Here is a 288,358-nt window from a genome sequence, read left to right on the forward strand (position 1 = left end):
TGGTGGTGGTGGTAGGAGGGCCTGAGTTCTGGGTCTGGGCAATGACCCTTATGAGCCCTTCAGCTCAAGGCTAGAGCTCTACCACGTGAGCCACAGAGCCATTTCCAGTTTTTTTCTGCTTATGTGGTGCTGAGGAATTGAACTCCGGACCTCATGCATGCAAGAGAAGCACTCTACTACTGAATCTCCTTCCCAGCTCTAATGCTTTAATTCTTTAAATTTTATTGTCTTTGTGTCAGTCATGAGGTTTAATCTCAGGACCTGGGTGTAAATATATCCCTGAGTTTTTTAGCTCAAGAGGAGCCCTCTACCACTTGAGCCACAGTGTCACTTCCTGTTTCCAGATAAGATTCTTTCAGACTTTCCTGTCAGGGTTTGCCTTGAGCCGTGAAATTTTAAATTATATTTCTTTAACGTGTTTATTGGAATATTACAGTATATCTGAAATTTAAATTTTTCTGTAAACCTTTGTCTTCAAGTAATCCAATAGCATTAACTATTACATTTAGAATCTATTCTTTAGCGCATCCGTTTATTTATTTTATTGTGAAAATACCATAGAGGGGTAACAATAACATGGGCAAGATAATGAGAACATTTCTCATCAAGCATTGTTGTATCCTCCTTTTTTTCCCCTTTCCATCTGTTCTCATCCCCCCCGGCTCTCCAGATACCCCCCTGCCCGCCCCACACTCTCACCAGCCAAAGTTGAAAGTTCCTTTTCTACATAATGACTTGTACATCTCATCGCTGCAATACATCCAGCAGTACCCCTGTTTAAATGATTTGTTTTTTCCCATCCCCTCCACAAATTATACCAACATCAAATACAGTGAAAGCAGGGGTTATACTGTGGGGGAGGGACATTCAAAGCAACAAAGAAATCATCTTATAAATATGTTAGGAACAATTGCAATAAAGAAAAAAATCATTTGAATCCTCATCTTGGGGTTCATTTCACCTAACATCAACTTGTCTGACCTTTTTTGCTTGTCTCAGACACACAGTGATTATTGCAAATAAGGGAAACCATGGGACCTATGTTTATTTGGGACTGGATTACATCCCTTAATATAATGTTTTTCCATTTCCTAACAAATGGGGCAATGTCATTTTTTCTGATGGAGGCATTGAATTCTATTGTGTATATACACCACATTTACTTGATCCATTCATCTACTGAGGGGAATCTGGGTTGGTTCTATATCTTAGCTATGGTAAATAATGCTGCAATAAACAGAGTTGTGCGGGTAGATTTAGTATGGTATTGTTTGTGACCATTTGGGTAAATGTCCAAAAGTGGAATTGCTGGGTTATAGGGGAACTTTATGTGGAGTCTTCTGAGGAACCTCCATACTTCTTTCCAAAGTGGTTGAATAACTTTACATGCCCACCAACAATGCAGTAAAGTTCCCTTCTGTCCACATCCCCTCCATCATCTGTTGTTATTAGAGTTCTTGATTATAGCAATTGTAACTGGGATGAGGTGGTATCTCAATGTTGTTTTTTTTTTTTAATTTTATTTTATTTGTGAACATACTGTACAGAGGGGTTACAATTACATGGGCAAGATAATGCTTACATTTCTTACCAAGCATTGCAGCCTCCTCCTTTGTTTACCCTTCACCTCCCTTCCCAGCCTCCCCCCTCCCCCCCACCCAATCCTTCCCTCCCCTCCGTCCCCCCCCCCCACCGACATTGTAAAGCTCCTTTTTGACATGACACTTTGTACTTCTCATTGTTGCAACAGGTCCACCTGAATCCTTAAATGACTTGTTTTTCCCCATCTCCTCCATAAGTTATACTGGCATCAAATATATTGAAAGAGGGGGTTTGCACTACTTTTATTGCTAGAGAGGTTGAACATTTCTTCATGTGTCTATTGGCCATCCTTCTTTCCTCTTCAGAGAAGTTTCTGTTTAAGTTTTAGCCCACTTATTTTCGAGTTAGTTGTTTCTTTGAGGATTTGTTGTTGGGAGATTTAATTTTTGAGTTCCAGGTATATTTTAGATATGAGACCCTTGTCTGTTGTATGGGTAGTGAAGATCTTCTCCCAATCTGTGGGCTTTCAATTGATCTTGCTAATTATGTCCTTTGCCATGCAGAAGCTCTGCAATTTCATGGAATCTCATTTGTCCAACCTTTCTTTGATTTCTTGTGTTTCTGGTTCTCTATTAAGAAAATTTCGGCCTGTACCAAGGAGTCCTAGGGTTTCTTCTCTTCCATCCTGTAATGTTTTCAGGGTGTCTGTTTGACTCTGAGGTCTTTGATCCATTTGGAGTTGATTCTGGTGCAGGGTGATACATAACGATCTAGCTTAATTTTCTTCAAGTAGTTAACCAATTTTGCCAGAACCCTTTACTGAAGAGGCTGTCTTTCTTCCATTCTATTTTTTAGCTCCCTTATCGAAAATTACATGGCTATAGGTCTGTAGGTTCATTTCTGGGATTTCAAGTCTATTTCATTGGTCCTGAGGTCTGTTCTTGTGTCAGTACCAATCTGTTTTGATTACTATGGCTTTGTAGTAGAGTTTGAAATTTGGTATTTCTATTCCTCCAGCATCGGTCTTTCTGTTGAGGGTCATTTTAGCTATTCGGGGTCTTTTATTGTTCCATATAAATTTTTGGATTGCCTCTTCTATTTCCTTGAAGAATGAGGATGTTATATTGATAGGTATTGTATTGAATTTGTTGATAGCCTTGGGAAGTATTGCCATTTTCAGGATTTTGATCTTTCCAATCCACGTGTATGGGAGTTTTTGCCACTTTCTTAGTTCTGTTTTGATTATCTTTTTCAGGTTTTTAAAATTTTCATCATCGAGGTCCTTCACTTCTTTGGTTTAGTTAATTCCTAGGTATTTTATTTTTTGTGGGGCTATTATTAATGGTGTTGCTTTCCTGATTTCAGCCATGCTTTTCTCATTGTTTGCATACAGAAAAACCATTGATTTTTGAGGGTTAATTTTATACCCTGCTACTTTGCCAAAGTTTTGATTCACCTTGAGTAATTTGGGAGTAGAGTCTGTAGGATTCTATAAGTATATAATCATGTCATCTGCAAAGAGGGAGAGTTTTACTTCTTCTTTCCGTATTTGGATCCTTTTTATATTTGCATCTTATATTATTGCTGCAGCTAGGCATTCTAATACTAGATTCCGTGCTGTCCCTCAGCTCTTCAGCTCAAGGCTAGTTCTCTATAACTTGAGCCACAGCATCACTTCTGGCTGTTTTCATTTTGCTTAGGTGGTACTGAGAAATCGATCACAGGGCCTCATGCATGCAAAGCAAGACTTCTACCACTGAGCCACCTTCCCAGCACCTCTCTTCTCTTTCTAACAGGATTTGCTAAGGATCTGTCAATTTGTTAATTTTTTAAGTACCACTTCTGTTTTGTTGATTCTTTCTATGTTTTTATGGATTCTAATTAATTTAATTTTGATTTAATTTTAATTATTTCTTTCCATCTACTGGATTGGTGTTTATCCTGCTGCTCTTTTTCAAGGGGGCTCAGATGTCTCATTAAATTATTGGTTTCACATCTCTCCAATTTGTTGATGTAGGTATTCAGAGCTATAAACTTACCTCTGATTACTGCCTTTCCTGTGTCCCAGAGGAGCTGGTAGTTTGTATGTTCATATTTGTTGAATATTATGAACATTTGAATTTGGTTTCTGATCTCTTCCATGATCCACTGGTGATTAAACGGTGTGTTCTTCAGCTTCTATGTGTTACAGGACTTTCTTTGGTGGTTTTGGTGTTGAGTTCTAATTTTATTCTCTTGTGGTCTGAAATAATGCAAGGTATAACTTCAATGTTTTTGAATTTGTACAAGTGTGCTTTTTGACCTAAATCTGTGGTCTAATTTGGAAAAAGTTCCATATTCTGCTGAGCATTCTGATAATGCTGTGTGAAATATTAAATCTAGGTGATCTATGCAGTTGTTTATATCTGCGGTTTCTCTATTGAGTTTTTGCCGAGTTGATCTATCTAGTGGGGGGAGTGGTGAGTTAAAGTCCCCAGCAATTAATGTCTTTGGATCTACGTGATATTTGAGAAAAAGTAGTTTTTCTTGAATAAATTTGTGTGCTCCATTGTCTTGTGAATAGAGATTTAGAATTTCAATATCCTCCTGAAAGAGAGATCCCTTAATTAGTATGTAGCAACTTTCTTTATCTCTTCTCACTAATTTAAATTTGAAATCTATTTTATCTGATATTAGGATTGCAACTCCTGCCTCTTTTGGGGGACCGTTTGTGCTTGGTAGATTTTGTTCCAGCCTTTCACTTTGAAAATGTATTTGTTTTTATGGGCAAGGTGTGAGTACTGAAGGGAGCAGATGGAAGGATCTTGCTTTTTAATCCAACTAGACAGTCTATGTTGCCTAATTGGAGAGTTAAATCTCTTAATGTTGGGAGATTGGACTGAGATGTATTTGGGAGTTCCTGCCATTTAATCCACCTTCTTGAGGGCTGCGGCAAATGGGTTCTTCCTATGGTTCTTGGATTCTCAGTTTGGATGTGGTTTCTTGGCCTTTATTGTGGTCCTGTTGGTTTTCTCTGTGTAGGACAACTTTAAGTATCTTTTGTAAAGCTGGTTTGGTAGAGATATATTGTTTCACTTTTTCTTTTGTATGGAAGGTTTTTATTTGACCTTCACTTATGAAGAAAAGTATAGCTGGGTACAGTATTCTTGGTTGATAATTGTTTGTCTTTAGGGCATGGCCTACATCAATCCAGGCTCTTCTTGCTTTAATTGTCTCTGCTGAGAAATCTGAGGTGATTCTAACTGGTTTCCCATATAGGTGATTCATATTTTCTCCTTGACAACTTTGAAGATGTTTTCCTTGGTCTGAATTGATCCTGTGGGGATTATAAGGTGGTGATATGACGTCCTCTTCAGGTCTGGTCTATTTGGGGTTCTAATAGCTTCTTGTATTTGAATAGACCTATCATTTTGCATGTTCGGGAAGTTTTCTGCTAGGATCCTATGAAACAAATTTCCTAGACCATTAACTTCTGTTTCTAGGTGCTCCTCTACATCTGTTATCTTCAGATTATGCCTTCTGATGGTGTCTTCCAAATGTTGAATAGGTCTATCATATTACTTGGATTTGTCTTGGATAGTTGTATGTTCTTTCTCTATAATATCTAAGCTGTCTCCCATCCCCGAGTTTTGATCTTCTGCATGGTCTTACCTACTGTCAAGAATTTCTATTTTGTTTTTTTCAGTTCTTTTGCTTGTAATTGCTTGGCTTTGATGGCTTCAAATTCATTGTTGGAGCTTTGTTTTAGATTTTGTTTGAATTTCTTTACTTCCTTAATTTGGTGTTCAGTGTTTATTCTCAAATCACTTAGTTTATTGGTTATGTTTTTCTTGGACTTCCATTCCTTCTGTTGGCTCCATTCAGCATTCACTTTCCGGTCTCCCTGACTTTTTTCAGCTGTCTTTTAATGGATTCCATGAATGCCTCTAATTAGTATGAAAGTAATACTAGCTATGTGCTAGAACACAATTTTAAGGCAAGTATCAACCAAGTCCTGTAGTTGTACAGTCAAAAGTCTGCAGATACAATCTAGTTCAACAGAAACCATCTATTGAATGTCAAAAACTATGTATTAATGGTCTAAGAACAGCAAATTTGATTTTGGCGAGCCAGAAATTACTAGGTTTAGGGAGAAATGTGGGGAAAAATAGAATTAGAGAGATGTGGAAAGGTAAAAAGAAAGTAAAATTAACTAAGTCCTAATCTTAAAGAGGGAAATGGATTGGACAGAATGATAGGAGAAAGAGAAGAGTAAAATAGAGACAAGAAAAAATGGAAAAGCAAAAATTTAAATTTAAAAAGTGAAACACAAAAATTATGCAAGTTTAAGGAAGTATTATTGAGAGAAAAACGCAGATAGGATGAGAGGAGAGGAGGAGTAGAAAGAAGATTTGAAAAATTAAAAAATAAAAATACTTAAAATATTGTATACAGATAAAGAGATAATACTGTTATTAAGGAATTTAAGCCTAAGAGGCTTTGAATTAAGTAATAAATTTCTGGATTATATGTGTACACAACGAGGGATAAGGTCTAATAATCGATAACAGGTATATCTGAGGATGAGCAGAACAGCAATTAAATCACCCAAAAAAGAATGAAAGAGAAGAAAAAATGAAAAGAATGAGAAAGAAAAAGGACCAAAAGTTTAGTAGAAATAAAATAAAAACAAAAAAATATACACACGCATATTCACCTAAAATAAAAATTATAAGAGGAAAAAAAGATTAATAGAATACATTTTTTTAAAAAAAGTAATAATTAAAAATAGGTATACAAATAGGGTTCTTAGATTTTTTTCGGGGGGGGGGGGGGGAAGGGTGAACAGGAAGATCCTGTCCCTTGGTGGAGTCTCCGGTCTGCTTGTGCTGTTTGGTTTTCCTGTGGCTTGATTGGTTTCTTAAATCAGTTTGTTCTGGCAGGCAGAAAAATGCTCTGCTTTACCCAGAATTTTGTGATCCTCCTCCCTCCCAGGAGGAAGATCTGTTTTGAGTGTCACAAAAGAGGAAGGTGGCTGTTTCCTCTAATTTGGAGATGCTGTGATGAGGCTAGGTTCTGGGTAGAGTTGAGGCCTTTCAGCAAACAGTAGCTTTTCCCTGAGAGGCTAGCTTCTGAGACATTCACAGTGCCCAGCCTGGAACCATTCTCAAGGTTTATGTTTACTGAATTTCAATTGTTATCTAGGCTGCTATAAGGAGGGGCAGTCTCTGGCTCTGTTTACCCAGTGAAGAAAGACACTCCTCTGGGGGCAGAGATTTCACTGCCTGGGCTGAGTGACTTTCTCCTCCGTGGAGCAGAGTCTTGTTTCCTTTGTAGTCTCTGGTCTGCGATCTGTAGGATGAAGGTATCTGCTCCTTGTCAGTTCTTGCTGGTGTTGAGTAGAATCTGCTAGCTTGCTGTGTCTGGCACCTTTGTCCAGGATTCTCTGTGTTGTAGGTAGCCACCACAACCGCGGCTACCAGCAAGTGCTTAGATCTGCCTCCTTGCCTGGATTTTCCTTCTCTGGCCAAACTCTCTGTACTGTTATGGCACACTTGGTTTAATTCTCCCCCTAAGACTGTTCACTGGAACACTAAAACTACTTTCTATGCAAGAGCTTGTTTAGCCTCCAGCATTTCTCGGGCATTTTCCTGGAACTACTCCTCTTTTTTTACCTCTCCTGTATATTTTTTGTTTTGGAACAAGTGTCACGTCTGGCCAATCATTCAAAAGGAAGCTTATTCCATTAATTTAATAGAAAAGGAATACAGCCTTACTGCATCTCAAGGCAACTTTGAGTATAATGTTAATGTGATAATTCACATCATTGAATTTTCAAAGTCGTTTTGATAAATTTTTTGTTAAACTGTTCATTAAAGGGGTTCCAAATAGCAAGAATAAAAAAACAAAGTTTTGCTTTCAAAGAATGTTTTAAAAGCTAGTAATTCAAGAAAACACCTTCTATTTTTCCAAGATTCCATGGTGAAGAATTTCTCTTTTATCATAACCCTTATCACTCACCCCCTCACTTCAAACTTGTAGCTTTATTCAGTTTTATTGTTCAAGCTTTCATTTTGGTACTAGCATCTGTAATCTCCTTGTAGTATTTGAGAATGAAATTCAATTTGTTGTTAGAGAGCTCAATTCATATTGCCAAAGGCAGACTCATGAGCATATCATAATGATAGTATGCAACTATTCCATCAATTAATATAAGTACCACATAAATGTGCATCTTCATATAATTTTTAAATGCAAAGTAATTACATATCTATGTCATAAAATAATTCAGACCACTAGTAGAAGAGGCTAAGCTCAACTTTTGCATCATCCCCAATATTTTTTGTAAAATTTTCTTTCTCATTAACTTTCACTGCAAGTCCTTCTTTCCTAGCAATAAGTTATAAGTCATGTCCTTGGATTTTAGTCAACTTTGAGTAAGCTGTTTTCTTTCCACCACCAGTTAGTTCCTCGTGTTAAATACCTGAAGAATAACTTGTCCCAATGTGCCTGCAAAAGGAGTATCCAACTCGACTGTGTGTGCCCACTATTCCCTTGCTTTGTTTGGGAATGGAGTATCAGAGACAGGGGTGTCAGGGTTCAGATGACTGGAACCATGGTGTTATGAATTATGAGTAGCAGAAAAGAGTAGTAGAGACTAGGATACCAGGTAAAGGGTAACTGTGACTGTAATTACTGAGTTACAGAGTCAGGAAATTTGTTAGAAGCAACATTTTTGCACGAGTTGGGTGAGCTAATACAGGCATACAGAACTGTTTAGCAGGGAAAAGGAAGCATAGACAAAGTGAAAGAGTAAAAGTTGTGAGGGACTGTGGGGCACAATCAGGGTAACAAGGTCATGGGTGTGCAAACTGGGTAGCCAGTACTATGGGAGAAGCAATTAGCATGGTGGCCTGATGTGGTGCAGAACTCTGGGTTTGCCTGTCCAGTTTTGGCTGTTAGATCTTTAGGGAAACTGCCTCTAGCAGCTCATTATCAGCTTGTTGTGTTCAGGCACGTGCCATCTATAAATGTCTACTTCAAGTAGATTGCATTCTTTGACACCAGCTATAGAATCTTTGCTCTAAGCAGCCTGAGAGACCACACTCCACAATGCGATAGAACAAGCTCCACATAGTGAGCTGCAATCACCTCATACAACTCTTGCTGCTCCTCTCCAATGTCAATTATAATGGTAGCAAGGGATCTGAGATGTGCTCAGCAGCAGTGCTCTGGGAAGCTATCAATTCTTACGTTGTCATTCTGGGAGTTCCCTAGAAATAGGCAAGAGCACTTGCTGATGTTCTTCCAACTTCTCTCTGTGTGGCTCTGCACAACCAGACTGTTATACCTCAGATTGGTTACCTGGATGTCCAGGTGGCCTCAAACGTGCTCTATCTTCTCTCTCTAGGTGCTCTTCTGTTTCAGCTGCTTTTCCATTTCCTTCCAGGTAGCTTGCTTCATCTCCACATTCTTTGAATTCTGCTGCATATCAACCTCTGGCTTTCACACCAAGCCCTTCCACTTTCTCATCTACCTCTCTAGCTGTGAATCTGGCACAATAAGTTACATGTATGTTCTGTATCTGTTTATCAAGGTTTGAGCTAGAATCTAGGTGATACTAGCTAACTGAGAACATGGGGAGCTTCTTAAATACCCCCCTGCCACTCACTGCTCATTGAGACAAATGCAAATGTGTTCTGGTCAGTCTCTCCTTCTCCATTTCTGGTGAATAAAGTGAAGTCACAATGGACCGACCAGACAGCTGCTATGTCAGCAAGTGACCAAACCAAAGATAATATAGTGAGGGGATAATTATCAAGTGTAGTAGGATAAATGCACATATTTGTGTATATTACTAAGGGCTTTCATCAAACTAGTTATTTTATGTCCAAAATGGCAGATCAATGTTAGGCTCTCCTCGAGATCTTGCTGTTCTTGAAGTCCTGAGGACTCCTACATACAACTAAGACCTAATGATATGGGTGAATAAGAAAGTCGGTGAGTATGGATTAGTATTCTGATAGTGTGCTAAGTTTTTGTCTTGTCATGACTATGATGAAATCAATGTCATTTCTCTGACTTAAACCTTATCTCTTTATTTGGCATAATTGGCAGATTGCTAGTGTGTCATTTTTTCCTGTTAGTTCAGTGCACAAGGGAAAACATTAAGCATGCCAAACCATGGGTTTCCAATGTCCTAGTAGATGCTTTGCCTTCTAGGACCGTCCTTCCAGGTAACTCTCTGTTTAGCATATTGCACAATGTCCCAATCAATGAAATATTTTTGAGCCTAGGAGAAAATGTCCATTTATAAAACAGTACACATAAGAAGCAGAAGATGCCCTACACTCAAATGCACCTGGAGAACAGAGTGTAAGGGTGTCTACACAGTTGGGAAATAGGATTCTGAGGGATGGGAAAAGATGAGTTTAGATAGCAAACCTAGAAGTAACTATAAGTTTCTGAATTCCTAACCTTACTTCCTTCTGCCCCTTGGGTCGAATTCAGGAAGAGGTGGAATGTTTATGATCACAAAAAGGAGTTTTTAATCCTAGGCCCAAACTCTACGTGTTCCTGTTACATCTTCCCACCTGACCCTGATGTAAATGGTCAGAAGGGCAAAGAGGAAGGGAGCCCCATGCTCAGGAATATAAATGGAGCTTACAAGTAACTTCAGTCTCTGACTTTCTATTTTGAAGGTAAGATAAAAGTCAGTTTGGGTTTCTACAAAATCAGTTTCTAGGCTCTATGGTTCCTTCAGAACTTCTTTCCCTCCTTCTATGTTTTGACAGCAACAGTTAGTACAGTGCTTCTGTCTTTTAGGGGCAATTTTTCTTTTCACACAATGCTTAAAGTAGACAATAGGTGGAAGCTTCCATTAAATCAAAAAGTATTTAATAGCACACAGTGAGTGCTTTACCTGAATTCCTGGACCTAACAAATTCCCAATTCTGAAGAGAACGTGATTATGTGTGAATACTAACAATCTCCACTGAATGGTGAGCTTAGAACACTTTTCCCAAGGCAGGTTCTGTCCAGGTTATTAGGATGGCAGAGATCTACTGGATCAATGAACTTACAGACAATGCAAGGCAGAAAAGTCTAAGAGATTGAGTTCCAAATGACGAAACTAGACCAAGAAGAGAAAACATATCATTGCTGGAAAAGGAGGAAGACTTAAGTAGGAGAACGTTTTTCTTAATACAGACAGGGGTATAATTATAACAAAGTTCTAAGTTGTGGCTCCTCAGTAGAAACTATCAGATCAAACCTCAATAAAGCTAAATATAAAACTTATATAATTAAAAAAACTATTTGGATTTCTTTACTAACATCTTCCTTAAGGGGAGTGATTGTGGTGTGTGTGTGTGTGTGAATGCACGTGTGTGTGTGTGTGTGTGTGTGTGTGTGTGATGTCTGAGATTATGTATGGAACAGCATTGGTTCTTGAAAATCATCATATTGACACTACCTTTTACGTTCCCATTCAAGTCTGGTGGCGTTGTAGCTCTACCACTTGAAACACACAATTCTCACTTTCTTCTGTTTAACTGGAGATAAACATGTAATGAATATGTCAACCTGGGTTGGTTTCAAACTATGATCTTCAGATCTTACTCTCTGGAGTAGGTAAGGTATAAGAGTGAGCCACTATGCTCAGCACTGTATTTCCAGTAGGTTACTTAATCTTTCTGAATCTCGGCTTCTTCCTGGATGGAAAGTGAAAATAATTACTTTGTGGACCTTAGAATCGGGTGGGAAATATGACTGGGTGCAGGAAGTATACGTGTTTGGGATGTGTGTACAGAACCTGACACTCTCATAAAACTACTGATGTTTATATTGAAATGTATTCCAGGGATTGGAAACAAGAGAGATTTTTCAGTTCTTGTTTATCCATTTATGGGCATTGAGGGAGTCAGAGATATACAAGGAGAACAGGGAAACAAAGGCAGCACTTGTACACTGTATATACTGTATTCACAATGAGCTATACCACTGAGGACAGGGACAGGAGGGATGGGATTGTCAAACAAGAAATGAACTCATTACTTGATTTACAATAGGTTTATCTGTATATACACTCCCTTAACAATAATAATTTTAAAAATACAGGTTGATGATATTCTCCTCCAGTTTTTGTAGGTTCCCTTAAGACTCAGGCCCACCAATGGAGTTTTTGAAGGTCAATTTATTTGATAATTAACATAAAGCCATAATTTCTTAAGAAATGTTATAAAAAATATTTCATTTTTAGTACTGGTTTCTCTTTGAGTGGCAATTATACATGTTGTTGACAGAGCTAATGTTTTACTTTCTGTTTTGAGTATTTGTCAGGTGCTCTATCTTGGCACCCTGCCCTTACCCAAAATGGTAATCAACCTTTGAAATTAATGTACTTGAGTATGAGTCTCATTTATTTATTTAATTTGTTGTTGGTGGTGAACTCTTGGCCTGTTCACTGTCCTTCAGCATTTCTGCTCAAAATTGGTGCTCCACCACTTGAGCCACAGTACCACATCTAGCTTTTTCTGCTTAGGTGGTGCTGTGGAATCAATCCTAGGGTCTCATACATTCAAGATAAGCTGACTAACAGTGATCCACCTCCTCAGCCCCTAGGACTGGTATTTTTCTGCATGGGTATATCAAGCAAACCTATTGAGCAAATGCATTCATTTGAAACTAGACATATTCAAAATTATGAATTATCAGATATTTTAACAAATAAAACAGTTAACATTGTTACTAGGAATTGTTTGTCTCCCCACACTAAAAACATGGAGGATATATTTTAAAATAAAACTACAAAATAAATTTTAAGATCTTGGTGCAAACAAAACTGTCCAGGTGTTATTACATTAAACAGAGAATTCAAAATTATTTTTCTTCTTGAATGCAGATATCAAAGGTCTTATAATACTTATTTCAAATTGCAAATTAAAGGGAAAATCGGTAAGGAGGTAAAATTTATATTGAATGTTAATTTTTGAAGAAGTAGAAAAGATCCTAGATGGCAGACCAAAGACAAAGCAATATCAGAGCCCTATATGCTCAATAATAAATAAGAAATTTTAATTGAAAAATTGATCTGGAATGTGCACACCAGGCAAAGCAAGCAATCAGATCATACAACCAACCAAAAAACACCATAATTATATCTCAGAAAAAGGAGACAAGTTCTGACCAGGGCTCAACGTCCTTATCCTTGATTTCAATGATACACATACACATACACCCCTCTACACACACACACACACACACACACACACACACACACACACACACACACACACACACAAACACACAGGAATGTATGCAACAGCTCAACCTACTCACATCCATTCAACATGAATCAAAGATCTTCCTGTAATATTGGAAACTTTAAAACTTTCAAGTCTTGAAAATAATTGATAACAGATGCATGAGCAATTATTTTCTGAATAGACTCTGCTATAGAAATGAGAGTTCATGATGGTTATAACTACTTAAACATCTCTGAATCTTGAAAGAATTAAACAAGAGACAATTCGAATTTTTGGGACTATACTTCTACCAGCTATTCTTCAAAGGCTTGATAAGAAGTTACAAAATCAAAAATTAAATATCAAATTAATACAACTAATAGTTGTGTAAGTAAGTACAACTAATATTGTGTAAATGAAGTGAAAGACACTGATGAAAAACCCATGCTGCCTCCATTTCTAAGCCGGCTGCACATTGTGGAACCTTTGATTCTGCTGGGCCAGGCCCACAGTTGTCTTCCCCAGAGCAGTGGCCTTGCTGGGGTTGGCACTGGGAGCTGTGTGGAGAGGTGGGGAGGCGGCGGGGGAGACTGAGCTGGGGTTGGGGATGGGGGTAGTAGGGAGAGTACTGGAGGCCCTGGCAGAGGCTGGTGAAGGGAGGAAGGAGGCAGTAGGCCAATGGCTCAGGAATCAACAGCCCCAAAGGCAGCTGGGTTCTGGATAGTGTCTGTGAGGTGTGGAGTTTGGCCCCTGGGGCCTCGTGGCTGGGTGAGGAGAGGCAGAAGTCTCAAATCCCACCCAAATAGGCAATGAGAAATGAGACAAACAGTGGCTGAAGAATTTCAAGAAAAAAGGCAGGGACTTGCAAAGGGGGTGGTCAGTGGCTATAGGTATGTCCACAAACTAAGGCATCAATCTAGCTTGTGGTTACAACTATTAACATGAAGTATTGTTTGTATACATACTGATAATTGAATCCCTTATTGCTAGGGAGCAGAAGAGAGCAATAGTCATTAGAACCATAACACAGACATCCATCTTAATCTTTTCGTGTCCAACTGCTTGAACTTAAATACTCTTGAGATAATAACTCATACCCCTGTCTTCCCTTGACTGTTTGACCTTTCCAGAGAACAGCTCTCAGCCTTTTGATTGTTGTTTGCGATGGCTTCCCAATCTATACTTTTCCAAGTCTAACAGCTTGACTTCAGAATCCCTCACAAGTACTGTGACAGATGTATTATTTTGAAAACTATATTTTTTCTAGGATAGGTTCAATTTTTAAATTTTATTTTATTTCAAAAATAGAGTGGTTACAGTTACTTGAGTAAGGTACATTCTTTATTGAATATTGTTAACCACTCCATTGTTGTTCTCCTATCCCTTCCCATCCCCCACACCTCCCCCTCACCCCAAAGTTGTAAAGTTCACTTCCTACATAGTGTCTTTTGAATATCATTGTTGCAATGGGTCACTCTTTGTACTTCTTTCATCACTATAATTTTTCCCTTTCCTTCTCGAAATCAGATAAATGTATATACAAAGTTGAAGGTACCAGAATCAAGACAGATTGCCAGGGATAAACCAATGTCAAAAGACAAATGAAATAAAATAAGATCTAGATGCTCTATTTTACCGACATCAAGGTTGACATCAGAAAAAAAAGAACTTTTTCCACGTTTTGGAGTTCATTTCAATTAGCATCATTTTGTAATGTCAAAAGTACATATCTCTGGAACCAGAAATCCCACTCCTCGGCATTTGTCGAAATGATCTCAAGCTAAAATACACTAAATCTTCAACTACATTTCTGGCAGCATTTTTAGAACCAATCTAAATGCCCCTCTATGGATGAATGGATCAAGTAAATGTGGTATATATACACAATGGAATTTTATGCTTCTATCAGAAAGAATGACAAAGCCCCTTTCATAAAAAATGGAAAGATTTGGAAAACAATCATATTATGTGAAGGAAGCCAGACTCCTCATTTTATTAATTAATATATGCTTAGAAGAGTCCTTAAACTCTTAATATTCCCTTTTTTCCTCTCTCCCTCTTCCTCTCTCATTCCATTTATGTGTGTGTGTGTGTGTGTGTGTGTGTGTGTGTGTGCATGTGTGAGCGTGCACGTACGCACACACAGTAATTAAACTTGACTCAGAGACTCAAACTCTTGCTTGGTTTCTTCACTCATGCCTGACTGAGTCTGTACTATTTAAACCAAGATTTCACTGTGCTTTCATTGAATAACAGAACATAAATGTCTCATGGACTGCTACTCCAGCCATCTGTGAACCATGATCTTCCAATATCAGGCTCGTGACTATCTAAGAATAGGGATGAGGCACTGGTATCCTCTATTGTCTTTTGCTTTGCTTTGTTTTTGTTTTTTGTTGATTTTGTACATCCAAAATCTGTAAGGAAAACAAATCATTTATAATCAGGACTATTCCCATAAAATGTGTGTTGTTTAAAGATTACCTTAATAATGTTATGCTTTTTTTTTCTTTTTTAAAAAATTATTTTATTGTAAAGATGCTGTGACAGAGTGGTTACAGTTACATGAGTAAGGTAATGAGCACATTTCTTGTCTAGCATTGTTACCCTTCCTTTGTTTTTCTCCTACTATCCCATCCTTTCCCCACTCTGCCCCCCGCCAAAACAGTTGAAAATCATTTCCAACATAGTCTCGTGAGTATCATTGTTGCAATGGGTCATCTTGTGTCCTTGTTTCAGCATTTTGTTATTCCCCTTTCCTTCCCCAAATTAGATATATGTACACACACACACACACACACACACACACACACACACACACACACACACACACACACACACACACACGATGCAGGATACCAAAATCAAATACAGTGACAACAGGAGATATACCATAGTGGGAAGGACATACAAAAGAAACAAAAAAAAATCCACATAGTACATTAAGAACAAGAAAACACAACTTCTTTATTAACTCAAAGAGGTAAGCCTTCACTAACCACATTTTCCCATGTATCTTAATACATAAAAGCACTAACATTATAAAGCATCCTTTACCTGGGAAAGAAGATGATTTTTCAAGGTCTTCCAGTTTTATTTATTTCTTTCTTTTCCTGTAACAGAAAAACTGTTCTGGGCTGGGAAGGTGGCTCAATGGTAGAGCGCTTGCTTTGCATGCATGAGGCCCTGGGTTCAATTCCTTAGCACCACATAAGCAAAAGGAAAAAAGCCAGAAGTGGCGCTGTGGCTCAAGTGGTAATGCGCTAGTCTTGAGCTAAAGAGCTAAGGGACAGTGCCCAGGCCCAGAGCTCCGGCCCCACGACCGGAACCCCCTGCCTTCCCCCCCCCCAAAAAAAAAGACAGAAAAACTGTTCTGGCCAAGACTAAGTTTAGTCAAGATATCTGAGTCTCAGGTTTCACTTCTCCTTTTGAAGTAATTCTCTATCATCTTTGGGGGAAAAAAGACATTTATTTACACTTCACAAATATTATAATAGTACATTTCCTGAGGTGGCCATGGAAAGACAATCTAATAATAAATCAAGTTGCTGTTTATGTGAAGAGAAAGTTTGATTTGAGCCAGGCAGGGTGAACTCATGCCTGTATTCCCAGGGAGATGGATCACGAGTTCAAGACCAGCCTTGGCGACAAAGTAAAGGTGAGGCCAGTATGGACTATACAACAAGACCCTGCATCAAAGACAGACAGAGAGACACACACACAGAGACAGAGACAGCGACAAACACCGAGAGACAGAGAGAGAAAGAGAAAACATTTCAAAGTCTTGCAAATTCTTTTGCAAGTAGACAGGTGTAGGGCAAGATGGAGAAAAAAGAAAACTGGAAGATGAAAGAGGAAGCAAAGAAACACAAAGAAGCAAAGAAGCAAAAGGGACAGGAAATCCTTCTGTCTTCATTTGGCCAAAGGAAAGCTCTGCCTCTAGTCAAAATATGATCATTAATGCTGACTCTTCAAAAGTACATTCATTCTTTCCTTTTAGTCTATTGTCATGTTTGACAAAATAAATGTTCAATAAATGTCATTTGAATTTCTCCTTGCTTTGCAGACAATAAAACTATTGTATATAATGAATATTGATTTGTACCATTTTTATTCCACTTTCCTCCACAATCTACTCAATATTCAGTGGAAAAGAGGAGCTTTATATTTTTTGGCTCCAACTCTACTCACACTAAGGCTTCTCCATTGAAAAATGCTACTTCCTATGGAACGCTTTATCTTTTTTTTTTTTTTTTAATTTTATTTTATTTTATTTGAGAACATACTGTACAGAGGGGTTACAATTACATGGTCAGGATAATGCATACATTTCTTACCAAGCATTGCAGCCTCCTCCTTTGTTTACCCTTCACCTCCCTTCCCAGCCTCCCCCCTCCCCCCCCACCCAATCATACCCCCCCCTCCGACATTGTAAAGCTGGTTTTGACATGACATTTTGTACTTCTCATTGTTGCAAAAGGTCCACCTGAATCCTTAAACGACTTGTTTGTCCCCATCTCCTCCACATGTTATACTGACATCAAATATAGTGAAAGCAGGGGTTACACTGTGGGGGAGGGACATACAAAGCAACCAAGAAATAATCTTATAAATGCGTTAGAAACATATGCATGAAAGAAAAAAAACATTAAAATACATATTTGAGGGTTCGTTTTCCTAACATCACATTCTCTGACTTTTTCCGCTTGACTCATACCTATACTAGATATTGCAAATAAGGGAAACCATGGGACCTATATTTCTTTGGGCCTGGCTTACTTCACTTAATATAATTTTTTCCAAGCCTTTCCACTTCCTAACAAATGGGGCAATGTCATTCTTTCTGATGGAGGCATAGAATTCCATTGTGTATATATACCACATTTTCTTGATCCATTCATCTATTGAGGGGCATCTGGGTTGGTTCCATATCTTAGCTATGGTAAATAATGCTGCAATAAACATAGTTGTGCTGGTAGCTTTAGTGTGGTCTTTTTTGTAAACATTAGGGTAAATGCCCAAAAGTGGGATTGCTGGGTCATAGGGGAGTTCTATGTGAAGTCTTTTGAGGAACCTCCATACTGCTTTCCAAAGTGGTTGAACAAGTTTACATTCCCACCAACAATGAAGTAAGTTTCCTTTCTTTCCACATCCCCTCCAGCATCTGTTGTTGTTAGAGTTCTTGATTTTTGCTGTTCTAACTGGAGTGAGGTGATATCTCAATGTTGTTTTGATTTGCATTTCTTTTATGGCTAGGGATGTTGAACATTTCTTCATGTGTCTATTGGCCATCCTTCTTTCTTCTTCAGAGAAGTTTCTCTTTAAGTCTTTCGCCCACTTACTTATTGGGCAGTTGTTTCTTTGAGGATTTGTTGTTGGGTGGTTTAATTTTTTGAGTTCCAAGTATATTTTAGATATGAGACCCTTGTCCGTTGTATGGCTAGTAAAGATCTCCCAGTCCGTGGGCTTTCTATTGATCTTGCTAGCTATGTCATTTGCCCTGCAGAAGCTCTGCAACCTTATACAATCCCATTTGTCCAACCTTTCTTTGATTTGTTGTGTTTCCGGGTCTCTATTCAGAAAATTTCGGCCTGAGCCAAGGAGACCCAGGGTTTCTCCTATTCCATCCTGTAATGTTTTCAGAGTGTCTGCTTTGAGTTCAAGGTCTTTGATCCATTTGGAGTTGATTCTGGTGCAGGGTGATATATAAGGATCTAGCTTTAGTTTTCTACATGTAGTTAACCAGTTTTGCCAGCACCATTTACTGAAGAGGCTGTCTGTCTTCCATTCTATTGTTTTAGCTCCCTTATCGAAGATTAGATGGCTATAGGTCTGTAGGTTTATGTAATGTTATGCTTTTGCATCCACATTATGTGAATTAATTTTTTGAACTCTATTGTTGCAGTCAAGTCACTTACACACAATTTGAACCTCCTTGTCTTGGTTTTATATTTTGTTAAGTGTTTCAAAACAGAATTTATCAAGGTTTAAATGCTCTACTGAAGCAAGATCTTTATGGTTATTCAATGTCTTGTAAATCTTAAGTTCTTCACTTCTTGTGACACCATATGAGTAGAGGTAGTTTCCTATAATACCTCCACATAGTTTAGACCTCAATGCCATGCACTCTTCTCCCAAATATGCAAGGGCATCCTTTGTAATTCTCCTTGCATTTTCACTGTTCTTATCTCTACTCTCCCATGCTAAGTCCTGTGATGATCTTGTTGATTTTCTCTCTGTTACATTCATCTTTGCATCTTGGGAACTACTGTTATGCACTACTGTATTTCTGTCCATTCTCCTTGAGCTTCATCTTGTACCCTTCTAACAGCGGAGGGCCAGAGATTGGGGATATATTTTTCACTCTTTTGCTCAGACATCTATCTTTACTTTCTAGCAATACATTCATTGAATTCTTTCTGTAAATTCTGTCTTGAAAATGATTACTGCATTTTCATGGCTTTGTTATTTGGCATTAGAGGAGAACATAAGTCAGTAACTAACTTAGGTAAAAGGAGATTGCAATCAAGCTTCAATAGATGTTGTTCATTGGATGATATTTACTTCATGGTCTGCCTGCCTGCTTACTTTTCACTGTTTATTTTTCAATGTAGCCTTTTCTTCTGGAAAGTATTCATAGGCCTACCTAGTGAAGAGCAATTCCTACTGTAATTAGTAATTAATTTTATTCCAACATCATTTCATAGATCCTTCTCAGTTTTTTCAGGGTCTGTATAATAGTGTTTCACTTTCTTAGATATGTTTTAACATCGATGCATCCAGTGATACAGTCACATTGCTTAGTCACCATTTTGTTGATGGAAAGGAAACCATGCTGCAAACTCACTATATGACAATTTTCTGGTTTTAAATTCTTTTAAATTAGAATTGATACTGGAGAACGAACATTCTGTGTACAATTTTATATTTTCCTAATTATTGTAGTATACTTTCCAATATTGTATAAAGTTAAAACATTTCTGTTTACTTAGTTTTAGGATTTCTAAAGTGGTCAAAGTAAAAGTTCTATTCATTCACAATTTTAAGACAATATTGTCAATTATGACCAAGTGAGACATTTTAAACTTTTATTTGTAGTCCTTAATGTTGGTGCTTGGGAATCAATTCTAGTCCTTCATTTGTCTTAGTCTACTGAGTGCCTCTGAGCGTGATTTGACCTGTGGTTTTATTTTCACTCAACTGGAATAAAGAAAAATTTCACTAGGAAAGAATTATTACTTGGTTAGTTTCTCCAATATCTCTCACATACATAAAAGTTATATAAGTCTACACTGACAGAAAATGGTGTTCTTATATGGTATATACAGTGGTAAATGTTTATTTTTTGTAGCCCCACTCTTCACTAAGTATGGCCCCTTTCCTATTCCCCCTTCCCATAAAACTTGACTGGATCCACTGGAAACCCACTTCCAGGCAGCTTCCTCCTTAAAAAGCCTAACCTGAACTAACGTACCTCCTGGTAGACCTGGTATAAACTTTCAAAGGCCTGACTGCAACCAGACTCCTTCCTGAAAGCCCTCCTCTGCTATAGGGAAATCCCTCTTCAACTCCACCCTTTCCTGGAATCCCTGCTCTGCACAACCAGAAACAAGGCCACATCCATATCTCCTTCCATGTCCCGCCTTACTGCATCAAGAACCCAGATTACATCAGGGTCCTCCCTCCAATCCCAACCTCATCCACCAGATACCCCGCCCCTAACTATTCTAGTCCCTCATTGTCCCATTGCTCCCATATTCTAGTACCTCCAAGCTCCTCCCATTCCATTCATACTCCAACCCCAAACAGCCTTCTCCCTCAAGCCCCTCCTGGTTTCATCAGAAACTCAGCCTATAACTAGCCTACTTCTAAGTGGCTTAACCTCTCAAACACAGCCCTGAATCTACACTTCCCACAAAGCTTATCCTGCTAAACCAAAAACCCTTCACCTCCCTATAACTGCCCTTGAAGCCCCGCCTTACTTGGCCAGAAGCTTCTTGCACAGCCCATCTCCAGCCTGGAAAGCCAGCCCTGTTCCAACACAAGCCTCTCTACCTTCCACATCTACTCTCTCAATGCCCTGCCTTGCTCCACAGATAAACACACCGCCTATTGGCTCCTCCCTCAGATTCACACCCTACTACACCAGATACCCTTCCCATAATTATCCTGCACCATTGTAGCCCTTACACTCCTTCTCAAAACCCCTCCTCCAACTAGCCCTATGGCTCCAAAGCCTGCCCTGCTCCTGAAAAACCCCACTAGAAAACCCCCAGCACACTATGCCATTTCTGGGCACCCACATTGCTCCACTGGAAACCACTTCTCCAGTTGGGCTCCTCCTGGAAGCCTAGAAAACCTCCACCACATTGTCTCATCTCTCAACACCCACATTGCTCTACTTGAAACCACTGCACCAGTTGGCCTCCTTCTGGAAGCCTCATCAGGCTCACTGTAAATCTGTGTCCCTCCATAGTCGCTTTTGGAAGATTGCTTTGCCGTACCTGAAACCCTGACCAAAGTCCATGTCATGCCTTGAAAGACTAAAATCCCCACCCAACCTTACTTCTCTTTTCGAAGTGGTGACTGGCTACACAAGGAACCGCACCCTAACTAGTCTAGTGCACTGGATCCTATCACTGCTCTCACAAAGCCCTGGATCTGAAAAACACCACCATACATTGTGACTACATTCTGCTCTACCAGAAACCTCACCTCCACCCTAATATATTTCCCAAAGGCCTGCCATTTTCCACCAGAAACCCTACCCCTTACTAGTGCACATCTTCCTAGTGTTACCCTGCCCTCTCAAAGCCAGAGCCTGAAAAGCCCCACCCTCATATCTCTGCATTCCTGCACCAGAATCCCCACCTTCTGTCAGCCTCTTGCCTCCATTTCCTGCCCTGCCTTATGGGAAACCTCACCCTACATATACCACAAGGGCTCACAGTGCTCTACCTGCACCCCTCCTCTAGCTAACCTCCTCCATTGTAGCCTTTTTCTTTCTTCTCAAAGCTCTGCCCCAAACAGCCTCCTCCACAGTGACCAGTCCTTCTTGCACTGAAAACCAGTCCACCTGCCAGGGCTCCACCAGAAACCCCACACCACCTTCATCCATGAAGGTCCCATCTAGTAACTTTTATTACAAATGTGATTTTATACTGGCCATAGAATTCCTACTAATCAATATGATAGGAAAGCAGTATTGCAAAAAGGCAACAACAATTAGATAGCTCTTAGATGCCTTAGTCTAGTTTGGGGTTCTGTTACCCGGCAGATACATATTGTGTGAAAATGTGTGAATGATTTCGGTTGCGGTGTCTTGTTGTTCAGAATATTTCATTGTAAATATTGGTTTTTGTTAAGCTGTGACTTAAAATAGGTCTCAGCAGGTATCGGCCCAGTTAATTCTGTAGTTAGTCTATTTCATCATTTCAAGATTATCAGGATGAAAAACTCCACACACCTTAAGACACACATGCAACAGCACTAGACGTACCCTCCTATTGGTCCAACAGTGTAAACCAGACGTGTGTTTTACCGAGCTTTGTATGTGGTATGGTATGGTTTATTCAGGCTGAAGAGCTAAAGTAACTCCAATTTGAGATTAACCTCACTATGTTTTGCTAGGCTGCCCTCAGAGTAACCCCAAGAGAGAGAAAAAAACACAGGCTGCCATCAGCCCTTGCCACCCTTAAGAAAGCAGAGCAGTTGCCCAAGTGTTCCAGGAACAGAACATAGTAGTAGTTCAAAAAAAGGGCAGAGTGGTTATTGTGGACTCAAAATAATCATGTAACTATTTGTGTGGAAATTCCCTAAACTTGTTTGTTTCACACTATAAGAGCTGTGCTGATTTTGTGCGCGGGGACTCTTAGAATCACTGGTTACCTGGTGTGTGGGGGACCAAGCTTAAGCTTGCAAATAAACGACTCTTTTGCTGTTCGCATTGGTCATGGTCTCCGGTGATCTTTGGGTGTCCCAAGTCCAAACAACATTTCTGGGGGCTCATCTGGAACCTTCCTCATAGGACCCTCTAGACACCTCACCACAGAATCCCAAAAAGCCCAGCTCTTGAGACAAGGCATTGCCTTTCTGTATATTCGGTTGCCAGCAGGTTCTGTATCTCTAATTCTAGTTTCCCAAGGGGTCTATTCTCTGGTTGGCAAAGTGTCTTGGTAGACACGCAATAAGACTGCCAATGGGGTCTGTGAGTAAGACGTCTCCAGACCCCTCTTGGTAGATTGCTGTTTAGGACGGACATTTTTGGGAAACTCTAAGTCTGGCACTTTTTGGTTGGCAATTTACAAAGCTGCAGTGTCCCTTTGTAAGTTGTGTCTTTGTGTTGAGTGTTTTGTTTGTCATTTGGGGTTTATCTTAACCTTAGGCCTTGGCCCAGGGAGGTTGGCGTATGGGGGAGATTCTGCCAGTCTGAGGGGATGGCTCTAGGGACTGATTTCCATAGCCCCAAAATGACTTGGATTTCTCTTCCTCCTTGGAAGGCCCCTGGGTCTACAAATATTGATGAGATGTCACCCCATTCACTGAGAACTGATTGTTCTCTGTTGTATGTTTCTGGAGACAGGGAAGTTCTGGTTGAGAGTGGTAGGCTCACTCAGCAGATTCTGGATTCAGCTTGCTGAGTGAGAACGGCACAGAGGTCTGGTAGGGATAAACTCAGCCTTTGGTTATTGCCTTCTCTAGTTCTGTTTTAAAATTTATACTAGTTTTAAATGTGGGTTTTGGGTTTTAGTGTTTTTGTTATTTACTTGAAAATCTCTGGTGAAATAAAAGTTCCAGCCTTCAGCTGAGCTCAGTCATATAGAAGGATATGTTCCTGTTTTGACTTTTCTGCTAGTCCAGACAATGGAAAGTGCTATTGTTTAAAATTGGATAAAAGTGGATGAACAAGTTTACACACCCACCAACAATGCAGTAAGGTTCCCTTCTGTCCACATCCTCTCTGGCATCTGTTGTTATTAGAGTTCTTGATTATAGACATTCTTACTGGGTGAGGTGGTATCTCAATGTTGTTTTGATTTGCATTTTTTTTATGGCTAGGGAGGTTGAGCATTTCTTCATGTATCTTTTGGCCATCCTTCTTTCCTCTTCAGAGAAGTTTCTCTTTAAGTTTTTAGCACAATTATTTATTGGGCAGTTGTTTCTTTGAAGATTTGTTGTTGAGGAATTTAATTTTTACAGTTCGAGGTATGTTTAAGATATGAGATCCTTGTCTGTTTTAAGGGTAGTGAAGATCTTCTCCCAATACGTGGGCTTTCTATTGATCTTGCTAGCTATGTTCTTTTCCATACAGAAGTTCTGCAATTTCATGCAATCCAATTTGTCCAACCTTTCTTTGATTTGTTGTGTTTCTGGGTCTCTATTAAGAAAATTTCGGCCTGTGCCAAGGAGACCTAGGGTTTCTCCTACTCAATCCTGTAATGATGTCAGAGTTTCTGCTTTGACTCCGAGGTCTTTGATCCATTTGGAGTTGTTTCTGGTGCAGGGTGATATATAAGGATCTAGCTTTAGTTTTTTACAAGTAGTTAACCAAATTTTGCATCACCATTTACTGAAAAGACTGTCTTTCTTCCATTCTATTTTTTTAGCTCCCTCATCAAAAATTAGATGGCTATAGGTCTGTGAGTTCATTTCTGGGTTTTTGGTTCAATTCCATTGATCCTGAGGTCTGTTCTTGTGTCAGTACCAATCTGTTTTGATTACTATGGCTTTGTAGTAGAGTTTGGAACTTGGTATTTTTATTCCTCCAGCACTGTTCTTTCTGTTGAGAATTGTTTTAGCTATTCAGGGTCTTATATTGTTCCATTTGAATTTTTTGATTCCCTCTTCTATTTCCTTGAAGACTGAGGTTGGAATTTTGATAGGTATCGCATTGAATTTGTAGATAGCCTTGGGAAGTATTGCCATTTTCACAATGTTGATCTGTCCAATCCAGGAACGTGGGAGTTTTTACCACTTTCTTAGGTCTCTTTTGAATTCCTTTTTCAGGTTTTTAAAGTTTTCGTCATCGAGGTCCTTCCCTTCTTTGGTTTAGTTAATTCCTCGGTATTTTATTTTTTGTGGAGCTATTCCAAATGGAGTTGCTTTCCTAATTTCAGCAACACTTTTCTCACTGTTGGAATAGAGAAAAGCCATTGATTTTTGAGGGTTAATTTTATACCCTGCTACTTTGCCAAAGTTTTGAATCAGCTTGAGCTCCCCTATAACCCAGCAATACCACTTTTGGGTATTTACTCAAATGTTCACAAACAAGACCACACTAAAGCTACCAGCGTAAGTACGTTTACTGCAGCATTATTTACCATAGCTAAGATATGGAACCAACCCAGATGCCCCTCAGTAGATGAATGGATCAAGAAAACGTGGTATATACAAACAATGGGTTTCTAAACCTCCATCAGAAAGAATGACATTGCCCCATTTGTTAGGAAAAGGAAAGACTTGGAAAAAATTTTAAGTGAAGTAAGCCAGGCCCAAAGGAACATAGGTCCCATGGTTTCCCTTATTTGCACTAACTAGTATATGTCTGTGTCAAGCAGAAAAGTCAGATAATTTGAATACATATTCAAATGTATTTTTCTTTCATGTGATTGTTTCTAACACATTTATAAGATTATTTCTTTGGTGCTTTGTATGTCCCTCCGCCACAGTATAACCCCTGCTTTCACTGTATTTGATGTCAGTATAATTTATGGAAGGGAAGGGAAAAAACAAACCATTTAAATAGGGATACAGGTGGACCTATTTCAACAATGAGATATATAATTCGTTAAGTCACAAACGACCTTTACACCTTGGGTGGTGAAGGGGAGAAGGGGAGGAGGATTGGGTGGGGGCCAGGGAGAGGATGGGAAGGGATGGGAAAGGGAGTCAAAGGAGGAGGCTACAATGCTTGATAAGTAATATACTCATTATCTTGTCCATGTAATTTTAACCCCTCTGTAGAGTACTTTCACAATTAAAAATAACATTAAGAAGAAAAAAATGAAAATAAAATTCAGGACAGTTTATTTTCAGGTGACCATGCCCCCCCCCCAGCCTTACTCCAACAGAAGTGAGTCAAAAGATCAATTGGTGAAATGACTTGCTAAATAATCAATCCGTGAGAAAATGAAGCTGCAAAAAATTACCTAGTTCAAAAGAAATATTGTCTTAACTTTTTGTTTGAAGACTTTAGAAAATGTATGTACAAGTGATTTTGATTTTTGGGTGCTTAAAGATCTGGGTGTGTTTTGTATGTGTTTGTGATCATATTCATGATATAAATTGTCAGCATGATGTAGCGATTGGGTGAAATTAAGTTTAAAATTCAAAAGGTTATGAGGTTTGGACATTACCAAAACATTTTTAAGGCATTTTCACATGGTTTTAAATAGCTTTTTAAGGATACTTTAACTTGAAAAATAGGAAATCTGGTATTTTAGAATGTATAAGTCTGTTTATACTGTAATCAAGATATCTGGCTTAACAAAAAAGAGAAACTTAGAAGCTAACAAAAAACCTATTTTAGGAGTAAACAGTGAACAGGCAGAAGTGCAGTTTAGCTCATAATGCATGGTGGAACAGGCCATGGGAGGATTCCTCCCATGGTGAAAGAGGGCAAACTGGCCCAATAGCAGTTCATCTAACCCTAAAGAGTCGGATTGTGTGAGTACTTATTCCACAGGAAGGGCCAAGTGGCCCATCTTTATTCTGTCCCTTTTCCCTTCACATGGACACTGGAAACATGATGGTAAAATTGAATGATGTAAAGATCTGATTAGCATTGCTAAAACTGCCCCTTGGATGTGTTAAAATTAAAATTAAGAAGGCCTTAAAAAGAGAGTTAAAATTTTATTTGTATAATGTGATTTGTTCTCAATGATATTCTGTCATTGTGTATGGTTTTTTTTTTTTTTTAAGGCATAAAGGTGTTAAGTCTAGCTTCTTGGTACAGTGATGGTGATTGTAATTTTTGCATTAAGAAAAAAAGTTATTTGAGTTTAAAATTTTCAATGTGTATCTGTTTTAAATCAACCAGTCGAGAGGAAATTGGTGACACACTTAGCCTTGAAAGTTTAAGGGATTTTTCAAAATGCAACTAAAAAATAAAGTATAAAATATTAAAACAGAAATTAATAGGAGGCTTATAAATTAGAATGGGTTTCTGTATATAAAGTTCAAAAGTATAATTGTTCTAAACATTTACCTCAAAATACAAAAAGGAAAAATTAGGATTACCAAAATAATTGCTTAATTCCTATTTCAGTTTGCTCTCATATTTTTTTTGTAACAGTTCTCATCAGGCCCACAAAAAGGAGTAAGGATTCTTGTCAGTTTGTCAGTTGTAACTTTTGCTCTTAATATGTTTCATGTAAGAATATGCTTAAAACTACTTCTATGTTGAACACCTTGTTGCTTTTAATTGCAGTAAAGTGGCCTTTTATGAGACTCATTGATCTATAACTGGTTTGAATCCAGCCCGGGCAGAAAAAGTCCGTGTGAGCCTGTCACTCCTACTCAGTCACCAGAAGGCTGAAAGAGCAAGCCGACCTGCTTTAGGATTCAATGTGACAGAGTGTTAGCCTTGAGCTGTAGAGCTGAGGGACAGCAGTCAGGCCCCAAGTTCAAGTCCAGCAACCAACTAAGGGAAATGCCAATGAGGCATTTTTTCCCATGTGGGAAAAATACACTCCTTGTATGAAAGCAATGGACGTGCATCCAGAAACCATAAGCCAATTCTTGGATTGAAGAAACAATGTCAGATCCTAGAGTCATTTGTGTGTGGCCCTTCAAAAATTGGTCAAAGCCAGGAGGTCATGGAAAGATAGTTTGTAAGCATGCCTAATGTCTATGACTATATAGCTTGTAAGGGACAGGAACTTGTCAGACATCTGTGATAGTACTAAAAAGGTAAGTTTGTAAAATGTGGAGGATAGTTTAGATCCCAACCCCTGTATGTGCCAAAAGCTCTAATTGGCAATAACTTTTGAGCTGACACCAGCTACATGAAATTCATCTGTCAGCAAAGTTTTATACCTTAATTTTTTTTTCTATTGATATCTGTCTGAAGGCCTGCATAGGAAACTCAGACATTGTTAGGATTACAAGAGATCACATTCGTAAGCCATCCTGGAAGATCCTTTTTCAATTCAGAAGGCTAAATAAGCAGCACTGCTGTAGCCAGAAAAAAGGTCTGTGCATTTGTCAAAAGTTAAAATGTTGTTCTTAATGTCATCTAACCCTGGTAACCTCTTTGTAAAGTAGGCTAAGATTATATGTTCCTGGTTAGGTAGGATCAACACCCCTGAGTCAGTTTGAAGAAGTGACAGAAGATGAATCTTCGCCCATTATCGCCATTTAAGAACAAGGGACCAGAGTATCTTTTTTAAAAATGTGACAAAATAGACAGAATAGAGAGAAGGAAAAGGCATGGGAAATAATAGTACAGGCCTGAGCCCTCTATATCTGCTTAGAAAATCCTAATCTTATTAAATGTATGATCTAGTTTAAAAAATTGTCATCTTGGTTAATTGTCCTGGGCTACTGTGTAAATAGTCTTAAAAAACTAGTTGGGTCTGAAGTTGACACCCCCTACCCCGTTCTTTCCTCCACCAGAGACAGAAGTAAGCTCTTCACTAGCACAGGGCAGCCAGGGAATGAGGGTGGGAGTAAGGACCCTTGTTGCCCCAGACTTCCTCTAGGGGGCGCAATGGCCCCGTGAATGCCATTCTCAGAGGCAGAGATGGTTCTCTTTGCTGGCTCAGCCTTTAGCCTAGATGGCAGATCTGGGATTCAGAGAGGGCAAACTGAAGGTGGGGAAGATTTGTATAGAGGCTGGTGGGAAAACCAGAGGCACTGGTCTGTGAGCAGGGTTATTTCTTTGAGGATACTCAGAACCCAGGAAAATTCCTGGGATAGATCAGCCCTTTTCTGCTTCGTGAGAGAGAGGGACCTGGAGCCCTAGTGTCTGCGTCCCATGTCCGAGAAATCCTTTCATTCCCACATCCTGTGGTTGGATAACTACACCTTACTTCCTTACTAGTGTAGAGGCAGGGCAGTGAGAGATCTTGAGTCTTTGATAAGGTCAGGGGATCCTGAATATGCGATTGTACTTGAACATCCTAACTTGCTGCATGGGAAGTTCCATCTAGGATTACCATGATGTAGGACATAGAATCAAGAGAATCAGAGCAGGATGGGGTCTGTTCTGGGAGTCTTGAGTATTATGTGTGAGCTTTCAGCTCCTGTATGCCCACCCGTTTCCCTTTCTTGGGTGCATCTTTGCTAGAAAAAGCTTAAAACTAGGGACTGGGTCCTATCCCTTGTCATTTATACTCAAAGCTAGCACTCTACTATTTGAGCCACAGCTCCACTTCCAACTTGTTTGGGTGTTTATAATTGGAGATAAAGAGTTCTCATGGACTTTGTTGCCAAGGGTGGCATCCAACTGCAGTCTTCAGATCTCAGTCTCCTGAGAGGATAGGATGACAGGCAAGGAAAAGTATCATTGGCCGGGTGGTACTAGCTCATGACTGTCTTCCTAGGAAATCAGGAGGTGAGATGTGAGGATCAGGGGTCAAAGCCAGCCTGGGAGAAAAAGCCCTGAAGCTCTTATCTCCAACGAACCACCAGAAAAGCACAAGTGGTGTTGTGTTGTGACTTAAGTAGTAGAGTGCTCACCTTGCGCTGAAATGCTCAGGGACAGCACCCAGGCCTAGGGTTCAAGCCCCACAACTGAAAAATGAAAGAAAGTAAAACACATTTGCCTGCAAAGAATGGTCCAGGTGTGGGAGGGACGAAGAAGGGGGTGCTGTGGTTGGGAGACCAGGTGTTCGCCCCACTGTACAGACATTTCTAAGAACTCCCCAAGTGTATCCCAGCTTGAAGGACAGCTTCTAGAGGACGTGGCTTGTGGCAGGTAGGGAGTGGGCGAATGGGTGCAGGGGTGAGATAGCTGTGTCTGTATTCTCTCCAATAAAGGATGGATTTGGATGCTTGGTGACAAATTCTGAAGTGAAGTGTTGCAAGGAGTTTGTGGCCTTATGAGATGGTTTTCCTCTGGGTATGTAAAGGTGGCTGAAACCGGAAGTCGCCAGTGGCTCACAACTGTCATCCTAGCTACTCAGAAGGCTCAGATGTGAAGACCATTGTTCAGAGCCAGCTTGGGCAAAAAAGTTTGTGAGACTTGATGTCCAATGGACCACCAGAGAACAGGAAGTGGTGCTGTGGCTTAAGTGAGAGAGTGCTCACCTTCAGCTGAAAATCTGAGGGACAGTGACCTGGCCCATAGTTCAAACCCCATGAGCAACAACAAAAAAAGAGGTGGCTAAGTTTTCTGCATAGCAGTGTGTACGGTATGAAATGCCATGCTGGTCTATGAGACGTTCCAGATATGTGAGAGGCTCAATGTTTTGTCTACAGTGGGTCTGAGGTCAATAGTGCCACCTTCTTTGGGATTGGATGTGATCCTAATGAAATGAGTTCATGGTTCTGTCCTCAGGGACTGCTGAAGCCTTGGGCTGTCCATGTGTGTGTGTGTGTGTGTGTGTGTGTGTGTGTGTGTGTGTGTGTGTGTGTATGTGTTTGTCGTGTGTCTGTGTCTGTCTGTTTGTAGTTAGAAGAACTGGGCCTTGAACTCAGGACATAGGTGTTCTTCCTGACCTTCTGAACTCAAAGCTAGTGCTCTGACACTTGAGCCACAGGTCCATCTCTATCTATTTGGTAGTTCACAGAGGTAAGAGCCTCAGAGCCTTTCCTGCATGGGCTGGCATTGAACTGTAATCATCCACAACCTCCTGAGTAGCTAGGATTACAGACATGAACCACCTGTGCCGGATTTGTGTGTGTGTGTGTATGTGTTTGTGTGTGTGTGTGTGTGTGTGTGTGTGTGTGTAGAAGTGGGTTGTAACAAGGAGCTCTGGACCCTTCGGGTAACATCTAACTGCTATCTTTGGGGGAGGGGTGCATGGATGTTGTGTTTTAGGTTTTGGGGTTTGGATGGGTGAAAGGCATAAATTATAAGACCAAGGGATCGGTGTTCCCTGGAGCTGTCTACTCCCTTGTCCCTGGTTGGTGGCAGAGGGAGCTTGGGAGGACCTGGGGGTGCAGCACGCAGGGGGTGGCTCCCCAGGGGGACAGAGAGCATGGCCAGCACTTAGTAAGGATACCAGCTCTGTTTGCATGGAGTGCACTGGATGGATCAGATTCTGGGTCTTCTCATCATGGGTCTCATGGGTGAGGCCAACTCTATTTTAAATCTTGACCTATGATCTTCAGATCTCAGCCTACTGAGTATCTAGGATTATAGGCATGAGCCTCTGGCAACGGGCCTCTTATTCATTTTGGTATAGTAGGGTTTCAACTCAAGGCCTTAGGCTTGCCAGTCAGGTACTCTACCATGAAAGCCAAGCCTTTCTGTCTTGGGCATTTCCGAGATAGAGAGTCAATATATGATCAGGCTGGGCTGGATCAAGATCCTCCTGTGACAAGTGTGGGCCACCATGACTGGTTCTCTGTATTGGGATGCTAGACAGGTAGTGCCACGTTTAGTCATAGGTTTAGATGGATTGTCCCAAACTCTTAGTACACAGCAGCTGATTCTTGACCACAGGTGAAGCACTGTACCTTGACCGTCGGACCTAAGGATCCTCCTGGGACAGTTGCGAGGAAACAAGGGATCAATATAGGGAGATCTCTGGGGCAGGGCCAGGCATAGAAGGAGTGGTTGCCAGATATGGTTCTTGGAAATTCTGTGAGCATATGACAGGAAGATACCCTGCAAGGGCTCAGATGGGGCCTGTTATTTATCACGCAAAAGGTATGGGATTATGAAACAAAACATGGCTCTCTTTCATCCTTACCCTATCTGCATGTGGAAGGGGATCCTTCACTGTTCAGTTTTGCAGCTGGATAAAATGAGGCACGAAGAAGCTGGGTGACCTATTTATGACCCCCAGCTTACAGGAAGCTCAGCCTGAGTTCTCTGCCATGCTCCCCATGACAATAGCTGCTATTCCACTTGTTGTGGTGGAAAGTCCACTTCTTGTCAGTTCAGGGGCTTGAATTCTAGTCCTGGGTGCTGTCTTCAAGCTCTTCAGTTCAAGGCAGGCGCTCTACCACTTGAGCCCCCAGCACCACTTCTGGATTTCTGATGGTTCTTTGGAGATAAGAGTCTCACAGACCATTCCTGCCTGCGCTGGCTAAAAACCATGATCCTCATATCTCAGCTTCCTCTATAGCATTATGCCTATGCCACTGGCATCAGGCCTAAGTCCAATTCTGACTCTCTCTCTCTCTCTCTCTCTCTCTCTCTCTCTCTCTCTTTCTTTCTTTCCCCCTTCCTTCCTTCCTTCCTTCCTTCCTTCCTTCCTTCCTTCCTTCCTTCCTTCCTTCCTTCCTTCCTTCCTTCCTTCCTTCCTTTCTTTCTTTCTTTCTTTCTTTCTTTTTCTTTCTTTCTTTCTTTCTTTCTTTCTTTCTTTCTTTCTTTCTTCCTTTCTTTCTTTCTGTCTTCCTCTCTCTCTCTCTCTCTCCTCTCTCTCTCTCCTCTCTCTCTCTCTCTGTCTCTCTCTCTCTCTCTATTTCAGGAACTGTTTGAATGGGTCCTGGAGGAGGTGGCTCAGCGTCTCCATGTGGCTGGGACCCACGGTAACCCTCTTATACTTGAGGTGGGCTGTGGGTCAGGTGCTGTCTTGCTCAGCTTGTTGAAATAGCTCCATGAGATAAGTCCCTCTGTGCCCGGGCTAGAACATGAAGGTTATTCATTGTCCATCCGTCCTCTGAGTACTTCCCCACTACCTTCTGCTAAGACAGTTAAAGGAAAGTGGATGAGGAGGCATCGTGTTGTCCAACTGCCCAGCACCATCCTGGGCCTCTGATCCTCACCACCATCTATCTGGCCAGACCCTGGTTATAAGAAAATGAATTCACTCTATGTCTACTTTGCTTTGCTGGGGTGTGTCATTTCAGGGAGGGTGGGTGGTGTGCAGAGGAAAGACTCCAGACCTGACCTTTGTTCTTGTGACAGAGCCAAGTCATTGTTGTGGATAAGGAAGTAGCTGCCATCAAACTGATCAGGAACAATGCTCAAAGGTAAGTAGGCAGGCTGTTGAAGTATCAAACCCACCCATGATTACTTCCCACTCACAACAAGAGGGGTGTAGTGCAGGTGGCTGGCACTGGCCCTAGAGGAATATAAATGGATGATGGCCATCAGGTACTGAGTCTCCCACCCATCATCCTGGCTATTCGGGAGGTTGAGGTCTGATGGTCATGACTAAGGGCCAGCACAGGCAGCAAAGTCTGTGATATTCTTATCTCCCAAAAACCACCTCCCCCCACCAGAAAAAATCTAGATATGGTGCTGTGGCTCAAGTGGTAGTGCCTCAGCCTTGAATGAAACAAGCTCAGGGATGACACCGAAGCCCTAAATCCAAGCCCTGGGACTCACAAAAAAATAATAAAATAAATGAATAGCGGGCACCTGTTACCTTACTACCAAAACGAATTGATTCAGTCTTCTCTCTGGTACTTGTAGCCAAAAGTAAAGGGCTTCCTTTGATGCTCCTCTAAACCTTCCTTCTCTGCATTAGCTCAACAGGCTTCAGTTTCAGGATAGAATTCAGATCATTCCACTCAATGTTACCTTATGTACCCTTCCCTCACCAACTTCCTTGGGGTGAGGATCCTGGATATAGTCACCACTGGGAGGATGAGGCACTGCAGAGATGGGGGTAGGTATCCCCGAAACTCACACACACACACACACACACACACACACACACACACTGACCTAGGCCAACTCAGACTAGCCTTCTCCAAAGGCACCTTATCTCCTTGTATTAACTGACCTAGCAGAGAAAATTGATCCCTTGTAAATTCACTATTTTAACTAGGGCTTGCTTGTTGGCACGAGATAAATAAAGAAAGGGTCTGGTACCCATCACCTCTGGCTCAGGTTCACGTCTGACACACCTACTTAGGAGGGAAAGATCTGAGCATCAAAGATCAAAGCCAGACATAAGCTGGAAAGCCAGTTAGAATCCACTCTCCATGGAACCACCAAAAAGTTAGAAGTGGAGCTGTGTGATAGAGCACCAGCCTTGAGCATGAAAACTCAGAGAGACCACTCCCAGAACATGAGTTCAAGCCCACACACAAAAATGGTCCCATCTTGTCGCCCTCAGACTGCCTGAACCTTGAGTGCACTCTCACAGAGTGTAATACAGCACTGGTCGTGGGTAGTGTATCAGAACCTTCAGAAATTGGGTGTTGGAAGCCAGGCCTACTCATTCAGGTGCTCTTAACCCACACCAGCCGGAATGCAGAGCGTGACAAAGCAGGCAGCCTGCAGAGCGGACAAGATCTTGCTCTGCCAGGGCGATTGGAGTGGGCTTTTTAGAGGCAGCACTTGAAAGGGGGTCTTGCTTAGCAAGAGGATCTGACAGGAAGCACAGAGAGCAAAGATCCTGTAGATAAATTACAACATAGTTGAGCATGTTTATTTCCAGCCAGGGCTGCTGGTGAGAAACTCAATACTGCTGTGCAAGACTATCCCGAGACAGGCCTGAGGGTTCATAGAAGAACAGCTATCCAGGGTTGGGATTGTGTCTTTGCAGTAGTGGGCTTGCCTACCACACAGGAAACCGTGGGTTCGATTCCTCGGTCCCATCATACACAGAAAAAGCCAGAAGTGGCACCATAGCTCAGGTGGAAGAACCCTTTGCCTTGGGCAGAAGAAGCTCCTAGACAGCACCCAGGCCTTGAGGTCAAGCTCCAGGACTGTGAAAATAAAAAAGCACTCCGATGGACATTGGTGACAGGTGGTTGGCTATGCCCTGTAGATCTTAGTAGATCCATCCATGCTTAGTGTCTCCTTCTTTGACAGAGGGGAGCTGGACATTCCTTCTGCCCTGGACACCCCTGGAGATGGTTATCAACAACCCTCCCAACATCTTCCACCAGGATATGGAGTAGCTGAGCCCAGAAATCCACAGGTACAGTTTGGATGGGGCGGGGGGATACAGGGCAGCCCCCAGAAGTCCTAGTGGGTCTGACCTCCTCCAGAGGACCAGTCCATCCAGAGGAGGTGGATGGGAGCTTAGAGAGGGGTAGAGATGTGGAGGGAGCTCTTTAATGCCCATGGCCCCAACCAGAAACCAAACTTCTCTTTGCTTTCTGTGAGGGAGATAGAGGAGTGTCTAGGTGGTAGTGTACAGAAGAGGACTAAATGGAAATTCTAAAGAACGAATCACTGTAAGCCATGTGCTGGTGGCTCACGCCTGTCATCCTGGCTACTCGGGTGGCTGAGATCCAGAGGATCTCGTTTCCCAGCCCAGGCAGGAAATTCCTATGAGAATGTCATCCCCAATCTCCAAACAGAAATGGCGCCATGGCTCAAAAGGTACAGAACTGGCCTTGAGCAAAAATCATCATCAGGGAGAGTTCCCAAGCCCTGAGTTCAAGCCCCTCAACAAAAACAACAACCAAAAAACCCCAGAAAGACACCCCTTGCCTGCAAGTGATGGTGAAGCAATGGGGGTACTGTGGTTAGGAGACCAGATGCTAGCCTAAGTGTACAGAAATTTCTAAAAACTCTCCAGGTTTGCCCCAGTGTGAAGTCACAGCAGCGTGGGCGTTGCCTTACCAACTACTCCAGAGCTCCTGGCCTGTCTTAGACATGGAGTGGGCTAATGGGAGCAGGGATGGGTGGGTATTGTCAATTATATTCTCTCCATCCATGGAAATATAGTTTTGGATGCTGGTGTCAAAGTCTGAAGTGAAGGGTTGCATGAGGTTTGTAGCCTGACAAGTTGGGTTTCACCTGGCTATAAGAAGGTAACTGAAGCCGGGTGCTGCCAGTGGCTCACAGCTGTCATCCTAGCAACTCAGGAGGCTGAGATCTGAGGCTTGCAGTTCAAAGCCAGCTTGAGTAAGAAAGTCTGTGAGATTTTATCTCCAATGAACCACCAGAAAACCGGAGGTGGTGCTGTGGCTCCAGTGGTAGAGCGCACACTTTCAGCTGAAGATCTGAGGGACTGCGTGCAGGCCCATAGTTCAAACCCCATGAGCGACAACCAAAAATAAGGTGGATGAGTTTTCTGCATAGAGTTGTGTACAGTAGGAAATGCCATGATGTGTTATGAGCCATTCCAAACGTGTGAGAGGCTGAGATTTGTCTACAGTTGGTGCGAAGATGGTAGTGCCATTGGGGTTTGGGATGTTCTGGTGCTCAGGGATTGATAAGGCCTTGGGCTACCCCTGTGTGTGTGTGTGGTTGTGTGTGTGTGTGTGTGTGTGTGTGTGTGTGTGTGTGTTTGTGTTTCCCTCATCTTTCTCTGTCCCATTCCTGGGTGCCTGTCTTCCTCTTCCTGACCTCGGATGATGCCCCTCTTCCATTACAACCTTGCCTTTAGCCCCCTTTCAGGGTCTACAATGAGTCCTAAATTGCCAGAAACCTGCATAGTCCAGCTTTTCATTGGGGCCCAAGTCCGGCTGTCCATATCTTTGGCCACCTCCAGGGGATTCTGAGTCAGCAAGGCTGACTGGTGTAGGTTCTCCCTTACCTCTGGAAGGGTGGGGTTCAGTCATGTGATGTCTTGTCCTTTTCCTTAGCTGGGCCTTTGGCTGAATGTCCCTCCCAGCAGGCTGGCAATGGAGTGAGGGAAGGGTGGTTGCCAGTGGCTCTGACCAACTCCTGTAAATCATAAGTTCATCACTTCTTCTGGCACCATATGAGCACAGGTATTTGCTTATAATACCTCCACATAGTTTAGACGTCAATGCCATGTACTCTTCTGCCAAATATGCAAGGACATCCTTTGTAATTCTCCTTGCATTTTCACTGTTCTTCTCTCTACTCTCCCACGCTAAGTCCTGTGATGATCATGTTGATTTTCTCCCCTGTTACATTCATCATTGCATCTTGGCAAATACTGGTATGCATTACTGTAATTCTGTCCATTCTCCTTGTGCTTTGTCTTGTACCCCTCTCACCGCGGAGGGTCAGAGGTTGGGGATATTTTCTTCACTCTTTAGCTCAGACATCTATCTTTACTTTCTGACAATACATTCATTGAATTCTTTCTGTAAAGTCTAATGTCTTGAAAATGATTACTGCATTTTCATGGCTTTGCTATTTGGCATTAGGGAAGAACATAGGTCAGTAACTATAACTTAGGTAAAAGAAGATTGCAATCATGCCTCCATAGATGTTGTTAATTGGATAATGTTTACTTCAAGGTCTATCTGCCTCCTTCCTTTTCACTGTTTATTTTTCAATGTAGCCTTTTCTTCTGGAAAGTATTTATGGGCCTAGTGAAGATCAACCCTTGCTGTACTTAGTCATTAATTTTATTCCAACATCATTTCACAGATCTTTCTGAGTTTCTTCAGGGTCTGTATAGTAATGCTTCACATTCTTAGATATGTTTTTAATATCGATGCATCCGATGATAAAGACACATTGCTTAAGTCACCATTTTGTTGATTGAAAAGAAACCATGCTGCAATCTCACTATATCGCAATTTTCTGGTTTTAAATTCTTTTAGATTAGAATTGATGCTGGAGAATAACATTCTGTGTACAATTCTATATTTTCCTAATTTTTTAGTATACTTTCCAATATTGTATAAAGTTAAAACATTACTACTTACTTAGTTTTAGGATGTCTAAAATGGTTAGAGTAAAAGTTCTATTCATTCACAATTTTAAGACAATATTGTCCATTATGACCAAGTGAGATATTGTAAACAGTTTATTTTTGGTCCTTAATGGTGGTGCTGGGGAATCAAGTTCTTAGCTTCATGTGTCTTAGTCTACTGTGTGCCTCTGACCATGATGTAACCTATTGTTTTATTTTCAATCAACTGGAATAAAGAAAAATTTCCCGAGGAAGGAATTAGCACTTGGTTACTTTCTCCTGTATCTCTCACACACATAATAGTAATATAATTCTACACTGACAGAAAATGGTGTTCTTATACTGTATTTATTAGTAGTAACTTCTTATTTATTGTAGCCCCACTCTTCAGTAAGTCTTGCCCATTTGCTATCTGTCCTTTCCATAAAACTTGCCTAGATCAACTGGAAACCCACTTCTAGTCAGCCTCCTCCTTAAAAAGCTCAACCTTAACTACCCTACCCCCTGGTAGCCCTGCTAAAAACTTTCAAAGGCCTGACTGCAACCAGTCTCCTTCCTGATAGCCCTCCTCTGCTTTAGGGAAATCCCTCTTCTACTCCACACCTTCCTGGAATCTCTGCTCTGCACCATCAGAAACCAGGTCACATCAGTATCTCCTTCTATTTCCCACCTTGCTGCAATAGAACCCCGCCTACACCAGGCTCCTCCCTCAAATCCCCACCTCATCCACCAGATGAAGTCTGCCCCTAACTAATCTAGTCCCTCATAGTCGAATTGCTCCCATATCCTAGTACTTCCAAACTCCTCCCTTCCCTTTTATACCCCACCCCCAACTAGACTTCTCACTCCAGTGCCCCCCCCCGGTTTCATCAGAAACTCTGCCTATAACTAGCCTACTTGTAAGAGGCCTAACCTCTCAAACACAGCCCTTAACCTACCTCTTCCCACAAAGCCCATCATGCTATACCAAAAACCCTTCACCTTCCTATAACTGCCCTTGAAGCCCTGCCTTCTTGACCAGAAGCTTCTTACACAGCCCATCTCCTGCCTGGAAAGACAGCCCTGCTCCACCACAAGCCTCTCTATTTCCCACATCTACGCGCTCAATGGCCTGCCTTGCTCTCCAGATAAACCTGCCCCCTATTGGCTCCTCCCTCAGTTCCAAATCCTACTCCACCAGATACCCTGCCCACAATTATCCTACCCATTTTTAGCTCTTCCACTCCTTCTCAAAGCACTTTCTCCAACTAGCCCCATGGCTCTAAACCCTGCCCTGCTCCTGAAAAACCCCACTAGAAAACTCCCACCACTCTATGCCATTTCTGGACACCCACATTGCTCCACTGGAAACCACTGTTCCAGTTGGGCTCCTTCTGGAAGCCTAGAAAACCCCCACCACACTCTCCCATCTCTGGACACCCACATTGCTTCACTGGAAACCACTGAACCAGTTGGCCTCCCTCTGGAAGCCTCACTAGACTCAACTGTAAATCCCAGTCCCTCCATAGTCCCTTTTGGAAGGTTGTTTTGCCCTGCTGGAAATCCTGTCCATAGTCCATGTCCTGCCTTACAACACTGAAATACCTATCCAACCTTACTCCTCTTTTCGAAGTGGTGACTGGCTACAACAGAAACCCCATCCTAACTAGTTTAGTGCACTGGATCTTATCACTGCTCTCACAAAGCCCTGGTCCTGATAAATGCCTCCATACATTGTGACTACATCCTGCTCTGCTGGAAACCCCACCTCCACCCTAATACACTTCCCGAAGGCCTGCCATTCTCCATGAGAAACCACGCCCCTTACTAGCCTATGTCTTCCTAGTACCACCTTGCCCTCTCAAAGCCACACCCTGAAAAGCCACTCCCTCATAGCTTCTCATTCCTGCTCCAGAATCCCCACCTTCTGTCAACCTCTGGCCTCCCTTCCCTGACCTGATTTATCAGAAACCTCACCATACATATCCCACAAGGGCTCACAGTGTTCCACCAGATCCCCTCCTCTAAGTAATCTCTTCCTTTGTAGCCTTGTTCTTCCTTTTCAAAGCCCTGCCCCAAACAGCCTCCTCTCCCGTGACCCCACCTTCTTTCAATGAAAACCTGTCCACCTGCCAGACTCCATCCTAAATCCCGCCTTCTCCGTAAGAAACCCCTCCCCTAACAAATCTAGTCCTTCCTGTTCCCTTCCTGATGTCTCAAAGCCCTACACAGACTGGCCTTCACCCTCAATGCCCTGTCCTGTTCCACCTTACAGGCTGTGCCAATACCAAGTCCTCCCTTAAACCAGACAGAGCTCCACCAGAAACCCCATACCACCTCTTCCATGAAGGTCTCATCTAGTAACTTTTATTACAAATGTGATTTTGAACATATCTGGGGAGATAAAAGTTCCAGCCTCCAGCTGGGCTCAATCACAGAGAAGGATTTGTGCCTGTCTTTGACTTTTCAGCTAGTCCTGACAATGTAAAGTGCTCTTGTGTAAAACTGAATAAAAATCTGGCCAGTTTAATTTCAGGTGAATACGGCCCCCAGCCTTCCTCAAACAGAAGGGATTCAAAAGACCAATTTTTGAAATGCCTTGCTAAATAAGCAAGCCCTGAGAAAATGAAGCTCAACAAAGTTACTTAGATTAAAATAAATACTGTATTAAATTTTTCGTTCAAAATTTTAAAATGTACATATAACTTATTTTGAATTTTTGTGTGCTTAAAAATTTCAGTGTGTTTTGTATGTTTTGTGAACATTTTCATGATAGAAATTGTCAGCATGCTGTAATAATTGGCTGAGTTTAAGTTTGAAGTTACAAAGGTTATGAGATTTGATCATTACTAAAAAATTTTTAAAGCATTTTCACATTGTTTGAAATGGTTTTTTATGGATTCTTTAACTTAAAAAATAGAAAATCTGGTGTTTTAGAATGCATAAGGCTGTTTACACTGTAATCAAGATTTATGGCTTAACAAAAAGGAGAAATTTAGGAGTGAAGGGTGAACAGGCAGAAGTGCAGTTCAGCAGGTCATGCATGGTGGAACAGGCCCTGGGAAGAGTCCACACATGGTGAAAGAGGGCAAGCTGGCAAAAATGCAGTTCAACTAACCCTAAAGAGTCGGATTGGGTGTGTGCCCATTCCACAGGAAGGGACAAGTGGCCCATATTTATTCTGCCCCATTACCCTGCAGATAAACACTGGAAACATGATGGTAAAAATGAGTGATGTGAAGATCTGAATAACATTGCTAAAATTACCTCTTGGATCTGTTAAAATTAAAATTAAGAAGGCCTTAAAAAGAGGGTTAAAAAGTTTATTTGTATAATGTGGTTTGCTCTCAATGATATTCTGTCATTGGATATGTTATTTTTAATGCAAAAAGTGTTAAGTCTAGCTTCTTGGTACAGTGATGGTGATTTTAATTTTTGTATTAAGAAAAAAATGTTATTTGAGCTTAAAAATTTCATGTGTATCTGTTTGAAAACAAGCAGCCAAAAGGAAATGAGCGACACCTAGCCTCGAGAGTTTAAGGGGTTTTTCAAAATGCAACTAAAAACTAAAGTATAGAATATTAAAACAGAGTTAAATAGAAGGCTTACAAATTAGGAATGGATTTCTGTATATAAAGTTTAAAAGTAAAATTGTTCTAAACATTTGTGTCAAAGTACAAAAAGGAAAAATTAGAATTACCAAAGTTATTGCTTAATTCCTATTTCAGTTTAGTCTCAGAGGTTTTATTTTTTGTAACAGTTCCCAGCAGATCCACAATAATGAGTGAGGATTCTTGTAAGTTTGTCAGATGTAACTTTGGCTCTTAATAAGTTTCAGGTAAGAATATGCTTAAAACCTACTTCTATGTTGACTGCCTTGTTGCTTTTAATTGGAGTAAAATGGCCTTTTATGAGACTTATTGATCTGAAAATTGGTTCGAATCCAGCCTGTGCAGATAAAGGTCTCTGTGAGAATGTCACCTCTACTCAGCCAGCAGAAGTCAGAAAGAGCAAGCAGACCTGCTTTTGGATTCAGTGTGGCAGAGTGCTAGCCTTGGGCTGTAGAGCTGAGGGACAGCACTCAGGCCCCAAGTTCAAGTCCAGCAACCAACTAAGGGAATTGCCAATGAGGCATTGTTCCCAGAGTGGAGAAGACACTCCTTGGACGAAAGTAATGGAGGAGCATCCAGAGACCGTAAGCCAATGCTTAGATGGCAGAAATAATGTAAGGTCCTTGAGTCATTTGTGCATGTCCCTTCAAAAATTAGTCAGAGCCAGGAGGTCATGGGAAGATAGTTTGTAAGCATGCCTAATGTCTATGAATGTAAGGGACAGGAACTTGTCAGTCATCTATGATAGTAGTAAAAAGCTAAGGTTGTAAAATGTGGAGGATAGTTTAAATCCCAACCCCTGTATGTGCCAAAAGCTCTAATTGGCAGTAACTTTTGAGCTGACACCAGCTACATGAAATTAATCTGCTCAGGAAAAGTTTGTAAACCTGAGAGTGTGTTTCTATTGATATCTGTCTGAAGGCCTACATAGGTATCTCAGACATTGTTAGGATTACTAGAGATCATGTTCCTAAGCCATCCATAAAGATCCTTTTGCAAACCAGAAGGCTAAATAAGCTCCACTGCTGTAGCCAGAAAAATGGTCTGTGCATTTGTCAAAAGTTAAAATATTGTTCTTAATGATATCTAACCCTCGTAACCTCTTTGTAAAATAGGCTAAGTTTATAGGTTCCTGGCAAGGTAGGATCAACACTCCTGAGTCAGCTTGAAGAAGTGACAGAAGATGAATCTTTGCCCATCATCCCCTTTTAAGAACAAGGGAAAATATTCACTTTTTTTAAAATGTGGCAAAAATAGACAGAAGGAAAAGGCATGGGTAATAATAGTACAGGCCTGAGCCCTGTATATATATCTGCTTAGAAAATCTTAGCCTTATTAAAAGAACTATTTGTTTAAAAAGTTGTCATCTTGGTAAATTGTCCTGGGCTATTGTATAAATTGTCTTAAAAACTAGTGGGGTCACAGCCTGCCAAGTGTATACAATGTATCCTTACCAGTCTATGTAGGAATTTATAGTGCAGCACGAGGTGTGACAGTCCCTTGGAACCACTGAGAGACCCTGTTGCTGCTGTTGCACATACTAATGGGTAAACTTCAACAACAGCCTGACATTTACCTCGAGGAAATCTACATCATCACCCAGACCACCTCCACCTTGGTAAAAGTAGACTACACTCCTGCCTGATTCCATCACCTGAAAATGCTTCCCGGTTGAAAGCTGCTACAACTAAGATCTTGTGGGACATTCTCTTGGTAATATGCAGTAACCCTCTATACTCCCACAGTAGATATTGGGAACGAGGATATCACTGGCTTGCCTTAGGCACTTCAGGGTCACAGCCTAGTCTGGTTCTGGTATGGTAATAACCTGCTTCCTTCTGGGTGTGTTTTAAAGATAAAGGAGAGATTTTTTTTAATCAATGGAGTTAGTATGAAGAATGAGACCCAGCCCTAATCTTAGCCTTAAAATCTAGCAAGCTTAGGCTGGGAAGGTGGCTCAGTGGTAGAACGCTTGCCTTGCATGCCTCAGGCCCTTGGTTCGATTCCTCAGCACCACATAAGCAAAAAGAAAAAAGCTGGAACTGTCGCTGTGACTCAAGTGGTAGAGCACTAGCCTTGAGCTAAAGAGCTGAGGGACAGTGCCCAGGCCCAGAGTTGAGGCCCCACAACTGGACACTCCCCCAAAAATCTAGCATGCTTTTCATCCCAATGGTGCCTTGAGGCTTTCTGAGATAACTTGGTTCCACAAGTCAAAGGAAAAATGGGCAGTTTTAAACTCTCACCACAAGGAAGCTCAAGGAATTGTAAAGAAGATGAGGGTAGTACAGAAAGCCTTAGGAAAGGAACTGGGGGAAAACTGGTATCCTCTGGATAAGAAAGGATTTAAAAAGTAAGGATTGTCTTAAAATGTTTGTAAAGAAGACAAACCTCAGAAAGTTTAAGTATGTAACAAATGGTATGAGTATGTCTTAAAATTGGAGCTTACGAGTACAGCTGGTATAAAATTAAGTTAGCTGTTATATACAGAGTCAAGATTGCTAGAAGAAAATGTCAGGGCCTTTGGTACTGTTAATTTTGTTACTCACAATCGGACCTTGTAGACTGGTGTCCTTTGTGAAAGAGAGGATCAGCACAGTCCATCTAATAGTTCTGAGATCCAAATACCAAACTGTAAATATAGAAGACTGTGCCAATTAGGGGAACATTGGAACATGATGCTTTACAAGAGGAGGGAATGAAGAGCCAAAGTAACTCCAACTTGAGATTAACCCCACCATCTTGTGCTAGGCTGCCCCCAGAGTAACCCCAAGAGAGAGAAAACAAACACAGGTTGCCACCAACCGTGCCCACCCTTAAAGCAGAACAGTTGGCCAAGTATTTGAGGAACAGAACATACCAACAGTTCAGAAAAAGGGCAGTATGTTTAGTGTGGACTCAAACCAATCATGTAACTGCTTGTGTGGAAATTCCCTAAACTTGTTTGTTCAATACTATAAAAACTGTGCTGATTTTGTGCTTGGGGACTCTTACTGTCATCGGTTACCAGTGCGTGGAGGACCAAGCTTGAGCTTGCAAATAAATGACTCTTTTGCTGTTCCCATTGGTCGTAGTTCTCTGATGGTCTTTTGGGGGTCCCAAGTCCGTAAAAGAGGGCTTGATATAAAATGTCTCTGCCCAGAGATTTGAATGAAGGCATTTATAGTTTAAATGATTTAGGGTAATTATTAACATCTATCACATGCTGAGGTTTTTATTTATACCCCTCTTTCACCCTTTCTTTCTTCCTCCCTTTCTTTCTTTTTTTCTTTTCCTTCCTTCCTTCCTTCCTTTTTTCCTTCCTTCTTTCCTTCCTTCCTTCCTTCCTTCCTTCCTTCCTTCCTTCCTTCCTTCCTTCCTTTCTTTCTTTCTTTCTTACTTTCTTTTAGTTCCTTTCTTTCTCTTTTTCTTTCTTTCTATCTTTCTTTGTTTCTTTCTTTCCTTCTTTCTTTGGTTCTTTCGTTCCCTTCCTTCCTTCCTTCTGTCCTTCCTTATTTCTTTCTTTCTTTCCTTCCTTCCTTCCTTCCTTCCTTCCCTCTCTCCTTCCCTCTTTCCTTCCTTCCTTCTTTCTTTCCTTCTTTTGTTCCTTCCTTCCTTCCTTCCTTCCTTCCTTCCTTCACTTCTCTCCTTCTCCTTCTGTGCTTTCTTTTCTTTCTCTTTCTTTCTTTCTTCCCTTTTCTTTCCTCCTTTATGAAATGAGTATGAATTTAGATATTTTGTTTGCTGAGCAGTATTATACCATTAGAACAATCCTTTTTTAATTTAGTTACTTTGCTCATAGATTATCAATTTTGCTGAGGGCTGAACAGAGGCTAAGTTCCTTACTTATGTCTGCCAAGTAACTGGGATCACAAATGTATTCCAACTTGCTAGACTTTAGGATAATATGAGAATCATATTACTTTCCTGGCACACTGGTTCTGAGGTGTGATCCTCTCAAATTCTCCCCCTTTAGTTAGTGATGTGAGCTCCAATAGATGGTCCTCAGTATAGGTTATCTAAATGAAGGATTGAAGGTAATTTCACTTTAATCTCTTTTTTCGCAGTTCAGGGACTGTTATAATTTTATTTCTATACAATTTTTGTGTATATGTGCACATTACTTTTAAAATGTTGCTTTCCCTCACTTTTTTTTCCTTTTTTATTTTTGTAGGTCATGGGGCTTGAACTCCAGGCTTGGGTGCTGCCCCTAAGTTCTTTAGATCAAGGCTAGCACTTTACCCTTGAGCCAAATGCCACTTCCCGTTTTTTGGTGTTTAATTGGAGGCAAGAATGTCACAGATTTCCTGCAAGGGCTAGCTTTGAACTACCATCTGCAGATCTCAGCTCTTGCATAGCTAGGATTACCGGCATGAACCACTGGCTCCCAGGTAAATTTTACTTATTTTAAGTTCTATGATTTAGTTGAGGGATTAGCATGAGTGTGGAGAAAGGAAACGTTCATTTTTAAAGTATTATCACAGTAGTCAGATATTTTGCTAAGTAAATTTTGCTTCACATTAAAAAACATCTCGACCAGAATTCAGGACTTATTTTGCTGTCTGTCAACTTGTATGTTATCTGGGAAAATAAACTTAATGTCTTCCATGCGTGGTAAAGATCTTTGAATGGTCTAATATGCTGGTTCACATCTATAATCATAGTTAGCAATCAGAAGTAAATAAATCACAATTTGAACATAGCCTAACCAAAAATATAGGCAGTCTCAATCTCAACAAACTAGTGGATGATGTTGAAGCATGTCATTAATCTGAACACCACAAGAGGCTAAGTCTCTGCCCAATATCTCTGTCACTTAGGTAACTGGCTCACTTGGAGGCAGTCATCTCTCCTGATTCAAGAGGAGGGAGGAGTCTCCCCCACCATCCCTGGGTGGACCTCCAGAATGCAGTGAATGTGCTTGCTTTCCTCCTCCAAATGGCTTGAGATGCCATCCTGCTGAGTGCTCATTATTTGCTTCCAGTGACCTGTGGTAGAGGTGTAAGGTAACAGTAAATTAAATTTCACATTTTCCAATTGAGCTGTTCTTCACAGCCTGCGAGTTCAACTCACAAAGTGTCCATTTTTTGAGTTTTGAGAATACTGAGGTAGGAGAGAGAGGGAGGGTGAGTGAAAGAGAGGAGAGATATATAGAAAAAAAGAGAGGAGAGAGAACAGAAAGAAAGGAAGGCAGGAAAGGCAGGAAGGCAGGAAGGCAGGAAGGAAGGAAGGAAGGAAGGAAGGAAGGAAGGAAGGAAGGAAGGAAGGAAGGAAGGAAGGAAGGAAGGAAGGAAGGAAGAAAAGAAGGAAGGAAGGAAGGAAGACAGAAAGAAGGATGGAAGACCGAAAGAAGGATGGAAGGAAAGAAAGAAAGAAAAAAAGAAAGAAAGAAAGAAAGAAAGAAAGAAAGAAAGAAAGAAAGAAAGAAAGAAAGAAAGAAAGAAAGAAAGAAAGAAAGAAAGAAAGAAAGGAAAGAAAAGAAAGAAAAAAGAAAAAGAAAAGAAAGATAATAATTGAGAATGAATGGTTTGGAGTCAGGAGTTACATGGCAGAGGTGCTACCTGTATTTGGTATTAGGTCTGCTCAAGCCATGCAGACCCTTTGCAGACACTTCCCCTCTTCTTGGCTAAGTTTCCCTACTTTATGTGTTACCTAGGTATCTGGCATGCCTGGAGGCAGACACCTCCCCCTCCTGCTAAATCACAACCTGGTCAGTCTCTGGTCACACTTTCCATTTGACCAGAGGAGATTCCCAGGCCCTGAGGTCACATTCAGTGTGGCCAGAATCCCCCACCAGGCCATATCTCATCCAGTACTTGGCCTAGCTATGTCCTGGCCCAAGGTTGTGTCAACCCCCTTTTTTTCACATGCCTCTCCACCATATATGGCATTTGCAGCAGTTCAGTAAATAAACTACTTTACATGACTGAATACCATGTGGTGTTCTCTTCATTGGCTACCTAATGAAAGTTACCTAATTAATATACCTTACACTTCAGAGTTTCTAGTTATGAATTCATGGATATTTTTCTGACATATGTGAGATCAGTATTTACAAAACATATGTACTAACTCATCATTTAACAGTATAATTCTGCCTGGAATCTTTTTTTTTCAATTTTTTAATTTTGAAAATAATGTACAGAGAAGTTGCAATTACATTTGCAAGATAATGAGTGCATGTCTTATTAAGCATTGGTGCCTCCTCCTTTGTTTCCCCTTTTCATCCCTTACCATCTCCCACTTCCTCCTCCAAAGTTGTAAAGTTCCTTTTTTGACATAATGTGTTGTACATCTCATTGTTGCTATGGATCCACCCGTATCCTTATTTACATAATTTGTTTTTTCCCTTCCTCTCCACAAAGACTACCAACATCTGAATTTTTAATAGCAGCCTAATTAACCTTAAAGTCTATTCTGTTTGCTTTGCTTTGTTTTGTTTTTAGCTTAAAGTAATCAAAGATTTGTTGGGACAATCTGAAAAGATCTCTGCCTTCATATTTTCTAATCACCCTGGGCTACAACATTTGTGATACCAGGTCAGATGAAATACTAGAAAGCAGATGCACATCATAAGGTCCATGGCTTTGGGATTTCTCAGATTCTTTTTTAAATGTAATTGTTACTACTGTGTGTAGAGTGAATTTACCATATCACAATTCATGAATGTGTACATTTGCCTTGTAGACAATGCCATCCTTTCCTGAGCTTTCTCCCAGTTTTTGTTTGTTTTGTTTTTGTTGTTTGTTTTTGTTTTTGTACCTAACCATCAGGTTCAACTCAGGATTGGTTGCTGCACCTGAGTTTTTGTAATCAAGGTTACTCTACCTCTGGAGTCCCAGCTCCCTTTATGGCTTTTTGGTTGTTAATTGGAGAGAAGAGTCACAGATATTCTCACTCCTGCTGTCTTTGAACTGTGATCATCAGCCTCCTGAATAGCTAGGATTATAGGCCTGAGTCCACAGTGTCCAGCTACTAACGTGTTGGTTTCATGCTTCCCTGGTTGTGTTACAACTTTCCTTGACTCTTGACACTAATACTACATATTTCCTGGCTCAAATCTGAATTGGTGAAACATGCTTGTATTTTGAGGAAGGCAGGATTAGGAAACTATAGGCCATAGGGACATATAAGCTAAAGAAATCATTTGGAACATGGCAAAAAGACAAGTAAATTTATTGCCAGTTGACTGTGTCTTGACTTTATTTCTAATTTTGCAATGCCTGTGAATGATGTTAGACACATCCAAATGGCAATTGGCAGAAATAAGGTTTCTCATCCTGTTCTAAAACAAAACAAAAAGCCACCAAAAATATTATGTATGAGTCCAGCAATTTCCTCAAATTAGAGACCAATCTGCCCTAATTTATGAAAAAATGTCCTTTATTCAAGTGCTGCTACTTTATCTAACTACAAATATAATGAAATCTGTAGTAGTCTGTGGAGTTGTATACCACAGTTGTCATTTTAATTTACAAGAAATTCCGACTTTAAAATGTTTATTTATTTTTTTTGACAGTTGTGGGCTTTGGACTCAGGGCCTGGGCACTGTCCTTGAGATTCTGTGCTCAAGGTTGTTACCATTCTACCCATTGTGCCACAGAGTCACTTCTGTTTTATCAGTTGTTAATTGGAGATAAGAGTCTTATGGGGACTTTTCTTCCTGGGCTGGCTTTGAACTGCGATCCTCAGATCTCAGACTCATAACTAGCTGGAATTACAGGCATGAGGGACTGGCACCTGACTTCAAATAGTCATTATTAAAATGAACTACTAGGTGCATCTGGCTCACATATATAATCCTAGCTATAGTTAGGATTACAGTTATGAGAAACAAACACTAGTTAAGTGTTGTTCATGATGGTTTGTATTGCCATGCTTTAATATTGTTTGTTTCTTATACGACAATGCTCTTATTTTTATTTTCACTTAGGTGAGGGTGATAAGTGCTAGCCAGTGTTGAACTTTCTTTGGTTGAGATGGAGCCATGTGGACGATCTTTCCTAGAATGGCATGGAAATGAAATCCTCCTGCTCTCAACTCCCCATGGGCCTGGGATGATAGAAATATTCCATCACGCATAGCCAGGGGTTGGGGAGCATTGCAGGTAACTTTACACTGGTCTGGAACTGATGTCCCAAATACCTAGCTTTACAGGCAAAACCATGTTATATTCCATTTCACTTTGAATAGCTTATGTATATACTTAGAGAGTACAATGATAACACACTACATGTTAAATATATAAAATAGCCAATATAATCAGCAGGTTTATCTCCCTAAACATTCAAGCTAATTTATTTTGGTAATCTCCTGACTCTGCTAGCTATTTTGTAATATACCATAAACACGAATACACTGACAATGTGCAGAATATTGGAAGCTGATAGAGAAAGAGACAAGTTAGACTATGTGTGGTAAATATATATTTATCTATTGCTCCTCTGAAGAATATTATCATATATTCACCATGACAATAATTTTCCGCAGTGCAGAATTTCCCATTTCATAATCTGCCATCTTCATCTTTTTACATCTTTTTACATTATAAATATGAATGTTTTCCTGTTTATTATAATGTTTTGAAATTATTATATGATGGAATTGAAAATTTGTAGAGTCTACTGAAATTATCTCATTTTGTTTGGATGTGTAATGCTAAATCATTAAGACCATGGTTTCCTGAAATTTATGCTAACAGACTATATCATTAAATTATATTCTAATTACATCTTATTATTGTATTTTTATATAGGGTTCTACATTTACTGTTTTATGATATAGAATGTTGTGAATCTAGACTGAAACTTACAATCCCGCTGCCTCCAGTAATACTGTTTTATCACCAGGTTATGGAGGCTGATAACTCTAACTAATCAGGAGTTTGAGACCTGAGATTTAGTTCAGACAGCCTGAGCATGAAATTTTATGAGTCTCTCCTCTCCAGTTCACTACAGAAAGCTTACAGTGGAACTTCGGCACAATTGGTACATCACTACCGTCACCAGAAAGAAACTCAGGCTTGTCATATAGCCCCTGAATTCAAGACCTAAAACACAGATATGCACAACACACCCTCACACACATACACACACACACCAACACACATGTACACACACAGATTCTCTGGCAAAGTTGTAGATTAAATTCTTATCCAGCGATTGCGCAATAGCACACTCATTTGTGAAGTATTTTTTCCTGATTATTTTGAAGGAGGAGGATAGTTCATGGGACAAAGATGACAAGACTTTAGTGAGGAATTCTTTATAAATGACTACTTTATTAAAAACAAACAGGAGCACAGTTTTTATATTTAAAGCTTACATTCCTTCAACTATAGTATTTCTCTATAATAATCATTGAATTATGAGAAGACAATGCAGCACCTCTTCCCTCCTCCCCTTCCCCTCTGTCATAAAATATGACAAAAGTATCAAAAATACTCTCTTATCTTACAAGAATGTACATCTCTAAAAAGGTCTGAAAATATGTGTAAGGTTTATTTTTCAATACTTGTATGATTTTCCCACCACTAAGTACTTACCTTTTTTCCAGATGACAGCACCCTGGGGCAAACAAGATTAGGAACCAAAATCTAACAATGTCCTAGGATGTAGATGTCAAAAATAGATGCAAGAAGTACATGGCAGGCTGAGAGGGCCCTGAGAGGCAAAATGATTTCTGCTGGATGAGAGGAATAGTGACAAATAAGGCATGGATCTGACCTAGAGGTTGAGAGCATGCTGATTTCCAGACCTAGCTGAGGATGTTGGGATTTGGCAATGTTCGCATGTGTATAGAGTGATGTGGGAGGGGAGATTTCATGCTCCAGTATGTCTTTGGGGTGGTCTTATGTGAGCAAGCAGCTTAGATCATTGGGCTTTGAGAGATGACACTCTCTACCTCACAATGGAATAGAATATGGAACTCTGAGCGCCAGGCAACTGTAACTGACAGTTAGCTCAAGCCAAGTGGCCTGTAGCTCAGGAACAAGAAAGATGTTCCTGTGTTGTTTTCAAAGTTCAAGAGACTCTGGTCTCAGGCATGAGAGGTGTGAGTGCCTCACTCAATGCTGCAGACATTGGATCAGTGCCAAAACACGAATCCATATTCTCAGACCTTTTTATAAGAAGAAACCAAGGAAATCACAAGGCAACTCAGGCCAGGTATAACTATGACAGGAAACCTATTTAATCTCATCCTAGCCCACATTACAACCTTCTTCTTGTGTGCTTTTATATGTGTATGCAGAGAAAATATTTACTGTGTACTTTTCAATCCACTTTATTACTCATTTTCAAGTGTACTCCCAATTCCATGTTTCAAAAATCCATTCTTTTTACCACCTCAGTGTTACAATGAGTCAGCCCAAACCCTGAATATGCCTTATAATATAGGGAGCTTGTACTCAGGCTTGTTGGAAATGCTGGTAATGGACCTGGTCCCTGCCTATCAGAAAGGTCATCTTTTCTATGTTGGAAACATCCTTCACCACTATAGAGTAGGAGACAATGGAGCAGTCACTGGATATTGTTTAAAAAGTGAGTGTTCCTCTTTCAAACAGGGCTGATAAGACACCCTGGCAGATTATTGGAATACTAGGTATCTCTCTGAGGCTGTTTCACTGGGGTCTGATCACAGGAGCTTGTCTTGCGCCAAAGAAGTTCACTTCCCAGCTAACTCCTTAGGACTGGGCTGCCAGAACATTTCATTTGCCACAGAAGCTAATGGTGCCTTAGCAGTTTGCTTGCTGAGAGACTAGAATTAAAGGAATGAGCCAGTGGCACCCAACGTCCACCCTCACCTAGGAAACCATTGTCTTGGAGGCCTTTGAAGGAATATAGACAGAAGAAAGAATGCAACTTGAGCTTGAATTCGGGGCCTGAGTGCTGTCCTGTTCGTAGCACTCTATAATTTGATTCCCAGGTCCAGGTCAGGCCTTTGACTGGTTAATTGAAGTATCTTTAGAATTTCACAAATTAGACTGTGTTCAAACTGTGATCCTCAGATCTCACACTCCTGGTTAGTAGGATTAGAGGCATGAGCCATTGTGCACTTATTTGGACAGATGCATATAAGCATCCTCACAGAATTTCCTTGAAATTGTGTAGACATATCTGCACTTTTTGTCTGTCATGTTTACATTACTCTGTGGACTTATTTTAACCAGTCCCAAGTGTGTCCTGTTAGTTCAGAAAAAGGAGAAGCACAGAGTTATTCTCCTTCTCTCCTCCCACTGGTACAGATCCTTCTACCGTAACTGGGAGGATGATGAACAAGATGAAGAAGAAAGTGGACGTTGGGACAAAGAGAAGTTCTGTCCTTGCAAAATGGGTATCTTTGAGGTTTCTGATTCAAAGTCAACATTCTTCTTTGCACACCAGTTGTGATTTTCACCAGGGGGTTGAGGCTTGGCACTTCAGTGGATAGTAGATTACACATTGTGGATGCGCTTGTTGTTTTGGACTCTCATGGATGACAAGGAGGTCTGTGTATACCAAGTCAGATTCAGTGGGGAAACAAATTTCTCCGCCTATCACAGGGAGAAATTTAGAGTATTGTATTTGAGAAATTGTGAGGAGCATCCTGCTTGCAGGAGTCTCTTCTCACCTCCCAACATGCATGTCCTGCCAGAAAAACGCTATAGGCTCAGGATGTTGAGGGCGGGCTCTCATTTTCCTTGTCTGATCACAGCATGGTTTGTTCCATCTTTCCTATGTGGATGGACTTCTACCATGATGATTTCTCTGAGTACAAGTACCATGACACCATGAAAGAACTTGCACAGTATGTCAAGCTCAACATGCCCTCTTCAGACTTGCTCTTCTTCTCACATATTCTTCTGGAGCAGCTGGAGGAACGCATGATCCTTGAGACCAAGGAAAAGAGGAAGAATTCCTTGTTTAGATGCCTCAGAGCTGGTGAGTACAGATGGAACCTGGGTCTCTCGGTCTGTGCCTCATTGGCCAAGAGCCCTTAGTACGCACCAACATGGCAAAATGTCCTTTTATTGATATTCTTTGCAAGGTAATATCTGTTCTCCTTTTAAAAGAACTTGGAAGTAATCACTCATTAGAAACACCCTACCTTCTCATCAGTGTTCAGTCCAAACTCAAGTTCTACAGCTTTCCTCATTAGATCCTCATGAAATTTAGTCACACCTTAACTTCTATAGTTCTAAGACTCCTGAACCTATTTCCATGTTCAGGTTTGTATCACCGTAGAACAACTCCTGCAGAACTCCAGATAAAGAACCCATCAGTGATGTCATCTATGGTGACTGATAGAGATCAGAAGCCATCACTAATCTCCAGAAAGGATGTGAACATAGAGGACTTTTTTGAATTTGTGGAAAGGCCCAAGCAAGTTTTGAGTCTTGTGGACATCTCACTGGTTCTGAACACCACATGTGATGCAGGTGCACCTGCACATACAACCAAGGAAGGAGATGATCCAGAATGTCTCCCATTGATATTCACAATCCACCTAGATCAGTGCCAAACCAGTCAAAAAGACTCATCTTGGTGTGCAGGGTAAATGTGTACTAATGGAAAATGACCCCAGTCTATGTTCAGGAAAACCAATAAGAGAGGTCCAAAATCTAGAAGAATGAGAAACTTTCCTCACAGAATACCCAGACCAATCTGTCCTCCTGCAGGGGATCCAATTTCCAATTAAGAAATTAGAATCTGTCTATCCCTGGACTCAGGAAGAAAATCCTGTCTTTAATGAGGAAATAAATCCCTTTGAGGACTCAGAAGCAGAATTTCTGCCTGAAGGCAACTTAGAGGCCAATCTAGATTTAGAGATTCCATTCCCCCTTCCTGGAAAAATCTTTTTTCTAACTTTATTAAAACTTTATTAAAATGTCAATATTTTTGATATATTGTAGATTCATGAATCCTAAATATGTTTCTTTTTAATCCTACAATCTGAAGCATCTTGCATACGTGTGCTGTTGGGGGAAAAACACAGAGTGACAGGGAGCTGTACAAGAGAGCCTACTGTGTATAAAGGGAACTGTTAAGTGCACAGGGAGCGACAAAGAAGCCAGGCCATACCTGGCTGGGGTAATAAGGTGTCTAGAAAAGGTTTTGGACAGCAGATAAAATGTCCGAGAAAGCTATTCTGTCAATTGGGACAAATGACACAATACTTATAGTGGTATGTGGGACACTCATCCAACAGTGAGTACAAATCTGTATACATTTTCTCTGTGCTTTGTGTAAATATGGAAGAAAAATTTGGCTCCAATAATATAAAAATCTACTTATGGTTGATATTTGAGAAAATATATAGGAAATATGTATACTGGAAAGTAAAAATTGTCATCAATAGAAGAAAGAAGGCTTACATAGATGAAGAAACACAAAATCAGGCAGGAAAATAACACAATTAAATCAGTTGTATGTAAATACATGTTATATTCTTGATGTTATATATAGTATAATATATGAAATTGAATATGATTTTTTCAAACTACAAAGGCATTTAAATTTTTAGTCTTGAGTAATTATTTCACAAAATATTAGTGTAAAATATTTTTGGGGAAACACAGCTATACTTTGATTATAATTATATGATTATATGAATATATATTTGTGTGTTTCTAGAGCTAACACTGATTATAAATAGATGAATAAACATATACATATATTTGTATATATCTGTCTATGAAGTGAATATAATGAAACTGACTACGCTATGTATAAAAATGCAGCTATGAGTTGAGTAAAAGAGACTCAGGCCTGTAATCCTAGTGATGTGGGAAGCTGGGTTCTGAGGTTTACCCCCAAGGCCTTAGATTTTCAGAGGAGGCCTGTACCCTTCAGTGTAGCAAAGAAACACATATGCAGTGGAATCACACTCCCCAAACCCAGAGGAAAGTCAGTAGAAATCAGGACAAGCCTCTTATGACACTCTACTCAGTTTCTGTACCAACATGGCCATCTGTAGAACCTCAGATAGAAAGTAGACATTTCCTCCAAAAGGGTCTAAAAAGAGCCTTCTGAACTATAATCTCTGACTATACTGAATTAAACCTTATTTCCCTTCCCAAGCTGCAAACACATAGAAATATGGCAAGGGCTCAAGAGAGATGGACAAAGACTTACAAATGCATAAAATTATATACTCTGTTTCAGTAATTCAATGACAAATCACCAAAGCATGTCTTGAATTTTTCTTTTTTTTAAAGGAAATGGAAACATACTCTGAGTGTATCAGGAACTGGATGACAGTTTTGTTGTTGAATTGTTGAATGCACTCCTGGGCAAAGGAGACACATATATGGAAGACATTATGTTGGGGTGAATGTCCTCACACAGCTTCACAAAATAATGGCTATAACTTCTATGATGTCACAGCCACCGTTGCCACAGCAACAAATAGGTGTCAGACACTGGTTTTGCCCTGAAGTGGACTCATCAACACCAACAGGCACAAAGAATGAGAGGGAATGACTACTAGTCACCAGACTTCAGCTTGAAGAGCTGTCCTGACCAGAAGCTAGGATAAATCGAGCTGGGGAAGGTGGATCTCCATGTAAGACACCTGAACACTAAGGATTAAGCACTATTATAGGTATTGGAGAAACAGAAGTGAATGTGGCTCTCTCCTTACCAATTTCATGCTGAAACGAAAACCAGAAATCATAATTATAATTCCTATAAATCAGAGACATGACATTGGTGATTTTGTAGCAACAACTTCACAGTGAGTATGGGAGGAGACAACCCTGAACAAGAGATAGTTGATATGGGAGCCATCATCCGGGCAATTATCTAGGAGCAGGTACTCCAGGCAGTAAGAACAGCAAGTACATCCCCCATTGATGGGGATGGACCTGACTTCCTTCAGAAAAGGAAAACAGCACTGACATACTTGCTTGTGAAATAAGAATGGAAATGTACAATGAAGAAAAAAGAGGTCAGAAATGAAGATAAGAATTAATTAGATAGATATGGGACACTGTGGATTACAAGAAGAAAAGTTCTGATATTAGTATAAAACTGACATGACCCACTGGAACCAAAGTGCTAAAATAGCAGTCAGACACATCTGAAGAATACTTCTAAAATGTGATTCTAGCTGGGCTCTTGTGGCTTACAATTGGAATCTTAATTACTCAGGAGGCTGATATCTGAGGATGAGTTTTAAGGAAACCCAAAGAGGAAATTTGTTAAGACATGTCCAATTAAACACCGAAAGTATGGTATGAAGTTGTGGTTCAACTGGAAGATCACTGGCCTTGAGGAAAAAACTAAGAAACAGCACCCAGGCCTTAGGTCCAAATTCCAGGACATCAAAAACAAAGAAGCCAACAAATAAAATTTGGTGCTCAGTCATTCATCACTTAGCATTCTAGTTCAATGTATTTGGTATGAGTCTTAGAAATTATATCCTTAGCAAATGCTCTGCCCGGATATTTTGCTTCATTACCAACTTTCAAACCCCTGGCAGCACCAATGTCTCCTCCCAGTTAGCATAGCAGTCAACCATTGGAAATTTGAAGATATACTTTATTAATCATAAGAGTTCTTATCATCTTTCCACATACATCAAATGAGTAGTCGCCACATTTCACTATTCTGAGTGTTTATAATCCTCCTTTGAGTTAATAAGCATTAAAGCTTAAAAATTCTAGAGTGGTTATCAAATTAATTCAATAGTCATCATTCTTCCACTCAATCTTGTAACATATGTTTATAAAAGGAGAGATTATTTGAAAGTGTGTACATGATACCTTCTATCTCTAATAATCTCAAGAAATAGGGTTTTACAGAAACATCCTGATTGTTTTGCCAAAGGAAAGGATAAGAGATTTAAAAAAGAGACCTAACATCTCACAAGGAAAATGCTATTGGCTTTAGAACAATTTCATTTTCTAGAACTGTGGAAATCAGTTTCAGAAATGCCAGAGCAAAGGGTATTATTCAAATCACATTATCATGAGGTACAAGCAGTCTGTCTAGATCAACCTTCCAGGAAAAAAATTCAATGAATGAAAAGCAATGCTTCTAAAACAAGCCGGGTGTTGGTGGTTCATGCTTGTTATCCTAGCTACTTAGAAGTCTATGATGAATGGATCCCAAGTCAAAGCCTGGCCAGTAAAATCCTCCCTGTCTGGAACCAGCAGACAGTAAATATTAGCTCTATTCCTGAAGCCCAGATGGTTGCCTCTGACAACAGACACCCAGACACACAATAACACCCCTATTTGAAATATTATCAAATACATTCACGTAATATCTCCTGCTTGGGAGATAATGTTTAAAAGATGTATCAAAGACAGTTCAAAAAGGCATTTAAAAATTGATATTGGAAATATGTACTCACTGACTGAAATGTAAGTTACTGCCAGAATGGAGTTAGAGGCCCATTTGGTAACTTATCCACTCAACCATCTTTCCTCACATCCTGTCAGCCTGAGCAGTGAGACTTTTGAATGCAAGGAATGTGTGTGAGCATATAGCTTGTAAAAGTAATAATCAAAAGCTAGGCATTGGAAGCTCAGGCCTGTAAAACTAGGTACTCAGAACTCTGAGATATGAGGAACTCAGTTCAAAGCCAACTGAGCAAAAAAGACACTTACCTCCATTTAAACAGTAAATAAAGAAAGCTGAGCTGTGCTTCAAATGGTAGAGCATATAAAAGCTAAGCAACAGTACCTAGGTCCTGAATTCAACTCCAGTACTGCCTCTCATACACAAAATAATCATGATTACACCACAGTATATGCACATGTTGACAAGGGATGTAGATGAATGGAATGATGACATCAGTTACCTCACCTTTAGTCTCAAGTTTTCTGTACAGCGTAGCCCAGTCTGTGAAAAGCCATAGGTGAAATCTTTCCTTAAAATCAGCGGATACATCCTCACTTCCCTCTGCACATTTATATTATGTATACACACCTATAAGGGCTAAATTTTATAACTAATTTTCTTTTTTATTGTGAAAATACTGTACAGAGAAATGCATAATCTTACACACATGCTTCAGAATTATGTGCCCTTGTTTATGTTTCATAGGGAGCACAATATATTCAGCCTCTGGATCATTGTTGTAATCTTAGCTGTTCACAAGGATGGAATCTGAGGATCACAGTTTGATGCCAACCCAAGCTAATAAATCCTCAAATCCTTATCTTCAATTAACTAGAAAAAGCCAGAAGTTGAGATATGGTTCGAGGGGCACAGTGACAGCATTGAGAAAGGAATCTAAGCAAGAGCTCCAGACCCTCAGTTCAAGCCTGAATATTGGCCCACTAGTACTTCAAACGCCAACCTCCCCCCAAACACTAAACCAAAATATGTCAAAATATTTTGTAACTCGTGAAGCAAAATCCAATGAGACAACATAGTTGCTAGTTTGTTAAAGAGTTGGCGGGGAAACCAGAAATTAAACATGTGTTCAAATAACATAATGAACAAGCAACCAAGTAAAATTTCCCAGTAAAGAAACTTCCTTAGTATTCACTGGGACCCCTGACAAAGAGACATTTTTCTATGCTTTTTGAAAATTAGTGTTTTTTTTCAGTAAGGTAAATAGTATAAATCTTTACTGTAAGTTATAGGAGTAATTGGAAGCTCCAAGTGAAATGAATGTACAACAAAAAGCATACAATATTACAAGTTTCTATGCCTCGGTTGACACACTAGAAAGTTGTTATACTGTGGCCTCTCGGAAAGAGAAGGGGGATGCTCAGCATCACTGGTCATAAAAGAAATGCAAATCAAAACAAAAATCACATTTAGTTCCCACTCACCCCAGTTAGAATGTCCATTATCAAGAAAACAAATAACAGATGCTGGGGTGGATATGCCTAAATGAGAACCCTACACTGATGGTAGGAATGTAAGCTGGATCAACCACTCTGGAAGGCAGTATGGAGGTTCCTCAAAAGACTAAATATAGAACTCCCTTAAGATCCAGCAATCCCACTCCTCACAGTTATCCAAATGATCTCAAACTTGGGGGCAATAAGCTAAGAGAACAACTATGTTCATTGCAGTATTGTTTACCATAGCTAAGATATGGAGCCAACCCAGTTGCCCCTCAATAGATGAATGGATCAAGAAAATATGGTATATTTACAGAATGGAATTTTATGCTTCTATCAGAAAGAGTGGCATCGTCCCTTTTGTAAGAAAATGAAAAGACTTGGAAGAAATCATACTAAATTAATCAAGCCAGGCCCAGAGAAACATGAGCTCTATGATTTCCCTCACTTGCAACGATTAACATTAGCCTATTACTCCTGAAAGTGGATCATAGTAGCGCAGGAGTTATGAATACATACATGACCATACAAAATGATGCTAATTGAAATGAATACCAATATATAGAAACGGCAGGTCTTCTTTTGTTTAGTTGTCAAGCGTGATGTAACCAATGTACTACAGATAGTTCATTCTTCTTTCTTTATGTTATTTTTCTTCTCCTATTGGTTTTATCCATGGCAATTCCCATCTGTGATTGTGGTACCCTGCATTCTGTATATTCATTTATCTGATTGGGGGAAGGGAAGTGAAATAACAAAATGCTGAAATAAGTATAAATGGTGATGCATTACAACAATGATACTCACAGGACATTGTGGGGGGAATTAACTTTACAACGCAGGGGGGGATTGGAGGGAAGGAACAGAGGGAGATAAACACTGGAGTGGGTAACAATGTTCAATGAGAAATGTAACTTACTCATGTAAATGTAACCCCTCTATACAGCATCTTTATAATAAAATAGATTTTTAAAAATATAAAAATTATTTTTTTCATAAAATCTCAAGCTGATATCAACAGAACTTCTGAGTTCGTGTCAAAGAGATTTCAGGACTTTCAACAAGCTAGTCCTAAATACATATAACCACAATTAAGAGATAATGAGAAAAGTAGTGCTTTTTATTTTGTTAGATGAATAAAGGAAAATTTGTTTTTGTTTCTGTTAACATCGAATATGTGTTTGTTATCTGCATTGTTCCCAAGTCAGACTAATCTCTTGTCCTTAACTTTCTTTGGTATATATAACTTGGACATGTAATCTGAGATATAAGAAGTTCTTTGTTGGGCTAGGAAGGTGGCTCAGTGGTAGAGCGCTTGCCTTGCATGCCTGAGGCCCTGGGTTCGATTCCTCAGCACCACATAAGCAAAAAGAAAAAAGCTGGAAGTGGTGCTGTGGCTTTAGTGGTAGAATGCTATCCTTGAGCTGAAGAGCTGAGGGACAGTGTCCAGGCCCAGAGTTCAGGCCCCACGACCTGACACACACACACACAAAAAAGAAGTTCTTTGTTCAATTTGGAGGCACTCTTCCCTGGTCAAGAAGTTAGACTGGAAGAGCCTTCACACTTGCTGTGGTTTCTCTCGCACAGCTTACTGAGGAACTTAGGAGTTTGAGAAAATGACTGCTAATTAAGTGCCTCTAAGTAATAAGAATTATTGGTAGAAACTGAAAACATATTTGGGTAATAAATAGACTAGAAAAAGGTTAAGTTTGCTATTTTATATCACTGCATTTCTTTTTGTCTAAGTATAGAAGCCAGACTTACACTAAGGTCCTAGAAGAAGCAAAATGGCTTATAGAGCTCAGATCATTTCCTTCCACAGAAGATGACAGCAGCAGAAGATATACAGGTCCACAAGTGGCACAAGGAAGTGAGAGTTTGATTTCTCCTTAAATTTTAGGGTCGAATGTTCAATAAGGAACCCTATGGACTGATGACAGCTTAAGGAGGTATCATTTCCTGTGTTGTTCCATCTTAGGAAGCTGTCACCAGTCTCCCATCACACTGTAGGTGCCATGCCTGACTGGTGACCTTAGCTGTGTCCTGAGAAGGTCCAGCAAGGCTCTGTAATGTTCACTGGAGAGTCAGGATTACACTCTAACAGGACATACAGGAATGTGGTAATAAGCAGAAAAATTGGAATTGGTAATGTGGCTCAATTGGTAGAGTGCTAGTCTGGATCAAAGAAGCTCAGGGATAGGGCCCAGGCCCTGATTTCAAGCCCCAGTCTGGCAAAATTTAGCAACAACAGCAACAACCAAATGCAAAGTGCTGTTTGTTGAAATAAATATGTTGAAGAATTGTTGATGCTCACTAGAAAATTGTGCTGTCGCCATTCATAATGAACTTTGTTAGAAAAAGTAAAATAAATTAATGAAATATTATCTGGCATTAGACAGGACATAGTGAGATCTAAAAATGATAGCTGCCTATGGTGACTTGACACAACTAACATTACAGATACACTTTCTAGATTGTAATTTTTAAGGATACAATCGTGGGTTTTTTCTTTTTCAAAATAATTATACTGCCGGGGGCCAGTGGGTCACCCTGTAATCTCAACCCTCTGAGTAGCTAGGATTATAAGCATGCACCCCTGGCAACTGGCTAAAATAATTGCTTACCTGAGACGGAAGCCAGTTAGTATTAATTGTCAATCATGTTTAACTTTGTAAAATAAACTTTACTGAAAAGCCTTACAGTAGAAATAAGGAATAAAATGTGTCTGTTTGTTAAAAAGTTCTTACTAAAAGCTACATATTTTACTTGATTTTTTTCTTTCAAAATTGTGTTTTCCAGAATCATACCTTATCTTCCCTTGCTGTTTCTTTCATTTATTTCATACAGGCCCACAGCTTCTTCAACTATCATTTATGTGAAGAGCTTGCACATATCTATTTTCAGTCCAAATTCCTTGTATGCATCTATCATACACATATTCAACTGCCATAAAAACTTGTGAAACAATAATCACCCCTTTCCATTACTGGATATTAATGTGTGAGTAAAATTTAGGAAAACAAAGAATAACATCAATAAATATAACTAGATTTTAATAGTAAGGTTAAACATAAATTCAATATTGATTATTTTCTGAGCAATTTAATAAAAACCTCAAGGAAAAGAAATCAACTATTTTGAGTACTGATATTGTGGTTTAAACTAAGGATCTTAACTTCTCACTTAAGCTTTTTCCCTAGTGGGTGGTGCTATATTCATGAACCGCAGCTCCCCTTCCAACTTTATTTTGGGGATTATATAGAGATAAGAATCTCATGGAATAAAAATTCAGCTGTGTCCCTATCTTGGGGTTCATTTCAATTAACATCATCTTTAATGGTCATATGGTACCATGTACTAGTTATTACAAGTAAAGGAAACTATGGGACCTATGTTTATTTGGGCCTGGAATATTTCACTTAATATAATTTTTTTTACATCTTTCCATTTCCTTACAAATGGGAGATGTCATTTTTCTGATAGAGGCATAGAATTCCACACACGCATATATATACATATACATATACACATATATAAATATACATATATGCATATATATATATATATATATATATCACATTTTCTCTTTTTTATTGGGCAAATACCATACAGAGGGTTTGCAATTACATGGGCTATGTAATGAGTACATTTCTTATCAAGAATTGTTGCCTTCTCCTTTGTTTCCCCTTCCCATCACTTTGCATTCCCCCCCACCCCTCGTCCCCCCACCCCAAGCCACAGTAGTAATGTTAGTTTTTCAACATAATATCTTGAACATCTCATTGTTGCAATGGGTCCAACTATATCCCTATTTAAACAATTTGGTTTTCCCCTCCCCTCCACAAATTATACCACCATAAAATACAGTGAAAACAGGGGTTATACTGTGGGGGAGGGCCATACAAAGCAACAAAAAAATCATCTTATAAATATGTTAGAAACAAGCAAAAGAAAGAAAAAAAAAGTTTGAAGCCTTATCTTGGGGTTCATTTTGCCTCACATCAACTTATCTGACCTTTTCTACTTGTCTCAGACATATACTAGTTATTGCAAATAAGGGAAACCCTGGGACATAAGTTTCTTGGGGCCTGGTTTATTTCACTTAATATAATTTTTCCAAGTCTTTCCATTTCATAACAAATGGAGCTATGTCATTCTTTCTGATGAGGCATAGGATTCCATTGTGTATATATACCACATTTTCTTGATCAGTTCATCTACTGAGGGGCACCTGGGTTGGTTCCATATCTTAGCTATAACTGCCAAGACAGCCATCTACCATCTCAACAAATGAGCTGGCCTTCGTGATTTACATCTGAAATCCTAGCTAATTATGTGGGAGGCATAGGTAATAAAGTCTCAGTCAATCTAAGATCACACCTGTGCAAAAAGTGCAAGACCTCAAGCAAATTATATGGACTAGAAGTATGGCAACATTGGTTGAGCTGCTTGGTGCTATACAACAAAAGTCCTGTCTAGCAAGCAGAGAACTCCTAGATAGAACCCTAGTAATACTCCTTTCTTCCACCAAAAAGCCTAAATAAGTTTGTCCTATTTGAACATCTAATTTCAAGGCCACTGACAGATAAGAGATGGTGACCTTCTCTTTAAAACCTAACTTTCACCCTAATGATAATCCAATTCTAATGCTTAAGGAAGATACTCTAGTTTTTAATCATTCTAATGAATATTCCAGTTTTCACTCTGGAAATGAGTTTCAGTTTGCTCTAATTCCCACAAATTTTCTGACTCTACCACTAAAGTTATCTTGTTCCCTCACATGAGCCATTATATTACTTGTCCTCAAGTTCTCTTATCAGGAAAAATACTGTAGTTTCCATTGATTCTACCTTTACCTGAACCACTGTATCTGAAAAGTTTCAGATTTACTTACCATCTGGTCCATTACTTACCGCTAACTCTCAACCTAAACCTGGCTGGAAAACTCTCATTAATCACTACAAGAATGATCACTGAGAAATACATATAATGATAATGTCTTAGTTACTATTCAGCCTCACATATTTGCTTCTACTTGTTAGTGAACAAAATTTTATACTAAAAGCTTTCTTATTCGTAACAGTAAATAAATCAGAAGAAAATACTGATCCTAATCTTAATCCAAATTATATGGCAATGCTAACACTAACACAAGTACACTAGTTTTCACTCACCCTTCCAAACATAAGTTTCAATTTTTTCCAATATCTTAGTCATTTTCTAACACTAAACTTAATCTTTCTTAACTGGAACATTGAGAATAACCATCAGCCTAATTGTAAGAAGATTCATATATTAATATCAATACTCTAGTATACATTCATTCTAATTCTTACCAGGCATATATTAAAATTTACCTTCAATTTGACCCTCATTTTTTTTCTCCTTTACTCTAAGCCTAACCATGGCTGGAATCCTAACCATAACCTTGACAGTACTCGTATCCCAATTCTAAAATGTGTGAAAAATGCTCGTTTTGTGCAAGCCTAACTGAAATTCCACTGGTAATTCTTGAAATAAATTGCAGGTTTTCTGTAAACCCTACAGATTTTTTCACTCTTAACTCTGAATGTATTTTGTTCCATAATAGGAATCATTATACCCATTGATCTCAAACCCTGATATTGTGAAATGCATTGTACTTCCATTATCCCAGCTTTTCCTAAATTCCTAGAACCTAAAAAGTTTCAGCTTTACTTAGTATTTAACATTTCTTTTTTTTTTTGTCGGTCGTGGGGCTTGCACTCTGGGCCAGGGCATGATCCCTGAGTTCTTTACCTCATAGCACCGCTTTTGTGTTTTATGGTGGTTAATTTGAGATAAAAATCTCATGGACGGTTTTGCCATTTTTTAAGTTCTGTGTTGATTTCCTTTTTCAAGATTTTAAAGTTTTCATCATAGAGGTCCTTCTCTTCTTTAGTTAAGTTAATTCCTAGGTATTTTATTTTTTGTGGGGCTATTACAAATGGAGTTGCTTTCCTAATTTCAGCCACACTTTTCTCATTGTTGGCATACAGAAAAGCCATTGATTTTTGGGGGTTAATTTTATAACCTGCTACTTTGCCAAAGTTTTGAATCAGCTTGAGTAATTTGGGAGTGGAGTCTATGGGATTCTTTAAATACAAGATCATGTCATCTGCAAAGAGGGAGAGTTTTATTTCTTCTTTCCCTATTTGGATCCCCTTTATGTCTGCATCTTGTCTTATTGCTGTAGCTAGACATTCTAATACTAGATTGAAGAGAAGTGGAGAGAGTGGGCATCCTTGTCTTGTTCCTGAGTTAAGAGGAAATGGCTTTAGTTTTTCACCATTGAGTATAATGCTGGCTGTAGGTTTGTCATATACAGCCTTTATTTTATTGAGGAATGTTCCATGGATTCCTAATTTTTCCAAAACCTTCATCATGAAAGGGTGTTGGATCTTGTCGAATGCTTTTTCTGCATCTATTGAGATAACCAAATCTCATGGACTTTCCTGCCTGGGCTACCTTTGAACTGTGATCCTCAAAAACAGCTTCCTGAGTAACTAGGATAATAGGCGTGAGCCACTAGTTTAACCCATTTCTTTACTCTATCCTCAACCCCTGCTAACCAGAAACCTAATCCAAATCACATTCTGATTTAACACCAAATGGCTAATGTAAGGAAAATTGTCTAGATTCTATTCAATCGCACATTTTTTTTTGGCTTCTATTTCTTATTGGAAAACTAAAATTTACCGTAAAGCTTATCCTTCCCTAACCCTAATGGGAACAAAAAAGTATCTCTCACTTTAAACCAAATTTTATCTGAATGTTTAAAGTAACACAGACTGGTTTTCATTCATTCTTGCCATTCATTCTTCTTAAAATATGTGGCAGTTTTACACAATGTCTTACATGTTTTTCTCATCCTAACCCAGCTCTAACTGGCACACATTTCCTAATCCTAAGCCTAGATGTAACCGAATCATCATGTTAATAGCAAGCCACTTTTTCATATTTATCCTAACTCTTGCTCAACCTGTAGGTCTAAATTTTACTTGCATTTTGAATATATTTTTAAGTGTTTTTCTATTTCCAGTCAGGTTTTATTGTTCATTATTTTTAAAAATTTTTATTTTGTTGAAAAGGTGCTTTAAAGAAGGATTAGTTACACGTGTAAGGTAAGGAGTAAGTTTCTTGTTGAGCATTGTTACCCACTTCTTTCTTGTTCTCCCACTATCAGATCCCTCCCCACTTCACTTACCCCTCCTTCCCCATGGTGTAATCTTCATTTTCAACATAGTGTCTTGTGAGTATCATTGTTGCAATGGGTCATCCTCTGATGAACCTAAATTTTCTATTTCTCTAATCCTGGGATCCTAACCATAATAATAATGATAACTCAATTCAAAAGTTAACAAAAAATATTCAGGTTTTTATTCATCCTATTAATTCTCTGTACATCTTGAATTAACTTGCAGTTTAGCTTCAATCTTCCAAATTAATTTATATGCGCATCTATAAAGATGTAATTTTATGTGAAAAACAGAAGATCTTTGGAGGAAGGAGTAATGAGAAGGAAATAGAGGGAGTAAAATCCAATACGTTAAATATATTATGGAATTGTCACTTCTGACAATTACTATCCATTAACAAAATAACTAAAAATTAATAAAGAACACACTGCCTTCTAGTGTTCTTTAAGAGAGCCATGATCTGACTTTTGAAAAAAAAACTCGTGCTAGATAAAATTTGTCCATGCATAATTCATATTGTTTGCCAATTATTTAACTTGATGAATAAAAATTTATCGAATAAGATTCTTTGACAAAAAATATAAAACAGTGACTTAGCAATTGTTTGAGAAAAAGTTATTCTTATGAGTTTTAAGAAACGGAATTGATATTTCCCTACAAAGCAATGAATTAGGTTTACTAATCTAGTCTTTGTAGTAAGTTTAGAGAACATAATTGACATGAGAGAGAACTAACTGTATATCTTGTTTCTTGAATGAGTGATATTTTAAACATTGTCTTTTATTCAAATAAATACTTAGGTTTACATTTCAAAATAAGTGCAATTTTATCTCCTTTCAGAACAAGTACTTACCCTGCAATTAAATGTACTAGCATATTCAGGTATTTAAAAGCTAAATTTTCTATGTTTTATATGCAGCTCTACATATTCAGAATGAGATGATTTTTTATTCATAAATATCTAACCCCAGATTTTTCCTTTATCAATATAAATTTTCTCATGAGTTTGTAGTGAAGGCTCCAGTAACCAGACTGGTTAAAACAATTTCTTGAATTCTAAATTTCAAATCAAATCATTTTTAAGCTTTGATAATATCATTTATTGTCTCTTCTGAGCAATTAAGCTAAAACAAATACTACTTTTTAAACATTTCACTCACATTGTAAAGAATATTAACATAGGTCAAAAAGAAACTAATTATTTCAGACTCATCATATTTGGTGATCTTATTGTGAAGAATGTAGAGAGTAGAAGGTCCTTATACTCAATAAATAGTTTTGGTTAAATTAAATCATATATCTGGATTTCTGATTTGGAGCTTAATCACATGGAAACAGGAAAATAATAAAAAATTTACTTTGGGATCACCAGAAAAGGATATGTGTGCATGTACCACAGTTGCTTTACTAGTTTGTAGTTGAACACTGGACTTCGATTTATATCTTGGCTGTTGTGGTGAATAATGTAACAATGAACTACAGATACATTTATGAGTTACCCACAGACAAATAATCACACGATTGGTGGGTCAGACAATATTTCAACTTTGGATTTCTTTAGGAAACTTCATACAACTTTCTACAACGAGAACACTAACCTGTATTTTGACCAAGAGTGTAGAAAATTTCCTTTTCTCCACAGTGTCACCAGCCAACATTTTTACCTTTTTAGTTTTTTTAAAGGACATGTTTTTACTGTGTGCAGTACCCAAGACTGGCCTTAGACTCAAATCCTTTTACTCCAACCTCCAATCACTTGGAATTACCAGCCTTTACCACCACACCTGGTTCTTTGGCTATTTTTATGAGTTATAATAGTTAAGAAGTAGTATCATAGTAATTTTGAATTGCATTTCTCTAATGACTTCTGCTCACAAAGCATTAAGCCAACATAGACGTTGTATTAAATACAAATTTGTAAATCCACAGGCGATTTTCAGGGCTTTTTGGAAAACATGTCTATTCAGAACTTTTGTCCATTTTTAATCAAGTTTCTTGTTAATCTCATCTTTAATCTCTCTATAGAAAATCAATAATTAATTCAAGGTAGTAGAAAGGAAAAAAATAAGCAGCTCCTAAGATTTTAAAATTTTTAATAACATGATATTGCTTAAATCATTTTTCTGTTGACGCTTGAGACTCTATAACTCAATTTAGTTAGATCTTTTACAAGGCTATATATATTTTATTTATTTTACTTTGTTCTTTCCTGCATGAATAATTTAACTTGGTTTGTTTCAGTCTCATGTAATTCAGATTTCAAACTGAAGAATAAATGGAAGGAAGCAAACAAAAAATATAGTTCCCCTCATCTGATGATGCCTCTACAAAAATGAGGAAAGTGTTCATCCTTCTAAGGACCAACAATAGAATATTAAAAAGACAATTTATTCTTCTAGGTCTTCCTTATCTTTGCGATGTAACTTAAATGTTACAAAACACAATATACTGCTCAGATACTTTTATGTTTTATCAGTTTTGCACATTTTCATATGGATTTCACCTCAGTCTACAACATTCCTTCATCGTTCTGTCCCTGTTATTTTTATATTATCACAACATAAGATAACCAGTTTGATTTACAGCATAAGTTATCCACGGGCTTCCTTGGAAGCAAAGCATGGTCAATAGATATTACTTCTGGTTGCTCACACTACATGTAATGGTTTCTGTACTACTTATCACATTCTATTTGGTATTTAAAAAAGAATGCTGGCTAAACTCAAAGCTCATTCATAGGTTTACGTTAAGGGTTTCACAAGTTTTATGCTCTTAATTCTTAAGATAACATTCGTTATAATGCTAATGTTATTACCATTGTAGTGTTGGGAAAAATTATAGTTAAAGACAGTAAGTGCATGGCCCAAAGACACACACAGTGAGGAAGAAAATGAGTCAAAGTTTCCAAAAGTCTTTCAGCAATACCAAAAAGGTGGATAAAATCTCTCCATTCTCTTACACTCTCAATTCAATATTCATATTGCCCAAGAAATAATAGCGTAGCAAATATTACAAATGGTGATTGTTTTCTATCACATTTTGTCTTCAACACAGACTGTGGTGGTGACATTGGGGTATCATGCACAGAGCTGAGCTTACAAATTGAGGTCCGAAGACAGCCAAATTTCTTCTGTCCCACAGTTCCAGTTTCTTTTTTAAAACGTACCAGAACTTTTAAATATCATCACTTACTATCTTTTCACAATCCCCAAACGAATTAAATTGACATATAATCACTCCAAAAGGCTTTCAAATAAGGAGTTGATAAAACAGGCACCTATAAAGTAAATTTTCTTTTATTTTTAAAATTTTTCTATAAACATTGTGCTGGCTGGTCACACTTATAATCCTATCTACTCTGAATATTTGCTCAGGAGACTGAGATCTGTGGATTATACTTGGGAGCCAATCAGGGCCAAAAAAAAAAAACTTCATGAAATTATTTTTCAAAATGTTTAATGAACTAGCAAAGTGCCAGGAATTGAGATGTAGCTTACATAGTAGATCACCAATCTAGATAGGAAAGGCCTAGCAAGACCTTGAAGCTCTGATTTTTATCTCTGAGCATGATGATATACATGTATGACATGTGTTAGCAGGTACATGTGTGTTTGCTTGAACGCTGCGGCACTCAATATCACATACATTTATTCAAATTACCTTCATATCAGTGTTCTGCATTAATTTCTTTGTTAGCGATATTATATGGGTAAAATAGAGGAAATAAACTCTTCCATCTCAGAACATTTTTATATGTTTTTTTTGTAATAATACTGTGCAGACGAGTCACATTTACATGAACAAGGAAACTAGTACATTTTCTAACAAGAATTCTTACCTCCTCCTTTATATTTCCCCTACCATCCCTTCCCTTCCACCTCCACAAGTACACTCCCTTCCCCCTTCCTTCCTCCACCTAAATTGTAAAGCTCATTTTTCAACATAGTGTCTTGTGCATCTCATTGTTACAATGGGTCAACCTGTATCCTTATTTGAGCAATTTTTCCCTTCCCCTCCCCAAATTAGAGAAGCATACATTCAAGATGTATGTGCACCAACTTCAAATACAGAGAAAACAGGGGTTATAGCGTGGGGAGAAACATACAAAGAAACAAAAAAAAATGCCATCGCTCATTATAAGTACGTTAGAAACAATAGCAAGAAAGAAAAAACCACTTGTGTCACTATCTTGGGGTTCAATTTCTTTAACATCATCTTATCTGGTTCTATGTACATAACTTCTCAACTTTTCTGCTTATCCCAGACATACATTTGTTATTGAAAATAAGGGAAATCATGGGACCTATGATTCTTTGGACTTGGGTTACTTCACTCAATAAAATTTTTTCCAAGACTTTCCATTTCCTAACAAATGGGGCAATGTCATTCTTTCTGATGGAGGCATAGAATTCCATTGTGTATATATACCACATTTTCTTGATCCATTCATCTTGTGAGGGCATCTGGGTTGGTTCCATATACTAGCTATCGTAAATAATGTTGCAATAACCATAGTTGTGCTGGTAGTTTTAGTATGGTCTTGTTTATGATCATTTGGGTAGATCCCCAAAAGTGGGATTAATGTGTCATAGAGGAGTTTTATGTGGAGTCTTTTGAGGAACCTACATACTGCTTTCCAAAGTAGTTGAACAAGTTTACACTCCCACCAAGAATGCAGTACGGTTCCCTTGTGGCCACATACCTTTCAGCATCTGTTGTTGTAAAAATATGGAATGCTCCACGAATTTTCATGTCATCCTTGCGCAGGGGGCATGCTAATCTTCTCTGTATCGTTCCAATGTTAGTGCATGTGATGCTAAATTGAGCAAAGAACATTTTTTATATATAAAGTATAATTTGTATTGATTTTATGAAACTAGACAATTCAACAAAAATAAGTTCAAAAGAATTGTGAAATTTTAGAATCATGTACTTCTTACATAAGCACACATTTAAGAATAAAATCAAGAGAGACATGCCAAAAACAAAATAATTCCAGATATTTGTAGTTCAAGAGATGTGTAGGAGGAGGGATTCAATTATTCTATACAAGGCACCTGTCAAAATAAACATTGCAGCAAGTGTTTGGGTTTGTTAAAGTTTTAATGTTTTAGGGCTGGGAAGGTGGCTCAGTGATAGAGTGCTTGCCTTGCATGCATGAGGCCCTGGGATCTATTCCTCAGCACCACATAAGCAAAAAGAAAAAAGCGGTAAGTGACGCTGTGGCTCAAGTGGTAGAGTGCTAGCCTTGAGCTGAAGAGCTGAGGGACAGTGCCGAGGCCCAGAGTTCATGCCCCACAACCGGACCCTCCCCCCAAAAAAACAGTTTTAATGTTTTAAATATGCTTAATTTTGAGATTTTGCTTATATATGCCAAAAATAGGACTGTTTGGCAGGTATAAAACTTTTTGATAAAGTATTTAAGATTTATGGTAGTAGACATTAAGTACTAAGTATGTACATTTTAGAGTATATGGAAACTTTATTAATGAGAAGTTGCAAAGTCTTTGGGTAAAGAAGCAGAGTGAAGAGTTAAGACTTTAACTATACAGTTTTTGTTAAAAATTTAGAGATTCCTTACTTTATTTGATGATATAAGCCATAATGTACACATGTATGTTACTAGTCACACACATACATATACACATGTATACATGCGCACATGGAGAAAGACACATAATTACAGCCAACACAATTTCCACCAGTTGTTGAATATGCCTTAAACGGAATACTTGGAACAATATATGTTGAAGATGTATTTGTCTCTAATAGTTCATTTACCAATCCTCTTATCTCTTAAAACTGGTAGTTTTAGAGAGATTGGATTTACAAAATGCAGTACAAGTGATAGCAAGTCACTTGGAAACCTCAGTAAGTATAAGTGATATGGTGTCTCCCTGCTCCTCACGGAATGCTTACTCTTGTAGACACTCTCAACCACCGAAGTAGCAGGAAAATACCCTGGTAAAGAGTAAAGTTATAAGGCTTTAAATGGCATCCTTACTTGAGCTCTTTTCCCAACAACCAGCATGAATTCCTAGGCAGATGTGTGAGTCCTCCGAAAACTGGACTCTACATATACATTTTACTAACCCATGTGAAAATTCCTATATGAGAAATGCTGACTGAGTTCTTGCTGATTTCCTGGCCAAGAAAATAAGAAAAAAAAGAAAGTATTTTTAATGTTTTAAAGTTTGAGAATAATGTTTAACCTGTCAATAAATGTGTAGAACACAATTATACCAACAGATAAAAAAAAATGATGGCATTTCATTTATGTGCTCTTGTACTTGGCCAGTGATTTTAGATGTGTCTACAAAAGTAGAATCAGCATAAATCAAGCCAGCATTTCTTCATTTAAGATATAAGGAAAGGATACTGGTTGACCCATTGTAACAATGAAATATACAAGACACTCTACCAGAGGATGGGTGAAGGGGGGAGGTGGGCTGGTGTGAAGGGAAGGGATGTTAGGGTTAAAAACAAAGGAGGAGGTAACAATGCTCAATAAGAAATGTACTCATTACCTTACTTATGTAACTGTAACCCCTCTGTACAGTATTTATAATAAAAATATATATTAAAAACATACAAGGAAAATTTATCCCCCATTGTATACACACTTAATCCAGAAATTCATTACTGAATTCAAAACCTCTTAGAATTAAATTCCTAAATAGCAGTACTACATCTATATACCAGTATAAAATTTAAGCATTTTTATTTTTTAATTTTTCACGTCTCCTTTCTATCCCTCCCTTTCTCTTATCCTATTCCCGTACTTCTCTGAATATTATGTTTTTAATTTGCATAATTTTAAGTGTTTCACTTTTAAGTTTTTAATTTTTGTTTTACTATTTTTCCTTGTCTTTTTTTTCTCTTTCTTTTTTCCCCGGGCTCTACTATCATTCTATCCAACCTATTCCCTGCTTTTAGATTAGGATTAAGTTAGCTCTCCCTCTACCTTTCCACATCCCTCTATTCCTATTTATACCCACATCTCTCGCTAAAACTAATAACTTCTGGTTTGCCAAATTCTTCTTTGCTGTTCGTAGCCTATTAATGCATAGTTGTTTGATGTTGAAAAATATATCTGTTGAACTAGATTATATCTGCATGCTTTTGACTGTGCAACTACAGACTTGGCTGATGCTTGCCTTAAGATAGTTTTCTAGCACAAACTGCTGTTACTCTCATCCCAAATGGGCAAAATAACCCGGAAAAACACAAGAAAAATGTCACGTCCTGGTATCTCAACTCCCACTCATGATAATCAGTGGACAGAACAGATAATGAATAATCCAGAGGAGAACTCCCAAAAAGCTCTACAAACAATAATGGTAAACATGATAAATAAAAAGATTGAAAACCTGCAAAGGACTCTGTTTGAGCATGATAGGGAGAGAGAGGAAGCAAACCGAAGATCAAAACAGGAAGCTCATGGGTGTGAGGAAGCTACTCAAAGATAGATAAAGGAATTGCATGAGCAGCTTGAGAACACTCAAAGAGAAATAAAAGAATTGTGTGAGCAGGCTGAGATCAGTCAAAGAGAACTAGAGTAATTGCATGAACGTGAGGAAGCTAATCAAAGAGTAATACAGGAATTGCAAGAGCAGGATGAGCATAGACAAAGATCAATAGAGGCATTCATGGAATCCATAAACAGAGAGCTGAAAGAAGTCAGGGAGTCCACAAAGGGAATGCTGAATGGATCCCAACAGAAGGAATGGAATTCCAAGGAAATAATAACAATCAACTAAGTGAATTGAGAATAAACATTGAACACCAAATTAAGGAAGTAAAGAATTTCATACAAGATCTAAAACAAAGATCCAACAAAGAATTTGAAGTCATAAAAGCCGACCAACTAGAAGGAAAAGAAAGGAAAAAGTAGAAAATCTGGATAGTTGAATAGACCATGAAGAAGATTGAATTCTGAGGATAGAAGACATCCTAGATATTATAGAGAAAGGACATAAAACCATCCTAGACAAATCTAAGAAATATGATAGATTTATTCAACATTCAACCCTTGGAAGACACCATTAGAAGGTCTAATCTGAGGATAATTGTTGTAGAGGAGCATGTAGAACCAGAAGTCCATGGTCTAGGAAATTTGTTTAACAGGATCCTAGCAGAGAACTTCCCAAACATGCAAAAAGATAGGCCTATTCAGATACAAGAAGCTTTTAGAACTCCCAATAGACCAGACCAGAACAGGATTTCCCATTGTCACATTATATGCACAGGATCAATTCAGACCAAGGAAAAGATCCTTAAAGATGTCATGAAGAAAAGATCAATCACCTATAAAGGGAAACCAATTAGAATCACCTCAGATTCCTCAGCAGAGACAATCAAAGCAAGAAGAGACTAGAATGATGTAAGCAATGCCCTAAAGACAAACAACAACCAGGAATACTTTACCCAGCTATACTCTCCTTAATAATTCGAGGTCAAATAAAACACTTCCATGGCAAAGAAAAATTGAAACTATATATCTCCACCACACAAACCCTACAAAAGAATCTTAAAGATATCCTCCACAGAGAAAACCAACAAGACCACAATAAAGGCCAAGAAACAGCACCCAAACTGAGAATCCAAGAACCATAGGAAGAACACAGTTGCCGCAGCCCGAAGAAGTTGGATAAAATGGCAGGAACTCTCAAATACTTCTCAGTTCTATCTCTCAACATTAACGGATTTAACTCTCCAATTAAGCAACAAAGTCTGTCTACTTGGATTAAAAAGCAAGATCCTTCTATCTGCTGCCTTCAGGAGTCACATCTTGCCCACAAAAACAAACACATTTTCAATTTTAAAGACTGGAACAAAATCTACCAAGCAAACGGCCCCCATAAACAGGAAGGAGTTGCAATCCTAATATCAGATAAAATAGACTTTTAATTAAAATTAGTGAAAAGGATGGTGCATACTAATTAAGGGATCACTCTTTCAGGAAGATATTACCATTCTGAATATCTATTTGCCAAACAACGGAGCACCCAAATTTATCCAAGAAACACTAATTTCCCTCAAATCCCACATAGATCCAAAGACATTAATCGTTGGGGGCTTTAACACACAACTTTCCCCACTACATAGATGAACTTCGCAAGAACTCAACAGAGAAACCGCAGATATAAACAACTGCATAGATCAACTAGATTTAACAGACATCTATCAAATATTTCACCCAGCAGCATCAGAATACACGTTTTTCTCAGAAGACACATGGAACATTTTCCAAAATAGACCACATTTCTGGCCACAAAGCAAACTTGTCCAAATTCAGAAACATTGAAGTTATACCTTGCATTCTATCAGACCACAAGGGAATAAAATTATAATTCAACACCAAAAGCCACCAAAGAAAGTCATGTAACACATGGATCCTGAACAACACACTGCTGAATCATGAGTGGGTCATGGAAGAGATTAGAAAGGAAATTCAAATGTTCATGATATTCAACAAAATTGAACACACCAATTACTAGCTCCTCTGGGACACAGCAAACGCAGTATTCAGAGGCAAGTTTCTAGCTCTGAGTTCCTACATCAACAAATTGGAGAGATCTGAAACCAATTTAATGAGCCTCCTTGAAAAAGAGCAGCAAGATAAACACAATCCAGAAAATGGAAATAAATAATTAAAATTTAATCAGAATTAAATGAATTGAAATGTAAAAAAATAATAGAAAGATTCAAGAATCCAAAGAGTTGATTCTTCGAAAAAATTAACAAAATTGAGAGACCCTTAGCAAATCTTATCAGAAAAAGAAGAGAACGTACCCAAATAAACTCACAGATGAGAATGGAAACATCATCACAGAATCAATTAAGATTCAGAACATTACAAGGGAATGCTTCTAAAACTTTCATACTAATAATTTTGAGAACTTGAAAGAAAAGGACCTTATCCTAGCAAATACTGACATGACGAAACAAAGCCAAGATGAGTCAAACTATCTTAAAAGGCCTATATCAAGCATTCAAATAGAAACAACAGTAAGAGACCTCCCATCTAAGAAAAGCCCAGGACCAAATGGTTTTACAGAGGAATTCTACAAGGCCTTCAAAGCAGACATCACACCAATACTCCTCCAAATCTTCAATGAAACTGAAAAAGAAAGCTCACTACTGAACTCATTCTATGAGGCCATCATAACACACATCCCAAAACCAGGAAGGGACTCATCAAGGAAAGAGAACTATAAACCCATTTCTTTGATTAAGATTGATGCAAAGGTTTTCAACAAAATTTTGGTCAATCGACTTCAACAATTCATCCAAAAAATCATACACCATGATCAAACAGGATTCATTTCAGGGATGCAAAGCTGGTTTAATATATGCAAATCAATTAATATACTTCAGCACATCAACAGCAGCAAGGATAAGAACCACGTGGTTATCTCAATAGATGCAGATAAAGCATTCAACAAGATCCAACACCCCTTTATTATGATGGTTCTGGAAAAATGAGGAATCCATGGTAAATTTCTCAATACAATAAAGGCTGTATATGACAAAGCAATAGCCAGCATTATAGTTAACGGTGGAAAAATAAAGCTACTTCCTCTTAACTCAGGAATGAAACAAGGATGCCCACTCTCTCCACTTCTCTTCAATCTAGTATTGGAATCCCTAACTACAGCAATAAGATAAGATGCAAATGTAAGAGGGATCCAAATAGGGAAAGAAGAAGTAAAACGCTCCCTCTTTGCAGATGACAAGATCTTTTATTTAAAGAATCGCACAGAGTCCATTCCAAAATTACTACAGCTGATTCAAAACTCTGGCAAAGTAGCAGGGTTTAAATTAACCCTCAAAAATCAATGGCTTTTCTGTATGCCAACAATAAGAAAAGTGTGGCTGAAATTAGGAAAGCAACTCCATTCGTAATAGCCCCACAAAAAATAAAATACCTAGCAATTAACTGAACCAAAGTAGTGAAGGACCTCTATAATGAAAACTTTAAAAAACTGAAAAACTGAACTTATAAAGTGGCAAAACTCTCAGGCTCCTGGACTGGGAAAGATCAACATCGTGAAAATGGCAATACTTCCCAAGGCTATCTACAAATTAAATGTGATACCTATCAGTATTCCAACCTCATTCTTCAAGGAAATAGAAGAGGCAATCAAAAAATTCATATGGAACAATAAAAGACCCTGAATAGCAAAAATGATCCTTAACAGAATGAACAGTGCTGGAAGAATATCAATACCAAGTTCAAATTCTACTACAAAGCCATAGTAATCAAAAGAGCTTGGTACTGGCACAAGAACAGACCTCAGGACCAATGGAATAGAATTGAAAACCCAGAAATGAACCAACAGACCTATAGCCATCTAATCTTCGGTAAGGGAGCTAAAAAATAGAATGAAAGAAAGACAGCCTCTTCAGTAAATGGTGCTGGCAAAATTGGTTAACAACTTGTAGAACACTAAAGCTAGATCCTTATATATCACCCTGTACCAGAATCAACTACAAATGGATCAAAGACCTCGCAGTCAAAGCAGACACTCTGAAAACATTACAGGATGGGATTGGAGAAACCCTAGGCCTTGTTGGCACAGGCCAAAATTTTCTTAATAGAGACCCGGAAACAACAAATCAAAGAAAGGTTGGACAATTGGGATTGCATAAAATTGCAGAGCTTCTGCATGGCAAAGGACATAGCTAGCAAGATTAATAGAAAGTCTACGGATTGGGAGAAGATCTTCATTAGCCATAAAATGGACAAGGGTCTCAGATCGAAAATATTTCAATAACTAGTATATGTCTGAGACAAACAGAAACTCTCAGACAAGTTGATGTAAGGGAAATGAACCCTAAGATATATATTCAAATGTTTTTTTTTTCCTTTCATGCTATTGTTTCTAACACATTTATAAGATTATTTCTTTTTTGCTTTGTATGTCCCTCCCCTACTGTACCTTCCCTGCTATCATTGTACTTGATGTTGGTATAATTTGTGGAGGGGAAGGGAAAAAACAAATGGTTTAAATAATAGGGATACAGTTGGACCCATTACAACAATGAGATGTCTAAGTCATTATGCCAAAAACAAACTTTAAAATTTTGTGGTGGGGGGTGAGGATTGGGTGGGGTGCGGGGAGAGGACGGGAAGTTATGGGAAGGTGAAACAAAGGAGGAGGCTACAATGCTTGATAAGAACTGTACTTATTATCTTGCCCTTGTAATTGAAACCCCTTTGTACAGTATTTCCACAACAAAAAAAGAAAAATAAATTTAAATATGGAATGAAATTAGTTCCAATAATGCATTGCATTAAGGTATTTAGAAATAACTGAGAAACTTAAAGGTGCATAAGATTTTTTTTATTGGAAATGAAGGGATATTGGAATTTGATTCTCTATATTTTAAGCGATTTGCTTAAAAGAATAGGCAAAATTAAAGTTACATTTTCAGCAGACTTGACATATTAAATTTTGTATATCGAAAGGGAAACAAGCCTCAACAATATGTCAATTCTCTCTTCTTATTTATCTCTAAAGGTTTATGCTTCTGGTCTCTGAATATTAAAACTTCAAAAAATTTGTTTAGCTAGTTGTGCAAAGAGGTTTTGCTTCTTCAAGTCAGTGTTGAATAGAATGTATGTGCATTTCAATATACAGTGCATCTGGATCATTGTCAAACTTCACATTTTTCTTCCTTCCCTTACCCCAACCCCACCTACCCCTTCATGTTTCCTACTTACATTCTCACATATGTACATTGAATATTATGACTGTATTAGTCCAGCATTTCCCTCTCCATTCTTCTACCCTACTCTTTTTTTGCCCAGATCCTCTTTTAATAGTTGTTTCAACTTCATGTTATTTTGTTAAATATCTCTACTTTGGCATTTGGCGATGGGTTTGCCACATCTTCTCTTCCATGTTTGACCTACATAAATGAGTATATTTCTCCACATTTCTAATCTCTGAATGGCTAAGATAGATCTCCTTTACTATTCACCTTCTGTCCTAAATTTAGAATTGGACTTTCAGGGACATCCAATAGAGCATTTTTACTCTCTACATATTGAAGATGGAAGGGAAATAATTTCCATGCTCTCAGCATTATGTTATCCATCATGAATTCCCATCACTTATCACTACAGCAGTCTAAATTTAAAGTCATATCTTCTGCATTATATTCACACAGTATAAATGAATATCAAGGGCAATTTACCTAATATTGGAAGTTTAGGGATGATCTTTAATTTCTTATGATAGAAGCAGGAATCAGTTTTAATTTTCAGATTCCACTATATAGTGAGCCCTGTAGTCTTCTAAACTTTCGATAAATTTCGAGTTACCTTTTGTTAATAATTTAAAAAGTTTTATTTCAGTATTTGAAATGCTGCTCCAATTATTTTAAAAGTTTCACAATAAGTTAGACTGAACTTTTTCCTCCCATGTTCCCCACTAGTTCAGGTTAAGTCTCCTTTCGCTTTATTTTTTGAGAGACCAAGGAATGAGGGTAAACAGAGAGATGATCATTACTCAGTTATCTCCTTCCTCTTCTGTTTCTGCTGTTCTTGTTAAGAAGAAGACTGGAGCAGGGAACAAGAGTGATGCTTGACTTCACCATACAAGGGGGCATTCCTGGCATGTCAATTATTGTTTCTCAGAATCACTGAAATTGCTTACTCTTGCCATCTCTCTGACAGTAACCTAACTGTGGCTTCCTTGGTGCAGAAGGAAGCACACTAACAGGTTATTACCCGTAAATTGGTATTTTATATCTCAGCTTACTACTACCAAAAATAAAAAGCTTTGGCTACATAAAAGCAAAGGTACTGATTGTCCAACAAAACCTTAGTGAGGAGTAGACAATTCTACTCAGCTATGCCCTCCTCTCATATCCTGCCTTCCACTCCCCTCCTCTCATTTAACCTCCCTTCATTTCTTCTTTCTTTGTGTCTCTCTCCTGCATATTCATCTCTATCTTCTCTCTTTTTCTCTTCCAGTAGAAAGTGCTTTGGTTTATCAGACAATACATAAATAATTGAACAGTTTTTTTTCCTCTTTTTGTGATTTTTTATTCTTAAGAAGTGAGTTCTAGCACAGCACCAGTGGCTTGCACCTATATAGTCGGTAGGTTCAAATTTGACAATTGCAATTCGAAGCTATTACAAGTGGATAAACTTAAGAGATTCTTTTCTGCACTTGTGGTAAAAGGAAGACGTGAATGTGTGGCTCAGCTGGTATAGAGCAAGCATTGAGAATTAAAGCCCAGATAGAGCTCAAGGCCAGGAGTTCAAACCCCAGTACCAGCACAAGATTAAAAAAAATGAGTCCTTTGTCTTTGAAATGGGATATTTCTCCAAAAATTCATACCTAGGACAATTTTCAAGGTCTAAGACTCTTTTTAAGGCTCTTTCACATGTAAAACTGATTCCTCTGCTTGATTCATATTATGGAAAATAAGAGTCACACTTCATATTAAAAAGTATGCACATTACTGAACAGTTCTTACAATTTTTAATGTAAAGGATGCATGGGAGAAGAATTCACCTCATATGGGTGAGTTAGGTTTGGCTCACTGACAGACTTTTGCAAGTAAATGAGGGTCTGTTTTCATGTGAAGAAGTCCATATAGATGGTTTTCTAGGAGAGAGAACAAGCTACCTTTTTCCAAGTTTGAATCAGATTAAGTTTATTCCTATGATATGGTAAAGAGAAAGAAGCTCAACTCATGCAACACTCTGCAGACAGTAATTTCAAAAATATTAAAAACCCATGTCTATGTTTGGAACAGCTAATTTGTCACAAACAAAAAACAGTTTACTGAGCCAAGAAAACATAAGTTAGAGCAATAGGAACTATGTTAAATATAGTTAATGGCTGAGTGTTATGTGTAAAAGAGTTCTGTAATCACAACTAAAATATAAATTTTTTCATCATATCCCTAACAAGAATCTCTAAGATAGGCCTTGCTACATCTGTCATAGAGGGTGGTGTTTATGCAATTGTCAGGTTTGTTTAGGGTCCAATATCTTCCTCAGTCGCTTGGGTTGCAAACTGCTCACACCACATGCAGTGTCTGGAAACACATGCTGTCTTGCTAGCCACCTAAGGGATTTTTGTGCCACTGTAAATAGTTATTGTTTTTCTTCTTGTAATTATACCTGTCAGTGTGAAGTCCTTTCATGATAAGAATAATAGTTTCTGTACCCTTTGTTCCACTAACAAATCTCAGATATAAGTATAGTCCAGTGCCCGTGGCTCATGCCTATAATCCTAGCTATTCAGGAAGCTGAGATCTGAGGATCACAGTTCAATGCCAGCTCAGGCAGGAAATTCCATGAGATTCTTATCTCCAATAAACTACCAGAAAACTGGAAGTGGCGCTATGTCTCAAGCGGTAGAGCTCTTGCCTTGAGCTGAAGAGCACTTGGACAGCACCTAAGCCCAGAATTCAAGCCCCAGGACTGACCAAAAAAAAGTATCTATCTATCTTTCTATCTATCTATCTATCTATCCATCCATCTATCTATCTATCTATCTATCTATCTATCTATCTATCTATCTATCTATCTATCTATCTATCTATCTATCTATATGTCTGTCTGTCTATGTATCTATGATGAGAAGAATTACATTTAAATATAAATCAATATTTGATACACATTTATAATACAAGTAAACATATGATGTATTTATAATATGTACATATGTTTACATATATAAGATCATATTATATCTGTATGTTTATAAATATACTTGTAATTTATATCCAAAGAGTACATCTGAATATTTTGGGGAAAATGTAGAGTGTCTAAAGGCTTACTACTAACCCACCATACTTTCAATCATTTTTTCCACTTATTACAATGTATGGAGTAATAAGACTGAATGATTATGAAACAGAGTTGCTGTTTTCTTCGTTACCATTTTGGATTAGAAACATCTACTTACTTGGTATAAAACCTACCCAAATGTGATCTTGAAATCACACTCCACAAACTGGACATATACATCAATTTAGCAACTTACAGGTCTCAAACTTTTATTTGAATCCTGTATCTCACATATATTCAGTTTCCTTTGAGTCAGCTACATGTACAAACATGCCTAGATTTTCATGCTCACATACATCCCCCTACTCATATGACATACTAAATGTGACATTAAAATAAAAAATAATATATATGCTGAAAAAGAACACCTTTGCAAATGTAATCAAATTTTATTTTTAAATACAATGCATTATTGAAATACTGATGAAAGAGCAGCTGAGAGATGTTTCAAATAGAAGAGTGCCTGTCTAAAGAGCATGTTTCTTATTCCAAACATCATTATTTCCATCCTTCCTTCTCCCACATAAAAAAGCATAAATAAGTACAGAATTAACTACATGTTCCTTAATCACTCATTGAAGAGAGAAACTGTAATATATATATATATATATATGTATATATATATATATATACACACACACAATGATATACTATTTAGCCACACATTATTATGAAAACATATCATCTTCAAGAAAATAGAATTGGAAACCTTCATATAAAAGCAGTTAGCGATACTGTGTAAAACAAATATTAGATTTCTCATATGCAGACTCTAGACCCAGAAAATAAAATGAATGACCCAGGTGTAAAAGATGGAACTGATTAAGCTTGGAAAAAAGTAACAGAGGAGATGAAGAGAAATATTGTGGAGTAAATATGTTCAAATATTTCAAAAGTTAGTATGATGACATAATAAAATATAAGTATAAAAATTAGATAAGGAAATTAATAAAATGAATAAAATGTAACAAGCTACATTACGTGGACATATGTGTATAATACAATAAAATACTTTTGTGAAATTAATATTTGCTAATAAAAAGTAAAATTCATTCCAGTTGTTATAGATTCATATGTTAATTTCCATTTTTAGCTTAGATATTTCCCTGATAAAGTAAAAGGAGAAATAGGTTTTGCTCATTTAGAAGGACAATCTTGTCCAATTAGCATTAAAGTATTCTAGATAATTACTGTCAATGTGAAATTGTTCAAATTATTATATTAGAATATTTCCAATTGACTCTTCAAAATATTATCCTATAGGTATATACTTTTTGTTATTTATAGAATATTTTTCTACTCAATTACTATATACCATTTTCTGAATGCGGTTTGGTATATGTAACTAGGATATATTATACCTGACCAGGAAATCAATTATTCAAACAATTTTTATCAAAAATTCCTATAACGAAATAAAGACCTGAATCCAAATTATGTATATTTGAAGACAATACTTGCTTAATCCTCTTCTCACATTCTTCATTCCCTTCTTGAGAATAATACATATTGTAAGGGAATACTTAACATGTTTTAGAGAAATATGTTGACTTTAGTCCAATGAGTTACTGTATGCTGCATTTTGGTTTACTTTATATCCAGAAGAGCTCAATTCTTGCCTTATGATTTTCCTTAGACTTTATACTCAGGTTTAACCTCTGATGGGTGACAGATAAAGGTATAAACATTTTTTAACAGTAGCTAAATTTAGGCTGAGGAATCTAGGTACAACTACTCATGCAGATAGGCCTCATCAGTCATGAGACCACGATATCAAAATGTTAACCTATGCTTCCTGAAATCATTCTTATGAGATTTTGTGTATTATAAACACTGGTTATTAGCATTTGTTTTGTAAACAACATCATTTCATGGGTTAGGAACTGAAGTGAGATATTATACCCAGAACAAAATTTAAGGAGGCATCCAAAATTAGTTACTAAGATATAAATCATTTAACACAATGTTTTAAAAATGCAAGACAAAGGAAATAATTTTGAAAAAAGCTAACATTTAAAATAAATACAGAATCAGTATGACAGATTTTTCTTTTTATCCCAGTTGCAATGTGGATTACATGATGAATTTTCTAGTTATATGTTTAGTTAGGTCTTGATATTTAGTTGGAGAAGTTATGTTCTTTCATATATTCATTTGTCAGATCAAAGAGGAAATGAATTCCATGCCAGAGTCAACATCCATAATAATGTTACAGTTGTATTCTACTAATTTGCCAAAGTTTCAAATCAGCTCGAGTAACTTCGGTCTTCTTTAGATCTAACTAATGAGGTACACAATTTAGTCAGGAATAGATTTTGACCACCATTTATTAAAATATTATTATCCAGAAACCACTACTCTTCTCTCTTTTCATGAGATTTTTAATTTCATTTATATAATGTGCTGATGTTTTCCTTTAGATAATCCAAATTCAGTGTTCTAAAAACAGTATAATTTGGAGTATTATTAAATTATGTACACTCATGTACACTGCTCAGATTCTATTATTTGCACTTTTTGTTCTTGTTAAGTCAGTAGTATTTAGTTCTCATTACGGATATTTTGGAATTACTAATTGCATTTCGGAATTTTTAAGAATGTTATGATTTTTGTGATTTAATACTGTAGCATTTTTTCTTTTAAATATGTGCAGATCTTACTTTACATACAGTTACATTAGTTTTAAACAATTTGATCCATTCAAGGGATTTTCTATATTAGGTTGATCCAGATGAATTTAATTACAAATTAACACAATCTTATTTCTGAGAGACAGTTATAGCTCTACTTAAATTAACGTATGCTTGAAGGTTTTGTAATTTAAAAAATAAACTGGGCACAACATGTTTTTGTTCTGGGGAAGTTCCAATTTGTTGGTTGTTTTTCCAGATGTGATGACTTCAACATATGTGTGCATTTTATTTCAATTGTTTTGTGCCTATATTTTGTTATATATAACAGAAAATACAAAAAAAAGAATCAGTGATTTAGAACTTTTCCAAATAGAATTCTCAGAGAGACACTGCAAGTTTTGTGACAACTGGGAAAAGGGACATCTTCTTAGTGCAGGGGTTAGCAGAATAAGAGAGACATTGTTTGATGAGATTTGAATTCTGCCACTTCCTGCCTCAATATTTCCAATGGTATTACTTCAACATATTTAGTGGAAAGAAAATAATTTTGTCTGTATGAATTCACAATTTTTGGTTCAATTGAGCTACACTACATATTCATATGTGATTTTACCTCTAAAATCTTTTCTCCTTAGTTTAAAACCACAGATGTGAATTTATAATGTAAAATAGCACCTAGAATTTATATGAAATGGTCCAAACTATTTGGAATGTAATGATTATAGTGTGTCCGGTAGTATGTAATAATTGATTTTGGGGAAAGTCAATTACAGTGGATTTTTGTGAAATACTGAGTAATAGAATTATATTTGATTCTATAAAAAATTGACGGTTACATCTAAAAATTACTCAGTTATAAGTTAATTCTGAAAAAATAAGATTGTTTACTGGAAAAAGCTAGAAGTTTCAATAAGCTTGCTTTTTAAAAATTGACTTGGATCTGGACTTTGGTGACTCATGCCTGGAAACCTCGCTACTCAGGAGTCTGAGATCTGAGGATAGTGGTTGAAATCCAGCCTAGGCAGAAAGTCTGTGAGACTCTTATCTCCAATGAACCAGAAATGGCACTGTGCCTCAAGTGGTACAGTGGTAGCTTTGAGCTGAAGAGCTAAGGGACATTGCCCAGGCCCAGAGATCAAGGCCCACAACCAACAAAAAAAAAATGACATGGAGTTTTACTATATTATTTCATGATTTTTATGAGTGGTTGTTCAGTGAAGATGTCATTGGTTTTTATATTTTCAGTTGGCATAAAATGAGCCTACTATTGTATTAAATTTATCAAAAAAATTTTTCTTATTCTATGACTGCGTAAATTTTGTGGGTAATGGTTAAAACCAAGTTGCTTTTTTGAAATAAAATATTTATATTACCCCCCAAAAAAGAGGAACAAGATAAAATATATGCCAGAGACTTACTCTGTAAATCTTCATGGACTAATAGCCTGTCAGTTTGTTTTAACTTTTAAACAAAAATTAAAACAATCTTGGATAACATGAACCCATTTAAATTTCTTCATCCTTGTCATTTAAGATTCACTTTAAAAAGAAGTTCAATGGGTGAGTGTTTTTTCCTTACTTTTCCAAAGAAATGATCATTTCATCATTATAGTTTATAGCACAATATTCCCAGAAAGGATTTCTTAAGGAAAAAGAATTTTTCCCATTCTTTGGTTTGCTTCAGTCTCTATTTAAACTGCATACCACAACTCACCCACCCTATTGTCTGTCTTTTCATTTGAAACATTTCAAAAGTTTTCCTTCCCTGGTGTGTCAGCCAGCAAACTTTTACAAAACAGCATGCTTTCATTCATTGTGCTTTCCAAAATATATCTCACAAATGACAACAATGAAACACAATCTGAAACATCTGTGGACTTTTCCACTTATAGTGGAAAAATCGCTTTCCTTACTCCTTAGAACTAGCTGTTTACAGGCATTAATTGCTCTATCAGTTCCATGCTTTAGAACAGCTGCATTTGACAATGGCGTACATGTTAATTTGTTTACCACATCTGGTTTGTTTTCAGGAAGGACTGTGTTCATGGAAGATGGTAATAGATGAATTTTTCAATTATGTAGTTTAATAGGGCTCTGAGTTGTGGATATAAAACATCAATTTCAGTGACTAAATATTTAAATTAAATCCCATAAAATATATTCCTTCAATTTTCTGGGTAAAGTGTTCTACAATCTAGGTATTTTTAAAGAAATATTATATGTTGTTTCCTTGGTGACAACGTAATTGGAGGATTTAAAATTTTATATACCATGCCCATCTTAAATGAGGTAGATGTACTTGGGTTGGCATGCAAAACTTTTGGTAAGTAAGGTAAGTGCTATACCAATGAGCCACCTTCCCAGCCTTTCATGCATGCAAAACTTTTGGGACAGCATTAATGTTTGAATCTTGGATAGGGTTTGATTGGGAATTGTGACAGACTTTCATAGTATAAGAAGAAAAACGAAAGGCCATACTAATATTTTTTTTTTGGGGGGGGGAGTTGGGGGACCTGAATTCTGGCCTGGGCGTTGTCACTCAGCTATTCAGCTCAACGTCAGCGCTCTACCACTTGAGTCACAGTGCCACTTCTTGCTTTTTTCTTTTTGCTTATGTGGTGCTGAGGAATTGAACCAAGGGCCTCATGCATGCAACTCAAGGGCTCCACAACTAAGCCACTTCCCAGCCCCACTAATATTTCTCTCTGCTACATTGTTATATTAGTTTATTCAAACACACACATACACACATACAAACACACAGATACACACATTTGTAGTGTAAAGACCCACTCCGTCTGCAAGAAAATATTTTAATAAGAATTCCATAAAATATTTAGTCTACTGAGTTCTGATTAGAATTTACAGAAATATCTACTTGATTCTTCCCCTGAACAAGTTATTGTCATTTGCGAAGGTGTTGCCAATTGAATTTAGAATAACCCAGAAAGATCTATGTGTTAAAGAAAAATAACTTTCTATTTCCTCCCAGACTGTGGAGAATATCTGAATAGTTGCGGAGATTAAGTTCTTCAGCGTGAAAGCTATGAGAACATACACTCTCAACTACTTTCTTATTTTATATTTTAATCAGTCTAGGTCAAAAACTTTTCTCTTTGACATACTCCCCACCTTGCCATTGTCTTGTCACAGGCTGCCAAAGCAATAAAACCAACTGAACATACACTGAAACCTTCAAACTTGTAAAACTGAATAAGCATTTCTGTTTGATAAATTGACAACATCACTTATTATGGTAGGTTATAAAGCTAATACGGAAGTCTAGTCTTTCTAACAATGTAGAGTATATTAAATTATGCTTCATTATAAAATATCTAACTCCATGTTTTATTTTATATTTTTGTTTCTGTTGATCCCAGGGCTTAAACTCAGGGCCTGGTTGGTGTTTTTGTGTTCTATGCCAGTGCTCAACATAAAATCTGAACTGGAATGCTCGACATACAATCTGAACTAGAACTCCATTTGCCCTGGTGGTTAATTGGAAATAAGAATCTAATGAACTTTCCTATGCAGGCTGGATTTGAACTGAGATCTTCAGATCTTAGCCTCTTAACTAGCTAAAATTACATCCTTGAGCCACCAGTGCCTACTCATGTTGCATATTTGGTGTAATTCAAATTTTCAGCATTGTATAGATGCTCCTACTACAATATAAAAATACTTAACATACTTTCACTGTATTTGTTGTTGGTATAATTTGTGGAGGGGGAAGGGAAAAACCAAGTTGTTTAAGTAGGGATACAGGTGGACTCAGTGCAACAATGAGATGCTATGTAGGAAAATGAAATTTACAACTTTGGCTCAAGATGGGCGAGAGGGTCGGGAAGGGGAGATGGAAAGGGATGATAAAGGGGTAGAAAGGAGGAGGTAACAATGCTTGATAAGAAATGTACTCATTACATTGTCCCTGTACTTGTAACCCCTCTGTATGGTATTTTCACAAAAAATCTTAAAACATAATAAGGATATTTGTAAAGTATATAATGAAGGAAGAATTTTCATTCTTTACAAAATATTTGCAAAATCTATGCTAAACTATCTATATTTTACTCTACCTTTCCTGCAACCAGTTTGATATAGTTTAATACCTGTTATGCCAAGTTTCTCTATATTCTACTGGAGATTTAATTTTTCATGTATGTATGTATATGTATATGTATATTTATATGTATCTATCTATCTATCTGTATATGTTCCAATGTGGATCATCAAACTTTAAACTTTGCTTTTTTTTTTTTTTCCTGTTTAGCAGTTAACCTGGTTGGCTCAATCTGTGACAATATCTCTGCTCATTCCTTTATTTACAACACCATCATCCTTTTAAAATTAACTTTATTTCCAGAGATGATTACCAATCAGTCCAATCAATATACACCCAGAGGGTTTTAATAAAACAAACTTTAAGGAAGGAAGATAACATGAAGTGACAACTACAAAATTTCTACAGAGACCTGACATCTTTCACATTTTTGCCTTCCTCCTGATACTTAAGCAATCATTGACTAACACTATTAATAATACTGCAATCATAACTTAAAGATCAGTGTTTTTTCCAACCTGAAGCCTTCTTTTCCATGATTTTTGACATAAACTTTTGTGAGACTTCTTTGATTGTGATGGTATTCCATCCCAAACAAAGCCATGTATATCAAGAAAGCCTATATTTTCAACTCAGAGTACTAAACAAAAGAGGGAGAAAATTAAGGTTAGCTATATATGTTAAGCACAAATATAGGTAATATCAAGATATTTTGAGATGGTATACTTTTACTGGATAAAGTGGGTCAAATCTATAATATTATCTACTTGGAAAACAGAGCTTAGAGAATTCCAGTTCCAGGCAAAATGTTTTATGCTTGTGTTAGGAGGACCTCAGTCCAAGCAGACCCAGGCATGGTGGTACTACCTCAAAATAAGCAATCAAATTATAATCTGAGGTATGGTGGTAGTAGAGATGCCTTTTCACAAGTATAGGTTTTGAGTTCAATCTCCAGTAGTGCTGGGAATTTAAATGTGGAATGTCTAAGGTCAAGATTTCATACTTGTCTTACAAGCTCTAATAAAACCTTTACCTCTTTTGCTATTTTTTAAAATTATAACCATAACTTCCCTGCCCCAAACAAATAATTTCATATTAGAGATTTTCTTCTGTCTATTAAGTAATATGTTATGTCCCACTGAAATCAGACTAAAGACAAAAAACCCATTGTCTTACAAAGTGACTGTATATGGATACAGAATCTCAAAGGTAGCATTTAAGTTGAAGTCTACTCCAAGAGAAGCAGAATGCCTTGAATATGCTAAGGAAAGAGGAATCAGAAGCCAACTCTAATCTTGGAGTTCTAATGCCACCAACTCAGAGACAATGTATTTACAATGTTAATGCTACCCAATTTGTGGTAGTTTATTATTGCAATTACTAGCAAACATGTGGAAGCTATAAGACACGAAAAGTCATTGACTCTTCTGATCCAAGACTCATCTCTATAATCCTAGTGATTAAGAAGTACGAGACTTGGGGGATAATGGTTTTCAGGCTGGTAGGAAAGTTCATGAGGTTCTATCTCCAATTAACTACAAAAATTTCTGGCAGGGGCATGGTTCAAATAGTAGACTTACTACTGTTAGCAAAAAAAAAAAAAAAAAAAAAAAAAAAAAAACTGAGAGCATAAAGTATGTTCAAGCCCCAAACTGGCAGAAAGAAAAAGTCCTTAGAAGAATACTATAAGAAGCAGAATTATGAATAGGAAAGCAGAAACAAAAGAAATAAACTTATTGATATAGACAAAGCTTCTCAATGTGAAATATGGCACAAACTATAATATTTAGGGTTTTCCTTCCTATACAGTAGAAATAAATAGCATTTTTACTTGACAAACTAAAATATAAAACTGTATGCAATAAATAATCACATTACTTTTATGTTTCCATAATTTAACTTGTTTTCCTAAATATTTCTCGAATAGTGTAGCTTTTGAAAGTCAATAAATGTTGCATTTTCATATATGATTACATATCCTTCCAAGTGTTGTCTAAAATTGATCTACACTGAAATGATTGCCATTGACATCTTTCTCAAGATATTTATACTTTCAGCTGACCTTCGACAAAACTCATACCCAAAATATAACTTTTTAGTTTGTTCATGCAAACCTAGGAACATAAACATACTTCTCAAAATGTTAATTACTTTTATCTGTAGTCATTAATGAAGTATAACTAATAGAATTAAGTATATACTCTGAGGGAAATAAGATACTTCCTTCTAAATACAGATTTGCAGGCACACACACAATCACAAATGCATTCATATATATTTTACCACTTTGACTCAGGTTAGATTCCTGACATTGGGTGTCAGCAATTATCTAATAATCAAATTTTCCTGCCCAGACATAAAATACATTCATAATTTCACACAGACAAAAACACCAGATCATTCAAAATAATGAGAATATTTAACAGAACCAACCAGCACTTGTGCCATCTACTCCCTGATTTCTTTTATTCATGATGATGCATTTTCATATCATCAAAATATTTCTGTCTCTGATTAGCAGAAAAAATATGCTATCATATAATGGAAATTGTAGGTAAAATTACTTGTAATGTATAATATATTTTATCAAAGACTTCTGTTCCCTTCTTGCAGAGTGTTTCTGGCATGTTGCCCTAATGTCTATAATTAAGTTACAAAGGACATGCCGTATATCTTAATTCATTTTTCCTAAAGGTTATGCTATGGAGTTGAATCTGATTTGTTTGCTTATTCTAAATTAAATATTCTCAACAACTGGAATTATTGTTTATGTTACTCCTAATCCAAATGAAATATCAAATAGAACTGGAAATTCCCCTCAGCAATGATTTGTGAATGCCATTAATAGTTGTGGTGGGATGAAGGATTTGAATTATCTAGAGTGCATTAAAAATGGCACTGTTATTCAAAGGGCTGATCATTTAGTCAGCTTTTAAAGTGTGGACTTCTTATTTCATCTAAGAAGATAACAGTATGCTTTTCTTAACATTCTTGCCTGCAAAGCAGTAGAATTATTTCCTTTGTACAGTTGATGTCCAGCGGCTACTTTAGTGAAACCTACAAACAACTGCACATGTGTATTAGCTGCTCTAGATTTTGAAATTTTCTTCCTGTAGCCCTTGTGATTTGAGCCCAGATTCATGGGATAGTCACATAATCCACAATAACAAAGCACCAAAATATACAAAGACCACGTGCAAAATGAGGTTCAATTTTTTCTATGTTGATTTCTTTTTTTATTGATTGTCTTTTAAGGAGCTAATGGTGTTTATTTCTCATTATTTTTGATGTGACTTAAATTTTCCAGATTTTTCAAATAAAGTAAAGAGATATAAAAGAGACCTATTTAGTCACAAAATACAGCTAACCATTTGCGTGATTTTTTTTATTCTAATCCTGTTTTCAGTTATCTTCAAATAACGTTGAGATGAGCCTAGCATATGTGTAAATTGACATGGATAAAGCACACAGAATTCTGGAATCTTTCGACTGTGATTTCTATATGACTTCACTTAGAAAATTATCGCTTGCTTCATGTCTTAAGTAATCTATTTAAAACAATTTTTATTAATTTTGTTAATAGATGCCATAATCTATGGTACTGATGCATTGCATAAGTATTTGATTCCTTATCTCAACTGAATTAACATTACATTTATTTTAATTTTTTACACATGAAATAATGACATTCTTGAGGATAAAACGTGCCTGCTTTTCATTTTGGTTGCCAAAATGGAATTATTAGACATTTGGAACATTTAAATCTGAACTTTCAAATTTCACTAGGACTTGAATTGTGTTACTTACAAATTTAATATTAAAATAAAAAGCACCATTAAATAGAAAGCAAAATTATGTTATCACACCTTAATCTCTGAATTGACTTCATGATAAAAAACAATTACATTTATATAACAAGATATATATACTCAAACGAACTATGAGATACGGAACAGAAAGCTTCTTTTTTGTTTTGTTTTTGTTGTTGTTTATAGTTTGTGAAAATTCTGTCTTATTTACCTTATGCCTGGTATATTCATTGTATGTCTTCCGGAAGGTGAGGGGTGGGCAAAGAGCTTTAGGGAAAAGAGTGAAAAATTGCAGCATTGGAGTTCATTGAACATTGATGAAAGTGAACTATTTAACACATGGGTGGGGACAGGAGGGTGGGACTGGGAACAAGTGAGGGAACTGAAGACATTTCACAAAAGGAAATGTTCTCATTACCTGACCCTTGTAACTGTAATCCATCTGTAAATCACCTTAATAAGAAAAACAGAGTAAATTTCTGTTAAAAAAGGCAAACAAAATGTTGTTTCTTAGAATCCTAGAAATTTGTTTTGTTCACTGGTTTGAGCTGGTTGAGTCTATCTCTGAAAATAGCTACATTGACATTCATTGGGCGAATTTTTGAGCTACTAGTACATAAAAGTCAATTATGATTGTATGCTTTTTGAGACTGATTCATTTATTTCTTTAATCTAATTTGTATTATTTCTGTCTACTGGTTTTTGGTTTTGTTTTTCCTGATTTCTCAAAGACTTAGTGGTGCATCATTAGTGTTGATTTAATATTGTTCTAATTTGTTGATGTACATACTCAAAGCTATAAATATTCCTCTGAGTATTGTCTGTGCTGCTGCTGTGTCCCAGAGGAGGTACTATTTTGTGTGTTCACTTCCACTGACTTCCATAAACGTTGGAACTTCCCTGCATATCTCTTCAGTGACTCACTGATGATTTAGCAATGTGTTATTCAGTCTCTGTGAGTTTCAGAATGTTATGTGATGCCTTTTGATGTCTAGATCTTATTTAGTTTCATCATGGTCTGACAGGATACAAAGAGAAATTTAATTTTTATTTTTGAATTTTGAAAGATTTTCCTTGTGACCTAAGATATGTTCTACTTTGGAGAACATTCCATGTGCTGCTGAGTGGAATATATATTGTGACATTGGTAGGTGAAATACTCTGTAGATATCTGTTAGGTATAGCTTGTCAATACAGTTATTTAGCTCTAAAGATTTTTGCTAAGTTTTTACCTGGGTGGCCTGTCCAGACGTAAGAATGATTTGTTCAAGCAACCAAAAATTTATTTGGATGTATGCATGTTTTTAGGGTAAGTAGCACTTCTTTGATGAATTTGTGAGCTCTAGGATTCAGGACATTGATATTTAGAATTGTTATATCCCACTGATGGAGAGTTTTCTTTGTCAATATTAAATGTCCTTCTTTGTCTCTTTTTACTTTCATACCACCTATATTTTAAAGCCAATTTTATCTAATATTAGTATAGCTACTCTAGCGTATTTATGAGGTCGATTTTTAATTTGTAAAGATGATGTACAGAAGGGTTACAATTACATAAGTCAGATAATGAGCACATTTCTATTTGAACAGTGTCACCTCTTCACTCATGTTCTCCCAGTTTTTCCCTTTCAACCTCCCTCTCGCATAAGTTGTATATTTCATTTACAATGTAGTGTCTATTGAGTAGCACTGCTGTATTTAAGCCTTTGTCCCACCATTTGTGTATTCCCCCTTGCCCTATCCAAACGTACATATAAGACCAAATGTGCAGAAATTTAAATAAATGGCATCAGAACACTGAAGGAAAAAGCAAAACAATAAACAAACTCTCATAATCATTTCTTGGAGATTATTTTAATGAACATTATTTTATATGATAATATTCGTACAGCTATTACTCCTTTGTGATCCTCTCCAATGGGCATCCTCCTTTGATCTCACTGTATAAATGTTTACAATCCCACAAAATTTATTATGTCCAAGTGTAATGTTTTCTCTTTTAATATCCAAATGTGTTTATTTGTAGAATAAGAGGCACATTCTAATACAACAAATGAGGGAAATTAGGCAACCTATATTTATTTGAGTCTGTCTTTCTTCACTTAATATAAGTTTTTCCAAGTCATATAAATAAATTCATAATGGAATTCTGTTCATCCATCGGAAAGAATAATATTGCACCATTCTAAAGGAAAAATGAAACACTTAGAAATAATATTAAATGAAATAACGCAGACCCAGAGAAACTTAGTTTGCATGAATTTCCTCACTTGTGGTAGATAGGAGTGTCGATAAATGTAAAAGTAAACACACTGGATGGTATGCAAGGAGGTACAAATTCATTATCTGAAGTGTCAGAGTCCATGGAGAGTGAAAATACTATAATTCTCTTAAAAGGCTAAGTCAAAGCCCAACAAAATAAATGCCAGTAAATGTGTAGTGCAAGAGAGGATAGTGGGGGGCAATGTGAGAGTGGTAGGAAATTGAACGGGAAAAGGATAGAATATAGGCAAGAATCCATTGTATACTTCCCAGAGAATTCTTGAGTTAAAAATCTGGGCTACAGCTTAGACATTAACCTTACAAAAATGTTTATAGTTTAAAAGTTGATACTCCTGGAGAAATAAAACCTAAGAATGTAAAGGAGTCTGGGAAATTCAGTTTGCATCCAGCCTTGGCAGAACAGTCTTTGCAGCAGTACATATAATAAAGCAGTCAAAAGCTGGATTGGAAGAATGGCTCAGGTGATGGAATACCAGTTATGAGCAAGATTGCTGAATAAGAGTTTGAGGCTTTTGCATACATACATACAAACATACACACACACACAGAGGCACTTATATGTGCACACACAAATACACAAATGAAACAACTCTCAGAATGTGTAGAAAAGTTAAAAAACAATAAATATATGTCCTGAATAAGACTACAATCACGGATAATTTTTAATATTAGAAAGTCCTCAAGTGAACTTCTTTCAAAAACGTTTGAGAATATTGAATAGATAGGGACCAGAGATAGTCAAAGAGTCAATTAATCATTATTAATGGGATCGCATCCATGGAGGAATGAATCAGAGATCCCGCAGGTGCATCTGAAAATATTTATATCCTGTGTCAAATGTTAGAACATCTTTGAAAATAGTAGATAAGCAGTCTGAACAGTCACTATGGTGTATAATATCCCTGGAGAAGTTCAGAATTGGTAGTCTGTATCTAGATTAAATAAACCAAGAAATTATGGCAGGGCAATGTGAAACAAGCCTAGAATTCTAGCACTGAGATTAAGACAGGAGATTAGAGAGTGGAATTTCATGGTGATACTTTCCCTGGACCAGGGAATTTTGTCATAATTTTGTCATAATAAAACAAAACAAACAAGAAAGGAATACATAGTTGGAAGTTTGAACTAATCGTCATTAAGTTTTGAGAAGTCAAATTTCCTGTTGAAATGCAACTCATATTTTATCCTCACTTGTGTTTTAAATTCTCTCTTCATTACAGAACATTCCTAGATGCAAAATGACTCATGATTCCCATCTAAAATTTTAAAAAGTAAGTAATCATCACTCTGTAGTATCCCAAAGAAATGATGAAGGATTACACAAACTTAAGCCTGAAAAAATAGCAAAGTTCATCTAATGTAGGATTTTGAAGATCTTTCTAAATTAGAATTTACATTTAAAATAAATATTTTCATTTTGTTTTTAATTTCATATTCTATAGGATACTACAAAACTCTTTTTAAGTAGAGGTTTTAATTGACAAATTCACAAATGATTTTGCATTCTTTTTGCCTAAAATATTCTTTCAAGAGAGTTATAATTTTTTTAGAAATTAGTTAATAGATAATTCCAAGAGTTCATGTATAAAATGATGATGTGAGTGTTGTAGACAGGGTTGCAGAAAATTGATATCAACTTATAAATTTAGAATAAGAGCAATTTTTTGAGGCTTTGGTATAACATGGTATGAAGAAAATAAAAGTGGGACATCTTTCTTCTACCTGTATGTAACACAGGAAGCAATTTCCTTAATTATTTGCCACTGTACACGATGAGAAAAATATTAGGTGTGGGGTTTGTTTTTATTTTTGTTTTTGTTTTATTGGTTTGTCCTAGGGCTTGAACTCTGGGCCTGGACACTGTCTCTGAGCCTGTTTATGCTCAAGGCTCGTGCTCTACCACTTCAACCTCAATGCCACCTGTGTCTGGCTTTTGCTGATAAGTTTATGTTTATTGGAGATAAGAATCTAGGGAAACTTACTGCCTGGGTGGGCTTTGAACTGTAATCTTCTGATCTTAGCATCCAGAATTTATATGATCGTTAAAAAAGTATAAATATAAATAATATTTGCTAGTGTTCCGATCTCAAGAATACCAGTGGGGTAAAAATGATGCAACCCAGTTTATTGTGGTGTTCTTTCCAGAACATGTATGGCATCACATTAGCAGAGTTGTATTTTTTTCACAATAGAGATAAGCTTTCCATGATGTGAATTAAGGGAAGTTTGAGGTGTACCCTAAAAGTTCTAAACTGTTGGGTAGGATGACTCTATATAATAAATATTAGGATTGGTGGTTATAAAAATAATAGCTTACTGTGATAAAAAATTGCTTACTCTTGAAGAATTATTACCGATGCTACATAGTTATATCCTCTACCAGAATGTGGTTATTTTTCTGTTGACTCTCAATCTGTAACACCATGTTGGAAAATACATCTATTGCAGAATTACAGAACATGCAAGCTGGTACTGTTTTGAATCTCTCAGGTATGGAATCTTCCGAATTTGAAAATGAGTAGTTACTAGTCATTGGAATGTTGAAGAACACATATATTCTGTTTTCTTAACAACTTATTTAATTTTAAAAGTTATAGGTTTCCATAGAATTAAACTGTTTTCGCTTTTAGTACTATATTTATTCTTTTTTTTTAAAATATTGGTAAGTATATTGTGAAAATATTGTCCAGTCAGATAGCATTCAAGTTAATGGTCCTCTGATTAAAATGGGGTAATTAATTCAAATTACACGCCAAATAGTACTGATTTTTAAAAAGTTACTACATAAAGAATAATATTTACTCTACCAATACAGTGAAATGTTATTTCATGCAGCTTATTTTTAAAATTTAATTTTATTGTCAAAGTGATGTACAGTGGTGTTACAGCAATTTTAAGGTAGTGAATACATAACTTTTCAAACTTGTTACCGCCTCCCTCATTTTCTTCAGTTTTCCTTCACCCCAATACCCTTCACAAGTTGTAATGTACATTTCCGACATATTGTCTTGTGAGTATTACTATTGCATTGGTTTGCCTTTGTCCTTTGTCTCACCATTTTGTTGTTCCTCTTCCCTTCTCTAATTAAGTTAAATATATGAACAATACACAGGCTACCAAAATCAAATACAGCAGGGAATAAAGCATAGAGGAATAACCCAAAAGAAAATAGAAATCACATAGTACATTAAAAACAACAACCGCAAGTAATACTCTCGGTTTCATATCTTGGAGTTCATTTTGCTCAGAATCAGCTTATATGGTTATATATACGCATAACAAAGCACTATATCATGAAAACAACATGTTAACTGTTTTTGATGGTAAAGGTGGAGTTAGGATAGGTGAATTCGCGGTTCTAATAAAGGAAATTCAAAAGTGTTTTAAAATTATAACAGGTAAATTTTAATTTGTACAAACTTTTTCACAACTTAGCCTATTATGAAAATTTTAAATTGTCTGGGAAAATAGGTGTTCATGCAAAGTAATCCATGGAGACTTAGCTGAGAAGGAGCAATGTGGGTGAAGATGGCTCATTTTCACACTAAACAAACAAACCTCAGAAACCTTGCTATATATCCTGTAGGTTCCCTTGAGAATTGTCTTTACCCAGGAAATCTACTCTTACTGTGTGAAACAAGGTTGTAGTGGAATTTAAATTCAAAGTTCTTAGAAAAAAGACATCAAAATTTGTGAATTGACTTTAATTACCCAACAGTAATTCTCTGAAAAATATAATTTGGGTCCAAATATTTAGGGAGAAAGTGCCCTCAACAATGAAAGAAGGTACTGGGTTTACATTTTTCTGTTTGTAATACTTTCCACAATGTCTTTGTACATGACACACTGAACCACAGAAAAAAATCTGATTTGATACTTGAAACAAATGATTTCACATTTCTTAGTAGCTCACAAAATATAATATCCTCATTATCATGAGATAGTGAAGAATTCTCTTATTACATAAGCCAAAAAGTTTTGGGATCAGAAAAGAATTGAGCAAAATGAAAAGACAACAAAACACGTTCTTAGAAGCCCTAGCTAAGCATATTGGCTTCAGCATTGGAGGGAGGCCAAACTTTTTGACATATTGTCTTAATATTTTTGCTACCTAAAGTGATTTTACAGAGCGTATTTAGCTCACTGCAATGCAGAACCGATTTAATGAAGGCATGAAAATAAATTCCACATCCAAATAAAAGAGTTTTAAAAGGAAAACCATGAAGATGTAGTGTGGGTAGAGCCGGTCAGATCTGGTTGAGTCAGCTAGAGTAGCAGTTGAAGCACATTCCTGCTCATAGAGATGTGACCCACAGGCATTACTGCCTAATTTGCCAGCCATGAGCTGTCCATGCTCCCTACATGCTCCCAGAGGACCAATCAGTGCCTGTCACCAAGCAGCGCCCATCACAAGTGCCCATCATCAACTCCCCACTAAGTAATTGGCTGGGAAGGACTCAGGAGGTTGGGAAAGCTGGGGCTATAAAATCCCCACCTTGTGCAGAAATAAACAAGAACTGATTAAGCCTGTTCTCCCAATGTGTGTTCCTTGTGTGTGTCATTCATGCTTACCTCCTGCTGGAGATCTAACCCTACAAGTGGCACCCAAGGAGGGGCTCGATCGCTTTTGGCAAATGGGCGTTTTAGGATCTAGTGCAAGGTTAGTGTCTCCAAGGGCAATCTTCCCCCCACACCACGAGAGCCTCAATCACGAGCACTTGTTTCCCTGCTCCGGAGTAGGCAGATAAAAGTATCACAAAAGGAAACTAGTTTAATATGGGAAATAGTGAGTGAATTCTGTCTCTGGATTGATTCTGGAATTGGAATCCAGACAGGTGGACCTACATCCTTCAGGCAGCTCATAAAAAGGAAGTCTGTGAAGGCACTGAGCTGCCCCTAAACTTTTACCCCATCATAGTAGCTATTGAAGCCTGTCTTTCAGGGAAAGAAGAAGGGGAAACTCTGCAGGCATTTAACAGCTCGCTGCAAGAAAAAACAGAACAAAAGGAAAATTGCGAAGCTGCTCAAGCACTCCCATCTTCTTATGACACTGCAAACAATTCCAGCAAGAACACAGATAACCAACAACTTCCACTATCAGGTGACGCAGGGGGGCAGCCAGCTACACTTGTATAACCGCCTTCCCCACACTATCAGTCACAGGAAGCCTGCCCAATCACTTCTTTTGGCTGTTTAGGCCAGCCTGGGAACTCCCCTCAGAAAACTTTGTATCCTTGGGCAGAGATATCCAACTTTGCCCAAGAACAAAAATCCCTTGTTCCCCATGTAATACAAAAGTTGTTCATGGGCCCCACAACTACCGTGGCAACGACAGCCAAGCCTATAAATGAACCCCAGTTCATGTTCCCGGTAATCGTCCATTGAATCTCTGCATGACCTAACCAATGGTACCCCCATGACCCAAAAGTACTTGACAAATACCGGGCCCGCTGTCAGGGAAGATGGGTTACACTCCCCAAATGCTCAACAGATGCTCGAAACCCTTAGCATTGATCTTAACTGCCCCCATGATTGGAAGAGCTTAAGGAGCACAGCATTATCTTCAGGGTCTTCCTTTGATGGAAGGCTGCTTTTTATGAAGAATGTGAACAACAAAGTGCATGAAATATCACTGCCTGAGAGCAGGATGCCACCATGGGCGACCCTGATTGCTTAAAAGGGGAGGGAGCTTATGTGTCTCCTGCCGCACAAGCAGTGGCACCTCCGCAGTACTTTGACCAAGTAAGCCTCTGTGAATTTCGAGCTGTCTCCTCAGTCCCTTGTAAAGAAGGGGACAAACAACTAAAATCACTCATACAATGTCCCAATGATCCTTTCACTGACTTCGTTGCCAGTGTTCAAGAAGCAGTGGCCGGGAAAGTATCCCACGCTGGAGCCCCAGATGCCCTAACCAAGACCCTAATATGGGAAGGGGCAACACAGGAATGCAGAAAAGCCATTGCCCATGAACGAAATGGGGTGATCACTGATTGCATCCTAGCCACCAAAGATTTGGGGACATAAACTCATGCTATGAGTACCCTTGCGCTGCCTTTCGCCTCCATGACTGCCAGTGCTCGCGCGCCCCCTAATGGCACAATGGGAAATCGACTTTGTTGGGGACGTGGCAGGGGCTCATTCAAAAGAAAACAACCTCCTTCTGTATGTCCTAAATGCAAAAACAGTTTTCATGGAGCCTCTGAATGCTGCTCTACGACTCAGCCTTTCAACTAAATAAGGGGCAGTCCTCAGCCCCGACCCCAATAGGACAAAGGCAACAGCCACCACCTCAAGTGTTATGGACTATTCCTATCCAAAATGGAAAAGCTAGAATGAAACTTAAAATCAATGGAACAGAATTTAAGGTCATCATTGATACGGGAGCTGACTGTACAGTCCTTAGAAAAGATGAAGTAGAAGGGTTGGGATTGAACCTAATTCCTGGTCCCTGCATACAAGGTGTCGGTGGAAAAACAGATTCCCTCCATGTCCAATGGCCTGTAAGATGTGAAGACTGTGATGGAGCCACCGGGGTTTTTAAACATCTTGTTGACCCTGGCCTTCCATGCAATCTTTGGGGAAGAGATGTCCTCACTAATATGGGTACTCTGATAACAACAGAGGATAAGGCTTTTTATGAAGACATCATAACCGATCAAGCCATTAATCACCCACAGTACCCCCAATTCTAATGGCCACTGTTGCGTGACCAGAGCCAGTTCCACTCCAATGGGACACCACCAAACCCATTTGGGTCGAGTAGTGGCCTATTTCCTCCGAAAAGCTCCCTCATCTCCAGGCTCTAGTGGAGGAGCAACTAAAAACGGGACACATAGAACCTAGCATCAGTCCCCACAATTCCCCATTTTTATTATCCAAAAAAGTGCTCAAGAAAAGTGGAGATTTCTCCATGATCTATGTTCCATAGTCATATGAAAAAGATAGGAATGCTTCAACCCGGACTTCCACACCATTCTGCAATACCCAATTATTGGCACATTGCCATTATTGACATCAAGGACTGCTTTTTTCCACCACCCTACATCCCAAAGATAAAGAATATTTTCCCTTCTCAGTATGGGAACTTAATTGTCAATTACGCACTCATAAATATCTATGGAAAGTTCTCCCTAAAGGTATGAAAAATAGCCCTACTATATGTCAGATGTATGTTGCCCATGCTAATAGGCCTTTGCTTTCCAAATGCTTTTGTGTCCAATACATGGATGACATTTTAATTGCACATAAAGATGCTACAACCATCCAAACCTGTTTAACACAACTCAAGGAGAGCCATACAGTGCTGGGCCTTCATATTGACCCCAAAAAATTCAACTCAAAGCTCCTTATGCCTATCTTGGATACCATCTAAATCAAACAATTACCCCAAATGGGCCTCATATCGTCATTAAATCCGAATATACTTTAACTGAATTACAACAATTATGTGGTGGACATATCAACTGGGCATGTGATTTTATGCGTCACCTCACCCAACAAATCCAACTGTTATTTCAATTGCTTCAGGGACCCTCTGACCCAACTTCCCTTCGTATACTTTCACCTGATCCTCAACAAGTTTCACAAGTCGCTGATCAATTAAGGTCAATACCCTTGGTGTTTTAGGTACCACCCAAAGAATCATCCTAATTATATTAAATAATAATGGCCTAATGGCAGCACTGACGCAAACCCATGGTGTGTTACCATGGGTACACCTTGCCACTTCCCAATTTCCAAAAATTAGCACACCCAATACCATGCTATGCAACCTGGCTATCAAAGGCACGGAAGGATGCCCTCAAACTTATGGCGGATTCCCCGACCTTCTTATATGGCCCATTACAAAAACAATCTTTGATTTCCTAACACCCGAAGAGGCATTAGCCTTACAAGTCACCCACTACTATTTTAACATTGATAATCATATGCCCCAACCCCCCCCCCTTTTAAAAGTTACCCAAGAACTCCCACTTTCATGGAAATGTTGTACTTGTTCCAATAGGCAACCTATCCATCAAGCCATTGTATTTCTTACCGATGCTAACAAACTGTTTATGGATTTTACAATGCCAATACTAAAAAATATATGCTTCAACAACCTTCCCTGTCTGGTCAAGCTGCTGAAATACTGGCAATTTTGCTCGCCCTTACATCTTTTCCCAAAGAACCTCTTGATATTTTTTCTGATAGTTTATATACTGTACAAACTGTTGCCATTCTTCCTGAAGCTTTATTAAAAGATGATGCTCATGATGTAACACAAATAATGTGTAAACTACAAAATGTATTAGACAATCGTGTCCAACCCTGGTACATTCAACACATTAGATCTCAGACTAACCTCCCTGAACCCCTAGCTGCTGGTAATGAAGCCATTGATTGCACTGTCACACCAAATATACTACTCACCAATATGTGCATGGACCAGGCCCTAACATTACATGGTCATTGTCATTTATCGGCAGCTACTATCAAGCAGTTATTTCCTGATTTAACACACCAGCAATGCAAGCACATGATTCAATCCTGCTCCTCCTGTGCAACTCTTTTACCCTTAGGACCACTTCAACCCATGGGAACAATTCCACGAGTCCTTAGGCCCAATAGCTCATGGCAAATGGACATAACTCATATCCCCCAATTCGGTAAACAAAAATACGTCCATGTATGCATAGATACATTCTCAGGCTTTATAAAAGTCTTAGCCTTAACAGGTGAAACAACAAGGCACACTATTAAGTCACTTCTAGATGCTACTACAATTATGGGCGTTCCTTGGACCTTTAAAACAGACAATGGCCCTGCTTACACCTCCAAACATTTTCGTGAATTTTGTACATTTTGGAACATTACCCACCAGACAGATATTCCATGTAACCCACAAGGCCAAGACATTGTTGAACGCAGTCATAAAGAAATCAAGACACTTCTTTTAAAAGAAAAGGGGGAACTGGAGGGACTACAGCTTAAAGATCCCCAAACACAATTAAATTATTGCCTTATAGTAAAAAACTTTTTTAACGTTCACACCCACCACATGTGGGACGCCAGTGTCCCTGCATTGGGGACTCATGAAAACACCTACTCTGTTCCCTTTGGTTAGATGGAGGGACCCCATCACAAGAAAATGGGAGGGCCCTGCTCCCTTAATGGCACAAGGGAGAGGATTTGCTTGTATCTTTCCAGACACGAGTGATATACCTGTTTGGATCCCACCTGGAGTTGTGTGACCAACCGTCTCCACATACAAACAAGATGTGTCAGCTATGCTAGAACAGCGCGAGGAGGAGGAGACATAAAACTCGAGCCCATGCCATCACTTGGGGAGACCTAAAGGGATTGGTAGAACAAGCCCAGACTATGGCCCCAGACACTGACCCGGGGCATGGTACTCTATTCTCCCTATTGTGTGCCATTTTTACAGCCAATTCTCAATCAGCTGCAGGGCAGTGTAAGATAACCTTAGTGCCCAGCCCCCAAATCTTAATGATGGTAGGTGAAGTTACCACCATCTTCCCTCCAATGCTGTTTTCCAATGGCACGGTTGGCCTTCCTTTATCAGCAGATGCCTTATGGCATCAAAAAACAAACCTTACTTTTAGATAGAAGGGAGCCATCTCTTTTTGTTTTTCAAACGAGATGATAAAGCAATTTAATGGCTGTATCATCCCCCTTGCAACAGTAACGCATGGGATGGGATGGTGGAACTACACATGACCCTACCCCATTTGTCCCACTGGAAAAAATTGAAATCAGGCTACTGACATACCTTTTCATATGCAGTTGTGCCCACTCAGGGAGTTTAATAGCTTTGGCACTATTTCCACTCCTCTTGAGGAATTAGTGATTAGCCTTTGTGCCAATTCCTGGCAAGGCAATGTATTTGGGGACCCCACATTGTCTCTCTACCCAGATATATACAACCAGTCTGAAAAAGAAGCCAAACCTCAAAATCTAAATGAGTTTTATGACTCTTCAAGAGGACGATTGGGAGACCTAGGACACCCCCCCCCCCCCACCATGCCAATTGTTTGCTCCTCACATTCCTGTCTAGATTTGATCCCTTTCCTATTGGCCAATACTTGTTGCTGTAACCAATCTGGATATGACCAGGTGTCAGGAATGGTAGTGGTTAGAGCACCGTTCTTTTTTTGTCTAGGAGACAACTCCTCCACTACTTGCACTCTCAGCAATCCCTGGCAACCCAATGACTCATATCCTATTGCAGGTTTGGTACGTGTTCCCCCATTTATTGCTCTGGCTACTAATGACTCTCAGTTTTCCCAGGTTCAATTGATTCGTCTGCACACTAAAAGAGCAGTAGGATTGATCATTGCAATCAGGTCTGCAATCATCGCTACAGTGACTTCAGCTACCACCGTCGCTATATTGCTGTCCCAAAGCGTGCCCATCGTGCAACAGATAAACCAGCTCATCCCTCAACTGTCATCCATTGAATTACAACATTTGCAATTTGCCAATCATGTTAGGGGAGGCCTCCTTGTGCTCCAACAACAAATAGACTTGCTCCAAGAACAGATTACGTTTCTTTGATTACAACAAGGAAGACTATATAATGCTATGATTACTTCTGTCAGCTTTCCACTCCCGCACCCAATGTCACTGAACTTAGTAACTACATCAAAGGCCCTTGGTCTCTTAAGTACTTAAACTTCACCCAAAACCTGTTGCATGATGTTACCTGCCTAAACCAGACCACCATACAGCTTATTCCAGGTCCCTCCTTTTTAGAAGATGTGCTTAAAAAGTTACAACAATGGTTTTTGCCATCCTCTCTGGTCATCTGGGGAGGCTTTGCACTTGTAGGGCTTACTCTCCTAGGAATTATTAAATGCTTGCACTCCTGGCAAAAATGCCTCCAACGACGGATCACCATAATGATGGTCCTTTTAAAATAAAAGGGGAAATTTGTGGGTAGAACCGGTCACATCTGGTTGAGTCAGCTAGAGTAGCAGTTGAAGCACACTTCCTGCTCATAGAGACGTGACCCACAGGCATGTCTGCCTAGCTTGCCATCCATGAGCTGTCTACGCTCCCTACATGCCCCCCGAGGACCAAACAGTGCCTGTCCCCAAGCAGTGCCCATCATCAACTCCCCACTAAGTAATTGGCTGGGAAGGACTCAGGAGGTTGGGAAAGCTGGGGCTATAAAATCCCAACCCTTGTGCAGAAATAAACAGATATGCTTAAGCTTGTTCTCCCAACATGTGTTCCTTGTGTGCATCGTTCATGCTTACCTCCTGCCGCAGATCTAGCCCTACAATGTAGCAATGGGGGAGGCCTTATAGTCCTTCAACTTCACTAGACTTGAAGCCAAGAATCTGTGATAAGTTGGAAATCAGGCAAGACCTAAGAGGAGGACAGAGAAATAGGACATAGGAGCATTGTACTTTTGTAACAGACACTGTCATCCAAGATATGGGCAATTTAACTCTATTCTTCTCCATACATCTTGTTGAGCAAATGCAAGACAAGAGAAAAATAATCTATTGAAATAATTTTGGAAAAATAACTTCACTATTCCTGATATTGTATCTAAGGAGAGTCTTAAGAGAGAAGATAAAAGTGCAGTATTCTTCGGTTTCCTCTAAGCATCTTGTTAGCAAAATATATCTTTGAGGTTATAAGTGATTGAACCAAAAATTGGTGGAATACTTATTTTTGAGGGCACTTTAGACAAAAGAAGACTTTCAAGGTAAAAGAAAAATGAAAAAAATATAGCTAAATATTTGTGATCACAGCTTGTTGGACTGGTATTTTGGAGACAAAGTTTTACATTAGAGATTGTCCTCATTAATATTGATGCTGGGATTCCGTGACAACCAAATGCAAGGGGGAAGTTTAATCGACTCGCTTGGATAAGTAAACAGCATAAGAAAAAAAATGTCAAATAATATTTAGTGAATTATTTTGAACAATTACTTTGCCAGAACAAAGGAGGAAAAATATAATTCAAATCACTTGACTTAAACTTATGAATAAAAGTAGTCAATAGAAATGAGAGAAAACATAGAGAACTGTTTCGTCTCCAGTGGAGTAATGGGTTCTTGATCTTGTTTCTTCCATTCTATCTTCACATGATATCAAGTGTGGCTCAGGACTGGAGAATCCTGCTCAGACCAAGAGAACTCACAGAGGAAAATATTTGCAGCAAATGTAGGTGATTTAGACAATCTATTTAAATCTGTTAAAATTTCGCCTCTACCCCAAACTGCCCACTTTAAACAACTTTGTATGCTTTTCTCAAGATTGTCCTTCATTAACTATTTAAAATTTTGAGAGGTCATAATAATACTCTATAGAGATTGCTGTTTCTTTGTGCTTTTATTGAGTTTTTGTTTTTTGTTGTGTCTTTTTCACTGAATTTCAAAAAGTTGTTCTAGTGTGTTACAATTAAATATGTCCATCTAATTGTTCAATTTTCCTGGATCAGAGTCACTCCTTCTATCATTTTCAACCAACCTGTTCTACAAGATTTATTTCCGATTTACCACTTCCTTTCTCACATGTGTACAATGAGTATTCTAACTGTACTTGCCCCTTGTTCCATTTTTCATTCATTCTATGACTTGACTATTATTCCTCTCTGGTTTCAACTTCCTGATAGTCATTCTTTTAAAGTGTCTGTTAGTCCTTTGAAAGGTTTATATACATTCCATGGAGTTTCAATTCTGCATATACTTAAACTGATGTCAGCTTATATTTCCATAATTCATTCATCTGAAGTAACAATTTGCAAGACTGGAGACATGAAGCACCTAGACATGATTTTATTCTCCTCTATTTGGAAGATTAATCTGTAGTCAACAAGAAACTTTAAAAATGGCTTAGAATGTATTCCTATCAGTTTTATAAAGGGCTTTGTACAGTGGTTTGTGATTATTTTATTTTACATGTGAAAAAATTTTCTACTACCTATAAGTTTTGGAAAAAGAAGAAAACTGAAATTTACTACTGAAGAGGAATATGATAGAAATAGAAGACAGATTTTACATTTGTCAAATCTGTGATGAGTACTCATATTCAAGACTTAAAGTCATATTTCTTACTATGTTAGACAGATAGGGAAAACATAAAAAACCATATGATAAGGCAACTATTCATGACTTTTATAAATGTACTTATTATGTGATGAAATTTACTTTATTAGCTAATGTTTTGGTTTGAAATATGGGAGGCTGATCTATTTAATGAATTTTCGAAGGCACCTACTGAAAAACACAAATGGTGGGGGAGGGGGTCCTATTTCTACACTTTAATGAATGGTTGAACCTGTTTGGCATTATTGCTGGGTAAATAAATCAACTCTATTGTAACTTGTCCCTACACTTGAAAAACAAGTAAAGTCACTAAATATCATCTACTTGTAAAGTGTTATTTTGGTAAATGTGATTTTAAAAAGTTTATTTGAAAAGGAATATACTTTCAGGAGATTAAATGTAGGTTATCATTTGTTTGAGAATGACAACATTTTTACACTACAGAACCAAGGTTTCCTGAAGTACCAGTGTTTTGAAGCACTAAGGATCTTCTCAATTAATGTATTTTTCTGAATTATATTTGACCTCTATGTCAAGTATTCCTAGCATTGGTAGACCAATTATGGATCTATCATTCCAGGAACTATTTTTTGGCCTGTTGATGCTAGACTGAAATCATTCATTTATCATTAGGAGAGGGATATTACAAATAATCTTGTGACATTTGTGGTCTTGTTCACTCATATGGAGTGGTCATCTGAAAATTGAAAGTTTGAATTACTGTACTTTCACATTTTGTGATTTCATCTTGCATTTTAAGTTGCCTTGCATTTCCCAATTACTTACTGTTAATTCCTGCATTTCAAGGAATTGGGGCCCTGAAATAAAGGAAATGAGACATTGAAATGGGTTTTCAATTACTTTCTGTTGGCATGTTGCATGGGCCTAGGTGAGATCTCTTGCCCTAGTTATCTGATCATGCAGATAACTGGGATCCTAGGACCCGTGGAACCTGTAGAAGAATAATGCCTTTTAGACATCATATCAGCAAAATTTGAGTATAATCAGTAGGAATGCTTCAGAAATATGGAGAAAAACAGTTTGAGACCAGCGAGTTAAAACAATAAACAGAGCAGCAGAGTAAAATCCCTTATAAATTAGAGGAAAACAACATTGTTTTTTTTACCATGTGAATTCAGAAGACCAAGAACACTTAGAAGGTATCACAAGTTTATACCAAAAACATTGCATTGATACTTTTTATATTCTAATATATATTCTAATCCTGATTATTTATATTCCAATCTATTTATTGTAATAAATATCAATTAATTTGTCAAATTACCAATTAATTCCAATAAGATTCACTGTGTGAAATATAAAATCAGTTTTTTTAATATAATGGATTTTATATAACTTTTCCACACCCTTCCAAACCTCACCCCACTTTAATTTTTTCTAGTTTCATACATCTGCATTGAATATTATACCTTCACTCTCTTCCTCCGTAACTCTCTTTATTCCTTCCTTTTGACTTCCATTCACATCTTCCAAGTGATAGTTTCCTGGTATTCATTTTCTTGGAGTAAAATTCAATTTTATAAGAAATTACACCTTTGAAATACTCCTCTGCAAATAGCATGCTTTGATTAATATTTTTGTGTAAACTTGCATAAATTTCTAGCTGCCAAATATGAGATAGAACATGGGTACTTTGTGTGTCTGGCTCTGACTTAGTTCACTTAATATATTTTTAGATCTATCCATTTCATTGCAAATAATGTAAGCCTTCAAAATGGATGGGTGTAATCCAATTCTGTGTATGTGCCACACTTTCTCCAACCATCACTCTGCCAAAGGGCATCTGGGCTGTTTCTGTAACTTGGCTACGGTGAATAGTGCATTTTAATGTAAACATTTGGAAGAATTCATCACTACCTTTATGGGAGCAATCCTCTAGCCAGTTTTCCAGAATAAGCACATGCCTCCCTTCATTTTCATCACAATGTATTGCAAGTCCTCAAAAACACACTTCCCCCTACAGGTCTTAATAAGCTAAAACCACACTATGCCCATATTCTTTCAATACAAGTTTTTCATAATTGTACATATAATTCAGTGAGAACCTTCTATATACTTTCCTAATGTGAGAATGAGGGACATGACAGAGTAAAAGTAAGAAATATGCAATTTAATTAGCTATTATATTTAAAATCATTTTCAGCTCTAATTCATAGTCTCAAATAATATTATTAAAACTATTGGAGGCTATTGCCTGGCATCCTGGTTATTCGGGAGGCTGAGATCTGACAATCATGGTTTGAAGCCATCCTGGGCAAGAATGACCAGGAGCCTCTTATCACCAAACAACCAACAAAATATCAGGATTGGAACTGTGGCTCAAAGTAGTAGAGTGGTAGCCTTGAGAGAAAAATTTCAGGGACATCATCTAGGCTCTTAGTTCAAGAAGTACAATCTACCCAAATAAAATCTATTTAATTTACATCTGTGTAAGTAAAATATTTCCATCACCCAAATGCACAACCATGCTCATTTGCAAGGTAACTCTGTTTTGTCTGAAGTACCATAAAACAATTTCACTTAACTTGAAAGCATTGCACCATGGGTTCATTCTATCTCTCTCATGCATTTTTCCACTCAAATACTCAAATCTTACAATTATTCCAATTACTTAAAATCATAGCTTTTTACTTCAATGCCCAAATATTAATGTTTAAATTGAGTGTCTTGTGCGTCCTAAATGGGTATTCTTACCATTTTGTCATATCTGTAGCCCTAAATTCTCCTGGTTATTTTTCATATAATTGTGTATGACCTTGGGCTCAGATCACGTTATGCTATTTTTCCTGGAATTTAGAATAATAGGTGCATGGCATTGTTTACAGATATTTCTGTCCAGTCTGGGCTTTAACCTCTATTCTCACAACAGTAGACTCCCATGTAGTCAGGATTTTCATAAGCTTGTCATAGCTGATGTTTTTTTTAAGTCTTTGCAGTTCTTGAATACTGAATTAATTTGTTTTCTTGGGTTGTTTTGTTCCATTTGAATGTATGTGTTGAGTTGTTCCTCACTTTTCCTTTTGTTTCTTTCAATCAAGTTCTTACCTAAAGTGCTGAGAAATCAATTCTTCTTTTTCATGATAGTCAAGGTGAACATGATTTTTTCCAAAGCAATTTCAGTAATATTTAAACACCTTCATATCTATGGATGGTATGTAAATGATAAGTGCTGTGAAGGGTCTTTTTATTTTCACAGCAGTCTTTGTCATACACAGACAGATCATGAAATATATGAAGAAAATGAAACTACAGATGCAAGCAAAGAGAAGAAAAACCTATTATTAATTGTTTGACAGAGGCTTCCCTTCTAGTGAAAGAAATACGTTGCTTGATGCAGGATTTCACAAAATTATATAGCTTGGAGGAAGCTAAACAATCACCTAATTCTACAGAATTGAGGGAGAATAATCAAACTCCTGAATAGTTTATATTTGGGTCAAATAAAAGCATGCTTCCAAAAAGAGAGTTGACTTAGAGAAACATGATGAGTTGTATGTAAATAGATGCTTAGTTGATTTTGTTAGTTTGTAAACTAATACAGGGAAATAGAGTACAGCAAGGTAAAAAAAGAACTTCGCATTGAAACACTCACGTGTGTGTGTGTGTGTGTGTGTGTACATGCATGTGTATATACACACACACATGTGCAAGTGCTCATTCATTCATTCATCATCCTTAAGTTTCTGTGACCAAGGATGGGGTTTATCACTTGAGCCATTGTTCTCTTTCAGGTTTTTTGGAGATAATCGCATGTATTTTCATGATTGGACTGGCTTTGAATAGTGGTCTTCATATCTAAGCCTCCAGAGTAGCTAGCTAAGCTTATTCAGCCTCCAAGTAGCTAGTTAAAGTTGGGGCTATCCTCTACGCTTCACTGCTCTTTTATTCTTGTCCTGAGGTGTTCACATGCCTAAGTCATATATATTCATATATATGTCTAGTTGCTTTAAGAAATACTCTTACTGCTTGGCACCAGGGGCTCCCATCTGAACTCTTACTTACTGAGGAGGCTGGAGAACAGAACCCAGGCCAAAAGTTTAGTGGACTTCCTTCTCAATCTATAGCTGGGTGCATTGGATCATTTCCACCACCCTGCACTATCTACAGGTTAAGATTGGAAGGACTGCAGAATCCAGGCCAGCCAAGGTAGGAATCTAGACAAGTTGGTGTGCAACTCCTATGCCTTTGATAATGGGTAGGCTAAAAAGACAGATCAGGTGCATGTTCTTGTGGAAAGGGAACCCTTATCCTAAAATTAACCACTGATATGACACCAGTCTACCAAAAACAATACCCCAATTTGAACACAATTTCCCACAACCAAAATAAGTATATACTTTAACATGCAAAAACTTAGTACAATCTGCTCTTTGCTCTAATATCAGCTTCATCTAATTATCATATGGTGAATAGTTTCTTCATTAAACTTATTATATATTTAAAAAGACCTAGAGCCGGGCGCTGGTGGCTTACGCCCGTAATCCTAGCTACTCAGGAGGCTGAGATCTGAGGATTGCGGTTCAAAGCCAGCCCGGGCAGGAGAGACCATGAGACTCCTATCTCCAATAAACCACCAGAAAACCGGAACTGGCGCTGTAGCTCAAGTGGTAGAGCGCTCGCCTTGAGCTGAAGAGCTGAGAGACAGCGCCCAGGCCCAGAGTTCAAGCCCCACGACCGACAAAAAAAAAAAAAAAAAGAAAGAAAAAAAGACCTAGAAAATTTTTTCTCACTTATTAAGTGCAAACGAATGGCAAATTGCCTCATTTCTTACATATTGACTACCACTATAAATTCATCTTATGATTATTATTAGTAGTAATATATTCTGATTTATTACTTTACTTTGTAACAGTTTTTAAAGTTTTGGCTTCTCTGCTGAAGTTGAAGTATTTAAATAGTATCATCAAATTATATTACTTGGGTACTTAGGGCAGTTTTTTAAAAAGTTTTTAACAAATGGTTTCTAGTAATTCTGTTTTTTTTTTTAGGTGGGGGGTCCGGTCGTGGGACCTGAACTCTGGGCCTGGGCGCTGTTCCTCAAGGCTAGTTCAAAGCTAGCACTCCACCACAGCGCCACTTCTGGCTTTTTTTTTTTTTTCTGTTTATGTGATGCTGAGGAAACGAACACAGGGACTCAAGCATGCAAGGCAAGAGCTCTACCACTGAGACAACTTCCTAGCTCTCTACAAATTCTTAATAGGTATATTATTTAGTTAATTTTTAATTTCAATTTAATTTTATTATAAAGGAAATGTACAGAGGGGATACAGTGATATAAATAAGGTAATGAGTACATTTATTATGGAAGGAACATTGTTATCTCTTCCATTGATTTTTTTACACACTCAAAAAAAAACTACTGATGCTTTTCCTGTCGCTATTGCCCATTGGGTACTTTTCTTTCTTTGTTCATGCATTTTTTTATTATAAAGTTGATATACAGAGGGCTTACAGTTACTTAAGTCAACTAAAGATTATACTTCATTTTATTTTCTAAATTTCAAATTTTGAACTTAATTATTTTCTTTTGTTTCTTTAGGGTAATTCTTTTTTCAGAGTTGTAGGATTAGTAAATTTAGTTTTGCATAATTTTAACACATGTAAATTATTCAGACATATATTTTGCTTTCAAAATAGTTAACATGTGAATATTTAAAGATTATTTTCTTAAATTTTATATGGTTGGCGAATTTAAATAAATTTATTTTCTTATAGTTCTAAACATATTTTTCCAGGTAATAAATACTGTATTTTCAAGAATCACATACTTTATTAAAAAAGGCTTCATTACATGGTGAGTTTTTGGAAATATTTGTACTTCAATTAAAAAAAAATGTTTGAGGTGTGCATAGTGATTTGTGGTTTCCATTTTTTAACTATGGTGGGATGTATAAATAGGGTTTGTAATTCGGGAGAGACTGGGAAACTATGAGACCTTATCATAACATTTTCAGAGTGAAATGATTAGAGATATAGCCATCCCTAGCAAGATATAGAGCACCTGGTTATCATATTCTAAATCTTGAGTTAAAAAACCAGTAACATCAATCTTTGGTTAAAATAAAAGGATACATGTTTCAAAATGGTTATTATTTAAAACTTGTTTGCAAATTTCACGTCTTTTATTTCTTAATTTTCAATTTACTTAATCTATAAGGATCCAAGTATCTTGTGACTATTTTATTTCTACTAAACTTTTAAATTGTATGAACAATCTTATGATTTCATATATTAAAATAATTTTATTATTTGTGATAATTTCCTCTGTTTAATATGATAATAACAATATTCCAAATGTGTGTATTTGGTGTGTGTGTGTGTGTGTGTTTATTTTTTGTGTGTGTGCTTTGTGTGTACTTTGTAAAGCTTGGGAGATCACACAATTGCTTCACATATGTTAGGCCAATGTTTTACCACTGAACTATACTGTCTAGTAATAATACAAATTGTGTTTTACGTTATGATTTTTAAATTGTCATTCCTAGTATGCTTTTTCAAAATTATATATGATAAAATGTGATCCATCTTCTATCCACATTAGCAATTGTTATTGTTATTCTTTCTCTTATTTCTTTGGAAATTAATTATATTCCTATTACAACTTTTTTACATTGTAACAGCTCTATTCAATGCATTATTTTCTATTTTATTTTTTCCATGTTATCTGACTTTCAGTCTAAACTATCAGGTGGATTAAAAAGAAACTACAATCAGGACACTTTATTTTTCTCCTTCTCTTCTCTAAAGTTTTTCTGTTTTTTGAAACAATAACAATGAAATACAGCTCCTATGTGGTCCACCATTCTTCCCCCTCTCTCTCACTTCTGCAGTACAGTTCAAGTCGTTATCATTCAACTTTGTTATGCTATAATGTTATCTAAATCTTAACTCATTCCTAAATTAATTTTAGTTGCTTTGAGCAATCTCTAAAGACATTTTTCTATATATAATATCAGGGTTTGTGTTTTCACCAGGTGCGAAATATTAGTGACTTTCAAACGTCTAGATATCTCTGGAGAATATTGATCCACCTGCTCGATAATCTCATATGTAAATTCAAGGAATACAGGTCAATCAGAACAATCTCGTAAAATGGTGTAGCTTGATCCTTCATAGTAGCTTTGAATCGTATTACCATGTTTAGTGAAGATAACATAGTTGTACTATAAGAACAAACACATAGAAGAAGGTAACAGATTTTTCAAAAATAATTTCTTAATTTTATTGTCCACAGATTTTGAAAAGGATGCTATGACTTTGTGAAATAAAAACAGAATCTTAAATGGTTGTATTGGCACTATTGCCTCTCTAGATTTAAAGAATGATCTTAGACTACTACCTCAATCCTTTGTTTCTTTGTACGTTGGTCATGGGGTTTGAACTCTGGGCATGGGCACTGTCCATGTGCTATTCAGCTCAAGATGAGCACTCTACTGCTTGAGCAACAGCAAAACTTCCGATTTTCTAGTGCTTTATCAGATATAAGAATCTCATGGACTTTCCTACCTGGGCTGGCTTTAAACCATGATCCTCAGATCTCAGCCTCCTGAGTAGCTTGGATTACAGGCGTGAGACACCGGCACCTGGCCTACCTCAAACCTTATAAAGAATGATTATCAAACTAAATGTGAGATGTAAAAACCTATAAAACCTAAATGGAAAAATTCATGACATTGGATCAGTAAAGGTTTCTAAAAATTTGACATGGAAAACATTAGTGGCTAAAGAAAAGAAAGAACGAGATTATATCAAGTCATAACTTTTCATAATTCAAAGGCCACTATAACAGAAGTGAAACCATATCCAAAAGATAGAGCACACATATTTGTTAATGCTACAATGTTAATGCTACAATGATTCTGAAACTTTAGTATTTTTTTTTTTTTGGTCTGCTGTGGGGCTTGAACTCTGGGCCTGGGTGCTGTCCCTCTGCTCTTCAGCTCAAGGCGAGTGCTCTACCACTTGAGCTACAGTGCCACTTCCGGCATTCTGGTGGTTTTATTGGAGATAGGAGTCTCACGGTCACGTTCCTCAGATCTCAGCCTCCTGAGTAGCTAGGATTACAGGCATGAGCCACCAGCGCCTGGCTGAAACTTAAGTATTTTTATATCTTCTAATTCTATATAAAATTTTTTCCTGAATAGGATATTTCTTTAAATAACATATGTAAATTAATAGTTAATAGGAGGAGCATATGAAATAATCTCCTCTTTAGTGTCTAAGAAATAATAAATAGAAAACTCACTAGTATGACCATAATATAAAAAGAGGATGCAAAATATAGTCATGCATTTGTGGAGAAATTGATATACTTCTCATAGTGATCGATTTGTATAATACTGCAATCATTTTAGCAAACAAGGTTTCAAGTCTTCAAAAGGTGAAAGGATCCAGGCATTACAGTTCTATGAATGAATTAAACAGAAGTAAAAAACTTTTTGGACAGAGAATGTATTAATTGACAGTGAACTTGAATAGTATGTGTGAGACCCTGGGAATGATACCCAAAAACATATTTTGAAAAGACTCACTATAGAGGATGTATGCTGGACAAATTCCTGTATCTGAATTTTATATCTATCTTAATGTCTGTTCTAAAATTTACAGCATTTCTATTTGAAGAAATGCAAGTTTGTGAAAATTAGGCTTTGAAAACCTATGAAGGTACAATTCACTTCCAATGCACTAAAATGTATACAATAAAAGGAGATAATATATTGTAAATGAATTGCATGTCAGGAAAAAAAAACTATTGTTAAAACTTCTTTCACACAAAATGCAGAATAGCTAAAAAGATGTTTTTGGTGTTGGTGAAAAACCCTTTGTAAACTACTGCATTTAAAACAAAGATGTTTTCTGTTTATTTTGAGGGTATTTTGTCCGTTTGAGTTTATACAGTGATAACTCAATCCAAAAGTATATGTGATAACTGGAATACCTAGGAATTATGCATCACTTCTCAGTTATTTTTTTATTATTTTTATTTTTTTATTGTGAAAATACTGTACAGAGGTGTTACAATTATATGGACAAGATAATGAGTATATTTCTTATCAAGCTTTGTAGCCTCCTCCTTTGTTTCCCCTTCCTATGCCTTCCCAACCTCCCCCGCCTTCCCACCCAATCCTCCCCTCTACCTCCCCCACCAAAGTTGTAAAGTTCTTTTTGACATAACGACTTGTACATCTCATTGTTGCAATGGGTCCACCCGTATCCCTATTTTTTCCTCCATGCTTTCCTTTATTTACAATATCTACTATATGTCTGAGTCAAGCAGAAAAGATCAGATAAGGTGATGTTAGGGAAATGAACCCTAAGACATGAATTCAAATGTTTTCTTTCTTTCATGAGATTGTTTCTAACACATTTATAAGGTTATTTATTTGTTGCTTTGTATGTCCCTCCCCCACAGTATAACCCCTGCTTTCACTGTATTTGATGTTAGTATAATTTGTGGAGGGGAAGGGGAAAAACTTTTAAGTAATTGAGAAACTTTTCTAGAAGAAACTTTTAGGAAATGACAGAAGACACAAATCTATCCATCTGCACTTTTTGAAAGTCATATGCTAATTACTCAATCCAATTGCTTATCTCTACTTTGCTATGAAAAACGTATTCTCAAGATAAGAGCCAAAAGCAGTGAAAAGAACAAAATACACAATCATCTTGATTTATTTGTGAAAGTAACAAATGAAATAAAACAATTCCACTTAAGGGACTCCAATATTAGTGTATGTGAAGATGTTCCTGAATGCCAATAACCATTAAATTTTGGAATTTCAATTTCTATTAACATGAAAACTAGAACAAGCAAACAAATATAGACTTAGAGTGAACCAGCCTTGAAATCATTTTCTTACTTGTTTTGAAATTACAAAAAAATTGATACTCCTTTGATACTCATTTAAAAATATTTATCACTTATGATAATTCAAATACCAAGCCAGAGTAATTTTATATAATCATTATAAATATCATTTTATTAGTATTGTAAAATAGAATAATAAAAACCAGTCCCAATATATGACCTACCTATCATTATTCTTAACTTCTAATCATTACCTAAATCTTAAACAATCTAAATAGTCAAGTCTTTAACATAGACGTAAATATTCTATACTTTTTACTTAACATTTTCCAGGGGTATGTATTCATGTTTCTAAGAAATGTTCACAGCAGTTAAAAGATGCTTTTGTAGGGCCGGGCGCTGGTGGCTCACGCCTGTAATCCTAGCTACTCAGGAGGCTGAGATCTGAGGATCGCGGTTCAAAGCCAGCCCGGGCAGGAGAGACCGTGAGACTCCTATCTCCAATAAACCACGAGAAAACCAGAAGTGGCGCTGTAGCTCAAGTGGTAGAGTGCTCGCCTTTAGCTGAAGAGCTGAGAGACAGCGCCCAGGCCCAGAGTTCAAGCCCCACGACTGACCAAAAAAAAAAAAAAAGATGCTTTTGTAAAATTAATGTGATATATTTTGTTGTTGTGGGTGTTGTTTTTAGTGGTTAATTGGAGATAAGAATCTAACAAGTACTTTTCTGTCTGGGCTAGTTTCACAAACAATTCTAAGATCTCAGAACCCAGAATTGCTCTTATTATAAGGGTGAGTTACCGGCACTTGGTTTCATGAAGTTTTTGTTAAAATTATATTTTAAGATGCTTGTTTCACTATAATGTATATCATTCTACACATAAATTTAGATATATGTATATATTTCTGAGGACAAATAATCTCTAAAAATGTACTATTCTACACATAACATTTACATATATATAGAAGACAGATATATATATATATATATATATACATATATATATATATATATACATATATATATATATATATATGTATATATATCGGAGACAAACTCCCTCTAAAATATTTATGCTACTCTTTTTGACCTTTTTCATTTCAAAGATATACAGTATATTTTTCTAAAAGTTTCCTAGATTAAAATAATTAATATTTCTATAGAAAGTAGATTTTATTACTTTCAAGGGAGTTTTAGATATACACATGATATTTTAGTAACATTTACAGTATATTGCTTGATAGGGTTCTGCCCAAACTCTTAAATATTTGATTGTAGTTAGGGGGAGAGAGGAAGTTAAATCATCCTGATTAGGAATTTGCAATGTTTCAAAAATTCTATTCCATAATTTGTTATAAGCACATAGTCAAGCTACCTGATATGGTTTAATTTTTTTGTTCATTTGTCCAAAATTTCAATATGGATGCATGCACAGTGGTAACATTAAACTTATTAATCAAAAGATAAATAATAATAAAATCATAGACATATATCTGACGTTCAATAATAAGCACTTATAATGCTAATAATAATTTTGATGGAGAAGATGATGACCACAGTGTAGCCTGATAATGACGATGTTGTGATTGAAAAGGAAATAAAAAACTTAGACATCTTTGAAGCTGGATTTCCCACATTGAATGCATAGGTATAAACAGCGTTGGATTACATACAATAAGAATAACAGGAGAAGGGCTGGGAAGGTGGCTCAGTGGCAGAGTGCTGGCCTTGCCTACATGAGGCTCTGGGATTGATTCCTCAGCACCACATAGGCAGAAATAAGAGGAAGTGGCACTGTGGCTCAGGTCCCATGACGAACCAAAAAAGAAAAAAAAAACCAGAATAACAAAAGAAGAGTTTGAATATCAAGGAATAAAATCTCATAAACAGGTAGAGACAGTAAAAACCCTAATGTTATTCCAGGAGTCATTCTAATGTATACTCACTGTTGTTGTTGGTATTATTTTCTTTAAAATCATCTATTTCCACATTTTGATGGACTAAGATGTGGGTTCCAACTTAGTGTGATTAGATCAAATAACATTCTCCTCTAGATACCATTCAATAACCAATGTTTTCCAATGATATATTAAGAGTATGTTCTTCAGTACAGCTGTAAAGACATGACACAATTTACATAATACTACTTACATATCTGAAGTTACCATAAAAGAACACAGGCTGTAGAGCCAGAAGTTAAAATTTATTTTTACTTCTGCATGAAACTATTTCTGACTTTATACCAACAAACTGAATTCGACTCTTTCCTTATTTGAAAGCTAAAGTAGAAAATGTAAGGACTCTTCACTTTTCCTTTTCCTTGCTCTCGAATTCAACAAATATATTGTTCAATATTTCTGGTAGATTACATCCATTTACAGATGAGAAATGTAAGACCAACAATCAATGTTGTGAGTAAATAATGATACTAGAATTTTTGTCTGAGTTCTTCACTCTGTGTGCTTACAAGAAGTGTCACTGGGTGATGGAGAGGATCAATATGAAAAGACTATGGGGAGAAATGCATACTTTGTAAACAGTTGTTTTAGGACTGAGTGACTGGTGTTGAGTATTTGCAATAGGCTGGTGTCAGGGGCATATAAAGGAGTACATAGAAATTACATTAGTGACAGAAACAGAAAATCTTGATCATTCATCTTATCTAATGGATAGTGGTGGGGTAAGAGGAAATCTAAAGTTTTTCCACATCTCTGTCTCCTAACTGTGTTAGTTACATTCTTGGTGATAAGGATTATAGGTGGAAAAGATGGATTTAGAGGAAAAAACCTATCTGATAGTTCTAAGGTTTATTTTAAACAGATTCAAAGATAGGTCTGTTTGGACATCATCAAAATATTCACGACCATGAATATGAAAAATAATAATAAAATCAGGCACATTATTAAAGGGAAGAGGAAAAGGAAAGTTTTGACGAAAGTGTGAACAATGTGAGTACCAGTGTGGAGAAGATTGAAGGAAAGAGATAAATAAGGAAACAAAAAAGTAATAAACACAGATTTACAGAAGAAAAGGAAGGAAAGAATTTTCAGGAAGATATTGAAGGAAATCTACTATTTGGATTTGAAAAGTAAAAGGATATAGACAAGTTCAATAAGAACAGTATTTTGGTGAAAGTCATACTGATAAAATGTAGAGATATGAATGTGAAGACATACAATTCTGGATCCATAAATTCAACATGTCCTGTTGATTCTAAATGTTGGGAACAAATGCTTTAATCCTGAACTTAGAAATATTATATACATATAACTATCATGAACATTTCTTAGTGGTATTCTGTGAATATTTTTGAAAACTTTATTTAGCCAGGAGACTATAGATTGAACTACAGCACAGACAAGCCTAATTTTTCCTACAGTTCCAATTAGTGACCCACCTATCCATATCAGTTTGGGATTTTATTGAAATATATTTAGATATGTTTGGATATCTTATCAGCCTACTCATTATAAATGTAGTAAAAGTAACACCAAGTATTAGGTTGAACATACAGCTTTACTGATGTGACTGAAGGCTCCTGAAATTGATTCCTCTTTAGAATAGAAAATGCCTCAATAGCCATTGACACATCATAACTGTCATATACACTATTGAAATCAAATTCTTGTTAGGTTTATCTCCATGCTGAAATAACCCTGTCAACCAACCTGACACAAATTCTTATATGTAGGAAAATGATCTTATAAACTTCAAGCTTTTATTGAATGGAAAAGTTCTGATATTACTCTCACCACTAGGATTAAATTCCTAAAATGATAAGACATTTTGCTTTAATGCCTTTCTTTCATTTTCTCATACACATTGTCAAGAAGTGAAGGATTCTGATTTAACAATAATACAATCCCAACTTGTATTAACACAACATCTAGGATCTAATGTTAATTCGGTTACTTACTAAATAGCTCCAGATTTTGTGGATATTTATATTTCTCCTGGGTAAACTAATGAACTCCAGGATAATGTCCCTAAGAAGCCTTTCAATTCTAATATTACTGTTTGTCTGAAAATGCTTTAAATTCTACATCCTTTAATGTGGTCATAGAGTTATATTGTGGAACTTTTCTCCTCAGAGGCTGAGTATTACCGTATTGCTTAACATGGACAAAGTACCTTCATTCATAGACTGGGCATGTACAAACAAGAAGTGGTAGTTGAACAATGTTCTTAGCAGTTTGTACAGATGAAATGGAAATAGAGCAACTCTGAACTCAAAAGGAATGTGCAAAGAAGACAAAGTCACAAAGTAGAATGTGCCAAGAAAAGCTTAAGTATAATTTCAAATAATGTGCTCAGGTGTGAGGGTGTGTTCAAAGTAAAGGTTGAGACAACGTAGATGGATATCTTGGGCAGAAAACTTCTTTAAACTATTCTGGGATATTTGTACAGGTAGAGGCCCCTTAGTCTGACTCTAATCAGCCACAACATCATCAACTTAGGGACTATTTTCCAAGTGCAAAGTGAGAAAAAGAGGGCTGATCACAGTTAGTGTTCAAGTTGAAGCAATGGCAATCACATAACTTTTCTCATAAGTGTTCATTTACTTTGGAGCATTTAAGTAGAGAAAAGCCAAGTAAATATTTTGCATGTACCTAAACTAAGTGGGACGGATTATATTGGTCCCATTTTAACTTAGAAGTTATAGATTATGTCTTTTTATACTCTAACTTGGGACAATGATCTACTGTCAGTTATTTTCTTCTCTTACCCTTCTTTTGCCCTTCCACTTACATAACAATTATTCAAGGAGACATAATTTAGCTTGCATTTCTAAATTCTTCAAAATTATCTGAACTACTTCATACTTCTGGCAGCCTCCTATATCTTTCTCAAGGGAAATATTTTGTCACTACCATTTTTATCCTACATGTATTGGATATCTTCCTGCCTAATTCAGTGCAATATAGACCTTAAATTCATCCTATATCTCAACACTTGTATCATCATAAAATACTATCTTACTTAGAAATCATGATATTAGTATATCTGGTGGGGTGCCATCTGTCATTTTTGAATGGTCTTAAGTGATACTTACATGCAATCATGTTTTAAACCAATATGCCACTCAGTAGATGAATGAATTGACAAAATGTGGTTTATATATGTACAGAGTAAGTCTATGCTTCCAATTCATAAGGAAATGGAAAGACTTGGAAAAATCCTACTAAGAAAAATAAGCAGACACAAAGAAACAGATTCTATGGTTTCCCACATTTGTAATAACTAGGAATTATCTTAGATAGTCCTAGAAGATGAGCAGAATGGCTCAATAGCTATGTATAAATGACCATATAAAATGATGCTGAGCAAAATAAACTCCTAGGTATGGAAAGAGAGGTTTTTCTTTGTGGTTGTTATTTTTAATGTACTATGTGATTAATTTTTCTTTTTTGTTTTCCCCTATGGTTTGTCCACTGTTGAATTTGATTTTAGTATCTTGTGTGTTGTATGTACATTTATCTTCATTTGGCAAGGGAAGCAGAACAATAAAATGGCGAGACAAAGGACAAAAGGCAAACCAATACAATAGACACACTCACAGGACAACATGTTGGAAATTTACATTACAATTTGTGAGGGGTATTGGGGTGAAGGGAAAGTGTGAGAAAAAGTGGGATGGGGTAAAAATTTTGACATGTTATATATTCAATACCTTATAATTACTGCAACTCCTTCTATACATCACCTTCACAATAAAATTAAGTTAAAAATGAGCTACATAAAATATAATTTCACTGTATTTTTATAGTAAGTATTATTCTATGTGTATTATCTTTTAAAAATGAACATTTTGGCTGCTAATTTGAATTAGCTCTTTCTTTATCCGAGTGACATCAACTGGAATGTTATCAAACTACATAATATTTTCAGAATATACTTGCCATTATTTTGAAAAAAACATCATTTTAGTATTGTCTTATACTAAAGCAGAAAACAGTTCAATTCTATGGAAACCCCTAACTTTGAAAACTGCCTAATTGTTAAGAGGACAGAATATATCTGTTCCTCAACATTCCTATGACTACTAACTACTCATTTTCAAATTCTGAACATGCCATACCAGAGACATTCAAAATAGTACCTCTTTGCATTTTATTTAATTCTGCAATAGATGCAGTTTTCAATGAGGCACTACATATTTAAAAGTCAACAGAAAAAATAGACACGTTATTGTAGAAGATAAAACTATGAAGTATCTATAATAATTAATTCCTTTTTTGTCTGTCGTGGGGCTTGAACTCTGTTCTTGGGCGCTGTCCCTGCACTCTGCAACTCAAGGTGAGTGCTCTACCGCTTGAGCCACAGCGCCACTTCCAATAAATGATTCCATAAGAGTAAACATTTGTTCATCAGAGTAAGCGATTATTTCTATGACAGTCAATCCCAAGGTTTTATGCCGTAAAGTCATCCTAGCCCAACAGTTTCCAACTTGTAAGGTGCACCTTAAATTCCCTAAATTCACATCATGACTAGTTTGTCACTATTGTGAAAAAATACTACACTTCTGCTAATGTGATGCCCTTCCTATTGTGGAAAGAATACTACACTAAACTTTGCTACATCATTTTCCCCGCAGTGGTATTCTTGAGATCAGAACACTAGCAAACATTATTTATTTTTATTTTTATTTTATGTTTTTTATTACATATATATATTATATATCACAGATATTCAGGAGATCTGTATATCTTAATATTAAGATTTGAAGATCATGGTTGAAAGCCCACCCAGGCAGGAAAGTTCCTTAGATTCTTATCTCCAATAAACTCATAAGGAAAAGCCAGACCCAAGTGGCACTGAGGTTCAAGTGGTAGAGCAGTAGCCTTGCCCAAAAACAGGTTCAGGAATAATGCCCAAACCCAGAGGTTAAGCCCTAGGACAAACCAAACAACAAAAACAAAAAAAAAAACAAACCTCAAACCTAGCATTTTTCTCATTGTATACAGAGGTACATAATTAAGGAAATTTCTTCCTGTGTTATGTATAGGTAGAAAAAAAAAGGATGTCACACAATTACGCTCTTCATACCATGTTACACCAAAGTCTCAAAAGATTGCTCTTTTTCTATATTTATAAATTAATATCATCAATTTGTTGGAAATATTTCTAGATTATTCACATTATCATTTTACACATGAACTGTTGGGATTATCTATTAACTAAGTTCTTATTATACCTCACTTGAAAAACTGCTCTAGTCAATTAATGCCAGAATCATTTGTGAATTTGTAAATTAAATCTTTTACTTGAAAAGAATTTTGTAGTATCCTATAGAATATTAAATTACAAACAAAAAAACATCTATTTTAAATCTAAATTCTAATTTAGCCAGGTCCACAAAGTCCTACATTAAATGAACTTTCCTATTTCTCCAGGCTTAAACTTTTGTAATCCTTCATCATTTCTTTGGAATCTAACAGAATGATGCTTAATTTTTCAAATTTTTGGTTGGGAATCATAAGCTCTTTTGCATGTAGAAATGTTCTGTAATTAAGACAACAATTTAAACACAACTGAGCATTATATATGTGTTGCATTTTTATAGTGAACTTGACTTCTCAAAACATAATGACAAAATTAGCCCAAATTTCCAACTGTGTATTCCTTTGTTGTTTATTTTTTATTCCTTTCTTGGTTGGTTTTATTGAAACAAAATTATATTCTGTTAATTGGCCAAAGTTTTTGATCAGCTCAAGTAAATTGGGTGTGGAGTCCATGGAGTCCACTAAATACAAGATCATGTCATCTTCAGGTTTTGTTTTCTTCTTTTTTAAAAAAAATTATTATTTTTTTGTGAAAATATTGTACAGAGGGGTTAAAATTACCTGGGCAAGATAATGAGTACATTTCTTCTGAAGCGTTGTAGCCTCCTACTTTGATTCAAGGATCCATCTCTTCCCATCCTCCCCTTGCGCCGCCACCCAATCCTCCTCCCCACCACCAAAGTTGTAAAGTTCAATTTTGACATAATGACTTGTACATCTCATTGTTGCAATAGGTCCACCTGTATCCCTAGTTAAATGATTTGTATTTGCCATTCCCCTCCAGAAATTATACCGACATCAAATACAGTTAAAGCAGGGGTTATATCATGGGGGAGGCACATACAAAGTGACAAAGAAATGATCTTATAAATGTGTTAGAAACAATCTCATGAAAGAAAAAAAAAACATTTGAATACATATCTTAGGGTTAATTTCCCTAACATCAAATTATCTGTCCTATTCTGCTTGACAGAGACATATTCTATTTACTGCAAATAAGAGAGACCATGGGAACTTTGTTTATTTGGGTCTGGCTTACTTTACTTAATATAATTTTTTCAAAGTCTTTCCATTTCCTAGCAAATGGGGCAATGTCATTCTTTCTGATGGAAGCATAGAATTCCATAGTGTATATATACCACAATTTCTTGATCCATTCATCTACTGAGGGGTCTCTGGTTTGGTTCCATATCATAGCTATTGTAAATAATTCTGCAATAAACATAGGTGTGCTGGTAGTTTTAGTACGGTCTTCTTTTTGATCATGTGGGTAAATGCCCAAAAGTGGGATTGCTGGGTCATAGGGGAGCTCTATGAGGAGTCTTTTGAGGAACCTCCATATTGCTTTCCACAGTGGTTGAACAAGTTTTCACTCCCACCAATGATGTAGTATGGTTCCCGTGTGTCCACATCCCCTCCAGCATCTGTTGTTATTAGAGTTCTTGATTATAGCCATTCTAACTGGGGTGAGGTGGTACCTCAATGTTGTTTTTATTGGCAATTCTTTTATGGCTAGAGAGGTTAAGCATTTCTTCATGTATTTATTGGCCATCCTTCTTTCCTCTTCAGAGAAGTTTCCCTTTAAGTCTTTAGCCCACTTATTAATTGGGCATTTGTTTCTTTGAGGATTTGTTGTTGGTGGATTTAATTTTTTGAGTCCAGATATATTTTAGATATGAGACCCTTGTGGGTTGCATGGCCAGTGAAGATCTTCTCCCAATCCATGGTCTTTCTATTGATCTTGCTAGCTTTGTCCTTTGCCATGCAGAAGCTCTGAAATTCATGCAATCTCATCTTTCCCATTTGTATTTGATCTTTTGTGTTTCTGGATCTCTATTAAGAAAATTTAGGCCTGTGCCAAGGAGACCTAGGGTTTCTGCTATTTCATCCTGTAGTATTTTCAGAGTGTCTGCTTTGACTCTGACGTCTTTGATCCATTTGGAGTTGATTGTGGTGCAGGGTGATAAATAAGGGTCTAGCTTTATTTTTCTACAAGCAGTTAACCAATTTTGCCAGCACCGTTTACTGAACAGGCTGTCTTTCTTCCATTCTATTTTTTTTAGTTCCTTTATCCAAATTAGATGCCTATGGGTCTGTAGATTGATTTCTGGGTTTTCAATTCTATTCCATTGGTCATCTTGTATGTTTTACTTCATCTTCCCCTATTTGGATTCCCTTTAATTTTGCATCTTGTCTTATTGTCCCAGCTAGCATTCTTATACTAAGTTGAAGAGGAGTGGAGAGAGCAGACATACTTATCTCTTTCCTGAATTTATAAGAAATGACTTTAACTTTTTACCATTAAGTATACTGCTGGCTGTAGGTTCGTCAGTCCTTAGCCAAAAGAACAGCACTGGAACAATATCAGCTCCAATTTCAAACTATAGTGAAAAGCCATACTAATAAGAACATCTTGGTACTGGCACAAGAACAAACCTGAGGACCAATGGAATAGGACTGAAGACTCAGAAATGAACCAAGTGCCCTATAGCCACCTGATCTTTGACAATGGAGCTAAAAAAAATAGAATGCTAGAAAGACAGCCTTTTCAGTAAATGGTATTGGCAAAATTTGTTAAACACCTGTAGAAAAGTAAAGCAAGATCCATATATATATACATATATATGTATATATATATATATATATATATATATATGTATATATATATATATATATATATATCAGCCTGCATGAGAATCAAGGCCAAATGGATCAAAGACCTCAAAATAAAAGCTGACACCGTGAAAACATTACATGAAGGATAAGAGAAACTCCAAGGATCTTTAGCACAGGCCAAAATGTTCTTAATAGAGAACCAGAAACAAAACAAATCAAAGAAGTTTGGAGAAATGGGATTGCATGAAACAGTAGAGCTTCTGCAAGGTACAGCTCATAGATAGCAAGTAATCGAAAGCCCACTTACTGGGAGAAGTACTTCATGAGTCATAAAACAGACAATGTTTTATATCTAAAATATACTTAGGACTCAAAATCATAATTTCCCCCAACAAAAAATCCTCAAAGGAACAACTGTCCAAAAACTAAGTGGGCTGAAGTTGTAAGGAGAGATTTCTTTGAAGATGAAATAAAAAATGTCTATTAGACACATGAAGAAATGCTTAACTTTTCTAGTCATAAAAGAAATGCAAATCAGATTGAGATTGCACCTTACTCCAGTTAGAATGGCTATAATCAAGAAATGTAATAATGACAGATGCTGTTGGGGATGTGGCTAAAAGGAAACCCTACTGCATTATTGGTAGGAGTGTAAACTTGTTTACCCACTTTGGAAAGCAGTATGGAATTTCTTCAAAAGACTCCATTAGAGCTCCCCAATGACCCAGCAACCCCACTTTTGGGCACTTACCCAAATGATCACAAAGCTACCAACAAAACCATGTTTATTGCAGTATTATTCACCATAGCTATGATATGGAACCAAACCCGATGCACCTCAGCAGATGAATGGATCAAGAAAATGTGGTACACACACACACACACACACACACACACACACACACACACACACACACACACACACTGGAATTCTATGCTTCCATCAGAAAGAATGACATTGCTCCATATGTTAGGAAATGGAAAGACTTGGTAAAAATTATATTAAGTGAAGTAAGCAGACCCAAAGAAACATAGGACCCATGGTTTACCTTGTTTTACCTTTGTTTGCAAGGATTAGAACATGCCTAGGACAAGCGAAGAAGATCAAAGACTAAGAACATATAACCATACAAAATGATGTTAAGCGAAATGTACCCCAAGTCAGAGACACAAGTGGTTTTTCCTTTCTTTATTTTGTTTTTAATATGCTCATAATGCACTCTGTGATTCTTTTGTACGTTCATCCCCCCACGGTATAGCCCTGTTTCCACTGTATTTGATTCAAGTGTTCTGCATCATATATATACATATATATATATATGTATGTATATATATTATATGTATATATATCATATATCATATATATCATATATATTTGTAATTTGGAGAGTGGAAGGGATATGGCAGAATGTTAAATGGGGATGCAGGTTGACCCATTGTGACAATGAGATGTAGAGGACACTGTGTCGAAAATGAATTTGCAATGTCAGGCAGGGGTCGAGGAGGGAGGAGTTGGAGATGTGGGGAGGGAAAAGATGGCAGGGGAAAAACAAAGGAGGAGGTAACAATGCTGTATAAGAAATGTACTCATTACCTATTCCTGTAACTCTGAGCCCTCTGTACAGTATTTTTACAATAAAAATATATAAAAAAATCTCTGCCTGCTGTAGATTTCCAGTGCTGCCCTCTGAATTGCATTTTCTGCCTATTCTGGCTGCGGTTAGGTCCATCTGCTCAATGGATCAGTAGTCTTCAAGGCATCTTGGTCCTGAAGTGGGACTTGGATTATCCAATGGTGGTTAGAACCAGGCCAAGGAGAAGACAAAACCACTTCCAGGACATGGCTTCTTCATTCCCCTTGCAACTAGGATTGCAAACAGAATTTCTCTGAATTTAACTCCAGAAAACAATCAGTGAATCAAAGGGCAAGTCCATCAAACACCTCACCCCCCCCCTCATTTCCTCCTTTCTCCCTCCCTGGGAAAGTACAAAATAATTTTGTAGGCTTTGGCACACACACAAAATGCCCACCATCTCCCCTGGTAAACTAGGTTTCAATTCACTAAGTCATGTAAACGGATAATGCTGCATTCATTATTCTGGAAAATATCTTCAGGCTGTTTGAGGCTTTAATTTTTGTTGTTGTTGTTGGTAGGGGGGCCTAACCTCTGTGTCTGGGTGCTGTCCCTGAGCTGTTCAGCTCAAGGCTAGCGCACTATCACTTTAGACACAGTGCCACTTCCAGTTTTTTTCTGCTTATGTGGTGCTGAGGAATTTAACCCAGGACCTCATGCATGCAAGACAAACATTCTTCCACTGAGTCTCCTTCTGTCCCTAATGGTTTAATTCTTTAAAATTTCTTCTTGTCAGTCATGGGGATTGAACTCAGGGCCTGGGTATTAACATATCCCTGAATTCTTGAGCACAAGGTTAGCTTTCTCCCAATTGAGCCAAAATGCCACTTCCTATTTGGAGATAAGTGACTCAGAGACTTTCCTGCCAGGTTTGTTTTGAACAGGTGAATTTTTAAATTATATTTCTTCTAGGTGTTTATTGGTACATTACAGTTTACTGGAATTTAAAGTTTTCTGTAAACCTTTATCTTCAAGTAATCCAACAACATTAAATATTACATTTCGAAGCTATCCTTTAGCACATCTATTTTGAAATTATCTTAAGATGAAATTCTAATTCTTTGTAGTAACAACCCATTAATGTCCAAATGGGAAATATGCTAATTTCAGCAGCCTTTAGAGTCTCCTTCATCTTTTTTTCTCTCCAGTATCTTTTCTTGTTTTGGAACAAGTGTCATGGACTGTCCAACCATTCAAAAGGAAGCTTATTCCATTAATTTAATAGGAAAGGAATCCAGCCTGCCTGCATATCAAGGCAACGTTGAGTATGTTAATCTAATAATTCATGTCAGTGGATTTTCAGTCATTTCGATCATTTTTTGTTTAACTACTCATTAAAGAGGTTCCAAAAAGCAAGAATCAAAAATCATGTTCTGCTTTCTAAGAATGTTTAAAAAGCTAGTAATTCAACAAGACACATTCTATTCTTCCAAGATCCCATGGTGAAGAATTTCTCTTTTATCATAGCCCTTACCACTGACCCCTTCCCTTCAAACTTGTAGCTTTGTTCATTTTTTTTTTTTTTACCAGCTTTCGTTTTGGTATTAGCCTCAGTAATCTCCTTGTAGTATTTGACAATGCAATTCCATTTATTTTTAGAGAGTCAATTCATATTGCAGAGTAATAAGCATATCATAAAGCATAAACTATTGAATATCATTAACATGATCATATGCAACTATTACATAAATTAATATAAGTACCACATAATTGTGAATCTTCATATACTTTTTAAAATGCAAAATAGTTACATATCTATGTCATAAAATAATTTATATCACTGACACAAGAGACTAAGCTAAACCTTTTATATCATCTCCAATATTTTTGTCAAATTTTCTTTTCTCATTAACTTTCACCTTAGGAACTGCTTTTCCTAGCAACAAGTTATAAATTGATATCCTTGGATTTTAGTCCCCTCTGAGTAATCTCTTCTCTTTCCACCACTAGTTAGTCCCTCAGGATAAATACCTGAAGAATAAAGTCCAATTGTGCCTGCAAGAGGAGTACGAAGTCGACTGTCTGTGCCTACTCTTGCCTTGCTTTGTTTGGGAATGTGGTAGCAGAGACAAGGGTGTCAGGAATCAGGTGGCTGGAACCATGATGATAAGAATTATGGGTAGCCAAATGAGTAGCAGAGAAAGGAAATACCAGGGAAAGGGTAATTGTGACTGTAATTGCTGAGTTGCAGTGGCAGGAAATTGGGTAGCAGCAACAGCTTTGCAGGGGTTGGGGTCCTGAGTTGAAGCTCCAGGACCAGTATGTGAACACACATACATGCACACACACATATACACACAGATACCAGAAGTAAAGCTGTGACACCAAATGATAAAGAACTGAGCTTCTGCTCTGAGCTCATGGTCTGTACCCAGGTCCTGTGTTGAACCCTGAAACACAGCCACCCAGGGCCCAACTAGGAGAGGTCAAAGTTTCAAAATCTGATGAGTTTCACCAGCTCTAGATGACAGGAAGCCTAGTATTATTACACATGTGCTTTGATTTAGCAAGCTTCTGGAAACCCAGGGAGGTATCATTGCCAATAATGAATAATTTCATTAGGTTCAGCTCCCTAGTTGTCTGCCAGAAGGACCCTTGAATTTATTGTAGCAGGTTATTTGAGCACTGGAACATATTCTAACAAAGACAGGATAAGTGCAGGGAACTTGGACACAGGAGGTGCACAAATGAAGTCTTCATGTCATAACAGAGCTCTCGGCAGAGAGATAGCTTGAGGTACATAGAGGCCTTTTTCTCCTGGCCTTCAGAGCGCACCCACACTCCTCACTAATGGGCCTAGAAGGAGTATTTTATCACCCAGCTGTACAGGAGTGAGGCCTCTTCCAACAATAAGGAAGACTTTTTGCAGCAGTCCCCGATGTGGAGAAAACCTCAGGCTACAATGGGAACAGTGAGAGGAGCCCCGGAAGATGCACTGTCTTGAAAACTCTCTCTGTTCTATGAAATCATTCTATTCAAAGCAAATTTCCTAGCTGGATACCTTTCATCATAGGAACTCTAGACCTTCACCAATAGAAATACATATATACATACATGGGGTGACATGTTGTTACTGGCTTTTTTTTAATTGGCAGGTACGGGAGTTTTACTATGAGCCTAGGCAATGTTCCTGAGCTCCTTTTGCTCAAGGGTAGCGCTATGCCCTTGAGTCATAGCGCCCTTCAAGGGAATTTTTATTCCTGTGATCCCCCAGAAATAAGAGTGTGGTGGAATTTCCTGTCCTGGCTGAATTCAAACTGGCATTCTCTACCTCTCAGCCTCCTGAAGAGCTAGGATTACAGGTAGGATTCACTGACACTTGGCTTTCTTTTCTTCTCATTCTTTTCTTTCATCCTGACAATCTGAAATCTTCACAGTGTCATTCCAATGGTTTGTATTTTGAAGTAAAATACCCAGGCCTGGAGTTGAAGTGCCTGGACTGCCAGCTACAAATGGAAGGAGATCTTAAGAAAATCATTCCTATCCATGGGAATGCCTAATGGAATGGTATAAAAGTAACAATTAAATTTGCAGTTAATTCATTATTATCTTATAGAATGCCACACAAAAAGTATTGGATAATGTCTTCCATTCTAGCACCATAGTATGATTCTCCCAATTAAGGAATACTGACTACTTTTACATGAATGCTTTAATAAGTATTCAACCATGATACTTGATTTCATTAAAAGGAGGCATAATTTAATAACTAATAATTCATAATATATATAATTTAATATCCTCAATTCTTTCTCATATACATAGCAAACTACACTATCTACCTATCTATCTATCTATCTATCTATCTATCTATCTATCTATCTATCTATCTATCTATCTATCTATCTATCTATCTATCTATCTATCTATCTATCTATCTATCTATCTATCTATCTATCCGCCACTACTATTGCTTGATCATAGATCCTCAGAAGTGGCTGGCAGTTCAGTTTTCCAAAGGCTTTTGTTTTACAATTGACCAATTCATGATTTGTGCATTGTGGGCTGTGAGTTCAAATCCCAGCATGGCCAAAAGTTTATATGTGGAGTCAAAAGCCAATTTTGACCCATTTTTTTCCTTCTCTGTGATAGTCCTGGGTTTCTGTATGATGTATACTCTATATGCAAATAAATCCATGTCATAAGATGTAATAAATGAAATAAATGTTATACATGTAATAATACTAATTAAAATAAATATAAAATAAATAAGGGTAATAAATGTCATAGGGAGTAAACACATGCATGTAAATAGATCTCATTTATGAATATTATTTTTTCCAGTGCTGGTGTTTTAATTCAGGCCCTGGAAACTGGTCTGAAATTCTTGTCTTCAACGATGGTGAGTTTCCCCTCCCCAACAGTGCCAGAGAGTTAATCAGACCCTGAGTTGACATCCCAGGCCTGTCAGAAAAATGGTGCAAATTCCAAGCCACGGTCTTAAATTTCTTTGACTAGGAACTTGCACTGTCTTGAAAGCACTCTCTGTGCTGTGACATCATTCTATTCAAAGCAAATTTGTTAGCTGGGTGCGATTCTTCATAACGGCTATGGATGTTCACTGATAGAAATACATGCATATATTCACAGACACATGTAGTTACTGGCTCTTTTTTTTTAGTGCAGATCCTGAGGCTTGAACTATGAGACTTGAAATTGTCCCTGAGCTCCATTTACACAAGGAAGCACTTTATTGTGCCTTAATCCATGATACTTCATTAAATGGAGGCATAATTTAATACCTAATAATTATTAGTAATATATTACATGTAATTTAATAATATATAGACATCTCACATTCTATAAATATATTTATATTTAAATGTACAGTGGAATATACATATACATCTCTCTCTTTCTCTCACTATATATACTTATATACACATATTTGCAGCAATTTGGACATCTATCTATTTATATATTGACCACTCCTGGGGCTAGAACTCAGGTCCTGAGAACTGCCTGGCATTGAATTTGTTTGAGGCTGCTGTGCTTATACTGACCCCTTGATGAATTAGACATTCCAGGCCCTTAGTTCAAATCCCAGGAGTGTCGAAGACAATAGGTGGATTAAGAAGCCAATGTTGACCTGATTTCCTTTCTGTGGAAATATTGTGACCTAGATACAATATGTAATATCTATGCAAATACATATATATGATATATATTATACATGTATATAAATATTATTTTTGCCATTTTTAGGGCTCTAATTCACACAATGAAAAATGCTCCGGATTTTTTTTTCTTCTAGGAGGTTAGCTTTCACTTTACCCAGAGCACAATCGTGTTAACCAGGCCCTGAGTTCAAATTCCAGGTAAGGCAGATAAAATGGCCCAAACTCCTAGGCAGTACCTTAACTTTTTTGGGAGGGCAGGCACGGGGCTTGAACTCAGGTCGCCAAAACTCTGCCTCAGCCTTGATTACCCTAGGCTGAGGTGCAGCTTTTACACCCACAGATGATCCAGGGATCCTACGACCTGAGTTCAACTCCCAGCTCTGGCAAAAAAAAAAAAAATAAACCAAGCAAGATGGAGGAGTTAAACCCAGGAAGTTTTAGACAACAGTTTTACCTTTGTTTCCTTTGCACTGTGACCATCCTGGCTCTCAATGCCTTGGCTTGAATATTGTACTTGTCCTTGCATGGCCGAAGGCTGGTGGGCTGACAGTGAAGCCTGAGCACAACCAAGACACCTAGGCCCTCAGTTTGATCCTGGGACTTTCACCTACTCGTTCCTTTGTATAGGAACAATAACAGAATCTTTGTAATGTACCAATTGAACTACTAATTAGCTAGTCATTATAGTATAAGTTTGTACACAATAAATATAGGTCATTGATTAATTTAATTAATATTTTATTAAGTCTCCTACCGTGATTAATTAATGGAGACATAATTTTAGACCAAATAATTCATAGTAATAGAATATATAAAAATAATATATAGGTCATCATTATTTATATAGAGTTATACACTAGAATCTACATAAATGTCTGTCTCTCTATATAACTTTACTTATAGATTATTATACCTATGTAAATACACATACACGCTGCAATCTACACATCTATCTGTTTATATATTGGCCACTCCTAGGGCTTCATCTCAGATCCTCAAATTTGCCCGACAACTTCACTTGCATCAGACTGGTGGGCTAACATTGACTTATTCATGAAGTGGCCTTCTAGGCCCAGAGTTCAAATCACAGAACTGCCAAAAACTTAATCCTGGTGGAAGAAGGCAATTGTCCCACTTGTTTTCCTTATCAGTGAATGTCCTGAGTCTCAGGAATGATGTATAATACATAGGCAAAAGTATGTTCTGTGTAATAGGATGCAAAAAATATTATACATGTAATCATACTCTCTAAAATATATAATGAATAAATAAAAACCAAAATAAAATAAATAACTACACTAACTGCAATATGCAGTAAACATGTGTATGTAAGTATACATCATGTATTTAAAATGTATACAAATATTATTTTTGCGAGTGCTAGGAACAGGCCTATCTTTCTTATCTTCCAGCACTGTGAGCTTTCGCTTCCCTCACAGTACTGCAGATTTACCCAGACCCTGAGTTCAAATCCCAGGCCCGGCAGAAAAAATGGCGTGAATACAACTCCAAGTAGCGTAATAATTGTTTAAATATTATATATATATATATATGTATGTATGCATGATGTATTACATATTTTTATTTTGCCAAGCACAGGGCTTGAACTCAGGGCATGGCAACTCTGCCTCAGCTTTGATCACTCTAGGCTGGGTTGCAGCCACTGGACCCACAGCTGAACCTAGGTTCCTGGATCTCAAAGGCTGACAGGAAAAATAAATAAATAAAATGACACACACAAAAAAAAACCTCAGTAACTTGCAGATGGCTGCCGGTTTTACATTTATTTTCTTTTTAAGGTGACCATCCTGGGTCTAAATGACAGGACTGAAAAGTGTTGGTAACCTGGCATTGCTGAAGGCTGTCATTCTTCCAGAGAAGCCATGGGCCAACACGACAACATAGGCCCTGTGTTCGAAGCCGGGTCCTGACCTCTACCAATGGAGGGAGATCCTAAGAGTCTCGTTCCTATTCCTAGAAATACCGATGGAAAGTTATGAATGTCAAGGTTGAATTACTTGTTCCTGAATGATATTAGCATAAAATTTTAGAGAGTTATTTTAGGAGGCCGATGGATTTTAATGAATATTTTTGACATATTAAAATAATACTATTAATTACATGGACACAATAGTTTCGGGACAGTGGTCGATATAATTAATAATTCATTAAGGATGAAAACAGTAATATTAATTACATGGAGGCATAATAAATACCCAAAAATTGGTAGGAATGTAGCCTATATAACTAAATAATGTATAGACATCTCTGGTACTCTATAAAGTTCTATATTTGTTTGTGTACTACCATCTGCATGTCCATCTGTTCTTGTTTTGTCAACCTCTAGGGCTAAATCTCAGGTGCTGGGAACTGCTTGTCGGCTCCATATGCCCCAGGCTGGCGTGCTGACACTCACCCATTCATGAATTGGGCCTTGTAGGCTGTGAGTTCAGATGCCAGCACTAACAAAAATTGACTCATGCAGTAGGACACAGGGTGACACATGTTTTCTTTTTCTGTGAAAGTCCTGGGTGTCAGGTGTGAAGTTTCATACATAGGCAATTCTATATCCTATGTAATAAATGTAGTAAATATTCCAGGTGTTATAGCAGTCAATAAAATAAATGGTAAATGAATAAAAAATAAAATGAATAACTACAGTAAGCACAATTTGGAGGCAACATATAGGGCTCAATCTCAGGGCCTGGGCAGTGCCAGGCAGCTGAATTGGCTAATGGCTGCTGTGCTGGCAGTCACCCATACATGAACTGAGGCTTCTTTGCCCTGATTTTAGATCCCAGCACTCCCAAAAATGTAATCTTGGAGTGAGAAGCTGAGCATGACACATGTTTTTTTTTTCTGTGAAAGTGCTCGGTGTCAGGTAGGATGCATAATTTGGATGCAAATCTATATGCTATTTCATAGGATGCAATAAAGGTAAAAAACATCATAGGTAGAAGAATTACCACTACAGTAAATGATAAACAGATTGAATTAGTAGTGAATTATTCTAGTATAAAATTAGATGCAATAAGTGTAGGATGTGCACTAAGTTTAATTAATATTTTATTAAGCATTAACAGAATAAAAATTACAAGGAGACATAATTAAATAACTAATAATTGGGAATAACACATGATGCATAATTTAATAATATATAGACATTGGTCTCATTCTATGAAATATCGAATTATATGTATGGATATATGTACATATATGATAAACAGTTATAGGATATTGAGTAATTATTAATTAATGCATTATTAATTGTTAACTGGGACACATCATTAAATGGAGACATAATTTAATACCTAAGAATTGGTAGCAATATTATCTATCATTTAATAATTTGCAGAAATCTCTTTTTGTGTATGTAATATTTATATACAGCAGTCTCTATTTATATCTCGTTCACTCCTGAGGCTCAGTGGTTGAATGCTCTCATAGTAATCACGAAGCCCTGGGTTCGATTCCTCAGTGCCACAAAATAGAAAACTCAGAAGTTCTGTTGTCTTTCAATCAATTGAATGCTAGCCTTGAGCACAAACGATTAGGGACAGTGTCTAAGCTCTTACTCAAGCCCCAGGTATGATGCCAAAAAAAGGTAGGATATTCTAACTGCAGTTATAGAAGGACAGAACTTCAAATACCTCATTACAGAGCAAGCTAGGAGTCTGGTGCTGAAAGCTGCCACCTAACCTGACTTAGCCACATGTAAACCGCTGCAACCCAGCTCCACAGGTTACCCATGTCATCTTGGCTTATGCCTGTCATCCTAGCTGCTCAGGGGCTTTAAAACCCAGTCCTGGCAGGAAGTGTGAGAGACACCTCAAAATGTGGCTCCAAGTGGTAGAGCTTTGAGTTCAAGCCCCATGGCTAACACCCTCTCCCCAGAAAAACACCCCACTAAACCATTAGATGTGAACTTGTATGGTTTGTAAATTTTCCTCAAGGAATGGAGATACTGATGAAAGCACCCTAATTCTAATGACAGCTTGTAGAATGGAGCTATGTGCTGAGTCCTCCATTGGGTGCTCCATTCTGAGTCCTGCACAGGGTGCTATGTGCTGAGAGTTTTCAGGATGCAGTGTGCTGAGTCCTGCATTGGGTGCTGTGTGCTGAATCTTTCACAGGATGTTGTGTGCTGAGGGGTGCAAAGAGTGCCATGTGCTATGTCCTTAACCAGGTGCATTCTTACATCTTGTCTATGTAAGAGCTCCACAACTAAGATGATTATACAGACAAGAATATTGAGGCTCAGATAGTCCCCATGTCAGGGACAAAATTATGTATTACTGAAGACTCTTGAGTTGTCTAGAGCAGACAATGGTTTGGTTTGTTTTTTTCTTGGTCATGAAACTTGAACTCGGGGCTGAGGCACTGACCCTTACCTCTTGGGCTCATGGGTAGCACTCCACACCGTGGAGCCATGGACCCTCTTGCAGCAGAGGCCATAGCCAAGGAGTCAGTAGCTGAAGTCTGTCATCCTGCCTTCTCAGGAAGCTGAGTTCTAAAGATCTTGGTTCCAAACTATCTCAGACACAAAAGGTACCATGAGACAATTATCTCCAATTCACTACTAAGAACTTGAAGGGGAAGCTGGGTGCTTGAGCTCATGTCTGTTATCCTACCTACTCAGCAGGATGAGATCTGAGGATCATGGGTCAAAGCTAGCCTGGGCAGGAAAGTCCATGAGAAACTTAGCTCCAATGAACCACCAGAAAACTGGAAGTAGCTCTGTGGCTCAAGTGGTAGAGCACAAGACTTGAGCTGAAGTGGTCAGGGACAACAAGCAAGCCAAGACTTCAACTCCTTCAATCGACAACAACAATAAAAAAAGACAGAAATAAACTAACAAAGCTGAAGTAGAGGGCTGGGAATGTGCCTTATTGGTAGAATATTTTGCATATATGAAATCGTGGGCTTCACTTCTCAGGACCACATCACTAGGACATAGCCTGAAGTGGCTCTGTGGCTCAAGTGGGAGAGGGATATCATTGTACAAGAGAAACTAGGTACAGTGCTCAGGTCCTGAATTCAAGCTTCAGGATTCATGTATATGTGTGCACGCACCCACACACACACACACACACCGTGGTGTGCACACATCCACATCCACACATACACTCACAGACCAGAAGTGATGTTGTTACACAAAATGGGAAAGCACTGGGCTTCTGCAACTGAGTTCATGGTCAGCACCCAGGCCCTGTGTTCAACCCCAAAACCTAGCCACCCAGAGCCCAACTAGGAGAAGTGAAAGCTTTCAAAACCTGATGAGCTTCGACAGTCCTAGATGACAGGAAGCTTTGTGATATCCAAGATGTGCTTGGATTTCCCAAGCTTCCGGAAATATAAGAGAGGTATCATAGGCCCAACATTGCCTGCAATGAATCATTTCATTATGTTTATTGCCCTAGTTGTCTGTCTGAAGGACTCCTGAATTATATGGAGCACTGTAACTGAACAACAGAATATAGTCTCACAAAGGCAGGATAAGTGCACAGAAGTTGGCCTGCCGTGGGAGGTGGCACAAATGAAGGTCTTCTGTTAAAACAGAGCATTGGGGAGAGAGATAGCTAAGGGTACAAAGAAGGCTTTTTGTCCTGACCTTCAGAGCCCACTCACACTCATCCTCACTAACTGGCCCAGATGGAGTTGTTTGTTACCCAGCTGTACAGGAGTGAGGAATTTTGTGTGCCTGTCCAGACAATGAGAGAGACTTCCTCCAGCAGACCTGTGATACAGAGAAACCCTCAGGTTACACTGTGAACAGTGAGGAGAGCCCTGGAACATGCACAACTTGAAAGAAGTCTCTGTTATGAACTCATTGTACTGAATACAAATTTCCTAGGTTGATGCCATTCATTATACCTACTCGGGAATTTCACCTATAAGAAAAAAATACATAGACAAAGACATGGAAGTATAGGCTCTTTTTGAGGGGGCAGGTCCTGGGGTGGAAATATGAGCCTATGCATGGTCCCTGGGCTCCTTTTGCTCAAGGGTACTGCATTAAGCTTGAGTCACAGCACCATTTCTGGGTATTTCTGTGATTTCTTTGAAATAACTGTGTCATGGACTTTCCTACACTAGCTGGATTCAAACTAAGTTTCTGTACATCTCAGCCTCCTGAGGACCTGGGATTACAGACAGCAACCACTGGCACCTTATTTCTACTCTTCTTCATTTTTTAATCTGGACAATCTGACTTCTTAACAGGGTCGTTCCCAAGGTTTTAATTTATAACTAAACTACCCAGTGTTCTTTATAGCTGCTTTCCCTGAAAAGGATTTTCTCTCCTCATCTTCCCCTCTGGTCACAGGTTTGAGGCCAAAAGTGAGAAATGAGTGTCACAGGATTTGGGAGCAAATATCCACAGTACATGCCAGTTCTGTCACTTAGCATTGAGCTGCTGTGAATTTACTGTCTCAGGATATGAGGACCGAAAGCTGGAGCGATCCTCATAGAGTCTCCATTGCTCCTTTTGCCTATAAAATGATCTAATAATTATGAGTGTTTTGTATCTCCAACGTTAAATGTCTAGAACACAATAGTAGCATTTTCATGTGAAGGGTTAAAGTTTTGAGGCAGTGACCGCTTTTTGCTTGTTTCTAGCAGAGCAACACGTGGTGGTAATCCAAACACCTGGTTGACTGTGTGCCTTTATGAACCCTGCAAAACTTTAGCTCAGGGTTCTCCTACTAGGCTCCACTGTTGGAGTGTAGGATGAGACCTCAGTTGCAGCCTGTTTAAATAAAACCTTAAAACAGCTGTAAAGTCTGAATCTCCATGGTCTTCTTGGTGGGGATCCTGCGACCTGGGTATAACATATTAGTGAGGGCTCGTCCGGGATCCCCCAAAGACCCCCAAGATCTCAGACTCCAAAGGTAAAACAGAGCTGTCTTTGTTAATTTGTCTTGTCCTGTCCTTTTTCTGTTTTACTTTCGTTTTCCTTTGTGAGGATGGCCATTCCGATTCGTAAAGGGTTGTTGAAGCAGATGCGCTTGCACCACAACCCTAGAGGAACTGGGAGACATCCAAGATCCTCTTGTCGGGTGGGGGTCCTTGGAACCCCGCTGTGTGGGGCGGGGGGGGGGGGGCAATCCTTGGAACACCGCCATGTGAATTGTGGGGTGAGGGTCGGTTCAGTGTTGGGCCGGAATTGACCAAGAGGGCCTCCTAATAGAGGTCCGACTCGCCCACTGTGGCTTTGCTCCTCCTACTGTGTGGCATGGGTGTGGAACCCCATCGTGACTGTAGTCAGTGGACCAAATTGGGAGATCTCCACTTTGTAAGCTCTTTTTGGTAACTGTCAGGCCTGCGTGTGTTTTGTTTGTACTGGGTATTGTTTTTTGGACTGTAGGTCTGACAGGAATGGAAACCATAGGCACCACTCCATCTAGCCCCCTAGACTTACAAAAAGAAACTGAGACAGAGGGAAAGAAAAGGTACCCCCCGTTTTTTCAGGGAGATAACTTGGAAGAAGAAATGTTTCCTCCCCCATACTCTCCTTTCCAGGTTCCTTTTGCAGAACCTGAGAATGATCAAGAGGAGGAGGGAGCTATAAAACACTCAGCACCTGCCCTTAAAGTTTCTGAGGGTCCAGTCTCTCGACAATGCCGTAGGATCAACCCCCCTTCTAATGCACCTGTTTTTCCCATACGTGCCATAGGTCCTGTGGATGCAGATGGTCAACAGCAACTCCAATATTGGACATTTTCTCCCAGTGATCTATACAATTGGCACACCCAAAATGCCCCCTTTTCTGAGAAACCCCAGGATTTAATTCGTTTGCTTGAAATTATTCTCTTTACTCATCAGCCCACTTGGGATGATTGTAGTCAGCTTTTACAGGTCCTTTTTACCACCGAAGAGAGAGACTTTATCCAAGAAGCAGCCCAGAAACATCCCTGGCACCACAGTAGCACCTATCACAGATCCTGCCCTTATCACTGCCTATTTTCCTGAGATCTTACCAACAATTGGGACAACAATACAGTTGAAAGTAGGGAGCAACGTCTATCACCAGGCTCTGTTGGAAGGTCTCAAGGTGGGGGCTTGCGAACCTACTAATATGGCCAAAGTTTATAATGTTAGACAGGGAGGAAGTGAAAGTCTGGCAGCATATCTTGAGTGGCTCATGGAAGCTATTAGTCAATATACCTGTATGATCTTGAGACCTAGGAGTCGGCTCAGATGATTATGTTTGCCTATATAAATCAAGCTGTACCAGACATAAAACAAAAGTTGCAGGCTCTAGACTGACTTGATGAAAAGTCTATTAGGGATCTAGTAGCTGCAGTGGAAAAGATTTACAATAAGAGATAGACAGTAGCAAAGACAGGAAAGGAAGGACAGAGAACGTGAAATTGAGTGTGAAAAGAGCAACCAGGCCAAAGAAAAGAGGCCAGACTGGTTGGACTCGCCACTATTGCATGCCAAGCATACCTGGTTCACAGATGGCAGCAGTTTCATTGGAGAAGGAAAAAAGTATGCCGGTGCAGCAGTCACCAAGGACACTCCTCCAGGGAACGTCTGCACAAAGAGAAGAACTAGTGGCACTAACAAAAGCCCTACAGATGGGAAAAGGTCAGAGACTAAATAATTACATGGACAGTCAGTATGCTTTTGCCACTGTGCATGTCCATGGAGCCATTTACCAAGAGAAGGGGCTGTTGACAGCTGAGGGAAAGGCAATTAAAAATGAACAAGAAAATTTAAGCCTCATCCAGGCCTTATGGGAACCAGCAAATATTGCCATTATGCACTCTCCTAGCCATCAAAGATAACTGATTCAATAACCAATGGAAATAACTTGGCTGATCAGACAGCTAAAGAGGTGGGCCTCCAGCCTAGAGCGGAAATAGACCCAGGGCAACAAGCTTTGCCTCCTGAGCCTCAGTACTCCCAAGAAGACTTGGAGTGGATAAAGAAAATTTCCAGGGCCTATAAACCCCCAAACAGAGAAAGAAATAAAGACTGGTGGAAAACTGGTGAGGGGAAACTTATCTTGCCACAAAGATTGGGCAAGAGGATTCTTATGAGAATCTATCGGGTCTCTCACATGGGAACCCAAAGAATGGAGAACTTGCTCCTACTCTCAGAAGTAAAAATCAGGCAAGGAAATCAACTCATTGAGGGCATTGTTAAAAATTTTAAAGCCTGTCAGCTCACCAAGGCCCCTAATCAACTGGTTACAAAAGGAACTCTCCTCCATGAAGATCGGCCAGGTGTGTATTGGGAAGTAGACTTCACAGAAATTAAAACTGTAAAATTTGGATATAAATATTTGCTAGCTTATAGACACCTTTTCAGGATGGGTTAAAGTCTACGCAACAAAGCATGAGACTGTGAACGTCATATCTAAGAAGATCCTGGAAGAAATCCTACCCAGCGATGGGTTCCCATCCACCACTGCCTAGGACAATGGACCAGCCTTCGACTCAAAAGTAAGTCAGGGAATAGCCGAGGCACTAGGGATGGATTGGAAATTGCACTGTGCCTATAGACTCCAGAGTTCAGGGCAGGTAGAAAGAACGAATCGGACTCTAAAAGAGACCTTAACTAAATTGGCCTTGGAGACTGGCACAGACTGGGTATCACTGCTTCATTTTGCCCTGTTCAGAGTAAGAAATTCACCCTATCAGTTTGGCTTTACTCCTTTTGAAATAATGTATGGACACCCTCCAACCATTATACCTAGCCTTCAGACTGAATTACTTGCTGATTTGGATGATATTGAATTTCTTTTTAAGCTTGACTATTTACAGCTGGTGCATAAGAGGATGTGGACCCAGCTTAGAGCATTATATGATTCTGCTTCTATTCTTACTCCCCCATATTTGTTTAAACCAGAGGACTGGGTGTTTGTTCGAAGACACAACCTGAGATCTCTGGAACCACGGTGGAAGGGAACCTTACATGGTGCTACTGGCTACACCTACTGCCCTTAAGGTGGATGGCATTGCTGCTTGTATCCACTGCTCCCACGCCAGACCAGCTGAACCCTTTGCCCTGGACAACCGTGGGGAAACATGGGAAGGCTCAAAGCATCCTACCCAACCACTCTGCATACACCTCAAGAAAAGAAAAATGAGCTGATTATTATTGATATTGTTGTTTAATAGTATGGCTAAGGGCAGTTAGGGACCATACCCATTCAAGATCTAGAGCTGTTGGAGTTTAGTTTGAGGCTGGAGCCACAAGACCATAAGTCAAGGGGGGGAATGAAGGGTTAAAGTTTTGAGGCAGTGATCACTTGTTGCTTGTTTCTAGCAGAGCAACACGTGGTGGTAATCCAAACACCTGGTTGGTTGTGTGCCTTTATAAACCCTGCAAATCTTTACCTTGGGCTCTCCTCCTATGTGATGCTGTGTTGGAGTGTAGGCCCAAGCTGCATCCTAGGTAGGATGGTAGAAAGAAAGAAATAGAGAGAGAGAGAGAGAGAGAGAGAGAGAGAGAGAGAGAGAGAGAGAGAGAGAGAGAGAGAGAGAGAGAGAGAAAGAAAGAAAGAAAGAAAGAAAGAAAGAAAGAAAGAAAGAAAGAAAGAAAGAAAGAAAGAAAGAAAGAAAGAAAGAAAGAAAGAAAGAAAGAAAGAAAGAAAAAGAAAGAAGGAAAGAAGGAAAGAAAGAGAAAGGAAGGAAGGAAGGAAGGAAGGAAGGATAGAAAGAAAGTTGATAGATGAATCTGCTTTTGATATCAGAAGGAAAGAAGGGAACATTCCCTGTCATCAATCTTTCTGCAGTGTGCCAGGACACCAGCATCACCTTCACACAAATGCAGAGCAGGATGACTGTCTCTGTCCCACTTCTCAGGCATCCAAGAGCCTCAGAATCAAGAGGGCAGAGCCAGGTTCTAACTCAGGTGCTTGGAGACAGAAGAGAAATGGCCCTGCCCCTCCTTGGACTGGGGATTTGCTTTAATGATGTGGAGAATGAAGTAAGGAGAATGGACTGGCAGAGATAGAAGGGCCTTCAAACCTGACAAATTGAGAGTCAAAAACCCACTCCCAAAGACCAGAGAGCAGGGTTTTTCTACTCTGTTCCTCCCCTCTCCAGCACTAAACTGGCTCTCTATTGGTAACTTAAAGATAGCCTGAGGCTCCCTTCACCCGAGGGAGGAAGTTTAATTAGTCATTGTTTGAAGAGACTGAGAAAAGCCTGACCCTGCTGTAACTCTAACAAATGTTTCATTGCTGGCTGTGCCTGGAATGAATGAAGTGGTTTTGCAGCTCACTTCCCTGTTGAATGTGTACATTCTGCCTCCTAATCCCGCAGGCCTAGTTCTCTGCACCTAGCCTGGCTTTTGAAACTGTTTTCTGTCCTTCAAATACAGTGTTACACTGGAGTTCTTCCTGCTAACAGACCTAGGGCTTGGATCCTGAGAACTTCATTTGAACCCTGATTGGGTCAATAATATTTCTTTCCTTCTGTAGCTCAAGAACTCCAAGAACATTTAGAGTGCAAGTAACTTCTCATCACCAAGGGAAACACAGGAATTTCTTAAGCATCTGACCTTTCAGAACAGGAAGTCAGAATGTCCTAGACTTCCCTGCCTTGGCTGGTTTCACCCTGTGAGAGACCTCAGCCTCCTGAGCTAGGGTGATGGGCATGAGCTATTGGTTCTCTGCTAGGGTCAGAACTGTAATGACATTGACAATACAAGTCAACTGCTATCACAAATGGCTTGGGAAGCATATTAAGCCTTTAAACAATGTGCCTTTCAGAACCCTGTAGGACACAAGTTTATAATGCTAGAGTCTGAGAGGCTGGGCTTATGGATGTGCTACACTTGAAACTTGAGGTCTGACTCCAATTCTGGTGTACATCAGCATTCATTTTCCTAAAAATATTTTCATAAGTAGCAAATAGGAAAATTACTTTGATTATCCCTCACTCTTTTTCTAGTTGTGTGTCTCAAACTGAAGCCTGGGCTCTGTCCTTGAGCCCTTCAGCTCAAGGCAAACACTCTACCACTTGACCTACAGTGCCACATGGGGTTTTTTGATGGTTCATTGGAGGTAAGAGTCTAACAGGTTTTCCTTCCCTAGGCTATCTTCAAACTGTGATCTTCAGATCTCAGCATCCTGAGAAAGTAGATTTCCAGAGCCACTGAAATCTGGCATATTGTTTTTGCTAGACCTAGGGCTTGAAATTAGGGCCTGGGTACTGTCTTTGAGTTTCTTTTTCTCAAGGCTAGCACTCTATCACTTGAGCCACACCACAGCTTCTGGCTTTTTCTGAGTATGTAGCAGTGAGGATTCAAACTCTGGCATTCATGCATGCTGAGCAAGCTATATACCACTAAGCCACATTCCCAGCCCCAACCTTACGATGTTATCCTCAACTTGCCTATCCACAAGAAAAGCCTTCTGAGTATAAATCATCTAAACAAATCGGTATAGGAAGTTTTCCAAAGATAAATAAGACAAAACTCATACTGGGGACAGACTCTAACCATGTGATGACTTGACAAATGCCTCCATTTAATTAAGTATCATATTTCAAAACTTAATAAAGTATTAATGAAAATTAGTCAATGTACTGAATTATTGTGTATAATTTTTATAATATATGTACACAACATAATAAATATTATGTGTATAATAATACTAATACAATAAACAATAAAAGGAATAAAAAATTAAATGCAAAATTAATAATAATAATCATAATATGAAATAAACATACATATTTACGTATATATCTTATATTACACATGTACACAAATAGTTTTTCTATTGCAGGGTCTTAATTCAGGCCCTAGGAACTCTAGCTTGAAAATCTTTTCCTCAAGGACAGGGAGCTTAGCCTTCACCCAAGGCACAAAAGAGTTACTTGGACAGTGAGCTCACATCCCAGCAATGGCAGAAATAGTGGCCCAAGTTCCAAGACAATGACTTAATATTTGTAACAGAAACAGTTACGTTTATTCAGTTCCATACTGAACACTGAAAAAAATCAGTGTAGAATTTTGTACAGCTATTCAGACATCCATCCCTTAAACCCAAAATGCTTCTTGAGCACTACATAATTTTTTGTACATTTTTTATTTTAAAAACGTTGTACAGATGTGTCACAGTTACATGAGCAAAGTAATGAGTACATTTCCTATTGAGCATTGTTGCATCCTCGTTTGTTTTTCCCCTACCATCCCTTCCCAACCATCTTCAAAACTAACATCCCTGCTGAGGTCAGGACTTAATTATTTATTTTTGGCTTGGCATGGGGTTTGAAATCACGTATTGGCAACTCTGCGTCTTCTGTCTCATTGCTACGGATTCATCAAGACTGAGTTCAAATCCCAGGCTATGAAAGAAAACTGGCAGAAATTCCAAACCAAGGAGCTTTATTATTTCAATTTAGTGAGTTAATTAATTAGTTAATTAATTTTGCCAATCACGGAGCTTGAACTCAGGTCATGGTAACTCTGACTCAACTTCACTCTCCCTAGGCTGGGGTGCAGCCTCGGGACCCAAAGCTGATCCCGGGACCCTAGGCTAAGAGGGCTTGCATGAAGGAAAAAAAGCAAAACAGCACAAAAAGTGGGGAGCTGTAGAGGGCTCAGGGTTTTACAATTTTTTTTTGCATGATGACCATCCTGGGTCTGAATGACATGGTTTCAAAGTGGACCTGGTCTACCATTGCTGATGGCTGGCAGGCTATCAGGGAAGCCATAAGCCAACATGTCAACATAGGTCCTTGGTTCAAATCCTAATCCTTACATTTACCAATGGCAGGAGATCACAAGAGACTCGTTCCTATGCATAAGAATACACATTGAAAGAGTAGTTCATGCATTTTTCTAGTCTAAAATTGGATGCAGTAATCCTAGGATGCTGATTGACCTTAATTAATAGTTTATTAAGCATGAAAAGAATAATATTTTTTCATTGGAGATATAATAAATACCTAAGAGTTGGTAGGAACGTAGTAGATGTCATTCAGTCATAGATAGACAGCTCTGGAAATCTTTAACAAAATATATTTATTTATATACCACCTCTGCCTATCCGTGTATTGCTGTTTTGGCCAAACTTGGGGCTTGATCTCAGTGCCTAGGAACCACCTGACAGCTTCATTGGCTAGAGGCTTCTGTGCTCACACTCACCCAATCATGAATTGGGCCTGCTAGGCCCTGATTTCAGATCCTAGCACTGCCAAAAATTTAATCTTTGAGTAAGAAGCCGAGTGTGACACATGTTTTCCTTTTCCGGGAGAGTCCAGGGTGTCAGACATGATAGAGAACACATCTACAAATACAGATGGTATGTGATATGATGTAAACAATGTAATAACTGGTATAGGTGTCATCAAAGACAATAAAATAAATTGTAACTAAATGAATAAAAACGATATAAAATGAATAACAACACTAAAAGTGATATGGACTGAACATCTGTATGGAAGTATAAATCTTACCACACCAAACACGGTATTTACTGAACATCTGTATGGAAGTATAAATCCTATCTTTAAAATGTATATAAGGAGTATGTTTTCCATGCCTGAAGCTTGAATTCAGCCCACCCCCATGAGAAAACAATGGCGGGAAATCCTGAGATACTGGTTTCTGGACCAGGTAAAGTCATGGAATGTGATCGATCTCATCGAATGAGTAGTTCATGCATGATGTGACTAGGAAATGATAGGCAAGACTCATGGGGTATCACTTATTTGTAAAGCAGTGTTGATTAAGCATGACAATAATCATCACAGTCCTGAAATGAAGGCATCTGGAAAGATTCAAGAATCAGTAGACACATGGTAGATTGGATTCCATCACAGGTTATCGTCTCTCCTACTCTATACAAATGTGTACTCATTTGCATACTACCTTCAACTTATGAATGGATCACTACTGTGTACCCTCCTCCCCACCCCCACCTGGGGGTCCATCTCAGGTCCTGGGAACAGCCTTACTCCTTAGTGGCTCACAGGCTGGTGTGCTCACATGGACCCATTCGTCAATTGGGTCTGCTGGTCCCCAAGTTCAGATCCCAGCAGTGCCAAAAGATTCATCCTGATGTCAGAAGCCAATTGTTGCACCTGTGTTCCTTTCCTGTGCAAGTCCTGGGTCTCAGCTAGGGTGAAGAATACATGGGGCACCCTGTGGCCATGGGAATAGGCTGTTATCATGTGAGCCCAGTTATACATTTCAACATATACTAAAGAAAATACACAATACATCCATGAATATCATACAAAATAGAATAACTACACTAAATGCACAATGCAGTCCACACACAGATTTGAATATACATCCCATGTTTAAATGATGCATTCAGTAAAATTGTGGCCTCTCTGGTGCTCGATCTCTGTTCCTGGGACCTGACCAACTCCTTAGTGGCTCACAGACTGGTGTGATCACATGGGCCCATTGGGCAGTTGGGCCTCTTAGGCCCAAAGTTCAAATACCAGCACTGCCAAAATTTACCCTGTTGTGAGAAGCCAGTCATTGCACCAGTTTTCCTGTGCTGTGCAAGTCCTGGGTCTCAGCTAGAATGGAGAATGCACAGGCAACTCTATACTCATGAGAATAGGTTGTCATCCACGTCACCACAGTTATATCTGTCATCCTATACTCAAGAAAATACACAATACATCAATGAATAAGACACAAAATAAAGAGAATGACTACACCGAATGCAAGATGCTGCCCATCCATGTATGGAAATATAGATCCTCTGTTCAAATGATGAATTTATGACCATATTGGCCCCCACCAGGCCTTCATCTCAGGTCCTGGGAACGACCTACCTCCTTAGTTGCTCACAGGCTGGTGTGTTCACCATGACCCATTCGCCAATTGGGCCTGCTAGGGCTAGAGTTCAAATCCCAGCACTGCCAAAAGATTCACCGTGATTTGAGAAGCCAATCGATCCACCTGTTTTCCTGTCCTGTGAAAATCCTGGGTCTCAGCAGGGATGGAGAATTCTATATAGACAACTCTATAGCCATTCAAATAGGTTGTTATCCATGTCAGCATAGTTATATCTATCACCATACTCAATAAAATACACAATACATCCATGAATAAGACACAAAATAAAAAGAATAACTACACTGAATGCAAGATGCATACCAAACTTGTAGGTAAAGAGAGATCCAATGTTTAAAAAAGGCAGGCTTGTTATTTTGTCCAGTACTGGGGCTTCAAATCAGGTCCTGGACCAGGCCTGACATTCTAGTCTTCAAGGATGGTGAGATTTCCCTTCCCCCAAAGGGCAACAGAGCTACCCAGATCTCAGATCAAATCCCAGCACTGACAAAAGATTCGTTCTGTTGTCAGAAGCCAGTCGTTGAACATGTTTTCCTCTCCTGTGAAAGTACCGTGCTTTCACTAGGATGTAGAACGCATAGGCAACCATATAATTATGGGAACAGGTTGTCATCCATGTCAGCACAGTTACACTTGTCACCATTCTCAGTAAAATACACAATAACTCCATGAATTAGACACAAATTTAGGAGAAGTGCACCGGATGCAAGATGCTGTCCACACATGTATATAAATATAGATCCTGTATTTGAATTACGAATTTATGACTATCTGGACCTCCCTGGGACTCGATGTCAGTTCCTAGAAATGGCGTATCTCCTTCGTTGCTCACAGGCTGGTGTCCTCACCTTGACCATTTCCCCAATTGGGCCTGATAGAGTGTGAGTTCAAATCCCAACACTGCCGAAAAATGAATCCTGATGTGAGAAGCCCATCGATTCACCTGTTTTCCTGTTCTGTGAGAGTCCTGGGTCTCAGCTTGGATGGAGAATGCATAGGAAACCGTATAGCCAGGGCAATAGGTTGTCTTCCATGTAAGCACTGTTATATCTGTTATGTTACTCAGTAAAATACACCATATTTACATAAGACAGAAAATAAGGAGAAAAAGTACTCCAAAGGCAAGATGCTGTCCACACATATATGTAAATATTGATCCTATGTTTAAATTATTAATTTATGACTATCATGGCCCACCCTGGGCATCCATGTCAGTTGCTGGGAATGGCCTAACTCCTTTGTCACTCACAGGCTGGTGTGGTCACCTTAAACTATTCACCAATTGGTCCTGCTAGGCCCTGAGTTCAGATCCCAGAACTACCAATAATTGGATCATGCAGTAAGAAGCCAAGTGTGAAACTTTTTTCCTTTTCTCTGAGAGTCCTGGGTGTCTGGCATGATGGAGAACACGTCTACAAATTTAGATTCCATTTGATAGGATGTCATCAATGTAATAAAGGGAATGGGTGTCATCATAGTAAAATCAACAGTAAATAAATGAATAAAACAAAAAATACAAGGAACAACCACACCAAACATGTATGGACTGAACATCCATAGGTAAGTACAAATTCTGTATTTACAATGTATATAAATAGTATGTTTTCCAAGGCTGGGGCTTGAATTTTGGCTTAGATTACAGGCCTGAGTTTTTTATCTTCAAGTACGGTGAGCTTCCGCTTCTTCCACAGTGCTGCAGATTCACCTAGACTCTGCGTTCAAATCCAAAACCTGCCAGAAAAAACGGGGTGAATTGCAAGCCAGGGAGCTAATCTCTTTTAATTATTTTTTGCTCAGCAGGGGGCTTGAACTCAGGTTGTGGTAATTCTGCCTCAGCTTTGACACCCTATGCTGAGGTGCAGCCACTGGACCCACAGTAGATCCTAGGATCCTAGACCCCCCAGGCCTTGTGTGGCAAAAATGTACAGAAAAAATGCAGCAAGATGGCCTTTTTATGTTTTCTTCTTTTGCACGGTGACCCTCCTGGGTCTGAGTGACACTGTTGGAAAGGGTACTTTACCTTTCATTGCTGAAGGTTGTCAGACTATTGTGGAAATCATAGGTCCACAAGGCAATGTAGGCCCTGATTTTGAATCCCAGTCATGACACCAATCAATGGCAACAGATACTAAGAGACTCATTCCCATCCATGGGAATAACAAGGTAATATTATCAATGTCACAGTTGAATGAGTTGATGGTGAATGACGCTCCTGTGAAATTAGACAGCATCATTTCAGGAGACTGACTTTATTTAATATTTATTATGTATGTATTTATTTATTATTATTTATTTAATATTTATTATTATTAATATTAAAAGAATACTATTACATACAGAATGCAATAATTTCAGGATATTGTTTGATTTACTTAATAGTTTGTTAAGCATGAAAACAATAAGATTAATTACATGGAGGCATTATAAATACCCAAGAATTGGTAGGAATGTAGTCTATATAAGTGAATAATGTATAGACATCTCTGGCACTCTATAAAGATATACATTTATTAGTGTACTACCAACTGCATGTCAATCTGTTCTTATTTTGTCAACCGCTGGGGCTCGATCTCAGGTACTCGGGACTGCCTGTCAGCTCAACTTGCCACAGGATGGCAGGCTGACACTCACCCATTCATGAATTGGGCTTTGAAGTCTGTGAGTTCAGATGCCAGCATTCCCAAAAAATGAATCGTGTAGTAAGAAGCTGATGGTGACACATGTTTTCCTTTTCTGTGAAAGTCCTGGGTGTCAGGAAGGACATGCAATACATATGCAAAACTATATCCTATGTAATCAATGTAATCACTGTTCTATGCGTCATAATAGTCAATAAGATGAGTAGTCAGTACATGAATAAAACCAAACGTAAAATAAGTAACTACACTGAATACAATATGGAATCAACATATGTATATAAATATAAATCATATATTTAAAATGTAAACAAATAGGATGTTTTCTAGTGGTGGGCATCGATTTCAGGCGAAAGGAACAGACTTGAATTTCTTGAATTCAAGGAGGCAATCTTCCCCTTCCCACACTGTGCAACAGCAGGGTTACCTAGACCATGAGTTACAATCCCAGTCCTGGCAGAAAAAAATGGCATCTCCATGCTATGTGATGCTCAATTCGTAGGTATTTCATTTGGCCTCCATTTAATGAAGGTGATTGTTTAAATGCTTCATAAAGTATTAATATCGACTAGTGTCCTATAATGTAATTGTGTATAATTTTATCCTCGAATCATTCAAGTACTGCCCATTTAATCATGACATACATCACATTCCTTTGGTAATCATATGAATAGGAATGATTTTCATAGGATCTCTTGCCGTTTGTTGGTGGCAGGACCAGGATTCAAACTGTGGGCTCCAGCTCCTACCACTTAAACCTGAGGATAGGGAACTCACAGGTCTGTCCAAGAACATCAGCAAAACCAGGCATCATTGACTCTCAGCAGTCCTCCTTAAAACTTAAAAGGCTGTGATAGGAGGATCATGGTCAAAGTGACCCTAGGCAGGAAAGTCCTTGAAACTCCTGTCCAACTTGTTCCAACAAAGCCAGAAGTAAAGCCGTGTGGCTCCAGTGGTAGAGAGCTAGCCTTGATCAAAAGCAACTCAGAGATTGTGCCTAGATCTTGAGTTCAAGGTCTGGGAACAAACAGACATACACAACAATCTGTGCAGCCATCCAGCTAAAGCAGGTCACTCTCTTGTCCTCAACTGGATTGGACAGAGTTCCCTGGGAAAGGAGCTGCCATCATTTTGACTCCGCCCATTCTGCCTGCATCACAAGATTCCAGCCACACTTCCATTGTTTCATGGTTCTTTCTGACCAATGGGATACAAGAATGGTGGCCACGCCCACATTCCATGCTGCCCAGTAGCACCATGATTCGCTCTGTTTGTTGACACCACTACCAGCAGTTGAGGAAGGTAGTGATGGCTGAGTGGTGAGCAAGAGACTCGAGGCCTAGGAAGAGAGGCCTTCCTCATCCCACCATGTGCCTGCCTGAGCCCCGGCCCCCTCCCCCCTTCCCCATGTAGCAGCATTTCAAATCTAATGCTGCAGGCTCAGGCCCATGGTTTCCTCAGGCAATGGTGCAATGTTGTGCCATGAGCCAGCTTGCGGCCCTGACGAGGTCCTGGCTCCCCTGTCCTCTGTTCAGGGCCTGAGTGTCTGTCATGCCTCTGCCATTGCTGCTCGCCCCACTTGGAGCAGCTGCCTACAGCTTCTGCCAGCAACACGTGAGTGGCTGCCACACAGCCCTGCATCCTGCGACCCCATATCCCCTCCCCTCCGACCCGGACCCGCGCCTCCCCTGTGCCCCACACTCTGGCCCACGCCCTGCCACAAATGTGCCCCAGGGGTGGGGGTGGGTGTTGACCCAAGGATGCCACCCCCATCCCCAGCGGCTTATGTCCCAAGATACAGGGAGATGCAGGGTTGGGTGAGGAGTGGGTGCCAAAGATCCCCTGGCCTGGAGCAGTGGGAGCCACACAGCAGCACATCTGTGCCCTTCCACTCCCTGGTGGGAACCCAGTGGCTTTAGTCAGAGGTGGGGAGCAGCATGTCTACACCTGCCTTCTGTTTTTTTTTCCTTTTTATTCTGGGGATGGGAGGTGTTGGATGCAGAAGATAGACAACCTTGCTGTGTGAGCCCTTGTCTTCTGTGCTCAGTCAAACTTTCACCTGAAGACAGAGAGACAGACAGACAGAGAGAGAGAGAAAGAGAGAGAGAGAGAGACAGAGAGAGAGACAGAGACAGAGATCATCTTTTTCCTTGTACAGCCTGACTGTGCTCAGTTGAGTGATCAGTTGGCAAATTGCAGGTGCTGCATGGAGGAGTCTTCTGTCACCGGTCTGGATGTGTGTGTGTGTTTGTGTGTGGGGGGGGGGGGTGTAGAAGCGGGTTGTAACAAGGAGGCTGAATACTTTGGTAACTTCTACCTGCTATCTTTGGGGCATGTATGGGCTTCACAGCTGAGGTCTGGGGGCCTGGAAGGGTGAGAGGCTCGAAGGGGACTCAGCACTGTTAAATTACAAGAACAAGGGGTCTGTGTGCAATGGAGCTGTGTACTCCCTTGGGCCTGGTTGGTGGCAGTGGGAGCTTGGGAGGACCTGGGAGTGCGGCCTGCAGGGGATGGCTTCCAAGGGGGACAGAGAGCATGGCCAACACTTAGTAAGGATACGAGTTCTGCTAGTATGGAGTGCAACACCATAGGTCAGACTCTGGGTCTTCTAATCATGACATCTGATGGGTGAGGCCAACCCTATTTTAAATCTTGAGCTGTGATCTTCAGATCTCAGCCTCTTTAGTACCTAGGATTATAGGCATGAGCCTCTGGCATTGGGACTCTGGTTCTTTTGGGTATATTAGTATATTAGGGTTTGACCTCAAGGCCTTAGGCTTGCCAGTCAGGTCTTCTACCATGTGAGTCAAGCTTTTCTGTCTTGGGCATTTCTGAGATGGAGAATTAATATATGCTCAGGCTGGGCTGGATCATGGTCCTCCTATCTGTGACAGGCCTGAGCCACCAGGCCCGTTCTTCTGTAGTTGGGATGGAAGATATGTAGTGCCATGCTCCGTCATTGGTTTAGATGGATTGTCCCAAACTCAGTCCACGGCAGCCGATTCTTGAGCAGAGGTGAATCTCTGGGTTGGGCCTCAACCATTGGACTTCAATCTCCTCATGGGACAGTTGTGAGGAAACAAGGGATTGATACAGAGGGATCGCTAGAGCAGGGACAGGCACAGATGGAGGGGCCATCTGATACTGTTCTTGGCAATTCTGTGAGCATATGATAGGAAGATACCCGGAAAGATCTCAGATGGTGTGTATTAACGGTGCAACAGGTATGGGATTATGAAACAAAACATGGCTCTCTTTATTACTCTATCCCCATGAGTAACAGAATCTTTCACTTTTTTCAGTTTTGAAGCTGGGGAAACTGAGGCACAGAGAAGCCGGGTGACCTACTAATGACTCCCAGCTGACAGGAAGCTCGGCCTGACTTCTCTGCCATGTTCCCTAAGACAATGGGTGCTATTCATCCCACTTCTTGTGGTGGGAAGTCCACTTCTTTTCAGTCATGGGGCTTGAACTCTGGGCCTGGACAGCTCCCTGAGCTCCTCAGCTCAATGCTAGCACTCTACCACTTGAGTCACAGCACCACTTCCAGTTTTTTGGTGGTTCTTTGGAGATAAGAGTCTCACAGGTATTCCTGCCCGGGCTGGCTATAAACCATGATCTTCATATCTCAGCCTCCATTGTACTTAGGATTATAGGCCTGAGCCACCGGCATATGGTTTAAGTGTAATTCTGACCTTCTTTCTTTCACTTTCTCTCTCAGGAACTGATTCAATGGGTGCTGGAGGAGGTGGCCCAGCATCCCCATGTGGATGGAACCAAGGTGGTCCTCTCATTCTGGAGGTAACCTGTGGGTCAGGAGCTGCCTCGCTCAGTCTGTTGTACCAGCTCCATGAGGTAAGTCCCTCTGTGCCCTGGCTACACTGTGACAGTTATCCATTGTCCATCTAGTCTTACTGGACTCAGTACTGTGTTCAATGCTCTTTTCTAGCAAAAATTTCTGGCTAAAATTATGATACAGAGTTACAGAATGAAAATGTAATGCCATCTTAAGAAAATCATTTAGGGTTCTGGGAATGTGGCTTCATGGTATGGTGATTGCCTAGCATGCATGAAACCTTGGGTTCAATTCCTCAGTACAACATAAATTGAAAAGGAAACACTGGAAGTGGTCCTGTGCCTCAAGTGGTGGAGGGTTAGCCTTGAGGAAAAAAAAAACTGAAGAATAATTCCCAAGCACCGAGTTTCAGCCCCAGGACTGCCAAAACAACAACAACAACAACAATGAACAGTTAGTAAATGCAAAATACAGAACCCATACTTGGAATATATAATTGCTCCTTCCGTACTGATACCTGACAATAGTTACTAACATATGTACTTTAAGTATTGATACTGTGTTGAAAAAATGTTTTGTTCATTAGGTCATGGCAATTAATGCTAGGAATGTGCTTAGATGTCAGGTGAAGATTAATTCTGGAAATTCAAATATTCCAGGCTTTTGAGTGGGGTCACTGCTAATCACAATGAGAAGGATAGTGTAAGTGAGATTTGGAAACTATTTTGGCCAGTCATCACACCAAAAAGGCAGAGGCTAATTAACAGTTGTGACAGAAGAGAAGGAATAACTCCAGATGGAAAGAATAAATGATAGTAACTAAGGTATAGCAGAAACTGTTCTAGGGAACCATTTTTGGTTATTAAAGAACTAGTTATCAACTAGGCTTATTCCTCATTGCCTTTAGCATTCAAAATCTCCTAGGCTAGTTCTTAATCTCAGTGTGATGAATGTATCTCCTTCTATGCTGATCTTTCATACCTGATCTTTGCTTTCTAAAAATCTGTCTTTCTGTATTTATCTATGAACATTTCCTGATACTATATACATCTACAAAGATGAAAGAGGATGCTAATGTAAGAATCCCATAGCTCATGAGTCATTAATGTAACAAAATATTGTAAATATTGCTACCTTAATTATTCTGAAAAGCGGCAATGTCACATCATTTGGTTCATATTTCCATTCTTTGTCTACATAGTGACATTAAGTGCGCATAAATGCAAATATGAGCCGGGTGCTGGTGGCTCATGCCTCTAATCCTAGTTACTCAGGAGGTTGAGTCCAGAGGTTGTGGTTCAAAGCCAGCCTGGTCAGGAAAGTCCATGAAACACTTATCTTCAATTAACCCCCAAAACCCGGAAGTGGTGCTGTAGCTAAAGTAGTAGAGTGCTCAAGCTGTGCTGAAGAGCTGAGACACAGTAGCCAGGATCAATGTTCAATCCCACAACCAACAAAAAAGTGCAAATATAGGTTTAAGTTTCCCCCAACGGAATGATGAAGTCAATAGTAATCTTGCCAAATGATTTAGTAGTGCACCTACTTTTGCTGAGTTATTTGTTATGGCTTCTTTGCTAAACATATTCTCTTCTTTAAAAATTGTCAAATATTAGCTTTATAATAAACTTCATCTAATATTTCTTGGTTGAAAAGAGAAGTCCATACAGTTGATGTCACTTAGCTTTCTTACTGTCTTAGTTCAAAGCCAACCCAGGCAAGAGAGTCTGTCAAACACTTGTCTGTAATTAAACACCAAAAAATCCAGAAGTGGAGTTTTGGCTCAAGCAGTGGAGTACTAGGTTTGGGCCAGGTGTGAAAGAAAGACAACTGTTCAGGGAAAGGGGCCAGTCTCTAAGTTCAAGTCCCAGAACCAGCACAAACTAAACAAACAAGCAAACAAAACAAACCCTGAGTATCTTTTTGGGACTCTCCTTAAAATAGTAGCGGTCTTAGAAGAGGCTGCTTTTGCTGATCATACTCACTGGATCCTGATATTTTGGAATCCTTATTGCTATGGAAAACTCAAGACCAGACTAAAGGAATTGATAACTGATTCCTGCAACAAGAGAATCATCTCAGGAGTGAAACATCTATCCATAAGACGCTTTAAAACCTCCATATCTTTGCTTCTTTGCAGTAGAACACTTTTAAAACAAAGTTACTTCCTTTTGTTCTATGCTGGCCTTCAAATGGCATATTGTTTCCTTTTGCAATACTCTCAACCAGAAGTTTACAGACAAGTATTATATGAGTAAAGGACACACCCAAAAATCAGGGACAGATTTTCCTTCCAGCCTTGGATTCTTTTCTTGTACAGTAAAAAGGAAAGTAATAGTTAACTTGAACTTTATCATTTCTCAATGTTCAATTCCTCTCCTGGGATCAGTTTCCACATCCAGTGACAGTTACTTCCACTTACTTCCATTAACAATCTATGGTGCTGCTCCAGAAAAAAATGAATGTTTTCTGGCTTCATTGAAATAGCACAAAGACACTTTTGCACATGAGGTAACATGTGTTTCAGAGACAACTTAGTAAAGAGAAATGAAATTCAAATTGCTTATAAATACATTATCCATGAGAATATTTTGTTCAAACTTCTTATGTGCTCTGTAAATTAAGGTGAATTTTAAATGGGAAGAAGGTTCTCAGATCATTTTTTGTGAGTCTATATGCTGTGCATTAATTTCCCAAGTGTACATGAGTTAACAGTAAGAGAAACTATAGCAATTATAGGAGAAAAAGAAGTTCTGTGTTTATGTATAAGTGTTCAATACAATATAGAAGACTCTACAAATAAGAAAACATTGAAACAATAAAGCCAAGTCCGGTATGTAGATTTATAGGAGTGATATAGAGAAAGCATTACTCCTAAGTGGAACAAGAAGCATGAGGCCACTCCCTTTCTAAATCACGCTTGCTAATCATGTAAATGTGCAAAAAGGAGAATGGAAGAATGATTCTGTTTCCAATGCAAGTCACATATGGGAGAATAGACTTAATTGGAAAAAAAGAGTCTATCCTGAGGGAACAGGAATTATACTAGCAATGAACCTGGTGGCTAAGATCACATTTCTTTTTCTTTCCTTTTCTTATATTCCTTTTTATTGTTGTTGTTTTTCGTGTCACTTGAAATATGGGACAGGGCGCTGTCCCTCTGAAACGCAGCTCAAGGTTAGTGCTCTTCCACTTGAGCCACAGTGCTACTTCCAGTTTTCTGGTAATTATTGGAGAAAAGAGTCTCCAGGACTTTCCTACCCGTGCTGGCTTTAAACCCCAATCCTCAGATCTCACAACAACTTGGTTTATGATCACATTTCTAACAGTGTACACTCAGGATATGTAATGTATATGTCCATCTATCTTTATATGAATGTTGAGTTAAAAATCTGGGCTACAGGATAGACTTTACACTCACAAAAGTGTTTGAAGTTTAAAAGTTGATACTGCTGGAAAAATAAAACCTAAGAATGTAAAGGAGTCTGGGAAGTTCAATTTGCATCCAGCTTGGACAGTATAGGCTTTGAGACACTATCTATAATTAACCAGCCAAAAGCTGGGATACCAGTCACGAGCAAGATTGCTGAATTACAGCTTTAGGTTTTTGCATACATACATACAAATATACACATACCCACAGAGGCATTTATAGGTGCACACAAAAATATACAAATGAAACAACTCTCAGAATATGTAGGAAAGTTAGAAAACAATAGAAAATAGGTCCTGAGTAAAACTAGAATCAAGTGATAATTTTTAATATTAGAAAGCCTTCAAGTGAACTTTCCCCCAGAATTTGAGAATATTACACAGGTAGGGACCAGAGATAGTAAGAAAGTCAAGCAACCATTATTAACGGGATATGATACATGGTGGAATGAATCAGGGAAGCCTGCAGGTGCATCTGAAAATGTTCATATCCCGTGTCAAATGTTAAAACATCTTTGAAAATAGTACATAAACAGTCTCAGCAGTCAGTCTAGTGGATAAGATTATAAGAGAAGTTCAGATTTGCTAATCTGTTTCTAGATAAAATAAAACAAACTATGTCAGGGCAATGTGATACAAGCCTGGAATTCTAGCACGCATGCAGGAGATTAGAGAGTAGAATTACCTAACGATATCTTCCCTGGACCAGGTAGAATAATTTTGTCTCAGTAAAACAAACCATCAACAAAAAACGAATACACAGTTGGAAGTTTGGCCTAATTTTGTCATTATGTTTTGAGAAGTCAAGTTCCTATTGAATGCAACTCATACATATCCTCACTTGTTTTTTAAATGCTCTCATCATTACAGAACATTCCTAGATGCAAAATAGCTCATGATTCCCATCCAAAAACTTGCAGAAGTAAGTAAGTCTCATTCTGTTGGATTCCAAATAAATGTTGAAGGATTACAAAAGCTTAAGTCTGGAGAAATAGCAAAGTTCGTCTAATGTAGGACTCTGTAGACCTTGTTAAATTAGAATTTAGATTTAAAATATATTTTTTGGTTTTGTTTGTAATTTCATATTCTATAGGATACTACAAAATTCTTTTTAAGTAGACGGATTATTTGAAAAATTCACAAAAGATTCTGGCATTCTATTTGCCTAGATATTATTTCAATAGCGTTATATTAAGAACATAGTTAATAGATAATTCACCCAGTTCATGTATACCATGTTAATGTGAATAATCCAGCAGAGTTGCCAACAAATGGATGACATGAATTTATACATTTAGAAAAACCAATTTTTTAAGGGTTTGGTTTAATATGGTATGAAGAGAGTAATTGTGTGACATCTGCTTTCTTCTCCCTATATGTACCACAGGAAGCCATTTCCTTATTTACGTTCCTCTGTATACATGGAGAAAAATGCTAGGTTTGGGGTTTGTTTTCAATTTTGTTTTTGTTTTATTGGTTCGTCCTAGAGCTTGAACTCTTGGCCTGGATAGGGTCTCTGAGCCTGTTTATGCTCAAGGCTCATGCCCTACCACTTCAACCTCAGTGCCACTTGAGTCTGGCTTTTGTGGAGAAGTTTTTGGAGATAAGATTCTAAAAAACCTTCCTGCCTGGGTGAGCTTTGAATCATAATTTTCCTATCTTAGCATAGTGAATATCTATGATAACTTAAAAGTATAAATATAAATAATATTTGCAAGTGTTCTCATGTCAAGAATACCAGTGGAGGAAAAATGATGCAGCTCAGTTTATGGTGGTGTTCTTTTCAGAACAAGGAGGGTGTCACATTAGCAGAGGTGTAGTATTTTTTCAAAATAGAGATAAGGTATTCATGATGTGAATTAAGGAATTTTAAGGTGTCCCTTACAAGTTGGAAACTGTTGGGCTAGTATGACTTTGTGGCATAAATCTTGGGATTGATGGTCATAGACATAATAGCTTACTCTTATAAAAAAATTGCTTACTCTTGAATAATTAATTATTACACATGCTTCACAGTTTTATCCTCTATCAGAATGTGGCTATTTTTCTATTTACTTCTCAATCTGTAACACCCCATTGCAAACTGCATCTATTGCAGAAGTACATAACATGCAAACAGGTACTGTTTTGAATCTCTTAGGTATGTTGAGAATTTAAAAATGAGTAGTTATTAGTCATAGGAATTTTGAAGAACACATATATTCTGTCCTCTTATAAACTTACTTACTTTTATAAGTTAAGGGTTTCCATAGCATTAAACTGTTTTCTGTTTTAGAATGAGAAAATACTAAATTTATTCTTTTTCGAAAAATTTGGCAAGTATATTGTGAAAATATTGTCGAGTTGGATAACATGCAAGTTGATTACCCTCTGATAAAGAAGGGGGAATTAATTCAAATTACATGCCAAATAGTATTGATTTTTAAAATGTTACTACATAAAGAATATTATTTACTGTGCCAATACAGTGAAATTATATTTTATGCAGCTTATTTTTTCAATTTTATTATAACAAAGAAGTACAGTGGGGTTAAAATAATTGTAAGGTATTAAATCATAACTTTTCAAACTTGGTAACACTCCCTCATTTTTCTCACAGTTTTCCTTCACCCCTTCACCGCTCACAAGTTGTGAAGTACATTTCCAAAATATTGTCTTGTGAGTATTGCTACTGCATTGGTTTGCCTTTTGTCCTTTGTCTCACCATTATGCTCACCATCGTCTCACCATACAGCAGGGATAAACCATAGGGGCACACCCCAAAGAAAACAGAAATCACATAGTTCATCAAAAACAACAACCACAAATGAAAAAAAAATCTGGTTCCATATCTTGGAATTCATTTTGCTTATCATCGTCTAATATGGTAATATATACGTATAACAAAGCCACTAGAAAATAATAGCTGCATGGATACTATATCTTGAAAACAGCATGTTAACATTTTGATGGTAAAGGTGGAATTAGGATTGGTGAATTTGCGGTTCTGATAAAGGATTTTCAAGGGTTTTAAAGTTATGACAAGTAAAATTTAACTGTTCAAAATTTTTAACAACTTAGCCTATTAAGAAAATTTAAAATTGCCTGGAAGAATAGGCTTTCATGCAAAGAAATCCAAGGAGAATTAGTAGAGAGGGAGCAATGTGGATGAAGATGGCTCTTTTTCACACTAAACAAACAAACCTCAGAAACCTTGCTGTAAGTCCTGTAGGTTCCCTTGGAATTGTCCTTACCCAGGAACTATATTCTCACTGTTTGAAACCAGATTGTATTGGAATTTAAATTAAAAGTTCTTAAAAAAATAAGGCATCAAAATTTGTAAATTTACCTTTAATTACCAAACAGTAATTCTCTGAAAAAGATAATTTGAGTCAAAATATTTAGGGAGAAAGTGCCCTCCACAATAAAAGAAGGTGTTGGTATTACACATTTCTGTTTGTAACACTTTCCACAATGTGTTTGGATGTGAAGCAGTGAAACACAGAAAAAAATTCTGATTGGAAACTTCAAACCAATGATTTGACATTTCTAAGTGGCTCACAAAAAATAATATTCTTATTAATATGAGATAGTGAAGACTTCTTTTATTACATATGCCAAAAAGTTTAGAAAAGAATTGAGCAAATGGAAAAAATAATAAAAAAATTTTCTTAGAAGCCTTAGCTAAGCATAATGACTTCAGCAGTGAAGGGAGGCCAAAACTTTTTGATATAAATTGTGTTAGTATTTTTACTCCCTAAAGTGATTTTACAGAGCACATTTGGCTCACTACAATGCAGAACTGATTGAATGAAGACATGGAAATATATTCCACATCCAAATGAGGCAACTTAAAGAGTTTTAAAAGAGAAATAATGAAGATGTAGCAGTGGTGGAGCCCGTATGGTCCTTCAGCTTCACTAGACTTGAAGCCAAGAACCTGTGATTAATTGGAACTCCGGCAAAAGATAAGAGGACATAGAAGTAGGACATAGAAGCATTGTCCTTTTGTAACAGACACTTTATTCCAAGGTATGGGTGATTTAACTCTATTCTCCTCCATACAACTTGGTGAACAAATGCAAGACCAAGAGAGAAATAATCTATTGAAATAAATTTGCATAGAATAACTTCACTGTTCCTGATATGGTATCTAAGGAGAATCTTAAGAGAGAAGATAAAAAGTGCAGCATTTTTTGGTTTCCTCTAAGCATCTTGTTAGCAAATATATCTTTGAGGTTAGACAATTCTGATTGAACCAAGTCATGGAGTACTTATTTTTGTGGGCACTTTAGATACAAGAAGTCTTTCAAGGTAAAAGAAAAAATATATAGCCAAATATTTGTGATCACAGCCTCTTGGACAGTTTTCTGGAGACAAAGATTTACTTTAGATTTCTCCTCATTAAAATAGATGTTGTTTCATGGCAACCAAATGCAAGAGGGAAGTTTTATGGACTCACTTGGCCAATTAAACAGCATGAAAGAAGAAAATGGCAAATAATATTTAATGAAATTACTTTGACCAATTACTTTGCCAGAAGAAAGAAGAAAAAATATAATTCAAAAGCAATTTGACTTAAAAGTATCAAGAAAGAGTAGTGAAGAGAGATTAGAGAAAATATAGAGGATTGTTTTCTCTCCAGTGGAGTAATGGGTTCTTGATCTTGTTTCTTCTATTCTATCCTCACAAGCTACCAAGTGTGTCTCAGGACTGGATTATCCAGTTCAGACAGAAAACTCGTAGAAGAAAGATACTGTTTGCAGCAGATATAGGTGATTTATAACCTTAGACAATCTAATTCTGTTCAAAATTCTCCCTATCCCAAACTTCCCTCTTTGAACAGCTTTGTTTGCTTTTCCCAAGACTGCCCTTCATTAACTGATTAAAATTTTGAGTGGTCATATTCATACTCTCTAGAGATTGCTGTTTGGTTGTGATTTTTGTGTGTTTTTGTTTCTTGTTGTGTTCTTTAACTGAATTTTAAAGGGTTGTGCAATTGTGTTACAGTTAAATATATCCATCTAATTGTCCAATACTCCTAGATCAGAGTCACTCCTTCCATCATTCTCAACCAACCCTTTCTCCAAGATTTATTTCCAATTTACCACTTCCTTCATCAAATGTGTACATTCAGTATTCTAACTGTACCTGCCCCTTGTTCATTTTTCATTCATTCTATGTCTTTACTATAATTCCTCTCTGGTTTCAACTTCCTGATTGTCATTCTGTTAAACTGTCTATTAATACTTTGAAAAGTTTATATACATTCCATGGAGTTTCAATCCTGCATATTCTTTAACTGATGCCAGTTTATATTTCCATAATTCATTCATCTGCAGCAACAATTTGCAAGACTGGAGATGGGAAGCACCTAAACATGATTTTATTCTCAACTGTTTGTAAGATTAATCTTTAGTCAAAAAGAAAGTTAAAAAATGGCTTAGAATGTATTCCTAACTATGAATTTTTATAAATGGCTTTGTACAATGGTGTGATTCTTTTATTTTACATGGAATAATATTTTCTACTACCTATAAGTTTTGGAAAAAGAAGAAAATTAAAATTTATTCCTAGAGAGGAATATGATAGAAGTAGAAGACAGATACTATGTTTGTCATATCTCTGATAAGTACCCATATTCAAGACTTAAAGTCATATTTCTTACTATGTTAGACAGAGGGAAAACATAAAATAACATATAATAAGGCAACTATTTGTGATTTTTTAAAATGTACCTTATTAAATGATGAAATTTATTAGCTAATGTTTGGGTTTGAAATTTAGGAGGCTGATCTATTTAACACATTTCTGAAAGGCTCTTACTGAAAAACACAAATTGTGGGTGGTAGTATTTCTACACTTTAATGAATGGTTGAACATGTTTGGCATTAGTGCTGTATAAATAATTCAACTCTATTTAACTTGCTCCCTACACTTGAAAAACTTGTAATGTCACTAAGTATCATCAACTTGTCAAATGTTATTTTGGCGAAATTGATTTTAAAAAGTATATTTGAAAATGAATATACTTTCAGATTAAATGTAGATTATCATTGGTTTGAGAGTGACATTTTTATACCACAGAACCATGTTGTACTGAAGCCCCAGTGTTTTGAAGCACTCCTTAGTGCTTCAAATGTTTTTCTGAATTACATTTGACCTCTAAGTCAAGTTTTCGGGCTTTGGTAGACCAATTATGGATCTGTCCTTCCAGGAACTATTTTTGGCCCACTTATGTTGGAATAAAATCTTTCGTTAATCATAGGTGAGGGGTATTAAAAATAAACATATGACAGTTTGTGAACTTGTTCACTCATATGGGCTGGTCATCTGTAAGTTGAATGTTTGAATTACAGTACTTTCTCTCAAATTTTGTGATCTCATCCTTCATTTTAAGTTGCCTTGCATTTCACAATTGTTTACTGCTAATTCCTGCATCTCAAGGAATTGGGGCCCTGAAATTTAGGAAATGCGAAATTGAGATGGGTCTTCAATTACTTTGTGTTGATATGTTGCATGGGCCTTGGTGAAAAGTCTTGTCCCTGTTATCTGATGATGCAGGTAACTGGGACCTGGGATCCTAGGACCCATGGGTACTGCAGAAAAATAATATTTTTTAGACATCTTAGCAAAATTTGGGAATAATCAGTAGGAATGCTTCAGAAATATGGAGAAAAACAGTTTGGGACAGGCGAGTTAAAACAATAAACAGAGCAGCAGAGTAAAATCCATTACAGATTAGAGGAAAACATTGTTTTTTTACCATGTGGATTCAGAAGGCAAAGAAGAGTTATAATGTATCACAAGTTTATACTAAAAACATTGCATTGATACTTTTTATAGTCTAATATATATTTTAAACCTAATTATTTATATTCCAATTCTATTTATTGGAAAAAAATAAATATCAATTTATTTGTCAAATTATCAACTAATTCTAGTAAGTTTCATTGTGTGAAATATAAAATCAGCACATATAAATGTAAAATGTATGACTATATATAATTAAAAGGCACACATTTTGCATTTTTCTGTTGTAGTTACTGTATCAAAGGCAACTCTGTTTTAAAGTATTATTCCATTATCTCTACCTCAGTGTTTGATAGAGTTAGACCTAAAGTTTTACCATTTGTAGATTTACAGCATGGAGGAAAGAGGAAACTCTGTGATTAAAACATTATCAATTTAATGCCTAATAACGAGGAGAAACATATGCACTTCTCCTGCAACTCTGAAAATATTTGGTTATAAAAAGGCAGTAGTGTAATTTCCTCCCTGGTTGGATCGTAGACAGGCCAGAACAGAAAGTAATCATGCATACGAACAATTTTTCCACCTTCTTGGCTTTAGCTACTTTTGAAATGGAAGGTATAATAAACAATTATATTTTGATAAAATACCTTCTAGTCTGAACAGTTCTGTTTGAACGGTTCATCTCTCTATGATCTCTTGTAACCAAGATTAATTTTGTTCTAGTAAGAAAATCTTTGCTGTCAGGGTAAGATATTCTAGTTGGTATGTTCCCACATGGAAGAAGGGTAAAGGCTCAGGTAGACATTTGTTCCAGTAACACCTCATTTGGGAAATTGTCAGCTGAAGAAGTTTAGAAGTATCTCTTAAGCAATGCTTACTTGGAATCCATTAGGTCCACAAAGCTAATTCAATTGGATAAATAAGTACTTGAAAAAGCCATCACCTTTGGACCTATCTATAAATAATTAAGAGTACGATCAAATACCAAATAAAAAGACTTAATATAGTCATTGACAAAAAAATTTTGCAAATGTGAGCAATCGACTGATCAATATAATTTTTTTCCACTATTCACAGAATTTAAGGGAAATAAGATCGATAGCATTGTTAGGAACAATAAGGTTTCCTTCTTACAAGTAGGCACCCATGGATATAAGCCTGTATAAAGATTGCATCATTAACTACTTAAATTTAGAGGATATTACGTGCTTCAGCAGCACGTATACTCAAATTACAATACAGAGATTAACATGGCACTTGCACAAGGATAATATGAAAATTTGAGAAGTATTCCATATTTTTCATTCTTCAGATGCAAGAAATGAAAAACAGTTATTAAAAAGTTGATTACAAAATTACAAGTGTAACAATACACGTAATTCATATTATTAAATTTAGTTTGACATCAGTGTATTAAATCTTCACCTAAGAAAGGCGTTTACATAGCATAAACTTTACAAAACTTTTCAAATTAGACAACACTGACATTTTATCCCAAAGAAAAATAATATTAAGACCTAGAAAAAAAGGAATCAAACTGTTCTATATGGAATGCAATCAGAAAGGACACATTAATGAACCTATATATTATAAAATAATGTAGAATTCAAAGTATATCTAGGAGAAAATAAATTATGAACATTATGCAAACATAGAATATAGAATATCTTAAAATATACTTTTTCAGACAAGCATCAGAAATATTTTAGTTTCTGTACTACTCATTTCAACAGGTAAATTAAAATTATTTCTGATTAAAAAATCACAAACTCTGAAGAAATTATTATACATGTATACAAAAACTATTGAATACATTTTTAAATCCAAGGCAGGAAATTCACTTGGAAGAATTCCACGGAATCCATGAATTTTTACAGTAAAATATTGGTGCTGCCGGGCACTGGTGGCTCATGCCTATAATCCTAGCTACACAGGTGGCTGAGATCTGAGGATCATGGTTCAAAGCCAGCCTGGGAAGGAAAGTCTGTGGTACTCTTATCTCAAATAAACCACTAGAAAACTGGAAGTGGAGCTGTGTCTCGAGTGGTACAGCGCTCACCTTGAGCTGAAGAGCACAGGGATAGCTCCCAGGCCCAAAGCTCAAGCCCCATGATTGACCAAAAAAAAAGATATTGCTCTTATTTGGATTGTGAAAATGTTTTGTAGGGACACAAAAGATGGACTTGCATTTTTGAAATTTAAGAACCTTAACCCGACCATTAGGACTTCGGTGAACAATTTGTACAGCCTTTCACAACTTCATAGAGGTAGTGATACATAATTATCCTTTTGGCAATATCAAATACAGTTTCTTCTATATTGTTCTTCAGGCCTGGTTTCATATAATGGTTCAACAGAAGGCTATCCAGCATATGTTTACTATCTCAATTCTCAAAAGCAAGATGTAAGTCTGTCAAAAGTCCTTTAGTTTGGGGAAGTGGAACTGTGGCTCAAGTGGTAGAGTGCTCCCCTTGAGCTGAAGAGCACAGAAACATCACCCAAGCCCAAAGCTCAAGCCCCATGTACGACCAAAAAAAAAAACACCACCACAACAAAAATCAAACAAACAAAAATATTTGGGCTGGGAAGGTGGCTCAGTGGTAGAGCGCTTGCCTTGCATGCATGAGAACCTAGGTTCGATTCCTCAGCACCGCATAAGCAGAAAAAAAGCCAGAAGTGATGCTGTGGCTCAAGTGGTAGAGCGCTAGCCTTGAGATGAAATGCTGAGGGACAGCGTCCAGGCCCAGGGTTCAGGCCCAACGACCAGACCAAAAAAAAATTTAAAAAAAAGAGTCCATTAGTTTGGGCATTGGTATCTGTATCATGATGAAGTAAGAAAGAAGCCACTCTGGTATTATTCCACGTATATGCACTGTGCAGGGGTGTGCAGTCATCTACAGTTATTACATGTGCCGCTTGAGACACCAACTCACTGACAATGTCTAAGTGTCCACTGTAGGCTTCTCGAAGAGGGGTATACTCATCATCATCCCTACTATTCACATGAGTGGCCTTTTGGGAAAGAAGTCTCCGCACTGTAATAAGCTGAATATTTTCGGCAGCCCAATGAAGAAAATTGCTTGGATCCTTCTCCAATTTTTTTTCCTGCAATTGATACCATTCCTTGCTTTTTCATCTTGTTCCCCATATTCCTAAGAATTGCCTAACCAGAGACTTTGAGTGCCAGTGGGAATGAGGTGTCCACGTATTTCCCTACTAGTTCACATTGGTTGAACTGGTCAGAAATATCTGGTGAATTTTCTGCAACTGTTTATTCACATGATTTATTTTCTCTTTTTCCAATTTTACTATTCGAAATTATTCTAAATGGAGAGTAGGGAATTGATGGAGAGCAGAGGAAAGATGTTCCTCCGTATTCAAACATACACACTGAAAATGAGGACCAGTGATGTCTTCATGTGCAATTTATTCTAGGAATGAGAAAATAGGAAATAATGCCTTCTATATAAATGATTTGGGAAATGGCAGAGCAAAAAGTGAAATGATGCAACCAAAAATATAAAAGCAAAATAAATGAGGATAATTATGGAGCAGTCATATTATGAGAACCATGAAAGGTAGAGAGAAAGAAAGAGTCAGATGTGTAATGACCTAGCTAGCCACAAAATCCATGCTTCTGATCAATTTGTAGAGCAGACAAAATTTTATTTTTAAAAGAGATGGAAATAGAATTTATGTATTTACTTGAAATTAGTAAATACATTTTTAGTAGGCTATGTAAAGAGACATAACTTTACCAAATTACAGACAATAAAATAAATCATGGATAATTCTAGTAACAGATCTGACTGAAATCAGTTGAATCATACTTTTCTTGTACAATGAAGGAATAAGAAAATAAAGCAGCTAGAGAAGGCAGGGAGATTGTATCTGTGACAAAACTTTGTGGAAATTGGTATTGAGGATTTCTTACTGGTGATCCACTTGCACTGGAAGCATGATTCTGAAGTATTGCTTGCTGATTCTGAACTATTGATTTGATCATTATATTCTCCAAGAAGAAAATGAGAATTGATAGTGAAGGACTACTAATACATTTTGACCTTCTCACTAAGCACTTTCAATCATCAAAATCACATGAAGACAATAGACAGCCCTACTTTTTAGATGAAAGCAAGTGTCTTATAAAAAAAAAGAATGTATGTAGTCATGCAAAACACTTCTATTTTACCAATGCCTCATACATTTTTCTAATGTTGGGTACCAATAAATAATGGATCTATTAGAAAGCTCTTAAGACTCAAATGTTCAATAGTGAGTTCTCTTACACTATATCATGGTATTTTTTGTGTATGGTTTTAAGAATAAATTTATATTACTAACTTGAATTTCTGACAAGACAGTATCATCACTGTACATCTTGCTTCTATACTCTCATTTTAAAATTACCATCTAAGTATGTACATTAGATAACTATAGAGGAAAAAGTAGAAGCTACACTGATGGCTTAGGTCTTTAGTAGTAGTTAATCAGAAAGATGAAATCTGAGTATTGTGGTTTGAAAGCAGACCAAGAAAAAAAAGTCCATTAGATTCTGATTTGAAAGTAACCAGCAAAAGCTAGAAATGGAGCTGTTGTACAAGCAGTAAAATGCTAGCCTTGTGAAAACTGAAACAAAAAAATAAATTCTGGGACAAAGCCATGCCCTGAATTCAAGCCCTAGTATTAGCACCAAACAAATAAATTAATTAATAAGGTAATTAATTAATTAAAAATAAATTAAGTGGTCACATGTGGAGAGGCAGGTAAAATGTAACATGCGTGGTAATGGTTTATGTATTATTTTGTAATAAGGCATATTATCATTTGTGCTAATCACTAATATTTTATTTGGACTTTTTTGTACAAAAAACCCTGAATTTAGCATGCATGTATATGTGTGTGTACATGTGCGAACATGTATGTATGTGTATATGTGTGCATGTGCTATTGCAATGTTGCTTGCCAATGTGGACAGGGTGAGGCTGAAAAAAGCTAAGTGTGTTGCAATGTTTTTATTTATCAGTGTTCTGTCATGTCATTTCAGTGGAACCACCCTTTGTACATATTATTTGTCTAATAATAACATCATAATCAAAGCATTTACAATATTAAGTTAGAAAAAGAGACCGCTTTCAGCTTTTATTGTATGTTAGATAAGAAGATACAGACATAATTAGTTAGTAAGTTATTGCTACAAGATGATTGTCAGTACAAAACACGTATTTGACCTCTTAAATTGGTTATACTTTTAAGATACACTCATGGAGTGATTTGGACCGACTTGACCAAACAGGTATTATTCTCTGGTGATTCCTGTGAAACACAAGTTGGATAAACTCTTTCCGGATTTCTGTTGAATATCACTTTCTTTGCAAGATTATATTTATTCTCACTAAGAGATAATCCAACCCATATTATGTTTGACTATCCCATCTTATTCATTGAAAATAAGTATTGTGGATATGCTTGTTAGGTATTCCTTTCAAAAACGAACAAACAAAAAGCAAGTGTCATGTCCAGATTGTGGATGCATTTGAAGGTGTTTTGTACGTGCACAGGTATCTTTACTAATGGCTCTTTTGTGGGAGTAATTATGGCAACTTTAACAAATAAGGCTTTTTGAATATCTGTTCCAATATACATAACATCCCAGAGCAAGTCTTGCAATTTCTGAAAATCCTTTGAATATTTTAGTATTTTTTCATGTCATTGACTGTAGAGCTAAAATTTCTGAAATAAATATTGTTAAGATCTGAAAATGTAAGTGGGTTCATATGCATTTTTATGCTTCATTTTATGGAAACCCAGTTTTTTATGAAAGTAAATGGAATAGAATAAAAGAATGTAAGTGAATTGGGTAAGCTAAATATTAGTATAATTTTGTTTTGAATTAATAGTCCATTGAATGTAGATGATGCAGTTAAATTATTTCTTCTCTACTTCAGTTAGTTTTAGAATCTTTATAGTTACGAGAGAACTTTAGTATAAATAAAGGTCTTTTAAAATGATTAGGGTTAACCATGTGTTTTTTGTCCTACTTCCAAGAAAATGAGTTATTTTTAAGTGTTAATAGTTTATCATTATCATTATCATTATCATTATCATAGGGAATCATTATCCTTTTCATAGGGACTTAAAAATGCAGTAGTATTGATTTCTTTTTAAACCAATTTTATTCACAAGTTGGAGAGTTTTTGATTCAAAATTAGGTCTTGGTGTCTATGATTTTGAACCTCTCGTTCTTAACATTAATGATATGTAAGACTGCATTTTTGGGTATATGAAAGGTAAAATATGTATCTGGGGTCAAATGTGATTTTTACATCAGTCTTTCTTTAATAACATTTTTAAGTAGTACATTTCTCTCAAAATGTTGGGTATAAAAAGCAATCAAAATACTTCTAATGGTAAACAATTTAGGTGAGCTACAATGTGGAAACAATTGCTCCAAAAGACCTGCAATCTATTTCCATCAGAAATTGGGCAGGTCATTCTTTCAGTAAGACTGTGTTAACCAGAGATGCCGTCCCCAGGTAGTGCAGTGTTGAGTGAAGGGATAAAATATGATTTCTACTATTTTGAGCTAGAAATCAAGAATGTTATAGTTTAGCAGTTCCTTTCACCAGGGAGGTATAAATTGATTATGAACTTGGAGTTTTCTTATTACAGTTACTTCTTATTTTCTTTTTTTGTTGTTGTTGGTCATGAGGCTTGAACTCTGGGCTTGGGTGCTGTCCCTGTGCTCTTCCACTCAAGGCGAGCGCTCTACCACTTGGACCACAGTGCCACTTCCAGTTTATTAGTAGTTTATTAGAGATAAGAGACTCACAGTCTGTCCTGCCCGAGCTGGCTTTGAACCACAATCCTCAGATCTCAGCCTCCTGAGTAGCTAGCATTATAGGTGTGAGCCACCAGTGTACAACTTAGTTACCTATTTTCTAACAAAGATAAAATTAAATATTATTACAGTGTGCACAATAATTTTGCGAATTTTCCTAGAATTAGTAGACTAAGTGCTGGTATTTAGTTATAAAATAGAATGAGGTTAGTTCATATGGTGGGAATGGAACGCAGGCTAACACTTACCATGTGTACAATGTTGTACTAGTAATTCCAACTCTGAAGACTTAAATATCATCACCTTAGAATTAAAAGTAGAAGTAGTTCCACTTTATGGGATTATTGTGAGGATTAAATTAGGTACCAAAGGTAAAGCACTTGGAAAAATAATCAGAGTTTGATACTTTCTACCTGTTATTTTATCATGTGATATATTCTAATATTTTTACTGTGATTTTTATATTGTCTATTTAGGATATGCAAAGTGATGTATTGATATACATTGCGTTGTTCAATTTTCTGACATTATGAGGAAAATACCGGCAATGAAAATTTCTGAGAAGAAAATTATCATATTGACTCATGGTTTATGATCAGATGTCTCCATTGTTTTTAATTATATTTTTATTAAATAGTTGTACAAAGGGATTTCCATTCAACGAATCAGTTTATAAGTTTAATGGATCTTTACACAACTTTCTCACATCCTTCCAAACCTCAACCCACTTTCGTTTTTACTAGTTTCATACTATCTGCATTGAATATTATGGCTTCACTCTCTACTTCCATAAGTCTCTTTATTTCTTCCCTTTGACTTCCCCTCACATTTTCCAAGTGGTAGTCTCCTGGTATTCATTTTGTTGGATTAACAGTTCAATTTTATAAGAAATTACACCTGTTAAATACTCCTCTACAAATAGCATGCTTTGATTAATACTGTTGTTTAACTTGCATAAAATTCTGACTTCTAAATATGCGACCTTTTTGTGTCTGTCTGTGACGTCATTTACTTAACATAATTTTAGATCTATCCATTTCTTTGCAAATGTTGTAACAGTCTTTACAATGGATGGGTGCAATCCAATTGTGTATATGTGCAGCAACACTTTCTCCAACCATCCCTCTGCTAAAGTGTGTCTGGGCTGTTTCCATAAATTCTCTATGGTGAATAGTACAGTAGTGAACATGATTGTGAGAGTGATTTTACTCTAACCTTTTAGAAGAATTCATCACTATTTTTCTGGGAGCAATCCTCTAGCCAATTTGCCAGAATTAGCACATCCATTCCTTCATCTCCATCACAATGTTTTTCAGGTCCTCAAAAACACACTACCCCCTACAGGTCTCAATCAGCTAAAACCACACTGTGACCATATTCTTTTGTTGTTGTTGTTTTTCTCTGTCTGGTCCAGGGGCCTGAACTCTGGGCCCCTCTGGCGCTGTCCCTCAGCTTTTCTGCTCAAGGCTAGCAAACTCTGGGCCCCTCTGGCGCTGTCCCTCAGCTTTTCTGCTCAAGGCTAGCAATCTACCACAGCGTCATTTCTGGCTTTCTTTTTTTGCTTATGTGGTGCTGAGGTATCAAACCCAGGGCCTCATGCATGTGAGGCAAGAGCTCTACCACTAAGCCACTTTCGCAGCCCCGATGTGCCCATATTCTTTTAATACATTTTTTCATAATTTTACACATAATTTAGTGAGAACCTTCTATGTACTTTCCTAATGTGGGAATGAGGTATATGACAATAGAGTAAAACTAAGAGATATGGAATTTAATTAGCTATTATCATATTTAAAATAATTTTCAGCTCTAACCCATAGCCACACTTACTATTATTTTAATCTTTATTTGATTACTTCACCTATCCCCTAAATTATAACATGTGATTTAAATACAAAGACAAAAAAGTGTGGTTTGACTTTGACACTCATGTGTGAGGATGCACAATATGGGCAACTAAAGGGATTGGAATTAATAGTCATTATCCATTTTGTTAAATGGTTTTCTCAAACCGATTCTCACAATTCATATTTCATTCAACAACAAGAAACATGACAATTCCCTTTGCTTTGCTCCTCATTAAACTTGTTTCCATGTTATTTTATTATGAAGGATGATTTCATAAATCTACTATAGATACGAAAATATGTTAAAATATTTCTACATGTATGCATTGATATAAATATACACATATATATTATAAAGGTTATAATGATAAATTATAACTTCTGTAACTGTACAATTTACTAAATTACTAAAAACATGGACGACTCAGGCCTGGAATCCTGGTTACTCAGGAGGCTGAGATCTGACAATCATGGTTTGAAGCCATCCTGGTCAGGAAAGTCCATGAGCCTCTTATCTCCAAACAACCAACAGAAAATCAGAATTGGAACTGTGGCTCAAAGTAGTAGAGTGATAGCCTTGAGAGAAAAGACTCAGAGATATCACCCAGGCTCTTAGTACAAGAACTAAAATCTACCCCCAAAAAGTATTTAATTTACACCTGTGTAAATAGAGTATTACCTTCACCCAAATGCACATCCATGCTCATTTGCAAGGTAACTCTGTTATGTCTGGAGTACCACATAATATTATCACTTATGTAGAAAGTATTGCAATATGGGTAAACTCTATCTCTCTCATGGATTTTTCTCCACTCAAATATTCAAATCTTGCAATTATTCCCATTATATAAAGTCATAGCTTTTTTTCTTTAATACCCATAATATTGGAATTTGAATTGAGTGTCTTGTGTCTCCTAAATGGATGTTCTTACCACTTTTCCATGCCCCCAGCCCTAAATTGTCCTGATTAACTTTCAGATAGAATCTTGCTTCCTACTTGTGTATGATCGTGGGCTCAGTCTACTTCATGTTATTCTTCCTGGAATTTAGAATAACAAGTGCCTGCATTATGTACAGATCTTTCTGTCCAGTCTGAGCTTTAACCACTATCCTCACAATAGTAGACTCCCATGTAGTCAGGATTTTCATTATCATAGCTATTTTTAAAAAAATCTTTGCATTTCCTGCAGGTTCTTGAGTACTGAGTTAATTTGTGTTTTCTTGGGTTGTTTTGGTTCTTTTGAATGAATGTGTTGAGTTGTTCCTCATTTTTCCTTTTGTTTCTTTCACTCAAGTTCTTACCTATAGTGCTGAGAAACCAATTTTTCTTTCTCAAGATAGTCAAGGTGAACATTATTTATTCCAAAACAATTCCAGTAATATTTAAACACTTTCAGAAATTTTGAGAATATGGCGGAGGAGAATCTGGTGGCTAAACAAGCTCTCACATAGAAAGCAGTTCTAGTGTTCCAGTGAACAGTCCTAGGCACACCAAGTGTGCCATCACAGTACAGAGAGTTTGGGCAGAGAGGGAAAATCCAGGTAAGGAGACAGATCTGAGCATTTTCCAGCAGCCATGGCTGAGGTTGCTGTGCCGGCTGTGGTGGCATCCATAGCTGCCATAACTACAACCCAGAGAGTCTGGGACAAATGTGTCAGATGCAGCGGGCGAGCAGATTTTACTCAATACCAGCAAGAACTGACAAGTAGCAGATATCATCATCCTGCAGATAGCAGACCAGAGGCTACCCAGGAACCAACACTCCAGCGTGAGTACAAAACTGACATCTTCACTCCTTCTCAAAGGGATCAGAGGAGGGAAGGCCACCCTTCCTTCCAACACCGGAGATATCCATCTTTGATGTAGACAAAGGCCTGGCTAAGCAGCTAGATCCAACTCAGTTCATTGATGAAAACAAAAGAGTCTTTTAGCGAGTCATAAGTACCTACCCTGATCTGCCATTCTCAACTCCACCCATGGGAAAGTCACCACAAAGAGGCAGAGAAAGCTACACCCACGAAGGAGTAGCTTTCTTCACTGAGTAAACAGAGCCAGCGGCTGACCCTCCCTACAGCAGCACTGACAATCAATTGAAACTCAGTAAACATAAACCCTGAGCATTGCTCCAGGCTGGGCTCTGTGAATGTCCCAGAAGCTAGCCCCACAGGGAAAAGCTACTGTCTGCTGAAAGGCCTCAACTTTACCCAGAACCCAGCCTTATCACAGCAACTCCAAACTAGAGGAAACAGCCACCTCCCTCTTTTGAGATACTCAAAGCAGATCTCCCTCCCACTGAACTAGCTTGGGAGGGGATCACAAACTTCTGGATAAACCAACAGAATTTTTTCTGCCTGCCCAAACAAATTGAATTAAGAAACCAATCAAGCCACAGAAAACCAAACACCACAACAAACCAGAGACTCCACCGAGAGACTGGTTACTGACACAAGGGAGATACAGGATCATCCCATCAACCCCCCAAAAACAAAATCAAAGAAGTCTTTTTTTGTATCTTTTTTAAATTTTTACTTTTTAATTATAAAAATTGTTTTTATTAATTTTTTTTGCTCTTATAACTTTTATTTTAGGTGTATATGTGTGTGTGTGCTTTTTTAAAAAAAAAATGTCTACTGACCTGTTGGTCTTTTTTGTTCTTTCTTTCTCATTCGTTTTACTTTTTCATCTTTAGTTCTTTTTGCATGAATTATTTGTTGTTCTGTTCACCTCCTATATACCTGTCATTGATTATAAGACCTTATCCCCCATTGTGTACATTCTTAATCCAAAAATGTATTACTAAATTCAAAACCTCTTAGGATTAAATTCCTTAATAGCAGTATTATCTATTTATACCTATAAATTATTTGAAGTATTTTTATTTTTTTGTTTCTCAGGTCTCCTTTCTATCCCTCCCTTCCTCTCATCTTATCCCCATTCATCTCTCAATTTTACTTCTTTAAATTTTCATTACTTTTAAGAGTTTCACTTTTTAAATTTAAATATTTGTCTTTCCATTTTTTTCTTGTCTCTTTTTTTAAATTTTTTTCTTCTCTCTTTCCTATCACCCTTTCCAACCCATTTCCCTCTGTGATATTAGGACTTGGTTAATTTCACTCTCCTTTTACATTTCCAAATCTCTCTAACCCTATTTTCCCCACCTTTCTCCCTAAACATAATAATTTATGGTTTGTCAAATTCTTCTTTGGTATTCTTAGCCCATTAATACATAGTTATTTAATGTTGAACAGACTGTATCTGTTGAACTAGATTGTATCTTCAGACATTTGACTATGCAATTACAGGACTTTGGTTGATGCTTGCCTTAAAATGGTGTTCTAGCACAAAACTGGCATTACTTTCATTCCAAATGGGCAGAACAACAAGAAAAACACAAGGAAAATGGCAAGTCCAGGTATCTCAATTCCCACTCAAGATAATCAGGTGACAGACCAGATAATGAATAATCCAGACGAGAGTTCCCAAAAACCTCTACAAACACTACTGGTAAACATGTTGAATGAAGATTGAAACCCTGCAAAAGACTCAGTGTGAGCGTGATAGGGAGAGATAGGAGGCAAACCAAAGATCAAAACACGAAGCTCATGGGCTTGAGAAAGCTATTCAAAGATTGATACTGGAATTGCGTGAGCAGGTTGAGAATACTCAAAGAGAAATAAAGGAATTGTGTGAGCAGGCTGAGATCAGTCAAAAAGAACTGCAGAATTTGCATGAACGTGAGAAATCTAATCAAAGAATAACACAAGAATTGCAAGAGCGTGATGAGCATAGACAAAGATCAATAGAGCCATTCATGGAATCCATAAACAGACACCTGAAAGGAGTCAGGGAGACCACAAAGGGAATGCTGAATGGAGCCCAACAGAAGGAATGGGAGTCCAAGGAAACCATAACCAATCAGCAAAGAGATTTGAGAATAAACACTGAAAACCAAATTAAGGAAGTAAAGAATTTCATATAAGATCTAAAACAAAGCTCCAACAAAGAATTTGAAGCCATAACAGTCAACCAATTAAAAGGAAAAGAAATGAAAAATAAAGTAGAAAGGCTTGGCAGTTGGTTAGACCATGCAGAAGATTGAATCTCCGGCATTGAGGACAGCCTAGGTATTATAGAGAAAGAACATACAACTATCCAAGACAAATTCAAGAAATATGAATAGATCTATTCAACACTTGGAAGACACAATTAGAAGGCCTTATCTAAGGGAAATGGGTGTAGAGGAGCACATAGAGACAGAAGGTAATGGTCTAGAAAATTTGTTCAACAGGATCCCAGCAGAGAACTTCCCAACAAGCAAAAAGATAGGCATATTCAGATACAATAAGCTTTTAGAACTCCAAATAGACCAGACAAGAACAGGACATCCCATCTTCCACTTATAAGCCACACAGGATCAATTCAGACCAAGGAAAAGATCCTTAAAGCTGTCAAGGAGAAAAGATCAGTCACCTATAAAGGAAAACCAATTAGAATCACCTCAGATTTCTCAACAGAGACAATTAAAGCTGAAAAGCCTGGAATGATGTATGCCATGCTATAAAGACAAATAACTATCAACCAAGAATAGTGTACCCAGCTAAACTCTCCTTCATAATTGAAGATCTAATAAAAATCTTCCATAGCGAAGAAAAACAAACAATATATCTCCACCAAATCAGCTCTACAAAAGATACTTAAAGATGTCCTAAACATAGAAAACCAACAAGACCACAATAAAGGCCAAGAAACCACATACAAACAGAATCTAAGAACCATAGGAAGAATCCAGTAGGCGTAGCACCCAAGAAGGTGGATAAAATGGCAGGGACACCCAAATACCTCTCAGTCCTATCTCTCAATATTAGGGGATGTAATTCTCCAATTAAGTGACATAGACTATCTAGTTGGTTTAAAATGCAAGATTCTTCTATCTTCTACCTTCAGGAATCACAATTTGCCCATAAAAGTCAAACACATTGGGAGAGTTAACTAATAAATGCAAATCAAAACAACATTGAGATATCACATCACTCCAGTTAGAATGGCAAAAATCAAAAACTCAAACAACAACAGATGCTGGAGGGGATGTGGACAGAGGGGAACCTTACTTCATTGTTGGTGGGAGTGTAAACTTGTTTAACCACTTTGGAAAGCAGTATGGAGGTTCCTGAAAAGACTTCACATAGAGCTCCCCTATGACCCAGCAATCCCACTATTGGGCATTTACCCAAATGATTATAAACAAGACCACACTAAAGCTACCCGCACAACTATGTTTATTGCAGCATTATTTACCATAGCTAAGATATGGAACTAACCCAGATGCCCCTCAGTAGATGAATGGATCAAGAAAATGTGGTATATATACACAATGGAATTCTATGCCTCCATCAGAAAGAATGACCTTGCCCCAAGTGTTAGGAAATGGAAAGTCTTGGAAAAAATTATATTAAGTGAAGTAAGCCAGGCCCAAAGAAACATAGGTCCCATGGTTTCCCTTATTTGCAATATCTAGTATATGTATGCAAGCGGAAAAGGTCAGATAATGTGATGTTAGGAAAATGAACCCTTAGATATGTATTTTAATGCTTTTTTATTTCATGCATTTGTTTATAATGCATTTATAAGATTATCTCTTTGTTGCTTTGTATGTCCCTCCCCCACAGAATAACCCTTGCTTTCACTATATTTGATGTCAGTATAACTTGTGGAGGAGATGGGGAAACACAAGTCGTTTAAGGATACAGGTGGACCTGTTCCAACAATGAGAAGTACAAGGTCATGTCGAAAACGAGCTTTACAACGTTGATGCGGGGGGGAGGGCAGAGGGGAGGATTGGGTGGTGGGGGGGAGGGGGGGAAAACTAGGAGGGAGGGGGGCGGTAGGGAAGGGATGTGAAGGGTAAACAAAGGACGAGGCCGAAATGCTTGATAAGAAATGTATGCATTATCCTGCCCATGTAATTGTAACCCCTCTGTACAGTATGTTCACAAAAAAATAAATAAATAAAATTAAAAAAAAAATCAAACTCATTTTGAAAGTGAAAGGCTAGAACAAAATCTACCAAGCAAACGGCTCCCATAAACAGGCAGGGGTTGCAATCCTAATATCAGATAAAATAGACATCAAATTAACATTATTGAGAAGAGATAAAGAAGGTTACTACATACTAATTAAGGGATCTCTCTTTCAGGAGGATATTAAAATTGTAAATATTTGCCAAACAAAAGTGCACCCAAATTTATCCAAGAAATACTACTTTAAATCTCACATAGATTCAAAGACATTAATGTTGGGGACTTTAACACACCACTATCCCCACTAGATTGATCAACTCGGCAAAAACTCAATAGAGAAACCACAGATCTAAACTAGTGCATACATCAACTGATTTAGCAGACATCTAGCGAATATTCATCCAGCAACATCAGAGTATACTTTTTACTCAGCAGCACATGGAACATTTTCCAAAATACACCACATTTTAGGTCACAAATCAAACTTGTCAAAATTCAGAAACATTGAATTCATATCTTGCATTCTCTCAGACCAAAAGGGAATAAAATTAGAACTCAACACAAAAAGCCACCAAAGAAAGTCCAGTAACACATGGAGGCTGAAAAACACACTGTTCAAACACCAGTGGGTCATGGAAGAGCTTAGAAACGAAGTTCACATGTTCCTGTTATTCAACAAAAACTAGCACAGAGATTATCTGCTCCTCTGGGACACAGCAAAGGCACGATTCAGAAGCAAGTTTATAGCTCTGAGTTCCTATATTAACAAATTGGAGAGACCTGAACCCAACAATTTACTGAGATCTGACACTCCTTGAAAAAGAACATCAAGATAAACCCCAATCCAGTTGATGGAAAGAAATTATTAAAATTCAACCAGAATTAAATGAATTAGAATTAAAAAAAACCATATGAAGAATCAACAAAGTGAGAAGGTTCTTCGAAAAAATTAACAAAATTGACAGACCCTCAGATCTCGGCCTCCCGAGTAGCTAGCTAAGCTGATTCACCCTCTGAGTAGCTAGCTAAAATTCTGTCTGTCCTCTATGCTTCACTGCTCTTTTATACTTTTCCTGAGGTAATCACAAGCCTGTCATATAAATGTCTCATTGCTTTGAAAATACTGTTACTGTTTGGCACCAGGGGCTCCAATCTGTACTCTAAACTACTTAGGAGGCTTGAGAACAGAAACCAGGCCAAATTTTAAGGGAGTTCCTTCTCAATCTATAGCTGGGTGCATTGGATCATTTCCACCATCCTGCACTATCTAGAGACTAAGATTGGAAGGACTGCAGGATCCAGGAAGCTAGACAAGTTGGTGTGCAACTCTGATGCCATTGATGATGGGAAAGATAAAAGGACAGCTCAGGTGCCTGTTCTTGTGGAAAGGGAACCCTTATCTTAAAATTAACCACTGACATAATGCCAGCCTAGCAAGAACAATACCCTAATTTGAAATCCTCACATTTTTCCAAAACCAAAATAAGTACATACATTAACATTCCAAAACAGTACAATCTGTTCTTTGCTCTAATATCATCTTTATCTGATTATCATATGACGTGACAGAATAGTTTCTTCATTGAACTTATGATATATTTTAAAAGACCTAGAAAATTCTTTCTCACTTTTTAAGTGCAAACGAATAGCATATTACCTCATTTCTTACATATTTGACTGCCAATAAAATTCCATTCAATGATTAGTATAGTAATATATTCTGATTCATTACTTTATTTGTAACAGTTGTTAAACATTTTGCTTTTCTGCTGAAGTTTAAGTATTTAAATAGTATCATCAAAGTATATTCCTTGGGTACTTGGGGCAGTTTTTTAATAAAGTTTTTAAGTAATGACTTCTAAGAATTCTTAATTGCTATATTATTTGTTTTATTTTTAATTTCAATATAATTTTATTGTAAAGGTAGTGTACAGAGGGGTTACAGTTACATAAATAAGGTAATGAGTACATTTCTTTTGGAAGGAACATTGTTATCCCCTCCATTGATTTTTTTGTATACTCAAACAATTACTGATGCTTTTGCTGTTGCTATTGATCAAATGTACTTTTGCTTTCTTTGTTCATGCATTTTTATTATAAAACTGATATAAAAAGTGTTTACAGTTACTTAAGTCAACTAAAGAGTACACTTCATTTTATTTTCTATATTTCAAATTTTGATCTTGATTACTTACTTTCTTGTTTCTTTAGGATAATTCTTTTTTCAGTGTTGTAGGATTAATTTAATTTTGCATGATTTTACACATGTAAATTATTCAGACACATATATGTTGCTTTTAAAATATTTAACATGTGAATATTTAAAATTATTTTCTTAATTTTTATACGGTTGGTGAATTTAAATAAATTGATTTTCTTATAGTTCTAAACATATTTTTCCAGATAACAAATAATTACCGTATTTTCAAGAACCACATACTATATTAAGAAAGGCTTCATTTCTTGGTCACTTTTTTATAAATATTTGTACTTGAATTAAAAAAAATTTTGAGCTTCTCATGGTGATTTGTGGCTTCCATTTTCTACCAATGGTAGGAACTAAAAATAGGGTTTGTAATTCAGGAGAGCCTGAGAAACTATGAGACCTTATCCTAAAAGTATCCAGAGTGAAAGGTTAAGAGATATAGCCACCCGTAGCAAGATATAGAGCACCTGGTTATCATATTCTAAATCTTGAGGTTAAAACACCAGTAACATTAATCTTTTGTCAAAATAAAAGGATACATGTTTCAAAATGTTTATTATTTAAAACTTATTTGCAAAGGTTCTCATGTCTTCTATTTCTTAATTTTCACTTTACTTAATCTATAAGAATCCAAGTATATTGTGACTATTTGATTACTAATAAATAGTACGAGCAATATTATGATTTCATATATTAACCTATTTTTATTATTTGTGATAATTTCCTCTATTTAATATTATATCAATATTCCAAATGTGTGTATGTAGTGTGTGTGTGTGTGTGTGTGTGTGTGTGTGTGTGTGTGTGTGTGTGTGTGTGCTTTGTGTGTACTTTGTAATTCTTGGGAGATCACACCATTATTTCACATATGCTATGTCAAGGTTTTACCACTGAACTATACTGTGTAGTTATAATGTAAATAGTGTTTTAAATTATGACTTTTAAATTTTCATTCCTAATATGTTTTTTCAAAATTATATATGATACAATGTGATCCATTTTCTATCCACGTTAGCAATTTTTATTGTTATTTTATTGTTATTTAGAAGATTTCCACTGCTTTTTCACTTCCAAATTCTTGTGTTTGTTATTGATAAAGGTTTTACTTTGCTTCTTGTCTCTCTTCATTCTTTTTGCCTTTAGAGTTTACCTATTGTTTCCGTTATTTCTTTGGAAATTAATTATCATATTCCTATTACAATTTATTTACATTATAAGAGGTCTATACAATGCTTTATTTTCTATTTTATTTTTCCCATCTTCTCTGACTCTCAGTCCACACTATTAGGTGGATTAAAAAAAAAACTTGATTAAGGACACTTTGATTATTTTCGTGCTTCTCTTCTCTGAAATCTTTTTGTTTTTGAAACCCAATAACAATGTCATACATTTCCTGGGTGGTCCATCATTCTATTCCCTCTCACTCTCCTCTGTAGTACAGCTCAAGTCGTTATCATTCAACTTTATTATCCTATGTGTTATCTAAATCTTAACTCATTCCTAAATTAATTTTAGTTGTTTTAAGCATTCTCTAAAGACATTTTTCCCTATATAATATCTTAGGTCTTGTGTTTTCACAAGGTGCAAAATATAAATGACTATCAAACATCTAGATATCTGTAGTATATTGGTCCACCTGATCAATAAACTTGTATGTAAACTCAAGGAATACAGATCAGTCAGAACAATCTTGTAAAATGGTGTAACTTGAGCACTCATACTAGATTTGAATCTTATTACCATGTTTATTAGTGAAAGAACTGACACATAGAAGAATGTAACAGATTTATCAAAAATAAATTCTTAGTTTTATTGTCAATAGATTTTGAAAAGGATGCCATGACTTAATGAAATAAAAATAGAATCTTAAATGTGTGTATTGTCACTATTGCCTCTCTAGTTTTAAAGAATGATCTTACACTACTACCTCAAACCTTATACAAAAATTTAAACTAAAAAAATGATTATCAAACTAAATGTGAGTTGTAAAAACCTACAAAACGTAAATGTAAAAATTCATGCCAATGGATCGTAAAGGTTTCCAAAAATTTGACATGGAAAGCATTAGTGGCTAAAGAAAAGGAAGAATGAACTAATATCAACTGATAACCTTTCTTAATTCCATGATAGTAGTGAAAACATATCCAACAGATAGAGGGCACATATTTCTTAATGCAACAATGTTAATGCTACAATGATCCTGAATCTTAAGTATTTTATATCTTCTAATTCTGTATAAAATTTTCCTGAACAGGATATTTCTATAAAGAACATATTTAAATTAATAGTCAATAGGAGGAGCATATGAATTAAGCTCCTCTTTAGTATCTAAGAAAAAAGAAAAAGAAAACTCACTAATATGACCATAATATAAAAAGATGACACAAAATATAGTAATGCATTTGTGGAGAAATTCATATACTCCGCATAGCAGAATGATTTGGGTAATACTGCAATCATTTTACCAAGCAAGTTTTCAAGTCTTCAAAAGGTCAAAGAGAATTGTATATGTTCTAGCCATTACACTTCTTTTCTTTTTTTTTTTTTTGGGTGTGGTCGTGGGGCCTGAACTCTGGGCCTGGACGCTGTCCCTCAGCTCTTCAGCTCAAGGCTAGCCCTCTACCACTTGAGCCACAGCACCACTTCCGGCTTTTTTCTTTTTGCTTATGTGGTGCTGAGGAATCGAACCCAGGGCCTCTGGCATGCAAGGCAAGCGCTCTACCACTGAGCCACCTTCCCAGCCCCTAGCCATTACACTTCTATATATGTATTAAAGAGAAGTAAAAAACTTGTATGGATCGGGAATGTAGTTCATTGACAGTGCACTTGGACAGTATGAGTGAGAACCTCGAAATAATTCCCCAAAACAAATTTTGAAAAGATACCCTATAGAAGATATATGCAGGACAAATTTCTGTAACTCAATTTTATATGTATTTTAATATCTGTTCTAAAATTTATAGGATTTCTATTTGAAGAAATGCAAGTTTGTGAAAATTAGGCTTGGAAAACCTATGATTGTACAATTCACTTCCAAAGCACTAAAATGTATACAATGAAAGGAGATAATATATTGCATGTGAATTTCATGTCAAAAACGAACTTTACAACTTTGGCTGGGGGAAAGGGAGGGGAGAATAGGGAAGGGGAGGGAACAGGGAAGGGGCGCAGAGATGGGAATGGATAGGAAGGTGAAACAAAGGAAGAGGCAAAAATGGTTGATAAGAAATGTACTCATTACCTTGCTCATGTAATTGTAACTCCTCTGTACAGTATTTTCACAATAAAAAATGAAAAAAACATCTTGCTAGTATGTATTCTTTAAAAGACCTTATAAATATCTTCCCTGTGTCATTTGTAGCATCAAACATTACTTAAGCACACAGAAAAGGCATAGTACTTCACATTAGTGGATCCAGTTTTTGATCTTGAGAAAGTAGAATTTGTAAGAACCTATGACAACTCACAGCCATATTTTCATGAATACTTTCATGTAGCTAGAACTAGTTTACTAAAATATTCACTTGGAAAATATGTACTAAATTATCCACGTAGTAAGATTTTCTGTTTTATTTCTTGGTATTTCATTTATGTATTTTTTTCTCTATTTTCTTTATCCATTTATCTGGCTTCCCAATCCTTCTTACTCTTCTCTAAAATATTGTTTAATTTGTACGTTTGTTCTAGTCTTCCTACACTCAGACTGAACTCTTTAACCTGAGATTTTCACATAAATGACTTTGCCTCAGATAATTGCTTACTTTTAGTTGAGTGCTTCTCAACTTACTGTATGCCCCAGGTCACTTTAATACCATTCTATTCTGCTTTATATATCTTATGACATTTGCAATGAAGTGAATCTGCTTATTTCATTTTTCTCTCCATTTATTAAAGCACTGGGTTTAGGAGATTTGGGGACACATCTCTTGTTCATTTCTGTAGACGCAGCAGATAAGACTCCTCCAGAGATAGACCCAGAATTCCTGCTTACGGATACTGGACATTCTGTCTATATCAAAGGCACAATTTTATGTATATTCCAAGATTTGGTGTATTACAACTGAGAGTCCTAGAGACTTCTTACATTTTTTCACACTTGATAACCAAAAATATGTGATACCATAGATATTAGCAAAATTTGTTTAACACAATGTTTCTGTATCCACTTTCTGGCCATGTATGGTAAATCAGTTCTAGCCTGAAAGGAACACTTCCTTCGTGTTTCCCAGCATTTTAATTATTTACCTGACTTTATTAATTTTATCAAATGCTACAAAGTTTAAGAGACAACATATTATTTCATCCGATGATGATTCTTCAACTGGTTACAGTTGTTCACTTTTGGTACACTGATGGAATTTATCATTTATAATAGACAATTGTTTATTCTGACGATATCTCTTTCTCTTCACAAAGTCTGCCCAGAATTATCACTTTGTTCAATTTTCACGCTCATATACTTTTGAAATTCTATTATTTTGTTTCCACTATCTGGATTTTTCTTTCTCTCCATGTGATGATGTCAATGCTCATCTTTCAGTCTTAATTAAATAACAACTGTATTATAGTTATGAACAAATTCTCTCTTCCTAAGTATATGCTACACATTTTGACATTATATGATATACTAGTAATTGTATTATATATATATATATATATATATATATATATATATACACAAACACATATATATATATATGCACACACACATATATATACCTTTTTCTGTTGGGAGTACAATAGACTTGTGTGGATAATTATTAATCATCTTCACTTACTCATACAAACTATCACAGACTGAATGAACTATAACACAAATTCATATCCTCATATAAATCCTGAACATTCAAAATCAAACCTATCAGCAGTGTTAGTTTCTTCTGGACACTATTTGAGAAGATCCAATTGATCCTGCTGAACTCATTTCTGGTGGTATTCTGACAATCTATTGCATTCTTTGCCTTGTAAAGACAACACCATGACATCTGCCTTTCTCTTTGAGTGTATACTTTTGTCCAAATATTATTTATATTAAGACATTAGTCCCACTGGATTAGGGGTCTTCCATACTTAGGAATGACTTCCTCTTAACTGAATTTTCAATGTCACTTTTCCCAGGAAACAAAGGTGGAGGCAAAAATGCTTGATAAGAAATATACTCATTACCTTGCTCATGTAATTATAATGCCTCTGTAAGATATTTTCACAATAAAAAACTTATTAATAATAAAAAAATAAAATAAAATCTCAATCATGGGCATTGGCAGTTTAGGACTTCCACATAAAAATATATAAAACAACTTAAGTAATTCCAGTGGTATTACAGAAGATAGTAATGCAACAAATTACATGTTTGTTTTTTTCATGAAACTACTTAAAATAGTTTAAGTGACAACAAAGCAGTCTTAAACTAACAGTATTCTTAGCATAATGTTTTATTCCAGTATGTACCAATCTATTACTTAAGAAAATGTATTTAGCTCCCCTGATTTATTTGTTTTTAAAAAAGAGTGTTATAGGTTTTTTTTTTAATTTTTATTTTACTAAGCATATAGTTTCTGCAGTATTCTAAGTTCTTTCCCTTTAGAATACTCTAAGGGCTTAACTTTAATTGAAATACTTTATAGTCAATGGTTTAGCAGACTTCCGGTGACTTCCACTATCTAATAGGTTCTTATTTATGTCTATATTCGTGCTAGTACTAAGGTTTGAAATAAAAGCCTTGTACTATTGCTTGGCTTTTTCCACTCAAGGCTGGTGCCTTACCACTCATCCAAACTTCCACATCCAGCTATTTGCTAGTTATTGAGGATAAGAATTCTGAGGACTTGAGGATTTGTCTGCTGGAGCTGGTTTGTACCCTCATCCTTGGTTCTCATCCTCTTAATAGTCACGATTATAGATGAGAGACACTATGACCTGGCCGCTATTCTTTTTTTTTTTTTCCTGTCGTGGGGCTTGAACTCTGGGCCTGGGCACTGTCCCTCATCTCTTCAGCTCAAAGGGAGCAATCTACCACTTGAGCCACAGTGCCATTTCTGGTTTTTTGGTTAATTGCAGATAAGAGTTTCACAGATTTTCCTGCCCAGGCTGGCTTTGAACAATGATCTTCAGATCTCAGCCTCCGGAGTAGCTAGGATTACAGGTATGAGCCACCAGCACCCAGCTAAGCTTGAAGATTTTTATTTGTCCTAGACATGGGCTTGAACTCAGGGCCTGATCCCTGTCCTTGAGCTTCTTTTGCTCCACGCTAGCATTCTAATAATTGAGCAATAGCTCCATTTCTGGCTTTTTGATAGTTTATTGATAATAAGAGTCTCATGGACTCTCTTATCTGGTGTGACTTCAAACCATAATCCTCAGATCTCAGCCTGCTAAGTAGCAAAGGTTATAGGTATGAGCCACCAACACCTGGCTAGATTTAAACTTTTATATTAAGTTATACAGTTTAAAAAAATCCTACTACCAAATCCTAGAACATACCTCTTTGAGATTTTGAATAATTTCACCTATTTTGTCCTTTATGCTACATCTGAATTTTTTAATAAAACCTCTCCTTTCATTCAGATGATTTTGTTGATAGCTGAACAACACTGTGTAATAGGGGCCAGAATATTGAAATCATGCAACTCTTGATTTACCTAGTCTAGCATGCAGTTCTTTTAGTCTAATTTTTATCTATCTCAACTTCCATTCACAAACTCAGCTTTGAAAATGCACATTTTTCATTGCATTAATAGTGAAAATTTTAATTTCATAACCTGGACATTTTTTGAAACATCTTTCACAGCTCTGCCAGCTAAATAACTATCTTTGTAAACATGAAACTTCTGACGTGTGAAAGCTGTCTTCCAATTCTGACGTCTGAATAGGCAGTTATACAGCTTAATCTCTGATAAATTTTCTATGTCAGAGGTCAATGTGCCATATCTTAATTTTATGAAAGTTTCTCCTTTCTTTTAAAAACTTTTATGCTATGTTTTAAACTGAGTGAAATTCCATAGCCTATTTTATTAACTTCAGAGCTCTTACAGATTGTAGGGGCAATGCTAGAAAATGTAGACAATTAATTACCACTGTCTCCAACTAGAGGTTTTGTTTTATTTGCAAAACCTAGAAATACTATCATTTCTCCCCATCATTTACATTCTTTCTCATGTATATCATTTGTACACTGAAATGACACCTATGTTTTCACACTCTGTTGCTTACAAGTAAAAATAGATGCCTGAAATATTAGGTGTCAGTTGAACAAAAGTGTAAAGGTAATAATTCTAAGAAAGACAGTCTTATTTTGTAATGAGGCCTAATTCATGAGGATACCTTCAAAGCATGTGTTTTTGTATAATTATCTCTGAATATTAGGAAATTATGATTTGCTACAGCTGAAAGCATGCATAATGTACATATTTAGAAGTTGGAGAAACAAACATATGTCTTCATGTTGTCAAGATGAATAGAAAAAAAACACAAAAACCCACAAAATCAAAATATAGATAACTCACCCAGAAATACTTTTCAAAACAACTTTAAAGCCATCAGGGTAGAATTAGTGTTAGAATCTATAAGGATTAATAGTGATATTTTCTGCAAATTTGCATAGTAGTTAATTATCAAATATTTATATTTAATAAATATCTTTTTTCATACATACAAAAAGCCAATAGCTTTACAACAAAGGACTCAATATCATTGCTACAGCAATATAAATAAATATACACATGAATTTTGCCTCCGATCTGTTAGGGAGAGTATAATTAATAACTCAGATGACAACTGTTGGTAAGGGTATAACAGAATGGAGGTTTTGCACACTCTTCATGTGAATATAAATTGGTATCATCATTTGAAAACATTATGGAGACTTCAATAAATTATTCATAATTCTAATATAAAGCAATTTTGTCTATGAGTACATTGCCAAGAAAATGAAGTCAACATTTTGAAGAGCCATGTGCACCTTCACTTCCATTTTTATATTATTTTTTGAAACCAAGAAATGGAAATAGACTGTCCTGATTGATTACTGAACCAATAAAAATATATTACATATATGTATACATATATACATTTATGTATAAACACATATGTATATTATATGCATATCACTGGAATATTATTCAGAAAAAATGAGAGAAATTCTGTGATATTACAATATTTGAAATCTAACAAATTTGTTCTCGCAATAAGAGAGATAATTGTGGTTATCATGGTTAAGGGGATGGTGAGGTATTTCTCAATGTAAACTTCAAGTCATAGGATGAATGAGTTTTGGGAATCTGTGTACAGAATGACTAAAGCTATAGATTCTATTTGAATACATTTATCTTTAAGAATACTAGAAAAGTTAGTTTCCTCCTTTATTAAAAAGTGTAATATAGTTGATACTTGCTTCCATTATTCTTTGAATTATCTTATGACTTCTTTCTGGGAGCTTGATGATGGATATGATTTTATATGAGACCATCAATTATTCTTCAGAAAAATAATTCTAGAGTTTTGATACACCAAGTAAACTAGTTTTGCCATATCTAATTCAGAAATGCATGTACTTTCTCTAAAATAAGTTTTAATAATCATAATGAGACATTAAATTTGTTTCAATCTATATTGTAAAATATCAGGAAAGAGAGTAGAAACATATAACTGTAACACTGGATCCTAAGTATGTTGGATAAAGTAGAAAGATATTAGTTTAATTTACCTCTCTCTATATATCCCTCATTTTCAAAACCAGATATTTTCAGAAATAATGAATGTGTTTGCTGACTTTTAATATGCTTGGAAGCTAAAATCAGAACCAAAATCACTCAATATTAACTCTTCTCGCCAGAAATACCATTAAAATGTTTAGCTTACAAAAATAATTTAAGGAAACATAAGTCGCCAAGCATGTTTCCTATGTTTTCAAAAATGCCTCAATATGAGGAATACAAATTTTACTAGCGGAAACAATCATATACAATTATGACACCTTCTTAAAGGAAAATACATCTTTATGAATCAATGCAAAACTCATTTATTGACTATCTGCTGAATGTCACAATGTGCTCTACTAAAGAATCATAAGAGAATTGGAAGTTCTTTCAGAGAAATCTGTTTATTGTTGTTGTTGTTGCTATTTGTTTTCCTTTAAATTTTTCCTGTCAGTCCTGGGTCTTGAACTCAAGGTCTTGGCTTTGGCCCTGAATGAATTCTGTTCAAAGCTATCACGCTACCATTTAAACCACAGCTTCGCTTTCAGGTTTTGTATTTGGTTTTTTTTTTTTTTTTTTTGAGTAATTAGTTGGAGATAAGAGGCCCATGAACTTTCGTCCCCAGTCTGGCTTCAAACCCTGATCCTCAGATCTCAGCCCCAGGGAAAATGAAGAATGCAGGCATGAGTTACTGGCAGCCAGCCGTTATTATTTTTTCACATAACAGTTGTCCATCCTAGTTTGAATGGCTTTTCAGTAAATCATGCTATTAAAATGCTGTGAATTTTTTCCTCTCATATTTGTAATAGTAAACATATGCTTCTTTTGGTATATTGATGAAGTAATGTCTTTAATACAAGTTACGTACAATGGATATACAACACCGTTTCAAGGTGTTTAATGTTTTCATAAATTTCTATCATATCATTTCATGGTGAACTGTATAAATTTTTCTAATTATAAATCATCCTTGTTAATAAAGTGCCTGAATTATTTAACAAGTTGGACAAAGAATTAGCCAAGGAGGGGCCAGCTGATCAACTTTTTAAATTATTAAACATAAGGGTCCTTGTGCAAAATTCAAATTTTATTTTACTCAGTTTAGGCATTAATAATACATAATACAAAAAAGCCACACTCAATTCTTTTCTTCTAAATACGGAGTCTGTTTCAATAAAAAAGATCTGTGGTTTGATGCCGAGAGCTCTTTTGTTTGGTTATTATGTTACTATTTGATTGTTCCTTCTTCTTATTTAAATATTTAATGAAAGGTTTTATGAATCTTGTGTCCTTAGGCTTTGAAGCAAAGGACATAATTTAAAGCATCTAATAAGTAAATAAATGTCAGAATACTGAAAAATCATAGGATATGCAAAATATATTAAAAGTGGTTTTAATAATAGAACAACAGATTGTACTTTTCTCTTGAGATGATGAAGTATACAAAATGAGATTGTACTATAATTTAAAGTCAAGACAATGAAATTCTAATTGCATACTTATGTCCTTAGTTGTTTCTCAAAAATAACCGAAGCATTATAAAAATTGTCCCACTAGATATTTAAGTAATTTACTAAATGACTATTTAATACATACTAATGAGACTGAATACATTGAAAATTTTAGTAATAGTCAAAATTGTTTTATGTTATAAACATGAAGTGTTTGTGCTAATGATTAGCAATCTGTCAATACTGAGTTAGTTTTTTAATTTAATTTCTGCACACATATTGGTATGAACTCTGAACCTCACATTCTACGCTTTCTTGCTCAGGCATGATACTTTAACCCTTGAGCCATACCTTCAGTCCAGAATTTTGTTGGTTAACTGGAGATAAAGTTTCTCATGCTTTTGCTACCTGGACAATGTTAGGTCACTATCCTCTGTAGCTCAGCCTATTCAGTAGCTGTGTTATATTTATTTTAACCGACTAATTAGTTGTAGTATGTCAAATTTTCTCTTTAAATTACCCAAATCTTATCTCCTTTCGTACATTAAAAAAGATTATAGGGGGCTGGGAATGTGGCTCAGTGGTAGAGCATTTGCCTTGCATTCCTGAGGCCCTGGGTTCAATTCCTCAGCACCACATAAGCAAAAAAGAAAAAAGACGGAAGTGGCGCAGTAGTTCAAGTGGTAGAGTGCGAGCCTTGAGCTGAAGAGCTGAGGGACAAGAGTTCAGGCCCCATGACCGGACCCTCCCCCCAAAAAAAAGATTATAGGAATTTTTAGAATCCAAATTAAGCTTAATTTTACATTTTGTAAATGAAAGTCATAAAAATTTCTGTTTGCCCATTTGTTAGGAAATGGAAAGACTTGGAAAAAATTATATTAAGTGAAGTAAGCCAGCCATAAAGAAACATAGTCCCCATGGTTTCCCTTATTTGCAACTACTTGTATATGTCTGAGTCAAGCAGAAAAGGTCAGATAAGTTGATGTTAGGTGAAATGAACCCCAAGATAAATATTCAAATGTTTTTTTTTTCCTTTCATGCGATTGTTTCTAACATATTTATAATATAATTTTTATGTTGCTTTGTGTGTCCCTCCCACATGGTATAACCCCTGCTTTCACTGTATTTGATGTTGGTATAATTTGTGGAGGGGAAGAGAAAAGACAAATTCTTTAAATAGGGATACAGATGGACCCATTGCAACATTGAGACATACAAGTTGTTATGTCGAAAAACAAACTTTACAACTTTGGCCGGGATGGAGGTGGCAGGGGAGGGAGGGGAGACTTGTGGGAGATTTTAGGGGGAGATGGGAAGTGATAGGAAGGGGAAACAAAGGAAGAGGCAACAATGCTTGATAAGAAATGTACTCATTATCTTGTCCATGTAATTGTAACTCCTCTGTACAGTATTTTCATAATAAAAAAATTGTTTCATTCAGTCCTTCTTTCTCACAAAAATTGAGGTAACTCAGTTTTACACAGGGTTTTAATTGAGAGGTTGGCTATGTGGTTATTTATTCTAATTTTTTTCCTTCAGAGTTATGTGGCACCACGCACATATTCTAGGTTTTTCAAGATTTGCATTGAGGTTTGAATGCTCCACTTTAGTATCCTGTTTATATTTTTTACTCTAGAGTTGTACAAAGAATAAATATAGCAGCATAATTGTTCCTTTGTACCTAAGAAGGTTAATAAGGTGGGCTTCAGTGACTCAAACTGATTATCCTAGCTACTCAGGAGGCTGAGACCTAAGGATCTTGGTTCAAAGCCAGCCTGGACAGGAAAGTCTGTGAGACTCTTATCTCCAATTACCTACCAGAAAACCAGAAGTGCACTGTGGCTCAAGTGGTAGAGAATTAGCCTCGAGCTGACGAGCTCAGGGACAGTGTCTAGGCCCAGAATACAAGCCCCATGAAAGACCAAAAAAAAAAAATGGTTACTGTACCGTATGTGTAGCCAGCACCCATCAAATTACAGATGATGCATTAACCTTTTGGAAAACTTTCTCCTCATGCATAATGATAATGAATGTTATTTCTGGTATGCAAGTCTACCCTTAAGTAATTCTGGCTTGGCCATGAGCCGTAAATCTTGGATGAAAATAATGATTTCTCCCAGGCATAGTCCTTGTATGTATGGCTACGTTTATGAGAGCTGAGTATTGTGTAGATAAAGAATGCTTAAAACAGTAACTGGTAAGCACTCAGGATACGTAAAATTTTATTATGGAAACTTTGATAGTCAAAATACAGAAATCAAGATGCATTACACATTAGGAATTAAACTACAAAATGTGAATGTTTTATTTTATTTCCCCAATGACACTCAAACTACAGTCAACATGAAAAGACAACATTATAATTGAATGATTATAAAAAATATATTATATTATAAACAATAATAAAAATATTAAGAAGACAGAAAATCACAGGTTTTGGTATTCTGCATACCTACCTGTTTTAAGTACAACAACAAAAAAATTAAGCCTAACAGAAACAACATGTTTTATTATTTTTAGTGGTATAGCAACAATTTCAATATGAATAAAAATATACTCCAAACATAATCTAAATAGATATAGTTAGAATTGTTTTTAAAGCCTTAAAGAAATAAGTATACGATTATAGAAAGAAGTAAAGGGGAAAAGATATTGAAGTTGACAGAAAATGTTTGCATAGACTATTAAACATTTTTATTGTCAGGACTTTTGAATCTGGTTGGTATTATATTCTGTAAGAAATCAACTTTGCTTTCTCATGTAAACTAATTTTCAAAACAGATATCCATATATCATGTTACTATCACTGTGAAGAAATCAGATTATTTTCTATCAAAAGCTAAACCAAAGCATAAGATGGTGACTTTCTTTTCACTTGGTCCTAAAGATGTGAAGGCTATATAAAACCTAAATATTGAAAAATCTATTCAAGTTGAAAAAAATAGAAGTTACCAGTCCATATTATCTGCTAGCATAATTTTATTATTTGTAATAAATACATTACTAATGTCAAAAACTCAATCTCACTCAATTGCGTTTATACTGAAGAATGATAGCTAGCTATCATTGAATATATTTAGGATTGTGAAAGACAAATAAGACTATTAACATATCCAAAGAGAAATATGACTTTTGGGCTTGCTACAGCAATACTTATGTAAATGGAGGAAAGATTTTGGGCTTAAATAGGTTGAGAAAGAAGACAATAGTGTCTCATTCTTGACTTCTGAATTAACATACACTTAAGAGAATGAAGGCAAAGAAGGTCAAAAAGGTCCTGACTGGATGGTTGGTAGCAATTGGAGTGGGGAAGAGTAACAGGAGAGGGTATAGGAGGGTGAATATGGTTAGAATATTTTAAGTACCTATGTGAAATGGAAAAATAAAGAAGTAAGTTTGGGAAGGGCGAGCACCAAAAGACAATAATGCTTGTGATGAATCAGATCAAGGTATACTATCTACATATATGGTCTTGTCAAAAGGAAATCCCTTCTATAACTAATTGATATTAACAAAAATTGGGGAACAGAAAACATCTCAATTAGCAAATATCGGCATGCCAATGATAGTGGTTTTATTGTTATCTCTAGTGAATCGTACAAGACTAAAGCTCATCCAAGTTATTTAACAAAGAGTTGTACAAATGCACTGTGGTTAAAGTATAGTCTTTTGGCCAGTTCTGGGCTTGATCTCTTCCTGGCACTGTCATTGAGCTTCTTTTGTTCAAGGCTAGCACTCTACCATTTAAACCACAGCAACACTTCTGAATTTTTCTGTTTATGTGGTACTGAGGAATCAAACCCAGGGCTTCATGCATGCTAGGCAATTCCACTATCACTAAGCCACATTCACAGCACCAATGACTGTCTTTTTTTAAAACATTTTTTACCACACGTTCTGACAGTTTTATGTGACCTTGTTGCTACACGTGAAGATAGCATGGTAAATCATTTGATTGGGATGAAGGTTCGTGTGCAAAAAATATAAGAGCTATGTTAGCAAGTTGAGGGATAAAATTTAAAAGAGGTACCTACGATAAATATAGTTGTGCTGATAGCTTTAGTGTGGTCTTTTTTGTGATCATGGGGGTAAAAGCCCAAAAGTGTGATTGCTGGGTCATAGGAGAGCTCTTTGTGGAGTCTTTTGAGGGAACTCCATACTGCTTTCCAAAGTGATTGAACAAGATGACACTCCCATCAACAATGCAGTAAGGTTCCCTTCTGTCCACATCCCCTCCAGCATCTGTTGTTATTAGAGTTCTTGATTATAGCCATTCTAACTGGGGTGAAATGGTATCCTAATGTTGTTTTGATTTGCATTGTTTTTATGGCTAGGGAGGTTGAGCATTTCTTCATGTGTCTATTGTCCGTCCTTCGTTCTTCTTCAGAGAAGTATCTCTTTAAGTCTTTAGCCCACTTATTTATTGGGCAGTTGTTTCTTTGAAGATTTGTTGTTGGAGGATTTAATTTTTTGAGTTCCAAGTATATTTTAGATATGAGACCCTTGTATGTTGTATGGCTAGGGAAGATCTCCCAATCCATGGGCTTTATATTAATCTTGTTAGCTATGTCCTTTGCCATGCAGAAGCTCTGCAATTTTATGCAATCCCATTTGTCCAACCTTTTTTTGATTTGTTGTGTTTCTGGTTCTCTATTAAGAAAATTTCAGCCTGTGCCAAGGAGACCTAGGGTTTCTCCTATAACATCCTGTAATATTTTCAGAATGTCTGGTTTGACTCCGAGGTCTTTGATCCATTTGGAGTTGATTCTATTGGAGTGTGATATATAAGGATCTAACTTTAGTTTTCTACAAGTAGTTAACCACCAGCACAACTATATTTATTGCAGCATTATTTACCATAACTAAGATATGGAACCAACCCAGATGCCCCTCAGTAGATGAATGGATCAAGAAAATGCAATTCTATGCTTCCATCAGAAAGAATGACATTGCTCCATTTGTTAGGAAATGGAAAGATGGAAAAAATTATATTAGTGAAGTAAGCCAGGCCCAAAGAAAAATAGACCCCATGGTTTTCCTTATTTGCAATAACCAGTGTATGTCTTGAGTCAAGCAGAAAAGGGCAGAAAAGTTCATCTTAAGGCAATAAACCCCAAGAAAAGTAGTCAAATGTTTTTTTTTCTTTCTTGCGATTGTATCTTACATATTTATAAAATGATTTCTTTGTAGCTTTGTATGTCTGTCCCCCATCGTATAACCCCTGCTTTGACTGTATTTGATGTTGGTATAATTTGTAGAGGGGAAGGGAAAAAACAAATCGTTTAAATAGGGATAAAGGTGGACCCATTGCAACAATGCGTCGTTATGTAGAAAAATGAACTTTACAACTTTAGTGGGGGTGAGAGGGTTGGGTAGGGAGGGCAGGGTGGGGGTACAGGAAGGGTTGGGAAGGGGAAACAAAGGAGGAGGCAACAATACTTGATAAGAAATGTATTCATTATCTTGCATGTAATTGTAACCCCTCTGTACAGTATTTTCTCAATAAAAAAATTAAAAAAGAGGTACCTACAAAGCTAAACAATGTGATTCACACATTCACATTCTAAATATAAAGACACAACACTGGACATGTGCATGTATTGTAGTACCTAGATTCTTGGAGGCCCCCGTAGACCACCAGAGACCTTGGACAATGCAAGTGGCAAAGAGTCGTTTATTAAGGAACTCACGAGCACGGACCTCATGCACACCGTTGTAGGGGTATTAACAAGAAGCCCTGAACACAGAGTTACAGCACTTTTTATACATTTTAAGGTAGGGGCAGGGCCCCGGTAAACACTCACAGCAAACCACTATGCCACACGGGAAATTTTGTAACACTGTAAAATGATTGGCGTGGGGTGACTCAAGGGGATGGTTGCTTTGGATGATAAGGGTTAGGGGGAATTCCCATAGTTACAGGCTTGCGATTGGTTGACATTTGGCCTAGTTTGCTGGTCCTGCCAGATGGTCATTATCTCGGGGTCCAGTTCCCAGAGGAGGATCTGGAATATGTGTTAGCCATTGTTCCCGACTCTGGGAATGTCTGGGCCCGAGGTCAGCAGTTAGTTTTCTATCATGGCAGTTACATTCTTTAGAGTTTGTGGACACAGACCTATCTTTATACTTTAACAGTAGCAAAAGCAAGTTACAGAAGCGAAGTCAGCAGTTAGTGACTACAAAATGGTGAATATAATTTTTAGTTCTTCAGTTCTTCATTCCCCCCTTTTCTAGAGCATCAGGGACCAATCATGGTCCCCTAATTGGCACAATCTTTTATATTTACAGTTTGGTATTGGGATCTCAGAACTAATAGATGGACTGCGTTGATCTTTTTCTTTTACAAAGGACACCAGTGTGTTGAGTATACAAGATCCAATTGTGACAAAATTAACAGTACCAAAGGCCCTTACATTTTTTTCTTCCACCAGTCCTGAGTCTGTATATCACAGCTAATTTAATACCAGCTATATTCATAAGCTGCAATTTCAAGACATACTCATACCATTTGCTACATACTTACACTTTTTGAGGTTTGTCTTCTTTTTTTCTTTTTCAAACATTTAAAGACAATCCTTACTTTTCATATCCTTTCTTATCCAGAGGATACCAATTTTCCCCCAATTCCTTTCCCAAGGCTTTCTTTACCACCCTCCTCTTCTTTTCAGTTAAGAGTAAGGCTGGGGTCTCATTTACTACCTCCATTGATAACACACTCAGGTTATTACCATACCAGAGCCAAACCAGGCTGTGACTGTAGAGTGGATTTCCAGTCACTATGCACTGAAGTGCCTAAGGTAAGCAAGCCAGTGATATCCTTGTCCCCAATATCTACTGTGGGAATAGAGAGGGTTTTTGGATATCACTCAAAAGAATGTCCCACAGATCTTAGTTTTAGCAGCTTTTAACAAGGATGCAGTCTCAAGTGATGGAACCAGGCAGGAGTTCAGTCTACTTTGACCACGGTGGAGGTGGTCTCGGTAATGACATAGATTTCCTCCAGGTGACTGTGAGGCTGTCTTCAAACTCTACCCATTAGGATATGCAGCAACAGCAGCAGCAGCAGGATCTCCCAGTGGCTCCAAGGGACTGTCACACCTCATGCTGCACTGTAAATTCCTACACAGACTGGTTTAGGATACACTGCATAGGCTTGACAGGCTTTGATCCTGCTGGTATTTAAGACCTTTAAACAATAGCCCAGGACATTTTACCGAAATTACAACTTTTTTATTAACCAGATATTTTTGTAAACAGACACAGAAGGATTATTCTTGTAACCATCTCCTACAGATGCAGTGTCCACACTTGCACACCTGTTAACATTATTTTTTATGCTTTTTTCAAAAAAAATTTTTTATCTATTTTGTCTCGTTTTTCTCAAACTGACTCTGGACTCTTGATCTTAACAGGGGGTTGATGGGCGAAGGTCCATCTTCTGTAACTTCTTCAAGCTGACTTCAGGGGCTTTGATCCTACCTAGCCAGGAACCTATACCCTTAGCCTATTTTACAAAGAGGCTATCAGGGTTAGATGTCATTAAGAACAATATTTTAACTTTTGACAACTGCACAGACCTTTTTTCTGGCTACAGCAGTGTAGCTTGTTTAGCACTCTGGTTTGCAAAAGCATCTTTCTAGATGGCTTAGGAATGTGATCTCTAATGATCCCAAAAATGCCTAAGTTATCTTTGCAGGCCTCTAGACAGATATCAGTAGAAATACACTCTCAGGTTTACAAAATTTTTCTGAGCAGATGAATTTCATGTAGCTGGTGTCATCTCACTAGTTACTGCCAATTAGAGCTTTTGGCACATAAAGGGGTTGAGATTTAAACTATTCCCCACATTTTGTAACATTAGCTTTTACTATCACAGAGGACTGGCAAGTTCCTGTTCCTTACAAGGTAGTCATTAGGCATGCTTACAAACTATCTTTCCATGACCTCCCGGCTCTGACCAGTTTTGAAGGGCCACAAACAAATGACTCTAGGATCTGACATTTCTGCCATCCAAGGAGTGGCTTACTGCCTGTAGATGTTCCTCCATTGCTTTTGTCCCAGGAGTGTCTTCTCCACATTGGGATAAATGCCTCATTGGCATTTCTCTTTAGCTGGTCGCTGGACTTGAACTCGGGGCCTGAGCGCTGTCCCTCAGCTCTACAGTTCAAGGCTAGCACTCTGCCACTTTGAGTCCCAAAGCATATCTGCTTGCTCTTTCAGCACTCTGCTGGCTGAGTAGAGGTGACAATCTCACAGGGATCTTTTTCTGCCCGGGCTGGCTTCGAACCAGTTTCAGATCAATGAGTCTTACAAAAGGCCATCTTACTCCAATTAAAAGCAGAAGGTGGTCAACATAGAAGTAGCTTTTAAGCATGTGCTTACCTGAAACTTATTAAAAGTCAAAGTTACATCTAACAAACTTGTAAGAATCCTCTGTGCTTTGCTCTGGGCTTTGCTGGAAACTGTTAAAAAAAAAAAAAAAAAACCTATAAGAGCAATCTAGAATAGCAATTCTTTTGGTAATCCTAATTTTTTCTTTGTGCACTTTGAGACAAATGTTAAAAACAATTTTACTTTTAAACTTTATATCCAAAATCCATTCCTAATTTTTAAGCTTCTTATTAATCTCCTTTACTATTTTATACTTTAGTTTTCATTTGCATTTTGAGAAGATCCCTTGAAATCTTGAAGCCAAGTGTCACTCATTGCCTCTTGGCTGCTTGTTTTAAAACAGATACACATTAAAAATCTTGAACTCAAATGACAATTTTTTCCTTAATGCAAAAATTACAATCACCATAACTGTACCAAAAAGGTAGGCTTAACACCTTTATAACTTTTAAAAAACATCCTAATTGTAGAACATAATTGAAAGCAAGTCACATTATACAAATAAACTTTTTAACTCTCTTTTTAAGTCCAAGGGGCAGTTTTAGCAATACTACAGATCATCACATCACTAATTTTAACCATAATATTTCCAGTGTCTATCTACAGGGAAAAGGGACAGAACAAAGATGGGCCACTTGGCTCCTCCTATTGAATGGGCACGTATCCAATCTGACTCTTTAGGGTTAGATGAACTGCATTTGTGCCAGCTTGCCCTCTTTCACCATGCATGGATTCCTCCCAGGGCCTGTCCCACCATGCATGACCAGCTGAACTGCACTTCTGCCTGTTCACCCCTCACCCCTAAAAATAGGTCTTCTGTTGGCTTCTACGTTTTTCCCTTTTCTTATCTCTTGGTTCTCGAATGAAATACACAGTTTTAGACAGACAGAAGAGGTAACATCTTTGACAGTGTTAAATTAACCTTTACACTTAAATTTCTAATATTTATCCCCAAATTTTAGCCAAGGGAACTGAATCCCAAACTGCCAATGCATTTTTGTTAAGCCAGATAACTTACTTACACTATAAACAGTCTTATGCATTCTCAAATACCAGATTTTCTATTTTTCAAGGTAAAGAATCCTTAAAAAGTCATTTAAAACACTATGAAGATTCTTTAAAATTTTGTTAATATCCAAACCTCATAACCTTTTACATTTTAAATTTAAACTCACCCAATTGTTACAGCATGCTGACAATTCTTATCTTCGAACATGTTTACAAACACATACAAAACACTTATACAGATCTTAAAGCACGCATAAATCAAAATCAGTTGTACGTATACTTTCTAAAGTTTTTAAACAAAAAATTAAGACACTATTTCTTTTAAACTAGGTACCTTTGTTGGGCTTCATTTTCCCAGAGCTTGCTTGTTTAGCAAGGCAATTCACTAATCAGTCTTTTGAATCCCTTCTGTTGGAGGAGAGCTGGGGAAGGGGTCACCTGAAACTAAACTGGCCTGATTTTTTTTTACCCAATTTTAGACAAGAGCACTTTACAAATTGTTAAGCTGTCTGGAGCAGCTGAAAGTCCAGACCAGGCTTACTGCTATCTACACCCCTGCTTCTCCTCCAGCAGCCTCCACTGGAAGAAGGTGCAGCCTGAGGCTTGTCCATGCCCCACCTCTTGGCTGCTGTAACACAACGGGGGGATTTAGCAGGTCTGTGACCAAGCCCAGTGGGAGGCTGGAACTTTTATTCCACCAGAGATGTTCAAATAAATAACAAAAACAGATAAACACAAAAACCAAGGACCACATTTAAAACTGGTACCAATTCTAAAACAAGACAAGACAAGAACTGAAGGCTGAGTTGGGGACTAATGGGAACCAGTTTATACTTACCAGAACTCTGTACTGCTCCCACTCAGCAAGCTGAATCCAGAGTCTGCTGAGTGAGCCTGCCACATTCACCCAGAACTTCCCCACCTCAGAAAACATAAAAGAAACACACACAGTGATGTAAACAAGACAGACAAGTGGCTACAAAGACAAAATCAGGTCTCAGTGAACGGGGTGACATCTCACCACTTACCAGGGGACTCAAACCCCCTCTACTCATTCCAGAGAATTTTTCTTTTTAGATTCTTCTGAGATTTCCAATTATACTCAAATTATACTCCCTCTCTTTAACCTCTTTGAAATGACCAAGCAGGAGGTTGAGAGGAGTAAGTTTGCTTTGTCCTTGCCCCATCTCTGCATCAAGGAGTGTCCAAATTAGTAAAACCGAGATGAGAAAGAAAAAGAAGTAAATTAAAATTACACACACACACACTGCATATGCGGATTGGTAATATACTTGTACTTGGTCATACTTTCTTGGGGGAGGGGGGAGTGATCCGGTCTACTGGCCCCAGGGCTGCGTGCCTAAGATTCAAATTAGAGTTAACAGAAGACATATATGCACACTCAAGACAGACAGCAAGCGTGTTAGGCTGCTGGTCAGAGAGTTTGTCCAGAAGGGCTTCCAACCAGAGAGAATTGGCCAATCATGGGGACTCGAACCCCCTCTACCTGATCTTGAGGACAGCCCCACCCAGGGTTCCAGGGGACGTCCCCCACTGGCCCCTCTGGCAGTCTTACAGCGCGTTTGCCAAGACTCTCCGCCAGCCCCAAGACCACACCTGCAGGCTTTCACCAATTCCCGAAATATGAAAGTGGCGCCACGAAAACTCACCAATTTGTTCCTGAGACGACTCACTATGCCGGTATCTGGATAGTCTACAATGGAGGGCTTCCCGGCCAATGTACCAAATGTAGTACCCAGAATCTTGGAGCCCCTGTAGACCACCAGAGACCTTGGATAATGCAAGCGACAAGGAGTCGTTTATTAACGAACTCACGAGCACGGACCTCATGCACACCGTTGTAGGGGTGTTAACAAGAGGCCCTGAACACAGAGTTACAGCACTTTTTATACATTTTAAGGTAGGGGCAAGGCCCCGGTAGACATGGTAAAAATGAGGTGTACTTAGTACTGGCAATAGCTAGTGGTCTTGTTTGGCCTTCTAGTGTAGAGAACAGAAGGAAGTAGAATGATGCAATAATAGTTGAGGGCACAGTATGTATATCACATTATGCCATGACAACATATTTGTTCTTAACCTGTAGGCAAAAGAGAAAAGGTACATGCTTCTTATCAAGGATTAATATCACCTCAGCAATCACTTCTCATTCCTCTTTACAAACAAATCCTGATTTTTTCCCATCATTCAAAACTGTTGGTTTCTGTGTTTACATAGGATGTCTGGTGCTGCAATAGCCAACTTGTGATGATGAACTTTAGCTGGGGAGAATATACCCAATATGGTCAATTCAAAAGATAGTAGGAATATAAATATAAGAAGACAGGCTGGGTGCCGGTGGCTCATGCCTGTAATCCTAGCTACTCAGGAGGCTAAGATTTGAGGATCACGGTTCAAAGCCAGCCCGGGGAAGGAAAACCTGTGAAACTCTTATCTCCAGTAAACCACCAGAAAACCAGAAGTGGCCCTGTGGCTCAAGTGGTAGAGTGCTAGCCTTGAGCTGAGTTGCTAAGGGACATTGTACAGGCCCAGAGTTCAAGCCCCATGACCGAAAAAAAGAAAAAAAAGAAGACAGTACTGAGCCATTGAATTAATGAATTCTAGAGTTACCCTTGTGCCATGGTTATTATTATGTGAAATAATAAATCTTCCTATCACTGAAATGAGTTGGACCTTCTATTAATTATACCTAAAGGCAGCCAAAATTATGCATGAGTCCTAAAGGAAAATAAAAGGCACCTAGAAGTAATATGAGAAGAAAAATATAGGTGAAAAATAAAAATAAAGACTAAAATACATTAGGTGCATAGGACCCTAAAAAATTCTGCCAGGTCGGCAGAAACTCACCTGGAGTTTCAGAAGCTAGCTCCAATTTACATGTAATCATCTAAGTCTATCTGCTATCAAGTTCTTAAAGGCAGTGATCTCTTCCTCTGGGAAGAGGAAGAAAAATGAAAGGGAAATAAAATTGAACAACTGTCTGTGGAGAAACCAGCTGTACATGATCAATTTCCTTCCATGGAATCTCTATTTATCAGAAGGGAATTTCTTTATCAGAAGAAGGTATATGAGGAGGAGAGAGGGCAGGGCAGCTTAGAGATGGACAGTGTCTCATCTGGGATGGAAGCAAGAGTTAGCATGTGTCAGACACTGAGCCCAAAGCTGAACCTGACACTGAATCCAGAACCTTCGCAATGCACTATCATGCCAGAAATGAAAGCCAAGCTGCAAAGCCACCAAGAGCTGCTTCTAAGCCATTCTGAACACAAGCTGGTATTTCTGCTATTAATAATAATGTACAGTGAGAACAGGGTGGCCACTGTCCTCTGTTCCTCCTCAAATGGCCATCACCTGAGAGAAAGTACCCACATTCACCCATGTGTCTTACCAGAAACTCCAGATATAGTGGAGCAGAGCACTTGAAAGCAGTAGCCCAAGAAGTAAAGCAGATGGCCTGCATCCAAATCCAAGAAATTTAACTCACTGAATTGTCACTGTGGCCAGGCCTGAGCTTTTCCAGCCAGTCACTTAGACTCTAGCCTGAGGACACTATCTATTAGGATGAGATCATATAAAACATGGATGAAGGCCCCATCTGACTGTCACTGACATTAAGAACAGTATTGTAGAATGGGTGCCAGTGGCTCATGCCTATAATCGTAATCAGGAGGCTGAGATCTGAGGACCTCACTTTGAAGCTAGCCTAAGCAGGAAAGTCAATGAGGATCCTTATCTCCAATAAGGCAAAAAAAAAAAAGCCAGAAGTAGAGCTGTGACTCAAGTAGCAGAGTGCTAACCTTGAGCAAAAAGCTGAGGGACAACTTCTGGGGTGGGAGTGGAGGGAAGACTTACAACAAGGCCCTCTAGGACAGGTACTCTCGCTTTTGCCCATTTCCTTCAGAGCACTGTAGAGCTCCACCTTACTGACTTGCCTCTCCCTATTTTAACACAGGATATTCACTTGGCCAGTTTTCCAGGGCTACCTGGCTATCTTGTAGCCTCCAGAGCAAAGAAGCTTTTTCTCTGGGATTTAACCAAGGTGCCAGTACTGTCTGTGATTGGCTAACTGTGCACATTCCAGAATCAAGGATACCTGGGTCCATCTGGCTTGGCAATCTACTGTTGTGGCTTACAGCATATTGTTCAACACCTCTGTTTTCTTGTAATAGTTCTTACTCATGGGTCATAACGGTCACAATAAAACAACTAATAGGGTTACTTGTATACACACACACATCATGCACACTGCAACAGTACTACAAAGGAAACAAGGCAACTCAACAGGGAGCTTCAGGACTCAACATCTACCACATCCTAAGTATTTCCTGCTTCTTAAGTAACTATTAATATTATTCCTATTTTGGCGCCAGTACTGGAGAGAGAACTCAGAGCTGGGGCAACGAGCCCCACTCAGCTGGGGACTGACCTATCCCTTAGCTTTATCTGCTCGAGGATAGTGCTCTACCATTTGAGCCACACCTCCTGTTCTGGCTTTTTGAGGTTAATTGGAGATAAAGACTGTCCCAGACTTTTCTTTCCAGGCTGGCTTCAAACCAGGACCCTCAGATCTCAGACTCCTGAATTGCTAGGATTACAGTACTGAGCCACCCGCACCTGGCTGCAATCTTTTTTTTTTTTACCTTGAATGTTTTTTATATCTCTTAGATATGGAGATCAGTAACCTCTGCTGCCCTCATTTTTCTTAGCTGCATTTTCTTTTTCTTAGCTCCTTCCTTAAACCATTACTTTTTATTTATTTATTTTTTATTTATTGTTTATTTTTTGTCAGTCATGTGGCTTGAACTCTGGGTTTGGGTGCTATCCCTCAGCTCTTCAGCTCAAGGCGAGTGCTCTACCTCACCACTTCCGGTTTTCTAGTGGTTTATTGCAGATAAGAGTCTCATGAACTTTCCTGCCCAGGCTGGCTTTGAACCAGATCTCAGCCTCCTGAGTAGCTAGAATTACAGGTGTGAGCCACCAGCACCTGGCTCTAAAATGATTTTTGTAGGAACTTCATTTCTTATCTGGTAAGAGGAACAATAATTTCACCTACTAATAAGTAAGTTGTCACAGATAGCAGTCTGAGTATGAGGCCTGGCATATAATATCTGCTTACTGAAACAGGCATGCCCTGCAAGGGCAGAAAGAGAGGGGGCCAATGAATGGGACCCCAGGAGTACAAGGCATCTCTTCCCTGATCACACTAAGACCTCCCTGAAGACAGGGATAGAATCCTCAGATTTATTACCCCACATGGACAATAGGCTGATTCTATACATGACTGATGTCACAGAGACCTTAGTACCCAGGACTGATGTCACAGAGACCTTAGTATCCAGGGTAGCTCCTCTGTGCCAGGACAGGAAGGAAGGAAGAGGACAGGGGGCCTCATAGACCGGCAGCTCTTGAAGCAGCTCACCAGGTGACAAAATGAAGACAAGAGTGTAATGAGGAGACCATCACATCATCTGGAAGCTTCTCCCACTAGAGGTTAAGACTCCAAATATCAGCTCTGACTTTTACCAATCTTGAGATTGCTCCTCATGAGCCTTAGTTTCCTCATCTGTACAAGGTGGAAAATTATTGTCTTGATCAAATACGAGGACAGGGGAACCCTTGTTCCACAGAAAGGGAGAAATTTTTTTTTCTGAAGGTAAAAACTAACCTCCTAGCCAGCTACTAGTGTTTCACACCTGAAATCCTAGCTACTCAGGAGGCTGAGATCTGAGGATTACGGTTTTCAAAAAGCTCAGAAAGAAAGGTAAGTCCTTGAGTCACATAACTCCAAATAATCACCAAAAAGGCAGATGTGGAGCTGGGACTCAAGTGGTAGAACACTAGCCTTGAGGGAAAACAAACAAATGAAATCAAACAAAAAAATCTCCTGGCATTGCATGTAAGACCTTGGCCTGCAAGGTCTTACATACGACCAGCAAGAAGGATAAAAAAAAAAAAAAAAAAAAAAAAAAAAACTCTCTTCAAACAAGAACACAACCTAAGAGGCTTTCAGCTGAACGCAACTAAAATAAAAATGGGAGAACCAATTGTTTCCTGATGATGACTATTTATGAGGCCAATTTCATTTTCAAGTGATAAAAAAAAATGAGTCCCCAAAGCAGCCTATGTACAGCCTAGAGTCCAGAAGAGAGGGAACGCACCCAACCCGAACTTTGATTAACTGTGATTAAGTGCCACAGACACTTGTGGCACTTAACCAGAGTGATAATCAGAGTGATAATTCAAATAATGATCAAGATAAAGTGTGGCAGAGGGGAGGAGAGAGATGTAGGTGGAAAGGAATAGCTCTTGTTTTTTTTTTTTTTTTCCTCAAGAAAAACTTCTGCCTGGAATAGATTAATTCTATCTACATATTAATGTGGATTACTAATTAATGACTTGAAAATGCTTTCAACACAAAATGCTAAGCAAATGCTTAAAAAAAATGAGTCTCTGGATATGTCTCCAAAAGAAATATGCTAGCTTCCTTAATTTTCTCTCCCTTTTGTAACATTTAAAATGTTATGGTTTGAAGGAAATGGAAGGGAACTATAGAAATTCACTTAAAGCATAAAATCAGGAAATTGGAAAGCCTTGTCAAGTAACTAACTTCCTTGGAGCCCCTATGAACACTCTCACTGCACATTCCCCAGTGCACTAAGAGAGCTGTTGACACATCTGTGCTGCAGTTCATTCTTGGGATGCTTAAGCACAGATCATATCTTGTTTGTCTTCATAGCCCTGCACACAACACTGTACCAGGTGCACAGCAAACAGCCAATAATGTGTTACATCACCAGGCCTTCTCAAAAGAGATGGGCATGCCTAGATACTCAGGAAGCTGAGATCTGATAATAGAAGTTCAAATCCAGGGCTGGGAAGGTGGCTCAGTGGTAGAGTTCTTGCCTTGCATGCTTGAGGCCCTGGGTTCGATTCCTCAGCACCACATAAGCAAAAAGAAAAAAGCCGGAAGTGGTGCTGTGGCTCAAGTGGTAGAGTGCTAGCCTTGAACTGAAGAGCTAAGGGACAGCGCCCAGGCCCAGAGTTCAGGCCCCACGACCAGACACACACACACACACAAAAAGAAGTCCAAATCCAGCACAAACAGAAACATCAATGTGGCCCTTATCTCTTATGAATCAGCAAAACCCCAAATTGGAGGTAAAGCTAAAGTAGTACAGCACCATCCTTGAATGAAAAAGCTAAGGGACAGCACCCAGGCACTGAGTTCAAGCTCTAGTACTGGCACAGAAAGAGACAAATGGGGGATGGGGGGGAGTAAAGTTTAAAAAAGGATGAAAAAAAGAGATTCTTGACATTGGAGAACTATGAAGGCCCATGGACTAGGTGATCAAGATCAAAATGACCATATAAATACATCAACTTTGTGCCATATACTTCTCTAGTTTTCTTCTCCCAAACCCATGAAATTCCATCTAAAATTGAAAACACACGAGATGAATCCCAATAGATTCTAAGGCATGTCTGACTAGGGCTCCTCAAAACCATCCAAGCTGCCCCCAAACAAGGGCAGTGTCAGAAGCTGTCACAGCCAAGGGGAGCCCAAGGTGCTATAGCAACTCAATGTGAAGAGGTTTCCTGGAAGGATTTCACAGAAGTAGAAACAAGCCTGAGAAGACCAGAGCCCAGCTAAAGTTTCACAGACAGATCAGGAACCCCAACCTTCCCTTAGATCCTCTTGATGAAGACATTCTCACTGACAAGGCCTATGTAAATTTGTCATTGAAATGCAAATCCTCCTTCTCTTGAACACAAGTCCTGTATAATTTGGCACTGAAGCACCTCATGGACCACAGAGCACCATGTAACAAGAGTCAAAACTGAGGCCCAAAGTAGGAACCAATGTCTTCCCAATTTCTAGTTTAGGATCTGGTGCTCTAGTGAGGTTGATGCTTCCACACTGGCCAGATCCAAAACTCTCCTTGCTATCCTGGATACACCAAGAACCAGTTTAGGACTCTTGAATAAATTTCTGTCAAATCCCAGCTTCTGGTCTTTGCTAGCACTGTGGCTGGTGTGGTGCAAGGACATATGTGTAGAAAGTGGTTTGGTATTTAGCTACATGTCCTTTTGCCATAGGTCACTATGCCAGGGCTACACAGAAAGTCCATCCCTGGCAGGGTAAAGATCCAGACATAAACAAACAGCTTCCAAGGGACTGGGAAGGTGGCTCAGTGGTAGAGTGATTGCCTCACATATATAAGGCCCTGGGTTCAATTCCTCAGCACCACATAAACAGAAAAAGCTATAAGCGGCACAAGTGGTAGAGTGCTGGACTTCAGCGGATGAGTTAAGGGACAGCGCCCAGGCCCAGAGTTCAAGCATCAAGACCAGAAAAAAATAAAATACAAGCAACAACAACAAAAACAGCTAACTAGGGTGTGTGGAAAAGGCAAAGTTCTGCCAGGCTGGCGAGATGGCTACACTTCCCCTGTGCGGGCCCCATCCATCAGCCTCCCTGAGAGATCTCATTTTCCAGCTCCTTGTAGGGCACATTTTCTAAATATGAACCTGTTTCTGGTATGAGAATCAAAGTGCTCCAACTGCAAGATCATAAATACTCAAAAGCGACTGCTAATAGCAGTGGCAGTTTGCAAAATGCCAATTGGATCAAGAAATGGATGTCATAAATGACATTCCTTGCTCTCCCATAATCACAGAGGTATTGTGCATGGTTTGTTTTTTTTTTTATTTTTTGTTTTCTGGTGGTTTTCTTTTTCTTTCTTTTTAATTGATGAGATCTTCTTTTAAGTAGGTTCACAGGGGTTCCCTGAGATTTCAGGTAGAACCTTGAAAATTACTTAAAAGAAGCCTACAATTCAAGCATACAAACAAGTCAAAAATATGCTTAATTAGCCAGGCGCCAGTGGCTAATACCTGCAATCCTAGCTACTTAGGAGGCTGAGATCTGAAAATCATGGTTCAAAGTCAGCCCAGGCAGGAAAGTCCGTGAGATACTTATCTCCAATAAACCACTAGAAAACCAGAAGTGGTACTGTGGCTCAAGCCTTATAGCACTCGTCTTCAAAGGAAGATTTGAGGGATAGTGACCTGGCCCAGAGTTCAAGCCCCACGACCACCACCACCACCACCACCACTACCAAATATATATATATTTATGTATGTATGTATATATGCTTAATGGCCAGATGGTAGCGGTTCATACCTATAATCCTAGCTACTCAGGAGACTAAGATCTGAGAATTACAGTTTATAGCCAACCCAGGTAGGAAAATCTATGAGACTCTTATGTCTAACTAGAAAGAAATGTAGAAAGTGGAGGTGCAGCTTTAGTGGTAGAGCACCAGCCCTGCATGAAAAAAGGTAAGTTTACCATTCTTGTACACATTAAAACATTCAGGTCCCAGGCCACTCAGCTATAGAAGGACAAACTAGGAGATGTGAATACAAGCTAACTTTAGAACTCAGGGCTTGGCTCTCACCCTGCTACACTCCCAGTCAAAGCGGACTAAAGAAAGATGGAGGACCTCAATAAAACCATCCCTATGGCCATGTATTGTGGCACTCAGGAAGCAGAGGCAAGAAGAATACTAAGAGTATGAAGCAAACATGGGGTAGATAGATGGATCCTGTCTTAGTAAAACAATCGTTGTGCACAGGAGAAGCCGAAGGACTATGGGAACTTGTCATTATTACCTCAATGAACAAAAGGATAAACATTTAGAAAATAATCAAGATCCCTATATGAAACTGTTGACACAGAGGCCTAGCTTTGCCATAAACCATCTTTCTGAACTTCATTCCTTTATCATTTAAATGTCTCAAATACCACCTTCTGGTTGTTAAGACAACTTTGGTGAGATCCCTTATGTGAAAAGTTCTTTGAAAACCTCAAAATGCTGTATAAATTTTGTTATTAATGAGAATCCCTAAAAATTGTCTGAGTCAACTTGCTAAAATTCATTCTCTCAAGTCCCCTTTACAGGGGCAGAAAAGAGGTGAAAAGAGATGAAAATAATTGCCTAAAGTTCCAACACTGAGAAGGAATGTTATATACATGGCAGGAAGTCTGGAGTGTCATTTTCTCTTCCTGCTTTCCAGTCCATCCTGTTCACCACTGTATTCACATGCAAATACACACACATCTCTTCCGCAAACAAAGGTGCTGGAAAGTAATTGCTAGGTCTCAGAAGGAGGACACTAGCACTTCTAGGCTCACTATAACACTACTGTGACCTTTGACCCAGAGGAGAACTTCCAGCATTAGGAACACAACTCCTCCCTTACAGATAACATTGGGGAAAGCAGAGGGTCAGCAGCCCAGTACTGCCAACAATCTAAGGAAATAACTCCAAGTTCCTCATACTTTCAGAATCCTACACACTAGACCATTTCCCTTCTTCCCCCATCTCCTCTATTTTCTGACATTCAGCAACATTGTGGAAGGATAAGTTACAGAATCCTAGAATCAGGGCTCATAGGAACTCATATCCTAAAGACTGCCTACTCTAACTTCTCCCATCTGGCACTCCAACTTCCTCCAGTTTCAACTTTGAATTCTTCGAAGGATGGGGAGCTCACTACTTCCAGGACCAGCAGACACTCCCCCAAACATACCCAGATGGCATGATACAGCAAGCACATAATATAGCAGGGATGAGGCACATGGACCTTCCTCAGGAGTAGCTACAGAGTAGAGGGGCCCAGTGCAAAGTGACAACACAGCACCTTTTGTTCAAATATTAATATTTTCCAGATAGCAAAAGGAGAAGGTTAAACTAAGAATAAGCCTTTTCATGTGTCATCCCTAGAAATTGAACTCAGGGCCTGAGCACTGCCCTAGATCTTTTTTGCTCTAGGCTACCACCCTACCATTGAACCATAGCACCACTTACAGTGTTTTGTTGTTGCTGTTGTTGGTTGTGAGGCTTGAACTCTGGGCCTTGGCACTGTCCCTCAGCTCTTCAGCTCAAGGCAAGCACTCTACCATTCGAGCTACAGTGCTACTTCTGGTTTTCCATTGGCTTACTGGAGATAGGAGTCTCACGGCCTCTCCTGTCTGGGGTGGCTTTAAGAGGCCATCCTCAGATCTCAGCCTCCTGAGTAGCTCGGATTACAGGCATGAGTGATTAGCACCCAGCCTAATTATAAGCCTTGCTTCTGATGTTCAAGTCAGTGGGCCTGAATTCATCTATTGGCTAATACTACTAGTCATTTCCTTAGTTGAGGTAATAATTTCTATTTGTGGGGCATAAATGAGTTAACTCTGTAGGAATCTTAGAATTCAGAGTAAACACCATTTTTGTGCCTCAAAATAAGTACTACAAGTAGCATTTTAAGATGTACTCTGAGGGGATGGGAAGGTGGCTTAGTGGTAGAATGCTTGCCTTGCATGCATAAGGCCCTGGGCTTGATTCCTCAGCTCCACATATGAGAAAAAGCCGGAACTGTAGGCACTGTGGCTTAAATGGTAGATCACTAGCCTTGAGATGAAGAGCTGAGGGATATGGTTAAGGGAAGGCAGGGATTAAAGGGGAAAAACAAAGGAGGAGGCAACAATGCTTGATATGAAATGTACTTATTACCCTGCTCATGTAATTGTAACCCCTCTGTATAGAATTTTCACAATAAAAAAAAACTTATAAAAAAGAGGCAGAGGGATAGAGCCCAGGCCCAGAGTTCAGGACCCATGACCAAAAAACAAAATTGTGCACTGAAATGCATGCTAGAAGTTACACACTTAGGTACAGAGAAAGTTTGAGGAGTAATCTCAATATCACTTCATTTCAAAGATGCAGACTGCTCTTCAGCTGCTGGCTCCTGACCCCTCTGTAGATCACGAAGGCACCAGGCAAGAAGAATCACAGCCATCACTGAGGCTGGAGCCAGTTTTGTGGGATCCAATGTTGAGGTGCTGGAGGGCAGGGAGAAGCTCCTTAAAAATTATGAAATTAAGGCACTCTTAGAATACATCAGTAAGTGATAACATGTCACCCCGTCTGGACTCTCCCATTGCAAAGATCATAAATATGCCTGTGGCCCCTGCACCACCAAAGAAGAGGATCCACCAGTGTATCAGATGGCCAACTGTTAAGAGATCCTCAAAGTGGAAGGGAACTGGCTCAGACCTATGGTGAATCTGACACTGGCCACCACCCAAGCTCAGAATGTCAAAAGTCATGGATTAGACTGCACTGGTAAAGAAAGTAGTGCTAGACCATTACTGGTGGCTCACACCTGTCATCCAAGCTACTCAGGATGCTGAAGGCTGACAATCATGGTTTAAAGGCAGTCTGTTCAGAAAAGTCCACGAGCCTCTTATCTCCAATGAACCAAAAAAAAAAAAGCTGGAAGTGGAGGTGTGGCTCAAGGGGGAGAACATCAGCCTTGAGAAAAAAGCTGTGTTGACAAGTGATGCCTGGAGTTCCAGGCTCAACATCAGAAGGGGAAAAAAAAGAAGGAAGAAAGGGGAAGGGGAAAAGGGGAAAGGGAATGAGGGAAGAGGAGGGAAGGTAGAAAGGAAGGAAGGAAGGAAGGAAGGAAGGAAGGAAGGAAGGAAGGAAGGAAGGAAGGAAGGAAGGAAGGAAGGAAGGAAAGAAGGAAGGAAAGTAGGAAGGAAAGTAGGAAGGAAGGAAGAAGGGAGAGAGGGAGGGAGGGAGGAGGAATCCAGGACACAGGAACTGTCCTGGATATGGAAGGGGCTAGTGTGGATATGAGACATGAGTTTGAGTTCCAGTATCTCTTGAACAGGCATCTCGTTCTTCCCCATAGAGCCTTCCTGCTTCACAGCTGGCTGCCTACCTGGCACCCTGCCCCCTCTGGGCTTGTTTCCACAGAGCAGCTGCAGCTGCCACCCTGGCAGAACACAGAATCGTGTCACCTCCTGCTTCACTACCTCTGCAGGCAAAATCCAAAGTCTTCAACTTCTGTTTGAAGGCCCTGCACCTTATCAAGTGCTACCTTCATTGCTCAAAACCTAGGAGCTGGCCAGCAGGGCCAGATAGGCCAAGCCTGGGTGAGAGGAGCTACTCTGCCTGCAACCTCTTTCTCACCAATGCCTCAAGCACTACTGCTCCTCCAGATATTTGTTTATACTTGCTTTCTCCAGCTCTGAAGACAGAAATCAAACTTAAATCAGCTTAGCTCCAGCTAGCTAGGAGCTTCCATTGTATTCTCCCCAATGTGTCCTGGGGTATTTCCATCAGGTCTTGCCATTCTGCTCCACTGTAACAGCCCAGCCTTGCTGCCTAGCCCTGAGGGCAGAGATGGGGGAACACCCTGACATCTTGATTGTCCTTTTCAGAAACGCGGCAGGCACTTGACCAGTCACAACTTGATGAATGACTGCTACACAATGCCAGAGGTAAATAAGGGCTGGGGTACAAAGACTGATTGGGGTGGCATTCTGAAAAAGCCAAATCTCTGGGAAGTAGAAGTGTGGCTCCAGTAGGAGAGCACCAGTAATGTGCATAAAGCTAAGTGGGAAGCCCTGAGTTCAAGCCCCAGTACCAGTATACCAATCAATCAATGAGAAAAGAACTACAATGTGCTCTCAGTGCCACTAGTGACCTGCAGGATAACCCAGCACCAGAGCTTTGGTGCCACAAACTGTCTCTAAGAAGCCAGCAAACATAGAGATAGCAGACACCAGCTCCTTTTGGCTGAGCTTCTTGTAACACAGACTCTTGCAGGAGCAGCCTAAATTCATTTCTTATTCATTTCCTTGGAACACCACTGCTGCTAAACTAGGACAAATCCTAGAACAGGCCGCCCACCTGCCCACCCACATGAAAGGCAAAATGGATTTAACCTAACACCAGGAGATCTCATCTGAGAGCATCCAATTATCAAAGACAAAAAAAGTTAAAAAAAAAAAAAAGCGCAGGACAGAAAAGATAAATCTGGAGTCAAGATATGCTCCTTCTCACCAGGCCCAAAGAAACATAGGTCTCCTGGTTTCCCTTATTTGCAATAACTAGTGTATGTCAGGGACAAGCAGAAAAGATCAAAAGCTATGTACTATGACCAGATAAGATGATGTTAAGGGAAATGAACCCCAAGATAGGGACAAAAGTGTTTTTTTCTTTCTTGCTAATGTATTTATAATGTACCATGTGTTTTTTTTTTTGTTTCTTTGTATGCTCCTCCCCCAAGGTATAATCCCTATTTTCATTGTATTTGATGTTGATGCCCTGCATCTTGTATATACATTTTTCTAATTTGGGGAGGGAAAGGGAAAAGACAAAATGCTTAAAGAGGGATATAGGTTGACCCATTGTAACAATGAGATGTACAAAGACACTATGTTGAAAAATGAATTTTACAATTTAGGCGGGGGTGGGGATGTGGAGGATGTGGAGTGTAGTTGTGGAGGTGGGAAGGAAGGGATGGTAGAGGACAAACAAAGGAGGAAGCAGCAATGCTTGATAAGAAATGTACTCATTACCTTACTCATGTAACTATAACCCCGCTGTACAGTATTTTTACAATAAAAATGTATTAAAAAAAAAAAAGATGTACTCCTTCTCATCAATAATACTCTTTTCATTTAGGTGTTTTCATATCTATTATTTCAACTATTCTTATAAAATTTTCCTGAAAATACTCCAAATAATAGAACTCAGAGATAATTGTCCTCGTTTTCCAAATAAGGGCAGTGAGGCTCAGAAAGGCTAAATAAGTGGGCTGGGGCATGGTTCAATTAATAGAGCAACTGAATAGTAAGCAGCGGGCTCTGATTTCAAATGCTAGTACCACCAAAAAAGGAGACAGAGAGGAAGGATGGTATGGAGGGAAGGGAAGGGAAAGAGGGAAGGAGGGAAGAGAAGGGAAAGAGGGAAGGATGGAAGGAGGAAATAAGGGAAGGAGGGAAGGGGTCAGGGCTGACATGAAAGGAGGGTAATGAATGATTCCCCCACATTAAACACTCTACAATTATTCTCCATTCTGCATTCTAAAGAAGTTTGAAAGAATGGTTGGATAGTACCTACTAGGGTTTCAACTGTGAAGGGCCTGTGCTTGCTAGGCTGGTACTCTACCAAAGATTGTTACTCTACCACTTGAACCATACTTCCAATACTGTTATTCATGTTTTATTTCAAGATGGGAGTCTATTCACATCTTTTTTAAAAATTAATACTGGTACTGGGGCTTGGACTTAGGGCCTTATGCTCTCACTTGGCATTTTTCCTTAAGTCTGCTGTTCTAGCACTTGCACCACACCTCCCCTTCTGGCTTTTTAATAGAGAGAAAAGTCTCACAGATTTTTCTGCCTGAGCTGCTTTCACATTGTGATCCTCAGATCTCAGCCTCCACATTAGCTAAGATTATAGGCATGAGCTACCAGTGTCCAGCTTTTATCTATTCTTCTACAGCAGCTCCAAGGTCTCCTTGAGATTTAACTACCAGGTAAGAAAGCTAGGAAAATTCTCTCTTCATCTTCTCAGAGCCTGTCACCACCTCCCCCACAGACTAGGGCAACCTTGTCCCAGACTCCCTATGTTAGTGAAATGAACTCCCTTCTCAGTTTAGTACACTCCTTCCCCTCTCCACAGCTTAGCATGCTCCCTTCCTAGGCAACACTAGGCCCATTTAAAAAGACAGTAAATAATCAGCCTCCACCCCCCTTTACAAACTTGAGATGCACTTCTCTGGGGCAGCTACCAGCATATAAGGCAAAAAGAGCCCCTCCGTGTGACCTTCAGGTCTGGGCAGATGCAGGGCCTCTTACCTACTATTTGGACAGCAGCCTAGTCTGCCATGATGAAGCCCCTGGCTCTCATGTCCACACCAGGTCTCCACCTCCTAGCCACTTGTATCACCTCTTAAAACTCTGAGGTTATACAGGTCACCTCAGACAATACCTAGTGATTCTTCTCACTTCTCCCCTGTGAGAAGGGGTCTTGCCAGCCCCTCTCCCAGCAATAAACCTTCCTTTATTCTCTGTACATGGCTGTCTGTGTGGTTCTCTGGCAAAGGGCAAATACTGTTCTTTTACCTAAAAATCATTTACCATCCCTCTAAATTACCTATACTCCCCCACTCCATGGTGCAGAGCATAAGTTAAGTGTTTTTTGTTTTTAAATCTCACTGGATTGTGGATTGATCATCTCCAACAACAAAATAGGATGAGTGTATCTTTGTCTCCAGTTCGTTGATCTCAGCAGACTTAAACCTTTGGAAGGAAAAAAGGTTTATCTGCATCCTATGTGCTTTTCAGAGACCACCTTACTCTGAAGTACCAGTCTGGTTAGTTTCTTAACATTATTCTTAATTTTTGGGTGCCAGTGGTTCATACCTGGAATCCTAGCTACTCAGGAGGCTGAGATCTGAGGAGGCTGAACCCTAGCCTTGAGCTGAAGAACAGAGGGACAGCACTTAGGCCCAGAGTTCAACGCCCATGACATACAAAAAGAAAAAAAAAAAACGAAAAAAAAGAAACAACCTGAGAAGTCTGTGAGGCCTTACCCGCAATTAACCACCAAAAGCCAGAAATAAGATGGGGCTCAAATGGTAGAGCATCAACCTTAAACACAACAACTAAAGGAAAATGTTCTGGCTCTGTGGTCACACCCCAGTACTGGCACAAAACAACAACAACAAAAAAAAAAAACGATAGTTCTAATACCCACTGTCACTGTCATATTTATTAATTTGCTTGTTTACCACCTAGAGGTCTCTTATACAAGAATGTAAGGCACATATCTTGATGGTTATATAGCTGGTACAACAATAAATGTACTGAATGAATGGTTGAATGACTAGATTCATCAAACAACCAATGAATCAATCTTATTTGCATTTGACCACTGTCTAAAGCCCACAATACTCATTTGCAATAACCAAATTAGGTACAATAGTCAAATAACCTCATGAGTAGGATAGATAGTAGCTTCCTATTTTTCTTCAGCATAAAAATAAAACAAATGCACAGAAATAGAGGGACAAAGGATGAACAAAAAGCAGTGGTAAGCCTGGCGCCAGTGGTTCACACCTGTAATTCTAGCTAGTCAGAAGGCTGAGATCTGAGGATCATGGTTCAAAGCCAGCTGGCCCTTATCTCCAATAAACCACTAGAAAATGGGAAGTGGTGCTGTGGCTCAAGTGGCAGAGTGTTTGCCTTGAGCTGAAGAGCATAGGAACAGCGCCCAGGTCCAGAGTTCAAGCTGCACAACCGACAAAAAATAAATAAAAGAAAAGAGGGGAAAGCTGCAAATATATGAAGGCAGGAGCCACCTCCTCCCTAGAGCCTCCCTCTTCTACCATGCATTCTGATTTTCACTTTCTCAGAACTCTCTAAGAAGTCTGTCTCCCTTCTCATCATCAGTTATAGAGCAGAGCATAACTTTTCTGGCAGATGTAAACTTCTAGAGTGTAGATCAGGGGCTGCACCTTGGATCCCTTGTACCATTCATGATGTCAAGCACACAACAGTCTCTCAAATGGCCTCCAATTCTGTCACATTCCTCCCCTGAAGAGCTGGAGTCTGGTGCTCTTTCTGCACAGAGGCAGCATTTCAGGTATATTTCTAACTAAGAGAAGAGAGTGTCAAGTATTATGGACATGTTCAGACTACATTTAAGTCAAAGAAGGAATGGAGCTGTCAGCTTGATCTCTTCCTCCTTCTGAATAACTTGCTATAGGGAAATCAAGCTACAACACAATATTGTAAGCAGACCACCCAGCTCCATTTGAGACACTAGAAGGATGAAGAGCTAGACATCATGACTATAATTTCACATGACCCAGACCACTTCATACAGCACGGTGCAAATCCCGGAACCATAGAAACTATGAGGTGTCTGTACTATAAGTCACCAGATTCTAGAATTTGTTAGGAAAGGTGAGAAGAGCAGTAGAAGGGAAAGAAGGGGAGGGGAGGTAAAGGGGAAGGAATTTGAACTTGGCCTTGGTGCTGTCCCTGAGCTTCTTTTGCTTAAGGCTAGCACCCTACCACATGAGTCACAGCACCACTTCTGGCTTTTTGTGTTTATGTGTACTGAGGAACCCAGGGCTTAATGCGTGCTAAGCAAGCACTCTATCACTAATCCATCTTCCCAGCCCTGGGAGCAGTTTTTTGTACCTACCACACAGTATTTAGTTTGGATCCAGAACAAAATTGTTTGTGTCAATGTTGCTGGAACTCAGATCAAACTGAGAGACATTGCAGTCAAGTAACAAAGAACAAGGGCCATGTATTCACGCACAGGTATTCAATGCTTCTGGTGGAGCTCTATTAATCAGGAGAGTGGCTTTAGTTAAAGAACATGTATGGGCAGTGGGGTTCATTAATCCTCTGCGGAAGGGAGGATCTTTTCTAAGAATTAAAAAAGGAACAGAAGGATCTAGAAGAGATTAAGACAGTTATCCTTGGCTCTGGGTCCCTTGGTGTGCTATGGCTGAAGGTAGCATAACAACAATCTCTGCCTCTGTCTTTGCAGGGCTAGTCTTTCCAGCAAAATAGGATTAAGGCCCCACTCTATTCCAGCAGGAACACCCCCTTAACCATGTAACTACAATAACCCTATTTCCAACTAAGGCCATATTATGAGGAATGAGGCTTAGTATTTAAACAAGTTTGTTATTGTTACTCTCTCTCTCTCTCTCTCTCTCTCTCTCTCTCTCTCTCTCTCTCTCTCTCTCTCTCTCTGTGTGTGTGTGTGTGTGTGTGTGTGTTGTGCTGGTACTGGGGCTTGACTTCTGGGCCTGGGAGCTGTCCCTTAGCTTTTTCACTTAAGGCTTGTTCTCTACCACTTGAGCCAGACCTCTGCTTCTGACTTTTTGGTGGTTAACTAGACACTAATTGGACATTGTTGCTTGAGTAGGATTTGAACTATGATCCTCAGATCTCAGCCTCCTGAATAACTAGGATTACAGGTGTGGGCCACTGATGCCTAGCTTCACAGACCTTATTTGAAGAAACAATTCCATCTGTGAATCCTTTTATCCCTTCGTGGGAGCTGTGGGCCTAAGAAAAGACAGAGTCACTGGACTGCAGCCTTTCTGCTTAAGACCTATCTCTGGACCCACAGGACATTCACACCGGCTGCAGCAAACATGTTCCCCCCAACACAGTAAACAGAGCTCCACATTTCCAGAACAAAATCTAACCTCAAAGAGACTCTTTTGTGCTTTAAAATACCATCTGAATTATGTAACTGTAGCCCTCTATACATCATCTTTATTATAGTAATAAAAACTGGTTTTAAAAGACATCTGAAGGGAGAGAACTAGACAGATCCTCACTTGGAGAAACCACCCACAAAGCCATGTAAGCCAAAGGGATGAACAGATTGATGCTAATGGACAATTTTAAGAGGAAATCTCCAATCAAAGTTCAGGCTAAGAACTAGCTGCTCCTCCAGAAAGCTCATCCTTCTGAGGCCTCTGATCTCACCAGAGGAGATGAGAGCACAAGAATGCAGCCTCTTGAGGGAAAATGTGTAGTGTCACCTAGCATCAAGAGCAGAATAACTTCCAAATGACATACCAGGGAACAGCAGCAGACAAGAGTCCTGGATGGCCAGGCATCCATGGCTCAACCCTATAACCCTAGTTAGTCAAGATGCTGAGATCTAAGGATTGAGATTTGAAACCAGATAGGGAAGACAAAGCCATCAAACTCTTACCTCCAATTAAACACCTTAAAGCCAAAAGTAGAGTATAGCTCAAATGGCAGATTCACAACCTTGAGCAAAAAATGCTAAAGGCAGATGGGAGCCGGTGCCTCATGCCTGTAATCCTAGCTACTCAGGAGGGTAAGATTTGAGGATCACAGTTCAAAGTCAGCATGGGAAGGAAATTCTGCAAGACTCTCATCTTCAATTAATCACCAGAAAACTGGAAGTGGTTCTGTGGCTCAAGTGGTAGAGCAATTACCTCGAGCTGAAGAGCTGAGGGACAGTGCTCCGGCCCAGAGTTCCAGCTCCACGACTTACAATAAATAAAAGAAAGAACTGCTTAGGGACAGTGCCTAAGCCCTGAGTTCAACCCCCAATATTAAGAAACACACACACACACACACACACACACACACACACACACACACACACACACACATGGAATCTCAGCAGGAACACAGCAGTCAGTCAAGATATTGAGTGCTACTATATGCTTGTCTTTACTATGGAAGAAGCAGTACATAAGACAGATGAGGTCCTGAATCTTACAGTGCTTACGACCTACTGAAGCAGAAAAACAAACATGGAAACCAACAAGGAAGGTGATTCTAGTCAGTGTATCATTCACAGGTATGTTGCAGAGTGATAAAGGAATTTCCAAATGTCAGCTCTAACAGATGCTTATCAAACCAGATGTCTATGGTTCATTTCTGTAATCCAAGTTACTCAGGAGGCTGCTATATAAGGGACCATGATTCGATGCCAACCCTCGTAGGAAATGTCCATGAGACTCTTATCTTCAATTAACCACCAAGAAAGCCAGCAAGGGATCTGTAGCTCAAGTGGAAGAGTACCAGCCTTGAGCAAAAATGTTCAGGGTCAGCACCCAGGCTCTGAGTTCAGGACCCAGGATGAGCACACAAAAAATAACAATAACAACAAAAAAGGCTGTCTGAGATGACACTAGAGCTGAGACCTCAAAGGTGAAAAGAATCAAGTCAAAGTTGTTAGGAAGAGCATTATTTCATTCTATGAGTAAAGACCTAAGGGAGGAAGTGAGCCTCCTGTGTAAGACAGCCAACAGGCTGGAGTGCGATAGTGAACACAACCAACACACACAAAATGAGGCTGGAGGGATACACAGGATCCAGACAAGGCAGGAGCTTGGACTTGAGCAGTAGCTGCAAGGCACTAATGAATTTTAGAAAAGAGAAAGGAGCCTCTGATTTTACTCATAAATGCATTCTCTGGCTGGGTATTAAGAATGGACTGAGATTCCAGCAGAGGTGGTGAGAAGAGCTGGGAGCCTTGAGCTGGAATCCAGGAAAGCTAGACAGGGTAGGAGGAGAGAAATGGATGGAGTCAGAATCAAGGTTTGGGCCAAACTCAGTAGGGAACTCAGATCTTAACTAAGATCCCAGGGCTGAACTCACTCTCCCAACTCACACAAAATACAGATAAGGACACAGAGGTTCTGCCAATTCAAGGGTCTACCCAGAGTCAAACATTTCAGGATGACCCCCACCTCTCAATGCAGGACTTCTACCAGGAAGAAATCAGAAGAGGAGTTCGCAAATAAAGCTTTATTGAAACACAGCATATTCAGGTGATGAATGTACTATGTGCAGCAATACATACTACAGTGGCAGAAGCGAGTGGCTATACTGGAGACTGTATTATACACAAAACCTAAATTAGGCTCTGGACTAAATGATCACAGACAACATACTGGTTAAATTTGGAACTAGAGCTTCCAGAGACAAAAGAAGTGTAAGGTTCAGAGGGTAAATCTTGGGGATCCTCTCTCCCCAGCCAAAGGCTCACCAAAGAGGCTGTCCTGCTGAGAAGACTCCTTCAACATTACTTCACTCCTGGGAAGGCCTTAGGAAAATGACAAGCACACCATAACATCCATGCCACTATGCGTGTACAAATTATATTCTATAAGCATTTCCAAAAGACAGAGATGAATTCTACCTGCCAGGAAAGATAAAGGAGACAAAAATTATGAAAACCTCTAAATCACTATGGGCCACAGCAGATTACCTAAGCCTTGCTGAGATTTACTGAGTGAGATCCCCAACACTGGGGTGTATTCAAGTCAAAGATGGCTGTCCATCTGACAGGGAAAAAAGTTAAGAGAGATAGAGATTAAGAGAGATAGGACAGGGCTGGGAATGTGGCTTAGTGGTAGAGTGCTTGCCTAGCATACATGAAGCCCTGGGTTTGATTCTTCAGTATCACATAAACAGAAATAGTCAGAAGTGATGCTGTGGCTCGAGTGGGAGAGTACTAGCCTTGAACAAAAAGAAACTCAGGGACAGTGCCCAGGCCCTGAATTCAATCCCAGGACTGGCACAGAGAGGAGCTGGAGGAGGTTGGAAGGGAGAAGGAGGGACAGGACATGGAGCGAAGAAATTGTGGGTTCCAAAATGGTGTCTTATAGCCACTACACACACACACACACACACACACACACACACACACACACACACAGCCTAACATCAACTGGGTATGAGGGGGGAGGAATGACACAAATACACACAGAGAGAGGAGAGGGTTGAAAGTAGGATTGGGGTAAAAGAAGCACAGTAACACCACAAAGAGAACCCCACAAGTCCATGGGGAAGGAATCCATACCTGGGCTATCCTGCCCTTTACCTGCTGCAGAGGGAAAGAGTACTAAACCTGATGATTCAGGTTAAGTCATCAAATGTCCCTTTAACACCTCTGGCATGGCACCTGGCAGCCCTTCTTAATGTGGCCCATTGTTCCCTGGCAGGGCCTTGGTGGCAGGAGCAGTCAGCTGTCTTGCCAATTGCCAGGGGAAAGCAGAGAGCAGAGGGAGGAGACGGCATGGAGGAGGGAGAAAAAGGCAGGAGCACCCAGACCCATGCAACGATGCCTCTAGAAGACCCTCTTCCCACAGCCCACCCCACATGAAAAGATGACTCACCCCCTTGCCACAGCACCTGACAGCTGCCCCAAGGAAGGCCAGGTGGGAAGAGGTATGGGTCAAAAAACGAAAAAGCCCCACCCTATCCTTTCTTCCTATGATAGTCCTCGGGCTTAAACACAAGGGCCTGCCTGGGCACTGGCCCTAAGCTTTTGTGATCGAGGATAGTGCTCTATTACTTAAGCCACAGCTCCACATCTGGCTTTTTTTGTTGATTCATTGGAGATAAGAGTCTCCCAGATTTTGAACCATGATCCTCAGATCTCAGCCTCCTGAGTAACTAGGATTACAGGCATGAGTCACTAGCTTCTGGCTCTGACAAGCCCAATTATAGCTGTACTCTGCTAGTATGGGAGACAGGTAAAGCTCTACTTTACAGGCCAGGAAACAGATGGTCCAGGGAGGTTAAATGTCTGGCCTCCTGAAATCAGTCAAACACAGCAACCAAACAAGCCAGGCACCAGTGGCTCATGCCAGTAATCCTAGCTACTCAGGAGGCTGATATCTGAGGATCATGGTTCAAAGCCAGCATGGGCAGGAAAGTCTGTGAGACTCTTATCTCCAATTAACCACCAGAAAACAGAAAGTGGGCTGTGGGTCAATTGGTAGAGCAATAGACTTGAGCTGAAGAGCTGAGGGACAGCGCCCATGCCCAGAATTCAAGCTCCACCACTGACCAAAAATCAAAACAGAAAAAGAAGTGATGGGCTAAACGAATGGCAGCTAAATGAATAGACTTATATATTATATATCCTCCTCATTACGATTCTTACTAGTAGTATTTTATGTTGTGTCTTCCATCATCTAAGAAAGCTGAGGAAAATTCTGCATTCACAGCTTCAACTTCTCAAAAACCCAAGAAAAAGAAGAAAAACTGGGGCTGCTTTTTGTTTGGCCCTTCCTTCTCCTATCTCTATTCAGCAGAGGGCAGCAAACAGGAAGCATGGAAAGATCAAAGAGTGAGAAAGAGAGCCACATGGAGAAACAGCTACACATTCATAAATACACACACACCCACCCACAGCAAGCAGAATTGTTTAGCTTCCTCTAGCTTTCAAAGTATGAACATTCCGCCTCCTCCAGCGGGGGGGACGGAGGAGGGAGGGGATGTTGGAAGTTGAAGAGACAGAAGCTCTTTTTCAGCTCAAGAGATTTTCAGTGAGCTGACTTTGCATGCAAATGAGAGAGGGGCAACTCTCAGAGCAGAGAGAGGAAGGCAGCCACAGAACTGACAAGAAAATTCACAATGAAGACAGCTTTCAACTACTCATCTTGAGTGAATAAGGCTGGCAAACCTAACACCCAAGCTCTCCGCAGTGAGAAACTGAGGCCCCTGCCATTAGCATCTCAGCCCAGGGGTGTCAGAGAGTGCTGATCTACAGGATGCAGGTTCAGTGCTCCACAAGGACAGGGCTAGAGTGGCAAACGGGTGGCCTGTTGAGGGTCAAGTCTAGTCTCCTCGATATCGGCAGGGATCTGGCATGGACATCTGTAAGCCTCTTCTCAACTATCTTTCCCACCCCACAACCAGGAGTAGCCAGCCTATCTGTGTAAATGCTCTTTCAATATGACCGGGGTGGCCCAATCCCATCCCTAGTTCTAAGGTAGGATAAGTCACCCAGTACAGCCCATCTTCCTGACTAGTGATTGAGAATGAATCCTATCATAATAAACACATCAGATCCAAAGTGGACCAATAAGATTTAAACAGATCATGCTAAGGTAATAGGAAAAGACATTTCTTATCTTTTCTACAGAGGCCACAGAGACAGATTCTCTCCTCTAGGTTCTACATATGGATATAATGTCAGAAAGCATTATCATATTTTACCACCAAGGTGAGGAGGTGTGAGAGGAGTAGAGTGCTCAGTCTAAGATAAAGGCAGAACCAAGAGAACTCAGAGAGAAAAAGCCCATGCCCTGACAGTCCCACAAACCTCCAGATCATACCATACCTGAAGCCAACTAGAGCTACTGTGTCTTCTTAATCATTTAAGCCTGCCTGGCTCAATTTATTACTTGCACCTGATAGTGAACTGGACCTACTTTCCATGCATAGCAGTGACAGTGCCACATGGCACGTGTGATTTACTTTCTCTACTTTCCTATTGAAGCCTTTCAGGTTATTCTGGCTTCAGGTTATTGTACTTTTCCTTACTTTAAAAGTAAATCCAGGCATGGTGATTCAGGCCTGTAATCCTAGCTATGGAGGAGGTAAAGCGTGAAGGATCAGAGTCAGCCTTAGTCAAAAAACCAAAACAAGAAGTTTGAGAGGCTTCATATCAACCAACGACTTGAAGCAGTGGGGCATGCTTGATATCTCAGCTATGGGAGAAGCACAATGGCACATGTTTATCTTTCCCAGTGACAAAAGGAAGCAACAGAATCACATTGCAGGCATAAAATGAGACCCTACCTTGAAAATAACCAATACAAAATAAGGCTAGAGGCATGGAGTAAGTGCTAAGCTCCTACTTAGCAAGGGCAAAGCCCCAAGTTTAATCCTCAATATAACCAAATTTAAAAAAAAATTATAAGCCAAGTGCCTATAATTCTAGCAACTCAGGTGACTGAGAGCAGGAGGACACAGTTTAAGGCTAGCAAGGAAGCCGGGCGCCAGTGGCCCACGCCTGTAATCCTAGCTACTCAGGAGGCTGAGATCTGGTGATCACAGTTCAAAACCAGCCCAGGCAGGAAAGTCCGTGAAACTTATCTGCAATAAACCACCAGAAAACCGGAAGTGGCACTGTAGCTCAAGTGGTAGAGTGCTAGCCTTGACCTGAAGAGCTGAGGGACAGCATTCAGGCCCAGAGTTCAAGCCCCACAACTGACAAAAAAAAAAGGCTAGCAAGAGCAGAAACATTCATGAACCCTCATCTTAAAAATTAACCAGCAAACTAGCACAACTATGTTTATCACAGCATTATTTACATAGCTAAAATATGGAACCAACCCAGATGCCCCTCAGTAGATGAATGGATCAAGAAAATATGATATATATAGAGGGGGGGCAGAAAGAGAGAGAGGGAATGGAATTCTATGCCTCCATCAGAAAGAATGACATCACCCCATTTGTTAGGAAATGGAAAGACTTGGAAAAAATTTATTAAGTGAAGTAAGCCAGGCCCAAAGACACATAGGTCCTATGGTTTCCCTTATTTACAATAACTAGTATATGTCTAGGACAAGCAGGAAAGGTCAAAAGCTATGTACATATGACCATATAAGATGATGTTAAGCAAAAGGAACCCCAAGATAGGGACACAGTGGTTTTTCCTTTCTTGCTATTGTTTATAACGTATTTATAATGTACTATGTTGTTTTTATTGTTCTCCACCCTGTTTTCACTGTATTTGAATCCAGTGCCCTGCATCTCATGAATGCCCTGCATCTCATGAACACATTTTTGTAATTTGGGGAGGGAAAGGAAATAATAAAATGCTTAAATAAGGATACAGGTTGACCCACTGTAACAATGACATGTAGAAAACACAACTTCGCTGGGAGGGGGAGTTGAGGGAGGTGGAGGGGGAACTGAGGGAGGCTGGGAGGGAAAGAAAGGTAGGGGATAAACATAGGAGGAGGTAACAATAATGCTCAATAGGAAATGTACTCATTACCTTACTCATGTACCTGTAATCTCTCTATACAATATTTGTATAATAAAATACATATAAAAATAACCAGAGGGGCTGGGAAGGTGGCTCAGTGGTAGAGCGCTTGCCTTGCATGACTGAGGCCCTGGGTTTAATTCTTCAGACTACATAAGAAAAAAGAAAAAAGCCTGCAGTGGCGCTGTGGCTCAAGTGGTAGAGCGCTAGCCTTGAGCTGAAGAGCTGAGGGACAGTGCCCAGGCCCAGAGTTCAGGCCTCACGACCAGATCCCCCAATAAATAAATAAATAACCAGAAGCCGGGTGCCAGTGGCTCACGCCTGTAATCCTAGCTACTCAGGAGGCTGAGGTCTGAGGATCGCCATTCAAAGCCAGCCTGGGCAGTAAAGTCCATGATAATCTTATCTCCAATAAACCACCAGAAAACCAGAAGTAGCACTGTGACTCAAGTGGTAGAGCACTTGCCTTAAGCTGAATAGCTGAGGGACAGCGCCCAAGGCCAGAGTTCAAGTCCCACGACTGACCAAAAAAAAAAAAAAAAAGTCAGAGAGAAAGAGAGAGGTGTGGGGGGAGAAAATCTGCAAGCTGGAGGTGTGGATGAAGTGGTAGAGCCTGGCCAAGCAAGCAAGTGAGCAAATGCATGGCACTGAATTCAAACCTCAGTACCACCGAAAATAATATAAAGTAAAAAGGCTGGAAAGAAAATTTTAAAAAATGGATCTGTAAAAAAGTCAGGTATCACTAGCTACTCAGGAGGCTAAGATCTAATGATCATGCATGGTTCAAAGGCAGCCCACGTAACAAGACCATGAAACTCTGATGTCCAATTAAGTACTAAAAGTGGGAGGGAACCCACTGGGAAACAGAGATGTGGCTCATATTGTACAGCACTGGCGTTGAGCAAAAACATCTCAGGGTCAGCATCCAAGCCCTGAGTACAAGCTCCAGGACTGGCACACGTTTGGGCACATACACACACAGACACCCTCACACATACACACACATACACACACACAAAAGGTAGTGTGTGTGTGTGTGTGTGTGTGTCTGTGTGTGTGTCTGTGTGTGTGTTGGGTGGGGATGTTCCAGCACCAAATGGTGTAATTAAGTACTGGCTACCAAAACTGCGGCATGAAAATTTGACTCATGAGGGAAAGTCTTTGCAGCAGAACACAGATGACTTGAAGAGCACTGCATTCATGTCTGCATTCCTCCTGTGAGAACTCGAGTAAGTGATTTTCCTTTTGCTGCCTGTTTCCATAATGGACTAGTGACTTCTCAAGCACCTCCCTCCCACTTTAACACTCACTCAGCAAAAATCCATTTTTCCAAGTGCTACACCATGTGCTATGTACTTAAAAAACACACTATGTCAAGACATCTTCATCTACTGAGGCCACAATGCACTTCTTGGCCACAGGAACTACAACAGGTTACATCCTTTCCCCATGCCATTGTGGTTGTTGGAGAAGCAAAAGTCTCATTCAAGTCTTTCTCTTTCTGACTATGATCCAAGTACAAGATGCAGAAGGTCAAGTATACGCAAAATACAAAAGACATGCACACAACTGGCTTATATAGCTCAAACATCATTAGGAGCAATTAACTGGTACAGGACATATTTCCAGTTAACCAAGTTCACCTCGAGGTATTTCTTTACATGGCTGGCTTTCCTACTTGGTTTGCAGCTTTCTGAGAAGCGAGCTGTCTGACCACATGAATTCAGAAACCCTAGAAGCATTATGTGTCCTTTAAAAATCAGATGTTTTGCCCAGTTCCAGAGATACACTGAGGATGAACTGGGTGGCAGTTCTGTGACTTACATTCTAGCAGATGACAGCTAAATGCTCTTTTAATCTACAGTGGAGGAATCAAAGAGTTAAGAGGACTGTTCAAATAGTGGGTATGTTGCCCTCAGATAAACTTCTCTCAAATCCACAAGGAACCTAATTTTCTTTTGGACAAAAGTCCTGTCAAGACTTCCTTCCAGAGGCTCTGTGGTTACTTCTGCCAGGAAGATCAATGAGGAGGCACTGTGGGAAAGTTCTCAACAATTACCAGAGTGACAGACTGAGCTTAGAACCAACTGTTCAACCCTTTATAACAGCGCAGAGTGCTCCAGATAGCAGATTTCCCGGACAGCAGCCTGATGTGTTACATGCATGCTCAGGGATAGTGTGGAATGAGGACTGGAAGAAAGTCAGCCTCTACCTTCAAGGCCAGCTGCCATTTAAACAAGGAAGTAACTGGGAAGGCCAAGCCCAGGGCTCTGACTCTGCAAAGAGAATAGAACACAAAAGGGCTGTGTGGAAATTTGGCAGGATCTTCCTGAAAGGCAGCAGCTGAATGCTGCATCCTATAGCACCTAGAAAAGCCTATCATTGCAAAAGAGCTCTTCTGCTGCACCCAGGAAGGAGAAATTTCCTGTAAAGGAAGAACATCCAGTTGACAAGACTTGAAACACCAATCCCATTCACCACTTCCTCCTCCTCCTTTTTATGCTATTCCAAAGAAAAAGAAATTAAACAAGAATTAAAACTGCCCCATGAGCTATCAACACACTGCAGGTCAGAGTTCCAAGGAACATCCATCGAGCTGTTGCTCTCCACTCTTTCTGCCCCAAAGGCTGCTTTATTCAATCAATACCTTCTTGTACATGTGAGTAACTTTCTTTGAAAGCTCAGGCCAAACTGGCAGTTAACCTTGACCTTCTCTCTACACATCTAGGTCAATAGGAAATGAAAATCAGAACTTCTTTGGCACCTGCTTAACTGAAATATGACAACTTTCTTTAGGCAGACTGTCAAGAGCTCTTTTAGACCTGGTCACAGCTATTCCATAGGAGACATGCACTTGGGCAGGACACACCCCCCTTTGCCTGGGGCTTTGCCAATATAGAATCCCTGAACCTAGGGAGGCTGTCAAAGACAAAAACCCAGGAAAAAGCAGTAGCCCTATGTGCACTCACTAATCACATCACAGAATGCTGGCAACCGAACCAAGAGATGGAGTTGGTGGATGATAAGCACATACAGCAAGTTAATGACAAAGCCAAACACAGCCCTGGCCTCTTCACCCTGATACTGGTACAGGATAGGAAATGAAGGAGATTTCAAGAAAGAAAAACATACAAGACACAGAATTTAAGGGGGAAAAGGCTAGGCTGGCTATCAGGGTTTGAACTCAGGGTTTAGGAAAGGCCATTGCTAACTTACCTCAGTTTCAGAACAGTTAAGATGTACCATAAAGATCAAGCCAACTCCTCTTGGATGGTTTGCAACAATTAACTAGAGTAATTGTTAAGCTCCAATTGATCCACCTTGTGGCAAAGAACTGTCTGTGCTCAAGATACCAGAATGGCCAGGCAGCAGCCTGACACTGAGGAGAAAGGAAAACCCATCAACCTCAAAACTCAGCCTCTTCCTGTGAGGGCAGCTAACCGTCAATTCTGACCCTGATATGAACATTACCCACTTCCCATGGGACCACAAAAATCCCCTAAGCAAATCTTAAATGTCCCAATATACAAAGCAATTCAAGCATGCATAGATTTGCCAGGAGATGAGAGAGGTAGAGTGATGTGATTGAGCAGGAAAATGTTAATCCAAGCCAGGAGCTGGAAACTCACACCTGTAATCCTAGCTACTCAGGAGGCTGAGATCTAAGAATCCTGGTTCTAATCCAGCCCACCCAGGAAAGTCTGTAAGACTCTTATCTCTACACCAAAAAGCCAGAAGTGGAGCTGTGGATTAGGTGGTAGAGTAATAGCCATGAGTGAAAAACAACTAAAGGAGAGCACCCAAGACCTGAGTTCAAGAGCCACGATATGAGCATGCACACACATGCACATGAAGAAAAATGCCAATTTAGTCCATATACATGTACAGATACGTGAGACATGAGTGAGTTTCAAAGAGGCAAAACAATTATTATCACAGTTTGGGCTGCAAGAAATACCACATCCTATCAGAAAGAAGTAGAGAAGGAAGGTATGTGGCATTCTGCCCTCAGGGGACAGAGCTCTGGGACATTTTGGGGGATCCCTCCACCTGTACACCTCTATATTCCGGGAGGGTCAAAGGTGGCAAGTTCCTCAAGAACCAGAAATTCACCTTTCACCCCATCCAAGGGACTGGAAGCTCCAAGAGCATCTTTGCACTCACTCCCCAAGGAATTCACAAGACCTGAGACAAAAATAGGACAGCCAAAGAAAAGGGAAAAGGGGCAGGGAGTTCCAGAGGTCCCTGTGAAAACGGCAAAACGTGAAAGGGACTGACCCGAGTAAATACAGCAGGATCAGCAGGGGGGTTGAGGGAGGGGAGCAGAAGTGATGGGCGAACCGGTTCTACAGAAAGCCTCACACTCTGGGGATACCGGCATGTGCAAAGAGGGTACTACCCAGAAAAAGAACTCTGGACCAGGTGGGACAACAGGAGAGGGCATCGGAAAGGCGGACAAACTGTAAAGTATGGAAAACAGAAATAAGAGTCCCATAATGGGCACTAAGGGCCCTGGGTTCTAATTCTGACTCTGCCGAGTGGGCAAATCCCTGTCCTTGGAGCATCAATTTACCCCATCTGGGGGAGGGGATGGAAAGAAGGGCAAACTCTTCAGGGGCTGCCTCTGACGACACCGACAGGAAGAGGAGGAGAGAGAAGGAGCCGAAGGTCTGAAGTAAAACCAGAGAAGGGGGAAGGGGGATAGGAGCATCCCTAGCCCCACCACACCCAAGGCACTCACCTGTCCCACTGAGGGGACCGCCTCCACTCCCGACCTCCCGGGGATGCCTTCCGGCTGCTGCTGGAGGTACAGAGCCCACACAGCTCCATGTTGGGCAGGAAGACCAGGGCCGCCAGTACCAGAGCCACTGCCTGCAGAAGCCGCTTCTCCTTGCCTCACCTGGGACAGTCAGCCCCACCGCACCTGCTGGCCCCTTCGCGCAGCGTGCTCCAGGCTCTGTGCCCATGCATGCGTCCACCTGGCAGTGCAGCAGCAGCTCCAGGAGCACAAGGGCCGAGATGCAGGCCCGGGTCCAACTTTGCTGCACTTCCGCCATTCGCTGGCCAGGGAGCTGGATGCTACCACTAAGTCACCGCCATGGGGGGGGGGGGAGTCTCCGCCTCCAACATCAATGTCGGGCACAGTGGAGCCATCAGGCCTACAACACCCTCTTACAGACTTCCTAGCACACACCTGTAGATGTCAACCTACATCTTTTCAGAAGGGTTTCAGTCTACCTGGGGCGACCCTGACATCCGATGTTAGGTCTCCTCCCTCCTGAGCTGCAATGGTGCATTCTGCTCTGCCCCTGCTCCCCTACTGGGAGGAGCAGTGAAAAAGTGGAGGAGTTGGGTTGTTGGGCACTGACTGGTGCACGCTGAGCCGGGTGCCTTTCATCATGGGACCTCAAGCTAATGAGGCCAAAGCCTTCAGCCAAATGTTGTGAAAGAAGAATGGATCCACCAGGCTAGAGGCACTTGTATATGTATCAACATGTTTTTAACATATTTTATTGATTAATGATTGATTGATTGATTGTGTGTATGTGTGTGCTGGTACTAGAGCTTGCTCTCTTAGTTTTCTGCTCAACCACTTTAGCCACACCTCCATGTCTAGCTTTTCGTTGCTGTTGTTATTTAACTGGTTAATCGAAGATAAGGTTTTTTGCCCAGACTGACTTTGAACCACAATCCTCAGATCTCAGCCTCCTGAGTCGCTTTGATGACAGGCATGAGTCACCAGTGCGTGGCTTGTTTTTAATATTGTTTAACAAACTGCTTATTCACAGACTGTGTCTCCAGTTTCCCACCTAATCATCAGAAATCTTTAGCCCCCATTTCCTTATCTACTAAGTAACCACTCTGTATGGTATTTTCACAATAAAAATTTTTTAAAAAGACAAAGGCTGGTTCAATTCATTGTTCTCTCTTATGGGAACATGGTATGCTAGGTGTGGGATAGAGACCTGGCGGCCAGGGGAACAGATTCAGACCCAGATTAGAAACTTGCAGTAAGGAGTGAGTGAATTTTGGGACTAGCACAGTCTTGCAGTCTGGAGGATTGGATGGAAATTAATTGCACGGTATTTCTGCAATGTAAAAATATGTGAATCAAGATGTAATATGAGGAAAGAGACTGCAAAATGATGCAGTATCCAGTATCCCTACTCTTTGTCACTCACTCATCCCCTAAGCTCTGGGTCTGATCCCTCCATAGTCCCAGCATAAGAAGGACTATGACAGTGATCTGAGAACAACCACTCAGGATCACTTGGTGATTGTAATTGTGGGATGGACGACATTGTCTTGAGCAGTCTCCAGTACAACTGTGGAAACACCCAACTAGAGCTAATCCTAGTTACATGCCCAAGTGGGGAGGTTTGATGGGGAAGGCAAACAGGAGCTGGTGCTGCCCTGCTCCCCAAGTAATATGTAGATGGGGGAGGACTGTAAGAGCAGGTCTGGGGTGACTCCACCCACTGTGTCTGGATCACAATGATCCCACAATGCATACCTGTTTCTCACTGACCAATAAGATACAAGAATCGAGGCCACATCCACATTTTCTGCTGCCTAATACCACTGTCATTTTCCTCTATTGACTCATACCACTACCAGCAGGTGAAGGAAGTAAAGGTGCTATGTGGGACTGAGTGAATTTCAGAGATCCTGTAGGAAGTGGGTGATTGCAAGAATAGAAGTGATTTCAGAAAGCTTGGGAATATGGCCCCTCCACCTTCCTCATCCCAGTGCTGGGATATCTAACCAAACCAGAAACGCATGCACAATAAAATTTTCTTTAGGCAAGAAACAACAGCAAGAGTATCTGGAGAGGAATTGACCTGGTGGACCCACTAACACCAACAAAAAGAAAACTGAAAACAGGTAACCACAAAACAATCATAACTGTGGACTGTAAATCAACCAAGGGTGAGACCAAAGACCATGCAGATCTGGAATCTTCCTCTGGTTCCTTTCCTGCTAGTGTCCTTTCCTCTGACACTGGAATCACTAACAATACGTCAGAAGCCCTACATCACCCCAAGAGAGTAACCAAAAGATAAACAAAGGTAATAAGAGAGAAGGCATGGGTGGAGAAAGCTAGAGACCATGAAAGTATTAATGACCAAATTAAGCCTGGAGAGAGACCATGCTGCAGAGGACTTGAAGTTGGAGAGGTCCATGAGGAAAGACAAGGTTCAACAGATGAACCAACTGAGAGATTAGAAAGAGCAATGGGTGTGATAAGTGTTTGACCCAGAGGTAAACATGGTGGAACTTCAATGACAGTTGGCAGAGCTACCCTCCAGCAGCTGCCTGCAGGACCAACGCAGCCCAAGCTACAGCTGCCAGCCAAGACCTATTAGTTGCAGAAGTAGCAACAGAAATGTGAGAAGCAGTGTTACATTCAAAGGCAGGAAAACTAGAGCCTCAGTTTCCAAAATGTGAAGGAGCAGGAGTGGCTGTGGTAACTGGAGCAGCAGAGAAAGGCCTGGGATCTGCATAAGCTCTTCAAGACAATGGGAAGATTATACATTAATGAGGCCATGAGATGCACAATTTTGCATAACCTAGAGAACAAAGAGCAGCTGGGCCAGCTGCAGGTTGCCTTCCACAGGCTAAGAAACAGAAGGAGGAGCTCTCTAGTGTGCTGCACTCAAAGCTGCAGGTGAAGGAAGAAGCTGGACCAGCAAGAGGAGAAGTTAGAAGAATGGAAAGAGATGGCTGAGTTAAGGATCCAAGTGGCTCAGAATCTCAGGAGCTTCATAAACAGCTGCAGGAGCTCAGAGCTACCTGTGAGCAGCACAGGGCCTACAATTTGCAGCTGACCTTAAAGAATGAGGCATTGCTGCAGCACCCGCAGAAGCAGACACAGTTGCTGGACAAAGTTGGAGGACCAAGAAGGTCCATCAAAAATTACACAACATTTTTGATGTGCCTTAAAACCACCAGAGAGAAGCAGGAGCAGATATGGGCCCCAGCTGAGCTTTCTGGCTTTCACTAGAGAAGGAGGAGTGAACAAAAAGGAAAGGGGGTGATTCTACTTGTTGTGACTGTCCTAGAAGACAGACAACCCAAAGAATAGGTGGGATTTTTATCTTTATCCATTGATGAATTAAAGAAGGTGAAGCTTAGCCAGCAGCTGCATGAACAACAGACCTACTATGGGTACCTGGCCAATATGGTAGTCAAAAGCCAGAGAAAGCTGAAGCAGTAGGGTTTCTTCTCCAGGAGTTGAAACCATGGGAAAGGAAGCAGGACACACAAGTGCCCAAGAAGACACTGAAATTCTGCTTCATCCACAAGCTGCCTGGAAAAAGTGGGCTACTAGAGGCAAGTGGATAAACTCCAACATGGATGCAGCCAGCTGTCAAAACCTATCAGCACCATTGAAGACTCCCTAGATTTCTATAAAGAACAGATGGAAGTACTGGGTGAGCTATATCAGAAGAAAGATGAGTGTGTCAACCAGCTCTTCCAGGAGGAGAAGGAGAAGAAGAAGCTGCTATTGCTTCTTACAGATGAAGGCACCTGAGTTTCAGGACAAGATCCTAGCAGCCATCCAGACCCCTGCGGATGAGGGCCCCTCAGAACTCTCAGGCTTCAGGAAGAAGGAAGTTATGAAGAAGCAACAAGATTTTGAAGATTTAAAGCTTGAAGACTATGTGGATCCTGCCCAAGGAGAGGCTGGGGTACCTTGGCATCTCGAGGGCCCCTACTACAGAGCAGATTGTGCTACAACAGCTTGCTATTCAAACACCTACCTGAGCTTACATGTTTGGGCAATAATGCCTGCAGGACTGAGACAAAAGACAACTTGGAGATCATTTTTGCATGAAGACCTGGAGGCTTCCAGCTGGGGAACAGGGCTCTTGTCCTCTAACTTACTTTGTCACAAGAGGATCAGGTGGCATACTCTCAGGCCTAATTATAATGAATGAGAGAGAGGAGGAGCCAAACATACCAGAGGCTTCTGGGAGCTGGCCCAAATTCTAGAGACATTTAACAGTCCATTCATTACCAGGAAAGGGACTCAGGTGTAGGTTTCAACAAAGTGTAAATGCTTTACAAAGGAAGTTGGAGAGTGATGACATGGTTTTATATTATTATATTATGATGATAATAGAAAATGTTTGAGGTCACAGTTTAATAATAGTGTATTTTAATTTCATAACATTACATTTTTTACATTTTTATGCAATATTTTGATATTACTGTATTGTATACATTATATCAATCATTTCATGATGTATGTTGTATGTCACTAGCGTCACTTGGCTTTTTGAAAATGTAAGGAATGCTGAGCTGGGCAATAGTGAATTTTCTTTTTTGTATGTTAAAAAGTTACAACCGTGATAGTGAGATGAAATAATAATGAAAACCACGGAAAACAAGAAAATATTAATGCTGAAATCCTGGAACAAAGCAAAGATATGAGATGAATAATTGGAAGTCTAACACAATTGGAGTACAGACACATGGATTACAGAAATGTAATCCAAAAATAAGAATATAGAATTATGAAATATCTGTAGATATGGCATATCCTAATAATTTTTCAGTGAAACCTACTGAAATGATACCTCTTGAATATTATTGTTGAACAAAAAAATAAAATTCAAACTAATATGTTACTTAACTTTGTACTGTGTACTAGATTCTGCAAGTGTAATGATATACCTTTGACTCAGGTAATAAATTGAAAATTCAGAAACAACTATTCAGTATTTAAATAAAAAAGTAATTACACAAATTGATCTAAATGCCACATGTACCATCTGTCTTAGATTTTCTGTGTATTAACTTAAAATTCACATTCCTTATGAAGGAGAAAAATAGCTGAACTAACATTAATATCTCTAAAATACTCTTAATAAAAAAAATTCCTCAAAGAAAAAGATTAGTGTAAAAATCACCTTTGAGCATACTCTACAACTGAGGAGGGAAAAATTAAACAAAAGTAATGAATTATATATAGCTCCATATTCATAGCTTTTTAAAGAATTATTTCAAATATCCTTCATTTTTTAAATCAGTTCAAAATTCTTGCGTATATTAAAATTGGGGAACTACATTACCACTAGAAAATTAATACAGTATTTTTTATGAGATTAGAAGTCCGATGAGAATAAAAAGATTGAAATGGCTCAAATGGTGAAGCACCAGACAAGCAGGAGGCATGAAGATTTACAAATAAAAAGACTTGGATGATCATATAATAACTCCACAATGAAAGCTCAGCTAATTTTCAAAACCACCTACATTCAAAACCACCTACATTTCAAAACCACCTACATTTCAAAACCACCTACATTTCAAAGTCACCTACATTCTGGTGGAAAAGTAATTAATTCATAGTACAAAAATAAAAGATTCAAATAGGTAAGAAAAAAAAAAAGGTTTTCCAATCCTGTTCAAATTTAACTTTCACCTAGCCAAAATAAACACTTGTCACTGTCTAAGAAAATTGTAATATAGCTACCAAGACCAATAGAAAGCCCACGGATTGGGAGAAGATCTTTACTAGCCATACAACGGACAAGGATCTCATATCTAAAATATATTTGGAACTCAAAAAATTAAATCCCCCAACAACCAATCCTGAAAGAAACAACTGCCCAATAAACAAGTGGGCGAAAGACTTAAAGAGAAACTTCTCTGAAGAAGAAAGAAGGATGGCCAATAGACACAATGAAGAAATGCTCAACCTCCCTAGCCATAAAAGAAATGCAAATCAAAACAACATTGAGATACCACCTCACCCCAGTTAGAATAGCAAAAATCAAGAACTCTAACAACAACAGATGCTGTAGAGGATGTTGACAGAAGGGAACCTTACTTCATTGTTGGTGGGAATGTAAACTTGTTCAACCACTTTGGAAAGCAGTATGGAGGTTCCTCAAAAGACTCCACATAGAACTCCCCTATGACCCAGCAATCCCACTTTTGGGCATTTACCCAAATGTTTACAAACAAGACCACACTAAAGCTCCCAGCACAACTATGTTTATTGCAGCCTTATTTACCATAGCTAAGGTCTGGGACCAACCCAGATGCCCCTCAGTAGATGAATGGATCAAGAAAATGTGGTATATATACACAATGGAATTCTATGCCTCCATCAGAAAGAATGACATTGCCCCATTTGTTAGGAAATGGAAAGACTTGGAAAAAATTATATTAAGTGAAGTAAGCCAGGCCCAAAGAAACATAGTTCCCATGGTTTCCCTTATTTGCAATATCTAGTATATGTATGAGTCAAATGGAAAAGGTTAGATAATGTGATGTTAGGAAAATAAACCCTTTGATATGTATCTTAATGTTTTTTTCTTTCATGCATGTGTTTCTAACGCATTTATAAGATTATTTCTTTGTTGCTTTGTATGTCCCTCCCCCACAGTATAACCCCTGCTTTCACTATATTTGATGTCAATATAACTTGTGGAGGAGATTGGGAAAAACAAGTCGTTTAAGGATACAGGTGTTGCAACAATGAGAAGTACAAGTTGTCACGTCCAAAACGAGCTTTACATCGTCGGTGCGGGGGGGGGGGGGGGGGGGGAGGGAGAAGGATTGGGACTGGGGGGGAAGGGGGGAAGCTGGGAAGGGATGTGAAGGGTAAACAAAGGAGAAGGCTGCAATGCTTGGTAAGAAATGTACGCATTACCCTGCCCATGTAATTGTAACCCCTCTGTACAATATGTTCACAAATAAAATAAAATGTAAAAAAAAAAAAAAAATTTTTCTGAGGCATTTCCATGAAAGAGGAAGTTAAAGGTGTGGTTTCCAGGATGGAAATTCCAACTCCAGATGATATGTAAATCAACTTCCCTAATTGAGAACTCAGGTACACACCCTTTTCTTGGCCCACTGCCCTGAATCAGAGGACCTATTCCTCCCCTTTTTGTGAAAGGGAACTGTCTTTACACTTTTTTTTTAACACCTCCCCATTGCTGACACATTATATAGAGAAGTCTCTTGGGGTTGTGGTGTTTCTTTATCTTGACAATGGCAGTGTGAGTTTTTGGAATGTGTTTAAGAGTTCCCTTCTCTGGAGATACACCATTGGCTACTTCCAACTTCCTGTCAGACCCTTTTTCTCCAATGATAAACCACTATTAGTGAAGATTCTATACGTTGGGACCTCTATAGCAGAGAACCTTTCTCAAATGAAGCAAACCATTAATACTGTACTAATTTGAATTTTATGCACAGTAATCCCATTTTGTTATGAAATATGGAGGTAACATATAATAAAACATAACATGTAAAAAATGAAGATAAGATAAAGTAGCAACAATGCAACAATAGAGCCAGAAATATTTAAAAATTGCCATAAAAATAAACTCATGCAAAAATGAGACCCCAGTGACTGCTTTTCACCATGAAAGAAGGTTGATCTCAGAATAACAGCAAAAAACAAAACAAAACAAAACAAAAAAACATTTAATTCAGTGGGCATTGTTGTTTTCCCAGTAATCCTTGCTACTCAACAGGCTGAGCTCTGAGGATGGCAGTTCATAGCCAGTTCATATAGGAAAGTCCAAAAGACTCATCTTCAAATAACCACCAAAGTGGAGCTGTGGTCCAAGTCGTAGGAGAAAAAAAAAGCAAAAAACAACAACAACAACAAACCCACACGAATAGTGCTCATGCCCTAAGTTCAAGCCGCAGTAATTTCGAGAACAAAAAAGCAGTACTGGTTTCAGTGACACAAAGTTCTAGAGCAGACTTTTGATTACTAGATCCTTGGAAGAAAAAAACAGAAACACCTCTATACTAGACCATTGGGGTGTTGAACTTTCTATTAGATTGGATTCTTTAAGTTTCAGTACTAATTCCTAAAAATAAAATAAAATAAAATAAATTGGAATACTTAGAGAAATAGCTGGTAATAATGGAGAATAAAGAAAATGCAGGGTTGAACACTAAAGATGAAAGAATGGTTTCAGAAAAAATAAGTCATAATTTTTGGGGTAAAAATGAGGAGCACATTAATTCAGGCTAAGAGATTAATAATAACAATGGCAAAGCTCAATTTATCCATTAGGCATACTGAGTGGTTAACAATAGTCAACAATTGTAACAATACAACCGTTTGCTGTCCAGTTGTGATGGTTCTTTGTTGGTGTCCGTTTTTCACTCTATGTACCCAATTATTGTGCATTCATCCCCACTGTCATTATCATATGAAGATAAAAAAATAATGCTTAGCCAGCACCAGTGGTGCACCTCTGTAATCCTAGCTACTCAGGAAACAGCTCTAAGATCTCAGTTCAAATCTGGCCCGGGCAGGAAAGTCGTAGACACTCATCTCCAATAAACCACTAGAAAGCTGGAAGTGGTGCTGTGGCTTAAGTGGTAGAGGGCTCACCTTGAGCTGAAGAGCTGATGTTTCCCTCAGACCCAGAGTTCCGCAGCACTAATGACAAAATTTTTTTTAAAAAGAAAAATTTCAAAAAAGATTGAGAGTCAATGCCTGAGAGTCAAAGATGCAAACATAGTGTTAGGCTACTATTTCTCTGCTGGCAATTCAGATAGGGGATTATGCTTTCAAAGCTAATGGATCAACAGCAAGAAAGGTACAAGATTGGTTATAGTAACAAAACCACAAATGGGAAAGGTTATGACAGGGACACTCCAGAACCTATAACCCTAAAGAGAATATTCTGATAGGATAAAATTTATAGCGAATTGAATATTAATAATATGCTCTTGAAAGCCAATGTATATAGATATATGTATATATATGTATGTTTATGTCTATGATAATTTTTTAGATCATTCTCAATAACGGCATTGAGTTATTAAATTATATATCAGAATACCACACCATTTTATAATAAAAAGGCATAAATGATATTTGAAATAAAGATAAGAGAAATAGAGTGGAAGAAGAGCTCAGGGACAGATCCTCTACCCTGAGTTCAAGTCCAGCACTGACAGACAAACAACAAGAACAACAACATCGCAAGGATGAGTCAGTATAGACAATAGACAAGAGGAAATGATCTCTGAGACTAGGATCTTTTTTCACTCATAGTCAGGTGATCAACGACAGTCAGGTGATTACTGGTATGATTCAGGCAGGTGATGGGAAAGCTGGGAGGGGCTGGTCTGTGGGCAGATTTAAATCCTGATCACAACTCAAGCAAGAGATAATTATGTCATCTCAGCTTTGTGCAAAGTGTGAATTGGAAGAACTCAGTCCAGAAGAGCCTAAGAATAAACACAAGTTTCTATTCCAAAAACAAAAGCAAACACAGAGAGGACAAGGCTTAAGTGGTAAAGTACCAGCCCAACATCAGGCCTAACACATTACAAATAAAAAAAGTATAAGATGATAACCTGTTAAGAAATACGAACTCAGCTACTTTTGAAGACCCATAAGATACAGTGGATAATGTCAGTAATATGGCCTACAGTCCTGTGGAAAAGTAATAAACGCATAGTTCCATTATAAAACATACACAGAAGTAAAAAACAAAATAAAAGAAACACAATAAACTTTTCCAACCCTGGACAAACCTACGTTGCACCTAACCCAAATAACCTAACCAAATTGTAAGAAGTAGGTCCTTGAAAGAGGAAGTGAAAGGTGTGGTGGACAGGATGTAAATTCCAACTCCTATTGATATGTAAATCAGCTTCCCTAAGCAACCAATCAGTGATTTCCTTTCCTGGGCCCACCCTCTTTCAGTATAAATAGAGTGGAAGTCTGAGACTCAGGCATTGCTGAAGATCCTACATCAGCAGGCTGGAGGCCATTTGGAGCTTGGATACTCCAGGTGAGGATTAGAGTGAGAGAATCTACTCCTCTTTTAATTCTTCTCTCCTTGGTTTGGTGGTGTTGGTGGTGGTATTGTTTTGTCGGTTGCGGGGATCGAACCCAGTGGTAGGGCAGTGTTGCTGGGTCACTTTGTGCTCAAGACTGGGCATTGTCCCTGGGCCACTTTGTGGTCAAAGCTAGTGCTTTACCACTTGAGCCACAGCTCACTTGTGATTTTGGAGTGGTTAATTGGAGATAAGAATCTGTGTCAGGGGGACTTTTGTGGCCGAGGTGGTTTCAAAGCTTGATCCTTAGCTCTCAACCTCTTGAGTAGCTAAGTTTCTACGGGTGAGCCACCAGCACCTCATTAGATTCTAGGAATGATGGACCCTGACACTGCCCAGGCCTTCCAGAAGGAATTGAGATGTGCCATCTGTATAAATACTTTTATAGAGCCAGTCACCCTAGAGTGTGGGCACAGTTTTTGTCGACCTTGTCTCTGCCTCTGCTGGGAAGAGACCCAGATTCCAGCCAGGTGCCCTGTGTGCAGGGGACCCTGCCAACAGAGAGACCTCAAAACCAACGTGGTTCTGAGGAGCCTGGTGGCCATTGCCAGAAGAGCCATCCTCAGGCATTTTCTGAGCTCTGAACAATACATGTGTGGGACACACAGGGAGACAAAGCAGATGATCTGTGAGGTAAACAGGGCCCTGCTCTGTAGGAGCTGCTCCCAGTCTCAGGAGCACAGGGCTCACAAACACCATCCCATAGATAGGGCTGCTGAGGAGCAGAGGGAGATGATTTCAAAGCAGATGCATGCTGTATGGGAAAAGACTCAAGAAAACCAGCACAATTTACAGGAGAAGAGGAGACTCATCAACCGATGGATTTGGTATGTGAAGCTATTCCGAGGCATGACTAAGGATGTTTTTAGAGTGCTGTTTTTAGAGCTAGGTGTCCAGGAGGAGGAAAGACACCATTCCCAGCTACTGATCAATGAAGGAAGAGCCATGTTACTGCAACTCAGAGAAAGGGAAACCCAAATGCTTCAGAAGAAGCATCAGCTCAGGAATATGTATCAGGAGCTGATCAAAACATACCAGAAGCCAGATGTGGAACTGCTTCAGGATGTAGAGTTGATCCTAGAAAGCTGTGAGTCAGTATTGTTCTTCCTGCCTCTTCCTCTGAGGCCAGAGCTCAGTGCTCCTCCCATTCCTGGACTGATAGAGAGGCTCAGCCAGCACCAGGTGGAGATTGCCTTCAATGATGCTACGCGGAACCAAGATCTTGGGAGCTGTGTTGGACACAACAATCCCTATGCAGTTTTGAATTCTGAAGAGTCCTTCCACTTTACTGCTTTTGGACGCCAAGTCTTCAGCTCTGGGAAACATTACTGGGAGGTTAGTGTGGATGACTCTTCCACCTGGGCCCTGGGAGTTATTAGGGATTCCTCCATAGGGAGCAACCTCACTGAATCTAATGATCTTTTCCTCCTTTTGTTTGTGAAAGAGAACACACTTTCCACCATTTTTACCACCTCCCCACTGCTGCCTCACTATGTAGAGAAGCCTCTGGGCCGGGTTGGTGTCTTTCTTGATCTTGACGATGGCAGTGTGAGTTTTTGGAATGTGGCTAAGAGTTCCCTTATCTGGAGATACCCCACTGGCACTGTCCAATTTCCTGTCAGGCCCCATTTTTTCAGTGGTAGCCTGGAGTCCTAAGTGAAGAGACTGTCTATGTGTTGGGAACTCTATGGCAGAGAACCTTTCTCAAATGAGGCAAACCACTAATACTGTACTAATTTGAATTTCTCGGTGCAGTAATCCCATTTTTTTATGAAATATGTGGGTAATAATAAAATGTAAAATGTAGAAACCAATACTAAATGAAGATAAGATAAAGTAGCAACAATGTAACAAGAGAGCAAATAAATATTTAAAAAATGCTATACAAATAAACCCATGCAAAACTGAATCCCCAGTGACTGCTTTTCACCCTGAAAGGAGTTGGAGCTCAGAATAACAATATAAAACAACACTTAAAGCAGTGGGCACTGTTGTTTTACCAGTAATCCTTGCTACTCAGCAGGCTGAGTTCTGAGGATAATGCATAGCCAGGACGAACAGGAAAATCCAAGCGACTCTTATCTCCAATTAACCACCAAAGTGGAGTTGTGGTTACGTGGTAGAAGAAAAAAAATCCCACAAGAACAGGGCTCATGCCCTAAGTTCAAGCCCCAGGAACAGCTAGAAAAAAAAAGCAGTACTAGTTTCAGTGACACAAAGTTCTAGAGCAGCCTTTTTATTAATAGGTCCTGTTATCCATTCTGGGAGGAAAAAAAACAAACACCTCTCTCCTAGAGCATAGGGGTCTTTACACTTTCTATTAGATTGGATTCTTTAACTTTCAGTATCATTTCCTGAACAAGGGGAAAAAAATGTATACTCAGAGAAAGAGCTGTTAATAATGGAGAAGACTGAAAATGCATGGTTGAACACTAAAGCTGAAGGCATGTCTTTAAATAGAAGAAGTAAGTCATCTTTTGGGGGTCTACAAATGAACAGAGTACTATGGTAGGCTAAGAGATTCACAATAATAACTATGGCAAAGCTTAATTTATATATTAGGCATACTGAGAAGTTAACAAGAGCTACCAATTGTAACAATATAACAGGATGCTGTGCAGCTGTGATGGCTCTTTTTGGATACTTAATTGTAGTTCTTTCATCCCCTGTGAAATTATCATATGGAGTTAAAAAATGCTTACTTTTGGGAAGGTGGCTCAGTGGTAGAGCATTCCCTTGCATGCATGAGGCCCTGGGTTTGATTCCTCAGCACCACATAAGCAGAAAAAAAGCCGTAAGTGGTGCTATGGCTCAAGTGGTAGGTACTAGCCTTGAGCTGAAGAGCTCAGGAACAGCACCCAGGCTCAGAGTACAGGCCCCCCCACCGGACCCCCTCCAAAAAAATAAAAGCTTACTTTTTTGTTTCCCTTTCACTCTAGATACTTAATTGTTGTGTGTTCATCCCTTCTGTAATTATCTTATTGATTATGAAAAAAATTATTACCTTGTGATTCAATGATATGTATGTAGTTTTAGACTGCTACTTCCCTGTTGGCAATTCAGATATAGGAGTGTTTGCTTTCAAAGCTCATGGTTCAACAAACAAGAACAGAATACGTTCAAGATCCTGGAATGTGGAAGCTTATGTCATCGATTCTACAGAACTTACTACCCTAAAAATAACATCCTAGATAATTTTCTAATGTTTATAGTGAATAGAGTGTTAACAGTGTGCTCTTATAAAACACACACACACACACACACACACACACACACACACACACACGAGCATTAGTAGGTTCTCTTATCAGTTTATCATATATATATTAATTTACCATTTCATTTTAATATAAGCGTAGTCATATATGGTGTTTATTAGCCTTTTGATCCAACATAAAGCTCAGGAGAGTGCATAGATCCGTAGTTTAAGCCCCTGGAATATTTCAGGAAAAAAATTAAAATGGGTAAGTTACAATAGAAAATAGACTTGGAGGAAGTAATCTCAGATCCAAGGATCCTTTTCTGACACACAGTTAGGTGATGGACATTCAGGTGATTACTGGGTTCAGACTGGTGAAGGAGATGGGCGTAGGGGGTAGGTTCCCTGTAGACTTAACAATGATCACATCTCATCCAATAGCTAGTCAAGTTGGCATCTGTCTGTCATCTCAGCTATGTACAAAGCTTTGATAGGAAGATCTAAATCCAGGAAAGGCTAAGCATAAACACAAGATCATATACCAAAAATAAGCTAAAAAATGGTATGTTTTATACAGTTCTGGTACTGTACTGTTGAATTCATACCATTTGCTTAAACTCTGCAAACCAATTTATTTAACACTAAATTAATCTATAACAATGCAATGATGTTGGTCCAGTTTTTCAATTTAGAAAACCATAGGCAGGTGTTAATAAACATAAGGTGGTGCTGAGTTTATTAAAAGAATGTTTGTGTGGTCATTTTTCACTGTATAAATGTGAGTATAGAGAATTCAGTGCAGTCTTGGTTTATCTTCCCACACGTGATTTTTAGGGTGACTTCACCTTCCTATTATAGGACTAAAAGTAGTATTTGTGACTTTGACCACTTTTGGTAGTTTTTGACTGTTGTACTGTGCACTGTTGCTTTTATTTTTCTCTCATTTCCAGAAAAAAAAGATAAATCACTTGCTGTAATACCCAGGCTTATACATTTAAATTTCTATTGTTTATTTCTGTGATATCAATGTTACATTCAGACATCATTCTGACATTTTATCTAATCATACAAACATATACTAGTCCATGTTTCTTTGCATTATATTTCTTTGCATCTATCTTTGTATTAGTAATTAGTAATATCCTAGATACTGTGTTGCTCATTTCATAACTTCATGATTATTTTTACTACTGGCATAATTAATGCCATTGGCAAAAGAACTCAATAAATTAGATGTAGTCAAAATTTTCTAGCTTATATATCTAGAAGCACCAACAAAACTACTTTATTCTTGTTTGTGTTTTAAATTTCTGGCCTATATTGTTATAGATCTATAGTTTATTTTTATTGTGTTTTATTTATCTATTCATTATTTATTTTTGTTTAATTATTTTTTGCTAGTTTTTAAAATATTTTATTTGAATAGTTGAAGAAAGGAGCTGCCATTCATTAAAGTAGTTTGTGAATACAATGCATCTTGATCACTTTGATCCCTTTTTAACATTTCCATTCATCTCTCCCAAACACTTATTCTCTATTTTTTAATTTTGTAGCATATGCATTGATTTTTTTTTACTTGCTCCTGCTTTCTACCACTTTGCTATATTATATGTCTACTTTCATGGTAGAACACTTTTGCTGGTTAAAGATTATCTAGTATCCCTTTGAAAAATCATTTTATGTGTAATTGAAAAATGTTATATTTGTTAAATTAATTCTATAAAATTTAGGGATTCTTTGAATTCTGAAAGTATATTCAATCTTCATCACCTTGGAATATTCTCAAATATTCATCATTCACAAAGAAATCTCATACCTGTCTGCAGCTATTCTGAATTCTCCTTAGACTTCCAACCCCAAAGAAACTAATGTTATGCCTGATTTTGATAATTCAAAATTTCATTAAAATCAAATCATTTTATGTGTTATTTTGTGTCTGGCTCTTTCCATCTAGCCTGTTGTCAGTGTTTCCACTAATATCAATTCTCCATTTCTCTTTTTTACTTGATAATGGGCTATTTCATGAGTATAAAATGTTTTGTGAACTCTTTTCCTATTGGTTAGCGTGAATTTTTTTTTTTCAGTTCTTTGGCTGTCATGGATAATATTGCTGTTTTGTACTTAAGTGTATAAAAATTATAGACAAAGTTTCTAGGCTATACAAATTTTCTAGGCTGTTTGGTATTTCTGTAACTAACTTTGTGAGGAACTTTTACACTAATTTCCAAGATGAATGTGCTATTTTACAATGTATGAGAGCTTCAATTTCTTTACTTTCTTGTCAAACCTTCTAATGCACATCTTTTACCCATTCTGGTGATTATGAAATGACATCTCATTTCTATTTTATAAGTGATTTTACAGGTGCTAATGCTTTTGTCTGTTTACACATTGTTCGATTAAGAAATTTCAAGTCAAATTCTTGGTCCATTAATTGAGTTACTGATCCATTTTTTTCCTTTTTCTCCAATTCTTCTGTTTTGGAATAGGAATGTTTACACCATGTTATTATATATTGAAGATATGGTGCTCCTCATCCTCTCTGTCAACCTCTTCCTCTTCTTCCTTTCTCTTCTTTCTCCTCATTGTTGCTCTTTCTATACTTCCTTTTTCTCCTCTTCCTCTTCTTCCTTCTTCTTACTCCACCTCTTTGTTTCCTCTTCTTTTCTTCCTCTCTTCCTCTTCTTTATTGGACCAAAGCTTCATACTGTCCTAGTAAACACTCTACCACTTAAAACTGGACCATCCTAGTTTGTTTTTCACATCGGGTCTAGTGCTTTTACTCAGGCTTCCCTAGAATTTTGATCCTACTGTCGTCATTCTGAGTAGCTTTAATTAAAGGCATGTGCCTTTATACTTGGCATATAATTGGTTTTGCTTTTTTTAAAAAATATATATTTACTTTTTTTTGTTGGTCATGGGGCCTGAACTCAGCCTGGGCACAGTCCCTCATCATTTCAGCTCATGCTATCACTCTACCACTTGAGCCACAGTGCCCACTTCTAGCTTTTTCTACTTATGTGGTGCTGAGGAATTGAACTCAGGGCCTTATGCATGCAAGTCAAGTACTCTACCACTGAGCCACCTTTCCAGTCCTATTTTGTTTTATTTTCATGGCAACTCTCAGCTAAGAATTTTCTTTGTGTCTCTGTGGACATTTTGAAGCTGGAATTTTGAATGGTGTTGGAAGTCAAAGCAACAAAGAATTTTGGAGAGAGGCAATGCATTCTGTTAGCTCTCCATTTATGCTAGTGTCTGAACATGAATGTAGGTCTTTTGGAGACAAAAGTGGAGCGTTTTTGTATAAGGAGGTGTGTTTGGGTGCTGTGTTCAAATGAAATGGTTAAGTCATATTGTCACTTTGATTGGATTGAAAAATATGTAGGAGAGCAATAACATACACAAATAGGTGTATGGGCGACTGAGTTCCCAGAGAAATTTAGCTAAAGTGGAAAATCACATGCTGATTGTGCACTATCCTGAAGTCTGAGAACTTAGAATCAAAGGAGGGAAAATGAGAAACACACTTGTTCAGGAGTTCTCTCTCTGCTCCGAAATCACCATCATGTGTTACTCTTGGCTATTGTCTCTCAACCAAGATCAACTAAAACTCTGAACCATGAAGCAACATAGCCTTCCTTTCTTTTTTCTTTTTTTATGTGCATTGTTAATTTTTTTATTATTGTGAAAATACTATGCAGAGGGATTAAAATTACATGGGTAAGATAATGAGTACATTTCTTATCAAGCATTGTAGCCTTCTCCTTTGTTTCCCCTTCATAGCCCTTCCTATCTCACCCTACCTCCCCCCACCAAATCCTCCTTCCCCCCTCCCCAAAGTGGTAAAGTTCGTTTTTCGACATAAGGACTTGTACATCTCATTTTTGCAATGGGTCCACTTGTATCCCTATTTAAACGATTTGCTTTTTTCCCTTCCCCTCCACAAGTTATACCAACATCAAATACAGTGAAAGCAGGGGTTATAGTGCGGGGGGGGGTGGTGGAGGGACATACAAAGCAACAAAGAAACCAACCCCCCTTCCTGCAGGCATGCTTCCTTGAAGCTCTTTGTCTAACACGATCTCTCACACAGCCTCTGCACAAGGTTGCGTGGCACCTACTGACCACATAAAGATGGCCACTCAGCTGGAGATACCAGGAACCACTGGAAGTGCAAAAACTTAAGCATTTGACCTTGTTTCTCTGGCTAGAGACTATTCATTGTATTTGCAGCCCCTTATTCTGTTGCCGATGTCAAATCAGAAGCCATGTATCCAACACAGGCAGCTTTATTAGATGTTCAAATTGGTTATGGAAGTGTCCCGCCCACCTGCGCCGGCCTCTCTTTCCTGAACCCAGCTAAGGACTCCTTGCAGACACATCCTCATGGGTGATTTGCCTGCTGTGATCTCTGTTCCTTTCCAAATGCTTGCTTTGGCAGCTTCCCCTCCATTGTGCCTGTGCTTCTCAGACTGGGTTCCCATGGTGGTTGGATATTGAGCTGCTTCTTAGAGGAGGAAACAAGGGTTGTTGTGTACAATAGCAGGCCTGAACTGGCCTGGAGGCAGGACAGACGCTGTCCCCGGTGGGACTTGTCAAGGCACAGTGCAGGCATCCTGCCACTGGGGCCTGGGTCACTGTGGTGAGCAGCAGTCACACGTGGCCCAACCGCACTTTTTGGCTTTACAAAGGGCTGCTCTCTGTTAATAAACGAGTTTTTCTTCCTGCTTGATTTGGCTCCCCGCTGTGTCTGATTGTCTCCTGGGATAAGGGAGGCTAGGGAACGGGTGAGCACTGCACTGACCTTTCCTCATACCCCGTCTATCTTTGGTGGGACAGATGAAGTCCCAACACCTAGGTATATCTTTGCCAGTTCTTGGGTTGAACTCAAGGCCTGGGCACTGTCTGTAGCACTCTACTACTTGAACCACAGTCCCAATTCTGGCTTATTCTGTGTATGTGCTACTGAGAAATCGTACCTAGGGCTTCTTGCATGATACACAAGCACTCTCTCAATAATCCACATTCCCAGCCCCCTCATCTTCTTCTTAATGGTAGTTTTTTACATCAGTATGCTGCCATTTTACATCCCCAAGTTTAATTTTCTGAATACTGGTTACTTCTACGAAACCTGATCTTCTCTTCTCCTTCCTGGTTTCTTACTGTTCCTGCATTGGCCTCATAATAAAATCTAAATAAAGGCTGCTGAGAGCGTCAGTGTATCATATAAGTACCCAGGCCTGGAAACCTGGAAGAGAAAAGCCATGGGCGTGAAATGAAGAGAATGAGGCAATATACACAAGGAGCATCTTTGAAAAATAAATGAGTAAATATAAGGAGAAGCATTGCATAAGGTCTGTTTGCATTCAGGGAGGTAGTATACAGAATAAGTAAGTAGGGCACTGAAAATTTTTTGTGGCATTCTAGTGCTTAAACTCAGGGCCCGATGCATTCCTCAGCTGTTTTTCCCAAGGCTGAGGATTTACCACTGCCACAGCTCCACTTCCAGCCATCTGGTCATTAATTGGACATAAGCGCCTCCCAGGCTTTCCTTCCTGGTCAGGCCTGTGAATCCTGCTCGTCTTTCTCTCTTAAAGCTGGAGCACTACTCTCTGGACCACTGTTCCACTTCTGGTTTTTTGGTGGTTTATTGGAGATAAGAGTCTCACAGAATTCCTGCTCCGGCTGAATTTGAACGGCAATCTCGTGAACAGGAATCAAGCGGCTTTCTTCAGGAATACACCAAGGAGCTCCTCCACACAAACCCTTAGTCTAAATCTCAAGAGGCACTAGAGAAAAAGAGATACATGAAGACGCGTCTAGTTTGTTCTAGATACTTAAGGTTGGAGACACACAACATTCATAATTATTAGATCATTTTATAGGAGCAATGAAGACAGTTTGAGGATCGCTCCAGCTTTTGGGCCTCTCATCTTAAGACAACAAATTCACTGCAGCTCAATGCTAAGTGACAGAACTGGCACGTCCTGTGGACATTTGCTCCCAAATCCTGTGACACTCATTTCTAACTTTTGGCTTCAAACCTGTGACTGAGACGAGAAGATGAGGAGAGAAAATCCTTCTCAGAGAAAACAGCTATAAAGAATATTGGGTAGTTAATTTATAAATTCAAACCTTTGGAATGACGTGTTAAGAAGTCAGATTGTCCAGATTAAAAAATGAAGAAGAAAAGAAAGAAGGTGCCAGTGGCTTCTCACTGTAATCCCAGCTCCTAAGGATGCTGAGGTGTAGAGAATCTGAGTTTGAATCCAGCCAGCATAGCAAAATCCATTACACTGTTATTTCTAAGAGATCACAGAAAAACCCAGATATGGGGCTGTGATTCAAAGTTAATGCACTACCCTTGAGCAAAAGGAGCTCAGGGACAATGCCTAGGCTCATAGTTCAACCCCAGGAACTGCCTCCTCAAAAAAAAAGCCTGTATCTCCATGTTTTTGGGTATGTATGAATGTATTCCTATAGGTGAAGCTGAAGAGTAGTTATGATGAAGGGCACCAAGCTAGGAAATTTGTATTCAATAAAATGATTTAGTAACAGAGACTGCTTTCATGACAATGCATAATCCAGGGCTCCCCTCACTGTTTCCAGTGTAGCCTGAGGGTTTCTCTGCATCCCAGGCCTGCTGGAAGAAGTCTCTCTCATTGTCTGGACAGGCAGACAAAAGGCCTCACTCCTGTACAGCTGTATAACAACTCCATCTGGGTCAGATAGTGAGGATGATTTTGGGCGGGCTCTGAAGGTCAGCAGAAAAATGTCTCTTTGTACCCCAAACTATCTCTCTCCCCAGTGCTCTGGTTTGATAGGAAGCCTTCATTTGTGCCACCTCCTGTGGCAGGCCAAGTCCTGTGCAGTTTTCCTTCCTTTGTGAGACTATATTCCGGTGTTCAGATACAGTGCTCAAGAGTCCTGCTGGCAGACAACTAGGGCACTGAACTTAATTAAATGTTTCATTGCCTGTGATGATGGGCCTATGATGCCTCTCCTAGGATTCTGGAAGCTTGGGAAATCCAAGCACATATCTGATATCACAAAGCTTCCTGTCATCTTGGGCTGGTGAATATCATCAGGTTTTGAAACATTTGACCTCTCCTAGTTGGGCCCTGGGTGGCTAGGTTTTGGGGTTGAACACAGGGCCAGGGTGCTGACCATGAGCTCAGTGCAGAAGCCCGGTGTTTTACCGTTTTGGGTAACAGCATCACTTTTAGTCTATCTCTCTCTCTCTATCTGTGCATGTGTGTGTGTGTGTGTGCGTGCGTGTGTACACACATGGGCACACAGGGGCACGGGCACATACACCATTCTTGGAGGTTGAACTCCGGACCTGAGCACTGTATCTAGTTTCTCTTGTACAATCATAGCCTTCTCCCACTTGAACCACAGAGCTACTTCAGGCCTTTTTTACTGTTGTGGTCCTGGGAAATCAAACCCAGGGTTTCATATTTGCAAAGCATTTTCCCCTTAAGGCACATTCCCAGCCCTAAACTTCAGATTTGTTAGTTTGTTTCTCTCTTTTCTTATTATTGTAGGAGTTGATGTTTGGGCCTGGGTGCTGTCCTTGAGCTCTTAAGCTCAAGTCTTGCGCTCTACCACTTGAGCCAAACACCATTTCAGCTTTTCTGGTGGTCCATTGGAGCTAAGTGTCTCAAGGACTTTCCTGCCCAGGGTGGCTTTGAACAATGATCCTCAGATCTCATCCTCCAGAGTAGCTAGGATGACAGCATGAGTGACAAGCACCTAGCTTCCACTTCAGGTTTCTTAGTGGTGAATTGGAGATAATAGGCTCATGGGACCTTTTGTGTCTGGGATAATTTGGAACCCAGATCCTCAGATCTCAACTGCCTGAGTAGGCAGGATGAGAGACCTCAGCTATAGACCCCTAGGCTGTGGCATGTTCTTCAAGGGGGTCCACGGCTCCATGAGGTGGAGTGCTAACCATGAGCCCAAGAGGTAAGGGTCAGAGCGTAGGCCCCTATTTCAAGGTTCATGACAGAAAAAAACAAAACAGAACAATTGTCTGAAGTAGACAACTCACTAGTCTTCAGTAATACATAATTTTGTCCCTGCCATGGAGACATATCTGAGCTTCAATATTCTTGTCTGCAGAATCATCTCAGTGGGGAGATCTTACAAGGACACAATTAAAGAATGCACCTGGTGAAGGACACAGCACATGGCACTCTTTGCATGACTCAGCACATGGCATCCTGTGAAAGACTCAGAACCCAGCACCCAATGCAGGACTCAGCACACTGCACCTTGTGAAGGATACAGCATATAGTACCATGTGCAGGACTCAGCACAGAGTACCCTACGGAGGACTCAGTACATAGCTCTGTCCCACAAGCTGTCATTAGACTTTGGGCGCTCTAATCAATATCACCATTCTTTGAGGAACATTTCACAAACCACACAAGTTCACACCTAACAGTTTAGTGGGATTTTTTTTTGGGTGGGGGAGATTAGTCATGGAGCTTGAGCTTAAAGCTTGGGGATATTATTGTTCTAATAACATTTGCACAAGGCTAGAACTCTACCACTTTGAGCCATATTTCAATTGAGTCTAGCAGACTTACTACCAGGTTTGAAGCCCCCAGAGTGGGCAGTATATCTGGGGTTAAGCCAGGGTAAGCCAGGATGATGGGGGTAACCCGTGGAGCTGGGTTGCAGCAGTTTATATCTGGCTAAGTCAGGTTAGGTGGCAGCTGTCAGCACCAGACTCCTAGCTTGCTCTGTCATGTGGTATTTGAAGTCCTATCCTTCTATAGTTGCAGTTAGAACATTATACATCTTTTTGGCGGCAGTCCTGGGGTTTGAGTAAGGGTTTTGACACTGTCCCTAAGCATTTGTGCTCAAGGGTAGAACTCAATTGATTGAAAGACAGCAGAACTTCTGGGTTTTAGGTTTATGTGGCACTGAGAAATGGAACCCAGGGCTTCATGCTCACTAGGTGAGCAGTCAACCACCAAGCCCCAGGAGTGAACGAGGTATAAATAGAGATTGATGTATATAAGCATTATATACACAGAAAGATGTCTGTATATTATTAATTTATAGATATTACTACCAATTATTACTTATTAAATTATGTCTCCATTTAATAATGTGTCCCAGTTAACAATTAATAAAGCATTAACTAAATTACTCAATATTTTGTTATTGTTTTCACATATGTACATACAGCCATGTGCATAATTTCATATTTTATAGAATGAGACAGATATCTATATATTATTAAATTATGCATCATGTGTTACTACTAATTATTAGGTATTTATGTTTCCATGCAATTTTTATTCTGGTAATACTTAATAAAATATTAAACTTAATCTACATCCTATAGTTTTTGTGTCTAATTTTATCCTAGAATGATTCACTACTAATTCGATCTGTTTTTCATTGATTGTAGTGACAATTCTTCCACCTATGACATTTTTTACATTTATGACATCCTATTACATATAGATTTGCATATATTACATATAGATTTGCATCTGAATTTATACATCCTACCTGTCAACGAGCACTTTCAAAAAAAAAAGTAAACATGTGTCATGCTCGGCTTCCCACTCCAAGATTACATTTTTTTGGCAGTGGTGGTATCTAACTCAGGCCCTAGAAGGCTCAAATCATGAATGGCTGACTGTCAGAACAGCAGCCTCTAGCCAATTCAGCTGCCAGGCACTTCCCAGGCCCTGAAATCGAACCCCGTATGTTGATCCCATATTGCGCTTAGTATACTTATTCATTTTATTTTTGTTTTATTCATTTACTTACCATTTAGTTTATTGACTTTTATTACACATGAAATATTTATTACATTTATTACCTAGGATATAGATTTGCCTATATATGAAATTTCACACCTGATACCCAGGACATTCGTAGAAAAGGAAAACATGTGTCGCCATGGGCTTCTTACTCCATGATTCAATTTTTGTGAGTGCTGGCATTTAAGTCACAGCCTACAAGGCCCAATTCATGAATGGATGAGTGTCAGTATGCCAGCCTGAGGCATATTGAGCTGACAAGCATTTCCAGAACTTGAGATCCAGCTCCAGAGGTTGACAAAATTAGAACAGATAGACATGCAGATGGTAGTACACAAATAATTATTGATTTTTATAGAGTGCGAGAGATGTCTATACATTATTCCGTTACATAGGCTACATTCCTATCAATTCTTGGGTATTTAGTATACCTCCATGTAATTAAAATTATTGTTTTCATCGTTAATTATTAGTTAAATCAACCACTGTCCTGAAACTATTGTGTCCATGTAATTAATAGTATTCGTTGAATGTGTCAAAAATATTCATTAAAACCCATTGGCCTCCTAAAATCACTCTATTTATATAGTAATATTCAGAAACAACTAATTCAACCTTGCCATTCATAATCTTCCATTGGTGTTCATATGAATAGGAAGGAGACTCTTAGGATCTCCCTCTATTGGTAGGGATCAGGACCCGGCTTCAAACACAGGGCCTATATTTCCATGTTGGCCTATGGCTTCCCTGGTAGCCCACCAGCCTTCAGCAATGCCAAGTTACCAACATTCTTCAACTGTGTCATTCAGACGCAGGATGGTCACCTTGCAAAGAAGACAAATGTAAAACCGGTAGCCATCTGCAAGTTGCAAGTTTTTTTTTTGTTTTTTTTTTTTTTTTATCTGTGTCGCATTAATTATTTATTTTCTTGTCAGCCTTTGAGTCCCAGGAACCCAGGTTCGGCTATGGGTCCAGTGACTGCACCCGAGGATAGAGTGATCAAAGCTGAGGCAGAATTGCCATGACCTGAGTTCAAGCTCTGTGCTTGACAAAAGAAAAATACATACATACATACATGCATACATGAATACATACATACATACGTACATATATTAAAAATATTTTAAAAAAATATGAGACTCCTTGGCTTAGAATTCATGCCATTTTTTCTGCCAGGCCTGGGATTTGAACTCAGGGTCTGGGTAAATCTGCAGTACTGTGGGGGATGGGAAAGATCACCATTCTGGAAGACAAGAAAGTCAGGCCTGTTTCGAGGGCCTGAATTCAAGTCTTGGCACTCAAAAAAATAATATATTTATATATTTTAAGTACATGGTTTTTATTGACCTACACATTTTTACTGCATACTAACTGCATATTGCAGTTAGTATATTCATTTTATTTTGTGTTTTATTTGTTTCTTATATATTTTAGTGAATATGACTACACATATAATATTTTTTTCATCCTATTACATAAGACATAGATTTGCCTATGTATTCTACATCATTCCTGAGTCCCAGAAATTTCACCGATAATGAAACCAAATGAGGCAATTGGCTTTCCTCAGGATTAAGTTTTTGGCAGTTCTGTGACTTGAACTCAGGGGCTAGCAGCCCACTTCATGAGTGGGTAACTTTTAGCATGCCGGTCTGATGCAAGAGAAGTTGGCGGGCAAATTTGAGGACCTGAGATCAACCCATAGGACTGGCCAATATATAAACAGATAGATGATTAGACTGCAGTGTGTGTGTGTGTGTGTGTGTGTGTGTGTGTGTGTGTGTGTGTGTGTGTGTGTGTGTATGTGTGTTGTGAGCTGCTTTTGATCAAGGATAGCCGTTTACCACTGGAGCTACACGGCTCTACTTCTGGCTTTGTTGGCACTGAAGTTGGACAGGGATCTCAAGGACTTTCCTGCCTAGTGTGAATTTGACCATTATCCTCCTATTACAGCCTTGTAAGCATCAATGAGGACTGCTGAGAGCCACTGGTGCCTGCCTAATCATTGGTCTTGCTGTTCTTGGACAGACCAGTGAGTTCCCTATCCTTGAGTTAAAATGGTGGGAGCTGGAGCCCACAGTTGGAATCCTGGTCCTGCCAACTCCAAATGGAAGGAGATCTTTAGAAAGTCATTCCTAGCTATATGAATACCAAGGGAATGTGATGTATGTTATGATTGAATGGGCAGCTCTTAAATAATTCTAGGATAAAATTATACACAATTATATTATAGGACACTGGTCGATTTTAATCAATATTTCATGAGCATTTAAACAATCATGTTCATTAAATGGAAGCATAATGAAATACCTAAGAATTGTGCTTCACATAGTATAAAGGTGCCATTTTTTTCTACTAGGACTGGGATTGGAACTCATAGTCTGGGTAACTCTGTTGCACTGTGTGGAAATGGAAAGCTAGCCTTCTTGAAGTCAAGAAATTGGTTTCTGTTCCTTAGGTCTGAAATCGATCCCCAGCACAAGAATACATCCTGTTTGTGTACATTTTAAATATATGATTTATATTTATATACATAGGTTGATACCATATTGCATTCAGTGTAGTTATTCATTTTATTTTTTGTTTTATTCAGGTGTTTGTGGGGCACATCGGCAGCAAAGATGGTGCTGAGAGGAAGTTGAGTGGGCACAGCCCAATTGTTTACCTTAAAATCTGATTGGATAAAGCTTAGGTGCATGATAGGGTGTGACCTTTACAGTGATTCGTTGGTTCCTTTCCCTCCCCTTCCATGCCTCGCAGTTTTTCCCTTTAACAGGTGCTTGCTGTGTGGTAATAAAGGAGTTCTTGCTTGACTTGACTCCCCATTGTGTCTGAATGTCCCCCAGGCTAAGGGAGGCTGGGGAACGGATGAGTGGCACACTTACCATTCCCGGGCCCCATCCATCTTTAGGGGGCAAACAAAGACCCAACATGTATTGACTGTTTATTTTATTGACTAATATGGCACATAGAACATTGGTTATATTGATTAAATAGGATATAGATCTGCATATGTATTCCACTTATACCTGACACCCAGGACTTTCACAGAAAAGGAAAACATGTGTCACCATCAGTTTCTTACTTCATGATTCATTGTTTGGGCATGATGGCATCTGAACTCAAGGACCACAGGGCCAAATTCATGAATGTGTGTGAGTTAGCGTGCCATCCTGGAACAAATTGAGCTGGTAGACAGTTCCCAGGATCTGAGATCAAGCACCAGGTGTTGACAAAATATGAACAGATTGACACGCAGATATATATATACATATATATATATATATATGTATATATATATATATATATATATATATTTACAGAGTGTCAGAGATGTCTATCAATTTTTCAATTATATAGACTACATTCCTACCAATTCTTGGGTAATTATTATGCCTCCATGTAATTAATGTTATTATTTTTATCTTCAATAAACTATTAAATAAATCAGTGTCCTGAAATTATTGAGTCCCTGTGAGAAATAGTATTCTTTTAATGTTTCATAAGATATTAAATAAAATCAATCAGCTGACTGAAATCATAAAGTCTAATTGTGTACAAGTATCATTCATGAACATGTCATTCAACTGTGATATCGATAACATTTCATCATTATTCCTGTGGATGGGAACGAATTTCTGAGGATCTCCCACCATCTGGAAATGGCATAACTATATTCGAAATGTAGGCTTATATTGCCGTGCGGGACAATGGCTTCTCCAATAGCCCTCAATTTAAAAAGTATATTTAGTTCCTTGGTTTGCAATTCATGACATTGTTTCTTCCAGGCCTGGGATTTGAACTCAAGGTCTGGGTATATTTGCAGCACCGTGACGGAAGGGAATCTGAACATGCTTGAAGACAAGAAAGTCAGGCCTGTTCCCAAGGCCTGAATTCAAGCCTAAGAGCTGGCAAACATACTCTTTATATCCATTTTAACGATAGGATTTATACCTCCATTCACATAGTCAGTCCATATTTTGTTGGGTGTGGTTATTCATTTTATTTATTGTTTAATTCATTGATTTACCATTTATTTCATTCACTCTGATGACCCCCTCTAACATTTATTACATTGTTTACATCCTATCACAGCATCCAGATTTGTAAATATGTTCTCCATCATGCCTGACTCCCAGGACTCTCACAGAAAAGAAAACATTAAATTTTTGGCAGTGCTGGGATGTGAACTCAGGGTTTAGCAAGCCCAATTCACGAATGGATGGGTGTCAGCATGGCAGCCTTTAGGCAATGAAGCTGTGAAGTGGTTCCCATGTGCTGAGATCCAGCCCCAGGTTTGGCCAAAACAGTGATGCATGTATAGGCAGAGTGTGGTATACAAATAAATATATATTAGTAAGGAGCATCAGAGCAGTCTATCTATGATTGAATGGCACCTACTACATTCCTACCAACTCTTAAGCATTTATTATATCGCCATTGAAGGAATATTATTCTTTTGATGCATAATAACCTATTAATTAAGGTCAATCAGCATCCTAGGATTATTGCATCGAATTTTAGACTAGACCGAAGCATGAACTACTCTTTCAATTGGTATTCCTATGCATAGGAACTAGTCTTTTGTGATCTCTTGCCACTGGTAGGTGTCAGTACTGGGATTTGAACCCGGGGCCTATGTTCACAGGTTGGCCTATGGATTCCCTGATAGCAAGCCAGCATTCAGGTATGGCAGTTCAGGTCCACTTTGCAGCCATGTTATTCAGACCCAGGATGGTCACTGTGCAAAGAAACAAATGTAAAACCCTCAGCTCTCTGCAGCTTGCCACTTTTTGTGCTATGCTACGTTTTTTTTTTTTTTTTCCTGCAAGCCCTCTGGGCCTAGGATCCCTGGATTGACTATGGGTCCAAGGGTGCCCCACCCTAGGGTGATGCTGAGGCAGAGTTGCCATGACCTGAGTTCAAGCCCCGTGTTGGCAAAATAAAGAATAAATAAAAAATTAATTAATTATTTAACTAAATTAAAAAAGAAATAGCCCTTGTTTTGAATTTCTACCAGTTTTCTTCATTAACCTGGGATTTGAACTTAGGGTCTTGGTAAATATGTAGCAATGTGAGGGAAAGTGAAGATTTGCCACTACTTGAGTTCAAACCTCATGCAAATCCAAAAATAAAAATTAAGTCACTGAGCTCAGCAGGGGGAGTAGTTGTGGAGTTGGGAGGAAAGGAATGCTCGGGGGAAAACAAAGGAGGATGCAACAATGCTCAATAGGAAATGTACTCATTACCATGCTCATTTAAATGTAACCCCTCTGTACAACATTTTTACAATAAAAAAATGAAAAAAGTAGTGCTCAGACAAGCATTTTGGGGGTAAAAGAAAGGTGTCTGAATCGATGTACAAAATTCTACAGTGTGTTTTTTTAAAATGTTCATTATGTAACTGAATAAACATAACTGCTTCCATTAAAAAAATTAAGTCACTGTCTTGGAACTGGGGCCAGTATTTCCATCATTGCTGGTATTGATCTCACCATCCAGGTAACTCTTTTGCACCATGGGTGAAGGCAAAGCTCCCTGTCCTTGAGGAAAGAAATTCAGGCTAGAGTTCCCAGCGTCTGAATGAAGGCCCTGCAATGGAAAAGCTATTTTTATATATGTGTAATATATGATATATATTTACATATGTATGTTTATTACATATATTATAATTTTTATTATTGATTTTGTATTTTATTTTTTACTTTTCATTTACTTATTGTTTATTGTATTTAGTATTATTATACACATAATATTTAGTACATGTTGTATATCTATTATAAATTTATACACAATAGTTTAAGACGACTGGTTTTTCATTAATATTTTATTAAGTGTTGAAACATGATACATAATTAAATGGAAGCATTTGTCACAGTCTTCACATGTTTAGAGTCTCTTCCAAGTATGAACTTTGTCTTCTTTATCTTTAGAACCTTCCTATAGGAATTTTTCAGATGATTTATACTCACAAGCCTTTTCTTCGGGATAGTCAAGTTGAAGAATAAATTTGTAAGGGTGGGGCTAGAAATGTTGCTTAGTGGTAGAGAGCTGGCTCAGCATGCATGAATGGTAAGGTTTGGATCCTCAGTGCCACATACTCAGAAAAAGCCAGAAGCTGTGGAGTGGCTCAAGTGGTACAGCACTAGGCTTGAGAAAAAGGAGCTCAGAGACAGTACCCAGGTCCTTAGTTCATGTCCCAGGTCTGGCAAAAACAAGAGGCCAGATGCCTGTGGCTCACAATAGGAACCTTAGCTTCTCAAGAGGCTGAGATCTGAAGACCACAGTTCAAAGAGAGCTTAGGCAAGGAAAACCTGTTAGACTCTTATCTCCAATGAACCACAAAAAGACCACATGTGGTCCTGTGGGTCAAGTGGTAGAGTGTTCAGCTTGAGCTGAAGAGCTCAAGTACAGTGCTCATGCTTGAGTTTGAGACACAAAACTGGAAAAAAGTGAGGGTTAAGCAAAGACCTTTTCCTTTTTGCTAATTAGAATATACTCTGGAAAAATGATTGTTCACGTACACCAGAATTGGAGTTAGAGCTCAAGGTTCAAGTGTAGTCCATCCATATGCACAGCCTCTCAGACTCTAGCATTATAACCTTGTGTCCTACGGTTCTGAAAGGTCCAATGTTGAAAGGCCTAATATGCTGCCCAAGCCCTTTGTGATAAGCAGTTGACTTGTAATGCCAAAGTTATTACAATTCTGAACCTAGGAGAGCACCAGTAGCTCATGCCCATCACCCTAGCTCAGGAGGCTGAAGTCTGAGGATCACAGGATGAAGCTAGCCAGGGCTGGAAAGTCTATTACACTCTGACTTCTACTGCTGAAAGGTCAGATGTTCAAGAGCTTCCTGTGTCTCCCTTGGTAATGAGAAGTTGCTTGCACTCTAAATTTTCTTAGAGTTCTTGAGTTATAAAAGCAGGAAATAAACCTCAGTGACCAATCCTGGGTTCAAATGAAGTTCTCAGCTTCCAAGCCCTAGTCCTGTTAGCAGGAAGAACTCCAGTGTAACAATATTTGAAGGAAGAAAACAGTTTCAAAAGCCAAACTAGGTAAAGAGACCTAGGCCTACAGGATTAGGAGGCAGAATGTACACACTCAATAGGGAAGTGAGCTGCAAAACCACTTCATTCCAGACACGGCCAGCAATGAGGGGAAACCTGAAACTTTTGTCAGAGTTACACCAGGGTTAAGATTTTCTCAGCCTCTTCAAACAATGACTAATTAACCTTCCTTCCTCAGGTGAAGGGAACCTCAGGCTATCTTCAGGTTAACAATAGAGAGCCTTGCTCTTTGGTCTTAGGGAGTGGGATTTTGACTCTCCATCTGTCAGATTTGAAGGCCCTTCTTCTACCTCTGCCAGTCCATTCACCTTCCTTCATTCTCCACATCATTAATGTAAATCCCCAGTCCAAGGAGAGGCAGGGCCCTTTCTTTTCTGACTCCAAATACCTGAGTTATAACCTGGCTCTGCCCTCTTGACTCTGGGGACCTCGGCTGCCTGAGAAGTGGGAGACAGTCTTCCTGCTCTGTGGTTGTGTGAAGACCATGTTGGTGTCCTGGCACACTGCAGAAGGCCTCATGACTGTGGAGTGTTCCCTTTTTTCCTCCTGACATCCAAGACCAATTCTTGCTTTTTCTTGAATGTGCTACTGAGGAATCAAACCTAGGGCTTCTTGTATACTAGACAAGCACTCTCTCACTAATCCACATTCCCAGCCCCCTCGTCCTTTTCTTAATGGTAGTTTTTACATAAGTATGCTACCATTTTATGTCTCCAATTTTAGTTTTCTGAATACTGGTTACTTCTAAGAAACCTGATCTTCTCTTCCCCTGCCTGGTTTGTGACTGTTCCTGCATTGTCCTCATAATAAAATGTAAATAAAGGCTGCTGAGGGTGACCTGCTTCAGGCAGATGGCTGCACAGATTGTTGTGTATATGTTTGTTAACACTTCTGGACCTTGAACTCAAGATCTGGGCACAGTCCTTGAGCTGCTTTACTTAAGGCTAGCCTTCTAACACTGGTATCATATCATATACTTCTCGCTTTGTTACACTGAAGTTGGAGAGGGCTCTCAAAGACTTTTCTGCCTTGGGTGACTTTGACCATGATCCTCCTATCACAACCTTGTAAGTATCAAGGAGGAGTTCTGAGAGCCACTGGTGCCTGCCTAATCATTGGTCTTGCTGGTGTTCTTGAACGGCCCAGTGAGTTCCCTATCTTCGGGTTGAAGTGCTGGGGGCTGGAGCCAACAGTTTGAATCCTGGTCCTGCCACCTCCAAATGGCAGGAGATCCTAAGAAACTCATTCCTATCCATATAAATACCAATGGAATGTGATGTATGTCATGATTGAATGGGAAGTTCATAAATGATTCTCGGATAAAATTGGAAACAATTAGATTATAATACACTGATCAGTTTTAATTAGTACTTTATGAAACATTTAAACAATCACATTCATTAAATGGAGGCATAATGAAACACCTCAGAATTGGGTGTCACATAGTAAGGGTTGCCATTTTTTTTCTGCCAGGACTTTCTTTAGTTAATTTTTATATCCCATTTTCTGAATGTAATTTGGTATATGAAACTAGGATATATTATAAATCAATTATTCAAACAGTTTTTTATCAGAAATGTTTATAGCAAAATATAGAGATAAATCCAAATTATATATATTTGAAGACAGTGCTTGGTTAGTCCTCTTCTCATATTCCCCATTCCCTTCATGAGAATAATACACATTGTAAGGTAATGCTTAGACTGTTTTGGTGAAATAGGTTGACTTTAAACCAGTGAGTTACTCTATGCTGCATTTTGTTTACTTTATATCCAGAAAATCTAAACTCATACTTTATCATTTTCCTTTGGCTTTATACTCAGATTTAATCTCTGATGGGTGACAAATAAAGATATAAACATTTTTTAACAGTGGCTAAATTTAGACTGTGGAATCTAGGTACAATGCAACTCATGAAGATAGTCCTCATAAGTCATGAGACCCTGGTATCAAAATGTTAATCAATGCTTACTGGTGTCATGCTTATGAGATTTTGTGTATTATAAACAGTGGTCATTAGAATGCTTTTGGATTCAACATCGTTTCATGGGTTAGGAACAGAAGAGAGACATTATACTCAGAACAAAATTTAAGGAGGCATCCAAAATTAGTTACCAAGATATACATCATGTAACATAATGTTTTAAAAATGCAAACTAAAGGAAATAATTTATGAAAAAACATGAACATTTACAATAAATACAGAATCACTATGACTGATTTTTCTTTTACCCCAGTTGCAATACGGCTTACATAATGACTTTTCTGGTGATATGTTTAATTAGGTCTTGATATTTAGTTGGAGAAGTTATGTTTTTTCATTTATTCATTTGTCAGATCAAAGATGAAATGGATTCCATGCCAGAGTCAACATCCATAATAATGTTACAGATGTATCCTGGTACTTTGCCAAAGTTTCAAATCAGCTTGAGTAACTGGGGTCTTTTTTTTGGTCTAAATAAATAAGTATGCAATTTTGTCAGTACTAGAAATATTTTGACCACCATTTGTTAAGCTATTATTTTCCAGAAAATACTTCTCTCTTTTCATGAGACTTTTAATTTCATTTATATCATGTGTTGATATTTTCCTTTAGATTACCCACATTCAGTCTTCTACAAAGTGTAATTTGGAGTAGTTTAATGTTATATACACTCATGTACACTGCTCAGATTCTATTATTTGCATATTTTTCTTGTTAAATCAGTAGGAATTCGTTCTCAATATGGATCATATTGGACTTATTCATTGCTTTTCTGAATTTGTTAAGTATGTCATGATTTTGTTATTTTATTCTTTTAAATATGTGCAGATCTCACTCCACAAACAGTCACATTCATTTTAAACAATTTGATCCATTCAAGGGATTTGCTACATTAGGTTCATCTAGATGAATTTAATTACAAATTAATACAACCATATTTCTAAGACACAGTTATCTTTATGGCTCTACTCCAAGTTAACATGTATTTGAGGTTTTTGTGCTTAAAAAAACTGGGCACAACATGTTTTTGTTCCTGGGGGACTTCTACTTTGTTGATTGTTTTTCCAGTTGTGGTGACTTCAATATATGTGTGCATTTTATTTCAATTGTTTGTGTCAATATTTTATTTCATATAACAGAAATTACAAAAATAGTCAGTGATTTAGAATTATTCCAAATAGCTTCTAAGAGAGACACTTGAAATTTTGTGACAACTGGGAATTGGCAGGTCTTCATAGTGGAGGGGATAGCAGAATAACAGACATTGTTTGACATGATTTTAATTCTTCCTTCTCTTGCCTCACTATTTCCAATGGTATTACTTCAAAGTCTCTTGTGGAAAGAAAATATTTTTGTCTGTATGAACTCAGAAGTTTTTACTCAATTGGGACACATTGTACATTTATATTTCATTTTAACTCAAAAATCTTCTTTCCTTCATTTAAAATAACAGTTATGAATTTATAGTGCTAAAGTAGCATCTACTAATTTATACGAAATGGTCCAAACTATTTTCACTTCACACTATATGTAATATAGAGTGTAATAATAATAATGAGTAATATAGTATGTAATAATTCCCTTTGGGGAAAGTCAATTACAGTGGGTTTTTGTGAGATGCTGAGTAATAGTAAAACATATTTGATTCTATTAAAAAATTCCTAGTTACATCTAAAAATTACTCATAGTTATAAATTAATGCTGAACAAATAACATTGTTTATTAGAAAAATCCAGAAGTTTCAATACGCTTGTTTTTTTAAACTTGTCTTGAATCTGGGCTTTGGTGGCTCATGCCTGAAATCCTAGCTACCCAAAAGTCTGAGATCTGAGGATAGTGGTTCAAAGCCAGCATGGGCAGAAAAGTTTGTGAGACTCTTATCGCCAATATATCTCTTGAAAACTAGAAACTGCACTGTTGCTCAAGTGGTACAGTGTTATCCTTGAGCTGAAGGGCTCAGGGACAGTGCCCAGGCCCTGTGTTCAAGCCCCATGACAGGCAAAAAAAAAATGGCATGGATTTTTACGTTATTATTTCATGATTTTTAATGTGAAAATATATACAGAGGGTTTACAATTACATGAACAAACTAATGAGTACATTTCTTATCAAGCATTGTTGCGTCCTCACTTGTTTCCCCTTCCCATCCCTTCCCATCTCCCTTTCTGCCCCCCCCCTCCCGCCCCCTGCGCCAAAGTTGTAAAGTTCGATTTTCGGCATAATGTCTTGTACATGTCATTTTTGCAATGGGTTCACATGTATCCCAATTAGTTTTTTCCTTCCCCTCCCCAAATTATACCAACATCAAATGCAGTGAAAATAGAGGTTATATCATGGGGGAGGGACATAAAAAGCAACAAAGAAATCATCTTGTAAATATGCTAGAAACAACAGCAAGAAAGAAAAACCATTTGAGTCCTTATCCTGGTGTTCATTTCACCTACCATCAACTTGTCTGAGAGATTGTGTTTATCACTGACATATACTAGTTATTGCAAATAAGGGAAACCATGGAAGCTATGTTTCTTTGGGCCTGGATTAATTCACTTAACATAATATTTTCCAAGGCTTTTCATTTCCTAACAAATGGGGCAATGCCATTTTTTCTGATGGAGGCATAGTATTCCATTGTATAGTATTCCATTGGATATATATATATATATATATATATATATATATATATGTATGTATATATGTATGTATATATATATACATATATATATATATGTGTGTGTGTGTGTGTGTGTGTGTGTGTGTGTGTGTGTGTGTATATATATATATGTATCTATCCATCTATCTATCTATCTATATATACCACATTGTTTTACTGTAAAATTCCGTAAAGAGGAGTTACAATTACATGGGCAAGGTAACAAGTACATTTCTTATCAAGCATTGTTGCCACATTTTAATCAATCCATTCATCTACTGAGGGGCATCTGGGTTGGTTCCATATCTTGGGTATGGTAAATAATACTGCAATAAACATAGCGGTGGTGGTAGCTTTAGTATGGGCTTGTTTGTGATCATTTGGTAAATGCCCAAAAGTGGAATTGCTGTGTCATAGGGGAGCTCTATATGTAGTCTTTTGAGGAACCTCCATATTAGTTTCCAAATGGTTGAACAAGATTACAGTCCCACCGACATTTTTCCAGCTTCGGTTGTTCTTACAGTTCTTCATTATAGCCATTCTAACTGGGGTAAGGTGGTATCTCAGTATAGTTTAGATTTGCATTTCTTTTATTGCTAGGAAGGTCGAGCATTTCTTCATGTATCTATTGGCTATCCTTCTTTCCTCTTCAGAGAAGTTTCTCTTTAGTCTTCAGCCCACTTATTTATTTGGGAGTTGTTTCTTTGAGGATTTGTTGGAGGATTTAATTTTTTGAGTTCCAGGTATATTTTAGATATGAGACCCTTGTCCATTGTATGGCTAGTGAAGATCTTCTCCCAATCCGTGGGCTTTCTATTGATCTTGCTAGCTCTGTCCGTTGCCATGCAGAAGCTCTGCAATTTCATGCAATTCCATTTGTCCAACCTTTCTTTGATCTGTTGTGCTTCTGGGTCTCTATTAAGAAAATTTCTGCCTTGGCCAACGACACATAAATTATGTCCTAGTTAGACCTGCAATGTTTTCAGGGTGTCTGCTTTGACTCTGAGGTCTTTCATTCATTTGGAGTTGATTCTTGTGCAGGGTGATATATATGGATCTAGCTATAGTTTTCTACAAGTGATTAACCAATTTTGTCAGCACCATTTACAGACGAGGCTCTTTCTTCCATTCTATTTTTTAGCTCCCTTATTGAAGACTAGGTGGCTATAGGTCTGTGGCTTCATTTCTGGGTTTTCAATTCTATTCCACTGGTCCTGAGGTCTGTTCTTGTGCCAGTACCAAGCTGTTTTGATTACTGTGGCTTTGTAGTAGAGTTTGAAATTTGGTATTGATATTCCTCCACCAGTTTTCTTTCTGTTAATGATCTTTTACGCTATTCAGAGTCTTTTATTGTTCCATAATTTTTTGGATTGCCTCTTCTATTTTCTTGAGGAATGAGTTTGGAATATTGATAAGAATCACATTGAATTTGTAGATAGCCTAGGGAAGTATTGCCATTTTCACGATGTTGATTCTGCCAATCCAGGAGCATCGGAAGTTTTTCCACTTTTTAAGTTCCATTTTTATTTCCTTTTTCAGGTTTTTAAAGTTTGCATCATAAAGATCCTCTCATAAAGTACCTAGGTATTTTATTTTTTATTGGTTATTATGAATTGAGTTGTTTTCCTGATTTCAGCCATGCTTTTCTCATTGTTGGCACACAGAAAAGCCATTGATTTTTGATAGTTAATTTTTCCCCTGCTACTTTGCCAACGTTTTGAATCAACATGAATAATTTCGGAGTGGAGTCGGTGGGATTACTTAAATACAACATCATGTCATCTGCATATAGGGAGAGTTTTACATTATCTTTCACTATTTGGAGCCCTTTTATGTTTGCATCTTGTCTTTTGCTGTAGCTAGGCATTCTATTACTAAATTGAAGAGAAGTGGAGAGAGTGGACATCCTTGTCTCGTTCCTGAGTTCAGAGGAAATTGCTTTAGTTTTTCACCATTAACTATAATGCTGGATGTAGGTTTGTCATATACAGCCTTTATTGTATTGAGGAATGTTGACTGGATTCATAGTTTTTACAGAGCTTTCATCACAAAAGGATGTAGGATTTTGTCAGTGCTTTTTCTGAATCTATTGAGATAACCATGTGGTTCTTATCCTTGCTCTTGTTGATGTGATGAATTTTATTAACTGATTTGCATATATTGAACCATCTTTGCGTCCCTGAAATGAATGCTGTTTGATCATTGTGTATGATTTTTTGGATGAATTGTTGACATCCATTGGCCCAAATTTTGTTGAGGTGTTTTGCATCAATGTTCATCAAAGAAATGGGTCTACAGTTTTCTTTCTTTGATGAGTCCCTGCCTGGTTTTGGGATAAGGGTTCTGATGGAATCATAGAATGAATTCTGTAATGAACTTTCTCTTTCAATTTTATTGAAGAGTGGGAGGAGTATTGGTGTGAGCTCTACTTTGAAGGCCTTATATATTTCCGCTGTGAATCCATCTGGTCCTGGGATTTTCTTAGATGGGAGGACTCATTGCTGTTTCTATTTCTATGCTTGATATGGGCATGTTAAGTTGATTTAACTCATCTTGTTTGTTTCGGCATGTTAAGATTTGCTAGGAAATGCTACATTTCTGTCAGGTTCTCAAAGTTATTCGCATAATGGTTTGAAAAGTATTCCCTTATAATTTTTGGAATCTTGGTTGTTTTTGTGATGATGTTTCCATTCGCATCTCTGAGTTGACTTTATTTTTAAATTTGGGTGAGTTCTTTTCTTTTTCTGATAAGATTTGCTTAAAGGTCTGTCAATTTTGTGAATTTTTTCGAAGTAACAACTTTTTGTTTTGTTGATTCTTTCTATGATGTTTGGTTTCTAATTCATTTAATTCTTATTTAATTTTAATTATTTCTTTCCATCTAATGGATTAGGGTTTATCTTGCTGCTCTTTTTCAAGGAGGTTCAGATGTCTTATTAAATTGTTGGTTTTAGATCTCTCCAATTTGTTGTTGTACAACCACTAAGCTATAAACTTGCCTGTGAGTACTGCCTTTGCTGTGTCCCAAAGGAGCTGGTAATTGGTGTGTTCATTTTTTTTTTTAATATCATGAACATTTGCATTTCCTTTCTAATTTCTTCCATGACTCATTGGTGATTCAACAGTGTGTTGTTCAGACTCCATGTTGTACAGGACTTTCTTTGTTGGCTTTTAGTGTTGAGTTCTAATTTTATTCCCTTGGATGCCGTTTCTTGGCTTTTATTGTGGTCTTGTTGGTTTCCTATGTGTAGGACACTTTTGTCTTTTGTAGGACTGGTTTGGTGGAGATGTATTGTTTCAATTTATCTTTGCTATGGGAGGTTTTTCTTTCACCTCCAGTTATGAAGGAGAGTTTAGCTGGGTACAGTATTCTTGGTTGATAGTTGTTTGTCTTTTCGTATGGCATATACCATTTCAGGCTCTTCTTGCTTTAATCGTCTCTGCTGAGAAATCTGGGATGATTCTAATTGGTTTCTGTTTATAGGTGATTGTTCTTTTCTCCTTGAGATCTTTAAGGCTCCATTCCTTGGTCTGAATTGATCCTGTGCAGATTATAATGTGACAGTGGGATGTCCTGTTTTGATCTGGTCTATTTGGGGTTCCATAAGCTTCTTGTATCTGAATAGGTCTATCTTTTTGCATTTTTGGGAAGTTCTCTGCTAGAATTCTGTTAAATAAATTTTCTAGAACATTAACTTCTGTCTCTAGGTGCTCCTCTACACCCATTATCCTCAGATTAGGCCTTCTGATGGTGTCTTCCAAATGTTGAATAGATCTATCATATTTTTTGGACTTGATTTGGAAGGTTGTATGTTCTTTCTCTATAATATCTAGGTTGTCTTCAATCCCCGAGATTCAATCTTCTGCATGGTCTAACCTACTGTCAAGATTTTGTACTTTGTTTTTTATTTCTTTTCCTTGTAATTGGTCAGCTTCGATGGCTTCAAATTCTTTGTTGGAGCTTTGTTTTAGATCTTGTATGAACTTCTTTATTTCCTTAATTTGGAGTTCAGTTTCTCAAATCACTTAGTTGATTGGTTATGGTTTCCTTGTCTTGCTCCTTTCAGCATTCCATTTGTGATCTCCCTGACTTCTTTCAGCTGTCTGTTTATGGATTCCATGAATGCCTCTATTGATCTTTGTCTATTCTCATCCTGCTCTCATGATTCCTGTATTATTATTGATTAGTTTAATCAAGTTCACGCAATTCTAGTAATTCTCTATGGCTGTGCTCAGCCTGCTCACGCATCTCCTGTATTTCTCTTTGACTATTCTCAACCTGCTTATGCAATTCCTGCATTAATCTTTAAGTAGCTTCCTAATGCTTAAAAGATTCCTGTATGAATTTTGGTTTGCCTCCTCTCTCTCCCTATCATGCTCACACTGAGTCCTTTGCAAGTTTTCAATCATTCCATTCACTATGTTTACCAGTAGCGTTTGTACAGGTTTTTATGGAACTCCTCTGGTTTATTCATTAACAATTCTGTAACCTTCTTAACATGAGTGGGAGTTGAGATACCTGGACTTGCCATTTTTATTGTGCTTTTCGGCTTGTTCTGCCCATTTGGTATGAAAATAACACCAATTTTGTGCTAGAACACTATTTTAAGACAAGCATCAACCAGAGTCCTGTGGTTGCACAATCAAAATGGCTGCAGATACAATCTAATTCAAAAGATACAATCTATTCAACATAAAACAACTATTTATTAATGGGCTACAAACAGAAAAAAAGGATTTGGCAATCCAGAAATTATTAGATTAAGGGAAAAATATGGGGACAAATAGGACTAGAGGGATGTGGAGGGGTAAAAAGATAGTAAATTTAACCAAATCCTAATCTCAGAGAGGGAAATGGATTGGACAGAATGATAGGAGAGAAATAAAAAAAAGAAAATTGGAAAAACAAAAATTAAATTTAACAAGTGAAACACTTAAAATTACGTACTTTTAAAGAAATGATATTGACAGAAGAAAAGGATAGGATGAGTGGAAGGGAAGGATAGAAAGGAAACATTAGAGCAAAAAAATAAGAAAAATTAAAATTAGTTTCTTGATAATTATGTAGGCATAAAGAGATGATACTGCTCTTAAAGAAGTTAAGCCTAAGAGGTTGTGAATTGAGTAATAAATTTCTGGATTAAGTATGTACACAATGGGAGATAAAGTCTAATAATTGACTACAGGTATATATTGGAATGAGGAGAACAGCAATTAAGTCATGTAAAAAAAAAGAGAGAGAGAAAAAATGAAAACAATAAAAAAGGCCCAAAAGGTCAAAAGAGATCAAACACACCCACATACACACACACACACGCACACACACACACACACACACACACACACACACACACACACACACACACACCCCAAAAATAAAAATTATGAGAAAAAAGTTTAACAGAAAACATTTTTAAAAAATAAAAATTTAAGAAAAGTTTCAAAAAAGAGTTCCTTAATTTTTTGGGGGAGGAGTGGGGCCTGAATGGGAAGACCCTGTATCTCCTCTGTGTCCATAACAAGTCTCTTGGTGGAGTCTTGGGTCTGCTTGTGGTGTTTGGTTTTCTTATGGCTTGATTGGTTTCTTAAGTCAGTTTGGGCAGGCAGAAACTGCTCTGTGTTAGGCATGTTTTTTGATCCTCCTCCCAGGCTAGTTCAGCGGGAGGGAGATCTACTTGGAGTATCACAAAAGAGAAAGATGACTGTTTCCTCTAGTTTGGAGATGTTGTGATGAGGCTAGGTTCTGTTTAGGGGTGACGTCTTTCAGTAAACAGTAGCTTTTCCCTGAGGGGTAAAATCCTGAGACACTCACAGAGCCCAGCTTGGAGCTTTTCTCGGGGTTTATGTTTACTGAATTTCAATTGTTTGTCTAGGCTGTTGTTGGGAGGGGTAGTCTCTGGCTGTGTTTACCTGGTGAAGAAAGTCACTTCTCTGTGGGCAGAGTTTTTTCTCCCTGGGTGGGATGACTTTCTCCTGGGCGGAACGGACATCATAACTGACATCATAAACCTATTATGTGATCGTGGCATTTCCCCTGCCAGGTAAGTATGGGAAGGGATGGGAAGAGGAAACAAAGGAGGAGGCTATAATGTTGATAAGAAATGTACACATTATCTTGCCCATGTAATTGTAACCCCTCTGTACAGTATTTTCACAATAAAAAAAAAACTATTGTGACTTATTATAACATCGTAAACCTATTGTGACTTCATCACCATTATGGCATCACCAACTAAGTATAACATCAAAATATTATTATCACTCAATATTGTGACATCATATTGCCATTGTGATATCATTGTTCCATTGGGTTTTTCAAACCTATTTTGACCTCATAACATTTTACAAAAATCGTGGCCTTTGAGACTATTAACATGTGAACTTGTACACTTATAATGCATGAAACACAAGGCAATCCAATGAGGCACATTGAAGATAATTTTATTTACACTAGAACTGGGTCTGCATTTACCTTGTCCTGTGCCGTACACTCAGTGACAGCCCAGCCCCAACCACCAAACCTCAGACATCCAATAGGCATAGTTAATTGGTTTGCAAAACACCAACCCCCCAAATTACCATCTCCACGCTCCAAACTTCAATAGGTAAGGCTTTCCCCTTTTCCCTTATTCCTTCCTTCTTTATAGACCTTTCCTTCATTTCCCTTTTTCCCTTCCATCACTTCCTTCTTCTCTTTAGGCCTCTCCACTACACTTCTCTGGCCTTGTGGCCAATTGGCTTCCTTCCCCTCCTGCTCGCCCTCAAATTCCTCTTCTCGCAGGTCTTTCCCCTCCTGCTGTCTCACCATTTCCTTCGTTGCAGGTCTTCCCCTGATTTTCTCCAATTCCATTGCTCTGACCATGCAGCCTATATATAGGTTAAACCCCTCCATCATTCCAGTGGGTCTCTTACCTAACAGCTTTCAACCATCACTTCACAAACTGCCTGTTCCCCAATCAATTCTTCACAGCTCATCATGTGAGGATGACATCCTACCCCCTCCTGCAGCATACCCTGCTCACTTGTGTGGCATGCCCCATGCACTCCAGTGGGCCAGGTCATGGAGCAACATTGATTAGTGGGCCCTACTCATTATTAGGACCATGCTGCTTTATGTATCCCCCACTGTTGTTCATGTCCAATCAAATCCTTGATTCCTTCTTACCAAATCCTAAGTGTCGTTGGTGGGATGGTTTGTCCCAGGTGGTATTCAAGGAGGTTTGAACTCAATTCCTGGGCACTGTCCCTGAGCACTTCTGCTCAAGTCTAGCACTCTACCACTTTGAGTTATAGAAACTCTTGCAGTGTTTTCTGGTTGGAGATAAGAGGCTCGAGCCAAGCTTCCAGCCTGGCTCTTTGCAGGTTAGTTGCGAGATGGAGTCTTAGGGATTTTTCAGCCCGGGCTGGATTTGAATTGCAACTTTTGTCACGAAAACCTTTTGTTATTTCCAATTAAAGAAACAAGGAGATCAAATAGAATAAGTAGAGCTTACCTGGTCCTTATCAAGAATTGACCAAATATTCTGCAATGACAAAACTTGTTAGATGGTAGAATCTTAACACAGATGTGCCCAATATTTTAGAATCACGTAGTCAGTAGTAGCCTAAACAACACAAAACAAAAAAGACAAAACTCAAATCCTAAAATTTTAGACAACAATGTTTAGACATCTTTGCTAACAAAGCACATCAGATGGTTGGGCCTCAGTTACCAGAGTCTGTGAAAAGAGCAACTTGTTAGCAAGGCACAGTTGAATAGATGGATGGAGGAGAAGAAAGCTTGGTGGAAGGGTAAGGATTGGAGTGGGCCAAATCATTCACCCACCATTTGGCCAAGATGGCGAACTCAAGATGACAAATTTCTAAAAAATTGCAAAGAAAACTTGAACAAAAAAATCAAGCCTAGTTTGGCTAGCCTTTTAGAGGGAACCTAAAATGGGTCCCCTGGACCCAGCCCATGTCCCATGCTTCATGGCACAATACAAATAGTTGTAGAAAAGAAAGGGAGAGATATAGAAAGTTGGACATGATTAACAGAGAGCAAAGAGATCTTGAAAGTGAACAGACTGTTGACCATTTACCATTGCAGAGGCAAAAATTGTCTAAATCTGAGAAAAGCATAAAAAAATTAGGTGCTCTGGCTATCCAGGGAGCGCAGGAGGCATTTTAGAGGGGTTTCATGGCTTGGGTATGACTCATAGCACCCCGTTAAATGTGTAGGAGAGTCAGTCTGGTGAGTGAAGGAGAGCTGACCAGGCAGAAGCGATGTCCCTGCTTCCCCTAGAGCTCTAGAGAGAAATGACCAAGCCCCATAACCAAACATCCTCGGATTCAGAGGTGACCAGCCTTTCCGCTAAAGGCCAGAGGAGCTCTCTGGCATGTCGCCATATCTGAACAGAGATTGAGCAACAGAATGCCGTAGAGAGTAGTTTCACTCACCAGAGAAGATAAGTGGTGTGGACGTGGATGTGAAGGCCAGCAATGGTATTGATGAAAAGTCTCGCGTGGTGTCTCAAGGCAGTTTAGTTCACAGAAAAGGAGTGGTTAGGAAATTCTAACATTTCCAACTCAAAAACACCATGAGTCACAGCATCAAATGTAATATTAAATAGTTAGGTTTCATTCAGTAGCCTATGAAGAGAATACCACACACTATGAAGGCAGGAAAAGAAGTTTATTTACCGAACTGCTGCCCTCACCATACATGGTGGAGAAGCAGGGCCAAAAGGAAAGGGGGGATAGCAATTTGTATTTCTGTAGAAATTCATCCACCTCTGCTAGGTTTTCCTTCCTTTGTGAGTAGAGTCTGGAATTATTTCCTTATGATTGTCTTGGATATTTGTTGTAATTTTTCCTGTGATATCTCTGATAATATCGATTTGGGTCTCCTCTCTTATTTTGTTAGTTACTCTTGCCAGTGGTCTGTCAGTTTTATTGATTTTTTCTTAGAAACAGTTTTTGGTTTTATTAATTTTATTCATAATTTTCTCAATCTCTGTCTCATTAATTTCAGCTCTTATTTTGGCTATCTCTTTCTGTCTACCAACTTGAGGTTCAATTTTTTTCTTGTTTCTGTAGCAGTTTTCGTTATATCATAAGATTGTTTACTTGGTCTCTGTTTTCTTGATATGTGCACTGAAAGCAATACATTTGTCCCTCAGGACTGCTTTTGCTGGGTCTCATAGGTTTCTTTGTGATGTTTCTTCATTTTCACTGAATTGTAAGAACTTTTTTATTCTTCTTTAACTTCTTTTGTGACCCAAGTATTGTTCAACTTAGTGCAGTTTAATTTCCATGTGTTTAAGTTTTTTCTACTTTATGTCTTGTTATTGAGAACTAGTTTGATTCCACTATGATCAGATAGAATACAGGGTATTATGTCGATCCTCTTGTATTTACTTAAATTCCTTGTACGAACTAAGAAATGATCTATTGTAGAAAAAGTGAAGGGGTTGGCAAGAGTTAGACCCAGCTGGTGTGAATGACTGTAATTGTAACTACTCAGGAGGCTCAGATCTGTGTATTCAGGTTCAAAGCCAGACCAGGCAGGAAAGTTCATGGAGCTTTTCTGGGGTTGTTCAGCACCACACCCTGCGTCATGTCTGGGGTTGTTCTCCACCTTTGCCACCATGGGCTCGGCTAGGATGCTTATGCAAGCCGGTATGGAGAGGCGCTCCACCCTACCACGAGTCAGGGGGTTAACCAGTGCTGCTACCTCAGGCTGGGCTAGGCTGCTTATGCGGGCCAGTATGGAGAGGCACAAACCGGCATGGGTCTGGAGTTGTTCACTGCAGCTGTCCCTGCCACAGTTATCACTGCCACCCTGGGCTGGTCTGGGCTGTTCCTGTGGGCTAGTGCCAAGAGGCATTGTGCACAGAGTCTGGGTGGTTTGCCAATACTGCCAGCTGCTGCTGCTGTTCCAGGTTAGGCTAAGCTGTTTACACCAGCAGGACAGAGGTGCCACACTGCGTGTTTAGGGTCGTTCACCACTGCTGACAGCTGCTGCTGATCCTAACTGGGTTGGGCTTCTTGCACCAGCCAGGCAGAGGTGCCATGCCAGGGAGGTTGAGGGGAATCTTCATGCCGATTCTGTCTTCTGAGATTTCAGTTTGTATTCTCTGGGTTGGTACTGGACCTTGGGAGTCTTCTGTGAGCCTTGGGATGCTTGTGCGTGTGTGGTCCTCCGAGGGTCCAGCCAGGCCACTTAAGCAACCTGCACAAAGTTCCACCACTTAAGCTGCTCAGCGGGGAGCCCCATCACCAACAAAGGGAGGGGGAAGGTTCTTCCCACTTTACTGTCTGTGTAGGTTTTTCTATTTTCTTTTTTCACTTTCTGTATCTCTCTGAGTAATCGCTTTTTCTTTGTGGGTCACTTGCAGAAACAGAGCATTGAAATCCAAACTCTGTATTTCGTTGGGGAGATCTGTGGTGTTTGCCTGCTGTTCCATTGCCGTCTTGGCTCCTCCCCTACAGGTGGAGTTTTTCTTATGTGGCTGGTGGGCCTTGGTTACCAAAGGATAGGTCGATAAAAGAATATGTTGTAAAGCCTGCAGATTGTAGTTAGACATTTCTGTTAACATAGACTTCCGAAATTTAGGAACCAAAGTGGGTGGTCTACCCTAAAATATTTCAAAGGGATTAAATCCTTTAACATAAGGGCTACATCTTGCTCGAAGATAAGCAAAGTGGAGGAGACTCACCTAGGCATGGACAGTCTCTGTATTTAATTTAGTTAGTTTCCTTTGAGGGCATAGTCATTCTTTCTAATGACTTGAACTCTGAGTTGTATAAATGGATTGTAACTTCCAATTTATTCCTAGAGTGTTAGTTAATAATTGAGAACTTGGACCATGAATGCAGGGCCATCTTTGGACCCCACAGCTAAAGGTAAGCCAAATCAAGGAATTATTACATGCCTCAGCTCAGCCTGAAAAAGTGTCCACTATTACTAATAGATACCAATACCCATACTTTCCAGGCTTTACCTCTGTGAAGTCCACTTTCCCAAATTCACCATCTGAGGTTCCTCACATATGAATTCTTTCCATTGGTTCCAGCTTTTCAGCATTTACCTGTTGGAAATTACCTACACACCTTACAATGTATTGTCACGCTAAGGCCCCACTGGTTTTCAGAACAGTTTTAGGTAGTGGCCTCGGGCAATTTACCAGGGTGCAAATATCTACACGTAAGCTGACAGAAAGCTTGAGCCTGTATGTTTTTTCATAAGGTCAGTGTCAACATTTGCACACTTATTACAACTGTTTTTGCTTCTTCCTTTAATTTTAATGAGTAGTAGCTCTAGAGATTCCACTGGTTTTAGAGTGATCTCCCAAGCCACCTGATCAGCTCAGATGTTTCCCTGTATCTTAAGGTCTCTAGTTTCTTTAACTGTACAGTACTCTGAACCTTGGAGACTTCTTCCCCTTTATTCTCCTCCTTTTCTCAAAAACTTGCTTTCAAAATCCCACTCTCCTTCTCAATGTGCTCCTTAAACTGTGACTGTTTTGGCAGGGTCACAGGAGAGTTCCTTTGACTGGCCAAGTGCTTCTCCTTCTCACAACAGCTTTGCTTGCTCTTCAGCTCCTCCCTAAAGTTCACAAAGGTGCTATTGCAAGGTATTTTTTCCCACCTCCACCAGTTCCATTGAGACATGATGATTCTGCATTACATTTATGGTGAAGATCTCAGCAGTCTTTCGGGGCTTTTACTCTAGTAGTTTCTCTTTCTAGTTTTCCACTTCAGTGTATTTTGTGACAGATACTTCAAATTTTTTTTTAGTCCTTCTATTTTTTTCCTAATGTTCTTTCCCTTTCCCCAGCATTCTCAATCAGAGCATGTGGCCCTTTAACTCTTTCTGAAGAGTAATAACCTCTTTCTTGAGCCTGATAGTTTCCTGTTCACTTTTCTTGGCCTCATCTATGACAGCACTTCCACATCTTCTCTGCTAACTACTATTTCCTTCTCTCTCTGTTGCTTTGAATTTCTGGAGACAATTTTCAAAGCTTATAATCGACATGTACTTCAGCCTAATATATTCTTATATCAGGTCCAGCTCATTTTTTATGTTCACATTTCTTAATGCAGCATCAGGATCTCTGCTTGGCCTCATTTGTGGTTAGCAACGATGGCAGTATTTCTGTCTTGTGGTTCTGTCAGTCTATGGTCCCCTAATTTGCCTCATAATCATCCAGGCTAATGTACTTGAATTTCATTTGATTCTGAGTGTTTTCTAGGTTCCTTTTGAGGATTTTCTTATCTTTTTTCTTCTTCTCATATTTATTTATATATTTATTTTTTGTGAACATACTGTACAGGGGGTTACAACCACATTGGCATGATAATGAGTACATTTCTAATCAAGCACTGCAGCCTCCTCTTTGTTTAGCCTTCACATCCCTGCCCAGCCTCCACCCGCCCCCCCCCCTCCCTGCACCAAAGTTGTAAAGATCGTTTTTAACATAACAACTTGTACTTCTCATAGTTGCATCAGGTCCACCTGTATCCTTAATCGACTTGTTTTTCCCCATCTCTTCCACAAACTACACCGACATCAAATATAGTGAAAGCAGGGGTTATAGTGTGGGGGAGGGACATACAAAGCTACAAAGAAATACTCTTATAAATGAGTTAGAAACAAATATGCATGAAAGAAAAAAAATTTAAATACATACCTAAGGGTTCATTTTCTTAACATCATATTATCTGATCTTTCCTGCTTGACTCATACATATACTAGATATTGCAAATAAGGGAAACCATGGGACGTATGTTTCTTTGGGCCTGGCTTACTTCACTTAATATAATTTTTTCCAAGCCTTTCCATTTCCTAACAAATGGGGAAATATCATCCTTCCTGATGGAGGCATAGAATTCCATTCTGTATATATTCCATATTTTCTTGATCCATTCATCTACTGAGGGGCATCTGGGTTGGTTCCATATCTAGCTATGGTAAATAATGCTGCAATAAACATAGTTGTGCTGGTAGCTTTAGTGTGGTCTTGTTTGTAAACATTTGGGTAAATGCCCAAAAGTGGGATTGCTGGGTCATAGGGCAGGTCTATGTGAAGTCTTTTCAGGAACCTCCATACTGCTTTCCAAAGCGGTTGAACAAGTTTTACACTCCCATCAACAATGCAGTAAGGTTCCCTTCTGTCCACATCCCCTCCAGCATCTGTTGTTAATAGAGTTCTTGATTATAGCCATTCTAACTGGGGTGAGGTGGTATCTCAATGTTGTTTTGATTTGCATTTCTTTTATGGCTAGGGAGGTTGAGCATTTCTTCATGTGTCTATTGGCCATCCTTCTTTCTTCTTCAGAGAAGTTTCTCTTTAAGTCTTTAGCCCACTTATTTATTGGGCAGTTGTTTCTTTGAGGATTTGTTGTTGGGGGATTTAATTTTTTGAATTCCAAGTATATTTTAGATATGAGACCCTTCTCCGTTGTATGGTTAGTGAAGTTCTTCTCCTAATCTGTGGGCTTTCTATTGATCTTGCTAGCTATGTCCTTTGCCATGCAGAAGCTCTGCAACTTCATGCAATCCCATTTGTCCAACCTTTCTTTGATTTGTTGTGTTTTCGGGTCTCTATTAAAAAAATTTCGGCCTGAGCCAAGGAGGCCTAGGGTTTCTCCTATTCCATCCTGTAATGTTTTCAGATTGTCTGCTTTGACTCTGAGGTCTTTGATCAATTTGGAGTTGATTCTGGTGCAGGGTGATATAGAAGGATCTAGTTTTAGTTTTCTACAAGTAGTTAACCAATTTTGCCAGCACCACTTACTGAAGAGGCTGTCTTTCTTCCATTCTATTATTTTAGCTCCCTTATCGAAGATTAGTTGGCGATAGGTCTGTAGGTTCATTTCTGGGTTTTCAATTCTATTCCATTAGTACTGAGGTCTGTTCTTGTGCAAGTACCAAGCTGTTTTGATTACTATATCTTTATAGTAGAGTTTGAAATTTGGTATTGATATTCCTCCAGCAGCGTTCTTTCCATTGAGGAGCGTTTTTGCTATTGGGGTCTTTTATTGTTCCACATGAATTTTTGGATTTCCTCTTCAATTTCCTTGAAGAATGAGGTTGGAATTTTGAATCGAATTGAATTTGTAGGTAACCTTGGGAAGTATTGCCATTTTCAGGATGTTAATCTTTCCAATCCAGGAGCATGGGAGGTTTTGCCATTTTCTAAGTTCTGTTTTGATTTCCTTTTTCAAGATTTTAAAGTTTTCATCATATAGGTCATTCACTTCTTTGGTTGTTAATTCCTACGTATTTTATTTTTTGAGGGGCTATTACAAATAGAGTTCCTTTCCTAATTTCAGCTAAACTTTTCTCATTGTTGGCATACAAAAAAGCCATTGATTTTGGGGGGTTAATTTTATACCCTGCTACTTTGCCAAAGTTTTGAATCAGCTTGAGTAATTTGGGAGTGGAGTCTATGGGATTCTTTAAATACAAGATCATGTCATCTGCAAAGAGAGAGAGTTTTATTTCTTCTTTCCCTATTTGGATCCCCTTTATGTTTGCATCTTGTCTTATTGCTGTAGCTAGGCATTAGAGAGAGTGGACATCATTGTCTTGTTCCTGAGTTAAGAGGAAATGGCTTTAGTTTTTCACCATTAAGTATAATGTTGGCTGTATGTTTGTCGTATACAGCCTTTATTGTATTGAGGAATGTTCCATGGATTCCTAATTTTTCCAAACCTTCATCATAAAGCAGTGTTGGATCTTGTTGAATGCTTTTTCTACATCTATTGAGATAACCATGTGGTTCTTGTCCTTGCTCCTGTTGATGTGATGAATAATAGTAATTGATTTGCGTATGTTGAACCAGCTTTGCATCCCTGAAATGAAACCTGATTGATAATGGTGTATGATTTTTTGGATGAATTGTTGAAGTCGATTGGCCAAAATTTTGTTGAGAATTTTTGCATCAATGTTAATCAAAGAAATGTGTCTTTAGTTCTCTTTCATGGATGAGTCCCTGACTGGTTTTGGGATGAGGGTTATGATGGCTTCATAGAATGTGTTTGGTAATGAACATATTTCATTGAAGAGTTGGAGGAGTATTGGTGTGAGCTCTGCTTTGAATGCCTTGTAGAATTCCGCTGTAAAACCATCTGGTCCTGGACTTTTTTAGCTGGGCAGTCTCTTATTGTTGGTTCTATTTCAATGCTTGATATGGGTCTGTTAAGCTGGTTTACCTCATCTTGGTTTAGTTTTGGCATGCCAATATTTGCTAGGAAAAGGTCCATTTCTGTCAAGTTCTCACACTTATTAGCATAACGTTTTGAGAAGTATTCCCTTATAATGTTCTGAATCTTGGTTGTTTCCCTCGTGATGTTTCCATTCTCACCTCTGAGTTTATTTATTTGGGTGTGTTCTCTTCTTTTTCTGATAAAATTTGATAAGGCTCTGTCAATTTTTTCGAAGAACCAACTCTTTGTTTTGTTGATTCGTTTTATAGTTTTGTTGGATTCTAATTCATTTAATTCTGATTTAGTTATAATTATTTATTTATGTCTACTGGATTGGGGTTTAACTTGCTGCTATTTTTCAAGGAGGTTCATATGTCTCATTAAAATATTGGTTTCATATCTCTCCAATTAATTGATGTAGGATCTCAGAGGTATAATCTTACCTCTGAGTACTGCCTTTGCTGTGTCCCAGAGGAGCTGGTAATTTGTGTGCTCATTTTTGTTGAATAGCATGAACATTTGAGTTTCCATTCTAATCTCTTTCATGACCCACTAGTGATTCAGCAGTGTGTTGTTCAGCCTCCATGTGTTACCGGACTTTCTTTGGTGGCTTTTGGTGTTGAGTTCTAATATTATTCCCTTGTGGTCAGAGAGAATGCAAGGTATAACTTCAATGTTTCTGAATTTGGACAAGTTTGCTTTGTGGACTAAAATGTGGTCTATTTTAGAAAATGTTCCATATGCTGCTGAGAAAAACGTGTATTCTTATGTTGCTGGGTGAAATATTCGGTAGATGTCTGTTAAATCTAGTTGATCTATGCAGCTGTTTAGATCTGTGGTTTCTCTGTTGAGTTTTTGCCAAGTTGATCTATCTAGTGGGGAGAGTGGTGTGTTAAAATCCCCAACAATTAATGTTTTTTGATCTATGTGGGATTAGAGGGAAAATAGTGTTTCTTGGATAAATGTGGGTGCTCCATTTTTTGGCGAATAGATACTTAGAATTATAATATCCTCCTGAAGGAGCGATCTCTTAATTAGTATGTAGCGACCTTCTTTATCTCTTCTCATGAATTTTAATTTGAAGTCTATTTTATCTCATATTAGGATTGCAACTCCCCCCTCTTTATAGGTGCTGTTTGTTTGGTAGATTTTGCTCCAGCCTTTAACATTGAAAATGTGTTTGTTTTTATGGGCAAGATGTGACTCCTGAAGGCAGCAGATAGAAGGATCTTGTTTTTTAATCCAACTAGACAGTCTATGTCACTTAATTGGAGAGTTAAGTCCGTTAATGTTAAGAGATAGGACTGAGAGCTATTTGGGAGTTCCTGCCATGTTATCACCTTCTTGGGGTCTGCGAACACTGGGTTCTTCCTATGATTCTTGGATTCTCAGTTTGGGTGCAGTTTCTTGGCCTTTATTGTGGTCTTGTTGGTTTTCTGTGTGTCGGATATCTTTAAGGATATTTTGTAGGGTTGGTTTGATGGAGATGTATTGTTTCAATTTTTCTTTGCTATGGAAGGTTTTTATTTGGCCTTCAGTTTTGAAGGAGAGTTTAGCTGGGTACAGTATTCTTGGTTGATAGTTGTTTGTTTTTAGCACTTGGCATACATCATTCCAGGCTGTTCTTGCTTTGATTGTCTCTGCTGAGAAATCTGAGGCGATTCTAATTGGTTTCCCTTTATACGTGATTAATCTTTTCTCCTTCACAGCTTTAAGGATCTTTTCTTTGGTCAGAGTTAATCCTGTGTGGATTATAATGAGATTTTGGGATGTCCTATTCTGATCTGGTCTATTTGGAGTTCTAAAAGCTTCTTGTATCTGAATAGGCCTATGTTTTTGCATGTTTTGGAAGTTCTCTGCTAGGATCCTGTTAAACAAGTTTGCTAGACCATTAACTTCTGTTTCTAGGTGCTCCTCTACACCCATTATCCTTAGATTAGGCCTTCTGATGGTGTCTTCCAAGTGTTGGATAGATCTACTATTTTTCTTGGACTTCTCTTGGATGGTTGTATGTTCTTTCTCTATGATATCTAGGCTATCTTCAATCCCCGAGATTCGATCTTCTGCATGGTCTAACCTGCTGTCCAGACTTTCGTTCATGTCATTCTTGTAGATCTCTTTGAGTGTTCTCAGCCTGTTCACGCCATTCCTGCCTTTCTCTTTGAGCATTCTCCAGCTGCTCATGCTGTTCACCTTTTCTCTTGCCTTTCTCTTTGAGTATTCTCAAGCTGCTCACCGACAAAGCTTGGCGGAGCTGCTAGCTCCAATTCAGGCCTTGGAATAAAACTAGAGTCATTTAGCAGGTCACAAGAACTTAACGGCGTGACTTGCCAGACTCAGCTCCACCCAGGGAAAAGTCACCCAGTTCGGGCACCAGCCCTAGGAGTGGCTTTTTTCACCGGTTAATCAGAGCCAGAAGCTACCCCTCTCTTTAGCAGCCTCAACATCAGTAAACAGAAACCCTGAGGGTGGCTCCAGTCTGGGTTCTGTGAGTTTCTCACAAACTAGACCCCAGGAAAAGCTACTGTTTGCTGAAAGGCCTCAACTCTACCCAGAACCTAGCCTCATCACAGCATGTCCAAACTTGAGGAAAAAGCCATCTCCCTCTTTTGTGATACTCAAAGCACACCCCCCTCCCATTGAACTAACTTGGGAGGAGGATTGCAAAATCCTGGGTAAAGCAGAGCATTTTCTGCCTGTCTAAACAAACTGACTTAAGAAACCAACCAAGCCACAGGACCACAAGCAGACCAGAGACTCCAACCAGAGGCTTATGACAGACACAAGGGAGATACAGGATTTTTCCCAACCCTCCCCAAAACAATCAAAGAACTTTTTTTCCCCTCTTCTTCTTTTTTTTATACCTTTTACAAAAATTTTTTTTTGTTTTCTAAAACTTTTTTTAATTTTTACCTTTTTTCAAAAAAATTGTTTTCTAGTAACTTTTTTTCCCCTCTTATAATCTTTATTTTAGGGATACATGTGTGCGTGTATTTTTCTTTCTTTTTTTTAAAAAATTTTCTTTTGTTTTTTTGCTTAGCTCAACTGAACTTCTGATCTTTTTTTTCTTTCTTGCTTGTCCTTCTCACCTTTTCCTCTCTTTTGTTCTTCTTTATGGGACTTAATTGTTGTTCTGCACATCCTCAGATAAACCCGTAGTTGACTATTAGACCCTATCCCCCATTGTGTACACACTTAATCCACAAATTTATTACTCAATTCAAAACCTCTGAGACTCAAATTCCTTAATAGCAATACTACCTCTATATACCTATATAAAATTTTAAGTATTTTTATTTTAAAATTTTTCACATCTCCTTAATATCCCTCCCCTTCTCTCATTATATTCACATTCTTTGAATAGTTTCTTATAGCATCTGCATATTATTAATTTTTATTTTTCTATTTGTTCTGGTCTCTTTTTTTCCTTTCTCTTTCTTCTTGTTTTCTCTCTCTCTACTTTCATTCTATACAACCTATTTCCTGCTTTGAGACTAGGACTTAGTTAAGTTAACTCTCCCTGTACCTACCTACATCACTCTATGCCTACTTTTTATCCACATATCTCCCTAACCCTAATAATTTCTGGTTTTCCAAATTCTTCGTTGCGTTTCATAGTCCATTAATATATAGTTGTTTGATGTTGAATAGAGGTATCTGTTGAACTAGATTGTATCTGCAGAGTGTGGACTGTGCAAATTCAGACTTTGGTTGATGCTTGCCTTAATTTAGTGTTCTAGCACAAAACTGGTGTTACTTTCATCCCAAATGGGCAGAGTAAGCCATAAAACCACAAGAAAAATGGTAAGTCCGGGTATCTCCACTCCCACTAATGATAATCAGGGGACAGAATAGATAATGGATAATCCAGAGGAGAGTTCCCAAATAGCTCTACAAACACTGCTGGCAAACATGATAAATGAAAAGATTGAAAACTTACAAAGAACTCTGTATGAGCGTGATAGGGAGAGAGAGGAGGCAAACAATAGGTCAATGCAGGAAAAGATTGAAAACCTACAAAAGACTCTGTATGAGTGTGAGAGGGAGAGAGAGGAGGCAATCCAAAGGTTTATACAAGAATATCATGAGCGTGAGGAAGCTATTCTTCTCTTTTTTGACTCTCACAAGTTTATATCTTCAAATCTTTTCTTCATGTCAAATAATTGTCTCTGTTTTCTCCAATGTGCTCTTCTATGTGCTTTTAATCTCTTGGTTGGTTTTGACTGGCACATAATGGAGATTTAGTCTTTTGTAAACCTGGGTTTTGAGATAAAAGTGTGTGAATTTTTCTTTGCCACATTTCTTCGTAAGTGCAGAGGGCTGCTTTTTAAATTGAACATAGTTGGAATTCAGAGCCCCAAACTCCTTTGCATGTTACTCCAGAAATATGAACACATTTTCGAGGTCCTTAATGTGATTACATAACCTGCTATTTCCTATCTTTCTCCTCCTTGGACATTCCTTTTCCCAATGTCCATTTTGCTTTCAATAAGCACAC

The 288,358-nt window shown here is 38.5% G+C and overlaps 1 non-coding gene and 1 pseudogene across 1 annotated transcript; one reads left to right on the top strand and one right to left on the bottom strand.

The window, feature by feature from the left end:
* Positions 1–70,695: 70,695 nt before the first annotated feature.
* Positions 70,696–70,802, bottom strand: LOC122121187. Its single transcript, XR_006149908.1, has one exon. It is a non-coding gene; the product is annotated as a U6 spliceosomal RNA (small nuclear RNA).
* A 96,903-nt stretch (positions 70,803–167,705) lies between these two features.
* LOC122121170 lies at positions 167,706–167,802 on the top strand (annotated as a pseudogene).
* Positions 167,803–288,358: the final 120,556 nt, after the last annotated feature.

The sequence above is a fragment of the Dipodomys spectabilis genome, unplaced genomic scaffold, assembly GCF_019054845.1.
Source record: "Dipodomys spectabilis isolate Male_0828 unplaced genomic scaffold, ASM1905484v1 ptg000185l, whole genome shotgun sequence".
In the NCBI taxonomy this organism is placed as follows: Eukaryota; Metazoa; Chordata; class Mammalia; order Rodentia; family Heteromyidae; genus Dipodomys; species Dipodomys spectabilis.